A 256,491-nucleotide genomic window follows, 5' to 3' on the forward strand; every position below is an offset into this window, starting at 1 on the left:
TTCATATCTCTTTTTGTGCAAAGAGTTCCTTTGTGCTAGAAAGCCCAAAGAGAGTTAACTTGATGTTTGCATTAGATGCAGTAGTCCCTGGAGACCTTACACTCGGGTGTCTTCTTTCATTAATCGCAGCGGATTTCCAGCAGTTGGCTTAAATGAGTGTCCTTTAACCTAAAAAAAAAGTGACATGCTAAACTTTGGAAACTAATTTCAATACCTTGCTCAATTTGTTTGAAAGTGAAGCCTGAATGGATCTAGAAATGAACAACCATGGAAAGTGTATCATCTTGCAGAGTCCAGCACAGACCCACAAAGATGATGGAGTAGAACATCTCCCTTGTGAGGAAAGGCTGAGGGAGCTGGGTCTCTTCAGCTCGGAGAAGAATGAAAGGTGACCTCATTGATGTTTATAAAGATGTGAAGGGCAAGTGTCAGGAGGATGAAGCCAGGCTCTGCTCAGTGATGTCCAATGATAGGACAAGGGGCAGTGGGTGCAAACTGGAGCACAGAAGGTTTAGCATGAACAGAAGGTAAAACTTTTTCACTTGTGAGAGTGACAGAGCACTGGCACAGGCTGCCCAGAGAGGTTGTGGAGTCTCCTTCTCTGGACGCATTCAAAGCCTGTGTTGCAGTGTGACCTGCTCTAGGTGATCCTGCTCTGGCAGGGGATTTGGAGTAGGTGATCTTTCAAGGTCCCTTCCAACCCCTAACATTCTGTGATTCTGTGATTTAGAAACCTTCCTAGACACATCATTAAATGACAGAAGTTAAAGACATTCATGCTGTACAGGCAGCACAGGTGTGGATATGTACCATGCAATACTGTGCTACTGTTTACTTTATTAAAGTTCAGTCATTTGTGCCTATTCATTTTCAATAAATGTTTAATATTTTTATTCTTTTACAAGCCAGAAGTTACTATTTCCACACCTACTCTTGGCACAGTGATGGCAGAAGGAAAGCCTGCAGATTCATGCTATATTAGTTTATTAATTGAATATATAATTGCAGCTACATCAATCAATTGGGATTTTTCTCTCTTGAATATTCATAAGTCAGTGTTATATGGCACTCACTGAAGTCAATACATAGGATTTTGAAAAAACTGGGCTCTACTCTTCCTTTGCAGTTAATCCTGGACTTCCATGAAGGTACTTTCAAGATAGGGACCTTAGAAAGTAAAACAATGAGGCAGAAGTGCAGAGAAGGAAGGGGAGAGAAAGGAGAAAGAGACTTTGCTCTTCCCATTGATATCAAACTGCCCATTTCCCAGCTGCAGGATCATGAAAAGGAGACTTCTTGGTGATTACCTACTAATTCGAACCTTACAAACCCAACTCAGAACACACAAAGACGAGGTAAAAAAAGGACTTTTTTTCTACTGCAGTTTCATGAAACCTGATCCACAGCAGAGCTCGAAGAACTCACTAAAGCTTTTGAACACATATGCAGACTGGTACCAATTTATTTTTTTATTTCTTCCTTACCAGATGAACAATATATATGAAGAATATCAAGCACACGCATTTGTGTGTGTGTGTGTGTGTGTGTGTAAACATGAGTAGCTTTTATAAACGGAAAAGCCAAAGAGCATAAGTAATTGTCTGGTTTCTATAAAAGGCTCTGCCTCACAAAACAATCCACTGCACAAAACCAAAACAAATCTCTGTAACAACATTCATGTGTTAACATTACAAAGCGTGCTTGCCTTTTACCTGTTTACCTATTCAAAATGGAAGCCAAGCAATACTGAACCAAAGAACTTTTCATCAAACTATTTTCATAATGCCCCCGAAACTGTCATCACAGAAGCTGTTTAGAGTCAAAGGTCTACCTCCTGAGCTGACACCTCCCACTAGACCAGGTTGCTCAAAGCCTCATCCAGCCTGGTCCTAAACACTCCCAGGCATGAGGTGTCTACAATGTCTCTGGGCTACCTCTTCCAGCATCTCACCACCCTCATAGTAAAGGACTTTTTCCTAATGTATAATCTAAATCTACCCCTAATTCCTCATCTACCCATGGATACCCATGGAAAGCCAAAGGATATTGACAAAGTTCTGCAGTGAATACCACCTGAAAAGGTTCAGTGAAAGCCTGTGTGAGAAATCAGCAATGTGATCCTTTTTTTTCCTGGTTCCATACACTATCAAGGATTCTTAAAACAATTTTCCTTGTTCTGTGGATTATACTCCTGTAATGGTTTTGATAATTTATGAATCTCTGAGTTCTTGGAAGTCTAAGAGAAACAAAGCATACATAAGTACAAATTAATGAATATTACATAACATTGTGGTTTTCTTTCCTACTTCTAACACTGCTACTGGCCAGCTGTTAAACAATCCATCTGATCTGGTAAAACTTTGATCTGATATGTGGTAGTATTTTTAATCATCATCACCATCTTCTTGGGCCCCAGATCCTCCCAAAAAGCTGAACATAAAACCCTCAAATACTTCATAAAATGCAGAAGACCAAATGTTGGTGTTGAAAGCAAATGAAATAGCACTCAGCTATCAGAGTCCACTGGCACATTTCATACTTGTTGAAAAGAAGAGCAAGTCCCTAGACAATTATTTTATTTTCTACAATTCTTGAGATCCAAAGAAATTAGCTCCTTTGAATACTAAGTCCACAGTGCAGGCTGCAATGATCTCCATCGCCCCTCGGTTATACACATCAAATAGGGCAGAAAAGTTCCACAAAACTAACATACATTTGAATGTGTTGATAGAGCATGTCTGATACAGTACACCACTGGGATGATACTTAATTCATCAGTATGTGCTCAGTAAATATGTGGAGTGAGAGAACCATTTTATTAATCTTTTCTGTTAAGTATGAACTTCTAATGTAAAGACCTACCCAGAGAATAGAACATCACATGTGTTTGTTTTATAAAACTGTGTAAAGGTTTGCCAAAGCTGTCACAGTGTGATAGCTCTGCCCATTTATTTTCCCAGATCACTTCAAGTGCTACTGCTTGCTTGGGAATTTTTTTTTTTATTCAAAGGATTTATTAAATGCAAAATCTTGAGAATTCTGAAGAGGTTATTTGTCCTAATCACGGCAAATTGTTGGCTGAAGCCAAACTTTTCTGCTCCTACACCTGTGCAACCTGAGGCCTGCAATTCCAAGCCTACAGCCCACAACCTCACTGGTATAACTTCACAACATTGCATTTTGACTAATCCTAAATTCAGGGGAAACAAATGTGTTAAATAAGGCTGTTGAAGTCGACAGCAGTCTGCATATGTCAAACCAACTCAGGAATTATCAGCAACTCCATACCGGGTTGATCCTTTTTTGGTAACATATTGCTGAGTGTAGTGACCCTGAAAATAAAAGCAATTTTGATTCTGCTAACAGCAGTTTTGATTCTGCTAATGTGATTTCTGGGTTGCTTTTTTTTTTAGCTTAACACTAAACGCTAAAAGTGGCAGCGAAGACACCATAGCAGTAAAGTCCTTACCCATAAATCTCTGTACCCACATAATGTAAAGATAGATCTGCCCATGTGGAGCTTTGTATAGGATCAGGATCCAATGTAGCCTCATGCCCACATATATCCCAAATTTTCAGGCTGTCTTTCTTCCAGTTATTGGCACATACAGCACAAATAATCACATTTCTGATGTGACATCACTGAGCCAACAATAGTGACTTTCAGCTATCCTTCACATGATTAATAACTCAGGCTACATCTTTTTTTTTCTTTTGTTTCCCTTCCCTTCCCTTCCCTTCCCTTCCCTTCCCTTCCCTTCCCTTCCCTTCCCTTCCCTTCCCTTCCCTTCCCTTCCCTTCCCTTCCCTTCCCTTCCCTTCCCTTCCCTTCCCTTCCCTTCCCTTCCCTTCCCTTCCCTTCCCTTCCCTTCCCTTCCCTTCCCTTCCCTTCCCTTCCCTTCCCTTCCCTTCCTTTCCCTTCCCCTTTTTTTTCTTTTTTCCCTTTTTCTTTTTTCCCTTCCCTTCCCCTTTTTTTCTTTTCTTTTTTTCTCCACAGACTGTGTTGTCTCATAACGTATAGTTTCAGTCAGCTTAAAACAAATACCTGTAGTCTTAGCCATACTAACCAAATGAGGGCAATCCCTTTCTTTATGTTAATGTATGTCAGTCATAATTTTGAACCCATTACCAAATTGTCAACTAAATTTGATAAAAAATTATCAATTAAAATTCTATAAGTGAAAATACATGGTTGGGAAGAAGAGGGAGACCATATTTGAACTACTCTATGTGAAAGGCAACAGGAGTTCAAGCCTCAGCCAGCACCAGAGAAGGCACACACGTGAGTGAGAGCTAGTGGGTGAGATGTTGGCAAAGCCCCTCTGGTGGAAATAGTATCAGGGAGATCAGACACCACCAGAGAACAAAGTCATAAGAGCTAATATGGAGGAAACCAGTACTTGCAAAGATTTTTTTTTTCCCATTGTGTGAACCTAGATTCAGACTGTGTCACTATGCCCTTTACAGATACTTTCTGATACTCTAAATTGCACATGTACACAAACTGGAAGCCAGAGTACTTACATGCACAAGCAACCATATCACTACCAGGGAAAGCAATAAAGCAATTAAACTTTTATTCTTACCAAGTTTTATTTATAAGCTAAATATAGTCAGGTTCTCCCTGGCCCCTCCATTGATAATCCGCATAAAAGGAGGGTGCAAAGCATTCTTGCTTCCTCTTGAAAGACAGGAGGAAATTGTGGTTCTCACTGGCAAAAGAAAGTCTAAGTGGGCAGCAAGGCCGTAACTTAGGTATCATGGGAGAACGAGAGTAAAAAAGTGAGAGCAGACTGTGTTACAGAAGTAACTGTAGCAGACTGGTAATTCTTCAGCTGGTTTCTGCATACAGCAGTCCTTCTCCATATCCTGTAGCTTTGTGCTGGAAGATGTCCTCAGCTCCCTTCAGCGAGTTGCTCTCAGGACGGCTGTCCTTCAGCAGGAAAGAATTCAGGCAACCAAACACTGCAGAGCAATGCTGGCTGTCTGTGGTGGTGGAGACTCTGTCCAGAAGAAATGCAGAAAAAACAACAAAAGGTATCATGGAGGGAAAGAGAGAGCCCTTGCCAGCAGGAGATCTGGGCAACAAACAGGGTATTAGTAAGACTTTCTCTGAGTCTTAGAATCGTAGAACTCATAGGATAGCTCAAGTTGGAAGGGACCCATAAACATCAGCTCACTCTGTCACTGCACTATAATTACTTTTATTTCCCCCCAACTGGAAAAGAAGGACAAATAAAGCTTTTGTTTTGCACTTATGCCCCATGCATTTCTCCTGTCTTCATTCTTCAATAATGATTTAGGGCTCATCTCAATCACCTGAGCAATTCTTACTCATCTGTATGGCACAGGAATGAAAATCTGCTGAATGAGGTTCACAGTTAGAAACTTCATAGAAAGTTAAACATTCTACAGAAGGAGGAAGGATTCTTCAGAAAGGCTTCAAAACTGCTTTAGTCACATACAAGTTGGAAAAGACCAAACAAAAACATATATTTCCAATAGCATCTTGTCCAAAAAATCTTTCCAGCCACACAGTAACTACAACTAAAATAAGGGAGTACCATTTACTGTCTTAATTTCCTGCACAGCCCTTTCTTAAGACCTGTGTGAAACCTGACAGATTAACTGATGATTTTGAGAATCAACAGAATGTGCAGAACTATACAGTAATTGTATCTATTACTGCAAGTGAATGAGGAAGATCATGATTCTGTAATATAAGTTATATTGTTCAAGGAAGTCTTACACAGCCACACCACTAATGTTTCACAGCAGACATTCTTAACGTTAATCCATAATGTAACTAGCTGCAGTAAAAGAGAGGGAAAAAAACCCACCACCCAGTTTGTAACTATCCTGTATCTCAGACAGGGTGATATAACATAACATATGTTTTAAAATGATAAAGACTTCCAAGAATAAGATGCAGTTTCCAGAAAAAATATTCATACACGCCCAAACAAAAGCAAAATCCTGTAATAATTGAATAATTGTAGCTCTCCGTATCCAAGAAGTTACAAAAAAAAAAAGAAACCAGCCCAAACCAGCCTTTTGCAGTGGCTTAGCTGGTCAACACTCTTATACACAAAGCCCAGTGCTCTTCCCTAAAACCTAAGAATTAATCAGCATTATGTAAGAGATTTTTATAACACTCTAAAAATACATTGTGAATTCCTTTCCAGTGTCGGACTGAGAAGCTTTAAAGTACTGCCACCCCTCATCCCCTTTTTAAACAAAGACTGGATCTTCATTTCTGATATTAGAAACTTAAATTTGTCTCAGTATTTGTGCCTCAAATCTCATTAATTACAGTATTGGCCTCATGAGATACAACTGCTTCTGCTAAGAGCAGTGTTTGTGCTCAAAATGACTGGAGCAAGGGCACAGATACACACATATTATACGTGTATAAACACTTATAAGAAGGAATTAATGACACATGAAACTTCATAAGACTATTTGGATGTTTTCACATTAATTTACCTGCTTACTAAGCAAGCATGGTAACATTTTGTTTGCATGGTGCTGACAGATATTACACCATGATAGCATTTTTGCAAAGGCAGTTGTAACATTACCCTGGCAAACCTACAGCAGAGTCCTACGAGTACCTTATTCCTTTTTGTTCTCTATTTTTCATATGCATAATAAATGAGTGCTAGCACTATTTCTGTATTTTCTACTGAAGGATCTTTAAGCAAAATTACAAAGTCATCATCTGAATGTTAATGGTAGCTTGAGAAATAGACCCGTAAAGAGAAGGAGATTTAACACTGTTATTTGGAACAGTGCCATTCTGCTCATGTCCAACGGTCCATTCCTGCCCTCCCTAAATTCCTCCGGACTGCCCCAACTCACTATTTGATCTATGAACACACAAAGCATGTGCAGTCCTTCAGAGCAAAACAAATCACAAGAATGCAAATAAATCACATGAAGAACAGGAACAAAGCATTTTCGGCTGTGAAAATCTTGTCATGGAATGCAAATCCACAGGATATTACAGCAATCTTATCATCACATTTTTAGGAAACACCTCAACGTTGTCCTTTTCAATAAAACTTTTCCTTATACAAGGCTGACACCACACTGACATAGCCATCCTTTCAAAATAACCCCCACCCTTCAGACCACAAACAAATCAATCAAAACTATTGAGGCAAACAAACAAGAGACTTTGCAAGGAAAAGTAAAAGATGAAAAGATGACTGCCTTGCCCAGGGATGATTTTACCACTGTTACCAGTTTCATCTGAAAACCATGCTGATACTATGGCTGATGGGTGGCAGCATAAAGCCTTGGAGGTAGTCAGGGTATCTGATGGGATGATAATGGCTCTTCCACAAGTGCAAGGAAATATTTAGATTAAAATTGTACTCTGGATTATGATGCTCCTGTACCAAATTCAGTGTCAACTATGCTTCCTGTGTTTGCCCAATAATAGTCATGTTCAAGCTTTTTCTTCCCACAGCAACTATTTTTTAAAAAATATTTTACCCACAACCTAAGTCCTTCTTTGTTCTCTGTCCTGATTCTTTCTCTACCTTTCCTTCTTTGTACCATTTTCTGCTACCCTTATACACACTGAATGCAGTCAGTCACATGGCTAGCCTCCACCTGAACTCCATGGTACAAGGCATGTAAGCATTATTCTGCAGGAATGAGGGCAAAATACCTCCTTTGGTTCACGCTTCATTAATGTGTCCTTCTCAGACTCTCTTCCTAGTCTTTCCAGCCCTTTCATCACCCACATTGACTGCCCAAGTGCCCATTGTTCTTGTACTTATTCCCTTTTTTTTGCTCTCACCCATGCTCATTTTTGCCTCCTTTGTTTCCTCTGTCAGCTTCTCCTGTCTTTCCTTCCTCGCTTATTTTCTCCTGCCACTTCCCACTTACTTTCTTCTCCCACCACAAACCTGTTGCCACCTTGTTCAGAGTTCTTCCTCTGGTTTCACTGGTGTAATTTTGATGTAAGCAGGAGCCTTGGTCCTACCACCATGTGGAGGCCGGAGTGACCACTGCCAGTGGGCTGCGTGCAAAGCCTAATGCACTTTTTCCACTACATCCACTCCAACCATTCTATTCCACTGACCTGGTAATTAAAAAAAAAGTCCAAGACAGACAGCCAACTTTGGCACAAAATGGCTTTTGTTGCAGCGTGCTTTAATCTGATGAATTATTGCAGTGAGTTGCAAAAGTGCACATCCCACACAACCCATGCCGTGACAGGGAATTGCTGGTGTGCAGCTATAAAGCACCTCAGATTCTTCAGCCTCTCACTCCTTCCTCTTGTCTCTGCAACTCCATTGCTAATTTGTTCCAGTCTCCCATTGATACTCTCTTAATCTCCCCCCAATAATTTCACCTCACCAACCATTCTCTTCACTCTAGCAGCTCAAAATCCAGCGGATATTTTTTTTTTACCCCTGCAGCTCCAACAATGATAAACAGATGCTGGTGGTCTATGCCTTGTACAATTTCCCTCTTTGAATTTTGCGTGTCACTTGTTGTTGGTGACCTTTGCCTGCCAACACAATGGGGAGATGGGTATATTTACAACCTGGCCTGACCAAAAAACCCCCAGTCACTCAAAGGGCTTGACATTAAACACTAAAAGCCCCCTCAGGTTACACATGCGAGTAGGTTTACAAGATTAGTCGTACGTTTGAAAAGATAAGCAGTATCAACATCTCCAAAATTTGGGTTTATACTCTAGCAGCATGGGTAACAAAAAATCCAAGGAGTGAGGTATTTAAAAAAAACCCAAAAAAACAAAAAACGGGGCAAGTAATAAATGATCCCAGTGGTTGCTCTCCTTCCTACCATCTCTCTGGAACACATAATTATTTGCAATGTACCTTTAAAAAAAAAATCAAAGCATTTCCTTCAATTTTCTTTAGACTTTTTTTTTTTTTTTTAAGCTTTTCTAAGACATTCTGTTTTGGTTCAGGAAATGTTTCCTCCCAATCTCCAATAGCCAAAGGCTGGTCTCGGCTCTAGCCCACGAGGCCCAAGTTACCCTCCGGCTATGGGCGTGCAGACGTGTCTCTGCCGGGAAGCCCCCTCCCCTCGGGGCTCGCCCTCCAGTCACAGGGAAGGACTCTCGACCCGTCCCGACCCTTCTTAGCTCAGCTGGGAGGGAAAGGGTTTGACCTTCGGCGCTGAGGAAATAGGGGCGCCGGGCTGGCCTCTGTGGGAGGTGGCGGGGCTCGGGGCTCCCCGTGGCGTGCAGCCCAGGCGTGTTCTGAGGGGCTGGGTCGAGACGACCCCTGTGGCCCTGAGAGTAGGCACAAGGAGGAGTAGGGCGCGGTCCCTGAGGTGACTCGAGGCTGGCTGCAGCTGAGGGGGGGGCTCCAGGAGTGGGGAACACGGCGGGGAATTGACGGGGGACGCGGCTGGGGAGCGTCCGCTAAACCCATGCCACTCGAGCCCCACTTCGGGGTGTGTACTGCTGGTGGTGGGCAGCTGGTGCCACCGCGCACCGGCTGCGACCCCGTCCCGCAGAGAACGGCAAGCGGCTGCGCGGCCAGCTGAGAGGAGAGGGTCGCGGCCGGGGGGGTGGCAGGAAGGGGCCAGTGACGGAGGGCGGGCGGCGAGGAGGCCGCGGGCTGCCTGGTGCTGCCAGCTGCCGAGCGAATCCGGTCCGCAGTTTGCCGCTCGCCGCCGCGCTCTCCCTTGCCGGCAGCGGCGGCGGGCGGGTGGCAGGCGCTCGGAACAGCCGGTTGTTTAAAATCCTTCTAGAACCGTTTCTAATTCCCCCTTGCGCCGGGGAAGGGAGAGAGCGAGCGGGGGGGGGGAAGGAGGAGCCGAGGGGGCGGGGGGGGGGGGGAAGGAGGAGGGAGCAGCCCGTCCGGGTCTCCGCCTGTCGATCACGGCCCGGGGGGCGTGCCCGCCCCGCCGGCCGGCCAATGAGGTGTGTGTGTGGCGGCGTCTCCATGGTGACGGGGCTGTTCCCGGGGAGGCTGTGATGGGTTGACAGGTGCGTGACAGTCGGAGCTCTCTGCAGGCATGTACGGCAAAGGCAAGAGCAACAGCAGCGTCCCGTCCGACAGCCAGGCTAGGGAGAAGTGAGTACAGCCCGCCGGGCCGTGCCGGCGGACCGCGCCTTACGCGGGTGCACACCCTTGCGCGCAAAGTAACTTTCCTGCCGACGGGCAGTGCGGTGCGGGCGCGGCGGGAGGACGGAGGGACGGACGGACGGACTAAAGGGCCCAACGCCGTCCGGAGCGGCATGAGAGGGGCAGGCGGCCGCGCTGCTTGAGCGGGAGGAGCCGCCGAGAAGGGGATCCCCGCGGCGGGACATCGGCTGCTGGGCGAGGGGACAGCAGCGGGCGCCCCCTTCTCCCTGCCGCAGCCGGTCCGGGCAGGCGGGCGGGCGGGCGAGCGGCGCCGGTTTCCCCCGTTCCCCGTCCCTGGGGCCCTCCACTGGGCTCGACGGCGCAAGGTGCCGGGACAACTTGGGTAACAAAGAACCTTGGGTCAGGGACTGGAAGGCGGGGGACTAGAGGACGAGGCGCCGGGGGAAGGGGGTGGGGGTGTGGGAAGCCGGGGCCGCCTCCCGCTGCTTCTCAACTCGCCTCTTCGCAACTTTTCCCCGGGACCGCGCAGTCCGGCGGCCCCGGCGCCGCGGCGCATTGTTCTCCGGGGCGCACGGCGTGGGGGGACAGCCATGCTCTGGCACCCGCCCTGCCAAACAAAGGTGCTGGAGGGATAAGCACCCCCTCCATTTTAGTGGGGTTGGTTAAGGGTTTTTTTGCGGGGGTGTGCCGGGGCGCGCTGGAACTCCCTCACATAACCCCCCTCACCAGCCTGAATTCGGCTGGTGCCGAAACAGCTTGCGAAAAGGACTTTTAAAATTTTTATTTTTATTTTCAAGAAAAAAAGAAGCGAATAAATGTATCAGCTGAATGGCGCGATGGCTCCTTTATTTTCCTCCCTCCTCCCCGTCTAAACATGCGGCTCTTCGGAGCGTGGACAGCCCGACGGCAACGGCGGGAAGCGGGGGACTGGCTACCCGTGCGGCTGCCCGAAGGGATGCGGCCCCTCTGGGCTGGGCCGGGGTGGGGGTGCCTCTCTTGGCGGGCCCTGTGCTGCCGTTAGTGCAGGCGGGAAAGACTTGGGGAGGAAAACGAGTTTTTGAAAAGGACGGCGTTTTTTGAGTTGTCAGTGGCTGCTTCTTGGCGTTCCAGAGGCCAGTGTAGCACGGGGAGGAGGCGGCTGTGGTGAAGGGAAGGAAAAGCCTGTGTGAGGGGGTAGGAGGAAGCGTATCGGAGGTGGCTTCAGGGGGGGGAAGGTCAGGATAAGGCTGCTGAGGGGGTCCGGAGATGGAGACCTCCATCCAGGAACCAGGTTTGCAGCAACTCTTAGCAAAAACTGCATTGCTCCAGCATTGCATTTCACACCAGGCTCAACGCTCCGGGCACGGCTGACAACTTTCCCTGCAGGCATTTTGTCCTGAACCTTCACCTAAAAGTTTGTGTGGGGTTTTTTTTTTGTGGTTTTTTTTTTCCTTGTTTGTTTGTTGTTGTTTGTGCCTTTTTTTTTTTCCCCCATTGCTACAGTATTTTAGAGACTTCCTAATTCCAGAGTCTGGCATACATACTTCTTGGAAGAGCAGCAGGCCAGGCATCCCTGTTGCTACAGGACAAGGAGATGCTAGGGGAAATTTGAAGTGTTGTTATGTTCGGGAATTTCAAACCTAACTTTGCAATGGAAAGGTAAAGGAATATAGGCAGTACTGACATGAAATGTTAATTGTTGAGATAGAGTGGGAGACACAACTTGGGCGCTAAAACCTAATCAAATAATAGCACTTCTTACTCCCAGTGTAGGAATGATTTTTAGGATAAGTGACTGGTGGAATTGTTGTTTGTTTTAGGAAAGTCACAGAATTAAAACAATTTTCTCATGCTGCATAATTGCTGATGCTTGTCAGTACACTTGGAAAGTTCCTGAAGGGCACAAGAAGACCACACTGTGGGACTGGATCAGTTGGATCAGTTTGATGGATCAGTTTGTTGGATCAGTTGAAGATCATGTTCTTTGAATTCTTCTTGCAGAAACTACCCAATCCTAACCACATACACAACTGTTCTGGTCCTAGAGCAGAACATGTAAACTGTTTTCTCGTTTGTCTTCTTTAATTGTAGCTGATTTTTTCTTTTGGAGTCTCACTGCTGTAAAGCACATTTTATTTCATGGGGTATGAAAATGCTTAATAATTTTGAGGACAAATCTGCCAAACTGACCTATTGCCAAGTAGCAACTGCCCTCCTAAGTAAAGTTATGGGGGCCTGCTAGATGGTGCTGTTCGATTTAAATACACTCATTATAGCTAACAGCTGGAAATGTGGATTCCTCTGTATAGATGATTTTATGCAAAATACTGAATTCGTGTTTTTAAATCATGGACTTGACAGATTGGTAACTTCTTGATATCGTCTACTTATGGGTATTCAGAAACACTCTTCCTCTCTCAGCTCCACCCCTCCCCCCAACGGTCCTTTCTGCTAATGATAAAAAAAGAAGAAGACAAAGCCTAAAGACTTGGTTTATGATGTGGAATTCCATTATACATAGTTTGCATTCCAGATATTTTTTGTAGTGCATCCTTTCAGATGTCTTAGTAGATCAGGTCAAATCATCACCATTTTCATATATTTTTTTCCTGAGATCGAAAAAACTGTAATTACTTTTTCCCCCCTTTTGTTTCTTATGACATTAATTTAGAACCATGCACTGTTTCTCCCAAGGCAGTGCATGAGTTCTTATTCTGCTCAAAAAAAGTTGTTGTCAAATGAAACCTCTACAAAAATACAGCTCCAACTTCTGCATGAGATTGTGTTAATTTGAAAACCACAGAGAAAATACATGTTTGATACATTAAGTACTTACTTAATCAAGAAGAGCAGGATTGTAATTATGTTTAATTTGAAAGTTTTTAGAATGGAACGTGTAACTTAACTGCGATGTGTCTCTTCGTGGTTTTAAGTATCTGAAATTTAGTAGGCTGTAACTGATCTCTGAAATACATTTGTAATAATTAAGGAAATAAAAGAAAAAAAAACAAAAAACAAAACCCAAACACTACCTAGGGTTTGCACAGCCCAATTATATGGAACATGTTCCTTTCCCTTGAGGATGTGTGTCAGTGACAGGACTAGAGTGTGGAAAGAGTATTTATCAAGTGTGGAAAAGATGTGTGTCGTTGAGATGTTGTTTGCAATCAAGAATGTGATATATTTTACAGACTAATCCAGTGCCAAATAATGTTTGTAGTGTGGTATCTCACTGTATGCTGCCTTTCATATTTATGTCCTTTAAGGTTATGTAATTTCTATTAAAATGGACAAGTTTTGCAAGTCGTTTGTAGTAGCCCTTGGCAAATTTTTGGTTCCAAAGATGGCATTTATTTTATGTTTTTTCTCTTTGTCCCTGCTGCCTAACCTTTGGGGTAAATTATAAGTGTAGCTTTACAACACATGTGAAGTATGAATATATGAATTTGGGAAAAATAATACCCTAAATCTGGGAAAAATAATACCTGGTTCTATGATAGAGAGGTAAAACAGTAAGAATGAAGGCACATGATACCTGTGAGGCATGAAGGAGATGAAAAGAGGAAAATCGCAAGTGTTGTGTGCCTTAAAATTTTGGGTTCAAACTGCCCTTGTCACATAAGGGATGGAAAAGTTGTATTAAACAGTAGCTCCTCCACCGCTCATGCTGTGCTGGAGCCAGCCAAGTAAAAGGAAAAAGTCTACAATTTTCAATGTAGCTATCTTTCTTTCTTCTTTCCTTTCCTTTTTTTTTTAAATATTCCCCCCCCCCCATTTATTTCTTAAAATTGAATTAATTCAGATTAGGTGCTTGGACCTGCTGATATTGAATGGTGACATTCTGTAAACTTTTTTAATCTTGGAGAAAGAAGACTCTAAACAGACTATAAAAGTGTTTTGTAGCTCATCAAACAGGACTTTTACAGGCATTTGCAAATCAAACTGTCTAGCTATAAATAATGTTTTAAGCTAGAAAGTATATGTAGAAAAATAGTTAAAATATATCATAATAAATCCTAAATTCTGACTGGATTGCATGTTGTGTGTTCAGTCACCTTGATCTCTCAGTGGCCTTCTAAACTAGTCTTTTTTCCCCGAGATGCTCATACTTTACTTGGGCTCAGCAGACATACACTAACTGGGTGATTAGAGACTGAGATTTACTTTGATGTTAAAGGAAGCATGATCAAAACATCAACATCGAAGCAAACATTAACAGTGAGTTATTGATTGATTTTCAGCTCGGTGTGGGAGGGAGAGGACATAAAGAAAGTGAAAATACTTGATTGTTGCCATCATGGTATTCTTTGCCTCATTGTTTTTGCATGACCTGATCTGTGAATGTCTGCTAAGTTTGATCTTAGCCAGTTGGTCACATGGAAGGAGATGGACATTTTTCCACTCTGCTGCTGCTTTGGAGAAGAAAGAAGATGTCTCTCCTTTTTTTGTTTCTCCTCAGGTCTGTTCTGGGTGGTTGGCTGCTCAAGCAGTGTGAGTGCCTGACTTGATAGATGTCTCTTCCCATGCAGGAAAGAAAAGTGGTAGTCAGAACATTGAGTGTGGGGGACTGTGTAAACCTAACTTCAGTCTAGTAGTGACCGGAGATACATATCCACCTCTTAAGTTTACTGCTTATGGCAGCGATATCTGCTGTCATACAGTTTAAGCACAACCAAGTACTTCATTGAACTGCCAAGAGCCAAGGCAAAAAACGTGCTTCAGTTTCTTTGTTCCTTGCTCTACACAACTGGTCTGCTCACAAAAGGTCTGGTTCCTTTTTCCTGTGCTGTTTCTTAATGGTGGACTTTGAAGTGTCTTGATTCCAGCTTTTGTGGACTCTAGTGCCAAGCAAACTTCTGCTACTGAAGACCAAAAGGGCTTCTGGAGCCCACTTTGACCCATTGGGTACGGCAGATGCAGTCTTGAGTACAGTGAGCACATTTCAGGCTTGGCTAAGAGATAATTAAATCTTGCTGGAGTAGACAGTAGTTAACAGAAACTGGTGTGCATTAATAATTTTTTTTTCTTTAATTTATACAAATGCATGTGATAGTGTCACAAGTATTGAAAGTAGCCAGACAAGATTTTCATAACTTTGCTGAACTTTCACTATTTGGATGGAAAGTTTATAATGGCATATATGAGCATTGTGTTGGTTGATTTCTTTCTGTTGAAATGTTTTGTCTCTTTTTGAGAATTAGGCAAAGAAAAAAACCTGGCATTTTTCAATCTTTAAAAAGTTCTCACAACTTTTTTACAGTGGAAGACCAATAGTACTGCTTTCCGTCGAAACATTTGAAATCTAGTTGAAAAAGGATGAGGGATTTTATTCCAGGGACGTGTCTTTTTTTTCGTTTGCATGACAAAGCATCTGAATTTAGTCAGGATACAAGCCTTTTCAGAAAAAAGATTAATTTGCATATGCTTAGGGCTTACTAACTGTAATCGCTGAATATTTCATCTTTGCTGGGAGCACAGCAGATACTGGAATCAGAGGAGTGGCTTGGGGATAAAAAACGGGACTGGGCTTGGCTGGGGAGGAGGGTGTAAATATGAGCAGTTGGAGCCTGCAGCCCTGAGATGCCAGGATGCAGAGATAACAGGGGCTGGCACTTGAAGGAGAATGGAGGAAGCTGGGTGGAAATGGCCAGTCTCGAGAGGCAAGACAAAGAATTGCTTCCTAAGGGTACTTGCATTGGAATCAGAGATCTGGGTGGGACCTGGTGCAGCTAGACAAGGGAAATAGACCCAGTGTAAAGCAGGGAGCAGAGCAAGGACAGTGGTATCTTGTAGGAGGCAGATCAGGAAGTGGAAGGTTTTCGTTAAGTTAGGGGGAATGTGTTGTCATTCCAGAAAATTACTGTTCCTTTGCTGCCAACAAGTGTGTGTAAAATGTGTTATTTTCAAGATAAAGACCTGCAAACACCCATGAAGTACTGACTTCATGGCACAGTTGTGTGATAGTCCTAAAACCTGTAGCTCAGATGAGACGTCAGAGCTTTGAAATGGAAGGATAGGGCTTAGCATTGAAAAGCAGCTGGAGTAATGTGTCTGAGTGCAATTTCTGAGTGTTGTACTTGCATTCTCAAAAATGTTCTCTTTACTTGGAAAGTACAGATGTATACTAAGTGTTGTTCTTACGTTGTCCTCTTCTGCGTGTTCACAGATTTATTTATTTTTTCCCTCTGGAAAGACTCGGAGTTTTTTATTGTGCAGAATAGAGTATTGTTTTCATAACGAGTAGCTATTTGATAATTTGCTATTTTGCTGTCATGCGGCATGTGCCTTATGGCTGACTTGCTGTTTCATAATACAGCTGTTCCTGGAGAAGGAATGTGTTGTGTCTTTGATGCTCAGCTCCATGATGTCCAAGTTTCACAAACCTTTAAAAATATGTGTCAGGCCTGCCTGCCAGTTTTAGAAATGGCAGTAAGGTGCAGAAGGGTGAAATGCAAAAGAATCTGCTCATTTTTGAGTGCCAAATATGAGCTGTGTAGCCCTGAAACTTTTTTTTGAGCATTAAACAAACACTGTACAACTTCCACCACTTCTTTGCCAGTGATTCGAAGGACAAGAGGCCATTTTATCACATTGGGCATCCAGAAGATGAGGAATAGAAAGTGATTCATACCCTGTACAAAATTTGTTTTGGCTGAATGGCTTGGCTGAATAGTATCCTGTGGCACACCTAGAGGTGGAGGATCATCTCAGGTGGTCTCAGAAGGACCCATTTGCAACACAGTTCCCTCCACTCTGAAGTCTGCCATCTCTCCTGGTACAGTATGCTGCTTCTGCCTCGGAAAGACTGTGATTTAGTTCAGGACAAGATGGAAATAAGCAGTCCCATGAGCTACAGAATGCATGAAGCCTGGTTTCCTGGACAGCTATCTTCTTGAGGTCATGCTGCCCTGTTTCCATGGAGGCAACTTGTAGAAATGTAATGGCTTTTTGAGACTGCTGACTTTACTTTGGATATATTTTGAATTGGATAATGAACTAAAAGTTACCTGCAGTGGACACTTGCATACTTGGACACAGTGTGACCTCACAAGCCTGCTTTCCTTAGTGAGGGAGACTACAAACACATAATGGTGTGATTCAGGGTGGCATTATGGTTGGGTAGAGCCACTTCATGATGACGGCTCCATGAACCTTCAGGGTGCAGAAAGGGCACACAGGCCCTCAGTGTAGTACTCAGTGTAGGTACTGAGGGCAACTGGTGGAAATGGTTGCTTTTAAGAGTTCTCTGCAAAAGCTTCTTTGAGCATCAGCAAGAACATACCACATTAATGATTTATCACCATGAACATGCAGCAGCTAAAACTTTGTGGCATCCTAGCCATGTTGATTTGGGTTAAGGACACTTGGTTCCTGCTTTGTTGGTGTATGAACAGGTCAGAAAGGAGTGCTGGTCCAGGCTGTGTTGAAGCTGGAGTTTCTAGGGTATGCTGAGTGGAGCCACAGATCCCCAAGTCCATATTGTTTAGGTAGTGGTCAGGTAATCCGTAGCTGTTTCAAATACTAAGAGATCCACAGATAGCAACAAATGTAGCGCTTCAGAAATCTTGATGACTTCCATCCATGCTTCTCTAGGCTTTAGGACATTTCTCCCTCCCAGTCTCAGGAAGGTGACAGGTAAGACTGTAAAATGTTCTTTTCTGAGAAACTGAAAGGTGGCTGTAGTCAGGACCAGCGTTTCCTAGCTTCTTTTTAAATTTTTCTTCTTTTTTTTTTTTCTTTCCTGCTTCATTGAGTATGGAAATATAAAACATAAACTGAAAACCGTTGTGGTGGATCATTTTTTTCTCTTCAAACTTTCTCTGATTCTTGCCTTTGGACTCTTGGTTTTCTCTGTATTATTGGTAGCATATCCAGAGCATAGAATTGGGCAGAATGAAGCAATTATCTCTCTTCTGAGACCATATAGACCCATTGCTGCCAATACTCTGTAGAAAACTTGCCTGTTTTTTGTCATTGTTCTGTTTTGTTTTGGTTTTGTGTTTTTTCCTCTGTTTTTCTGTTGTTTTTTTAATAATCCATTTTGCTGTCTGCATGCCTTCTAGGTTTTTCTTACAATACTGCTGCCTAGCCAATTATTCCCCATTTCATATTTGTGTATTTGATTTCTTATTCCTGAGCATAATACTCTGCATTTGTCTCTTGAATTTTCTCTTATTAACTTACCTCATTCTGTTCATGTCCCCAAAAGGGCTTATAATCTGTCCCAATTTATCATGTACACTTTTGTATTTCTACATACAAGTCATTAATGAAAGTCTTTTAATGGAATTAGCTTGGGATAGCAAAGGCTTTCTTGATGACTCTTACATAATTTTTTTCATGTGACTTTACACCATCTTCATTCCATGAAGACTGTTTGCTTACCTAGATGAGGTGAGATAGGCCAAGAATCAAAACTCTTCTGTCTTAACTTTTAGGAAGCCATCCATGTGTTCCTCCTTATCCATTGCATAGTCTCCTTTCCAAGTAAACCAAACAGCTGACAGGTTCTTTTTCTTGACAGATAATGTTGACTCCTTATCTTTGTATTCTGAATGTGTTTATAATTTGTTTCTGGCATTGTTTCCTGTATGTTTTTTTGGTAGTTAAGGAGATGTCTGCATGATTGTTATTATATTTAAAAGTATTTTACACATGCTATGGCATGCTAAGATTTTTCAGTTTCTTGGTTTATTTTTTTGTTGTGTTTATTTTTGTGCCAAGCTAATGTCATATGTGTAAACAAGCCAAAAAGTTGACTCCTGCTCATCACATGAGTGCTTGGGTGATTGAACAGGGAAGATGGACAGCTCATTGCTGTTCACCTGTAACTTACATGCTTTTCTGTGCAATTGCACACTGTGGTATGAGTTTAAGTTGAACCTGAAACTCAGGTGCTCTTTTTTTCTTGTTTTGCCTTTCCCAAAAAGTGTCTTAACATAAAGCAATTGTATACCCATTTGACAAACATCTGTCATACTCTCCTAAGTGCCTCCTTATGACTGGCCCCCATGAAGCCCTTCCCTGTGACCTGAACCTCTTGTGTACAAGCCTTTGGCTCCTTCAAATCCCAGCTTGCATGTAGCTTAGACATCCACATCTTTCTTTTAGGAAAATCAACTTCATTTGTGATAAAAGATCCAAAATGTAAACATAATTTACATTGTCTATCTATTTCTTTTCAAAATGGCTTTCAGTCCTTCAGAGAAATGTATGTGTTAGTGTTAGTTTTAAGCTGGACCTACCTGTGAAAGAAGAGTGACTGGATGGATTTTCTTCTTCTAAGTATATTAGAAGCGTGTTTCCAAACACCCCGCTCCCACCCTTGTTTTCTATGCAAATATCAATTAGGAAATACCAGTTTGTAAAACATCTGAGTGTCAGAAGTCACACTTCTCACGGCAGGAGCAGTTTATCAGCTGTGGGTCATGGTGGTTGTCTAGCTCCTCAGTGCCTGCTAGCATTACATTCACAGTCGGATTAATCCAGTCCTTTATAGCCTGCCTTTGGGCATGTGTTTCAGTGCGAAGTTCAGTTCTTCAGGTGGAAGCATTTAACTGGGAGCTGATCATGATGTAACCAATATTTCTTGCTCAGTTTATCTAGTCTAGTTGAACTGTGTCCAGTTCTGGGCTCCTTAATTTAAGAAGGACATTGAGATGCTTGAACATGTCGGTAGAAGGGCAACAAGGCTTCGAGCACAAGCCCTATGACGAGTGGTTGAGTGAGCTGGAGTTGCTTAGCCTGGAGAAGAGGAGGCTCAGGGGAGACCATATTGCTCTCAACAACTACCTGAAAGGAGGTTGTAGCCAGGTGGGGGTTGATCTCTTCTCCCAGCAACAGAACAAGAGGACACAGTCTCAAGCTGCTCCAGGGGGAGTTTAGGCTCTAGGTGAGGAGAAAGTTCTTCACAGAAAGAGTAATTGGCCAGTGGAATGGGCTGCCCAGGGAGGTGGTGGAGTCACCATCCCTGGAGGTGTTAAAAAAAAAAAAGATTGGATGTGGCACTTGGAGGCATGGTTTAGTTGTCAGGAGGTGTTAGGTATTAGGTAATAGGTTGAACTTGATGATCTCTGAGGTCTTTTCCAAACTGGTTGATTCTGTGATTCTGTAAAACCCTTGATATTAACCCCAAAGTCTTCGAGGGATTTGATCAAGCATAAATTGCCAGTGAAAGTGCTCGTTTGCTACTTAGGCTTGGCTATATTGTTTCTTTTTATCTCAAATTCCTAAATAAAAGACTGTCATTGAAAGGGGGGATTTCAGTTTGCAATGCCTCTTAAATTTTGGGAGAGATTTCACCTCAAAACCAAACTCCTTTAATTTTTCTGGAAAGAAGCCAGTGTTTTGCAAATTGAGAAGCATGGAGTTAACCAGCAGTAATAAGTTACCAGTACGTGTAAATTCCAATGCAAGCAATATGTTTTTCCTATTGATACAGAAAATGTCTTGCTACTAGCAGATGCATTTTTAAATGAATGAGTTTGGAAACTTAATAAGAATGTCCTGCAGTTGGGATTAAGTATTTTGGCAGGTATTTAGAGGAAGGTAAAATACTGTCTTATGTTTTCTGTGGTAATCAACTCAATTCTTATAAAAAGGTGTGAGTGGTAGTTCTGGAAACTATCTGTAGGTTAAAAAAAAGTGATGGCAAATTCAGTGGCAAACTGAAGTAGCTTGTGTTGTCACCTTGGCCTTTCCCTGGGAAGGGCTGTGCTTTCTGAAGAAAACACTGGAGTGCGGGAGTGGAACTATAATTCCTTAATAAATACGTTGTTCTTAATGGTCTCAGGACAAAATGGCTCTTGTGGCTGACAGGCAGTGTGAGTGTGTCATAAATATTCTGTGATTTATGAGGCTGGAAGTAAGGATGCCACCTGATGCTCCTACTACGGAAGTTGTGCTTTATCAGGTCCTTGTAATTGCAGCAGCAAGATTTGATAAACCAAAGCCCCTTTGCTTTCTGCATCCTTAATGTTTTCTTTACTGTTCTTCTTTCCCAACTAATTCTCAAAGAACTTGGACTAGTCTTAACGTTGCTCTTGTTTAGATCAACCTTTGAACTGAGGTGGTGGTGGTGGTGAGTTGGTATGTGCTATTTATATGTTTGGGATGAGTTAATGAATTCATCAGGTGTATTGGGAACAATGAAGCTCCCCTGCTGAATCTGAAACTGCCCTAGGAGTGAAGGTTATGACTTGCATTGTCAGTCTCCTGAATAGTTTGGCCTCTAATTGTTCATTAGTAGCCCCTCCTAAATCAGTGTATATAGTTTAATCCGCCTTGAAACGTGAATTGCAAGTCAAAGACTTTTGAGCAATACAGTGAAAAGTTGTCTGAATTTATTGCATTTTCTATAAGTGCTTCCTAAACTTTGGTAAACTGCTACTCAGTAGCTTTTTCCAGCCCTCAGTGGTCTTTGGTGATGGGTAGCAGAGCTGCTGGTGCCTCCTCCAACCACTCAGTGCTCCCTTCTGCAAGTCAGAAAGACTTCCGTGATAATGCCAGCGCTAATCAAATATTTATAGTGTATTATACATGGACAGGCTGTTTTAAAAAACTTACAGGCATATATACTGGCCTGAGGAGTGGAGTTTGTTTTTCCTGTGTGTTTATATGCATGTTGTAAAATAATATAAATGAAAGTTGATTTTTTGGGTCGGAATAGGAAAAGTATGTGATCAACAAATAAACACCTAGAGCTTGCACAGAGGACAGTGTGTAAAAAAAAAATACAAAGCTAGGAAAGATAAAGGAGAGCTTCAGATCTGAAGATGAAGAGCAGTGTGAGAAATACAGAAATATGCCTCTAGTAATGGTAATGTACTTGACAAGCAGATCTAAAAGGTACGATACGTTGGTGTTTGTGACTTCTGCTACAGCTCCTCAAATTCAGTGTCACTTTTAATTTTGCTATCTGTACATCTAATGATTCTTTATAAAAGAAAGATGTTTATTCTTATGAGACCGATATCTGTAGACATGTGTAACTGCAAAGATAGTTATGCATATTTTAAAATCTTTTTAGAAATAAATGAGAGACTGTAATGCAGCAAAAAAGAGATAAAGCTGTATCTTAAGTTTGGAGGATAATAGTAAATAAATAAATAATCTGTCTGGCTGTGGTTGGGGAACCTATAAAGAGTGAATGAAAAAAATATTTTAAATGATTTCACAGGATGTCTTTAATAGATCATTAACACCAAAATCAGAGCAGTCCGTTGGATGCAGGTATATTCATATTAATTCTAGTATTTCCCAATAATCCCCAAACAGCCCTGTAAGTCTGTAGTTAATTATTCAAAATTAGAGAAAAAAAAAGGTTTGGAGTTGCCTGCTGCTGTCAGTTTCCAGTTCTGTGTGCGATTGCTCATTTGAAAAAATAAAAGGCATAATAGACAGGAAAAGGTTTTAACTTGTTATCAAACCACGACTGTTTTTCTTGTTAAACGATACAACTGAATTAAGGAATGTTTCAGCCATACTGCTGTCTAGTAAAGCTCTTATAAAATACTTCAGAACGTTGAAAAAAGGCTCTGAGATTTCAATGTTTAGACTGCAGGCCACACAAATGCATTTGAAAATGTACAGTCACGCTTATGGCAGACTGTGGGTGTACCTGTCCCATACTCCAGGCTCAGGTGCCAACACTTTTGACAAGAAACATCGACCAAAATCCTGCTAACTATATTGAGGACTACAGGAAGATTCATAGTCATAGAACAGTTAGTCTTGTTTCTCCTTCTTTAGTCACCTTGATCATTAATAGCTTGGAGTGGTAAAACTGTCAAGATGTCAACCAAAGCTAAAAATCTTTTGTTTCCTACTTTCGTGAAGCAGCCAGCTTTGAAGATGTAGTGTTGGTTCACAGTTACCCACTATTTATGGAGCAGTCTTCAGTTTCACAGTAACTGAAAGCATGAAGTGCTTCAAATGGTCAAGTCCTGTAGCTGGATGTCTTAGAATCATAGAATCATAGAATCAGTCAGGGTTGGAAGGAACCACAAGGATCCTCTGCCATGGGCAGGGACACCTCACACTACATCAGGCTGGCCAGAGCCTCATCCAGCCTGGCCTTGAACACCTCCAGGGATGGGGCCTCAACCACCTCCCTGCACAACCCATTCCAGGCTCTCACCACACTCATGGGGAAGAACTTCTTCCTCACATCCAGCCTGAATCTCCCCACTTCCAGCTTTATTCCATTCCCCCTAGTCCTGTCACTACCTGATAGCCTGAAAAATCCCTCCCCAGCTTTCTTGTAGGCCCCCTTCAGATCCTGGAAGGCCACAATAAGGTCACCTCAGAGCCTTCTCTTCTCCAGACTGAACAGCCCCAACTCTCTCAGTCTGTGCTCATAGGAGAGGTGCCCCAGCCCTCTGATCATCCTGGTGGCCCTTCTCTGGACACCTTCCAGCATGTCCATATCCCTCTTGTAATAGGGGCTCCAGAACTGGACACAGTACTCCAGGTGGGGTCTCACCAGAGCTGAGCAGAGAGGGAGAATCACCTCCCTTGACCTGCTGGCCACACTTCTCTTGATGCAGCCCAGGATCTGGTTGGCTTTCTGGGCTGCAGGTGCACACTGCTGGCTCATGTTGAGCTTCTCATCCACCAGCACCCCCAAGTCCGTCTCCTCAGGGCTGCTTTCCAGCCAGCCACTTGCCCAGCCTGGATTTGTGCTTGGGATTGCCTCGACCCAGATGCAGGACCCTGCACTTGGTCTTGTTGAACGTCATGAGGTTGGCTTGTGCCCACCTCTCCAGCCTGTCCAGGTCCCTCTGGATGGCATCCCTTCCCTCCAGCCTGTCTGCTGCACCACACAGCTTGGTGTCATCAGCAAACTTGCTGAGGGTGCACTCAATGCCACTGTCCATGTCACCGACAAAGATGTTGGACAAGACTGGTCCCAGGACTGAGCCCTGAGGGACTCCACTTGTCACTGACCGCCACTGGGACATGGAGCCATTGACAGCCACTCTATGGGTGCGGCTATCAAGCCAATTCTTTATCCATCTCGTGGTCCACCATCTAGTGGTCTTCTGGCAAGATCACAGGATGTTACAAGAGAGTATGGGTAAACCAAAAGAGAAGGTAGTGCAAAAGCAACCTGCTGCTAATGCAAGACTTGGGATGTATGAAAGTGTTTAGGTATTAGTTCATGTTTAATGTCTCTTTGCACAGTGTATGCATATCTTTATTGATGACCTGGATGAGGGGATTGAGTTCATCATCAGTAAGTTTGCAGATGACACCCAATTAGGAGCAGGTGTTGATCTGTTGGTGGTAGGAGGGCCCTGCAGAGGGACCTTGACAGGATGGGTGGGTGGGCAGAGGCCAGAGGGATGACATTGAACAAGGCTAAGTGCAGGATTCTACACTTTGGCCGCAACAACCCCAAGCAGCGCTACAGGCTGGGGACAGAGTGGCTGAAGAGAAGCCAGACAGAAAGGGACCTGGGGGTGCTGGTTGATAGTAGGCTGAACATGAGCCAGCAGTGTGCCCAGGTGGCCAGGGAGCCAATGGCATCCTGGCCTGGATCAGGAATAGTGTGGCCAGCAGGACAAGGGAGGTTCTTCTTCCCCTGTGCTCAGCACTGGTCAGGCCACACCTTGAGTCCTGTGTCCAGTTCTGGGCTCCTCAATTCAAGAGAGATGTTGAGGTACTGGAACGTGTCCAGAAGGCAACGAAGCTGGTGAGGGGTCCGGAGCACAGCCCTGTGAGGAGAGGCTGAGGGAGCTGGGGATGTTTAGCCTGGAGAAGAGGAGGCTCAGGGGAGACCTCATTGCTGTCTACAGCTACCTGAGGGGAGGTTGTAGCCAGGTGGGGGTTGGTCTCTTCTTCCAGGCAACCAGCAGCAGAACAGAGGGGACAGTCTCAAACTGTGCCAGGGGAGGTATGGGCTGGATGTTAGGATGAAGTTCTTCACAGAGAGAGTGATTGCCCATTGGAATGTGCTGCCCAGCAAGGTGGTGGAGTCATCATCCCTGGAGATGTTCAAGAGAAGCCTGGATGAGGCAATTAGTGCCATAGTCTAGTTGATTGGATAGGGCTGGTTGATTGGTTGGACTGGATGATCTTGGATGTCTCTTCCAACCTGGTTGATTCTATGATTCAATAGTGTGATTAGAGGAGCTCTCTGGTATAGTATATTGTTACAGAGAAGAGCTTTACTTCTACAAAGGATCGTGTGCTTAAGTGAGCACATTCTTCTGTTCCGCACAAAGATTGGAAAGTCTCACTAATTCAGGATACAACTGGAAAAGCAATTGAGAAAATTAAAGGAAACCTTACTTATGATGGTGTCATATCTGCCCCAGGCTTTCTAACACTATTTTGAAGCATTCCAAGAGGGCTGTAAAGGGAAACAAGAAACTAGATTAAAGAGACTAGTGGTGTCATTTGACAAAGTAGTCACTATATATTCTGCAGCATCAGAATGAAAATGTTTTCATGTTCTTTTCTTCTTTGTGATTCAATTACAGATTTGAGCTAAACTTAAAGCCAGTGACAGTTACCTTTTGGCATGCCTGCAACTTTCTGGGGATTTCTGCTTTTCCAGTCCAGTAGGATATCTAAAGAATTAATACAACTGAAGAAAGATCACAGAGCATTAGGGGTTGGAAGAGATCATCCAGTCTATACCCCCTGCTAGGGCAGGATCACCTAGAGTGGGTCACACAGGAATGTGTCCAAGTGGGTTTTGAAAGTCTCCAGAGAGGGAGACTCCACAACCTCTCTGGGCAGCCTGTTCCAGTGCTCTGTCACCCTCACAGTGAAAAAGTTTCTCCTTATGTTCACATGGAACCATCTATGCATCATCATGCACCCAGAGCCCCTTGTCCTATTGTTGGGTATCTCTGAGAAGAGCCTGGCTCTGTCTGTCCCTCACATACTTCTGAACATGAATGAGGTCACTTCTCAGTCTCCCCCAGCTCCCTCAGCCTTTCCTCGTAAGGGAGATGTTCCACTCCATCATCTTTGTGGTTCTGCCCTGGACTCTTTTAAGCAGTTCTCTGTCCTTCTTGAACTAAGGGACCCAGAACTGGACACGATATTCCAGATGAGGCCTCACAAGGCCGGGAGTAGAGGAGGAGGAGAACCTCTCTCGACTTGCTAACCACTGCTCTTGTAATACACCCCTAGATACCATTGGCGTTCTTGGCCACTAGAGCACATTACTGGCCTTGATGACCATTGCATTCTCCCAATCTGAAATTGAGTGCCCTGATTTTCCGTATTGTGTGTGTGTATGCACAGGTCTATGTATGTGTGGAAGCTTGCAAGGCAGGATGAATCTGTAGAGCAGGCAACTAGGCATCACCTGCACCTGTTGAATCACAGAAGCAGGTTGATAAAACAACCAAAACAACTGATTCAAATATGGAATAAAACTAGAAGAGGCATTTTCAGAGTTAAAAGACTAAACTGCACTGTTGATCCACTTTGGAGTTTATGCAGTGTCACCTTTATGCTCTTGTCATGTCTGTTAGTGTGGAACCATGAGATTAACTGTCTCCTACCTGTGGCCTGTCCATAGTCTGTTGTGTATTAACAGCACTTAACCTCACCAAGGCTGTCTTTATATTCAGGACTTGTGATTTACTTCTTTTTTTTGGTAGCAATGACAGGAATTCTTGCTCCCAAAACATTGCACCTAACAACCAAACTTCCTAAAGCGAAGTGTTTGTTTGGAGCAATGTGTAAATGAAAGCACCTGTAAACAAAAACTAAAGAGCTGTCTGTATATGTATTTTCTCACATGCTTAGGAATGTATGACTGCCTTAGTGGTTATCTGATAGAACAAGCTTGGGATTCCTCCCCAAAGCTTCCATGAATGTTAAGGACAGCCCCCTGGCATCCGATACAAGTTTATCCAAACCCAGAGTTTTTGCCTGACTTTTGGCAGCCCAGGTGACCTGAAGAAGCTTTCATCCCCCAAAAGTTCAGAGAACCTCACAGTCTCATTCCCTGATGTGAAGAAATTCTGAAAGTGACTTGAAGAACAGGATGAAGTATTGCTGCTCTTCTGTTTTCTCTCTTCTTCTAGTTGATTTCTTGACATGTGCTTTGCAAAACTGACGTGTTTGTGTGTTGATAATGAACTTTACTGTGGTTGCTAGTGAAAGGTGTGTTACATGATGCAGTGTACTGAGGTACATCAAATGGGTAGAGACCTTGTGCTTCAGGAAAGATGAGATTAATGTATTGGATGTGGGGCATGAGGTAATGTGAATGGAGCAGGGCCTGTGCTCTTAAACTAGCAGCAAGTATTTTGGCACATTCTGTGCTTCTGTAAATGTAAGCATTAGAAGAGGACAGGCCAGTCGGTTTAACACAGCAAAGATTTAATCTTCATGGAGAATATACTGTTCCAGATCTTTTTCACTCAATTTGTACATCTCTCTCTTCACATGTGCATCTCTGATAGCATTGGATATATGCTTGTAAAGATGCACCTGGTCAAACTCAATGCTATGAATTATGAAGTAATCAGTGACTGAAGAAAGCAGTGTCATTTCAGGAAGAGAAAAAATGTCCATAAGCTGCTTAAGGGACAGACCCTTGCCATAGAAGTCAGTCATCTGGTGCATGTGCTGCATACCATTGAGAGTTTGATTACCTCTTCATCAGGCAGTGGTTTGAGCCCTCTAGGTGTTCTCCCCAGCTGGATGTAATGGAAAGCATTGATCTCTGTGAGAAGACTCTTTTCTATCTCATAGTGAAGTCCATGTATGGCAAACCCTGGAATGCAGTCAGATTTCTCAAGCCCCAGGCACTTCTGGATACTTGAATTATGTGTTCTGTACAGAATCACAGAATGTTAGGAGTTGGAAGGGTCCTCCAGAGATCATCAGGTCAAACTGCCCTGTGAAACAGGACCACTTAGGGCAAGTCTCACAGGAATGTGTCCAGGTGGGTTTTGACGATCTCTTGAGAAGGAGACTCGACAGCCTCTCTGGGCAGCCTGTTCCAGTGCTCTGTCATCCCTACAGTAAAGATTTTTTTTTCTCATGATGAAATGGAATTTCCTGTGATTGGGTTTATGTTCATTGCCCCTCCTACTATCACTGGGCATCACTGAAAAGAGACTGGCTTCAGCCTCCTGACAGCCACCTTTCAGATACTTGTAGTCATTGATAAGTTCCCTTCTCATCCTTCTCTTCTCCAGACTAAACAGCTCCGGGTGTCTCAGTCATTCCTCATGAGATGCTCCCGTAACCATCCTCATAGGATGTGTCTGGCAGCACTGAGTATCATAAATTAAGTATCAGGTTTGTGTTTGAACCCTCTTTGCTCCACAGCCTTATGGCTGTAAGAAACGTATGATAAACCCTACCATGTTCTACACTAATGTATGTTGTGTGTTTCCCTATTCAGAGCTGCTCCTTGGTCTAGGCTTCCTATTTCAACTTCCTTCAACCCACTGTTTAACTTAGGAAGCTTCCCAGCATCTCTGTGTGTTGTATTGTCCAACATGTAAAAGTGAGAAATTAGCTCTGTAAATTGGTGGAAAAGATCTCAATGTTCAGTGACATGATTTAACCCATAAGTTATGTTGTGTCATTCCTTCAGTGAAGATGTTGAGGTGTCCTTACATAGTGGTCAAGGTTTTTTAACTTCACATTCAAAATTTCAAACTCAGTAGACTGTCATTTTCCAGCCTACAGGTGCTCTACCTCTTAATATTCTGTATTTGTAATTTAGAGTACAGGAATGTCACTGCCTGGAGTGACAGGAATATGAGTGTTTCCTGATGGCAGAATTATCTTTTACCTCTTTTTAAACGTTACACAGTTTGTAAAATTATGTAAATTTCAGTGATCTCTTGGGCATTTATGTAAGTTACATTCATAGAATCATAGAATGGTTTCAGGTGGAAAAAGCCTCCAAAATTAAAAAGTCCAACTATTGACCTAATGCTACCAAGGCCATTAAACCATGTCCCAAAGTGCCATGTGCAACCACATTGTCTGCTGGAGGTCAGCATATTTGCACTGGTGTTCTCTTTCTTTACTGAATTTCTGTTTCTCCAAGTAAGTGGAGATGTTAGTGTGCAGAAGCATCTTGCCCTTCTGTCAGATGCTGGGTGGAAGGAGATACTTGAGACTGTTCTAAAATACCCAAAGCCTTTTGAGTGTCTCTAGTGTAGTATGACCAAACATGATTACAGAATGGTAAGACTGTGTGATATGCTTTAGCACAATCGTTTCTCCTTAAGCAGTTTCTTCAGCATTTTAAGAATTTTCCATCCACATGAATTAATGTGAAACAGTTGTAGAATATTTGCTGGTTTAATTGTCCTAAAACGTGGTTGCTGTGTTTCTTTTATTCTGGACACAAGCCTTTTATTTCTTCTGTAGTTGACATGAGCCTGTTCTGCTGGCCTTGTTTACTCTTCTGAGTGTGGAAGGCTGTAAATATGGGTGGATTGTGCTTGCTTTTCAGTACCCTGCCTCGTCACAAGAATGAAAAAACTGAATGATGTGCCTGTGTCTACCTGCAAACCAAAACAAAGCATGGCTTGTCTAGTTCTGGGTTTGCTCATGTGACTACATCACCTTAAGTTTTAAAAATAAATATGAAATGAAGAATACAGATCAGGTCTGGAAACCTTGTTGACTAAAATACCTACCGCCGTTCAGTTCCTGCCTTAGATGTTAGCAGCCTTCTAAATGAGTGTCTCCCACTTGAGAGTAAACCTCTGCAGGAGGTTCCAGCATCAATCATTTACTCGGTTTGGTCATTTACCTTTCTCTGAAGGCTTTCAAGTGCTACAGGTCAACCTTCAGGGCAGGAGTATCCTGTGTATTACAAAACTGTTGTGATAACCCTTTCAGATTGACGCCGGGGGCAGGAACTGTATTTAGGGGGTGCAGGGAGCCAGGAATTTCTGCTGTCTTCTCCCACCCAGCAGGACTTCAGGGTTGGGTTTGCATCCCCATTCCCCCCGCCCCACCTTTCCTTCCAATGCGTACTGTATGTTGATAGGGGTGAGTCACCTCTTTTATTGTTTTGAATCCTTTCCTCCCAAATGTAGTTTATTTTCTGCAGGGAAGGGAAAGAATTTATGCTGTCCTGGTTCCTTATTTTTATCAGAGCTCTGCTAACAACTTCCAGCTGAGGGAGTTCTTGATATTTTTAGCCTGAGATATTTAGCTCTTCTAGCCTCTTTACATATTTTCCCCCACTATATATTAACTGGGGAGGGGGAATGGTTCTTGTCAGTTAATATATTCATGAGCATGCTTGCCAAATTGCCGACACTTAATCCCAGGAATCTGAACACTTTAGAGTTGGGGGAGAAGACTGAGTCCTGGCCTGAAGTATTTGAATCAGCCTCATTACTCCATTTTCTGACTGATACTGCTGTAGCTGTGTTCTCACTGAAGCTTCCTTTTTGTATTAAGAGGTGGTATTTAGTATTAAAAAAAAAAAATATGTAATTGATATTCTCTCTTTAAAACACTCAGAATAAACTGGAGAGACCAGAGAATCATGAAATGCACTAAGAAATATAAATCCTCTGAAATTCTCTTTGTTTCCTTTTCACCACCCCCCCCCCTCGCCAAGTATCTTTTAAGCAGCAGAATCCTCTGTTTCATTAACAATGTCACTGTTTTATTGATTGTCTTGCTTATGGTCTGATAAAGTTCTTTAGTATTCCAAATATTAGACTTGCTGGCACATCGTGTATACACAGCATTTTCAAGTTTCTGAATAGCCCCACCCTTTCATGAGGTTTACATGAATGTTACTTTGAAAGAAAATGTTAAAAATACTTCCTATTGACCTTTTACCTTTAAGAACCTCTTTAACTTGTTTGAGCATAATTTCACAGATCCTATTATCATCAATTCTTCCCCCTTTTCCTAACAAAGTTTCAGACTAAAGGTGAAAAGCTACCTTGTTGCTCTGGCAAGGCTGTTGCTATGCATTGAAAACAATAATCTGCTGAATCACAATTCTCTTTAGGTCACTGGACTAATATCTTCTTCAGGGAAATGATTCCTCCAGATTACTTTGCCAGTGTTATTGTTACTGTTATACATAGGTTACTTACTGGTTATACATAGGTTAGCTTCAGTGAAATGTAGTGATTCTAGCAAATACTCCAGAGGTGTCTGTGCAGGACTGGGGAGGTAGAGGTGAGAGGGGCAGATGGTGGAAATCATATCAAGTTTAAAATGAGGAATAAATGACATTTGCTGTTGGTTATAATCTGTTAATACTATCCTTTTCTCATTACTCCCTCCAAGATGTTTCTCTATGTATGGCAATATATTACATTCCTCTACGCCTATCCACTTAGCTTTGTGATACAATTCTGTGGAGCGGGAAGATAACTTCGTATCATCTATGCAGAGTCTTTGTCTTGAGACCTCTAGTTGCCAGTCTGGTCTGTGGCATAAGTTAGAATGCCTGAAGGCTGTCAGCAACTACCAAGATATATCCTATTAATTGGGACCAGCTGGATACAAGTATGTATTGGCAAGTCTACAGCAGCTCTACGCAGCCCATTACAGCAGCTCTTCACCACCCAACTATTCCTTTCACAACCTGAAACCTTCCAGTAGTCATTTGCAAAGCTGAAGCCTTAAATCTGGCACCTAAAATACTGTAGTGTGCTCTTCTCCTCTTCTCTTCTTCTCTTCTCTTCTCTTCTCTTCTCTTCTCTTCTCTTCTCTTCTCTTCTCTTCTCTTCTCTTCTCTTCTCTTCTCTTCTCTTCTCTTCTCTTCTCTTCTCTTCTCTTCTCTTCTCTTCTCTTCTCTTCTCCTTCTCTTCTCTTCTCTTCTCTTCTCTTCTCTTCTCTTCTCTTCTCTTCTCTTCTCTTCTCTTCTCTTCTCTTCTCTTCTCTTCTCTTCTCTTCTCTTCTCTTCTCTTTTCTCTTCTCTTCTCTTCTCTTCTCTTCTCTTCTCTTCTCTTCTCTTCTCTTCTCTTCTCTTCTCTTCTCTTCTCTTCTCTTCTCTTCTCTTCTCTTCTCTTCTCTTCTCTTCTCTTCTCTTCTCTTCTCTTCTCTTCTCTTCTCTTCTCTTCTCTTCTCTTCTCTTCTCTTCTCTTCTCTTCTCTTCTCTTCTCTCTCTTTTTTTAACATTTGTTCAATCCTAAGTCCCCTGCTCCTCCCTGAGATTGGGCAATCACCACTCCCTCATAGACATAAATCTCTGTTTGAGGGTCCAGTTCAATACATGTCCACCAATTGTTTTGTTTGGGTTTTTTAAAAAGACGTCTAGAAAAATGTTTGTGTCTAATACTTCTTAAAGGTGGTGGAATTTTTTTTCCTGGTAAGTGTAACCTTTTGGAAACCTGCTATTCTCAAGCTGTAAATTGTCGGGCCTTTTAAAAACCCCACAACAGGAGTTCCCATGTTGTACCCCTAGACAGCAACAGCTTTTTGTGCATTTCTGCATAGAAAGCTGCTATGCAGCTTTCAAAATGTAATTTTAGGTAACCTGCTGTTGTTTTGTCCTGCCAGTCACTGTGCTCCAAGCTGACTGATGCTGTGGAGCAACACTACCACCTCAGACATGTCTGTGCTGGGGCTTCTCAGTGGGACTGCCAGATTAGCTACATGCTAATCTTAAGCTTCTTAACGCTTAGAACAGTAAAAATTTCATTACTTTTAATTGTTTTGTAACAGGCTAATATTATTATACTGTTGGCATCATGGCTGGGAATTTCTTGACTTTTTTTCTTTGCAGATCCAGTCCTAATAAGGATTTCTTATTTTGCTGACTGAATTTCCATTGCAACTTCCTTTAAATTGCCATGTGAGTTGCAGGGACCCTAAATAAACTGAACAGCTGACTCATAATTTTTGCCATTTGTACAAATAGTTTTGACAAATGATCCTTCCTGAACATGAAAAACAACACAGGAAAATACTTGGAGGAAAGGAAGATATTCCAGAGAACCTTCACCAAGTGACTTCAACTCAGCATACAGAACTCCGCATACAAAAAGTTTCATAGTCTTCTTTTAAGCTTATATGTGAAATCTCCTATTCTAATAATGACCAGACCAGCTCTTGCTTTGCTTATGAGATCTGACAAGATCACCATCCATGTGATTTCATTTGTTGCATTCATGGCAGCCCTGGGGAGTGAAATAACTAGAGCAGGAATGAAGCTGTGCTTTCCTGCACAACACAACAGAGCTCTATAGCAACTTGGCCAGCAGGAAAAACAGCAGGGGTTTAAAATAGATAACTAGATTAAGTTATGTGTCTGTGTTATGTATTTTTATTAAATGCAGAGTCACATGCAAGCTTCAGCTCAGCCCATTAGTCCCAGCAGAATAAATGGGAGATAATTGCCTATCTTGGTACTAGGCAGGTCAAGCTGATGGAAAGTTTTGGGGAATCGGAGTGCTTTGTAAAACCAGTGACCAAGTGTCTCCTGTTAATCTTCAGCTCCAGTTTACTGGCCTTGAAATCTAGTCCTGATGTTACGGAGTTTGCCTGTACCCATAGAAAAGTTTCTGTGCATTGTTCACCTTGAACGAAGTGTAAAAAGCACCTTAAGGGGCTAATCTTCCCTTCTTATCTGCAAGTATGAGAGAATGCATGTGAAAGAGAAAAGTAACAGCCTAAAGATCTGCCAGTTGGCTCTGAAAAGTTGTTTTTAGAATTCACACACAAATACTTGGCATAGAAGAATTAGGGGAACCTATTCTCCCCCGGTGTGCTGAATGCTCTTTTTGAGATTGAAATTGCAAACACTGATTTGGGAGTTCAGTTACAGGATTTTTTTTTTTTGTTTGTTTGGGTGTTTGGTAAGATTCTTAGTCTTACTTGAGGATGGTGGAACCACTTCATGTTTTGTTCAAATCTAGTAAGTTTTATAGTCACCTAGGCTTTTGATGGATCATGTATTAAACGCAGTGAAGTTGAACAATGCATATACTTCATGTTTCTAACAGACATTAGTAACGTTCTGAAACAAACACACCTTCTCAGTGTTTTGGTGGGGGCGAAGACTTAACACATCTTGAAATGAGAAGTGGTAATGTGCTCTTCCCCCACCCCCTTCCCCCACTGTTTGGAAGAACGTTCTTTTGAGTGAAAAAAACCCAAACCCTTAAAAGGTTTCTTCCAAAAGGCAGGGAGGATCATTCTGGTCTGAGGTTAATGATGAGAATTTTCAGGCTTGTAGATAACATTACTGAAATAATTGTAACGGAATGAAAGAGTACAGGTTGTCTAAGGATGAATATAAAGAGAAATTATTGTTGGTATTTTATTTTGCTTCCAAAAAAAATGAAAATGATACTTCAGTCACTGTAGAGATGTGATCAGACTCATAAAAGAGTAGTAAATATTGCCTGCCCTTTGAATCTGATGTGAGATTTTCACAAACAAGCAATGACTTATATTCCTTGAAGTTAAAAGGTAAGATTGCCAAAATAGAGAGAGGTAGTGAGAAAAGAGTTCTCTCTGTTTTAACAAGCACTCCTCCCAGATGATGATGATGATTTTTTTTTGCATACTTGGATTTTTAAGTGTTGCAGTGAAAATTAAACAAACGAAGTATGTGGTTTGGTTTCCTGAGGAATACTTGCAGCTGTTGTGTTGACCAAAACAGTGTTCTCAAACAGTCATAAGAAAACATCCATTTTGTCTAAAACTAGTAAGGCAGGGAAAAAGCAAACAGGGGACCAGTCTAAGCCATAGGGCTGCCAGAGTACAAACACCAAGCCACGTGCAGCAGTGGAGGAGAAAGCTTTATAGGCAGGGCATGAGGACTAGTTTGCAGCACTAAAGCACAGCAGTGCATAAATGACCAAAAGCAAAGCAGAATTATCATAAGGTCTTGAGTGTGCTTTGTGTGAAATGAAAACTCCTGTCTGCAAAAAAAGAGCGCTACACCCATCGCTCCTGAGGCAGCTTGTCCATATTATCCCTGGCAGGTCTGGGCAGCAGGGCCTGGCCTCTTAGTTCACATTCTTCTGGGGAAGGGTGGTCTCAGTACCTTGAAGTTGGGTAGGACCTGAGGACAAATGAAGCATGACTTCATGGATTTGGGGTATGCAGTGTGGAAGTGAGCTGGCAAAAAAAACAAAGAAAAGGTAGCAAAACTGTCAGTGTGCTATCCTGGGATTACTCTTTAAAAACAAGCATAAGAATTGCTCATCTTTAGGATTTGCTTTCCGTGGAGCTAAAGTGGTCCCTCATACCTCTGGGTGAGCAGCTGGGCCGGTAGCAAGCATGGGACAAATTGTAACCCTCCTTTGAGATGACAGCACAAGAAATGTGCTAACAGCCAGGATTGTCTCTGAGCACCAGCATGATTTTCACTGTGTGTGCACGGTGGGGGTTGTGTGGCATGGGCTTTGTGAGGAAGTTGGTTTTTCCCTTGGTTGGCCGTAACAGATCTGGCTAGCAAAAACAACTTTTGTGATTGTAAGGCGGTCTTGGTAAAGGTCTAGTAAAAGATAAATGCTCAGAAGTGAAAGGTGCAGTCAGACTTTAGACACCATTAAATCCCTGTACTCCCATGGAGCTGAAGACCAGTGTAATGGCTGATGACACAAGCTGCTTTGGAAAAACACCCCCTTTATGAAGAGTTATCTTTCTGTTCTCTGGCTTCTTCAGAAAAAGATAGGGAATTGGTAGGATTCTCATTAGAAATATTTTATAAAAGTAGGCTCCATGGGGCCACAGGCTTCCTTTACTTTCATTCTAGCAAGACTTGTGTATCGCCAACTACTCATTTTTTCCTCCATTTCCACATTTGTAGGGATGAGGAGAGACCTCATAGTCTGACAGAAAACACTGTAGAGATTAACATCTTTCTGAGTGCATCTCTCCATCTGTCGCAGTTTCATGATTGATGCAATTACAGGCTTACCTATCTCTTGATGTCCTCTATACTATTTTCAAGGGCATCTCATTTTAGGTCTTGGGCCTCTGTTGTTTTCTCTGGGGTTCAAGACAGCTAAATCCTTGGGGTTTAGGTTGCAGTCCCTTTACCTTTTACTGTGATTATCACAGCAGGGCTTGAGCTCTTTTGGAGAGAGCAAGGAACAAGCATCCATTGAGTAGCCATATTCTAAAAAGCAAGGACAGTATTTAGGTCAAAAGCACTGTGAAGGAAACATTACAAAATAATGAGCAGCTTTTAACTATGCTGATCTTGCTGAAGTTGTCTGGAGTTTCACACTGGACTTGACAGATCTTTATCTCAGGCTTGCTTGTTCAGTTATTATTCTCATGCATGCATCTTTTTCACTGCAAACGATTGTTGTTTTGTAGTTTAAGGACATCTTCAAAGCTAGTCAGTGGTGTGCACTTCCAGGGACTGAGCTTCAAACGACTGGATAGCTGTATAAGTGAGTGTTGAAAAGTCGTTTTCAACTGAGTGGTGCTGAAGAACTTATTAGTGACTCCAAATTCCACGTGGAATTGGGTTGTTGACCAAGCAATAGAAAGATTACATCACCTGTACAAGTATGATCATCTATGAGTATACTGGTGTGTTCTGCATACCTAAGACTGCTGTATTAGCATATAATTTGCCTTTGCAAGAGGAAGACAGGAAGATGTTGGTAGATGTTAATGCTCCTTGTACCCCCTGGTTGTCATGGCACTATTGCTGTGTTCTTCCCTGCTGTCACCAGCATATCTCTCCTCCAAAGTCCCATCTGGTACCTCCACCCAGCCAATTTAGGCTGCCTCTGCCCAAGGATCTCAAATGCTGCATAGTGTTGTGTCCTCCTGTGGTTACTTCTCAGCCTCTGTACTTTCCTAATGTTTTCTTTTACCTGAATGTACATGAGTATTGTCTCCTGTACTTGCTTTGTTTTCCTTTTTCCTCACATATCTTACAAGGCATTGATTAGTCTCTCTTCATTTATGAACTTTAAACTTGTTTTCTGTTGGATTCAAATTATCCAGTTGTCCTTTGTCAGCTTTCCTGTGAACTTCATATGGGGCACAACTTTTTTTTTCTGCCTGTGCTTTTGTGTTGGGTGAGATGGCACATAGAAGGCATAATACAGGTCTGAAAAGGACATTTTATTCTGTAAGATAGTTTTACATGGACAAAGAGCAACCTTGACTGTGTTTTATATTTTCTCATTGACTTAAAATAGATGAGTAATTTTGAACTGCATGAATTAATTTTACACTCCGAGTCTTTTTTGTTTTTTCCCTGGTGCAATGTGTCTTTTCTGAATGAATCCCAGACTGCTGGGAGCAGGGAGTTAAGAGGCCATGCTGTGTTCTTCCTGATATCTGGATTGCATTTTTTTTCCCCACATGTGGTCTTACTTGTAGTTGATTGTTGTTCTCTGAGAGAACAAGCTTTCAAAGATGAGCAACACAAGTGACACATGTAGCACCACTGATACTTGGGTTTCATGTTCCACCTATTCATCTAGGTCACAGATTTCTTAGTGTTGTTCAGAAAGGATATCTTATGTAAGGAAATTTCTGAGTTTAATAATAATAAAAAAGAAAAAGCCACAAGTTTAAGCACTGTTGTCAAGCTGTGTTTGATTACTCACTGAGTTGGAGAAAAAGCCGAGGGAAGGGAGGTGTAAACAGCAGACTTGAAAACTTGGGAGAATGTTCTTTGTGTCTTGACTTTGATGAACTTCTCCTGCATTTTCCTGTGCTGTAAGTATTTGCTTTAAATTTAATGCAATTCTCATGCGAGAATAGTAGCATTTATAGTAAAAGCAAGTCAGATCTATGTCAGGAGGAGTCACAGAATGCCTTATACATACTAAAACTAATAACTGATTTTAATACTAAAAATATATAGAATGACAGCTACTCTGGAGATGAAGATTGACACTTACTTAACATACCGTACTATTTCCAAAGTCTGTTTAAAACCTGGAGTGGCAAAATACAGAATTTTCCTAATTTTTTCACTCTTTGTTGAGTAAGCAAGAGATCCTAGGCAGCCTCAGTTGAGATGATCTTGTTAAGAAGTACTTCTAAGACTCTCCAGCCTGTGTGTAAGAAGGAGAGTGGTTATGCAGGCTTTTCTGCATTCAGTGCTACCTTATGTAGCACCCTGGTGCTCAGCTTCTGGCTCTGGAGATTATTTGTGTCAACTGCAAGTTACTCAGAGAAGTGGAAAAGATGTCTGAAACAGTGTGGAGGAAAACAAAAGCTGGTCATAGTCCAGTGTTGGGGCAATGGAGATGTATGTGAGTTTTATAAATAACATATGGGTACCAACCTGGCATCTTAGCTGCCTACCTGAAATAGCACATGCAGATCACAGAGCTGAGGAGTGGGATTTTCAGAAGAATTTAGCATATGGACAAGCTGCTGCCAGGAATTTGGTATTAAAATTTGCCTGTGGTTCATTGGTGATGGGGTACCAGGCAGCCTGCCTGAATAGCACCTCCTGTGCTCACAAACTGGGTAGTCTAAGGTGAAAACTAAGTTTATACAATAGTTGCATGGCAGAGGTATAAAAAGATTTTTTACATTCTACTTAAATGCTTTAACTTACATTGGTGTTGCAACCATTTCACATCAGTTTTGGGGAAATGTTGCTGAATCCTGAGATGGAAGATAAGCTATGATATTTGGTTGAATTGTGTATCATGTAATGTTTATTATTGCAGTTAAGTTCTTTGTAAGTAGGTTTACTTCCCAATGCAGTAGTTAAAATACTGCAGACTCTTTTGTTGTGCAAGTAAAGGCCAGTCCAGTCATGCTTTATAGTAAGGGTACATTTATAAATTGTTTATAGAGAGCTAATACATAATTAATGTCTGTTATTAAATAGGTTACAAGCATGAAGAGTGTGTATTCTATATGGCAGTAAGCACACCAGTGAAAGGTGTTAAAGACAGTGTTTTGTCTAACTACAGCGCTAAAATCCATAAAGTGACCCTTTGTTAAAATGTATATTAAATATGCAATTTATGTAATATATATTTATAAATACTTCATATTTAATACTAAATATAATCCCAGGACTTGATTCCAACCCTCTAGTAAAACCCTGCTGAGAAGGGAATGAAGCCTGGTTGGCTTTTTTAGGTGACAGTGAAATCCAGAGCTGTGAATTGCTGGTTCTGTGCCTACAAGCTGTCCTCTTGTAACATGCTAATGAAAGGAAATTAAAAAAACCTAATTAATATGTTTTCTAAATAGACACAGGCCCAAGCTGAGCATCAGGAATCTGCAAGGTAAAGTGGGGTGTTACAACTTGAGTACAAAATTTAAAGCCAAATCTCCTTTGGAGTCACATTGAGACTAGAGAATGGTATTCCTAACAAAAGCAGGATTGTTTTATTTATTTGTGGTTTTTAATGCAGCCAGGTGCTGATGCAAATGCAAATCTTGCATGTAATGCAGGTTTATGTATATATGTACTATTTATTTTGAGATGTGTTTCTCAGTTTCTTTCAAGGAGGGAAACTTTTGCAGATACATTTCGTATCTTTCTAAACTAATATGAGAGGTGTATCTCAGGAAGCTTTTTCATTTGGACTGGGGAGAGGTGACTCTTTGTGGTGCCTCTTTCCAACCCTTTTTTGTTTAATGATAACTGGTTGTTTTCATTCGTTGGGGATGTAGTCGTTTTCTCTGGTTACTCTGTTTCAGCTAAACTAAAACAAGTCTGAAGGATATTCAGCAAGTAGTCTTTTGGGAAACCCTTTTCCAGTGCAAGTTTGGGATGATGTTTCCAGCAGCTGTTCAGTGGAAGAGAAGATGTAAGCCTCTTTGTAGTGCCACCGTTGTCTTCTCTCTTAAGTTCACTTTTTTGTTGTTGGAATGGCTCTGTAGAGAAATCTCATGTATGGTGGAAGGTAGGACTCAGCTTGGAATGACTTCCTTTCGTGTGAAGGAGCAGAATACTCTGTATGATGGGTTAAGAGGGAAGATGGTGCAAATGCATTTTTGGGAAACAATTTGTAGAATCATTAAAATGTGGGATAGATGGGGCCACGGGAGGTCATGCAGTCAGCCATTTTCCTTGAAAGTGTGTCTATAATGAACAGCAGCTTGTCTTGAAAACCTCCAAAGATGGAGGTTCTCCAGCCTCCACAGATAAACGTTTTCCAGTGCTTTCTCTTATGCCTAAGTGTATGTTATGCCACTGGAAGCATACAGCCCACTCGCTTGAGATGCAAACCGGTCAGAGATTTTCAGAGTGAACATCTTTGTCTGTCATCTGTGGTGTTCACCCTCCAGAATTTGTGCTTTATACAGGACCCAAGATAACAAAACAAAAATAAGGTGGATGATTTTTGTGTGCCACGTGGAGGGGAGATTGCTTTATGCAGAGGTTGGTTCCTTCCATGTGTTGCTGAATCTTACTGAAATTTAATGCTGGGAGAGAGGCAATTTTATTGTTAGCCACACTTTGGTGTGACTTGTGCTAACTTCTCATCCAAACAATTCAGATTTTTACAAACAGCCTGTTTTGCAACCGTCATTCGACTCATTTAACCACAAAGATGCAGTGATTTGTAAGCCCATTGATGTAAACTGGTTTTAGTGAGAACTGATTTTTTTTTTACTCAATTTCAGAGAAACAGTTAATACAGAAATGAATCACAAGTGTTGAATTTCTGTTCATGTCAATGCTATTTTTGCAAATTTAATACAATTTTCTTCACTCTTCACTCATTCATTTATTCAGCAACCTGAATTAACATTTATTTAGAAAAAGTATACACATGCTGAGATTGTATTGTGATACATGATCTTAATTTATCTTCTAAAAGTTTAATGTAACATAAAATCATAGTTTTATGGTTGAAATGGTTGTGTCTGAAAAATTCTGATGTCTTCAGCCTTTCTTTCCATGTATAAAACATGAAACAGGGAAGCATAAATTGATTTATTTATGTAAGCTGGCAAAAAGAAATAAAAAGTTTGGTAGAAAAAGTAAAACAGTCTCACTAGCTTCTTTTCATCAGCTGGTACTTGAAGCAACTTGTACAATATCTTTGGAGCAGTCTTAAAGCTTCCCTCCCCTTCACCTTTCCCACACTAACATTAGTAGAGATAATCCTTGTAGACTGGAGAAGCCACAGTCATTAAAAATAGTAAGTCTCCTTTTCCTTACATCTGCAGGTAGAAGGCTTGTTTAGGGTAAGATTCATCAAGGCAGATCTCTTGGTTCCTGTTAGTTCTAACTCTCCTATGATGAGCAGACTGCTGCTTCTAACACTGGAATCTGCTCTTGAAGAGTAATTCAAGACTGATTTGTTTTTTCCTGGTAACAGACAGTGAAAATGAAGAAAGGATGATGAAGGTAATAAATGAGTCATGGAATAGTAGCAATGTATGTGTGTATGTAGCTTTGTGGCTTGAGATCAGATCTATTCAGTACCATATAAATAAGTCAATTTCAAATAGTGTGTAAGCATTCTCTTAAGTACAAATATTTGCTGAATTTTAATATTCATATTTAACAGAAAAATGAAAACACTTTGGAGTTGTGTAAGCATTTTTAATCTGTTTTCTGTGTTCTCAAGCAGTTTGGTCAGAATTCTTTAAAATGTCACTGAGCAGAAATATAAAAGTGCTGCTCAGGCAGTAGTTTGAACCCAAGCAATAAACAAAACAGTATTTATGCTCAGTAAAACACTTTTGAGTACATTTTGAAAGTTAATTCCTCCCCTTCTCTCCTCCCCTCCCCTCCCCCCATTGTTATTACAGGAGATGTTTATGCTTTATCCCTCATCATATTTTGGAAAAAGTTTTCTGAAATTCTCTTTCAGGAAAACTATCCCTTGGTGTCTAAAGTTCTTGCATAAACCTCACCAGTATTTTTAAATCGTAAGCCTCTGAGTCCATCAAGACACCCTCACTATCTTTTTCCTTTGGGGCACAAGCTGATAGTTCTAAGTACTTTGCTATGCTCAGTATGGCACTGATGGTAATCCCCAAGACTGTTGGTGATTTCAGTTGTGTGGCCCTAGCTGGGGTTGGGTGTGGACTCATTCAGCTATATTAATAGGGGTGCAGTGTTGAGGGTGCATTGGCTTATTGAATCATAAGACTTGATGCTAACTTCTGGAAGCTTAAATTGTTTGGATTCAAAGAACCCATTTGGCTTTGAGTGTTGTGGGTTTTGTTTTCTTATTTTTTCTTTCCCCTGCTGTCCTCCATTATTTTATCTTTTTCCCCTTGCAACGCCATCTCTTCCCATCTAAGTCTCCCATTTGACGCTGTTGTACTATGGGAATTGCAGCTTGGGGATATGACGTTGTTATCCCCAAAGCAGGGTCGTTCAGCTGGTGTGCAACAGTCAAAATACACACAGAGTGGAGGCATTTTCAGTTGTCTTAGGTTTGCACAAAGCCTGGAGCTAGGTGGTGTTCCACAAAGCTAGGTCAACCTAATTACAAAGTTTCATACATTTATAGGAGCCTGCTGAACATACTCTTCCTGTCCATGCATACTTATTGTAATTCTGTTGCTTAATAGGTTTGCAGCCTCTTTGCCTTCAATTAAAACAAAAGTAATACACTTTAACAATTGGATTAAAAAATTAATTGTGCATGCTTCAAGAGGGTTGGTCTTGTAGGCAAGGGGCTTCTCAGCTCAAGGGGGTGTGTGTTACAGCATTGTGATGATACCATAATGAGTAAAGTTCACTCGCTAGGAACATATGTTTGCAACAATTTTACATCTTCACGGTTTACTGTTAAAAGTTTCTTTCCTTGACAGCAAGTTCTTGTTTCATTAGGTCTTGATGTCCTTGGTGTCTTCTTACAGCCTTTTGTTTTACTTTGATGGGAATTTCCAGCACAAGCCAGGCATCATCAATCTTTGGGCTTGTCTTCAAGGATATAGTCCCTAGAGAGGCATGCATTGTTTATTCAAAGTAGCCAGCTTTACACCATAAAGCCACTGATCAATGGTCCTCCTTGGAAGACCAGTGCAGTATAATTAACCCTAACTTAAACAGTGTCACTATAACCTAGGCCGTTATTTGCAGTTTCACTTAGATAACAGTATTTACTTGCATTTTGTATTTCCTGACTTAACTGTCCAGGAAATATCAATGGAGTTAAAACTGGAATCCAGTATAGATTATTGTATTCTTGTATTTGCTTACAAAACTGAGGAAACAGAATTTTCTCTTTTCCAGTGTAAGCCAGATGTAAGATGATGTTTTCTGAATTGTATATGTAATTGAGCAAAACAGCCAGTCTGAGCGGTGTCCTGCACATGGTAGAATTGCAGTCTTTTTGATGCATACGTCCTTTAAATCCAGATTTAGAAATAACAAGTGCTCAGCCAGAGATGGTACAGGAGTGGTTTGCTTATTTCCCCTGTTTTAGTTATGGGGAAATACAATATTATATCAATTTGTTCACCAAACATCAGCCATAAGTATGGAATCAAATAATCGCCGTCCCTTTTGTCCGATATCTGGTTTCTTCCTTTCAAAGGCCAGAAAGTAGAAGCAATTTGGATAGTTAGTATGAAGATTTTCTATACTGCTAGTTAAACATTTGCAAGTTTAGTTTCACAACTGCAAGATTTTATTGTTCTTGAGGTGGTTGGATTTTTTTGTCAGTGACTTTCTTTTATTTCTGGAACACTTTTTTTTCCTTTTTTTTTTTTTTAAGCCAGATTTTTCATGTATCTTCCTTCTGCTGATGAAATTCTTTCTATTTGGGAAATATTGTCACTATAAAAAATCGTGGGAGGATATTTAAACTACTATTTTTTTTAATAACTAGCATTTCAGAAGAGATTTTTTTTTTTTTTAAACCTTCAGTTTGAAGCCTAAGCAAATTATTTGTGAAGTTGTAAAGCACATATATTTGGGTAGTAGTCTATCCCCTGGAGGGAGGAGTTGAAGCTCAGCAAACTTGTCATGCATGGACTGTAGCTTGTGGCTGGGTGCTTGAGCTTATCTGGCATGGCTGAGTGGAAATGTGGAATAAGCTGGGGGTCTTGGCTAATCTTTCTTGGCCACGATCCAGTTTGGGGAGCAGCAGGAGGATGCCTCCAGCTGTCTGCTCAGCATGTCTCTATCAGCCAAGGGGAAGAATAGCAGGCAAATGCTTAAAGCCTTCTAGTAGGTTAGCCAGATGTGTGAGAATCAGCAGACAGGTGTAATAGGGCTGGCAGCCATATGGCTGTTGGTAGGTCTGATAATATCAAACTGCATGCAGGACAACTGCATGCAATTGCAGTGGTTTGAGGAGGAATACTACATGTGAAGTGTTGCATGATCAATTCATGTCTGCTGACAACTTCTGTACAGTACTTATCACCTGTACACATAAAGACTGTTTTTCGGTTGGGAAAGTTGCTCTTCTGTGAGCAACTCCTTTTCCAGAGAAATAACCTTGAGTTATTCCACTTGAGTCTTCTATATAGAACTTCTCATCCAACACAAGTAGCAGTCTCAAAGCTAGTGGGTGATTGTTCCCAGGGACCAGCATCACAGCTGCCTGTTTTAGAAGGGAAGCTTTGGTTTAGGCAGATGTTTAGTTGTCATCAGCTGGAACCCTAAGTTTAGAAAGGTGAAACAAGTAGCACACCCTTGAAAATTGCTTTTCCAGGTGGCCTCAGCTGTCTGGTATTGCTTGAGCCTGCACCATTTAGTGCACTGTTAAGCAAGCAAGCACTATTCCTGACCTCTGCAGAGAAACTGACTCAGAAGGAATGAAGGAATTGCATAAAAGTTCGTGTCAGAGTTGATGTTGTGTAATCTGCAGCTCTGGAATTCAAAGGCATTCAAAGGCAATGACCTGGTCCCCAAAATAAATATGGGAAAGCCATTCTGAACTGGGGGAGGAAGGGCATGGCTTTAGAGTAAGTTTTGTTGTTGTTTTTTTTCCCTCTTATACCTCAATCTCTGGCCTTTGCAGAACAGTGGCATTAGAGAAGTAATAAACATGCTGTTGACTCTTTGCTGACATCCAAATGGACACCTTCTGGTGCCATCAGGTTGGTCACAACCGTTTTTAATGCTGCACCAAAAAAACCTCACAGCTGCCATGTGTGGGGCATTGTGACATGCAGCCAGGGCTGCTGCTGGATGCCTGTCTGGACAGAGGGGCCAGGATGATTTATGCTGACGTCAGGGTCTCCATTTCTAGCAGCACTCCTTCTATCAAAGAAGAATTTTGCTGCTGTTGAATTAATTTGATTTATTGTTAATAAATGGAGCCACGTTACATGCACTGAGACTTCAGACTTCCCTGTTTTGTCTTTGGTTTGCACAATTCTTTCATTGAATTTAGATGATTCTGCTCTAACAGAGGGCGTTGACTAGATAATCTTCAGAGGTCTCTTCCACCCCTGGCATTCTGTAATTCTATGTGATTCAGTGAGTAGTGGAACTCCAGTTGTGTGGTGGTATAGATGTCATTCTTGAGGTCCTTGTTGTCTTGTTCTTTCATACTGTTCTCTGCCATTCTTTTCTTTCTTTCTTTCTCTTTCTTTCTTTCTTTCTTTCTTTCTTTCTTTCTTTCTTTCTTTCTTTCTTTCTTTCTTTCTTTCTTTCTTTCTTTCTTCCTTCCTTCCTTTCTTTCTTTCTTTCTTTCTTTCTTTCTTTCTTTCTTTCTTTCTTTCTTTCTTTCTTTCTTTCTTTCTTTCTTTCTTTCTTTCTTTCTTTCTTTCTTTCTTTCTTTCTTTCTTTCTTTCTTTCTTTCTTTCTTTCTTTCTTTCTTTCTTTCTTTCTTTCTTTCTGTCTTTCTTTCTTTCTGTCTTTCTTTCTTTCCCTTTCCTTTCCTTTCCTTTCCTTTCCTTTCCTTTCCTTTCCTTTCCTTTCCTTTCCTTTCCTTTCCTTTCCTTTCCTTTCCTTTCCTTTCCTTTCCTTTCCTTTCCTTTCCTTTCCTTTCCTTTCCTTTCCTTTCCTTTCCTTTCCTTTCCTTTCCTTTCCTTTCCTTTCCTTTCCTTTCCTTTCCTTTCCTTTCCTTTCCTTTCCTTTCCTTTCCTTTCCTTTCCTTCCCTTCCCTTCCCCTTCCCCTTCCCCTTCCCCTTCCCCTTCCCCTTCCCCTTCCCCTTCCCCTTCCCCTTCCCCTTCCCCTTCCCCTTCCCCTTCCCCTTCCCCTTCCCCTTCCCCTTCCCCTTCCCCTTCCCCTTCTCCTTCTCCTTCTCCTTCTCCTTCTCCTTCTCCTTCTCCTTCTCCTTTTCCTTTCCTTTTTTTTACTTGTTTTTATTGTTGCTCCTTCTTCTTGGATCAGTGAGGAATTTTTGATACAGCTAGAGTAATCTCTTACTATTTTCTGTCCATCTTCCATTGATATTTCTCACTGAGGTTTTTAATATAGACTGAGTCACCTGATGTTTTTCTTGTATTTTTTTTTCTTCTGAGGTGTTTTCCCTTTTTGAAACTGTTTCCCCCAGTTCCCTAAATCTGTTTGACTTCTGAGGTCTTTTGGCTTTATTCAGATGCTTTCAGAGCCTCCTTTCTCTGGAAGCAAATACTGTCGTTTCATAATAATTATTACAAATTACTTACCACTATCACTTTTTAGATTGATACTCAGGGAAAGTCATCCTCAGTTTTCTCATCCCATGTGATTCCTGTAAGATTCTTGAGGTGACGTGGTACTGCTTGTCTCCTCATCCTTGTTTTATCTGCTTCCCTCTTGAGACTAATTCTCCATTCTGTGATTGATTGTGGCTCCTGGAAGTCTACTGTTTTATTCTTTTGTGATTATGTTCATTATTTTAGCTTGCCTTTGAGATAATCTCTGAGCCAGGACTGTTGGTAATACTGGATCTTTGACTATGTAGGTCCAACAAGAACCTTGCAGTGAAATTCAGAAAACATTTTGCTGTTAAGTCTGAGATGCATTACATCTAATCCAGCCACTAAACTTGCAGGTCTTCTCTCCAAAACTGTGAGCCTTTTACAGGAGGAGATCTGTGTGTACTAGAAACTGCCACAGCTGTATGCTGCTCTCTGAACCCAAATCTCCCAAGCTCGCTCTTGCTTGTGGGTTGCCATATGTGTGTGCTGAAAGGCTGGGCAGATCACCTCGATGGCTTTCTGAGCAGATGACTGGATTTGTGTCTGTTACCAGCTGGCTGCCCCATCAGCCTGTGGGTATGCTGACGTATATGCTGACATATTCCTGTGGCAATTTGCCAGCTTTTGAAACCTGGGAGGGACCTCTTTAGAGCATCCTATATCAGTGTCTGAGTACAGAGTTTGTTCATAACAGAGTTTGAAAACAGAACTAGAGCAGGCAGTGAATGGGGGGGAAAGATTGCAATCTTTATTTGACTAATTATCAGCGACTGTTTTTAACCATGATATGCTGTAAAAGAAGAAAAAGAAATTAAAAAATGCCCAATGTTAATCGTGACTCTGATGAAGGAGACTTCCAGCCTGTCTGTGGTACTGGCCAGGGTCCTTCCCTTCCACTTTTAACTCCTTTGGACAAGTTGCATTCTAACTGGCTGTCTGCCCCTCCAGCTTTGAAGAGAGGACTTTAGGTTTCAGTAGCAGTGATTCCTGAAATCTTCAATGTTGTGGACCCACCCATCATTTTTTATGAGATACTAAACCCATGCTTTTTCAGAGGAGCTGGGAAGGCAACTAGCTAAAACGTAGGTTCTTCTGGGAGCTGAATACTCAGAAATACTGTTTTCTTCATATGAATGAAAATGACTTAACATGAGGCTTGCCCTGTAATGTTGATAGGCATGTTTCTTGTCAGGTCAATGATGATCTGAGATGAGTCTAACATCCTTTGGTAGCTGGCTGTGTACATTAATGCTTTCTCCTTCTTCTTGATGTTCTCCTGGTGCTTCTGCAGACAGAGTGAAGTTTCTGCTCCAGGGTAGGCAGTTGCTTTAGGAACAGCTGTAATATTTTAACATAATAACTGCTCCACTGCTTGGAGCTATTACTACAACAGAGCCATGGTAACCTCTTGCTGGCATCTGTGCAACGTAAGTTGTCATGGCTCCAGTTGCTGCTGAAGCTGATCAAAGGTGTGAGCAGCTTTGCACAGATGAAGGCTGGTAGCACTCCAGTACTCAGTAGTATATCTCACTGTGAGGCAAAGGAACTCTTCCATTAAAAGACCACCATAAAGTCTTGAAGGTGGTAGCCTCTCAAGCCACTACAGCTTGAGAAGATGTCATCTGCTTGTGCTGCAGGCAGGCACTGGTTGTACAGCAGCAATGTTCTCAGCAGCCTGTGTGTTCTGCCACAGCATTGGTTAGAAGCCAGTTAGTGTTTTTTTGTATAAATACAAATGTATTATTTCTTCTTACATGATTTTAAAACATTCCAGTCACTGGGAAATTCTGCAAATTAACTTTTGAGAACAGTGAGTGGCAAGTGGCAAATGGTGAGTAGTGAAACCTGATTTTGTAGTGTCATGGATCTGTGTCAGCCTTGGTTTCTGCTGATACAGGATTTTAAAGCAACCTTTTGTCATATGTGGCAAGTGTCCACAAAAAAATGTCATATATTAGCTACTCAGCTAGGTACCACCTCCTCATAATGCTGTGGCACAAACAAGCTTTAAAGTTTGCTAAGAACTGTGTGCTTTGCTTGTCCACTGTTGACCCTCCTATGATAGCTCCATGCTAGTAAGCTCTGCTTACTGCTGGGGCAAGATGCATTGCATGAAACTCGTTAACTGTAGTGAATTATATACCAGGGGAAAAAAAGCTTGTAATAAACTGTTACTATCCCATTGAAAGCAGCAGGAGAGACCAAGGAGAGACCTTTATTATCAGGAGGAGGTGAGATTTCATGCATTGTTACAAAGGTCTCATGCAACTTAATTTTTTGCCTGCGATTTAGCATATTTTATAGTTATGGTAACTTGAATAGTTTGTAAGGTGTAAGCTCAAGAAACTACTTAGAGATTACTTTAAAAATACATATATTTTCATAAAATGTCAAGTTTGAGATTCTAGCCAGCAGGAGGAATTGAAGTGCAGGCAGAGCTGTGTTAGCAGTCTGGGACTGCCAAAATGACTCCTGCTTTCTGCTGCTCCTGTGTGCCTGCTCTGGGCCATGGGAGGCTGATTGAGCTCATGTATAAACCAGAAAACTATTCACTTTTTTGTTTGGGATACTTTTCTAATCCCTAAGATAGAAGGAAGAGAAGAAACAAGAGAGTAAAGGGAATGCTTTTGGTCCTCAGTGCGGGGGGCTGTGTGAATGAAGTCAGCTTTGTTTTCTGGGAAGGAATTGGGCTGTTTGGTGTAAATGGCTTGCCCTTGATGAGAAGCAGAAAGGGCAAAGGCTTCGTAGATGGGCTTTGCCTTAGACAGCACTTAGAGTTCATGATAAAGGCATTTTACTGCCTGTGGTCTCTGCAAGATAGCACAACACCCAAAGAGCTTGTCTTGCTTCCTTTGCTGCAGCAAACTCATCCCTGACAGCAAAAGGTTTTCATCAGCATAAGTTTGGCTAGTCTGGAGTGAGCCTCTGCTTCCTGGTCCCCAGTGCAGGGAAGAAGGGAGGGGATGCAGCTTTTCAAACTGGGTAGACAGCAACGAGCTGTCTGTTACGTGACTTCAGGAATGACACATCTAAATGGTTTAGCTTTCTAGGCTGGTGACATGAGGTTGGGGGAGGCAGGGTGGGAGAGGAAGCTGTAGAAATACACAGTCTGTTAAGCAGAGGAAAGCGGCACCTGAGCAAACCGGAGGCATTGTGCGCAGGGTAGCTCCATAAACTGAAAATACAAAATGAATTAATTTCATCATATTTCACTTTCATTTGCAAAGGAAAGTAGTGTAGTCTCACTTTTGAGGATTGCAGCTGTGACACACTAGAGACGTTGAGTAACTTTCACTAGGAATATTCTGAGAAAAATACTCTAGCTGTATTGACCCAGGAGAACTAGGTTTGCAGTAGGGTATATTACTTTATTATATGAGCAAATATAGCTGGAAAAGTAGAAACAAACTTTCAGGTGCATAAGTCTTACTTCTTTCTTAACCATAGGTTAGGAAAGCTGTGAATTTATACTGGAAAACTTTTTGAGGAATGTATGTGCAAAGCATAGGTGCGAAAAGGCCAAACAGTTTTATTTGAAATCGTAAAAAAATATCTAGATTGTGATGAAGTATTAGGAAATCAATGGAAGATACCTTGTTCAAGATGGAGTCTACAGAAGAGTGTTTTAACTTTCTAGTACTTTAAATCTGTAGTAATTTCTACAAGCTGAGACCTGAGACAGAACTCAGTATGAAATTCAACCAGAGTCAGGTGAAAGTAGGTAACGCTCTGCAGTGTAACATCTTAGCACAAACCAAGACATACCTAGCAGATGAGAATATGTAAACCCATCCAATTAAGTGCTTGTAGGAGAGAATGAAGACACCACCACAGCATGTATCTCTGACCTTTTTTAAAATGCAGTGATAGGAGATATCTGTTCATTGTTTAGTTATATACTGGTGCACAAGTTAAAGTGTTGTTGGAAGTGGTTATGCTAATGCTTGAAGGCTGCAGGAGGTTAAAGTAGTAAAAGCACTGTAAAAAGTGGAAATAGGAGGCAAAAAGGATTTAGGAGTTGCAAGTGTGTAAAAGGGGGAAAAATGCTGCCATTAGTTCTAATACAGTTGGCAAAATAGGACACTTCTAAGGTTACAACTGTTTTAAACTCAAAGCAGTACATATATAATCAAGGGGAGGGTGACCAAACTTAAGATATTAAGACAGATTTTCAGGACATCTTGCAAGCAATGAAGTAGAAGAAAAACTAGAGGTGAGTTTACCTGCCCAAAATCATGGCAGGAGAAGGCTTCCCCTACATGTAAAACTGGAATAAAGAAGGATCAGCTCATTTGGAAAGTACCATCAGCTTAATACAAGGCATTGAGGCAACTATTCAGGATGGCAGTTGGTATAAGCCATGCAAGACATACAAGGAGCATGTTTTCTGCTGTCTGCAGAAAGGAAGAAATAAATGGGTATGAATAATGTCGAATACATACACTTGTATGCTGCCTGTGTTTGCCAATCTGTGATAGGAGCTCTCAGAAAAGGCAAGTGCACATAGCCAAAACCACAGTGAGTATCTCCTTTGGGACATACTGTTTCCTCAAGAGCAGTGTTTGGGTTTCATTTAATACCAATATGTTTCTATGAAAACTGATCATGTTGATAGGATACAGAACACTAACGTTATGATAGATCATGTTTTGAGCTGGGGAAGAAATCCAATAGACTGGCATGATTAGAGGCTTGGAAAAGAGCAATCTGCTGTCCTCAAGCTAAACAAACCAAAATGTAAATTATGTGTAGCTGAAATAGTGTGCTCAGTAGAGGTGATGTGCTAGGGATATGTGTGCAGGTAAATCACTGTAATGTTGAGGCCATTGTTAATGTACCTGCCTAAGCAAATGAAGCACAAAACTAACCAGGAAGAGACCTCCAAGATAAGTCCAACTTATTACCTAACACCATCCAATCAACTAAACCATGGAACTAGGTGCCACATCCAGTCTTCTATTTGAACACTTCCAGGGACTGTGACTCCACCAAGACATGGCTTAGTAGTCATGAGGTCTTGGGTGACAGGTTGGACTTGATGATCCTTGAGGTCTTTTCCAACCTTATTGATTCTGTGATTCTTTGAACTCCCTGGGCAGCCTATTCCACTGGTCAGTCACTCTTTCTGTGAAGAATTTCCAGCCTAAACTTCCCCTGATGCAGCTTGAGACGGTGTCCTCTTGTTCTGTCACTGGTTGTCTGGGAGAAGAGACCAAACCCCTCCTGGCTACAGCCTCCGTTTGGGTAGTTGTAGAGAGCAATAAGGTCTCCCTGAGCCTCCTCTTCTCCAGGCTAAACACCCCCAGCTCCTTCATCTTCTCCTCATAGGATTTGTGCTCCAGTGAAGAAAAGTGCAACTAAATTCTTTGGTATAACTCAGGTTTGATGCTGCATCCCAACTGATCTTCCCATCATACAGGGAAGCTGAGCAGACGTACACTAGTGATACTGTGGGATTTAGTGTTGTGCAGCAAAGCTCTCTGCACCCAGTGTGGCCTGTGTTGGCTTCTCTTCTTGGTATTTGGTAGCAGACTAAACTAAAGCTCAGATGAGATGTATAGGAAAGGATTATATGTATATATATACATATATATATATGAAAAATATATAAGGGATTATTGTATTAGGAATAAATGCATGGGAAGAGAGAGAGAGAGGGAAAATGAGTGATGATATGATCAAATAGAGGAGAAAGTGATTTGGTGTATGTGTCTGTTAAAAATATGAAACTTTCTAAAAAACCCAAACAACAAATTGTTTGCTGTTAGTTGAAACATAATAAAACCAGCACTATGAAGATCTTCAGAACAGTTTTAAAAGTACTGGAATGATGAATTCAAGAAAATCTCTTCAAGAAACCCCAAATTTGAGATGTTTTCTGCTGTTTTATTACATTTAAAATATGGCTTCAGTGTTACTTGCTCTTACCTCAGAGAATGAGGTTTGTATTTTAGATATTAAATGGGTGAGATTCCTAGGAGTCTCTGCATTTGAAATGAAGTGAACATACCTTTTTGGGAACAAATGAAAAAAAAAAGCTGCTTCCCTGTGTGAGTCAGAGAAGTGAGTTGGAGTACTGCAAGTCTCCTGAAACACAGAGAGGAACATTTTCTTTCTTTTCTGTGGAGCTACTTTTAAATGTTGCTCAGTAGCTTCGCTCTTCTTCACACAAACTAAAAATGATATATGAGTATTAATTTGCTAGTTTTCATTGTGTTTTTTAATTACTGTTTGAAAAGGAAGTGGTGTGCCATGTGCAGAACTTAGCGTACATGAATAGTTTAAAAAAAAATTAACAAACCAAAAATGCTGGATGTAGCCTGGTGTTGCTCAGATCTGGAACATTCCCATTATAGACACTTTGGGTTTTTTTAGCATCCAGCATCAGATGTGAACAGCATAATGTCTGTTGCTGGCAGAGGAGGAGGTAGCATCTAGGGACATTTCTGTGATGTGCAGTCGTTCACCATTGTAGATACTGTAGGGAGGAGGCAGCAGTGGTAAGTTGACTGGTGGGGCTGCAGAAGGCAGGTACAGTCCCCAGGCTGTGCTTTGACATGCTGCTAGAGCTGAGAAACTGCAGGCTCTTGCTTCACCACATTGATTTTTTTTAACTTTCTGAATAATGGTTATACACCACTGTACCCTCATTTAAAATGTATACATTTTTAGTTATGATATGTGGCTAATAAAACAATGGAAGCAACTGCTGCACTTTTGCTCAACTGCATGAAGCTATGTGTAATGGTTGCCTGCTTCTGGCAAGCTTACTGGGCAGCTTTCAAGAGAAAGCAGTAGCTAATGTATTGCAATTCATTACTCTTTGAAGCCCAGCTTTCAAACTTCTTGGGAAAATGTGGCCATTCCCCCTTTGTTCCTTGTCTCCTTAGAAATAATGATAGACCAAACTTGGTTCCTGAAGTTCAGTCTAAGAGACAAAAGCCTTCTTGACACACAGCTTCTTACGAAACAAGACAAAGATACTGCTGTTTTATTTTTTATGGACAAATTATCTTCTGAAAGACTTTGTGATAATAACTCAGCTGTTCTCCTGTAAGCGTATGTTCATCTAACCAGCCAGTTGAGTATCTGACATACAGTTAGTGAAGCCTGCCAGGGTGGTGCAGGGAGTGTGACTCAGAGCCCCTGAGTTATCTACCAAAACCAGATAAGGTGAAAAAATTCCTGGTGCTTTCGGGTTGTTGCTGCCTTTTCTTGTGAAGAGTCAGGTCTTACTCTTTCGACTTGGAATTGGGGGAATTTACCACTTAGTGTTTTCATTCGTGGACATACTGCTGCAGGGCTTTGGTTGTAAGTTGTCATTAAGCTAATTGCATTTTCCTACCTTAACATTTAAGAAGATCATTTCCACAGCACAGTGGAATGATTGCTGTTTGTTTCCTGGTAATACTCTGATAACTAGTGGTTGACTAGAGCCATTTAAATGGTTCTTCTCTTTTGGAGTTCAGTAGGTATCTGGCAGATGTATGAATGCCTTGTCCAATTAAAGCAGAAACTTGAGGCAAAACACAGCAGCTTAGCAAAATGAGCACTATAGCAGTTAAAGCTAGGCAGTGACTTTTTTTTTTTTAGGGACTGTATCAAACAGGCCATGGATGAACTTGCAATCTAATTGTCATGATGGGGAGGGGGAACTCTGACCTCTGGCATGTCTTTAACAAAAATTACTTTCAGCATTGTCATAAATTGATTGGAAATATTTCTCCTCACATTACTCATGAGATGTCAACAAGTATGCAAATGTGAAAATTTAACATATGTCTCTTTGCTGCTTTTACATGGCTTCTCCCACCAGTTTTAATGAGTTAAAAACAGCCTTTAAAATGCCACTTGCAAACCAAGTCCTTTAGTGTTGAAGACTACCACACTATTATGTCTTCTGCTGCGATGCTTTCTTGTTTATTCTTTTATTAATTTTACACACTTGGACTATAGCCTAATTTTTATGTTATTGTGGTCTTACGCTGTAGTTAAAGCTTGCATGTCCTGCTTGCTACACAGTGTTGCATATTTTTGGGTTTCTTTGCTGTCTTTCCTCACAGCATCAGTTTCCATTGATCCTTTTGCTGCAGCTAACACAGTAAAGCTTTAGTATCTTTCTTTTGATCTCTGTGGTAAATGCATTTATTTCTGAATGAGGCTTTAATGTTGTTAACTTCTGTAAAGACTTCCTGACAGAGTAATAACTAGGGATGGACCGGTGATTTAGATCTAATAAGACCCAATCAGGTATTTTGTGCTTTGCATTCTGTCTCACATCTGTTCATGGGAGGTGGTCCTGGCTTTCCTGTCACAGGAGCCAGGCAATCCCCTTGCCAGCATGCTCCTGCTCTTGATTTACCACAGGTGGGTCAACTTGGACGCCTAAAATCTGGAGTATTCTTTTACTGAAATACGCCACATTTATTCCCCACATTTAATAAACACAGTTGTTGCATCATTTCATTTCACTGCTAATATGTTTACACCAAGATGTAATAATGCATGCCAAAGAGATTTAGGTGTTGTTATAGTTTTAATTACGCTTAATTAGCACATTCTGTGTGTTTAAGTCAAAGTCTTAGGGTTGTCTTTTTCACAGGTTGAAATATCCTGGATTTTTTTAGACCACAGAAGATGTGCACAGGGTAGAAATGTTGATTTGTGCTGGAGGGTGGCTGCATGTGCTGTGTTTTACTTGCAGACTCCAGGAGTCCTGAGATGAGACTCAAATCTGTCTTGATATTAAAGTATTGCACTGTCGGTTTGGGTATCACCATGCAGTATTTGCTAAAGCTTTCGACAGATGGCAGACTTATGAAGGTGGTGTGCCTACAATAAACTCCTGGGTTTTGTGCTGTCTTGCTTTCCTTGGTGAGGTAGAAAGGATATGATCGTACAAATCCTTTTATCTGGACTGTAGGCTTCATGTTTTGATAAGAACAAAAAAGGAAATCTCAGAAGACAAATGAGATGCTTTAAAGTGTTATTGGGTATTCAAGTCAATTGGCTGTTGTAGAAAGTGCTTCCTTTCTGCCTTTTATTTCCTTCTTAGATCTTAGGTTTAGTCTACAACCATTTATTGCCTAAAAGTTGAATAACAGTTGAACTGGGAAGAATTAACAAGATAGGACCTTTTGTTTGCTTGTTTTGTTTTCCCTGAGGGATGCAGTTGTGCTTTTGGGGTGAAACACTAGAGAATTAAGTGATTCCCTCTGCACTGTACTTAGAGTGGCATAACATGGAGCTGCTTTTTAGATGAGCACTGGATTGTACTGTGTTCCATCAGAATAACCAAGTGTTTTCTGCTTGGTACACTGAGCTCTGCATTTGTTGATATGGCACCATGCAAACTGGTGAAGGACTGTTTTGTGAAATACTGGAATTAAAAAGTGGACTTGAACCTTCTCAAAGTTTAAACCAAAACATGTCTGAGTATCAGTTTATTTAATTTTTTAATTTGAGAAAGAGCGCATTTTTTGCTTTATAATTTGGAGGGGGAGCAAAGTAGTGTGTGTACGACATATATAAAGTGTAAACAATCAGTGAAAACAATTTTAATGGAATGCTTCTCCTAGATTTTAAATTTTCACATGTAATGGATTACTGCAGTAATTACTTACCTTGTCAGTGCTATGAAGGGAGTTCCTGCATCATAGTATGGCATAAAGTTTTGAACAGTAATGGGAAAATAGATGTTCTCTGTCCCTCCACTTCATGAAGTTAAACTACATATATTTGAATAGTAAAATGTTTCAAATAAGAATAGCAGTGTGTCACAAAGTGCACATGAATACATTTTACATCTTAAAAACAGTTCAGCTAGCAAATCTAAAAGACACAGCTTGACTTTTCTATTCTTGGGCTGAAATATTTTACAGACACTTTCTAGGTATTATTAAATCATTATTTTAAATGAGATTTTGTTGTGAAAGACTTGAAACATGCAGACAAGACGTCAACCTCTCTGGAGAGTCAGCTGAGGAATACAAAAATCTAGCCTACATAGCATATACCAATACAAACTGGTTGTTGTAACTGCTCCCCTCTTCTTGGGCTGTTGGAGTGTATAGAAGTGCTTGTTGCCATAGGACAGGTGGCAATGGTTTTAAACTGGAGCAGGGCAGATTTAGGTTGGACCGTGAGGAGGAAGTTCTTTACTATGAGAGTGATGAAATACTGGAGCGTGTTGCCCAAAGATATGGTTGAGGCTCCATCTCTGGAGACATTCAAGGACAAACTTGATGGGGCCCTCAGCAATCTGATCAAGTTGGAGATATCCCTGCTTGTTGCAGGGGTGACCTGTAAGGATGACCTTTGATGGTCTCTTCCAGCCTTATGCATTCTGTGATTCTGCATTATTCTGTGGCAGGGCTTTGTAGCCCACATTGTGGGTGGTCGTTCAGGAAATGTGTCGTCTTTCTGCAGTGAGATCCGTATTCCAGTTCCTTGAACATATTTGGAGATGTGTCTGGCTCCTGAAGATTACTTTTAGGAAGCTCTTTAGGGAGCCATGAAAGTCATTTGTATTTCATTTTGTCACTGGAGCTCCTAGATGCCAAAGTCTCAATCTAAAAATCTGTTGGCGCTTCCTTTGAGAGATGTGGTTGTACTGCATGCTATAGGATGGATGCTGGGATTGCTTTTCCTGATGCAGACTGAAGTCTGCATATTCTTCAAATAAATAGGCTATTGTTCAAGTGTGCTAACAGCTTAATATAATCCGTATGTAAAAAACCTAGATTTGAAAAAGTAATTGGTGTCACCATCTGAATACATCGTATTTACAGTAAGCACAGGATAGAGTGGGCAAATACAGAGCAGCAGTAGGTCAATTGTCAGCTCACTGGGCACTAGTCCAAATACCATTAAAAATGTAGACATTAAATAATTTGGGGGGTTAATAGTATGTAATTAACTACTGTTTAAACACCTATGCCCGGATTGACCTACCTGTCTAGTTTATAAATTCTGGTATAGGTAATAGATTGTACACATTCAGTATATAGTGGTCTGTGAAAGGCAATAGAGTGCACATCAAACTTCTGATAATCCTTTGTTTCTAAAGAAGTGGAGCAGACAAATGCGCAATACTAAATATTGTCCTTTTTGTTTATTTTTCAGATTAGCACTGTATGTATATGAATATCTGCTCCATGTAGGAGCACAGAAATCAGCCCAGACGTTTTTATCAGAGGTATGTTTCTTTATCCTTTTTCTCCTTACACAACTTGCCAGTGTGTGCAAGTGAAATAAATGCATATGTACACATGAAATATGGGAAATAATGTTGGTCTAGAATAAGCAGCAGTGGCAACCTTGAATATGTGTTCACACTGATCAGCATAGATTCCTGATTCTGGGAAGCCACTTCACTGTGTCATTTAACATGCCTTTGGAGAACTACTTTTGCACTGATTTGCTATCACTGCTTGGATTTGCCACCACACTGGGGAAAGATTAATCTGTTTTCTGTAATAAGTGTGCATGTTAGAGAGTGCATCAAGGGTACTTCTTTTGGGATGACCTTCTAAGATACTGTTGATACTTGCAGTTGTGAATGATGTACCATTACAAAACACACAGCAACCCCCCTACTGCCATACACATGCAGTACTCATTCTCTTAAGCATTGCTGATGTCTCTGTGTATTCATACCATGCTTCTGACCACTTCTTTTCATCTGGTGAATCAATTATGACTGCAACCATTTAGGTCATGTTTCTTAAATACTTTCAACTACTAATGGAACTTTTACCTTTAAATGATACCTATTATTTTTTCATAGTTTTCCAAAGACTTTGTATACAACTTTTGAAGACTGAAGTTAATGATGTCTCCTTAGCTCTTTACATTTACTCTGGGATACAAAAACATCTGTCATCCAAACAAATTGAGGTCTTTTGGATTTTATTATTGTTTTAAATCTTTCTATGATGAGAACATTTAAAATAGTAATAATGCTTGAATAGGAAGCAGAAATGAGAACGAAATAGGCAAGATGTTTTACCAGGAAAATCTGCTGCTTCAACTGATACTCCTCCAAAAGCTAATAAAATTACTGTGCTGGTGATGATATTTTTGAGGTGAGAGAGGGGAAGATGAGAACCCAGAACATTTTTTTGTGGTGTTTATATAAAATTCATACAGCAGAGATAGAAAGAAAAAGGGATGGAATTATGGTAATACCAGTTTATGTTTATAGTAAAGTATGTTTTTGACAGTTGTTTTTCCTCTTAGTAAGGGAATGGAAAAATAAGAGAAAATAATGAAGAATATCATCCTGGCTTTCCCAAAACAGCTGTCATTTGTAAATAATACACTGCACAAGATTAATTTTTCTCATTTTGTTTGTATGATATGCTTGCAAAATGAGGAGTTGGCAGAAGTATGACTAGTACGACATTTGGAGTTCTAGAAAACATTTAATACACTGTCTTGAAACTTAACTTTTAAAACCAATTCAGGCTTGAGTTACAGAGAAATTCTTGGGTCTGAATGAATATAATATGGGAATATATCAACTCTTTCAAGTTAAGACTGATCCTAGCCAAAATACAGTAAGCGTGGGAGGTGGTATGAAGTGTCTGTAAGATTTCACATGAAGCTGTGAGTTTATTTATTTACCTCATCCATTAGCAGAGCAGAAGTGTAAATACTGTGCTGACAATACTTGTGAATGGTTGCATGTTGGAACCAACTAGAGGCAGTTACCACTGATATGGAGAAACCTGGAAAAAAGATAATATTTTGGAGGACAGATTCACTTTGAGAAAACTGACACTAACACAGCTTGGAGAAAATAAACTGAAACGCACAAGTTAAATGGCCAGGGGTAAAAGCAGCAGCAGAAAAAGTGGTAGTTGATTGCAGGTGCAATGCCCATTCAGGCCTGGGCTGTAAACAACAAATAGCTCTAACCTGACTCTTGTACCCCATGTGAATCAGCTCTTTTTTGTTAGAGTATGGGCATATAGGATGAAAACAGGACCATCAACTGAGAGAAGTGCAAAAAAAAGTATTCTAGTGTATTTGCAATCTGATTAAAGTGACAGTTTTCCATGTGTTTTTATTCTTGTCTGGCTCATAGCTGTTAAGAAGCAACCACCCTGTTGTGTTGAGCTTGTGAGAGTACTTAAGGTGTAGAAGACACCTGGGGGCACAGGAGGATGTTTGTATTGGTTTAGTCCCTCCATAAAAAGCATGGCTCAACGCCCTCTCTACTCTGGCAGTCTGCGCCCACCAGAATAGTTTGGGTAGATTTTGTTAAAAATGAAGTGGTTCAGAGTCACTCTAAAACTGAAAGTAAACACAGGTTGTCTGAGCTGTAAAGCAGTCAGTGAGTACATACAGCACAGGATAGGGTTTCATCTTGATACAAGAAAGGAATTTTTTGGGGGTGGGTTTTTGTGTTGTTTTTCTTTTTTTTCCCCCTTTACACTGAGAACCTTTATTCACTGGAACAGTCTCCTCAGGGGCATAGTAGAGGCCCCATCACTGGAGGTTATCAAGGTGTAAGTGGACAGGGTACTAGGTAATTTCATCTAGGCTTCCCACAAGAGGCTGTACCAGATTATCTTTAGAGGTCCCCTCCAACCTGAGCTGTTCTGTAATTCTGTGAATCTATGTGTCAGTAAGGTCTAGAAGTCCTCTGCTGGTCGTTTAGATACAAGATCAACTGTGCCTTGAGGTACTTGTTGAATAGAGCCTTCAAAGCCTCTATTGCTTTCCTCTCTAAAGCAGAGGACCTCAAGATCATCCTAGCATTTTCTTGGATGTCTCAGTAGCAGAGACCTCTTCAGTTTGTTGGATGTAATTCTTCTATCTGGGTCTGCAAATTTACTTTCTTTCAGGAGACTTGGCATGAAGTACTGGGTTCAAGTAACTGAACTGCTGTTCAATACCATTTCATCATATAATTGGCAAAATGGCAAGGGGCTACCACAACTAGCTTTCATCTAAACCATGTCACTGCTTATGAGAGTTGAACAGAGTTACTCAGATGGGGTGCATACATTTTTCGAATCGAAAGAAACTCTTCTGCTCTAGAATTTTTCTTTTGATGTCAAGCTGCTATGTTTTCCTTGAAGAGCTGATCTTTATCGCACATATTTTCTGCCCTTGAAGTTAGGTTCTAGACTTGGAACAATAATTCCCATTAGCCTTGCTGGAACAGGAATTTGGGCATTTCTCATTTACTCATTTGCTGGCTATAAGCTTAATTTGTACAGTTGACAATGAGAACATTTTTCTAAAATTAATAGTTCTTTATAAATATTTTTAAGTCTCTGTGATTAAACAGACTGACGCCTGCCATCTGAGACAAACAAGCCCAAAACTTTCACATTCTCTTCAGCTCTTTCTGTGAATAAATTTCTCAAGATGAAATCTGTCATGTTAAAAAGGACCAGCAGAAGACCTGTGAATTGGGTAATATCCTCATGAAGGCTTGCTTTGAAGAGCGTGAATAATGATGAGACGTAGTGCGGGCTTCCTATGCAGATGTAATTTTTACTCTTAACTGAATGATTTTTCTACTTCAAGAACTATTTTTCATTTTGGTTGTTCTTCATTGTGTTGCTTTTGAAACTACTCAGAGGTAGCGTTTCTTCGTGGTGATTAAGAGAAGTCCTTCCAGGCCATTTCCATTGCATGTGAGGAGCAATAGTGCCTCAGAGGAGTTTATTTGATGAGTGCGTAAAACCTTTGTTGTAGCTTTGGCTTTTATTTGTATTTTTCTTTTTCATTAATACTTTTATCTGCCAGTGCTTAAACAGGAGCCTTTAAAAATTCACTTTTTGCATATTATCTACTATTAGGGTTGGTGGTGGTGCAGTTTGTTCAACGCAAACATTACCAGCAGAAGTGATAGTGCCTCAAGGTTAAAAATAAAAAAACCCCAAACTTTTAAAAATAATTCGTAAATATGAAAATTAATTTTGAATAGCTGTATCCATATACTGTATCAAAATCATCCTAAGTTACTTTGTAGGAGTGCAAAGCCATTTTTAGGTGTAAAAATTACATATTCTTCTCCTGCAAGCTATTGACAGAACTTAAACAGATGTTTAAATTTCTTAAGAACTGGCTGTGGGATTCAAGTTGGAATTGAGAAGCAAAGTTTTAGTTTCTTATGGAAAGTGCCAGCTTTGCCAGTGCTTCTGGCAGTGTGAACACTATATCTAGCTCTTGTAGTCAGCTTTTATGTACACATATATATATATATAGACACACACACTTCATATTAAGGTTTTCTAAGCTTTTCATTAAAATAATCCTCTTTTTGCCTACCATTACTTCTGTCTCTAGAGCAGAATATGGTTTTTGTTTAAACAACTTTGTTTTTCAACAAAACGGGACAGGAAATAATTCTAAGTGTAGTTGTAACTGGAGGAATTTGGAGTGCATGCAACGCCCTAGTTTCCACCCAGTTTTAACATGAGACATTCTTCTGTACAGCGTCATGTAGATTTATGCAGGACCTCCAGTTGTTTGCCACAGAACTCCCTTAAGCAGTTACACAGGCTTTATTACAGTCCAAACTATTTAAATTTTGAGGTTAAGGACAAACTAATGAGCATAGCATTAATAAAATGGTTGTATGATTATAGTTAAGATACAGCATTTGGGAAGTATTCCAGAGAGACACAACACTGTCACCATGGTTTATGTTGTCTAATGGGTTGGTTGATCAACACAAAAAGTGTGAAGTGGAGGGTAAGACTTAACTGAAGTGTGTTTGCCTTGAAAACAGTGTTAAACAAACCAGGATTCCTAGGTGGTAAAGAATTTGGAGGCAGTATAGCTGTTCAGGAGATGTTGCCAGCAGAGGCAAACCAAGTCAAACCAGTTTTGCCTTTTCACTGAGTGGTGGGCGAGTGGATTGTAACTCTGACACATTATCTCTAGGAGTAGGATTATCAACCACTGGCAGGCTATGGCTGTGGGGGGAAGACTGCCACCTGCTGAATCAGTGGCACAAGCTCTATGTGTCTATCTAATCATTAGTGCTAATGGGAAAATCTTTTACACCATTTTAAGGGCACTTTTTAACCCATTTTTCTTTTTCTTTCTTTTCCTTGTCATGCATTTTTGACCTTAAATTAATGTTTGTCTGAGTGGTGGATTGGTACAAATTATGTCATTAACAGATTCCTCTGTCACTCCCCAATATTCTAAAATATGATTTCCTAGAATAAGAAAAGCTTATTTTAAGTATCAGCAGTATTAATAATTGTTGTCAAGTATTTCACCATCCGGATTGATGGCAATGAAGCCTTTCACAGCTACAGAATTTTTCTTCTTTTTTAGCTATCTACGTGAATTACATAATATTTTTACTCACAATGATCACAAATATATACAGCTCTGATTTTACTGTTTTATTTTAGATAAGATGGGAAAAAAACATCACACTGGGGGAGCCCCCAGGATTCTTACATTCCTGGTGGTGGTAAGTATAGATTTTCTATTCCTCTCATTTTTAGAATATGTCAATTGCTAGTTCCAGTACCTGAAGGCAAGCAATTCAGGTGAATATTGTAAAGGGAAGATGAAGATGAGGATCAAGAACCATTTTCTTGTTAAGGAATGAAAGAACAGAAAATTAGGTATAGTAAAAGATGCAGCTATTAGATACAGGAAAAGAAATATTGCGTAGTGCATTGATAAGAAAGCATCTTTGAAAGAAGGTAGCCTGTATTGCTTTCTTTGCTACTCTTCAGTGCATATAACAGATCAAGTTACATATCCTAAATAACTGCATTTGAAAAAACCCAGTATGTACAGAGTCTGCATACAAACGTGAGCTTCCTTGGTCTACCAGTCCACATGCTAGCTGAATCCCAGCCACCAGCCTTTTTGAGAGGCAGTGTGCGTTAGCATGGGTTTGGTGCTGCTGTGTCTGCATCTGCACAGTTTTCTCAGCTCAGAAGATGCATAGACATGGGGTTGACTTGTAGTTTTTCATGCATGATACCATTTTCTTATGTATATGCTGGTGTGTGCAGCCATATTTGTGTATGTAGAATTCCCAGGGACTGAAGAGTGCTGATAGTCACTGCTATGTAGCCATGGGATTTATTAGTTCTCAGATGATTTGAATATATCCAACATGGCTCTGTTTGAAAGAATACAGAATTACAGAGAATATGTCCAGCTGTCAGGAGTACAAGAATTTACAAGTTCTAAAGTGATCCTGTTTGAACCCAAGTGATTTATACAGCTGCACGGAAAGCAGCATATTCCTCACTGACCTTTCTTCAGTAGCTTATAGCGGTGTGGTGGAAGCCTGGCAAGAAGAACATGTCCCTTGTATCTGTGATGTCTCCATTATCTTTAATCATCTGCAGCAGAGTGCTCAAATTTTCCACAGTTACTTACTATGATGCTGGACTAAGTTACAGAGTCTGAAACAATAAAGAAACACGATGAAATGCTAACAAACTTTATGCTTTTAATTGTTCTAGCATACACATAGTGTCATTCCAGACACTTTATGTTAGAATTGATTTCTTATTTGAAGGGGGTTGGGAGTATCATAAATCCTTTCACTCTTTATAAACCAAGAACATACCCATCTATGTCATACTCTTGTTCATATACCTGTTTCCTGGGAAGTTTTTTTTAAGCAGGATATTGGACCTTTGAAGAACTTAGGAGTTTTCTTTCCAGTTTCTTCCCTTTTCATGTTTTTATGGATCAATCCCTTCCCTTCCCTGCTTCTGTGGAAGTTAATTGCAGCAGTTGACAGAGGGATGAAGTTAAAGGCAGAGCTTTAGTAATATACTTTACGCCTTTAAATCTTGTATATCAGACTAGCTTTTTGGTCTAAACTACAGCAGTATTAAAGGAACACAGCACTGCTTGACTCACAGAATCAGATAGCAGGCCTTGATTCCTTAGATGTTTTACAAAGCAAAATTCTTCCACAGAAGAAGTGTTTTCATTCCTTGGCAGGGGAGTGGTATGCCTGTTTCTTTCTATGATCATGGCCGTGTGCTGTGCATGTACCATAAACCCTACATAATTACTACAGTGATTTTCTCACCATCTCTCTAACTTCTTGACTTGCAGTGTATTTTGGGATCTTTACTGTGCAGCTCCAGAAAGACGAGAAACATGTGAACATTCAAGTGAAGCAAAAGCCTTTCATGACTATGTAAGTTTGGTGTGTCTTTACCACACTTCCATTAACTGTATGTATAAATGTGATAGAGGAGTATCTCTGCAATACAATGGCTCAAAAATGCAGGTGTTGCTCAAACATAAGTAACTCTCAGATGCCTTAGAATACTTTGATTACCCTGCCCCCATATGGATACCTCCTGAAAGCCATATCAGACATCAAAGTGCTGTCACAGGTTAATGCAGAACTAAAAAATTACTTTCTGTACCTCCTGCCATGCACACATCAGGCTGGTCACTAGAGCATGGGACAAATGGAAACACAGATATGTCCTCTCCAAATATTCATACTTGTTGGTGCTAATGGTAAGATTACTCAGTAGTTGGAATTGATCCCCTGACCATGCTAACTTAAAGTGTGATTCTTCTTCAGGTAATTTCACATACTGAAGTAGGTATTTTTTAATCAGCATTCACTCAAATAATAAGCACTCAAGCATCCTATAATAATTTAGATGTAAAATCATACGGTCCAAGAGAATGGGAGGAATAAAGGGCAAAAGTATTATGCCAATTTTGATGCCTTTGAGATACAGGGAGTTTGGTGGTGATTTGCCTGCAAGGACTACTACTACTACTACTACTAAAAGCAACAATAGTAATAGTAACAATAGTAATAGTAATAACAACAACAACAACAATGGTGATAATGTAGAATCTAGGATTCAAAACAGTGCAATGGTTTTACTCCATTTTCTCCATTATCATAATGAAATGGAGCTCTCTGGAAATGTAGCAGTGCTTTCCATTGTTAGGATGTCAGCACTTCTCCATCTGGTGGTTTCACTTTTACTGACAAAATCCTTAGGAGGCTGACCATTCTTGAGTTTATAGCACTCTGGGGTGTTGATGTAGTCTAGAGGGAGTCTAACTCTTTCATGATACATTCTCGAGCATCTTAGAAATGCTGTCTAGTACTGCAGAAAAATACCTCTACGGATAAAATTAAAGTTAGACCTCCACAGCTGAATCTCTCTTAAACACAAATTTTGAAAAATGGAAATCAATGAGCTAAGTGACCATTCTCCCTTTTCTGTTGTCATAATCTGATAATGGCTTGGTGTCCTGCAGTACATGAGCTAATGGTAATCTTACCTTACTTGTAGTTCACAATGACTTACATTGTAAATGCACTATCAACACAATTAGAAGTGTTCAGTGTGTTTTATTTACAGACCAATGCCACTTTAATACCCTGTTCTTGGTTAGATAATGAGATCTAACTGGTAAAGGAGCTTGGGCATATTTTGCATGGCCAATTGCTGAATTGTACAGTAGTCATAATTAATGAAAAAAAAATTGTCAGAAAGAGAAGGAAATTAGAAGGAAGTTTTCCACCCACAGAGGTGTTAAGGTCAATCAACTTGGTAAAGCGTGTCTCTCAAATTCAAAATGAAGTAGCTCTTGCTAGTACAACCGCTGCAATCTTTTTTGCCCATTCTTGTTCTAAATATACAGTGGTTGGGAAAATACAGTGTTTAGGTGTTGTTTTGAATCCTTGTTATTTGGGCTAGGTTTAATTCCCTGCTGAAGGAGAAAATTTTACAGGAATAGTTTATGGCTGCAGGGAATGGCATTAGTGGAATTAAATTTGTGGAGATTGGAATCCACAATGTGACATTTGGCTTCAGTAGGGGACATTGTGGTCTGAAAATATAATGTGTATAATGAAAGCCAAAAATCTGAAAACTGTAAATGTTCTTATGAAATAATTTTGAAACAAAACGATCAGTGAGAGGAAATTTTCAATGAAAAAGTGTTTTGAGCTCTAAAGAATAGTGGACTCCATAAGTCTTTAAATTCATGAGAGTTTCACTGATCAGTAAGTTCATTATTTGTCATGGGTTGAGTTTATGAATTTAAATTTTGAGGTATACTAAGAATTTGAGCAGGTGAATCAAAAGAATTTAAAAAAGTCTGAGTTTCTCTCTTTTAGCATTTCTAACTTCTACAGGTCTTGGAATATTACATTGCCTTATTGCTCAGTTCTGTCTGCCTTATTGTGTATTGCTGTAAATAAAAAAGTGTGAAAACACTCAAATGAGTTCTGTATGCAATACAATTTTGTAATTGAATGTTTTAAGTTGCTGTATAAAGTCATGTTTGATGAGGGAACAATGCTTCTATGTGCATATCAATCAGTGTTAATGCAGGATGAATGTTTATTTTAGAAATAAATTGGTTTGTTTTAGAAATTAAGTCACCAGGTATTTCTAAAACCAGTGCTCTCTTAATCTTTTAAGGTGACAAGAAATCTAGCTTTTGCATTATTTTTGTCAGTGTTGAGATAAACTTGTCTAATATGTAACAAGACTTGTGATGTTACTTAGCACTGTGATTTTTGCTTAGTAAGAAAGTCTGCATCATAAGTGCATACTTTTGAAATCTTACATATGTTTAATATTTCATAAGCATAATGTGTGCTTATATTAAAGACCATGAAAAACCATTATAAAATATGAGCCAGGCATATTTTGTGGCAGAGGAAGGTGAACCTTTATTAAGTGAAGCCCTGACCCATGAGGGTGTTTTGACATTGACTCCAGACGGGTCAAAATTCCATTGCTGCGGAAGACCAGAAAGCTGATTGCTGGATTGTGACTTCTCTATGAGACTGAGGGATCTGGTAAATGAAAACCCTGCTGTCACATTGTAGGTCAAGTAACAGACCATTTGTAGGTGTGCTGCCATGTCTGGAAACTGTGAATTTAAGTACAAAATACACAGAAGGCTTGTGTATTAATTCATACTAGCAATTCAAGGGGTTTTATGTGTTCTACTTGACCTAAGAGAGTTGCAAGTTATCTGGCTTCACCAGATGTGTCATCTTTAACACCAAGTAGGCTGCATTAGCTGCACCAATATCTTGTCTTCGCTTTTGTAAAGACAGAAAGGTTTAAGAATGTTTACCAGAGAGGGAAAGCACTTGCAGGTTATTTAATAATATGTGAAATACTGCTGCCTCAGTCAACAAGAGTTGTGAGTCAGTTTGGAACACACACAGGTTGACTCCTACAATGAATAGATATAGAAAGATCTGGGGTTTTAAAGTTTACTTTAAGTTTTATCATATCTTAACTGTAGTTGCACAAATAATGCCAATATGATTCCTCCCTCTCTTTTTGGACATTGCTATTTTAAGAGGAGATTTGTGTCATTATTTACTTTACTATAAAATTTCAACACGTGCTTTGCATGTTGTTGAATAAAACTCCGATGGATTTTGTACAGCTAGAGTATGTTTGGGTAGGAAGACTAACAGGATCCTTCTTGGATTCTGTCTATAGTGCTGTCCTAAAAATTGTCAAAGACGTTTCCTCTAATATTAAGCAAAGCAAACTGAGTCTTAATCTGTGTGTGCCTATCAGTCTGTGCTAATGAGTTTGTTCTTGACTACTTGAGTAAAACAACAGTAAACCCAAATCCTTTTTTTAGGTACTCTTAGTTAAAATTTCTAATACATGTATGTACTGGTTTCTTTTTATAGTAGCATCCCTGTTCTGCAGAGAGAGGGTTTGGAAGTACTATATTCATAGTGTTCAATTGTACTAATACAACCTCTGATTTTTATCGAGCTAGTGAGAGGAGAAGAATTTTTCATGTCTGACAGCAGGAACATGAAGTGACTCTCAAGGTGGAGGCTGTAACTGCATGCAGTACTAACAATGCTAATCTTAATAAAAATCCAATAAATAGAAAAGCAAAGGTCTATTTTGACTTTAAAAAGAAGATTTTTCTGTACTCATCCTGACTGTATCTGAGTGATATCCTGAAGTATTTGTAGCTCCTCCATAGTATCTAAAAAGGATTCTATTTTTATTTTCTATTGAGAATATCAATTGGAAACATTTCCTTCTGAATGAACAGGGTTCTGAATTCATGAGGTACATTTATATATTTCAGACAGATGCATGTCATGAAATTGCATGTGATGGATCAGGGAGATCAGGTTCTGCCCTTGAAGTTTTGATGCAGAAGGCTTAGAATTGAAACTTTTTTACATTTTGTATAACTGTAAAGAAAACTGGTGCTTGCTCACCTCGTCTTTTAATACTGCAGGCTTTTCAGTAGGAGTGGCTTACTGAAGCAGAAAAGCCCTCGTGTTCCTTTTCCAGGTACTTCCCTGTGATTCGAAGTTTTGTGAAAAATCATTTACATGGATGGTTTGAGACAAAATTTAGTCTTCACTGTAGGATGGGCTTTTCTTTCCTCACAGTGTCCTAAGGAGATCTCATTTTGAACTGAGGTCTTCTGTTGAGAGAAGAGGGTTCCAATGTGCATCTTGTTCCTGTCTTCATTCTACTCCTTTCCAAACTGAAAATGTATTGGATCAAAAGGGGAAATTAACCTTGTGATTCCTCAGAAAAGAATGAATTTTTAGCAGTCCTCCTACCAACAAACTTCTGACTGCCACAAGTGACCATTCTTCTCTTGCTGCTGCAGGCCTGGCCATTCATTCACATCTCTGGACACTTGAGTTTGGAGAGGTGGTACTGGAAAAATCCTTTCTTACAGGATGATTTCAGTACGTATGAAGTTACCACCTTTTAACAGTCCACAAGTTCTCATATAACAGTGGAAGTTCTTGCACATGGTGTTGGTGTGGAGAAGGATCTTTGTTCTTACAAGTAGATACAGTAAAATCTCGATTATTTTCCATCTAAGGATTTTAAAGTGTCTTCATCACAGCTCTTTGAAAGATCACTTTTGGTACAAGTAAGGGTCTCTTGTTTATTTTTATGGCTCCCAAAAGAATGCCAGGTAATTTACAGGATAAGAAAAAGGACACATGCATTGCCCCTGAGACTATACAGTCTCATAAGCTGGTGTCACATTTCCTCCTGACTTGTTAGCATGTTTTAATAGTGAGCTGTGTGACAGGGAGCTTAGCTTTGTGTGAAGCTTGTAGGGTATATTAAAGACTGTGCTGCAAGCAGTTGTATGCAGATTATTCCTTTTAAAGGTCATAGTGATATAAATAAAATGCTTCTAGAATTTACTGGGCACAGTGTTTGGACATTTGATATGGCTGCTCATTCTGATCGTGAGTTCTTCCTAAGAACAAGTTGGATCTCTATGTTTATTGCTTTATTTTTGGAGGGGGGGAAAAAAGATCACTTTCTTCTCTGAACCCATCTTCCTTCAGCAGAACTAAGAGGAACTTGCCTGCTCTAAACCCCAAATGTCCCACCCCCTAATTTATGATTAGCATTAGATGAGTATAAAATTAGAATTTGAGGCATTATGAATATTTTTTTCTTTTTTTTTTTTCTCCTCAAGGTTATCATGAAAGGCCTGTGAGCAGACATTCTCTGAAGGCATCATTAAATGCTTTTTGAAAGTGATCATAAATCTCACGCCTTATGTTCCCATAGCATAGTGAAACTGTATTCTTCAACAAGGACTTCTCTATTCTAGTTTCATTAAACTACCTTTTTTACTTTTAAAACTCACACAGAACTGCCTCTGAGATGCAAATTTTAAAGATCTAGATACATGGCTTACACTGTTTCAGGTTAATTTTTTGAAAATTTGTTTTCTTCCTGTATTGCCCAGGTGGTCTGAGTCCATGTTTAACAGCAGTCACAATCTTTTCAGTCAATCACAGGACCTCCTTCTGTATTCTTTGTGTATTGGGGATAGAAGAACTAGGCTTAGCTGTTGAGTTTCTTGTCTTCCTTAGCTCTTGTTACCATGATCTTCTGCAGGCAACCTAGCTAGGACAGCTTGTGCCTCTAGGTCCTCTCAGATCTCTTGCCTAAAACAGAATTCTACATCTGGTTTTCATTTGTCTGCTTCCATGGAAAATTTGTATTAACTCCTTCTGCTTAAAACAGAAATCAAAACATAAGCTCACCATCATTCCCAAGTATGACAGAGCAAGAGAGAAGTACCAAAGGGGAAACAGGAAATCAAAGATGATCTACAAAATGCTGAGTTTAGTGTCAATCATAGGGTGAATACCAAACTGTATTGCCATGGGATCATGAAATGTATGGATCCGTGAATGAGAATAATGAATATCAGATCGCTGAGCAATTGGAATCTTTCCTGAAAACTAAGGAGAGCCTCTCTCTTTTGCTTTCTTCTCTCTTTTCGAGGTTCTCCCTGGTTCCATGGTCTCTCAGAGGTTCCTAGGTACAGTTCTGTGGGTAGGTGTGATTTCCTTTGAATGAGGAATGAGTGTGACTTTCTGCATAGTTTGTGCTTGGCTTGCTTTGCTCAGTAATGATCAGGGACTGTTGTATCAAAAGCAGTGCTTCTGGTCTTAGTTACTATGAATTCCTTACGTTGGTTTTGCAAACTTGTTGTAAGGCCCTTTTGTGGTGTTTACTATATAATCACTACATAATTAGTCTTCATACATATGATCCTTCCTACTACATAGATGGTACCTGTGTCCACCTGGAGGGGTTATTTCATAAAGCTAGAAAAATTATTTGAAATGGCCATAGCAGTCTTGTTATGAGTGATACGGAAATGAAAACGATCTCATTCCATGTGGAAATGGAACCTCCTTCCATACAATCATTGTTAAAACAATATCCTTTGCTTTTTGTGTAAATAGCATTAATTTTTAAGTATGAATGAAATGCCTTTCTTCACTGCTCCTTTTATTCCTCAGAGATCACGTCTCACTTCCTGGTGTTCAGGTATATGTATAATAAAACAGATTCTTAGATATGAATGCTAGAAGAAGACTAATGAAGTCTGGCATTTGCTTTGAAATTCTGTATGTGAACGCACTAGCTAAATCCGTACAGTTAAAGATTGCACCAGACCATCAGAAAACTCAAATGAACAACTAATAAGCCATAATTTGTGCAGAATACTCCTGTTAATGTGTCTCATAAGGTGCTAAGTCCTTGGCTTTCTCATATATGCAACCAAAAAGCTGTAAATGCAAAGAACGTTATAAACATTTAGAATTCTTATCTGCCTTTAGCTGTCAATTGTGTAGGTACACTGGTAGTATCAAGTGAGGTGAATGTCTTCATGTGAGGACAGCATTTATTGGAAGGTTTGGAGAGCACAGCATGGTTCACAGTCTTGAGAGCCTGATACAATGCTATTGCCACATTTGTACAAAGGCAAGTTTAATACCTTCAGTTTCTTCAGCTCCTTGATTTTATTGCTTAGTGGATGTTCTTTAATGCAGTTGTGTGAAAAGGATTAATTAAAAGCAAGCTTCAGCTCCCAGTCAATGTAGTCATGACTTTCTGCAAAACTGCATTGGCTTGTGTCAAGGTTTGGTTCACATATTTGCAGGTTTATCTCAGAATATTGCACAGTCTCCAGGACTATGAAACTGCTTTTGTTTTGCTTTTCGTAAGTTTTCAAAGTTGAAAAATCAGTACTTTCCTTGGATTGCAGAGACCAGTTTTTGCAGGAAAAAAAGTTTTTTTTCCCCCCTGTTTCCAGTTAACAACACCCTAGGAGAGTTCTTATTCTTGCAGCTCCCTGAAGAAGGAGGATGTATCAATTCTGCTCCAACCATCCTTCCTTCTCATACACTGTTGGATAATACAGTGATTGGATTTGAACTACTCTGTGTCACAAATGCTGTGGTAGGGAAATGTGCTGTTTCCTACAGTCCACATAATTTTTGGCCTTTTTAGGAGCAATTTCACAGGTAAATTTATGCTGTCCTTCTTATTTAATGTGAGGACTAAGCCATTTGTTTCGGAGGGAAAAAGTAACATACCTTCCCCTGAATTTCAACACTTCTCCTTTGAGTGGAGACTTAATTTTCTCAGAATGTGGAAGTAAAATGGTTAATTAGTTTGAGTTGAGTGGAAGCCTCTGACAGTATACAGAACCACCATTTCCCCTGCAGGTAGTTTAGCACCTCTTTCATGGTTCCCTGAGGGAGTCAGTGGACAATGCTCAAAGAGTGCCTCTTTTTTAAGGAAAATAAAAAAGGCTGCTTTCTGAGAATGTTCTGTAAAAAAAATAGTGTTTATTAGAATAGATCAAGATTTAAAAGATGTATGTATGCTATATGTAAAAACATGCTAGATTTATGAAATGGGACAAAACTTTATTCACTTGCTTGAAAGGAGGGAAGAGAATGTGAAGATTCAACAAGTTAAGGGGGAGTTCAGCGATTTAAGAGTTAATTCGGTGTGCACAGCATGAGGTAGAGGTAAAAAGACTCAAGCCTGGAATGCTCAGACTGCTTTGTAGCCTTCCACAGTAGATTAGTTTGTCCAGTATGAAGGTAAAATGTGGTTGTAAGTGTGTTTTTATTTACTGTTGATAGACACACTGTTAAATTACTAGATGATTTAGTCTGTAGCAGATATCTTCATGGATTCACTTCTCTGTGTTCTGAAGTTTATGTCTGTCTTTATAATAAAAATGAAACTAAGACACTTCTGTTTATGTCTGTCTTTATAATAAAAATGAAACTAAGACACTTCTGTTCTAAAGTTATGACATATGTTGCTGCCTGGAAGGAGGCTTCACTGGAAATTTTTGACCAGTTCAATGGAAATCCAAGGATATTGCATTTTTTTTCCTGCTTGGTTGCCTCGATGAGCAATTGCTAACTTCAACCATTTATCAAAGTGAAGTGATGTCATTTGATGTATCTTAGTGTAAAATTCCATGCAATACTCCTGATGTATTTGGAGTAGAACTCTGCTGATTCACATTATAATTGTTTTTCATTTGCTATAATGGATTATGTATGCTACCACAGCAAAAGTTATATTATAGTTTAAGTTTTAAACTTTGTAAATTGGAGTGAACTCAAAATCAAGGTTCCCATGGAGAGAGAATATTTTCTTTTCTTCTGCAATTGGAAGCACTTCTTATGCATAAACAGATGTCATGATGTATGTTCTAGTAATTTAATATATAAAACCGTGAACTATATAAATTTCAGGTATTCCCTCCAAAGTTATGGAAACTTTACTTCTTTTTAATTTATTTGGCTTTTAAGAATGAGAAGATAGATCCTTCTGTAAGTTTAAGTAGCATGCATTGGGAAATGTCCTGTTTCTAAACGTTGTTCCTAGTTATTATATTTAACAACATCATATTTACCACTGTTGACATACAACAGATCATTCTCATTCATTGCCTAGTGCACACAGTATGTTTTTACAGCACTCCAGAAAGTTATTAAAAGAAGGTTAAGTTGTAGCTTAGTAACATTGGGAATATTAAATTGACTAACAAATGCTCTGAATTTAGAGTTAAAGATGTTCTGACATTAATATTTAATGCTGATTGTGCATAATGCTTTACATCAATAAAGTACTGAACAAACATTTGATCAATAGAGAACAAATGTTGGATTAAAGCCTTGCAACAACCCACTTCCTCTGCACACTCTTCCTCCCTGCTCAGTATTCTTTCTTTTGATGCTTTTATTTTCCATACCAGGATTTCATCTGATGTTTATAATGCTAAATGATTTAGGTAGCCTTCTAGTATATGTTTACTTTTTGCAGTTCCAATTTAGCTGGTGGATTCTCTCTGTGAGCTAATTACCAGAGGGTGTTTTCCGAACTCTGCAGAGGTGTGTGCTTCCAGGTGTAGTGATACATTTCTCTGTACCAGAAGAATGTAGTAGAAGCCCAGTACTACACTGATGTAAAGCATTTTTCATTTTCTGATACCAGTATTTGACCAGATTTGAGGCACTTTGCCGAAATGTATTCTTCTTTAGCCTCATGAAAAGTAAAAGTGAAAGTGGGTCGTATTTCTGTGCAATATGCCAAACGCAGATTTTGTCATAAGCTCGACTGCTCTGTTAATACATCTAAGTGACTCATTTCAGACTTGCTTAACACATGCCTAGAAAAACCAAAGACTTATAACTTCCATCTGCTCTCTAATATGATGAAAGATAAATCCTGAAGATCACAAATTGCGGGAGACATGCAGCTTTTAATAAGAACAGCTGAACAACAAATGCTTTATGAGAGGTGGTGAAAAATGAAGTAATGAGGAGGAAAGGCAGGCAAGCCTCTTGAGGGAATATGGATATCCATGGCTAACTAGAACTGTCACGTCCAAAAATTACACTAAACATGAGATGCACATTATGTAACAGGAGTTAGAGGGAGCACATAGCAGTCTTTTTGAATTGTCCACCAAATCTATGGCTTAATATTACAAGCAATTGTTCTAACATGGCTTTTTGAACTTGCACAGAATGTTTTACTTCATGAGACATGTTGTGGAAGTGTCCATGTTAGAATATCTCTATTGCAAATGAGAGTTGGAAATCTCTGCACTCTAAACGTGTTAATTTAGCCACCAACTATATACAAACCTTCAATATATACAAATAGAGAATTTCATTCCTGTGTATAGCGTTGCAGAAAAAAACCCACATCTCTGTGTACCTGGAGAAAGATGGAGATTGTGGTATAATTAAGAATAATCAAAATGAAGTTAGACTTCAGGTGAAAATCAGCTTTGCACTTTCTCATTGTAGGCTGTTTCATTTTGAACCCCTCCTTAAGTGGACATCTCAATAGTGCTGTCACAGTAACATCCACAAGCTAGATTTATGCCAGTTAGAAAGGAATACCTATAAGAAAACTCAAACGCAGCAGTCTGTAACCCATCAGAGGCTGATTTAGCCTGCCAAGAAAGTAGTACGCTGCATAATTCACACCAGAAAAGGTACATGGCCTCTCTAGTTTATTTTGATTTCAGAAGACAAAGCTCTTTATAAGGTGTACAATAAATATTATGTTCTGAGCCATAGAGAGTCTGAGAAACATTTTCCAGTTCTGCTTTCCAATTCCTGTTAACTGCATTGTAAAACTGAGACTTTTGCCTATGAAATGTACAAATTTCTTAACTATAAAATAGTTAACTGTGTATAATTCACTAGTTTTAATATCTTTCTGATTTTAAGAGAGAGATAGAAAAATAAACTCTGTGTGTGTGTGTATGGAGTATGATGTTGAGTATGATGTTACACTTCATAAATCAATTTTACATGAGTAGGATTTGCAGTGAGATTTGTGGAGACAGACACTTGAATCCCTGTGGAGCCTGACCTCATCGACTTTATCACAGATCTACACAGATGTGGCGATCTGCCTGTACAGATCTGACGGTGGGATCAGGGACTTTGGCCCTAATCTGGCAAACAATTTCATGGTCAAGTGGCATCTTGTGTGTGAATACTCTCTTAAAACTCATGTATATATTTCAAGTATCAGGATCGTAGGAGACAATATGAACACAGTGGGTCATTCTTCCTTACCGTCCAATTTTTGAATTTTTTTCTGAATGTAAAACCCAGCTATTAATTTATTTAAACTTTTTTCCTGAATATTTGTGTTGAAAAGACCTTTTGCTGATTCCCTCCTTTGCGAAGAAAATGACACCATTTCTGTTTATAAGGACAAATCTATTGAAGAGGTACTCCCTGGATGACTCTTGCATATCACTGCAGGAAGATTTTTCTTCACCATAGCCGTTAATTAATAATATTCTGTTTGTTCACATGGTTTTATGTTATTCTGTGTACAGTAACATGGTGTTTACTGACGCCCATTGCCAACCGCTGTGTTTTTCTTGCTTCAGCTGCTTTCTTCCGGTTGTTATACAATAGACATGTGTTGGATTGGGGACTGATGGATCACAGGAGTATAGCTCCTACTGCTCCTGAGTCACATCCAGCTGCTGCCTTGGCTTTCACTCATTTAAAACAATTTACTTTCTGCTAGTTGGATAGCTAATTTAGCGTTTGCAGTAACTGCCCTCCTCCCTTGAAAGATAAACAAAATTAAAAATGAACAACCTCCTACCAACTGTTCTTTCTCTTGCTGCGTGATGGCCATCCCTAGAGTGTTTGTAGGATCTTTTGTCCTCCTTGATGCTGGCGATAACGAAGGCTTCCTCTCTCATCTGCAGAGAAACCTTTTACTGTAGCATTCAGAGGGAATTTATGGGTCTGTCAGCAGGTTTCTGTATTCCTTTTATAAGTGGCCTTTCTTGATGGTCAGCTTTGGTGCTCTCTTGGAGCTTAGCTACTTTCAGTAGCTAGCTAAATACGAGTCTTGGTGCATTCTCTGTACCCCCATGAATATTCATTTGGGTTTTGAAACAATGCTTTTTGCTGCTCTGTCAAATTTGAGGTTTAAGCCCATGCCTTTTCAACAGTGAGATACATAGGGAAAATGTTTATTTCCTTTTCCTCTTAACAAGAAATATTCCTGCTGTCTTTCATGCTAATTTGCAGAATATCTTGTACCTGGTACAAAAATTGGTATTGTGGTTTTTTTTTTTTTTGTGCAGCATTACAGTATGTGGAGGGTTTTGTCAAAGCTTCTCTTCCCTAAATCATGTTTCTTAAATTGTATAAGGAACTAAGCCATCATTATTTTTTTTTTCAAAGTATCCCTTCCAGCCCGCTTGATTACTTAGAAAACATGACCTTAGGGAATGATGGAAAATGATTAGGTACCAAAAAAAGAACTGGCCCCAGTAATGTTGAAATTGCTTATACTCAGTTTCCTGAAATCCAGATTAGCACAAGAAAGTGGTATTGAAAGCATATCCAAGACAGCAATTTAAAAACAGGGCTTTAATAGTTTTTTAATATTCTACCCTATTACTAGGTATCATCCCGTACTGGTAGTCCTAGACCCTTTGGAATTAAGAAAAAAACATGTTTTTATTATCACTAAAATACACAAAGAAGTGTAAATTGCAGTTTTCTTGCAATATGTGTAATAATTTTATAAGTGGAATTTGTATGTTTTAGATTTAAAAAAAAACCCTGAACCAATAGCTATTTTTAGTTACTTGAAATTGTCTTAAATTCAGCAGTTCCAACTGAATTGTCTGTCCAAGGTGTCAGCTACAGACTGAAATCTTTTTTTCTCAGTACCTTTCAGTAGAAATGACTCTGAGGGTTTATACAGATATCTCTAGGTGAATGGGTGGATAGAAAGTGAATGAATGATTGAACAGCCATTGTTCCTTTGATTGGAACTTCTGTGTTTTATTGGGGGAGAAAGAAGTGGATGAGGCAGATTAGCTGCCACGGGCAAAGTAATCTCTGATACGATGCTGGTGTATACTGGAAGCGTTATTAGAGGCTGGCATCACCTGTTTCATAAATGACCTAAATACTTTATTTGTAAAGACTGTCCTTGTACTCAGTATGCTTGTCCCTTACCATCCTCTGGTGCTGATCTCTTCTCCCAGGTAGGTCGTAATAGAACAAGAGGGAATGGCTTCAAGCTGTGACTGGGTAGGTTTAGATTGGACATTAGGAAAATTTTTTTCACAGAAAGAGTGGTCAAACATTGGAATGGGCTGCTGCCCAGGAAGGTGGTTGAGTCACCAAGCCTAGATGTGTTTAAGGGTTGATTGGATGTGGTGCTTGGGGATATGGTTTAGAAGTGAAGCTTGTAGAGTAGGGTTATCAGTTGGGCTTGGTGATCCTGAGGATCTTTTCCCAGCTGGATGTTTCTGTGATTCTGTGTGATTCTGTGATTCTGTGAGATGAAGCTGGAGGAATGTGGAGCCCAGTCTTATCTGTGAAGCAGCAGTTCCACAGGAAAAAACCCTATGCATGACCATATAGTTACCATGTGACTCACCATACTTACAGGCCATTTTCAGAGGAAAAGCAAAGATTTGACACCCCCAGTAGCTGCTTGAAGAAAATGGTGTGTGGTGGGTTGAAAATTCCCTCCAACATTAAATTTGCCAGACCAGCCCAGCTGGAAGCAAATGAAACTGTATTTACAAGCAAAACTACAATCTACAATGAAATGAAATGAATATGTACAAAATATACAGTATTTACAAATATTTACAGGTACTTACAATTTATAAGCAGCACAAGAACCTCCTTGGCCAAAACCCAGGAGATCTAGTAGCTTCCCAATCCCTGTCCCTCCTCCCTTACCCCTCTGAACACAAAGGGACAAGTGAAAGAGCAGGGAGAACTTAGCCAAAACAATGCAGCCAAGGTCAAGCAGAAGCCAGCAGAAGCACAAAGTTAGTATCTCCCAGAGCAAAGAGGCCAAAAGAGAGAGAGAGATTGTTTACCAAACTAATTCTTATGGTAGACATTTCTCCAATAGGATTGTTTAGAACTATCATTAATTTCCTTTTTGCACCCAATGGTGATTTATTTACGTTTTACTACTTTCTGTTCAAGATCTGTGGAAAATTTTAAAGGTACAGCCTAAAACTACCACATGATGGTTGGCACTACCCTCTCCATGAAGCTGCTCAGTACCAGTGTTTTCTAGTGGAGTTCTGCTGCAAGTGCCTGGTATCTGAAGCTGAAATTGCAGTTGAGGCACCAAACTGCAGAAGCACTAACAACTTTCATGGAGAAAAAGAAAGGTTATTCTACTATGAACTACTTAGGTTTATGAACTTACCCTTTTGGCTAAGATCAAGTGTAGTATCTGTTTTTATCAGTTTAATATCTGATACATCCTCAGCCAGAGGACTTTATATTAAAATGGATTTTTGGGTGTGGGAGTTGGTTCTGGAGCTTCCTCTCTCTGCTCTGCGCATCGTCTTGTTATTGCAGTGCCTCTGGGAACAGTGCACCCAGCATGTTGAGGGAGGTGATTCTCCCCCTCTAGTCCACTCTGGTGAGACCCCATTTAGAGTACTGCATCCAGTTTTGGAGCCCCTATTACAAGAGGGATGTGAACGTGCTGGAACGTGTCCACAGTAGGGCCACCAGGATGATTGGAGGGCTGGAGCTCCTCTCTTATGGACACAGACTGAAAGAGTTGGGGCTGTTCAGTCTGGAGAAAAGAAGGCTCCAAGGTGACCTTCTTGTGGCCTTCCAGTATCTGAAGGGGGCCTACAAGAAAGCTGGGGAGGGACTTTTTAGGCTATCAGGGAGTGACAGGACTAGGGGGAATGGAACAAAGCTGGAAGTGGGGAGATTCAGGCTGGATGTGAGGAAGAAGTTCTTCCCCATGAGAGTGATGAGACCCTGGAACAGGTTGCCCAGGGAGGTGGTTGAGGCCCCATCCCTGGAGGTGTTTGCAGCCAGGCTGGATGAGGCTCTGGCCAGCCTGATGTAGTGTGAGGTGTCCCTGCCCATGGCAGGGGGGTTGGAACTGGATGATCCTTGTGGTCCCTTCTAACCCTGACTGATTCTGTGATTCTGTTCAATTAAAAGAGTCAGACATCTCTCAGGCTACATGGAGGCAGAGGAGAAGGTGTTTTTTACTTAAATACCTATGTTCAGCTGTGTTGCATTTAAATCCCATGATAGGCATGCAGTTATCTTCTCTGAAACCTTCATGTCCTTCCAGAAGATTCTTTTTAACACTACGGCATTTTTTGAGGCGTCTGTCAGTGATAGTTTGGGTCAGTCCTTGTTTCTGTGGGTTTAGGGAGCCATAACAAACAGTGCATTTATTGCTTAGTGACCCGTGACTTAAAAATTTCAGCATAAATGGAAGAGAAAAAAATTATATGCTTGATATGTTTATTTTATACTTTATGCTTAATTTTTCAGCCACCTAAAATGCAAAATAAATCAGTAAAGAAAAGGTAGTTGAATGACGGCATGCATATTGTAATGCAGTTCAGCTACCCCAGCAATTCTGTTCCTGTGAGCTGCAGGGGACTGATGTTAATGAGGTTCCCATCTCCTGTTCTCGGGGAGTGGGATTTTGTGTAACTCCTGCCCACGCTGGTTCAAAAATGGCACTGGCAGAAAGAGCAGAGGATGATTTGTTAAGAGTGTCAACTGGAAATGGCCCAGTTAACACCATTAGCATGGTTACCATTGAGTAAAGGTTTTGTTACATGCCTTAAAAATACGTTTAAAGAAAGCAGGAGATGAAAGAGCTAGTAATTTGGGCTCTGATTTTGACACTAAGAATTAAATGTCAGCTATGTGTGCTTAAAGGTAGGCTATAAGTTCTTGTGAATTTAGGTAGTATGGTTTCTTTTCTCCCAAATCTCTGAAGTATGCAGCAGCCTTTATTGAAGTGAGACGAACTCCAGAGGTGCTCCAGCTGTTGTAAATCAGGCTGCCTGTTTAAGCGCCTGAGTACATGTATAGGCATTAGGATATTTATCCGTGTAAATCCGGGGTTTATTGTTGCAAGCAATGGCTCAGTTCATGCATGTGGCTGTAGTAGTATCTTTGTTCTTAACAAATAGTAATCTTTTTCGATACAGGAGATTAACCAAAAGGACTTTGTAAACCAGTCACATAAAAAGATGTAGTATACCCTGGTTCTGTCAGGGTTTAGAAAAGTCGTAATAAACCATAGTAATCCAAAAACTTGTTCTCTTTTTTTGTATTACTCACAGTTTTCATAATTTTAGGTTGAGATCAAAGGGAATATTTCAAGAAACAGAATGTAATACATTTACAAACTGGATTTCTTATTTATTAGTGAATAGGACCTGTGTCAGAAAACACGTTCCACCTTTATTAAATGGGGCCTGGCAAATGCTGCAGTTGAGGTACTGCCTTGATAATAGCAAAAAATGAATTACTGTTTCTCTGTGTGTCGTAAGCAATTGCACACAGCCTTACCTGAGCATGTGTATTATGGCTTCTGGAAGAAGAATTCTGTCAGTGAAAATTGCTTTTTCTTCAGTAATTTCTGTGTTATGTTTTTGCCGATTAAGCAAAGCATGGAGCTGTTGAAGCAGCAGAACTAAAACACATATGTTTTTGTGTTGCAGATAATGCCTCTTACCTAAACATTTTAGAGCATGTGCAGTTTAAATCTTCTAAATGTTCACAATAGTTTAAGGTAACTTGCCAGAACCTCACTTTGAATGTTTTCCAAGGGGGTGTGTGTGGAGCTGACCAGCTCCAAAGAGGCTATGAGGATGTCATGAGGAACCAGCATTGCTAGTGAGGGAGTCAGCTGATTCGACATCAGGAGATCTACACAGAAAAGGAGGAGAGATTATGGGGGATATTGTCATTATTTATGGTGGATCAATTTTCTCTCTTTCTATATGCAGCATTTTTAAAAGCTTGCAAGATCACTCAGATAAAAATCTGGAGGAGAAAATTTCTGCAGGTCACCATGTAAGCGTTTCTGCAACAAAATTACTTCCTTGTTTATTACCTATTAATGTAGACTTGGAGGTGTTTCATTATCTAACATTTCCTTTCCTTCTGTGACTTAACAGAGCACATGGCCCAGTTACTTAACCCCAGAAGCCCCTCATACCATGTCAGTTCTTTGGCTGCTAGATTTACATACTGCAGCTCAGTGTTGTTCCTAGTCTGCCTGTGACTCCTAATCTCACGTTGACATATCGCTTATTTTTGGGAAATCGGTCAAATGCCTGTCTCTAGAGCTGTCATTTTTGTGTTCATTCATGGATCAGTCAGTGGGAGGTGTTAGAAATTATCTCTTACGTTTAAGCTCATAGAATACTCAATTTCCAATAATCTAAGATCTGTCAACTTCTGATTTCTACATCTGTGGTGAAAGAACTTGTGTTACTTGGAAATGCCAATCCATTAGCAAGGTTTCCATTGATTACTACCTTTGGCTTGCTCTACCTTTTCATTTTCATACTTAAGAACAAAAATAGTAACATGGTGAAATACATGTATGTAAACATGGAATCACATTTTCATCTTAAATAAATACTGAGAACAGCAGTGCACCAAGCAAAAGTGTTCTTGTGTGGTAGTACACAACTAGTTCAAAACTAACTTCAGCAGTTTTGTTTCAGGTCAATTTTACTCTGCAATGAAGTATCCTTTTAAATGTGTAATGGAGAAATACAAATGAGGGGTCCATAATCGTAACTCCCCCTCTCCCCAATATTTTTCCTTTTATATCCTTTTATTTTAGAAACAAATAGAAAGTGATAGACTAAAACAAAAATTACCCCACTTAGCGGTTAGTGTTACTGATTAACACCAGTGCTAGTGTTGCAGCAAGAAGAATGTTCTGTAAAGCTCAGGAATTAAGCTGGTGGTTCTAATTCAACTACCTAGCATGAGTTACATGAGTTTCTCTTGGTTCCTCCACCCTGATCCTAGTGAAGTACTGAAACATAGTGATTTCCTGCACACATAAGTGAAAAAGATTTAAAATGCAAAGGCGAGGTGATCATTCTGAGCACTTTTCTTTGTTCTGTTCATGAAATAAGTAAGCCAAGGCGCAGATTCTTCTTTTACCTGTGCTTTCCTGGCATTTTTAGTAGTGTTGGATCACTGCATTTATTTATCTTGACTTCTTACCATTTCAGGTTAAGTCAGTTAATACTTTCGTGTCCACTTAGTTGTGTGCAGACAGAGGTCTCATCTTACTTGTTGAGTGACGTAGCCAATTTTTTCTTTCCTAAGCCATCTAGTATCAGCTGCATTGTACCAGCTTGCAGATGTTACTCAAATTGGACCTATGCTCTTGGGGTTGCGCTCAACAGAATAAATCCCTTGAGCTTGCCAATTCTGGTTTTAAATTTATATTTTTATTTCTGTACAGGTATTTAGTATCATGTATAAAAATGGTAAAAACAGGCCTTGAAATATTTTTCTTTCAAGCATTCTCAAATATCTGTCTCAAAATTGGCTATCATCCTGGACAAAATATGTGAATTTTCTTCCTTCACTTTTCTTCTCTTTTTCTGAACCCACTGGTACCATTGTTCTGGTAATTCTCCACTGCTAAGTGATTTAGCTTCAAAAAAAATTTTTTTTTTTAATTGGAACTTCACCGACTTTTCCATTTTGGTTCACAACTGCTCTAGGCAAAGATGCATCCCTGCAAATTTCCTCACAAGAAGCCTCGTGGTGTGTAACACCCTTCCTCCAAACCTGTTCTAGCATTACCGTCTCAGAAAACAACATCAGTTACTGACATGGCAAGACCTCTGCTTTAATTTTTAATCCTGAACTGACAGGCATTCAGATTCATTGCTGTAACTGCACTAGAATCAACATATTATTGCGTATGTTTGATGAACCGTAGAATTGGTTCAGGTCTTGTTTCCAGTTACTTGGTTTCTAAATGTACTCTTTTGGGACCTAAACAGTGTTGTCAATATTCTTTGTTCTAGTTGTTCAGCAGTTTGCAGCTTAATATTGTTGAAGTATTGCAGCAGCTACCACAGTTAAATCTTTCTTAGGGAATGGAAGAAATTCAGGAATGGGCCCCATATCCAATGTCCAACTGTGGAAAATTTTTTTCTTTGCATTTCTCTGTTAGGCGTAGATAAAAGTACAACAATATTCTTGTTTTCAGCTGTGGACTTCTTGGTAGCTTTTTAATTTAAACAGCAACTCCAAAATTCACCAATTTACCATTTTATTCAGGAAGTTTTTTTTTTTCTTCTGTATTTGAGTTCTTCCTCTGTTTTTTCCCCCTTTATATATGAAGTTATGTGATTAGCACACACACTGTGTCTTTACAATGCATTTAAATTTTTTTTCTTAGAAGAAAATGAAAATGCATATTTGTATTCAATAGTTTGGCTTTTGCACTGAGTTCAGGAACCATGCTTTTGTCTACTCTTTAGTGTAACACCACCCTCCCCCTCCCCTTTTTGCTTATTAACTTGTACAGTATATGTACATGGTCCTGAAACACTGTTCCTAACATGAAGTCTAATATGTAAAAATCTATAAATCCATTGCTCTCCAGCAAAATACGATTTCCTGTACTCTGGCAAAATTCTTGGGAGTTTCAGGAGGATTAGCGAGTAAATAAGGACCAGTGTTGTCAGGATTTGTTTAATTTGCATGCCTGCTAATTTAATATTACTGTAGTGGGGATTTGGAGGGTCTGCTGCAAGATTGTTTGAGGATTGGAAGATTTTAGAACAGACTGCAGTTTAGGTTCCCAGAACAATTGATCGAGACCTAAAGCAATCTTTTCTAGAGGATGACTAATGGTGTTGCATAGTTTTCTTAAAAGAAAATTGATATTGCTGCACCTGAACTTGATTTTTGAGGGTGATTATAAAAAAAAAATAATTTTCAGAGCAATAAATAAGGAACTTCTGAAAATACTCCCCCGCTCTCCATACCCCCCAACCTCTCCGCACCCCCTCCTCCCCCAGTAAAGATTGACTGCTGGGTTGCACTGCAATGAAATTTGAATTAGAATTGCAAGATGTACAAACATATGTACGTAAATATATCTGTTGCATGAAGGTGTTATAATCTGTCTGAAAATGGAGCTGTCTCAAATTTCAGTATTTTATTGGTTTAATGATGTCAAGTGTATATCTTTCAGTAGTACTTATGATGAAAACAATTACTTGTCACAGAATTTGGATTATGTTACTGCTTCCTAACTATCACTGAAGGAGGAGATGTGTATTTAAGCCTGCAACTGTGTAGCTGATGTGAGCAGGAACTGCTTGAATGTTGACATGCTGCTATGTAGAACTGAAGACTGAAAAATCACTATTTTTGCTGAGGACTTGTAATGAGTACTGGATCAAAACCATGTCTAGATCAAGGGACCAGTATCCTAGGCATGCAGAAATACCTCACAAGCCTCCAGTTCTGCATGTATGTGCTCTATGCCATTGGGAAGCTGGGATTCCCCAAATCAAAGGGGAGGTTTCCTGGAGATAATTAATATTTGAAGGTAATTAACATTTCAGTTTTCTGCATGCTCAGTTGTAATTTCTTTTTTTTGTTTTTTTCCCTATCTGAGAGTAAGACTAAGCCGGTCAAATCTCCTGCAAATTCTGTTCTGCAGAAGCAAACACTGCAGGTCCTGAACTCTGTTTGTTCTGACTCCTGGGTTTGTCCTCCTCTAACCATGTATTTAAACAGAGCTCTTAGGTAAACTATGCTGTCCTCTTTTTTACCCCCCTACCAACTGCTCGCCCTGGCAGTCTCCCAGCATCCGCTTCCTCCAGTCCTGCTCTCATGTAGCACAGTATCTCTAGCGGAAATCCTGTGACCAGCCCGACTTCCTTTTGCTACAGATTTATCTCCCTTTTTTTTTAACAGCTCTGCCATCTTTGTCACTGAACAGCTTTACACTTGGACATACTTGCCATCTCATTTGACTCTTCTCTGCGTTTGTGTTTGTTTGTTTTTTCTGAAGTATTAGGTTTCTCTATCCTATCTCTCTCCATGTTTGATCTCATTGACTTCTTAAAAATAATAAAATAGTAGCACGATAGCATGTAGTGTGACCCTCCCCCTCTTTTGGTTTGCCTTTCCTTCTCCCCTTTCCTTTTTAAGTTTCATTGTCAGTTTCAGTGAGAGGTTATAGCTCTACTGCTTGTCCCAGTTTTTCAGTTCCCTTCTCTTGCATTGTTTGCATAATTCTTTCTCTTCTTAATCTCCATTCCCACCTGATTTTTAACTAAAGTTTTTCAGTTTCTCTTGTCTTCAAGACTACAAAAAAAATAGTCTGAATTCTCTTTTCCTTGAGCCACATTACTGTCTGCCTTTTCTGCCTTACTAGCTTTTCATCTCTTGCTGTGTGCATGTGGGCTACCTCTCCTTTGAAGGTGAGAGACCAGCTGCAATCCAGATTTCACCTATGTTAAAGTGAAGTGAAAGTCTTGACCCACTCTTGATTCAATTCAATCTGTCCCACCCTCAGTGCCATTAGTTACTTGACTGTGCACTCATATCATTCATCTCCTTTCTTGCCAGATGCTCTTCCAGCGTTTCCTGTAGTAGATTTTCCTCATCTCTTCACCTCATCACTTCACTTAAGAAGTGTCTTGATTATGGAATTGTGTTTTTCACTGGCTTTGAAAAATTTGGGTTTGTTGTACCAGTGTTTATCCAGAATACTTAGGTAAAAATTATTTTCTAGCTTCCTGTTTACTTTCTTTGCTCTATGCTACTGTTTGCCAATTCTATGTTCTTTTCCATTCCTTTTGGAGAGCACACTCTTCTGTTACTACCTACTATGGAGAAGTTTGTCACCTGATGTAGTACTGATTTTGTCCTTCCTACGTAAATTTTCAAACAATCACTTGAGTGCTTTTGCCTCGTGTTGAAGAGAAACTTTGTGAATATCCACAGACTTACCTTCTTAATTCCTAAAATCTGGCTTATTGTGAGACCTGTTTTACTTTGGTTTTGGTTATATATTTTCCATTGGATTCTTTTGGGTGGGTTTTTGGTTTTGTTTGTTTTTCTTATTTTCTTTATTTTTCTGGGCTTTTTATTATATTTAGTTTTTCCATTAAAAATCAGGAAAATGAACTGCTGATTTGGTGTGTCCACTGCCCAGGTGTTGGTCAATATTTTCTCTGTTTTTTCATTCAGTCCTCTTGGTTCTCTGTATGTCCTAGTTGTTACAATAGCTGAAAAAAATAATATTAATGGTATTTACCTGACATTGTAATTATTTTTGCCTTATTTCAGGAAGACTTTGGAATTCTTCAGAAGGAGTCAGGCTTTCTGTCATACAGGAAAAATAATTTTTGTCTTAACATGACATTACAGAGGATGGTGTGATATGCAGTCCTTGAACAAACTCTTCTCCCAGAACTGGTAGTCTTAAGAAAGCTCTGTTCCACATCAGCTTGTAAGCAGCTGCTGCTCTTGTTTCATGGGAACGAGTGTTACATAGATGCCTACCTCAACCTTCCCTACCATAAGACACATATTTAAGACACTGTGGGGAGGTACAGGAGTTGAAAGACAAGAGATTAGGATACATGATGACCCAAAAAGCTGAGTAAATAGGAAAGTGCTCCTCATTTCACCATCTGCAGTGATTGAGTGAGGCACAATAGGAAAACCAACCAACCAAAAAAGTTCCTTTTGTTCTCTTTCCTTTATACATAAAATTGGCAAAGATTTTTTTTTAAACCTACATGCCTAGTTTAATTTATTAAATGTAATTTTCTTTTGCTTCTACTCAAGCTGAAAAAAAGGTGGAATTACATTTAAGAAATTTGATACCAGCATCAATGACATCATATGTTATTAGATGCAGGATATTTTGCATACCATTTGCTCTTAGCCTGGAGAAGAGCAGAGTGAAAGGGGATCTTACAAATTCATATGAATGTCTAAAGGGTGGTGGAGATCATGAGGATGGGGCTGGGCTCTTTTCAGTAGTGCCCAGGACAAGGAGCAATTGGTACAAACAAGGTTTCACTTGAACTTAAATTTCTCTACTTTGAGGATGACAGGGCACTGGAAACTTACAAAATTCACTTAGATGTGTTCTTGTGCAACCTGTGCTAGGTGAACCTTGATTGGCAGAGGGGTTTGGATTGGGGAATCTGCATCCACCCTCTACCAATTCTATGTTTCGGTCTGTGATTTCTTGGTATCTACCCATTGCAGAGCTAGTGAGGTCAGATTTGGTTACCAGAAAGGCATATAGTGACCTCAGAACTATTCTGTAGGTTAGAGAGATATCAACAACTGAGAAAAACTGATCAAGCAAAGAACAGTGATTGTTTGGGTAGGGTCAGGCAGTAGCAGCAAGGCCACAGCCTTCATGCCTAATTATAAGTAACAAAATCACTGCAAATATTAAGCCAGAAGAGTACACAGCATTTTTCATTTATGCAGAAAAATAGGTATTTTTCCATATATACATATATATAGCTCTGTTATTTGCAAATATTCAGACCTCATAGTTGATAATGTCATAGGTAGTAGGTGGTAAAAAACCCAAAACAAACAAACAAACAAAAATCATACAAAAAACCAAACCAAACCAAACAAAAAACAACACAAAAGTCCTAAGAGGGAGCATTAGAGTTTGATATTGCAGGTCCTTCGACTGGAGAAGAATGCAGCCTCATGATCAAAGATGGTATGTGGAAGATGTGTATTACTAGTAAGTTGTTTTAAAATAAATCAGAGGAGTCAAAGACCTACCCGATTTTATTAGTATGTTTTTTGAATAAAATACTGAGTTCCCAAATAGCAGATTTAAGAAGTAGAGGTGTGATCAGTAGTGTCTTTAGCAGTCCAAACAGTAGTTTTGAAAATGAGGTACAAACCCAATGAAAGCATAAATCACAGGGGCAGAATTAGACAGCTATGGAGAAATAGCTGAGACAACGATGGAAATGCATGTGGAGATGATTTTATGATTATTGTCATATGTCCTGAGTTTGAACAATTTCACTGTTATTTAGTATGCTGTTTGTGTTAAAAACTTGGTTACCAAGTTTTTTTACAGTTCACTGCTGTGTGCTGGGTGGTTGAAATATGGTAGACAATTTGTTCTGGAATTTTGGATTCCTTTCTGTTTGTGGTATAACTACTTCACTTTTCCATTCTTAGTGCAGTTAAATTTGTTTTCAGATTTCCCAGATAAAAAGCATCGTTACTGTCATTAACAATGCTATTACAGGACACAAAGATCACTGTTAAATGGTTTAGGATTTTTTCCTGAATTTTTTTTTGCATTTGAATTCAGCAACCTTCTTTGCAGCTGCAAGTGCCCTGATTTATAAAGCAATTCAATCAGTTTTACTTTAGAGGAACAAACCGCCTTTCTCCACTTACTCTGAATCTTTGCATGCCACATTATACCAATTCCATGCAGAGGAAGCAAGGTGTGATCTCTTGTCTCCCAGGAATGTAAACAAACACCTGGTCAACATCTGTCACCCTTTAAAGGCAATGCTGGTGTGTCTTTGTCATAGTGAGTAAATGTGCCACGAAACTTTAATGTTAGTTTGATTTGTCCCCATTTTCCAGAAGGGGTACTGATAGGAAGACTAATTCCTCTTACTTAGAAAGAGAAGTTTGAAAAGAATAGTTAAAGAAACAAAGTATAGTTGAAACTCCTCAAATGAGTACAAAGATCAAAGAAAAATAAAATCCTAAACATGAAGAAGCAAGGGTATGTGCATTTTTTCCTCTCTCATCTGTATGAGAAAAAGACTTCTCAGAACTGGATCTGGATAGATCTAAGGAAGAAATTCAGGAAGGATTATTCCTCTAGGGTGTGCATGTTTGTTTTTTAAAACAATGATTGAGTTATTTTAATACCCTGGATGTTCATCCTCATGTACAGCACAGGAAAAAAAAGAATAAACAAAGGAGAAAATATTTTCCACTCAGCAGTATTAAAAGAAAAAAAAAATTATCCCTCTCTATGCAGATTTGGAAGACTTTCTCTGAGTAATGGGAACACAGTAATAATAGAGCTTGTAGATGAGAATAATATAAAAGTAATATAAATTAATAGAATTATTAATAAAAATGATTGGAAAACATTTATATAATATAAAAATTCGTTTGACTGCACCTTTAATACTTCTGCAGTTAACCATGATACAGTCTAAGAGGAAATTCTCTCCCAGAGAGTCAAGTAGAAGATAGTTGTGCCTGTGAGAATGCTACTACATCTAAGTGACAGTATCCATAATCTCTTTCAGGTAATTTCACACTGAACATAAGATCTAAGCAAAGCTTGAGCATGTTTTCTCTTTTCTCTTGACTCCCTGTGGACAGTTGTACTAGTCGATCTGTTGCAGTTCATTCTGAGTCTTGGAGGTCAAAGGGATCTCAATATTCAGATCTTTATTGTAGCTAGTGGCAAGCCTGGTAAGTTGAGGCCAGCAAGAGACGGACAAAGGGAACAGTTGTGTGCAGTTTCTGAATGCTATGAACTGAATAGTAGATGCAGACTAAGATTTTTATTCCTTTTTCTTGTAAACTGTGAAGGAATGGACAAATAAGTTTTTTCTAATAAACAGAGGGGAAAAAAAGGCAAAATATTTTCTTCTTTCTATCACACTTCAGAGGTGAGCACACTGTTAAAAATACATACACAACAAGACGGACGATTCTGTGGTCCCTTACAAAGATCCAACATCACTGCTTAAGGCTTGCTACATCTAAAAACTAAGTAGTCAAAGGCAAGTCAGTATTAGCAGTCTAATGTAAGTATGAATAAATGAAATGATAGATCCTGGGTAATCTCATATTAGCAGTGTGTTTCAGATGAGACCTTTATAGAGTTTCCTACTTCTGTGGCCGTTTCTCAGTATCTCTTTCCTTTGCAAAAGCCAAGACCTGAGTAGCAACAATTCTCTGAAGCTTTTCTCTGTCTCTGCTGTAGTGGGAAACAAACGTACCTGTTTAATCCTCCAGTTGCTGTTCTACAACAACAACAAAATAATTGTAAAGCAACTTTTCAGTTATGCTGGTGGGACTGAAGTATACTTCTCAGTCATTAAATGAGGCAACAGTTCACTATAGAGCATAGATTAAAATCTTGTGTATATGTTTGTGTAAAAGTTCATATTTATGAATGTTTTTAGAGCAGAGAGATAGGGATATCAAATAGAATAGCTTATATAAATATGCAGATAAAAATTAAATGCTGTGTGTAGTTTGATAGAGCCAGTTTTAACAAAGTGAAGTAGAACTATTCTGCTTCAGAGAAGTCATATTGTTTCTTTGACAATACTTAGGTCATGGGACAGCACATGTGTGTTGACAAACTGTTGGTTCACATCCCCTCTGGGATACCTGGTTTATACAAAAATGTTTAAAGTCTTCTGTGAAGGTATTCCTGGCAAAAGTTTCCATAGTTTCCGTTTCAAAATTAGTGTCTTTGGTGTGTGTGACTAATTTCCTTTGTAATGTATAAACAGTCTTAATTGTCAACATTGCTGTATGTCCTTTATCATGGAACGTAGGTTTGTTAGCATACAGAATAAATAATACAAATACAGCATTTCTAATACTTACTTAATCAAAGAATGGAGAAATAAATCCAGTTTAAGAAACAATGAAAGTTGTCACTGATCTTTCCAAGTAGTCTCAGTGTAAGTTTCATTAAGTTCTTTAAGTGGCAAAATAGTATAAATGGTAAAAGCCCTTGAGGAGGGTACTCAGCTGTTGCTGTGTGTTAATTTCTTTTGTACGGTAACGAACTCCTTTTCCATTAATTGCTAATGAGAGACATGTTGATCGCTTCCATCAGGGTATCCTGCATACCTGTATTCTGCATGGTGATTATATGTAATGCTTTTAGGTTTCTGATTTTTCTAATATCCTCAGCGCATGAGCAAGATATTGTAGAGATACCACAAACAATAGTCACTTGTTTAACAGAGGAGTTAACCATGGCTAACTTTCTAAATTACAGACAATCCTTTTCACTCTGTCAATGACAGATTATCATGGTGTGTTGACCCATTCAGTACATGAAAGTCAGAGGTAAAGGGGAGGACTTTCAGTTATTGCATTTTATTCCTTCTCTTGCAATCCAGAAAGAAAGGATAATGTTGTAGTTAAATTACTAAGTGTAAAGTGGGAAGTACTGAAGGAGAATGCCCAACTTTGTGGGAGAATTCCTGTGTGAAGATAATTTAATTTCTCTGTCTCAGTTCCTCACCTGTAAACTGGGCATAACATTCTTTTTCTCAGATCTCTTTTCTCTGTTTAAACTGTAAATTTGTGATAAGACCTATCTCTTGATTTTTTATTTATACAATATCTCCCATAATCAACTTCTGATTTAGTTGGGGTTTTTTAATAAAGTGCAAACAATATGTAATAATAGGCATTGAATCTCATTGCAAATTAAAAAGGCTTTAAGGCAGGCTGAAATTTATTAGCCCCTGGAGGCAAAGCTTGCCAGAGTATGGAGGTTTTTGGCCATCATTCTAGATGAGGTGTGCATTTCTGTGTGGAAGTGAAAAGTGATGAATGGCAGTCAGTCATATAGCTCAAACAACATTTGTTTTATTCAAATTTTACTTACTTCTTTACATAGGCATTGTTAGCTGGTAGATTTAAAGCCACTAATTTTCAGATTTTCAGCCCCAACTGAAGGAAACTATATATGCTGCATTATTGATCCTACACCCAGAAAATGATACTGAAACACTAACATAAAGAGCTGGAGAGTCAGTGCAATCTTGTCTAAATTATTATAATAATGCAAATGGATGACCAGCACAAACTTTTTGTTATGTATATTAAAGAACTTGTTCTTTAGAACATTTAGTTGGTGAGCCAATGTTATTGTTGATTTAATATTAAATAGCAAACTATATGGCAAACTATTAAGCAGCAAAAAATAGTTTGAGATGGAATGACTGAGCCACCAATTTAATGCTAATTGCAGTATAATTAAATTGAACATCCTAGGGGGAGATACAGAACCGGATGGCAACACAGAATAAACAACGTGGAGGAAGTCATTTCAATAAAATTAGATAGCTAGTCAGAGACAACCTGAGGTTAAAAATTAAAAAGAAAAATCAAACCAAACCAAAACTAGAGACATGGTCTGGATATTACTGCAGAGAATTCCAACAGTTTCTTAACATCAGTGTGCCATTGAACAGGAAGGAGAGTTAAGATGGGACACTTATCTGGTAAAGTGTAAAGTGCTTTTCAAACAAGAACATACAGTTGAAGAACTTTTGTGAGGTAAGTAGTAAGGAATGTGAATTTCAGCAAGCAGTATTCAAGGGAAAATGAGAAGGATGAGAATGGAATTTCAAATTTATGTGGGTAAAAGTAGAAAACTAAAATAATTCTTCAGGTTTATTAAAAGCAGACTAAAATAAAAAAAGAGGAGGTTTAGGAAAGCTGAGAAATAGTCACTTTTAAAAAAAATTGGACTAACTTGTAAAATACTTTCATGTCATGACAAATTATAACAATAGAGAAGAAGGCCTAGACCATTGCAGGTAGTAGGCAGTGTGCAGTGTGTTAATGTGTAGTTCTGATCCAGAACAGTGATTAAGGTAAAATTTCAAGTAGAAGGGATCAGTCTAACTTCCTGGCTTTCTCCAGGCTATGAAGTGTCACCCGTCTCATTGTCAAGTCAAAAGTCAGCTTCTGAAGTCTGTATTACATCAGAGTATTACATCAGAGCGGTGATCATCAGTACCTTATCATATCCAGGCTTTCCTCCTTCAGTGAAAGGTGAAGAATGAAAAGCATAAATTTTTTCTGAATTGCTCCTGGTTTCTGAAAGGTAACCAACAGAAGCCATTAAGGGTGATGTTTTATTATGAATAGTGCCGTCATGAAGTGCTAGAAGTGTTGCAAACACATTGAGGGCAATGCAAGCAACTCTGTTCTCTCTGGGTTGAAAGGAGGAAAGAAGCAGAGAAAATTGAGCTCCAGTGAACACGAGCCAATATTTTTTTCTCAAAGTAGATAAGAGCATAACTTTAAAGAAAGCCATGGTCTCAAGTTAACAACTGCCAGCCAGCAGTAAGCCCATGACCTCTCTTAGTGAGTGAGTTCAGAGTTTGATAGTCCTGAGTTTTAGAAAATAGCATTTAGTGTTGAAAACTCCTCAGTTTTAGCAACATAATTTAACCTTCAGCCATTGGATCTTGTTATGCTCTAGTAAAACTGCTAACCCCTTTATGATCAAAGATTTTCATATATGTGAGTGCCTATACCCACAGAGAGAATAATTTTAAACAATTTCTGCTGTAAGGTGGATGTTTAGTGTCACAAATACTCAGTTCATAACTGGGATTGTTCAGCAGTTCAGTCAGTTTCTTATAATCGTTCTTGTGAAATTCCAGTATTTCCAAAGCAGAGTGCATTATATGTATTTGTGGGAATACTGCTCTTTGGTTTCCACGTTTATCACTAATACTGGTAATCCTTCCTAATACCTAAGCAACTATAGATTAATATAATTACTGCATAAATTAATATGTACACAAAATTAAAAAAAAAAAAAGTTTGCTAAAACACACCACTTTCACAAAACACTACTTAATTGTTCACATAATTTATAAATCCAGAGCTCAAACTAAACAACTTTTCTGACACAAGTATTTTATATTTGACCTTCTCCTGTTTGCAGTGCTGCTGGCTTTTGATGGCTTATTTTGGTGTCAGCTGGCAGTATTTGTGAAACTGGAATTTAAGGAAGTTTGTTCCTTAGCTATCAAAAAACCCCACAAAATAAAAAACAAACCCCCAAAAACCTAATTTTGAAATTATTTGTGATAACACAGGAAAATAAGGTTCTGTAAGACTTGTATAATAAACAGAGTGGAAAACAGTATGGAAAAATTTACAACCTCGTTATGAAAAATTAGTGTTGTGGCCTCATGTAGCTTCTGTTTGCAGTAATGGTCGCCTCAGCCACAAAAATGCATACTTCTGCATGAACAGCAAGAAAGATGCCAGGAGTGGTGAAGGACACAGAAGCTAAGTATAAAGAAATTAGACCTAATTACACAGGTAAATCTATCTTCCTCCTCAACTTACGCGTTGTCCAAAAACTGTCCTATTCCTGTGTTGTGTTTTAGAGAAGCAGTGCAAATATTATGTCCCTTGCAGAAGTAAGAGCTATATGAAACAATTTGTGTCATAACTAGCTTAAAATGTCTTAAAAAGAATGAAGTGATCAAAATCAAGGTTATTCTTAAGTACTTAAGGATACAAAAGAAAATCAGTCCTTTGACTTCAAGTCCTTTGACAAATTTGTAGACGGTAGAGGTGGGACGAGCAGGAAGTTGGTGGTAAGTTACAATCAGCAAGACTTGATAGGAGTGGAGCAATGCAAAAAAATCAATGTTTATTAATTAAAATGGATTATTTTTAAGGCTATTCAGAACAGAAGAGGTAAGGAGTAAAATTTCTCAGCGTGTATGTTCAGGCTGTAGAATGCTCTGCCATGGAAAAACATGAAGTTTGGCTGCAAGATGACAGAAAGGGTTTGATATTTTGGGGAATAATAGCAGCATCCAAAATGATTAGTATAAAAGCTTTAAGAAGTTATGTGTAAATCTGATAGATGAAGTAAATACCGTACATTAGAAAACAAAGATTAAATTCAATGCCACAATCATTTTACCTCACCTCTGCTTTCAGCTTGCATTCAAGTTTTTTTTTATCCCCTTTAGAGATTGGGTAGGATTCTAGAAGACCCTCGTGTCCATTCCCCAGCACTATTGGCAGCTAGCAAAAGGCAAACAGGGGGCTAAAATAATTTTTGTCCTCATTTTTTTAACAATCATAGTGTTTTAAGCACTTTTTCCCATAGCTGGTCTGCATCTTGGTCCATGTCTTGAAATTGCAGGGCTCAGTTGGAAGTGATGAAAATGTTATATTAACCAGATGGGTCTCCTCTTCTCTTTTCTCCTTTTTTTCTTTCTTTTTTTTTTTTTTTTTTTACAAAGACTTAATTCTCCTTTTCCTTCTTCTCCTTACTTGCTACTTGAACCTGTGTCATAGTTACTCTTTCTGTCATTTCTTTATCTCCCATTAGCTGCATCTCTCCTCAGTAATAGTTCTGTTTCCTAGCATTGCATTCCTCAGGTGCATATCAGGCGTCCAGTACTGACAGTATCTCTTTTTTTGGCTAAAATATTTCAACCACATGTATAAGAAAATTTGGAAAATACTTTCCTGCTAGATTAGTTTTTCAGAACCAGTGAAGTGGGGTTTTTTTTGAAAGGTCATGGAATATGGCACTTGAAAAAAATCAGCAGATGCACTGGAGGGAGCAGGTTTGGTTTGTACTTCCATTATTAAACTTAAAATGTTCAGAAAAGCTGGGTCTACTCAACAGGCATTTTATAAATATCTAAACATGGTTGTGCATTAGCTTTGTGTACAGTGGAAGCAGGACTTACTTTAATATGTAGTATAATTCCACTTGTTTTATAACAATTCGATTTGTTAGGTTATGCTCATTATAATTTATTTGTGTGAAAACGTACTGTTTTCAAACTCTCACCATTGGCTTGATTGCCAGGATATTTTATAGTACACTCAGTTCTCACTCACAAAAACTATTTTCTTTTAAAATTATGTGAAAAACATCTTAATAACTCAAAAATTATGTATATCATAGTATCACATAATAAATATGTATTGCAACATTGGATTCAAATAATATATTTCATTAGACAGTGTTTCCTTTATTGGCATCTTAATTCATAACATGTGAGGGCTTACTAGAATTATTAAAATAAAGCTTCTGTTTATGATAATCATCAGTACAGTTTTATTGAAGCAAATTTTAGAAGAAAATGTTGTTTAATTACATGCTAGCTTTCCCCATTATTGACATCAGTCTAGATAGCTTTTACTATGTAAGTAGTTTTTAAAAGTGGATAAATAATTGATTCTGAAAAAATACTGTGGTAGAAGAACATGCCTTTTTAATTTCAAGATACACATTGTAATTTGTTTGTATTTTTTTCTCTACTATTAGATTTTGTTTCTGAAAATGATTTGATGGTTATATCAAATCAAATCCTGTCCAGAGGAGGGCCACAAATGTGATCCTAAGGCTTGGAACACCTCTGCCATGAGGATAGGCTGAGGGAGCTGGGATTTTTCTGCCTAGAGAAGAGTCTGGGGATACCTTAGAGAGCTACCTTACAATACCCTGAAGGGCTCCCAAAGGAAGGATGGAGAGGGACTTTTCATAAGGGTGTCTAGCCATAGGACAATGGGGAATAGCTTCAAGTTGAGGGAGAGTAGGTTTAGACTGGATCTTAGAAAGAAGTTCTTCATTATGAGGGTGACTCTGGAATGGGTTGCCCAGGGAGGTTGTGGGTGCCTCTTCCTTGGGGTGTTCAAGCCCAGGCTGGATGAAGACTTGAGCAGATGAATCTAGTTGAAAGGTATCCCTGCCCATGATGGGGATGTTGGAGTATATGATCTCTTAAGGTCCCTTACAACCTGGGGCATTCATTTCTTATAGTTTAAAAATAATTCGTTAAAAATAAAAAATTCAGGTTTGACCTACCTATTTTCAGACATTTTGTAACATACATAAGTGACATCTGACCATGACTTATGTCGAGTAATACAGAAATCAAATATGAATCTTATACAATGAAGGAATAGAAGTTACGCTGTTAGTTTCTACTTGACATATTTACACTAGATAAGCAGTACAAATGGTTCTGTTCACTTTCTTGTTAAGCCTATTCAGGGCAAGCTTCTCAAGAATTGTAACTGAGAAAGTGCCTTCTCTTGGAAATGCTGAAGAACATTGTGTTCCTGGGCAGGCACATGACATTTACAGTAAGTAGTGATAAGGAGTGTGGAGCAAAGGATACTTCTGAGCTCTCTCTTGATGGCAGCAAGATGTGCTCTCAGGAGTGTCTTTGCCTTTTTTCTTCAAGAAAGTACTTAGCAGAGTTTCAATAGAGTAAGTGTGAATGCAAAAGTTAGCTTGACATCTGGCAACAAGTACTGTCCCTAACATGAACATGCAGACAGGAAGGACATTTCCCTTTCAAAAACAAGATTTCTGATCCAGCTGTTAAAAATTTTCTTCCTTTCAACTTTGTTGTACCCTTATGATAAAATCGAGTGCTTTTAGGATCATTCCTATTCAATATTCAAAAAGCTATTCCTATTCAAAAAGCTTTGGTTGTGGGATTATATTTTCCAGAAAGTATTCAAAACAGTTATTCCAGGTAGAATGTTTGTTATTGGAAATCATTACACAGTGAGCTAGATTTTTACTACTTGAGTTTTTTTTTTTTTTTAAATGAGAGCAATTTCGATGTTTGTAGGCTGGAGGAGTAATTGATTGGATTTGAATGGTGAATGAGGAGGTTAATTTTCTAGAAGCTCTACATGCAGTGCCTAATAACGGTGGTGGCTTAGCCAATTAAATCATTAACAAATGGAGGGCTTGGGTATGCCCAGAATTCAAGCCTGCCTGTGTATACACAATGGGATGCTGTTCTGGGGAGAGCCTAAACTAAGAGGAGGTGTGAAAGCATCTAATGCCAGAGTATGGCCATCTGATTTTAGCATAAAGTTAATTTTTAAAGCACAGTGTAAAAAAAATAGACTTTGTAGTTTTACTGTGGTCCAATCTTTCATTAACCCTTTCACTGATGAGTTGTTGTGCCAACAGTTGATGTCTCTTAAAATGTACCTTTAGCAAAGATAACATATGATAATAATTTGTGATCAAAGTAATGGCTTGACATACCTACCTCTATGCAGCAGTGCACCAGATTTTTCTCCGCTGTACAAACATGTGTCTGATAATTTTATTTTCATATGAAGATGTTCATATTTTAACCCATTTTTGCATTTGAAAATAGTCTTTCATTTGACACTTGCAGCTGCTTTGAATGGAAAAGAAACAGTGACATTTCTAGTCAGAGGAATTTCTTGTTTATCTTTAAGGCAATATTCATGCAGAGACCCTTTGCATAATTACAATGTAATATTTAAACTAACTGCAGACAGTGTCTTCCAAGAGTAAGTCTCACACAGACCAGAGGTGAGGTGATGCAGTGTGAGTGGAGAGAAAATAAAAACAAATTTCTTGACTATGGTTGTTAGATTATTAATGGGAAATTTTACTTTAGTACAAGCTCGAGTACATTAGTTCACCAGGATTTTACGTCAGGGATTTTTGCTGTTGCAAATTACTTACATGTGTTACAGTAATTTTAGGATTTTTCTTTTTTTTAGAAGTAGTGTTTTGTGTCTTATCTTTGAAAAAGAAGTAATAATTTATTTGAGTTTATGATTTCTGTCAGTATGTAAACTACTCATATTTAATGTAGAATCAGTGTGCGACTGGGATTTCCAGCATTAGCAGCAATCTTTTTTTGGAAAATAACATCACAGGTTTATATTTAAATTCAAGGACATTCTCTGGATTTTGGAACCTCACAGTGACTCCCTTACTCTGAACTGGAATTTTCCACTTCTCCATACACAGTTACTACGTGCCTAGAAAACCTTTTGTTCTAAAATATCTTTCACTGACCTGCATCACCAGTGGTCACCCTAAAATGACCAGCCACCATCTCTTAGCATCATGGGTGAAATATGACGTCAAGGTAAATGCTTATCTATTGTTGAGCATGATTGCCTTTTCCTTTTTTTTTTTTTTTTTTTTTTTTCCCCTGGTTGTTTTTGTTTTTAATCCCAGGTTCGTTCAAGTACAATTAGTTCTCTTGGGTCTTTTCAATGAGGAGAGGTTTTCAATAAGCTCTCTTACCTACAGGTCTCCTGCACTTACACTGGGTCATGACAATAAGCAAGTAGTTTCAGGGTAGTTATATTTCAAGTGTGCTTGATCACTTGGTGTGGTTTATGTTTTCTTGCATACTTCTTCAGGAGGCATCAGCCAGCTTTTGGATATTTGTCTCTATAGTGGGCTGCTTGCCAGGGCTGTAGACAGATCGTGTGACCTGTGCCTCTCTGCAGTGGCTTAATGCAATTAATGTCTTGGGTGCCTTTTACAACTGAATATTCACAGCTACAGATTTGAAAAATATCTACATGACTGTACATGTTTATCAGATCACAAGTGTTTGAAATTAAGTAGGGCAAGATTTATATGTGTTAAGTAAACACAAAGCTGTTACAACACTTGCTTAAACAATAAAGCTAGGAGATTGGCAGTTTCCAGTTCTTAATCAAAATAACTTACATTGTGTAATCAACATATGGTTTCAGAAAGAGGTAATGTGATATAAAGTGTTGTGTGTGGGGCTTAGGGGATTCCCTGTCTGCCCCTCTTGATGTTGTTGTTGTCACTAAACTTACTGTATCTTTTCCATGCTGCTGTAAAAAGAGGGAAGTGAGTGTTACCACCTGTAAAATGCACATAGAATCATAGAATCAACCAGGTTGGAAGAGACCTCCAAGATCATCCAGTCCAACCTATCACCCAGCCCTATCCAATCAAATAGACCATGGCACTAAGTGCCTTATCCAGTCTTCTCTTGAACATCTCCAGGGATGGCGATTCCACCACCTCCCTGGGCAGCCCATTCCAATGGGCAGTCACCCTCTCTGTGAAGACTTCCTCCTAACATCCAGCCTATACCTCCCCTGGCACAGCTTGAGACTGTGTCCTCTTGTTCTGTTGCTGGTTGCCTGGGAGAAGAGCCCAACCCCCACCTGGCTACAACCTCCCTTCAGGTAGTTGTAGACAGCAATGAGGTCTCCCCTGAGCCTCCTCTTCTCCAGGCTAAACACCCCCAGCTCCCTCAGCCTCTCCTCATAGGGTTTGTGTTCCAGACCCCTCACCAGCTTTGTCACCGTTCTCTGGACACGTTCCAGTACCTCAACATCTCTCTTGAATTGAGGAGCCCAGAACTGGACACAGTACTCAAGGTGTGGCCTGACCAGTGCTGAGTACAGGGGAAGAATAACCTCCCTTGTCCTCCTGGCTACACTATTCCTGTTACGGGCCAGGATGCCATTGGCTCTCCTGGCCACCTGGGCACACTGCTGGCTCATGTTCAGCCTACTATCAACCAGCACCCCCAGGTCCCTTTTTCTGTCTGGCTGCTCTCCAGCCACTCTGTCCCCAGACTGTAGTGCTGCTTGGGGTTGTTGGAATGTTTTACTGGTTCTATGATTCCTTAATATAGAAGATCAGTAAAAAAAAGGGAACATACACTATTAGCATTATCTATAAGCATTGAGAGAAGCAATCTATTTTGAGTATTAACTTGCAAGAAAAGAATGCTTGAGTGTAGTTTTAAAAAACTGCCTTACCTTGGTTGTCTCAGTCTTTTATTTCTTTTTCCCTGTTCTGTGCTACTGGAACCAGAATTTTGACATTAATGTTTTGGGGCAGGTTTTCAGCCATGGTAACTCAGTGGAGCTTGATCAAAGAGAAAAAAAAAAGTGAAACAGTATTTGCAATTCTGTTTGCCAGAGTCATTTTGGTCATAAGATCCCGTGATGATGATACTGCACAAGGCTGATACAAAATAGTGTAGTATGTGAACACAGGCATGCACACCCTTAACAGTTTTCGAGTGTTTTAGGAAAGGGGCAGATGTGAAGGGAGATTAAATGGCTCATTTTTTTACTTTACGGCAAAAATATGGGCTCTGGAACAAACCAGCAGTTTCATTTTAACTGCTGGTTCTGTAATAGTTTGGGTGAACCTGTTGTTAAGCCACCACCAGACCCCTTAAATCAGAAAAGAGATGGCATGTTGAACATCATAATGCTTCAAAAATAAAAAGCATAATCCATCTGAAAATGCTGCATCTTAAGTTGGTTCTGCCAGTATTTCTAATGTACATAATGAAAATAGACATGGTTAATAAATGGCCTAATTAGATCTCCATCATCAATTAATGATCAAATCTTTTCTCACTGTTGCAGTTGTCATATTAGTGTTTCTATATTTCTGTCCCAGCTCAAATTAGTTTTATTTAGACTGAGTGGTACTGAGCAGTTGAAGTATTCACAGTGTACCAAGTGGGGTCTCACCAGTCCATTCTGGATTGACATCAGTGTTTTCCTGTGCTTAGCAAAACTATGTAAAATTTTAGATGTACGTTTTCCTTCATGCTCTCATAATCGTTCTTTATTATAATATGTTGTTACACATTAATAACTGTATTTTTAAAAAAGAATATATTATATTAATTTGTAAATGTGCTATTCATCTTCTAGTTTACACTTGTTAAATTTAATCCCTTTGAGGGTCATCCTGTCCATCTGTTCCCTCACCAGTGACAGTCAAATCCCCCTCTTCACTACAGAGACTTTTCAAGCTTCATGAAATCACAAAATTTTATTGGTACACTCCTACTACAACATGATGTCCCTAAATGCAGGATGAGCCTGTATATTCACAGAGATAAGCTTCAAACTGTGTTTATGAACGTGTGCACTGTAAATCATGATGCAAAAGTTCTTCTGATTTTCTTGTTTGTATTTCTTCAAATTCAGATAGTGCTTTTCATAGTGAGTAATAACGTGTCACTTCGCATTTCAGTGCTGTCTCTTCTGACTTTTCAATTTCCCTTTTCAAGTGTTCCTTTTTCCAGTGTTCAATAAAGGGTTTGCACAGGACATCTCTAATCAAGATAATGTGAGCTTGACCTCCCCAGTTCACTAGCAGACTTGCATAGGAAGAGTTATAACCATTATTTAACTTTATCAATTTCTTTAAAGTTATTTGCAAAAAATACTTTTTGAATTATAACTTAGAATTTCTGGAGTAAAGAAAATATTTTCCCAAGCTGAGAGAAAAGTACCATGAATTGAAGAGAATACAATTCTGTGCTTAGGGCTTTGTCTCTACAGGTTCACTGAATTGGTGCATTGGGGTTGGGTATCACTTTGTCCTGTCAAACAGAGACAAAAATGCAATGAAAGGTGTCTGATTGCAGTGAATCTCCTGAATGTACATTTATCTAACTCTAAAATTCTACTCAATCCTCCTTCTTTAAAAGTTTTAGCCATAACACAAACTGGCTCTTTGTTATCTCAGTAAATTATAATCTTCAAAGCACGAGCTGTTTATTTTCGTCATAAAATAATTCATTTTATATACTAGGGGAATCTGAATAGTATGGCATTAGTAATCTGCATATATTGATCCCTTGCCAGAAAAAAAATTATTATTGTTTTGTTTTAAATCAGTTTTGTATAATATTTACATACGAGAACAAAACAGAGGTGTCATATATGATTGATGTATTTCTGAGTCTAATTAACATGGTAATATTTCAGGGTCTGACATTTGTCCATCTGTCTGCATGTCCATATTGAACTTAACTCTAATCTGTTTTATAATTTCCATGTACAAGATTTTTCACTCAAGGTAGATGTTGTCATTAAGAGATGGAATTTTTGGTCAAGCTGACATTAAAGCTTCTACTTTTATCTGCAAGGCCAGAATTTGCAAGTATTTGATACTGAATTCTTATGGTCCTGTTCTTACATAATGAAGTCCTTCAATAAATCTAATAAGATAAGGTTTTGAAGCTCTTCCTTTATGACAAATTTTCATGGTGGAGCCATTTAATCAGTTCCTTTCATTTAATGAAATAAAAACTAAAAAAACCCATAAACGTGCCTTTGAAGATGATAAAAGGAAAATTCCACTTAATGCTTGCAAATTGTGGGAGGAGTAATGGCTAGTGAGATCTCAGTGTCGGATCAGCTGCGCTGACAATAGTTGTTGGGGAATGACTGCCAAAATTGACATATGGTATGAGAAGAGGAATCATTACAGAGTATTAAAGCTTCTTGGAAGCATAACCATTGGAGATTTTTGTGTGAACTTGGCTTTTCTGGATCGTTTTCGTTTTTAACTTAATCAACTTCTGTATAGTTCAGATCTGGTTTTCTTCCATGTGCAACAACCAGTAATTTTATTTCTTTAGGTTTTGTGAAAGAAAATAAGATACTTCGCTTCAACAGTATGTTTCATTAAGATACCGTGTTTGTTAATTATTCAATTTGGAGCTGTAAATCTTAACGCATGTTTTTACCTACCTCTTTTCTTTCCTTGAAATGAGATTTTGAATTCAACTTACTGTATACTTCAGGTGAAATCAGTGCAGTTGGAATCATAGAATCATTGAATTTTTTTGATTGTAAAAGGTCTCTAAGATCATTATTGCTGTGTAATGCATGAAGATCCGCAACTTGGGTCCTTTGAGGGAGTTTAAATGGCGGAAACCCTGAACTCCTTCTCCTGAATTAAGATCTCTAAACTGTACTTCCACTTTGTGCTGAAGATACACACTGTAGGGAAGGGTATATTCCCTCCTCATCCCTGTCCCTAATTAATTTTATTTAGATTATTTCTTTCTGTGCAACACCTTGAAATACACTTAGTATACAGTGTTCTCTCCTCTTGTCTCAGGCGGCCTCACAGCGATCAGACTACTGATTCTGGGCAAACCTGCCTGACTTTGAAGGATGTTATTCATGTGATGTGATTGTCAGAAAAACTCTGCCTGGGCAGTAGCAAGTTTGAAGCAGTGAACACAGCCTTAGGATTGCCCATGGCCTTGGAATTATCTGCACAAGATAGTGACTCAGCAGCAGGATAAATGATGTTTGTGCTGAGCATCTTTGTTTTTTTTCCACAAAAATGTGTAATTCTTACTGCTTTGGAGAAGCTTGCCAAAGAAGTTTGGGGAGTCTCAGGTTGGCTGACGTTTTGTTCAATAGCTTTGAAACACTCTTTAGACTTTGATTTTTTTCACAGTCTATCTTACACATTTAAAACAATTCGGGTAGTAAAATTCTACCTTTAAAGATTTCACAGCCAGTTATTACTGGTTTGCAGTGTAGTGAGTGTTACTAAAAGAGAAATGTCATATTAAACTGCGTGTCTGGAAATATTATATACATAAAAATATACACATATATAAAAAATCTTATGTGTAAATTCTAAAATTTTCCCCCTCTCTTTAATTGTAAAAGTATGCATCATAAATCAAGTCTGTGTAAAACGGCAATTTGTACACACAATGCATAAGTAATGCTTTATGTCAGAATGACAAATACTAATTGCAGTTGCTGAAGATATCTCACAGTATCACAGTCTATCAGCGGCTGGAAGGGACCTCAAGAGATCATCAGGTCCAATCTCCCTGCCAGAGCAGGATCACTTAGGATAGTCCACACAGGAATGCATCCAGGTGGGTTTTGAAAGTCTCCAGAGAAGGAGACTCCACAACCCCCCTGGGCAGCCTGTTCCAGTGCTCCATCACCCTCACTGTGAAGAAGTTTCTCCTCATGTTGAGGTGAAATCTTCTGTGTTCAAGTTTGAAACCATTGTTCCTTCTCTTATCAGTGTGAACCACCAAAAAGAGCCTGGCCCCCTCCTCCTGACACCCACCCCTCAGATATTTATAGACATTGATCAGATCCCCTCTCAGTCTTCCCTTCTCCAGCCCCAGGGATCTCAGTCTCTCTTCATAGGGGAGATGCTCAAGTCCCCTCATCATCCTCGTGGCTCTCCCTTGGATTCTGTCCAACAGATCTCTATCTGTCTTGAACTGGGGAGCCCAAAACTTGATGCAGTATTCCAGGTGTGGTCTCCCCAGGGCAGAGTAGAGAGGTAGAAGAACTTCCCTAGACCTGCTGGACACACCTTTCTTGATACATCCCAGGATCCCATTGGCTCTCTTGGCCACAAGGGCACATTGTTGTTCCATGGAGAACTTGCTGTCCAGCAGCACTCCAAGGTCTTTCTCTGTGGAGCTGCTTTCCAGCAGGGCAGCCCCTAACCTGTCCTGGTGCCTGTTGTTATTTCTCCCCAGATGTAGGACCCTGCACTTGTCCTTATTAAACTTGGTGAGGTTTGCCTGCACCCAGCTCTCAGCCTGTCCAGGTCACGTTGGATGGCTGCACAGCCTGACATGTGTCAGCCAACCCCCTCAGTTTTGTATCATCAGGAACTTGCTGAGGGTACTCTCAATGCCCTCATCCAGGTCGTTGATAAAGATACTGAACAAAACTGGACCCAGTACCGATTCCTGGGGGACACCACTTGCCACAGGCCTTCAAGCTGACTCTGTGCCATTGATGATGACCCTCTGAACTATCTTGTGGAGCCAGTTTGCAATCCACCTCCCTGATCAACCATCTATGCCACATCTTCTGAGCTTTTCTATGAGGATGTTTTGGGGACAGTATCAAAAGCTTTACTGAAGTGAAGATATGTGACATCCACTGCTCTTACATTAGTACTTCCTGCTGTCATCTGTTTGTAATCTTCAGCTTTCTAAATTGTTCCATTTCAGTTGTGATGTTCCTTACATATGTTCTACACAGTTTTGATTCTTAGGCACTTTTTTTTTTTTTAAGGGAAAAGTGTAAAATAATGCTTTTATTAAAAAGACTCAACCATTTCAGCAATTCAAGATGCAATGATAAGAAATGTTTAAGTTGGAAAAGACCTTTTAAGATTGTTGAGTCTAACCATTAACTCAGCACAGCCAAGTCTACCAGTAAATTATGTCCTTCAGCGCCAGTTCTACATGTCATTCAAATGTCTCGAGGGATGATGACTCTACCACTTCCCTGGACAGCCTGTTCCAGAGCTTGACAACTTTCAAGTGAAAATTTTTCTCATCATGTCCAAGCTAAACATCCCCTGGCACAGCTCAAAGCCATTTCCTTTTGTCCTGTCTTTTGTTACCTGGGAGAAGCGATCAAGCCCCACCTTTTTCCAACCTCCTTTAATGTAGTTGTAGGGAGTGAAAAGGTCTATTGTGAGCCTTCTTCCCTGTAGGTGGAATAGTTCCAGTTGTTTCAGCTGCTGCTTCTGAGACTCGTGCTCTGGACCCATCACCAGCTTCATCGCCTGTCTCTGGACCTGCTCCGCTATGTAGCACGTTTTAGCAAAAATAACAGCTCGTCAGGGATCTGTGTGATTATTACCATGAAACTCTGTCTTGTACTGCTTTAAAAGTGCAGCTATTTTATTGAGTTTGTAGTAGTAGAGTTTTTTTAGATTTTGTGAAGTATATGGATTGTCAAAATCGTACGTTTAGCTAAAAGCAAAGCTGGGGAGTTTTCCCTCCAATTTAAATCCAAGGAAATCTGGAGGAAGCAGAAATGACAGCATCTGCATGCTGTTTGTATGAGCAACAGTCAGATATTTCTGCTTCTGTGCTAAATGTATTAGATCCTGCTTGATTCCCTTGCTCTGCCAGCTAGCTGGTGAAATCAGGCTGACTAGGTTCACTTGGAGGTCACATCTAAAAAAACGTATTTTCTGAGCTTGATACGAAATCATCTTGGATATCAGAACATCAAGCCCTGAGTGGTTAAAAATACCAGCAAAGACCTGTGTGTTGATGCAATCTTGTAGTCATTCTTGAAGAGAATGACCTATTCCTACCATATTTGTCTTGAAACAGAATTATTAAGCTTCTAAGTAATCATTTATTATGGAAATTAACCTATTCACTTGAAAACTGTAGTTGTAAAGAGAGTTGCTATAGCATTTTTGTTGAAAAATATGTCAGTTGCTGTTACATAATCTGTTATTTTTGGTCATTCTTCACTCTATTTTCATCATTTTCATCTCTAGACATGCCCTTCACTTAAAATACAGAGTTTGCAGATGAGATTTTTTTTAACCTTACCAGGGACTGTAGTTTTGGAATAAATTGGTGCTAGACAGCACAGGTGTAATTAATTTTAACTCCAGAAAATGCAGTCTCTAAATGCTACTGAAACACATTACACTGCCATTATTATGACAATAATGAGCTTTAATTTATTGTCACTTTAGATTTGGGCCATATTGTCCAGCAGCACTAAAAGAAATCCTCTTGTGTTTAAAAATACTGAGAAACAGCTGTAGCTCTGCCAGGGCAGAAAAAAATGCACAAAGTGCACGACAAGAAGAGGTTTAGATGCTGGATTTTGGTTTTAAACTTGTTCTCTTGTTTGTTGGATGAAGGCATAATAAGGTTTAGTTTCGACTTAGTGTAAAATAATGAGATTTTGAACTTGTTGGTATGAAGTACTTTCCAATATTTTTAGCCACTATCACAGTCAAAGGAAAGAAACTGTCTAGGAGTACCATGAGTGAATTTAACCTAATGACTTCCCTAGATCTTGCCTACTAGCTCTGATGGGCTAGCTGCTGAATGCCTCCTTCCATGACAGTAATTCAAAAAAAGGTGTTTTGCAGCTGACATTAACAAACGTCTTGGGTTTTGTCTCTCAGCTGGTGCTTCTCTTTTCCATTTTATTGTACATATCCTTTTCTGGAGACTTTCAAAACCTGCCTGGATGTGTTCCTGTGTGTCCTGCCCTAGATGACCCCGCTTTGCAGAGGGGTTGGACTTGATGATCTCTGGAGGTCCTTTCCAACTCTCTAACAATCTCTGATTCTGGGATTCTTACCTAGGCTTCCCAAATGGATCCTGTTTTAAATTGCACTCTTGCAGTGCTGTTCTGTACAGCCCTATTCTCTACTTCTCCCACAGAAATACTATATTGCAAACCTAAATAAAGTAGAGATCTGCAGCACCTGTTTCAGATTCTACTGTTACAGATTCTTCAAAACAAACCTTTTCTGGATGTTGGCAGTAGCAATATCCCAGCCAGGAAGGTGATTAATATTCTAAGAATTATTTACACCTGGCAATTATCATTAGTCTAGATGTGCCATGCTGTATTTCAGTCTCTTGTTGAATTCCTTTGGCTGTTAAACATTTTGAAAGTGAGCCACTTTGAACATTTGGACGATTTGAATTGTGATTCAAATAGTTAAAACTTCAAGCCAATAAATATGTAAGATTGTGTGACTGATAAAAATGCTTCACCTTGGAGTGTAAATATGTAAGAATTCTTAAGGCGCTATACTTCTCATGCATGGAGGCTTTAGCATTGAAGAATAGTTGTACAAGGGCAGTAAAAAACACACATGCCTGATCTCTGGAAACCATAGACCATCAGAAATGTTTAAGATACTACTTGTATAGTTTAGCTGTGTTGAAGCAGAGGAGGGACAGTTGTTGCAATCTAAATAATTTCAGCTCAAGTAAAAAAAAAATTGCCCAAAAATGGCCTGCCATTCGTAAGGTAGCAGCCAGTGAAAGAGCAGAAAGCCCTTAATGTGAAACAGGAGATAGGCTGCCTCTTCATTGATCCCTTCTACTTTCTTCTGCTTGCACTCCCTGCTTTCCCAGACATTGGAAACAGCATTTTAATAAGATACTTAGGGGAGCATCACAGCTCAGAACAAAAAATATAAGTCCTCTCTGAGGTGACCTGCAGTATCTTGTGATGAGGCCCAGTACAGATACAAGCTATGACCTATTCATAACAGGATTTTAGGGAAAAATCACCTAAGGAGTAGAAATGTTTAAATAGTTTGGAATACTGACTAGAATAATTAACTTTTTGAATTAGAAAAACCTAAAAATGGCTAGGTGTGAGCAGGTATGGAAAGAGAAGTTTAAATCAATCTTCTGGCGCTTCTTCTGGCAGACTAACAGCCAGGGGAAAGCCTCCACTGCTGTTATTTTCTAGTGTAATTAATGATTAGTATTCTGATTGCTTTCTCTGTCCTGTTCAGCACTCTATATACAGTTTTTGAGGTGGTGCAAAAGCATGGTGTATTTGCAGCAATACTCCTCCGTCAGCTTGTTTCTAAGGAAAGTACCAATTAGTACGGTAATTAATTCACCATGAATGCCTGCTGTGTACAGGAGAAAGTAGGAGCTCAGTCTTAGTTGCATCCAAACTGTGAAAGCAAATGGATGTGGCTGTTTTCAAATTAAAGACTTCATTTAGAATGATGATATGAAAACTAGGGAATGAAGAGCCACAGTAAAGACTTCTTAGGTGTATGAACAGCAAAAGGAAGACTGGAGAACATGGGCCCACTGCTGAATCAGGAGCTCTGATGACAAAGGACATGGAAATGGCCAAGATACTTAATGCCTTCTTCACCTTGGTCTTTACTAGTGTGACTTGCCTTCAGGTATCTTGAGCCCCTGTTACCCATGAGGAGATTTGAAGCAGTGAAGACTTACCCTTGTTGGGGAGGATCAGGTTAAAGAAAATTAGATGAACTAGTACTAAGGAAGTCTCTGTGTTCTGATGGCAGGCACCCACAAACATAGAATGAGCTGGCCAATCTCTTTGTAAGCTACTCTTTAGTATCTGTGGAAGGCTGTGTTGATCAGGGTATGTTCCTGAGGACTAGAAGAAAGAAAATGTCTCCTATTTTATAGAAGAACAGTAAGGAAGATCCAGAGAACTACAGGCCAGTCAACCTCACGTCCATTTTTCTGAAGCTGATGAAGTTGTATGTGCATCTTCATAATTATCTGAATGATGGGACAGAGGGAACCCTCAGTGAGATTATACAAAAACAGTAGGAGTGGTTGATACACCAGAAGGTTGTGTTGCCATTCAGAGGAAGTTTACAAGCTTGAGGAATGGAGGAAGAGGAACATGGTGAAAATCAACCAAGAAAAATGCAAAGTCCTCATTATTGAAGAGTGCTGACTGCAGGTACCAGTGAAGGCTGGGGACCAACCAGCTGGGAGGCAGCTTAGTGAAAAGGACCTTGGGTGTTCAGGTGGACACCAAACTCATTATGGGGCAGTAGTGTGCACTGGCAGCTAACAGCAGCCAGGGCTGTGTAGCCAGCATGTTGAGGAAGTTATCCTTCTCTGTTCTGAGTCCAGAAGAGGGCTGCAAAGATGGTTAAGGGCTTGGAACATCTGTTGCACAAGGAATGGTTCAGAGAGATGGGACTGTTCAGCCTGGAGGGGATTTTATCCATGTGTATAAATAAAACCTGATGAGAGTAAAGAATGCAAATCCACACTTTTCTCAGTGGTTGCCAGTTAAAGGACAAGAGGCAAACAGCACAAATTTTGAAATACATCAAATTAGCCTTAGACATAAAAAAGACTTCACTGTAAGTGTGATAAGGTAGAAAGTTTTCCAGAGAGGATGTAGAGGCCATCCTTGGAGATACTCAGAATTCATCTGGACATGAGCAGTCTGCTCTAGATGACCCTGCTGTGAACACTGGAGTTGGACTTGGCAATCTCCAGATACACCTTGCAACATCAATCATTCTGTGATTCTGTGAATTTCTGAACAACTTTAATTTTGGCTTAGTTTAGGTAGCACTGAATTGCCCATGTGTTAGTTTGTCTAAATCATACTGCCTGTTTTGAAGTTCTGACAGCAGCTTAAGGAAATATGACTTGGTATTGTATGCAGGCAGGTAATATTTATCAGTGACGCTTGAAAATTTCCTGTTCCACCTCTGCCAAGTGGTGGAAGGACTTTCTGTACTCTTCCAGCTTACTTGGCACAGTGTGGTATGAAAAGCCTGGAACAAAAAAGTGCAACGCAAACAAGCTAGGATGAAAGTTGAAAATATAGATGAAATCAAATGCAAAAGACAGAACAATAAAAAGGAGATAAGTTTCAACTATTTAAACAAAAGCAAGGTGACTATCATTAGAGGGATCTTCATGTATCTAACTGCCATCAATGCTCCTTTTGCACCAGATAAATTGCTGCTTTTCTCACTCTCATTCTCTTACTCACTGCTTTCACTTAATTTATGGGGAAATGACACCATTTTTCTGTGTCCACTAGTGCTAACTCTGTACAGATGTTAGTTTGAAATGCTTGATTTAGAGTTGCCAAAGACAAGAGTATTGAATATTGAGCAAAAATTGATGTTGATTTTGTTTTGTCAGTAATACGAAATTGATAGACTCACCTATTACAGAATCACAGAATATATTGCCCAAGAACACACTCTTTCTAGGTCAGTAATGTGCAAGTTTTAGATTCTCATCCATGTAGCTGAGTTCTGTGCACTGATTTGTGTTCAGGTCTTATTATTAATAAAGGAACAGACTTTCCATACACAATGGTTTTGCATGCCTCAGATTGTGGCTGCCTAAATTCAGAAAAAAAAAAAAAAAACAACCAGAGAAAAGTTATCTATTTCTCTTACAAAAGACTGTAGCATCTTGCAACTACTCCGAAGTCCTGTGTTGGAATACTGTTTACAGTAATGCTAAGAGCTTTGAAGTGTAGGTTATCTAAGTTATTTTAATAGCCATTAAGTAGAAACAGGTGAAGGATTGCAGTGGAAAAAAAAGGAAAATACCTAATTTGTTGAATACAACACAACAACATCCAACTTGGATGATTAGTGAGAACAAATACATTATATTTTGTTAGCCTCAGTATCAGTGAGTATATCTCAAGTCTCAGGACAGAAATTCCCATGAGTGAGTTTTACAGACTAGAAAAATTGGTAGAAATCTCAAGTAAAGTTTTCTCCAGTTTCAATTTCTTCCACAACAGACTTGTGAAATTGCAGACACTGTGAAAAATCAGATTTTTATTCTGTTACCTCTGAAGCATTATAAACAAGACTTTTAAATAGAATGTGTGGGTTACTTGGGTATGATATATTCTACAGTTTTAAAAATTTGATCAGTCTCACAAAAGTCAGCTATTGACAGTAGACTGTGACAGATCTTCATCTTTAAATGTATTTAAAATTGCATTTCTGTTCATGTTTTCCCTGAGCATCTAAAATGTTATCTAAAGAAAAAGCTAATCCATGCCCACAAAGTGAACCTTTACTTTTACAACATCAATTGGGACTTCTTGAAAGTCTGTAGAAAGGGAGGAAATTGTGGAAAGGAAAACCCACCATTATGCTTACTAATTACAGTTATTAAAAAACAATTGCAGAGAATGTTTGTGTCTAGTGAACACCTTCCATCAACTCTTAGTTTTCTTGTCTTTGAGTAAGTCTTGTGATCTGATGCAAAGTTTTAGCTTGAAACCTGATTCAATTGGAGGAATTTTTTGAGTATCCGCATCTCCAGGGTGTAAGACTCACGTGTTCATCTTGCTCATCAGCACAGCTCAATTCCTTGGACTAGATTGCCTATGGTGGAAAACACCACTTTCACCTCATTGCCACCCTTTGTTGATCTTGAGATTGAATTGTCAGAAGCTGAAGTTTCTAGGTTGAGGGGCAGTGGTTTTAAATTAAAGGAGAGTAGATGTAGGTGGGACATTACGAAAAGGCTCTTTACTGTGAGGTTAGGGGAACCCTGGAACAAGCTACCAAGGGAGGTAGTTGAGGCTCCCACCTTGGAGATATTCAAGGGCAGGTTCCACAGGGCTCTGGACAACCTGATTTAATGGAGAATACCCCTGCTCACTGTAGGGGGGGGTTGGACTGGATGACTTTTGTAGGTTCCTTCTAACCCAAGCCATTCTGTGATCCTGTGAAGTTTAGAAGAGATGGCCTGTCAAAATTGTGGACAGCCTGATGATACTTGGCCATTTCAAGGATTTTTAAAAGGAATACATTTTAAATAGTCAGAGGCTTGAATTGCTAGCCAGATATGGCATTTTAAATTTTGAAATGGGGGTTCACATTAATCCCCAGATTAGCAGTAGTTTCATTACCATCTTTTGATGATTCATTTCTGAGTAAATAGATGGCAGTGTAGCAAAACCACTCTGTCTCTTTTGGCACTAATTGCCTAAACTCTTATGGAGAAGCAAAGTGAAATATTCATGTCCTAGGAGAGAGCTTGGATTTTCTTCACAATTGTGCTAACTAGGAACTTCATTTTTGTAAGAAAGCTGAAGTTCAGTGTGACCACGGAAACTGAACTGCTGTGAACTTCAGGTTGATTTCCTCCTTTATGTCATGTTTGGCAGAGATGTTTGAATCGTTGTGAAATAGTCCAGATGTAGTATGGATCATCAAAATAAATGATACCCAAACTTACTAATATAACTGTTGAATTAAAGAAACCCCAACATTCTCCAGTGTTGTCTGGAAATTTCACAATGGTTAGTAGGTATTTGAGAAACAAACTGCTGTCTTTTTGTAGAGTTGCAATCAAACATGTGCGTTGGCATTATTAATGGACTCCTGACAGAAGCTCTAGGAGGATAACCCCCCAGTAAACACATTTCCAGTGCATCAGGTTGTGGTTCCTCTTCAGATAGTCCTCCTGTGTGTAATTACATTATGCGTGATTAAAGGTTTTTACTTGTCTCTCTCCAGTAAACTCTCACAATTCAGATATATTTGGAACTTAACCTGCATGGAAAAAAATTGCTTCTGCCAGCATAACTTACACCAGTTAAAGTTAAGTCAGTGTTTTTTCATCAGCTTGATGACACCTAGGAAACTGCATAGTGAGTTTTGTCAGGAGCAACACTGAGGAAAAATGATAAGCATGTGAAAGATGGAAGAGAACTTCTTGCCAGCAAGCCTTGAAAAGCCAATGGAGGAGGAGTCCTGACTGCATACAGCTTGAAGTTCTGTATGTGGTAGCCTGAAGGATAGCCAGTTTAGAAACAGCAAGGGGATCAAGAAGTAGTGAGCAAGAACATGAGAAATAGAGGGATCAGGAGGGAAGTGAAAGCATGACAGAGGAGACTTTGGTCAAGAAGAATAATGCATTAGAAGGCAGAGACAAATGTATGTAGTGCTTTGCTTACCACCTTGCACTTCAGAGACTTGCAAGCCTCCCCAGTCCCATCACCAGCAAAAAGTAATGCAAGGTTTTTATGGTGGGTCATGCCATACAGAGGTTCAGCAAGTCCAAGTGTACTTTTTCAGCCTCCTGTTGTCATTAGCTAACGTAGTCACGGGCAAGTCAGAAAGAGTTGAAACTGGGACCGTAGAGTGTTTATCTCTTATTTTGCATTCTTGGTTGTTCCACAACAGGTTTTTTAGACATCTTGTCCTCCTTTATGGAGTCTAAAAGTACTGGTCCTTCAGAGGAATATATATTTGAGATAGTGTCTCCTTGAGTTGGAAGTCAAATAAGCAGATATTTTCCATTACCACAAAGTTCTTAGTAAGTGCAGTGGTGCATGAATATTCTTGAGACAGTCTAATTAAAATCTCTGAGCAGCTTCTTTTTGTCTATTCAATAGACAAGTTGGAACTACTTTTCTGCTTAGTCATGATTCACCTGGATCCAGAGTGCTTTCTGAATTTTCTGTGCTGCAGTGGTTCATTTAATGTCAGATATCTGATCACGAATAAATCTGAAGTAGGATGTCATGTGCTGTCCAAGGGGTACTCTTTCATTTAATGCAGAAAAATAGTAAGAATGAGAATTTGGGCATAGCTGTTTTATTTCAGTTGACAGGTAATACCCTCCCACTGAGACTGCACTTGCAGATAGTTGATTATATTGCTCTAGGTTGATGTAATTACCATCCTTACTTGAAGTATGAGAATTTTGCACAGTGCTTCTTAAACTACAAAGAAAAACTTACTTTCTGACTTAAAATTGCAGGTTTTACGGGACCTTTTGCCATTTTTCAATTCATTCATCTTCAGTGGTGTTCAAAGGAGCCTAAGGACATTGTAAGAGTACTGATGTAGAGCCTGTGGTGAATACAAAGATGGTTCACCTTAAGCTTTAGAGACATAGTATTATAAGGCCAAGTAATTTTTGTGGTTGCAGTATCTGAAACGATCCCTGTCTTGGTGGTGCAGCAGGCAAACTTGTTTGTTTCTGATCCTGGTTCATAGATTTGGTTACTGAATTGTTTTATAATACTGGGCAAAGCAGCTAATTCCACATGTACAATAAAAACAAATCCAGTATGCAGATATGAGAAAATTTTATGTTTAAAATGCCTCAGTATTCATGATATTCCTATGAAAATGAGTGTGATTTTAATGTAGGTTAGGATGTTTATGGGTTTGTGCACAAGTATAAACAAATGCTGATATTGACTGGAAGAACTACGAAGATGTCATCAAATTTTGTGATTATGCAATAACATCTCAATAAAGTACAGTCTTTAACACAGAATTACTCTGGACATCTCGTTATAGGGAACTTTCTCTGTAGAAATACTATTGCTGTTAAAGCTCTTCAGCTTTTGTTTACTTTTATTTAAAGATCTTTAACTAAGTGCCGCAAATGCCTAATGCCCTGTAGTAAAATGGCAGCATTTAGGACCACATATGAATCAGAATAACGTATGCATTTGAACGTTCTGGAAAATTAGCCAAAGACTAACAGGAACACTCAGATTCTTAAAAAACATTTTGTAATTTTCAGTTACTCGGTGTTCTTCGTCTTCTTCCGTGATTTTCTGTTCATCTTCATAAATGCTTGAAGATTTTATAATTTCACATCTTACCAAACCCCATAATTTAAATGTATTTCTTAACATTACTTATTAATTTGTTCAAAAAATTAGGCCAGTTCTAGTTGTGTTGCATGGTGGCCATGCTCAGCCTGTGACATGGCAGAGAGTTTAAGTTGCCCTTACTATTAAGAGAAATACCTATACTGTCTAGCAGAATGTCCTATACCTTCAGGATAGACTGGTTTCCATGACAACATTTTCTTTTGTATTTTTGAGGCTAGGAAAGATGGGCAAGAGCTGTTTTATTCAGGAGTGTTTAGGTCATTCTTTGGTTTTGGCTGATAAAAGAATGGAACAGCAAGTGAATGCCAAAGTAAATGTTAACCCTTTCTGTCTCTGCTCACCTGGTAGGCTTACAGGTGTGCATCATTATTCCAAATACCTAAGTAGAAGGAAAAATATTTTGATTTCATAAAAACTTTGTATAAGAGCAATTGAAAAAGCAACGTTATTTGAATTTCATAAAATCTCATGCTTGAACAGAATAGTATGCCTCATTAGAATGCTCAAAATCTATTTTTAAATTCTATTGTGGTATCATAAAATAGTCATACTGTGAAAAATATTGAGGTCACGAAATAACTACATGGCCTTGGTTTGTGTGAAACGGTACCTTTCTTTTAATCTTCATTTTTAAGAATTCTACCTGTGCTAAAGAACCACAGTTTCTTGGTCATGTAAGATTCCCTAGAAGATACTTCTTGATGAGAAATCTAATGTCTTTGAGAAATTCTGTTAATCAGAATAATCACCATAATAGTTTTCAGTTTTAGCCATCAGCACAGACAGTTCAAGGGAAGTGCTTTTCTTCATCAGGTTAAATCCTAGAAAATCTGAAATTGTTTGCCTTGCGGTATCCCCTTTTAATCTGGTTGCAGTAGACAGGTAGATTGTAAGTATTGGCACTTCTTTTGCATTGATTATCATTTAGCTTAGAAACAAAGTGTTAATTCTTTTTCTAGTTCTGTTCTCCTCTAATCACTTCTCAACACAACAGCAAAGACCAAGCAGCTTTGGGTACTGCAGTTGCTGTAAAACACATTAAAAAATCCTAACGACTAGTATTTGTTTTTAATCTTTGCTTATCTGCTGAGACCTGCAAATTGTTTCTGTGTCCTTTAAAAGGGAGCAAACATGGATGTTTAAAAATAAACCCAGCAAGTTAGCCTGAGAAATTCTCAAGAATCCTTGCAAATAGATACTGATACTGATGTATTTCTCCCTGTGGATGTGCAATTGCCATTGTTTTTAATGGGATATCCATACATGAGTAGGAAGATGATGAAATTAATATAGTAGCACAAGTGACCTCATTTGATGGGAGTAGGATGGTAATTTTATATATTGGTTTAAAGGTGGAAAGCTGCTTTGACGAATTTCAGAAGATGACTTCCATTTAGTTTAGTTTTGTTACAGATTCATAATTTCTGTATCTACAACACATAGACAAGATTGACTGCGGTGTCATTGTACAAGATTCCTTCATGTAGAAAACATTTTTTTTTCTTGAATATTCCTTAGCATTATGAAGGCTTTTCAGATGTTGTCAAGGGTTGTGTGATTTCAGTTTCTTTGATTTTTTTTTTAATTTATTTGATCACAGAGGATGTGATTTGCAGACATGCTTTTAATAATGCCTGTTCAAGTGAAAAAGGTACATTTTAGGTATAATAGATTGACATTGATTTTTTTGTACTTGTTTCCATACCACTATTAGCACAGCACTTAAACTGTGAGTTGTTTGTTACAGCTAATGTTTTAGCATCAGATGAGGCTCTTGTTTTAGTTATTTATCAGGGAGTCACACAACAGAACAAAACTGTATGGATTGGAAGGGACCTTAAAGATCATCCAGTTCCAGTCCCCCTGCCATGGGTGGGGTCACCACATGCTAGATCAGGTTGGTCAGAGCCCTGTCCAGCCTGGCCTTAAAAACTTTTGGGGAGTCACGTACTTTCACAATATTTCTGCAGCTTTTGAGTAATAAAAATAGTAAGTGATACTTGAAAACCCATTTTAAAAATAATAATAATGTTTTGAGATCCTGATTTTTAGGACTTGCTTTGCATAACTTCATATTCATACCTGTTCAGTGAAGTACTTAAACATGTCTTTAAATTAAACTACTAAATAAAGCTTAAACTACTGAATTATGAGGAAAAGAGACTATCAATAATGTAATAATATTGAGCATGTGTATACTTTCCTTTGTGCTCTGTATTTCATACCTTGAGGGAATTCTTCCTACCTTCCAGCCTTTGAAATTCATTAAGAACTACCTACTTTGTCTTACTTTCAAGTTTATATAAATGTCATATCTCCACGATATTTTCCTGGAAATTTTTTTAAAGTACTGGCTGGTTTCCTTCCATCAATGAATGTTTTGGGTTTTTTTTTTTTTTTTTTGGTGGGGGGAAAGGGGGAGGGAGTGGGGGAACTAATACCACAATGAGTACTAGCTAATAACTCTCATCCATAGTAACAGGCACAACTTATTACTGTATGAAATGCTTCTGTGCTACATCCATTACTCCTCCAGCTAAGAAGGTGTCAGCACTGGTAGGCAGGGTTGCTTACATACTGGAAAATGTAGTTTATGAGCTTGTGCAGTATTTTCTAGAGATTTACTTAATCCTTTTCCCTTTTGCTACGTAATGGTGGCTCTACAACCATTACATGTATTGCACTTGCATTCTGAGTGTGATGTTTGCGTGGCTTCCAAAAGGAAACACACACTATACTGCCCTCTCACATTATGCAAAAGTGTACAGGAAAAAAGTGCTTTCAGTGGTTCATCTGTTGAAAGAGCCAGGTCCTTCCCAGCCACTGAGGGATCCAGCTGTACGGTTTTTGAGCTGTGGTCACCTTGGTAGACCTCAAAAGTTTGAGGTGAATTTTCCTTCAGTTTCTTTGAAAAAAGAAATTCTAGAACAATAGACTCTTGAGGAAGCAACATGAAAATAGTCTTGTCAACCAAACAGCCTCAGCTTTGGTTTTGACCTTGGGTCTGGGCAGCCAGCTCTGGAATATTTGTGAAACCAGCAAGCATACTTTCTACTCGTGGGTCTGTTTCTATTCAACGTTTGATGAAAAATCATCTGTTAAAGTTCCTCTTGAATTGTACCTATTATTAAAATAAACTCCTTGAGTACTGTTTATTCTGCTAACACTGGCCACACTTTTCTCCTTGACAGCCATTCATCTAGAATTAATTCTTTTTAAGTGATAGCACATGGTGAATTGGAGATAGCTTTTGAAACTAACAGGAGCCATTATGCAGCATTTCATTCATTTTAATGTGTGCCCATTGTAACCTGAATATTGAGTACAAATTAATACAAGATCTTGCTAACTGAGATGAGCTAATATACAAGGGCACACAATAAAATACAGGAAATTCCACTTAGACATCACAAAACCCTGTTTTTCTGTGGTGGTATTCAGATGCTGGAAGTTCCTGAGAGAGACTATGGACTTGGAGATACATGAAACCTGGCTGGAAAACTGTCCTAGTGTAGTCCTTTCTGCTGTGAGCAAAGGAGTTGGACTAAACTTGGTACAAACCCATCTTCTTAAGGGTGTTGTAGAGGTACATGGGATTACAGTGGTCATTGTTCATTGGCCATATTCTCTTCTTTCAGGTTCTTTCTACTATTTTTTTTTTCCTTTCCTGGAAACGAGTAAGGATGAAGCATGATTTAAGTGCTGACTGCCTCCACTAAAGTCAGCTGAATAGTAATGTGTTCACTTTTTTTCTGGGGGTCTTGGTTAAATTGCACGTTAGCTGACTTCTTCTCCCAGAAGAGAAAAGGTATCTGTTGTGGTGATCAACCACAGATAGATTTTGGTAAAATCCTGCTCTTGTCTTTCTGTCTTTTCATCGTAATCCTTGAAGTCTATCCCTTAATCCTCTTGAATGAGGCAACTTCCAAGTTTCTTCAACAAAAATCTGGAGAAGCCTCTGTGGGATGTGTAGTACCTTTTAATACTCACGAAGACCTTCATGTCCACATTGATTCTGCAGAGAGAACCCTGTAGGGTTGATGGTGCTCAAAGCTAGGAACAGCCACAGGTGTCAGCCTGTCCAACTGAAGGTACCTTTTATGGTATAAAGATACATGGTACAGTGATTTTATTCTATTCTTTCCACGAACAAAGACTTCAAGCAAATGTCTTTGAAACAAGTAAGATCTTTAAAGCTCTCTTGAAACTGAGAAGCCTGTTGCAAAAGGAAATCGCTGTGAACTTGCTACAAAACCACCACAGGCAAGGACTACTGCTCAGGGGCCTGTGGAGGTCTGTCACAAACAGATTAGCATTTGTTAAAACTAGAAGAAAAGTTATACCAAGTTATGAACCTGCTAAACTGAAAATATTTACTGAAGACAATGCGGAATCATTTCTTAGACCTTTCTAAAATTACCTCTTGAGCTCTAACTTCATTTGAGCATGGGTTGTTCACTGTGGTCAGTTTTGTATGCACAGGACTTGTGACCTCAGTAATGGATTAACTTGTAAGTCATAAAATAATCAATTTTAGAGTAAGACATTCCTTTCCCAACTTAATTTTGAATGCAATTGACTGATACCCCATTATGTCAGGTTTAGCTGGCACAGCTGTAAGCACTGTCACTTCCCTCAAATGCTGGGAGGGTTTAAACTTTTCTATTTGCTCCATTTCTTAGGAAGAGCTTTTATATTGAGGACTTTCCCCCCCTGCTTTGTTACCAGGTGGTACAAAACGTCCAGCTGTGCATATTCATATTTTCATCGTGCATTTACTCTACTTCTCTCCACCCACATCAGCCAGCAGTACGATAATTACAGAACTTTTATGTTTTTCCCTGCTGAATAAAATTACTTTATTTCTGTCCATAGCATAGGTATTTTTTTTTTTCAGTTCTATCTGTGATCCCTAGCATTTTTTGCAGTAATACATGTAAATGATGTCCCACCCTTGACGCTTCCTTTCCTGTGGCTGAGGGAAGAGGAAGGAGTTGACAGTTTACACACAAGGCCTTCGTGGTCCCCAGAGAAGTTATATCCTGCTTGGTCCAGAGTTTCTTTTGCAAGAACAGACTGCTGATTTATATTAAAATACTCTTCATTGTTATTACTATACCAAAGAAACAGTTATTTATTTAAATTCATAATGGAAGTGCAATGTTGTGGCTGTTCGAAACCATATATCTAATTACAAGGAGACTTCTCAGGGAAGCTTGGTTTACACTTTTTGAAAATATGTATCAAAAAAGGCTTTAATTTCACTTTAGTGATGGTTTTGCTTTTAAATCTTGGATATCCATTGTTATAATAGCCATCGCTATAAATCTGCAATAATCATTACTATTATGTGCCATTGCCTCATAGTATTGTAATGAATTTAGCTTTGAAACACCACCGTAAGAACAGCTTATATTAGTTTTAAATACTAGGATGTTTTGTTTCAGTTGTATTATTTAATAACTGCAGTAGTTAAGATCAGTTTGACTATTTTTCAGGACTGTTAGATGTCTTAGTTCAAGATTTTGCTGTATCATGGGAATCTGAAGCAGTCTTTTAATGCTATGCAAATGCTCTCTTTATGCCTTATAAAGCACTTAAAGTGCTTCTGAAGTGTTGGGTCTCCCCCTGAGATGGAGCAAGAAGTATAAGGGCAAAATGAGCATCATTCTAAATAAGGGTTAAAAATATTTTCTGAGCTTTGATGAAGTTATTGTGCAGTCTTTTTTATCTTCTGAAGTAAAACAAGTGTGCTCAGAAATTCAGAAATCCAAAACTGCCATCTATGGAGTTCAAAATATACAATGGCAATGAAGCATTACTATCTTTAGGCTTGGTGTGGGAGGCACTCTTTGAATATTCACATCTTAATTTCAGAGATGTTGAATACCTTAAAGATAAACAGATTTCTGTGCCCAGCATGTTGGAGATCTTCAGGTGAAAAGAAGCTTGCTCTTCATAATGGATATTCAAGTGATAACATCAGTATAATAGGTTAAAAGAAAAACATTACTGAATTCAAATGGATTTTGAGCAGTTTTGATTTTTTTAGCACAGTGAAACAATTTTCTCGACAAAACCTATGACAGGGCACGTGAAATGAAAGATAATAGAAGGTTGTAAGAGTAATTACTGCTTCATTACTTCATTATTATGAAGTCCTTTCTTACCAGGGAGGAAAAAAAATCAGAATAAAGACTAAAGGGTTTTTTTGTTATCTTTGGTCTTCATCTTTAAAATAGTTATAATTTATCTTTATCTAGAGATGGAGAGTTTATGTTTGGGCTCTAGAGTTTGTGTTTGCATTCTGTAGCAGACAACTAAGGCAAGGGAGTTTTGGACTGAGACTGTCTGGCTCAGAGCATCACCTGCAGGAAAGGTTAGAGGGCTGTACCCTGGAGGATACAGTAGATGTAAAATGTCTGTGCTGTTTTAATACCTTTCTTACCTTGGGATGATCTTTAGTCCCTTTTGTTGGCTTTGAAACATGTACCAGAAAAACCAAAACAGAAAAAAAAAAAAAAACCAAACAAACAAAAAAAACCCCACAACTCAAAGAGAGAAATTGTATGGTTTTGTATGCTAATGTCTCAGTGTAATGTTTATTGGCTTTTTAATGACAAAAAAAAAAGGTTGTTTAGTAGTGGGGTAACAATTGGTAAGCTACAAAGTAAGGGTTCTGTGAGCTTTAGATTTTGTTTTGCTTAACTTACAAGAAAAATTGTGGGAAAATGTTCTGTGTATTTACAGTTTACACTGGTATTAGGACAATATGGTGGTATCAGAAACCACAGATGTAGAGGCTCTGTTATTTAAGAAGCTGCAAACTGTTAGATATTTGGTAGGTGATTAATGACAAGCTTTATGAGGAGTATGAAAAAAACACACTCAGATTTATGCACAAAGTTAGATGTTTTGGGTGTTGCAAAAGCAGTCAGTTTTGGGGAAATTATTGGAATGTTTTTGGTTAGCAGCATTAATGAATCTTGCAGTACTGTTCTGCTTTTCTATGGAATGAACAAGTGCTGAAATATAACTGTTCACAAACATTTAATTTATGGAGAGTAAGAGACCCTCCAAAAGCCATGAAGGGTTCTGTGCATATATGTGCTTTTTATTTTGCTGGGAGTGATTTTATTGATGACTTCTGTCCATATCACACTGTCTGAAGGCATTCTAGACTTCAGGGCTCCATCTTAGGTAGGATTACTGTGAACAAAACCTGGTTAAAACTGACTAGTAGTGTTTGCCTCAGAGTGACCTCTGTGTTAGTTTTCAACCCACCACAACCTCCTACTCCATGAAGGAATTCTGGTGAATAATTTCAAATTGTTTTGTTGTTCAAAACACTGTTTAGCTATGTTCAGAATTATTGTAGCCAAAGCCTGGTAGTTTTGGCTAGAAATAGTGGCTGTACATCTTGAATAGGCGAGTAAATTGGAAATTGCAGTTTGGGGGTGTTTAACTACACTGGTGTAGTTCACTAATGTGGTGTTTATCTACGATGAGTAGTAAAATCACTATAGATTAAATGACACAGTTCTTTTTTTCATTTTAAACATGATTTAGGGACTTGTGTGATTTCTTTTTAAAAAATCGAGATCCTGTAATTAAATCTTGAAACTCAACAGGCCCTGTGTCATGTTGGCATATTGCCGTGTCTTAATTTCCGTGGAAGATGAAAAGCCAAGCGTCTCAGCTACTGGTGAAATGTTAAGATCCCAGCATGAGACATACTCTAAAATGTCTTAGTGTGATTATGAAATGGCTTTATTTTATAGTATAAGTACAATAAAATAGTTCATGTATTGTAACACTAGGAAAAGTATGTGTAAAATTAAAATTATGTAAGTTAAGCTCTTAATTATTTTGTTTTCTACATTTTAAGGTCTTGTTTGGAATTAAAACTAAATGGCATGTAAAATAATTCTGAGCCAGTGTTTAGATACAGGAGAAGTTACAGAATACAAATACTGAAAGAAACTCTGACAACTCATTGACTTGCTTTTTCTTTTTTTTCTGATGAGTACAATGTGCCGATATGAGTATGGCCCCGATAGTGTACCAATGGGGACACTTTAATTCCCCATTTGTTTTTTGCCACTAAGAGCAGGAATGTAGCATCATATTAAATCTCAGCGAGTAACATAAATCAGAGGAGGTAAAAGGCATAGAAGATCAAGAAATGGAGAGGAATGTAAAGAAGGCAAGGAAACAAGCAATTTTTTGAAGATAAAAGAAATGAGAACAGAATGAGCCAAAGCAGAACAAATGGAATTTGTAGATGCTCTCTTGAAAATACTGAAGAAGAAAGAGGAGAGAAAGAGACAAAGCGCTATTGCTCACTGGCCCTGCCCAAGAGGTCACTAGGTGACATGAAATGCCATACATTGTATGGGTATTTGTACTGGAAACACACCCACAAGTTTCATTGGTGGTCCTGCTGAGGTAGCCAGAAAAGCCCAGCTCATGCTGACTACCTAGAAATTGGTATTTTTTGTGTGTTCATGGTCAAACCATTAATGAAAGGGTAGTTTTATACAGGGAAAGTTTGCTTTAGTGAAGGTTTCAAATAGGTGCAAAACTTCACTCTTTAGTATTTTATTCACTTCAGATGGCATCTGCTTATATTTTTGGAGAATCTCCCCTGGAACTACTCGCAGTAACCTGATTTTTAACTAAAAACAACACACCAAGAATGAATTAAAATAACTGCAGTCCAGAATACGTTACGCAGATTAGCTACGTGGAAGGCTTCATGATTTTGACTTAAGTCTTAATATAATTAATTTAACATTTATCTGCACAAAAATATTTACATTGTGTTCCCTGAAAAAGTTATTGCATTTTTAAAAGCTGAATAATGCTGAATGTTAATAACATGGCAGGGTCACTCAGTGAGCCTCCATAAATTTGGCATTTGGTATTTTGTTTATTTTTCAGGCTTTGGATATTTTCCAGATTGGGAAATCCCTCAGTCTACAGAACATCCAAAATCTACAAAAACAAACCAAACAATAAAAGCTGAGACTTGTTTTTTTTTTTATTGAGTGACCCTAAATTCAAAACAATAACCCACATGAACAGAGTAACTCACAAGTATGTGCATGAAAAACACTCCTTACAAGGAGCTGTTTTATCGCCTGGCATATTCTCCCAGAGGAAGTGATGAAAGCATTGCTGCTTTTGAGTCGTTTAAAAGCAGAATGGACAAAGCACTCTGGCACAGATATTATAAGGCAGTGTAAGGGTGGTGGTGCATTAGAGGAGCTGACGTGGTATCCCTCCTCCATCCAGAAACTGTATGGAGCTTTAATCATACGGCAGGCTCAGCTTCTGGTTACTTACATACCGCCGTTCTTTATATTAATGTGCTTCTCCTTTATTCAGGAAGTGTCTAATGGCATTTGGGGGAGGGGAAACTCATTAGCTTCCTTCCTGAGTAATATAATTTTTATTTCCTGTTGTAACAGCAGCCTCAGCCAAAACCAACAGCCGAAAAATTGTAAGGGGGAGGGTTGCCTGTGCAAAACATTTTCATCTCTGAAGTGAAATGTTGGTTACAAGACAATTTTGAGACCAACAAGCAGTTCTAATATATCCTTTGCAGGCATATTTTGAACTTTCTGTCCTGCATCACAATTTTCTTTTAATTGTGAGGATAGAGGTGACTCAGAACTGTACTAAGTAAACGGTTAACCTTTGCCTTCCCCACTGTGAGTCCTAGACTGCCTTGCTATCTGCCATCCTCCTCCTTTGACCTCCAAAGGCCATCCAAAATAAACCTCTTTCCAGGCTCCAGATGTGGTTTCTGCAGCTGCTGGTGGGTGCAGCAAGCATCATTGTCAATTCCTTATGCCCAAGCCTGAGCAGCCTGCATCGCAGGAGCTGGAGGGGAGCTCTGTAGATGCTGGCCAAGAGTATCCAAAATTTGGGGCATTGGACATGCCCTGAGTCTTCCTGCAGGCACTCTCGTCTGTCTTCATGTGCCAGTTGTGACACAACTTGCATATTTAAAACGTAGCACAGCTTACCTTCGCTTGTAGTTCTATCTTGACACTATATTGTGACAAAACCACTTTAAAAAAAAGATTGTAAAAACATTTTTTTTTCCAAACATCAGAACTAGAGTGCTTGACAAGTATCACCTGAATGCCTAGGCACTGGTAAAGTTGAGGGTTGTTGAGGATGAGAAGGATTTAACAATGGTTACATCAAGTCAAGTAATAAAAAGTGAGATGATTTTTTATGATGTCTTAGTGAGTGCACATATATCATTGTCATGCTAAAATTGCATGCTGTTCTGTGCATAAAGGAGGATTTTAAAAAATAATTGGAAGGCTGTATAAGTTCATTGCTGTGGCTGATAAAAATTGTGACAATATTACCTCAGCCTGAGAAGTTCAGCATTTTATCCAAGCTTCATATTGTGTATATTTAAGCCCAGATTTTTGTCACCATTTCACACAGTTATTACTGTGTTTTGGACTTCCTTACACAGCAGAAACTGCAAGTTATTTTATTATGTTTAGCTATAGCTAGACATTCACTGACCTGAAATAATTGCCCTAAATATGAGTCTTGCTATGTTTACAATAGTACACAGTGTATCACAATCACACATCTTCTTAGGAATAATATTAAGGTGTGGCCACTAAAAGTAAAAATGAACTTTTGGTTATTCTTCTATTATACAAACTTAGCAGATTTCTCTCATTGATCACTGAAGGATGAAGTGGTGGTATTTTAATTGGACAGCAGATGAAATATAGCTGAGTAGGAATTATGTATTGCAACTTTGAACTTTCTTCTTACTAAATTATCAAAAAATTCCTGTATTGTTTTATTTGTCCAGCTCATCTGTTTTGACAGTGTTTAGAGTCCAGGAATATTTGTAATGTCCTTATTCATACCTCAATGCTGATATAAAGGGGCTAGTAGGACAACAGGAGTGAGAAGACTTGTAACAGAACAATACTTGTTGCCTATAAGCTATGAAGTGTTTTCCATACAATCTGAGCAGTTTTGAGTAGGTGGTGGTGGTCTTGTTAGTCATTTTAAAGTGGTAGCAGATTGAGTGCATAGGAAGTAATAACAGTCAGAGCCACAAAGATGATGAAGGGAGTGGAACATCTTTCTTATGAGGAAAGGCTGAGGGAGCTGGGTCTCTTTAGCTTGGAGAAGAGGAGACTGAGGGGTGACTTCATTAACGTTTATAAATACGTGAAGGGTGACTGTTGGGAGAACAGAGCCAAGCTCTTGTCCGTGCTGTCCAGTGAGGGGACACAAGGAGCAGTGGGTGCTAACTGGAGCATAGGAGCATAAGAAAAAGCTTTTTCACTGTGAAGGTGACAGAACACTGGAACAGGCTGCCAAGAGAGGTTATGGAGTCTCCTTCTCTGGAGACATTCAAATCCTGCCTGGGCATGTTCCTATGTGATCTACTCTAGGTAATCCTGCTCTGGCAGGGGGTTTGGACTCAGTGATCTTTCAAGGTCCCTTCCAACCCCTAACATTCTGTGATTCTGTGATTTTGGTCAGCAAAGTATCAATGCCAATAGTAATCACAAGTAATGAAAAAACAAACTCTTTTCTAGAAGTCAAAAGTGGAAAGTCACTTTCATGATCAAGAGAAGCATAGCCAGCAGGTCAAGGGAGGTGATTCTCCCCCTCTACTCTGCTCTGGTGAAACCCCACCTGGAATACTGCATCCAGTTCTGGAGCCCCTATTACAGGAAGGATATGGACATGCTGGGTCATGTCCAGAGAAGGGCCATGAGGATGATCAGAGGGCTGGAGCACCTCTCCTGTGGAGACAGACTGAGAGTTGGAACTATTCAGTCTGGAGAAGAGAAGGCTCTGAGGAGACCTTGTTGTGGCCTTCCAGTATCTTAAGGGGGCCTACAAGAAGGCTGGGGAGGGGCTTTTTACAGTGCAGGTAAAGATATGACTAGGGGGAATGGAACAAAACTATGGACGTTAAGAAGTTCTTTCACCATGAGGGTAGTAAGACACTGGAAGAGGTTGCCCAGGGAGGTGGTAGAAGCCTCAACCCTGGATGTTTTTAAGGCCAGGCTGGATGTGGCTCTGAGCAACCTGATCTAGTGTGAGGTGTCCATGCCAATGGCAGGAGGGTTGATACTAGATGATCCTTGAGGTCCCTTCCAACCCTGAGAATTCCATGATTCTGTGATTCTATTAAGCAAAGGCACAGTGGTGTGCTGCATCACTGGCATACTCAGAAAGGAGAGTTAAATGTGGTAGGTCTCCATTTCTTATGAACTTTGGCGCATGAAGGACATCAAGCCCCCAGGTCAGTAGCTTTAAGCTTTGATGAAGTAGTTTGCCCAAAAATGCAGTGTAACCATCCCAGAAGTCCTGCATCCTTTTCGTTTCATCAGTTCTCGCTGTGTTAAGGCAACGAGGGTAGATGAAACAGTCAAACGAGGTTATAGTTAATTATCCACTGGTAGTAACTCAGTTTTGTCAGCTTTTGTACTAAACATGAGTATCCCTCCTGTGGAAACCTGATTATTTGTGTGAAATGAGCTGGACTCCCTGGGGAGTGAAAAGTTTAGAGAAGTTTCTTGGAATCTGAAGACTTAGAAGTGAAAGTGAAGATGAAGAACTTGAGAAAGTTCTGTGTCCTGGCTTTGGCTCAGAGGCTCAGGGTTCATTTACCTCATTCTCTTAACAAAGCCACATGTGGATGTCAATTTCATATCTGTTAGCTCAGCCACTCTCTTGTACAAATGGGTATTTGTCAAAACTTCCCCCATTTAAGATTGAAGGAATAAGCATATCAGCTCTCCACCACTTACTGATGTGAATCTTACCAGCAGGTGGTCAGAGCTGTATAATTTCACATAAAAAGCCTGTATCATCGCTGCCAGCTTCTCCAACATAATGTAGGCTGTTTACCTGATAGTAGGGGACACTGCTAGGGTGCTGGTTTTCTTCAGCAATTTGTTATTGATATTATCTCCTGATAGCACAGCACTTTGGATCAGCCAGCATCCTGTAATTAACCAACCTGGTGGAGAAATTGTTGGGTTTTCTTTGTCAGAGAGAAAAGTAGTGTCAGAAGGGGATGCACTGGAGTTGGAATGGAGAGAGAAAATGCCTAATGCTTTTTGTAGTTTTTAGGTTAGGATAGCAAGAAGAGTTTAAAAAATTTTTATTTTTTCAGTATGAGGAGTAGGCTTCAGGCTTACTGTTTCTTGTTACCAGTCTGTACATCACATACTTCTTAGACTGCTATGGTTTAACCATAACTTAAACTAACTTCTGACAGCATTTTTGACTAAGAAGTGTTATGGTGGTGCATGGATGTCTAAGGGCTTTCCTCCACTTTACATATTTTCCTCAATAAGTGGAGCTAAACTGGATCTCTGTAATTCCCTCCCTGCAAGCTTCTCTATGTTAGCTGGGAAGAGGAAGCCAGTCCTTATGCATAGTGAAATACAGATTACTGCAACTAGTAAGTGCTACCATCTCAAGTCCTTTGGGTCACCTTGGAGACTGTGCTGAAGTGAAGGTGACCATGACACTTTGTTGGGGAGCTGAGGAAAACGTGCTTGTTTTTATTTTGGATTGGAATTATGTGACATGACTCGGGTTTTTTTCACATGCTTGACTTTATAAAGCTTCCTTTCCCATAGTATGTGCATCTTCAGTGCAGCTATGCCTACCTATGATTCACATTTAAGGCCAATCTTTGCTGTGCAATCTGTGCATGTATAAATGTTTATTACAGGCAAGGTTGGGTTGTACCAGGTACCTGACTGTTTCCAATTGCTTATAATTCTACCAGTTTATGAATGGAGTTTTTCATACCATATTCTTTGTTTTAGCTGCGTGCAGGGTTTTTGTTGGTTTTGTTTGTGGGTGTTTTTGTTTGTTTGTTTTCGTTCCATGGGGTGCAATGAAGAATTGCATGGTGAAGCAGAAGTTCTGGTAATTAGTCTTAAATGATCTGGATTTTATATCTTTTTCACCTGTATAACATGTGCATTTGAAAATACACTACCAATACTGGTATTTTCCACACGGGTGACAAGTGGTCTACAGAAGTACATGACCAGCGTGGTGGGATTGCCTAAGTGCAGGGTGTGTATGAATCAGCATTCCTCCAGGAAAGCAGGTGGTTTAACTCCACTCCCTGTGTCCAGGGCTTGCTGGCATCATGAGGGAAGGGCCACGTCAGTGTCTGTGTGGGCACTACTGAAAAACAAAAGATAAAAGATTTTAAAGAGCTGTACGAGTTAGTTAACCCTAAAAGACTCAAATTCTCATTATTGCCACTATGCATTTTCACACCACAGGGCTTAAAATAATGAGTTCCCTGAGGAGAAGCAATGTGAGACAACCACTTGAGTTTACCAGCTTTGCAATGTGACTTGGGGGCCCAGTGATATAATTTTCTTGTGTGAGGCACTGTATGTAATTTCCTAAGAAAGGGGTGAGTTTAGGGGTTTATAGCTTAAAAAAACAATTTGTGTTTAACTTTAGGAACACTAAAGTTCTGCTGGAACACTGCTTTTCTAACTGGCATCTTTCATGGGGCAGTAGAAGAACTGTTGGGTTTTAAATGCCATTTATTAGGGTTTTTTTTTTTTTGTGTGTGGGTTTTAACGTTTTTTGTGTGTTTCCTTTTTCTTTTCCCCATATCCTAAATTTAAATAAAAGTCTCAGATACGTGCATCAGATAGCTCAGATAGAAAGTTTTTGAGATACAGGCAAACTATTTCAGGTACTGAAACACTCAGAAACACATCTAAAAAGCCTTCCATGGGAAAGGTACCTTGAGGTACTGAACCCTCTGCCTCTTGTGTCCCTCAGGTATGAATTGTTGCCTCTTTCTTGAATTTTGGCACTCCATGGGGTAGCAGATTGGACTCCTGTTATTTGTAGACTACCAAAGTACTTTGTAGCAATTATTAGTCACCAGCATGAAAATGTTAGGTGTTCATAAGCACAGTGTATAATTCTGTTTTAGCACTTAGAGGTTTTAATTCTGTGCTCAACAAGTTACATTTATCCAGAGACAGATACTCAGAAAACATGGGAAAAAATTACATGCTTTACAGGCTAGCTTTCCATCCATGACTTTTAACTTCATCATGTTTTCTTTCAAACTGGTAATGTTTCTTTCAGAGTGAGTTATTAACAATTAAACGTTCTAGCTGTTCTTGAAAACCCAATTTACAGGCATGTCTGAAAAGCCCTATCTAGTGGGCTGTATTTTGTTATAAATGCTGTGCAAATGTTGTCATACATTGGATGCAAGACTTCAGTTAATCAGACAGGAAGATTTCACAAAGGTGAACCTCAGCCTTGGTAAGGCTAGTCTCCCTGCACATCCTTTGTAGGTGATGGTAAATGATTACACTCTTCCAAAGGATGTCTCTGAGTGGCTTTCTCTTTGTGGTGCTTGAGGAGATGAGCCTCAATGGCCTGGTTAGTCTTGCATGGCAAGGGAGTATTCCTAAAGGTTTTATTCAGTGTTGTATGGAAATTGAGACATTCCAGATTTATCTTTTAATTTTCAGATGCTTGTTATTCTCCTAAAAGTGTTGTTCTTGTGGTGACATTTCTGCTTATGGAATTAACTTCTGGATGTGTAGGGAGCAGCTTCACTCTTCAAAACCCAGAGAAATCTCTTTTTTAAAAGAAGAGCATGTGTTGTGTTACCTACCACTACATCAACAATGGAACCAGTGCTCACAAAATCAAATGGCTGCTCCAGTTTGTTTGTTTTCTTTTTTCCTTTCTTCCTTTCTTCCTTTCTTCCTTCCTTTCTTTCTTCCTTTCTTTCTTCCTCTTTTTCTCTCTTTCTCTCTCTCTGTCTCTTGATTTTGTTGTTGGCTTGTTTTGTGTGGGAGTTATTTGTGTGTGAGTGTGTGTGTTTGGTTGGTTATGTGTTGTTTGTTTGGTTTGTCTTTTCTTGTTTTGTTTGCCAAGGTTACTGAATCACTCCCAGGTGACCTAAGGATAACCCCAAAGCAGTCTACTTTGCTTTTCATAATCAAAATATAGTCTTTACATTCATATTTATTAATTTGTTCTTCATAACATGGAAAAGACAGAGAAATGCAGGAAAGTTTGATCTTACTGTTATTAATCAATATATCCTTAAAATGCGACAGCACTTGACTATTTTGTGGAGAGCAGTGGCAGAAGAACTGGAATGCAATATTATGGCAATCTTAAAATCCTTGGAAAACAAAATGGGCTTAGTAATTACATTAATTGAATGATTAAAAGATACCGTGACAACCAGCTTAATTATCAGAGTCTACTCATAGCAGCCCAACTAGCTCATTTGTACCAATTGTAGAGCATCAACAGAACAAAACAGAGCATGCTTGGAGCAGGAAGAAAAGACCAGCAGTGATCAGCTCACTTTGTGCAGTATGTCATGGCTTAAGCACAGTGAGCATCTGGGTATTACTCAAACTCACAGGTGGACTGAGTGATGTGCTTCTAAAAACTAGCTGTAGGTACCTATCTTTGCCCTAACCAGAGAGGATGCCATATGACTGATCATTGTTTATATTTATTTGGAATAATGATCGCAGGAGCTAGCTGTGTTTGACTGTGCAGAGCAAAAATCTGCAGCAGTATTTCTTTTTTTGCAGTCTTAGTATCATGACCCCAACAAACAGTAGATGCAGTTTTGTATTTCAGCAATCTTAAATGTAAAAGCCATGCTTCCACCTGATAAGACTCACCTAAAAACTCCCATCAGATAAAACTAACATGTCACATTAGGTAAGTTAAACAATTTCCTTTGATCAGTTTCTTGCTAACTTTTTATTAGGAGAAGCATTTTCACACATCTTCATTCAAATTCCTTGAGATGAGGAAGGCAGTGGGTTAAACCTGTGGTCTATGATGTCAGTTCTTCAACAAAGATGTGATCTGGAGGTGCAGCATGGGAAAATATAGCACACTGAGTATTTTGTGGCTGTTAAGCTAGCAGACTGAAGCAGTCTTGGTCTCCAGGGAATCTGGAGGAGGGGTGTAAGTGTCACTTCTGGAAAGAAGTCATTTCATTGAAATATCACTGCAACTTGGCTCCAAGCTGCAACAACAGTGTTTTTTGTCCTCAAGTGCCTTTAACTTGTCAGCAGCATGGCTATTACTGATGAATCTGATAATACTGTTGCTGTTTATCAAAAGTCTAACACAATTCAGCTGGCTAGCCTCTGGTGGTTTGATTTTATACATAGGTACACATAGCTAAATAGCACAGGGCTTGGAATTAAGCTGAAATAAATGTCCTCACTTTCCTCAAAAATTGTCTGAAAAAATGATTTAAAATACTACTTTGTGTTTCTTCATAAAGAAACAGGAAAAGCCAAGTCTTCAGCATTTAAGTTTAGTTCTGTTTGGGTTTGAAAACAGAAATTTGTACAGAAATTTGTACTTAAATTCCATATTTGAAACACAAATTATTATTGCACTTTTTAAATTTTAAAAGCAAACATTCTCTTGATACCTAGGGATAGTAATGACTTCAGTAACTTTCAGTGAATAATAGAAGTTCATTTTACAAGAATTTCTTTGCTTCTCTTACTTAAAATCTTTGAAAACTGTGTTCTAAATAATCCAAGAAGCAGCAGCTAAGAGTGGTATGCTGTCTTTTGACAAGGGTTTGAAATCCTTTTAGTCATTGATAGCAAAGCTTTTCTTTAAAATACTTTTCTGTTACCCTTAACAGTATACTTCCAACCTGATACCTGGCTTTCAGATCTGTAATAGAATTTCACTATCTCAGCTAAGTTGAATGAAACCCCCTGATTGGGCACTGAGATAAACTAAACCAAACTTCAGTCCTGCTTTGGATGTGGGGAGGCTTTGCTTACAATAGGGTTCTTTTGAGGGTGGGATTATTTATTGGAGAAAGAAGAATGTATGGGGACATGGAGTGTTCCATTCTTCTCCAACACGTCCACCCCTCACTAACAGGTGAACAGATCTGCTGGTGTAAACCAACCAAACAAAATTTGCCCCCCACCCCCCCAAAAAAGAATAAACATGATTTTTTTCCTTTTTTTCTGGTAACAGATAAACAACAGGACACTGTACATTTTTTATCACTTAAAATAATGTATAGTATGGATTAAATGGAAATAAAATTTGCCAGAGTCCAGATGAAACTATGGGGAGCTGCAATTTGAGGACAACTGAGAAGTTGCAACAAAGCGTTACGATCTTCTACACTAACACTTCTAGGACTACTACTGTAATGTGAATGCCTTCCTGTTAGGGAATAGAAATTAAACATTTTAGACAAATACACATCAGTGGATCTACCCCAAGAATACATTAGGTCTTGTGATCCAGATCTTTTCAATGTGATGAATCTACTTCTTCATTCAAGGTCTTCATATTACGTAAACCACAGATGCTCGGTCTAGGGATTATGGATCTTCTGTGTACAGCTGAGCATTCAAAGGCTCTGTAAAAGCAATAACAGATAATTCAATTTTAAAATTTTATTTATTTTTCATTCAAAGTGGTGAGTGGCTTTATGTACTGTCTTAGAGAAAATTAGTTTTCTAGTGGTTAATCAGTGTAGTTACTCTTAATATTTCTTTCTCTGGTTTGTAGTAGGTAAAAAATTATGAAGGATTCTCAGAGTAATTAGGTAGTGGCTTAGAAATACTTATTAAGTTACAAGTTGAAGTGTTTATAAATGGAGATACTAATCTTGTTACGATATTAGACACAGTCTGTCTAACACTGTGAAGCTCTCAATGATGAGAAATTAAGTGTATGGTAAATGTGATTGGAAATAGTAATCATCCATTATTTGTCTTAAAAAAACCCAAAACACAACCCAAACCCCAAAACAACAAAACCCCAACAACAAAAACCTAAACTGAAATTCCCTGATCCCCATAGAATCATAGTAACATTCAGGTTGGGAAAGACCCTCAGGATCACCAAGTCCAACCAATAACCCTACTCTGCAAAGTTCATCCCTAAACCATATCCCCAAACACCACATCCAAATGACCTTTAAACACATCCAGGGTTGGTGACTCAACCACTTCCCTGGGCAGCACATTCCAATGCCTGACCACTCTTTCTGTGAAAACATTTTTGTTAATGTCCAGTCTAAACCTACACAGTTGTAGCTTGAGGCCATTCCCTCTTGTTCTGTCACTAATTACCTGTGAGAAGAAACCAGCACCAGCCTCTCTACAACGTCCTTTCAGGTAGTTGTGGATAGCAATGAAGACTCCCCTCAGCCTCCTCTTTTCCAAACTAAACAGCCCCCGCTCCCTAAGTCGCTCCTCATAAGACTGATTTTGCATGCCCTTCCCCAGCTTTGTTGCCCTCCTCTGCACTTGCTCCAGCACCTCCACATCTCTCCTGTATTGAGGTGCCCAAAACTGGACACAATACTCGAGGTGTGGCCTCACCAGAGCTGAGTACAAAGGGAGGAAATTCATAAACTTGGAAAAGTAGTACTTATTGATTATTCTTCATGCTCAGGGCAAAAACCAACCAACCAACCAAACAAAAATAACAACATTTTGGAAGTATTCTCCTAGAGAAGACAACATAGTTGTAGCAAAAAAAAAAAAAAAAGTCAGTAAAATGTGATAAAACATAATAGACAATTTTGCATGTTTATGTCTGTCCAGTTTCTTGTTTGTTTCCAGTAAGTTGGGAACGACATGAAATACTGTGAATTAGAAGGTATGCTTTAAGATAATAACTAGCAAGTCAGTAATAAGCGGTTAGCTACTTGGTGCATTATGCATATCCATGCCTTTATGGGAAAGGAACCAGAATGTTGTGTTTAACTTAACAAAATTGCTGAAAAAAAAGAGGTTATGAGAAAGTAACAAAAATAGGCAGTTAGATTTTGGGTTATTTTTCTCTTAGTATTGCTGCCTTTAGTGTATCAGAGACTGGTCACAGATAAACATGGTGGCCCCAATGTCATCTGTTCCTGTTTATTTACAGTTCTCTTAATTGGCATCACTGTATGTGATGAAATAAGCTATAATGATTTGGAAAGACATTTGACTTTCATATGAACTTATTTGTATGTTCATCTCAGAGCTATCAACTGACTAGCAGAGTCTTATTTATGCTTAGCATTGTGTGAGTGTTCAGCATGGGTTTCAAGGAGATATTTACCAAACATTAAATACATTCTACTTTTCCTGCCAACAGTATGCTGCTGTCATCGGTATTTCAAACTTGGTAACAGTGGTGGTTGTAGTTTCCCTGCATTGTCCTTCACATCCATCCTTGCTGTTCTGTTTGTTTAAATTATTTGTGCATTAATGTCATATGAACATATACAAAAGTAACCTGCCATGCTGAATGTTTCTGCTATTGTTTTGAGTCAGGTGATTTTGTTAATATCATCCATGACAGAATATTTTTGTCTGGTTACTGCATATTTTGGTTGCCTATATGAATATATTAAAAGATTGTATTAACACACCATAATTTTTAAAAGAACATTAAATTAATTTAGGTTAGAAAGCCTAGTGATTTTCAAATAATAATTGGTTTATTTATTACGGGGTCAAAATGGTCCTTAACACCACATGAAGTAACAGTTGTATCTGTATTTCAGTATTTGAACTTGAAAAGTGAAATACATCTTAGTCACATTAAAGTTTAGTTTAAATGTAAAATAATACTGCATACATAATGCAGCTAGTTCTAGGCATTGCTCTGAAGTAGATTTCTTGTGAAAAATTGACTCTTGATGAAAAACATGTTTTTTCAGAGAAACCGATTCAAGTGTTCCTGTTTCTGAAGATTTTGCTGAATTTCTCATGACCTAACTTCTCTCTGAAGCAGGATTCAGAAAAAGGAAAGGCAAAGCATATCAAGCATTGCATACAAAAGAGTACATTAGGAGGTTTTTTCTGATTATCACTCAAAATCATATATTACATTTTGGAATAACCAAAAGCAAGGTTTTCAGTTGTGTCATTGAAGGAATTAGAGTCTCAGATGACAAAGTATAAGAAGTATGAGAAGTACTGTACAGCACAAAGTACTTTCAGCAAATGCTGCTTAGGCTTAGAACTTCTGAGAGCTGGCATATACCCAATTTTTCTTACATATTTTTGATTGGTTTGTCTTTTCTTGACCTTGAACCCAGAAAAACAGTGCATACATCAGTGTGGTTGTAATAATTTGCAGCCAGTTCTGCAGTAGGATATTTCTGCTCAGACTGCTCGGGTTATAGGTCTCAGGAAGGCAGGTTGGAAGTTTGTTCTTCCTGAGTGCTCTCAGAAACATCTGTGTTACAAAATTTTACCAGTAGGAAGATTTTAAAATAATTACACTGAAACTGCTAATTCACTTTCATGCATTCACCCTGGGCTGCCTTTACAGCTACATTCACAGGTCATCACACTCACCATGCATCAAGCTTTACAGGAAAAATGTGTGAACCTTATAGGTCAGCACGGTACTACCCCTCCAGAGAATACCCTGTTTTACCCTAGTATTAGGGGATAGGGCTGTTTGATTTCAGGGTTCCTGGAAATGGCCATGGAGGCATCAACAGGCTGTTGCTTCCAGCAGTATATGCAAGTATCAGAAGTCCAGGAGATGAAGTGTTCTTGGGTACACCTCACTGGTGTGTGCTATATGGAATTGTAGAATCATAGAATGGTCTGGGTTGGCAGTGACCTCCAAAGGTCCAACCCCCTCTGTAGTAAGCAGGGACATCCTCAACTAGATCAGGTTGCCCAGAGCCCTGTCCAGCCTCATGTTGAATATCTCCAGGGATGGGGCCCCAACCACCTCCATGAGCAACCTGTTCCTGTGTTCCACTACCCCTATGGTAAAGAACTTGTTCCTAACATCCAATCTAAATCTCCTCTAGTTTGAAGCCATTGCCCCATACCCTATCACTACAGGCCTTTGCAAACAATCTCTCTCTGTCCTTCTTGTAGGCCCCCTTCACATACTGACAAGAGGCTTTGTGGAGGATGGAAAAACACAGTTGCATCTACTATGCAAATGGCAAGGGGTAACATCATTAATAGGAAAAAAACTATTCCAGATGCTTCCTACCGAAATGAGTCATTTTGAAGAGAGAGGCTCAAACCACACTTGACAGTGCTGGCAAACTTCTGTTACTAGGGCTACTAGCTCTACACATTTTTCCAAACCACAATTATAAATGAAGCTCTTTCTTCACCCTGATACTATTACTTTGCTCTCAACAACTCGTTGTTCCCTTTTCCTCTTCAATGCCAATTTAGCATCATTAAATCCTAAGATAGGTAGTTAAACTTGTCCTGCATCATGAACACAGGTGCTAGTATTTTCAGTGTCATCTAGAGGTACTACCTTGTCTCTGCCTGAAGTCCAGCAGGGACTTCAGAGCACAGCACACAAGTAGTGTGCTAACGCTTCGCCACAGACAACAGGACATCAGAATTAGTAACAGGAGGAACTGGCTGGGTGCTTGATGCAGCTGAAGAAGTGAGTACCCACCACCTATAGTAATTCTTCAGGAACTAGGACTGTCCAGCTAACTCAGTAGATTTAGGGCTGAAAGTTTGTGGAGGAGGCTTGGATAATGAAGGCAAAGTCTGTGATTGCAAATGGAATTCTTCTGTGAATTTCCATCATAAGCCAGTTTGTGTGATAGCGTCAAAAAAAAAGTGTTTTGCAAACTTCTCTCTGTATTTTTATATTTCAGTTACTGTGCTAATAGAATAGCTAACCTATTTGATATTTTATTTACTTTGTGGTTATTTTATTGTGAAAACCAACCCAAACTGTGGCTAGTTAAAATTTTTAACATAATAATCTATTTTTACATTGTTGAGGGTAGCTTTGGTAGAGCAAAGAATGACCACAATATGTTTCATTCAAGTACACCATTCTAATTAATGTAAATTGATGGTAAAGAGATACCGTAAATTCAGTACTTTAGCTATAAAAGCAAATACAGTTTTCTCTTTTTAAGGAGGTGTGATACTGTACAGAAAGATTAGAGCATTTATATTTTCCTATTTCATCTTTTTATGAAAAGCAGGAAAGGAAAATTGCAAATATTTAAAATGTCAAACTAATGGAAGTATAAATGATGAATAACTTGTAATGCATGCAAAAAGAAGCCATGGTTCGCTGTGGGACTGTGAAAAAAAGAACTGAATAATTTATCAGGAGGGAATAAATAAGAATATTTCAAGGCAGCAGATGCAGGTTTGTTTATTGATCTACCTGGTACAAGTTCTTAAAACATTCATTGGATAGTGCAAGCTAGAAAATGTAATATACCTAAAACACTGAAAATGCTTTTTTTTTCTGGTTTGGGGACTTCATTGCGCATTAGGGAAGAAAATCCAAAAGAAACAAACAAACATGAAAACAGAAAAGAAAAACAAACCAAAACCAAAACCAGTACATTGTGTAATGAAAGATGGAAATTGAGGTCTGTGCAACACCTAAGACTGAAATATTGCAGATGAGTATAACTACAATATTCTTACAATTATTAAGCCATAATTCAAATGTCAGTAAAACTGATCTACTGTTATGGCCACTCAAACTTTGCATTGTTCTGTCCTCCTTCCCACTCAGAAATACAGGGGAGAGTCTCTGTAAACTGCAGTGTCATAAAGTCTTAAATAATTAGGCCAGTGAAAAGCTACACATCGAGCACCTCCCTGAAACATTGTGATCCATAGTCAAAAAAGGCCAACATTAAAAAATGAATTTTGTTTAAATAATCAGAAATAAAGAGCTAGTTCCTTTCTAGTTGAGACCTTTTTCTCTGAAGGTATGAGAATTAAGTAAATCAGTCTGTATCACTTCTGTAACAATTTCCACAAGACCTTGTTTTATTTCCCATTTCATCATCACAAATGATTCCTCCAATTTCCAGCTTATAACACTGCTCAGATGTTTTGGCCACCTGCAGGGCAGCTCTCCAGAATGGTACTAAGTCCTCAAGCAGAAGGCTTTCTAAGGAGACCATAGAAGCTCCCCATTCTCAAGTGTTGACTTCATCCAGCTTCATCTTACATATCTTCTTCATCAATACAGTTGTACAAACCCCATTCCTTCTAAAAAGTGATTACTTTGGAGCCATATCCTCTTCACAGTAATCAGCAGCAGCTCTGGAAGTAGTTTTATGTTACTACATGTGTGAGGTAGGTGTATGGTCATTCATCTGTTGCTCAGTAGACAGAGAATTGCCCCATGCCTGCCGGACAGTTGCTTACTGATCTCTGAGGTTCACAAAACCTGCAGGAAAACTGCATTCTTCTTGTATCAGTGCTAATGCAAATTAAAAAACAGGGAAAAACCTTCCCACTCCCAAAAGAACACAAAACAAAACACCACACAGCCCCGCCCCACCCCCCCAAAAAAAAAAAAACAGTGAGACAGTTACGAAAAAGTTTAGGTATATTTGTTATAAAGCCTTGCAATGGGTTTAATGGTTAATGTAAATATCAACAGATATAATTTTAATCCTTTTCTCCTCCTATTTTTGAATAATCATTATCTCCATCTCTTTTTTAAAGTATTACTTTACATTTTTTTTTTTTAAAGTGACTTTCAAAGTGTGGGAAGTGGCATGAACTCATCGGGGAGAGATCCCTGTATCCCTGTAGGAGTTCCCTCATCTCTTACAATCATCATTTTGTAACATGGGGGCTCTGGCAGAGGCTGCAGTTGAGGAAGACATCTAAGCCCCACTGAGTGCATTAAGGCACTCTGACATGCATTAATGCCTGGTATAGTTTAAATAACGTAAGGAGGAGTTAGGCAACCTGGGATGGGAGGCTTCTGAAAACTGGTCACGTATCAGAGGAGGTGTTGCTTAGCTCTCTTTCCGAGATCTCTCTACTTAATAGTGTTTTGCCTGTTTGACATAATACTGTTGAAATGTGTTCTCTCAGTGATTTATTGTAGTCTGCTGCAATGCTTTATTCTGTATCATTGGCTTCTTTGGACATGTTTACAATGCATATTGCATGGCCAGTAATGATGGACACAGCTAAGTAGTATCAGGGTGATGGATAATTAGTGTCCAAAGATGGGTGGTATTTTAATAAGGTTTATTAATATTAGTGCCCCTTTATGGGACTGCTCCTTCTTAGCCAAAGATTGCAGTAGATGCTACTTCATACATTTGAAGATGCTGAGGCTTTTAATGTCATCGATTTCCTCCATCAGTGATGCTACTGTTGTCATTCTTAATCTAGAAACCTGTACATATTAGAATCCAACATGCTCCACTCAAAATGTGTTTGTACCTATTCATGATTGTACTTGACATTGTTACTGATGCTTCTGTTTAAACGGATCTTAAAAAATTAAAAGCTTCTCTTCCTTTTTCTTCTGGCAATGAAGGTTTTGGGGTTTTTTTTTTGTTCAAAAAGGAAACAATTTGTTTTGTTCTTTAAGAATTATTTCTATGCACTCACACCACTTGCTTATTTTTCCATCTGTCTGGGAGTCTAAGAGACTGCAACAGACCTGAGAGAAGTACCTGAGACCTTCCAGGGAGGAGTCATATGATTTTTGCTTGCATCTTAGCAGTATCATAACCTTGTTTCATGAACTTCAGGCACTGCTCAAAGAATGGCACCAAAGAACGATCTCTGTTTTCTTACAGCGTTATAGGCTGGTTTGATTGCTTTGTGGTAGCCTCTCATGAGGAGGTATTATGATTCAAAACTGTTTGCTACATCCAGTCCACCTGTCAATTACAATTATATAGTATTTTAATACTGATCCTGCAGACCAAATCTTTGCATAAATAAGTCTCTTAATTACAGGGTTTTCTAGTGAATCAAAGTCTTACACTCAGTTCTGAAGCCAGCACTTTCTGTAGTCTTTTTATTTTAATTATATGCTCTAGACTTTTGTTTGGAAAGAACATAAGATCGTAGAGCTTAGATACTAAACATGCTACTGCTGGTTGTTCAGAAATTTGGTTCTAAAGTATAGCTCAAGCCATTGAAAAAATCTGTGGTAATTAACTGAATATTTCCTTTCTGCTTAGTTTAAAAAGGTCAGCCCTTCTTTCTGCCAGTTTTCAGATCTTTCCAGCATTATTCTTTAATTTCCTAAATAGTGTGCCAAACACCTGGAAACATGGTTTCCAGATCTGCATCTTTTGGATGTCAACTGTGAGCATACAATAGAGTGATAAGTTAATAAACATAAGCCATTTATATTCTGTAGGGCAGATATTGGCAGGTCATTAGTAAACTGCAGGTGACTCTCAATGCATTGTGTCCTGCATGAGTACTTTCACAGAAGACTGTAAGCCTTTGTGGGTGATTCACCCTTATACCCTACAGAAACATATTGCAGGAAGGAAGACTGCTAGAAATTAAAAGTAATTTAGGTTCAAATACATGACAACAATAACAGTTTGGCTTCCCTTTTTGTGACAATCTCCTGTTTGTAAATTGCCAGAAGCAATATTCTTTCCTTGCTTATTCCAACTGAAAGATTTGTAAAGGTAACTAATTTCATCCTCTGATTCACTTCTTAGAAATCCCTTTTTTATTTTCCCTTCCAAAAATGTAACTTGAATTCCTCTAATTCATCAAGGTGGTTATTTTGAGGGTTGGAAAAATCATAAGCATTACCAGCAGAACTGTGAGCATTTCTTCTTGTACTGTTTGTAACAGAATCCCGTTTTGAAGCTTGATGTAGTTCTGAAAGAATATTGCAGTCTGCTGAGATTATCTTTAAAGTGCTTGGAAATTGCTGATAAAATGCATAAATTACTTTCTTTATGCTATATGTATATCATTGTGCTTGTATGAGGATGTTTATACACACAATACAAGAAAAAGTGCAGGTTACATTCACATTGGTAAATATATAGACACACTTGGATGCAGTATTTTTAAAAATCTAGTCAAGGTTTTTCTAATTGACACATACTTGTATATCCATGCAATCTCTAGCATCCTTCACCTTAACAAACATTATGATTTTAAGAAAACAATCTACTTGTATAAATGAAGACTAAACATTATAAAATTTTAGTTTAACTTCAGATGTAACAATGCCATTATAATATATCCAGAGAATTACTTTCTGCATTTTGGTCAGGTTTTGATTTTTTTTTTTTTCTTTTGGGTTTCTTTTTTTGGGGGGGGTTTAATGCCTACCATGCAATGACAAAGGTTTATTCTCCCTTTGTTCTTTTCAGAGTGCTGCAGCAGCTCCCAGTCCAGTGCTAGGAAACATTCCCCCAGGAGATGGCATGCCAGTAGGTCCTGTACCACCGGGTTTTTTTCAGGTATTCAGAAAAATTAATGATTACAGGAATTTTAGGATAGAAAATCCTCCATAATACTGTTTATAAATCTGCAGAAAAAGTCCTGTTCTAAACTGTTTCTCACTATATGGTGCAATACTTGAGAGTTTATTTTTTAACAAAAGGGAATAGGTGGAAAGGAAAGGTTCTTTTCAGACTGATGAGTATTTTGTTTATGAAACAGTACAGCACAACTCATTTCAGAATTTCAAGGATAAGAAATGGTGCCAGTTTATAAGTAGAGATCTTAAATGCTTGAATGTAATTTTAAAAGAATTCCTTGTGATAATAAGCATATGTTGAATTGAACCTTTAGGGTAAGAACATTGTTGGTTGTGTTTAGCTTTGTGGTAAAGCCACAGGCCAGATTTTCAAGATGTTCAAGTTTCAGTGGGAATTAAACCTAGGCAATTACGAATATCCCGCTGAGCATCTCCTTGCACACTGAAGATCTCAGCCATCATGCCTGAAAAAACAAGCCAAGGATTTAGACTGTGTATTGCTTCTATTAACTCTTGTCATAAATGAAACTAAATACCCAGCTAGCACTTTGAACAGTATCAGTACAGAATACCATGATGGGAAAAAGCCAGCTTTTAGAGCAAGGCCAGGTAACAGTTGTAATCTGAGATTGGATTGCTCCGGTGAGAGAGCTTGCATCTCCTTTTTGCCAAAGCTTGGTTGTTTTTCTTCATGCTGGCAAGGTGTGGCTGTACAGCAGGATCAAAAGTAGTGGCTTCTCTAGCATTGAAGCAGCACTTCAGGGAGAACTGAGATTTCCAGTTTACGTGCTTGATTTCATGATGGAAAAGAAACCTAGATTTGTAGGATTGATGTGGGGAGAACATCATGATACTGATGTTCCATAAAAACTCAAGTGCTGAAATCCAGATAGAGGCCAGTGTCTTTTTTCCTTCTTCCCTGAGACACTCATACAAAATACAAAATCTTCTCTCTGGAAGAGAAGATATGTTTTATTTAATTTTTTATTCAAATGGTGCTTGTGCAAAAATGGCAGTGTCTCAGCAGTCTTTGTTTAAACCTTGTATGTGACAAAGTTATTGTTATAGTCTTCCTCTTCCAGAAGTCACAGGGAGAAAAGTCTATCTGCAATGTTGATACTTACCTAAAGAAACTCTGAACCTGGCTTGAGCATGTTGTTTCCTTCATGAGGTGAAATCCTGAGGCATGGTTTTTAATACATAAATTAACTATAAGTGCAAATGAAATAGAAAATACTTCAGTGTTGCCAGTCACAAAATCCTCGGGAGTTGGCAGGACTGATTAATTATTTAATTTCTGCTTCTAGTGTTTTGAACAGCTGGTTAGATAGCATTTTTTAAACACAGTTTTCTCTTAATTTTTACATTGCATAAATATTTCACTTTTTCATATTTTAGCTGCCCACTCCAGGTGTATTGTCAAAGGAACTAAAGCTTAAAGTTTTTTTTTCTTCTATTGTCTTTGAGGACAGTTAAGAGGGAGAAGAAGCACAGATAGGACATGTATGTGAAGTACAGGGGAAAGAGTAACTGTTTCAATGGTTTTGCAGGAGGAGGGTGTGGGAATTTTGATTTTAGAAGCATGAAAAGACTTCTAGCCACTCTAGATCTTTAAAGATATATGAAAGATGATAAACTTCCATTGTCTGTCAATATCTACTTTAGTCTTACATGAAGCCCCACCGACAGCCTGCTCCTTTTGTAAGGCCTGGGACTGAAAATAAACAGGATAATCCATTTTCAGTGTAACACAGTTTGTGACATTTATCAGATCTATCATCTGCTCAACAGCACAGCTTAATGAGTCTTCTGCAAGGCAGGTTCCAAGAGTCGGCCTGCACAGTCTGGTCTGGACTCCTCTAGACATCACCCTTCACCTCTCCTTGAAACTGTTGGGTCTGTGCCATCGTGTCTCTTCTGTCACATGCAGTACTGAAGGTGCTACCTTTACAGTTACAGTGGATAGACGTCTACTGTCCTCAGCTGAATGGCCTTGTCAGCAGAGCAAACATTTTTCAAGAGGTGATTAGTTTTTTGCTGTAATCATTTGCTTAAGAATATAGTTAAAGATACAACATGCTAGTTCACAAGTCCAGCTGCAAACTTGGTAACCGATACACAGGTATGGTTGGGAGCAATCCCAGCAGTGGGCTCCAAGCCAGAATCCAGTCAGTTACATAACAGTAAAATGCTGAAACTGTAAGGTGTGTATAAAGAAAATCTGTACAGATAGTCCATGATGATATGTTGTGGTGATGGAGTCAGTGTTGTTAGGAACCAGTAATATCTCTGGTTGTAACACCTTCAGATGGAGGTGGATCTTCACAATGGCAATTTATCTGAGGACAGGAAAATATGTTGGCAGATATAGTCATGTATATGAACCTTGAAGACTGAGAAGCATCATCTGCTGCCACCAAAGCAAGTGAAGGGACAAGCAAGAAAGAGAAACTCATGATCACAGAAACTCATGATCAGAACTTCCTGCTTCTTCATAGATGCTTTCTTTCTAGTACACCTTTAACTACATAGTAGGTTTCTGTATACTCTTGTGCAATTCTACTTATCTTAGCTGATCACAGGAATAAACCAAACATGGTCATCTGCCCTGATCTAAATACTAACAAACTTCAGCCTTATTCTTGCTCTGAGAGTTTGGAATCTAGACCTTTAATGCACTCCTAGTTGATGAAAGTGAACAATTTTAGCTTTTAAGAGTAGGAAGATTATAGGAGCAGTGGGAGAATAACAACTTGTATCTGTATTTAGTTGACATAAGACTGCACTACAAAAGAATTGTAACATTACAACTTCTTGCAACCTAAAATTTATGTAGAAGGTCATCTGGGAATGATAAGGATGCCTTTTGTTGTTTTAATGAAATGTTTGGATTAGCCTAAGCTAAAGCTTTCGACAGCCACTACCTTCCAGCATTGCTTGACAATTTAAAGTAATTTCTTTTCTCATCAATACTCCTCTTGGCACTGCAACTCTATTTCAGCACGTGGCACTGGCCACTAACTAGGATGTAAGTGAAATGGATGCTCTTGCTGCTGCAGTTGCTTCTTACCAAACAGATCAAGAGAATCTGGCAGCCCAGGTGGAGACTGTGCTGCAAGCCAAGAAACATTACCTGGGTTCCAGTTCTGTGGCACTACTGACCACTAGTATTGTTGCTCTTTATTTTTTTTATTGAAGAAATGTAATTTCTTTTATTTTTTTAATAAAATAAAGCAATGCAGTCAGTGCGGCGCATGGAGGTAGATTGTTTGTCTTCTGGGATTGTTAGCTCATGTCTAGCTTCTTATTCACCAGTATCCCCAAGTCCTTTTCTGCAGGGCTGCTTCTATGTGGAGTTAGGAACGTCTCAGTTTCATCTACTGTGATGTGTATGTGTTTTAACTTGACATTTCATAGCTATATACATTTTGTGCTCATTTTCTTTCAGTATGTAGAATAGGTGATACTCTGCAATTAAATTGGGGTTATACACTAGCTGAATCTGCTCTTGGTTTATTAGCAGCAAAACTGAAAAGCAGCAAAACGACTGCAGGAGGAGTATAGACAATAGTTTTGTCATGTAAGACTCAATCTCCAAATAGGAGAATCCAAACAACCTTTGGAGTTGATTTTGTTTGGGCTGAAATAGTGTTCAAGTACAGTTCAGTAACAATGATATCTGGCTGATCAGTGGTTTTGGTAATTTGCTTTCTTAAATCCAGAGCCTCAGATGAGGATAGTGGTTGGGAATCAGAGCAATCCTGTGTGTGGTTCATCCCCAAGTTCCCTGTTTTTCTCTCCTGAGTAACCCAAGATACGTATTTTCAACTCTCATTTCTTCATGTTTCTCCACGTATGGTAATGGAATGTCATAAGTGATGATCCTTTGAAAAGATTATGAACTATTTGGGCAACAGAAGTCACAAACCTGTAAGAGACTGCATAAGGATAAGGTGACTGAAATGCTCATCTGAGGGTAAGGTGGCTGAAATGCTCATCTAACTCCAGTCTGAGTCTTGAAATAAATCATCAGTTTGAGGTTCAGTCTGGGCCAAATCACAGTATATTAGAGGTTGGAAGGGACCTCAAGAGATCACTGGGTCCAACCCCCCTGCCAAAGCAACATCATTTAGGGTAGTCTGCACAGGAATGCATCCAGGCACGTTTTAAAAGTCTCCAGAGAAGGAGACTCCACAAATTCTCTGGGCAGCCTGCATCAACCTCACTGTGAAGAAGTTTCTCCTCATGTTGAGGTGAAATCTATGTTCAAGCTTGTACCTGTTGTTTCTTGTCTTATTATGTTCCATAACCTGATCCTTCTTCACTCAGGGTGAATTTTCCTTTTTTCTGTACTTTTCCTCTAGTTACAGGGCTGGTTTTACCAATAAAGAAAGTGGCAATGGCACTGAGTACCTTGGTCTCTACCATGTGTTTTGTCATGTTGTCTCCTGAACCCTTCAGCACTGAGATAACATTTATCTAGTCAACATTTTACTGATGAAGTATCAGTAGAAACATTCCTTATTAGATGGACTTTTCTATTGCATGGTCACTTTATACTCCAGGCTTGCTTGTGGTTTCTGCTGAAATCCAGTATATGGAGCTAAGGTGTGAGGAAGGCACTTAGCTACTATGTTAGCAACATGAAGTCTTGTAGGTCATTATCTCTGCCATTTCTTAGCATCACCATTACTCTTGTCAGTTTCTTCGTGTGGCCATCCACAGTCATCACTATGACTACCTAGTCATCATCCTTCTTTTTGGAGTTCTAGCTGATACTGAAATAACAGGGCAACTGGAGGACTAAGATTTTTAATAATTTATCTTTGGACCCAGGTGTTAGAGGGTGCATTTCATGTTAGCAGTCAAAGCTTTATACAAGGTTCTGATATAAACTTATTTATGGTGAGTTAAATTCACCCACTTACTGTCAAAAAGGATTAGGTCATAGAATTCAAAGACCCTCAGATTTTCACATCCAATCTTATTTCCAGTTTCTGGTCTGAGAGTAATGACTATTTTTCACCATTTTTTTCTGTGCAGTACAGAATTGTTGCTTCTGAAAGCTCTCTTGGATACAGGCAGAGCAAGGTTTTCAAGGTGTTCAGTACCAGCCTCACTCCCTTCTTCTTCAGGAGAATGAGATTGGAAAAAAACATGGTTTGTGCTTTCTTGTCATGGAATAGTATGCATATAGAAAATAACAACATGAACATTGGGAAATATTGTCATGAAAATTCTGATGCCCTGATACTATCTTTGTATCATGACATGTGTCTGTGTGTCCACGTGAAGGGTGAGGGTTGTGTTCAGGTGCAAACTGATACTCTTCAGGTAGAGGCATGCTGGCCCATTTCCATCCATCTCTTCACAGATCTTTAGCTATGCTAAAAATTACATGTGTTTTTTTCACAGACTAGTTATTTGATCTTTTTGTACACCAGCAGCATTAGTAAGCAGATAAACAGAGGCCAGTGAGAACTTTTGGAGCTTGTGTTCACTGAAGCATTTAAACAGAATGAAAAGTATAAGTTTCACAGAATTTTATTTGCCTTTTAGTTACTTTTCCAGTAACTAAGTGCAGAGTTAGAATCACAGAATCATGTAATGGTTGGGTTGAAAGAAACCTTCAAACATGATCTAGTCCAATCTCTGCATAGAGCAGCAACATCTTCAACTAGATCAAGTTACTCATACATTCTAGATTTGAATCCATTAGAATTAATTTTTCTTCTCCAAGTTAGTGACTACCATCACTGCTCAATATCTGATGCTAGTTCCTTAATTTTGCACTGCAGTTAGGACAAACATTGCATTAATTAATTAAATCCTAGTTTTATTCACCTTTTTTATATTATGTGGTTGACCAAAAGTTTTCCATGTCTGCTGCATCTGTTTTTCAAAGGCACTCAGGCAGGTAACAACACTGGCTTTGTACTTAACTCACCTGAGAGATGCTGCTGAATAGTTAACTCATTGAGTGCCAACTGAGATTTAGAGGAAACAGTGTGATAATTGACAGTTCACTTGTAATTGTTATTATTTAAGATAAACTCTGCCACTGACTACACCTTTTCCTATATAAATAAAGAACTCTTTTATTTTAAATTCATTACTTTTTCCAGCTTTGTCCTGGTTGAGCTTAGCACTAAACCCTATTTCCATACTGCATACATGTTCCACTGGAATGGTCTAGTAGTTTGCTTCATTCACCAATTTGTGATCATCAGACACACTTGAATGGCATGGGAAAAATGTGTTGGCACCGTGTTTGAAATACAAATGTTACGTATTCCTCTTATATAAAGGGGAAAAAAACAACAAAACAGACCAAAACCAACCCACCAAAGTAATGTAAGGTTGCCATGCCATCTAGTGGCACTTATTCATTCTCTCAATTTAGCTCAGTATTACTCTGAAGTACTATGTTAAGCCTTTTTGTGCCTTGGTAGAGCTGACCTAATGCTTTAGGAGAGCATCATTACAGTAAGGCACATAAGGAGAAAGAAGTTTTCCATGTGTCTTCCTGCCTAGCATTACTGTTTTCTAACAAAAAAAAAAGAAGAAAAGGAAAAAAAAGAGAGAGAGAGATAAAAGGGAGACTTTACATTGTATGTAGAGACTGAAAATAAGCAAAGTTAAGTTATTGAGCTAAGAATCGTTAAAAACACACCTCTTGCATTTTGAACCAGAAATACTGGCATATTTATACATAAAAAGAAAATGGATTTGTAAGCTTCTGTGTAAGGCTGTAAAATATCTTTATCATGTACTATTTAAATCTATGCTTACAGGTACAAGATAAAGTCATGGTATGATACACTTTCCAGCAGTAGCACTTGTATTGTGGATTCTGTAAATGCAGTATTTGATTAAAACAGTTCAGTCTTTGCTATATACCCCCCAAAAGATAGCAAGCAAAATGGTAATTAAGGTGTTTTCCAGGGGGAAGTATAGAATACCTGCTCCTTTAAAAAAGTCATTGGTCCAAGTATCCCAAACAAACACAGAATCATAGAATGCATCAGGCTTGCCAAGGCCCTTGAAAGTCACCTTGTCCAACCTCCCTGCACTCAGTAGGGACATCTTTAACTAGATCAGGTTGCTCAGAGCCCCATCAAGTTTGACCTTGAACGTCTCAGGTATGGGGCCTCAATAGGCAGTGGAAGTGGGTGGCACTTCTACATCTCTTCTGATTCCACAACAGCTGGGGTTAAACCAGCCCACTTGTGGTTCCATTTAGTCCTTGCACTCACATTAATCTAGCTCACACATATTTGTTTCCTGGAAACTATTATACTGACCAGAGATCTGCTGGGTGCGAGATCCTCTGCCTCAGCCCCTTCACACTCGCAGAACATCCTTCCAGATTGCTCATTTGAACAGGCATCCAGCAGTAAAGAAGGTGAGAGAGGGAGTCTCCAGTGTCCCATTAAAGCCATTTTGGAGTGGCTTTGTTGCTTTGATGAATTGTCCACCAAGGGGTTGTTATTTGCACAAGAAATGAGGATTCCTAATTCCAACTGCTAAATTGCTTGCCTAAAGCTAGAAGATGCAGGCATCTTTCAGACTGGTCTTTGCAGGACCACAATGTGTATTTATATTGATTTTAAAATATTCTGTTTCTTTTTAAACCCCTTTGAACTGTTTCAGCTATTGTCTTCCCCTAGCACTCCCGTAGTTTTCTGGTTTTCCGAGGCTGTACTGTTTTTTATTCCCCATCTTCAAACAGCCATACTTCATTAACAGTGCTAGCATCCTGCTACTTCTTACTGCTGATCCACATGTTTTCCCCACATTGACAGCATTGGCTGTACTTTTAAAAATTAAACTAAAATGTACAAATTATTAAAAATTAACTGGAGCATGGCTGCAAAATTTGCAGGATTTGCTATGTGCTCATACCCATCCTGAGTTCCATTGGAGCAAATGCAATGATTGGTCTCTGAGCAGAGCCTAGTGATGTCCCAGAAGACTGAAGAGCATCATGGATTGTTAAAAAATTACTGTGAGTGAATGAAACATCACCAAATCTACAAGTACAATTTACAAGTAAAGCTAGCACCTTTAGTAGACCTTGAAAGGCTTTGAAAGTAGCTTGTAAAGGGGATTGTTTTATCCTGTGTTTATACAATTGATGTTGGTAAAAAGAATTTTACTGTATTCTTGGAATCTCCTTTGTCTGTAGACTCACTCACCCCATTATAGCAGACTGACATCCATTGGGATACTCAAGCATGTAAAATTACCTGTGTGTCTAGGTTTTTACAAAACTGGGGTCTGTCCATTTTTGTCCTTTCCACCATCACACCCCTTTTTAAAAACATTCCGTGGAAAAAAGATATTTGGAGTTTAATTTGTGTAAGAGGGTATTAGCATCTAGAAAGACCTGTGAGTAGTTTGTGTTTGTCCTCTCTTCTTTGTTCATTTTCTCTGAATACCAGGAATAAAGTAAACTTTAAACAGATAAAGGTGCCTGACATCTGGTGGCTTTGATAATTCTATCCTGCAGTTGTGGTAATGGTTTTACTGCTCGTAACTGTTAGAACAAATTAAAACTGCTCAGCTTGAGTAGCTAAATAAGCTCTGAGCCCGCACTTCCCCCACCTCCCCTCCCGCATGTAAATCTCAACAGCCAGAGACCCACTGCTCATTGTGGTGCAAGGGGAAGAGATGACATTGGGCACAAGTAATTTCTCTAGGAAATCTCTTCTGAACTTTACAGTCTTACCCCGAAAATTGAAGTTCCCAGTTTGCGAGTACTGACCATACACTGAAACTGGCATTGTAGGAGCTGATGAAGTGGTACTAAATGGTAGGGGAAGGGTTGTCATTTGTGTATGATGCCTCCTTCTGCTGAGGTTAATTCAATTCCTGTCATAGTCTGACTCTTTTTAAATGAACCACAAGTGATTGGGTTTGAAGCCAAAATCTTTGAATGATGATAGTGCATGTAGCTTTCAAATAATGTAAAACATATATATAATAACAGCAGGAATAACAGACTCCAGCTTGTCTTTGTCGAAGTTGTTCCAAAAAATCAATCATGTATCATAATCAGGGGTGACTAATAGGTTTGATAAATTTAAGGAAACACTTTCTCAAGCTTAGTGAGCTGTGTAGGTGATGTCTGAATTCTAAAAGGGGTTGTTTTTTTTTTTTTTTAAAGGTGATATTCATGTTTCAGTTGTAGCTTGTCAGGCTTGAAATACCTTGTTTTCTGTAATATTTGGATTTAATAAAAAGTAGTGTAAAACCTATTAACCTGGTTTGAAATGCATGTATGTAGTAGACCTTCTAAAATTGTGCTTCTTTCAGAATTTCTGTTAAACATCATGTACAGAACTTTGCCCCCTTCTCTCCTGCTTGTGAAATCTTGTGCATGAGAAAAATGGTATTTCCCAGGCATACACAGTAACAGTACTATTTCTAAAGATCATCTATTATTAGAACTAATGTTACTTATTTTCTCACATTCCTGGAGAAGTAGCCAGGTGGGTGGGGGAGGGGGGGAGATCCTGCTTTTAGCATCATAGAAAAATGTTTATCTATGGACAAAAGGTTTTTATTTTGTTGGGTTTTTTGTTTGTCTGTTTGCTTATTTTTAAAGTGGTTGTTTTTTATTTTTTCTATGCAGAGTGTGCAAGGTATGTATTGCAGTATTCTTTCATATGGTGGCATGGATTCTGTCTTTCTTGATCTCAGATAAAGCATTAATTATGTCTAAAATGCTAGTATTGTGGTAACTTTGCGGATTTTATATGTTGAAAGAGGAGATGGTGGTGGAAGGCTTTTGGATTATTTTTTTTTTTCCTTTTTAATTAATTTTACTCTATACTTTAAATTAAACCAAAGTTCATACTGTTGCTGTTTGTAGGCTGCCAGAGCATGTCAGGCTGCACTTAGAAAACCATGAATAAGGAATTTATGTTATCAGGGATCCTCTTCTGAAGTGCACAAAAGAACTTGCTCGTGGGAATAGGTTTGGTCATCAGGAAAGGCCGACACAGAGAAATCCTTTCTCAGTGCTAAGAATTTTATGCAATTTAATGTGAAATAGTATAGATAAAAACAACTAGTTTAAATTATACTGGTAGGTGATAAGTTATATAGCATGTAGCCCAAATTTCATCTCTGAAACACTTTAGCAAAATATAAAAGAAAGACCTTTAACCCTGTAGTAGCCATTTGAGGGGCAAAAGAGAACAAGAAGGGTTGTGTGATGAACAGAGAAATGGGAAAATAACTTGGTTGAGAATGCATGATAGCCTGTCCTCCGAGCTTTGCAGAGGGTTAAGTTGTATGTTTGTGCCTATCAGCAGGATGTTGCAGCATAAATGTACCATTTTGGGAAGTAGTTTAGTTTAGTAATGGTTAGATTTAAAATGTGTTAATGAAGAGTGTTTTATTCACTGTGGTAGCTGTTAACTCCTGATGGAGGCGTCTGCAAAAAAGGTAGGGAAACTAACTAAAGGGAAGTGTATGAATTGAAAACCAACTTGGATAAATTCAATCCACCTGTATTTTATACTTTATCACTACTACTCTTCAAGAGGACAAAAGCCCATTTCATTGGGAATGGAAGCACACCCACAGTTGTAAAGTACCTCTAAACCATTTTGCAAAATGTGGAACTTAAGGAGATACATTAAACCACTACTTTCTAGCATTTTTTTGAGTACTCATAACATAATAAGAAAAGAAATAAAAATATCAAGTAGTCTTACCTTGTTTCATTTGGACTACAAACAGTTAAGTGATGTCAATCCTTTTAACTAGGAATAGAGTTTGAAAACCCAAAAAGATGGAAATGGGTTGTATTTTCAGAGACAGAATATGTAACTTGGCAGTGGAATTAATGTTTTAACGGTGGAGATGAGAACAAAGGTTTTTTTGTTTATTTCACTTCTTACCATTTAGAAATTATAACTGATAAGTGAAGAGATTTGGTCATTATAAAAATTCCCATCTGGCTCATGACCTTCGTCCTGGCTGCTCTCATATAATACCTGCGTTTCAAGTAGCAGCATAATTAATTTAAAATAATTTGTCATAGTGTGAACAAATCAAGTCTGTGGCTCCATTTTCAGGTTTCAGTGGCAAGTAGTTTGGAGTTTGTGCTGATTATGGTGACTGAATTATACAAACCAATTAATACAATTTCAGTCCTTTTTTCTCTACTGAGTGCTAAAAGTGTTTCACCTTGTAATTTTTAATATGTGATATGCTGTTGTTACTCTCCAGTTAGAAGCACTGCCTGCCTCTCAGATTGTTGAGACATACAATTGTTCTGAATTTGATAATGCAGGTATGCAGGTTGGAAAAAATAGAATACTGGAAAGCAGTTAGCACTTTTTTTTCCTATTCTTTTTTTTTTTGTTTTGGTTTTGGTTTTCTTGTTTTGTTTTGTTTTCTTCTTAACCTATGAATTAAGATGTGTTTTTGGGAAGCCCTGCAGAACACTGTCTGATGCAAGCAGAAGCCATTTCTCTGCTTTCCTAAGTAAGAGCATCCTTTTCCAGATCTGGATAGAGTTGTGGTTAGGGACAGATCATCTGGTGCTGTCCCAGGCTGGGGCAGAGGAGAGGTCCCTGGTAGGCAGACGTCTCCAGATGAGCCCTCTTGCTGGTGGTTGGTCAGGCATTGCTGACACTGTGCTGAAGTACCTGAGATACATAAAACACCTTCACCTTTGTGGGAGCACTCTTCTTGGACACAGCAGGAGGGCTGAGTTAGGCAAGGGTCATATTCAATGGGTTGAACGCTCAGCACATCCCTCCTGTGGCTTAGCAAGTTGTTCTACTGCAAACTGGTCTGTGTCAGAGGGTTTATTTTGACTGAATTAGACTAGTTGAGCGACTGCCCTGCCTTCTACAGCAGCCTTAAATGTACTCATTTAAACCAGATTGGTGGTGTGCTTTAAATCATACCCTCCATCCTGCTTTGACCAGACAAACAAACATGTATTTTCCCCAGCTGAGAAAAGAACCCCGTGTTTTAGTATCCCTGGCTGGGAGGATGTTAATGTGAACCTAGATGAATGTTGTTATTCTAAGCTACCCTAAGAACAGTGGGGTTTTTGATGCCATATAGACAGAGTTCTCCTATTCGAGCAATATTAATTCCATTTTATTTTCACCCCAATCTTCGTTCACTGGCATTTTGGCTCATGGTATTTTTACAGTTATCAGATGTGTGCAACCTTCCATTACTCATTCCAAATAACTGCAGCAGTTCTTTTTGAACTACATTTACTTGTTTTCCCGGGGTGTGTATTTGTTGCATGAGGTTTTGCTAGGTAGTGTAACAAGTCATAGGTAATCATGTAAGGTATTGGAACAGATACAGATCTTCATGGAAAAGTCATCTCAGTAGGAATGACATCTCAGGAGAAATTGAAATGTAAACAATATTCAGGATTAGTTATTTGACTGTGGATTATTGTACATTTTCTGATGTATGTGGGACAAAATAGGGTTGATAAATGTAACAGTGTGAGTAAAAAACGATAACAATGTCTGCAAAAAACCCACCCCTATATTTGGAAGCAAGAAAAACTATGTTCTCATTTTTTGAAGTGGAAGTAAATGTAAAGAAAAAAATAGATTTTTGATTCTTGATTCTTGATTTACTGAAATCTGTAGAACACCACCTTATGAATTCTTCTGTTCCAGGAGTATTAGGTACAAGGAAACTAGAATACACCATATTCTAGAGATTCCCAAACAGCTCAAAAAAAGCCAGAGAGAGAATTACACAGCTGGCAGAGAAAAGTGCCTTGCTGGTGGATATTTTCTGTGAAATATTTTTTCCTGAATACTGGAACCAAAATGTATGTAGTGAGGTTACTGTGCTTTGGTGTTGCTTCTTCAAAAAATTCTCTACTGAGAAACTTGTTATCTGTTTTTCCCTTTGTGTTCCCAGTGATTAAGAAAAATAGTATTTCACACAATTTGGACATTGCACACAACTCACAAAATTGTATTAAATACAGGATACCCTCCTCTCTCCCTGTATGCAGTTGGATTCTTTCTTTAACAGGAAGATATCAAAAAGTATGAGAACATGTGGCACTATCTTTCTTCCCTTCTTTTAAGTAATAAAATGAACTTTCCTTCATTTAAGTATTAAAAATTACCTGATTGGGTGCTGTAAGGAAGGGCAGGGAGCCCATGGTTCTTTACCATGAGGGTGGTGGAATACTGGAACAGGTTGCCTGTGGAGGTGGTTGGGGCCACATCCCTGGAGATACTTAAAGTGAGGCTGGACAGGGCTCTGGGCAACCTGATCTAGTTGAGGTTGTTGTTGCTTACTGCAGAGAGGGTTGGACCTTTCCAACCCAGACCATTCTATAATTCTAGTATTCTACAAAATTTTACATCTTTATTTTATGTTGTTTCTCTGCTTTTAGCATTTTTAAGAGTATTCTTTTGTCTTTTTAAGTATTTTTCTTCTTTCAGATGTCTTTTTGGTTTTCAGTTTAAGTTGATAAATACATGCATTTTGCATTGACTGCACAAAAGGTTTTTCCTCTCCTTTTCACCTACTTCAGCAAAAACTTCTTATATTCTTTTGGTCTCAGCTGCATGAAAGCAGCCTTCAAGATGGTTTCTGAGCTACCAAATTACTGAGTTTTATACCTGAAGGCAGTAATTACAACATACTGGTGTTCACAGACCTTTAGGTTGGCTACTCTCCAAAAGTTACCAAAATCTCCTGCTGCTGCTGCTGCAACTCGTGTGACACATGTTTTCCAAGGCTGGTGGCACCTCCATCTCTGTTGTGGCTTAGATGTGACAGTCTTTCCTGTTTTTTGTTTTTCCTGTGTTTCTTTGGTTTTTTGGGGGGTGGTGGTAGGGTGGTAGTGTTTTGCTTTTCTTAATACATTAGTGTATGTGCCAGTTCCTGACCTCCGTTTGAGAAGTATTTTAGAGTGGTGCACAACAGCATTGTTTACAACTCAGGTTTGATGTCCCTGTTTTGGACTGGGGGGACCTGAAGAATACAGTAGTGACTGGAAACCTTTGAGAGCCATTTCAGCACCTGAAAATTAGTGTGGGATAAGGCGCTCTGATAATGTCCTTCTTCCTCAGTGAGATCAGCTTCAAATAATAGGTTTCCTTACAAAGGCTTTGCAACATCTTAGTCATGATCTGGCCCTGAAATGCCAGATACATTATTTGAAGAGGATCCTACATCCTTAGGTACAGAGAGGCCTCTTAGGAGATAATATCTTTTGCCCCTCTGTCGTCTTCTTGTTATTGCTGCATTATTAAATCACGTAACGTATCTTCTGGCATATTTTCCAGCTTAATTATTCCTTTCTATTTTTATGCTGGCTATTTTTTGAAGAGTCATATGTCTATAATACTTAGTTGGAAGAAGAAGTGCTCTTGCACTCTGTGCGTTGCTGACCGCCCTCTCCCTCCCTGCTAGCTGGGGCGTAACCATGGAAGTATTTGATTCTCTGGTGTGGCACCTTGTTGAACTGTAGACAAAAAAGCAGCCTGTCTTGCTGAGCATTTAGTGTTGGGATCCTTTAGATATTTTGACTGTCAGATGCTGAGTTTTGAATTAACACAAGGCTGAGGTAGCAGGCAGAAAGTCCCAAGTCTTCAACGTGCAAAGAATTTGTTTTTTGTTTTCAGAAGTGCTACACTGACCAATTCAAAATATGTGATCACTGTTTTTAATTTCATGCCCATATATTGAACCTATTACTTTTTGCGATGTATGTGCCCCAGTATCATGAGAAGAAGAGAGGAAAAAAGTTTCCAAGAAGTCAAGGAAAGAGAGCTACTAGCTGTAAGAAAAACAAATTCCTTGTGGTTCCTCCCTAAGCCATGGTTATTTCAGCAACTCAAAGTAAACTAGATCAGAGACTAAATGCCAGCTGTTCTTGCTAATTACGAAGGATGTAGCAAGCCAACATGTGACAAAAAGCGTGTGCTGCTTGAGTTCGTGTCTCACACACATTTTAATAATTTGGGGGGGGGGAGGGGGGACTGGGAAAAAATGTTTCCAGTGTAGTGGAAAGCTCTTTATTTCCATAAAAATGTTTGACAGAATGTCTTTTTTGGCTTGACATGTCTCAGTAGAACTTTTTGTGGACCAGCGTAGCATTGGTGATGGAGAGGGGTAAGTTTTAGTAACTGACATAGAAATGAAAATATGTAACTTTTTCTTTCTAGTGGTAGAATTTCTGGGGTAAGCATAAGTACTAAATCTTAGTCCAAAACTGCATGATTTTTTTTTATGTTGTGGTTGAAAATCACTGTTTTCTGCAGTGCTGTATGGACCTTTAGTGGTGTTTTTGTTCATGAGAACATCAGTTGTGCTTCCCCCAGGAAACAGTTTACTTATTTCTCTGCCTGTAGAACTGTGCAGTGTTTGAATCCATGACCATTAAGAACCATAAGAACTATTTGGTATTTGCTAGATGAAGTTACTTGTTGCAATCCCATTTGGGTTCAGTTGCTTAAAGAACAAGAGAAGGTATAAATGCTGGAGCAAGTATGTTTAAGGGGAATACATAAATTCACACATATTATCAGTATGTAAACCATCCTGTAAGACAGGATCAGTGTTAGTTCACAGCCTTATTCGAGTCACTTAAGAATAGATGCACTGGCTCTCAAAGTCTCCTTTGATGCTTGCGTGAGGAACAATAACTAAAAAAAAAAAAAAAAAATTGGTTTCTTGTATGTGAATTCAGAGAAGAATGCCAGACTCTTTCTGTGAGTCACTTTTATTAAGTAGACTTGAGACTTATCTAGATTTAGACCTTCTCAAAGGTGCCCAGGGACACAGCAAACCAAAAAATGTGAACACTTAATTGTCAGGCATTTGAAACAATATGAATCATATTCTGAAAAGTGAAATAGTGACTTTATATCTCTAACTTGTTGCTTAATGCAGCGGGGCATTTGTTTTAGGTTTTAAAATAAAATTCTAAATTCTACATGTTTTTATAATCTGCATAGAAAGATGAACTCACCAGGAAGAGAGGGGACAAGCAAATTTCCATCCTGCTTGACAGGAGCAGATGTTTGGCTAATCACACACTATTATGTACTAATATTAGTAGTGTGATTCTGCGTTAAGATATGGTTGAATTCAGAGACGCTGCTGATTTCCCTTCTATGAGCTCTACAACTGTAAGTGAAAGTTAAGGTTTCATTTGCCAGATGAGGAAAGCCAAATCCAAGATACTAGAGTGTACTGCACTCCATACAATGCACTTGGTTGACCTTTATGGAAATTGTTGAAATTCTAATTTCCTTGCACTTCAGGGCCTGCATGTTTAGAGCCTTCACCATGTGCACAACCCTTTTTACTTTGTTTCTTATCAGAGAGCAGACATGAAGAAGCTTCCCTTTTTTGTAGCACATAGTTTCAAATACCCTTTTTATTAATCTTTTCACAATTGTCATTGAGCTTTCTTCTCCAGTTTGCAAAACCTCTGTATTTTAAACTGCCATACCTGTATTTGAATACATGTTTATGTAGGTTGCATTATTTCAGCTTTCATCTGATCCTAAGATGTGAAAGGTTCCATTATTTTATGCAAGATTAGGTGCAAAATTCCATTGCTACTATTGGTAAAATAATTACAATATTTAAAAAATAGAATTCTGATAGTAACTATTGCTACTATTAATACATGCATTACTAGCATTGATGATAAGTGGATGATGGAGCCGAAATATGCCGCTAAGTTATAAAACAGTGACAATGATTGTAGACGTCTAGTGACCTGCCCCAGTGGTACTTAGGTACAGCTGACTAAATGAAGCCTGTGTAGGTATGTTTGCTTCTTTTTGAAGAGACCCCAAAGACTGGGTTTAAATGTGCAGCATCTCATTTGTCATCAGTGTTTGCCCCTGGGAATTCCCAGCAGTCTCCTTGTCTTAATCTCTCTCCCTTGTCTCCAGTGGCAGTGTCATAAACACAAGTGAGCCCCTCTTTCAACCATATAAAGAATCAGTCTTTTTTCTCTCTGTGCTCTCAGTCAAAGCATACTTTTAGCTCTTCATTTTCTTCTGGAGTTAAAGGTACACTTGCTTGCCAAAGTGATCCTCTTCATCATCTGTTTAATCAGATGTTTGTGCATTTTTTTTGTGTAGATCTCACTCTTGCCACAAATCTACCCGTTTTTTAGATATATAGACTGTTGTCACACTTTAGGTTAGAATAGGTGGAGATGTTAAATGTATTTGCTGGTGCTACTACTTGTTTGTTGTAAGGGACAGACATTGTTTGTGGGCTATGAAATAGTAGCCAAGACTTGCTGGAACCTCACAAGGTGCAGGAAGGTATGACAGATTTCAGTGTAAATTTGGATTTGAGAGAGGAGATCTACCGTGTGACCGTGGAGTTGGATATGGAAGGGTGGAATGAGTGGAAAATTAAATTAATTATGTGTGATGGAATGACCAAAATACTGAATAGTTATGACATAAACTTGAAAATGGTGCCCTTACATGTTAAATCTTGTATTATGTTTTACTGTATTATTCTGAAAAGGTGAATGGAAAGTATTTGCATTGTTGTGCTATTACTTACCTTTGACTCTCCAAGAACATCTTTATTTTCTTTTCTGGGGTTCCTATCCTTCCCCCTTCTGCAGTGGAAAGTACAGATGTGTGATTAATGATCTAAACAGTTTATTATTCTCCACTGCTAATGTATTAAAGTTGTTTATATTCTGCATTCTCAATTTCTCTAACAAAGTTTTAAGTAATACATTTTGATAAAAGTATTAACTTAGAATCTCTGAATTTAGTTAGTTCAGCTAAACATGGTAGAAAAAATAACGAACAGTATGTGGAAGTATTTAATCTGGGTGCTTGAGATGTGAGTGTGGTACAAGCCATGCACCCAGTGACTCAAAGGGGTATGTACAAGCTAAACTGAATTATTTAACAGTTATTTGTTGTTTGTTTGTTTGTTTGTTTTTAATAGCCTTTCATGTCCCCTCGGTACCCTGGAGGTCCAAGGCCACCTTTAAGAATACCCAATCAGGTAAGATTTTTATCACTGCCGCACTGTTGTGGTCCTGGGTGATGGTGCCAGGGTGAGATGAAGGCAAGTTGTCTTGTTGCCTACCAGTGGCTTGTGTGCTATGGAACTCACTCTGTCCCCCTCCACACCATTTCGACTGACAAACAGTTATTTTGATAAGATGTGGCCATGCCACTCCTAGCTCACTTTTCTGTGTTTAATTAGTGTTTACACCTCAAAACTTGCTGTGCTTTAAAACTGTTTGCAGAGGGAGGATGTGGTTGCCTTGCATGGTGCTGCACTAAACTTACTTAGCAAGCACTGCCTGCTCTGAGATGAAGGTAGAATGTCTCCACGACTGTTACACTTTCTGAAGTTTCCTACCCACATTGACCTAATTCTGCATAAAATGCATCACTCCATTCTATTCTTTTTTGTATCTATGAACTATATTTATTTCATAGTAAATACAGAGATTATGGGTTGGAAACAGGTATGAAGTGTTCCATGGCTCTCACAGATACTCCAAGGACTTTATAAAAGCATCGAATTCCCAGTTCCCTCTCATCTCCATCAAAGGATATGCATGCCAGTGTGACAAGGATGAGTAATGAACTGCTGTTCATCAGCAGAGACCTTTATTGGCCCATCTGTGAAAAGATGGCTCTGGAAGCAGATAGAATTTGTATTTTTAAGTTCTCCATAGTACAGCTAGAAGAGGAGAAAGCAGTTTTCAGCAGATGATAAGTTAAAGATAAGCAGACAGAAAAATAGGTGGAGCTCAGAAAGAAAAACTGGGTCATTTACAGTACTGGGAAAGACTGATAGGATAGATGGAACAAGGTGGTCCAACTTAGACTTCCAGGACTGCCTTTCTTCTGCCTTTCTTGCTGGCAGACCTTGATGAGGAAACTTTGATGCCCAAGCCTCAGTTCTAGCTGTTTTTTATATCTGAATAACACAATGTCAGTGAACTTGTTTTTAGCACTAGCTCGGTATTGCCAGAAAATGTGAATTTTAAATTCTAGTGAGCTGGATATATCAGCTCCAGATTGCAAGACTTCTTTATATATTCTTCTACATCCAACATCATGATGTTTGGGAGCAGGTTATGTTATCTGTACCATACCTGCTTTTTCACAAGGAAATGGTTGACTTAATTAACCTTGCTGAAGTAATCATCAGGAGACAACGTAAGCATGCAATGTCATTAACGTTTTAGTTAAGTATTTCCTGCAGACATGCTGTAACTCAGTACAAAATATCTTCCTGATTTTTGCACCTTTCAGTAATACCTTAGTCAAAGATATACCAGTGCTTGGGTTTCATGTAGGTCCTTTGTTACTCTTTTTATGCTTCTGAACTGGGTAAATACTGGATATGGTGAGTGCTGTGAAAGCACTGCCAACATGCATTTTTATTTTCAGAAGTGGTTTTGCCTGCATATTGTGATATTTTCAGTTCAGAGCTATAACATAATCACATAATCTCAGTGAATTACAGCTCTTGCAATTCCTTTAAATTATGCCACATTCATCAATTACTGCTTTTAACAACACTGACATTATTTAAGTTATAGTATAGATGGGCCCTGTGTGGAAGTAATAAGCTATTGTTGTATAGCATTGAAGCAGAAATTTTGATTAGAGGATGTCAGTAAAAATAAGAGTTAAACTTCCCACTGTAACTATAACTCTGTTCCTTAATGGCTTGCAGGAGGGAATGTGTTTCTTAGGCAAAGAGCAGTAACACAGGGCATGTGCTCACAGTGCAGTAGTCCAGTGCTGTGTAAGAGCTACGTGAGCTAGATTTAGGCTTTGTAGAAAACAAGTTAGTACCTACTGAGTGCTACACCTAAGTTAACTTTTGCTATTCCATCTAATGTAAATTCTAAACGAAAGCTTAAAGGTACTTAATACCTATATCGACAATAAGGACATGTACCTGGATGAAATGACCAAAGCAGTTAAAGAATGCACCCAGAGTACACATCTGCAGAGAAGAGCAGCCACATTGCAGCTACTTACAGCAGCTCTGCACATCCACCAACTGCAGGTCTGTTACAAAGGGCTACAGTGGAGGGCCAGTTTTAACTGCACATCCAGCAACTACAAAGCCTCCCTGTAACACAGAGCTTTTGCTCTCATCAGATACCGGGAAGAGCAGTCAGTGATCTGTTCCTTGTTGCAGATGGGGTGTAGTGTGCATGAGATCAATCCCTACAAGGGTATTTGGTGTTGGCAATGCTTTGTGCTGTGCAGGTACTCTCATTTGGCCTGAAAAGTGGTATGAGATGCTAAAAAAGAACCACAGTCCTGCATGTAATGAACTGCAGTGCAATGCCTGCATGAGTTAACTCTGTGGTCATGTGTGCTCACAGCACACACATAGAATCATTAAGGCTGGACTAGACTCCTTAAGATAATGAAGTCTAACTATCAACCCAACATCACCATGTGTCACTTGCTATCTCTGGCAGAAGTGACAAGTTCCTGCTTTGCCAGTATTTGGCACTTTGTGCATTTCATGTGTTGTTCTCATGTATCAACCCACCTTCAAGCCATGAAAGTACATGTAAAACTCTGATTTTAATGATGTCATCTCAGATTATCTATTTGTTCATTAACCTTGCAGTGCAGTGCCTTGACTGTATTACCTTTCAAGCAATAATGTGCATCTTAATTCTGAGTTTCCTACCTCCTGTGGAAACAAGGTATTTGCAGATAGGTTCTCCTCTCTACGTGTCCAAGACTACTACAGTATTTTTGGGTCACGAGCAATTTGTCCATTCACACTGTAAACAGCAACCTATATTAATAGCCTGAGTAGATGACTTGCTTAGTAACAGATCTCATTTTGGATACATTTTTGCTGAAAACATGGTGCTGTTTTGAAATGCTAAACAGCACCTATTTGAAGGGTTGCAAAGATCCATTCATAAAAACATTATTCTAGTTGACTGAGCTGTAGGTAACAGACTAGAAATTAGCTTTAAACCTAATTCAGTTACTATAAACCCAAAGGGTAGATTAAAATGTGTGGACATAAAAACAATGTGTTTGATTTTTGGACCATTGTTGAAGTAAAAGCACAATGTACCTTCATGCTTGACAGCAAGATTTAGGAGGTATTTTTGTGACTGTTCTTATCTCTCACAGATGAATAATAAGCTTATCTTGGCATTGATGCCCTTCAAGAGTAAGGCAGGGTGGAAGGATGTCCCTTACATCACAGCACTAATTAACCATACCCTGTGAATGCTGTGTGATTGACTCAGTTATGGCTCACTCTCAGCAAATACCTGTGTCTGCATCCTGACCTTTGACAGAAAATGCTTAAATTGTGGTTAAAAGGGAAAACTGTACCAATGTAAGCTTTGGATTACTTGCCATGCACACAAGGAAAAGGCAGTGCTCAGTAAGTTTGCTGATGATACCAAACTATGAGGCTTGGCTGATGTGCCTGAAGGCTGTGCAGCCATTCAGCAAGACCTGGACAGTCTGGAGAGCTGGGCAGAGAGGAGCCTAATGAGGTTCAACAGGGATAAATGCAGAGTCCTGCTTTTGAGAAGGAATAATAAATTGCTCCAGTACAGGTTAGGAGGTGATCTGCTAGAGAGCAGCCCTGTGGAGAAGGACCTGGGAGTCCTGGTGGACAACAAATTATCCATGGGACAGCAATGTGCCCTTGTGGCTGAGAGTGCCGATGGGATTCTGGGGTACATTAAAAGGAGTGTGTCCAGCAGATCGAGGGAGGTTCTCCTCCCCCTCTGCTCTGTCCTGGTGAGACCTCACCTGGAATATTGCATCCAGTTTCAGCCTCCCCAGTTCAAGAGGGACAGGGATCTACACAAGAGAGTCCCACGGAGGGCTACAAGGATGATTAAGGGACTGGAGCACTGCCCTGTGAGGACAGGCTGACAGAATTGGGGCTGTTTAGTCTTCAGAGGAGAAGACTGAGAGGGGATTTAATAAATGTTTATAAATATCTGCATGTCAAGAGGGATGGGCAGACTCTTCTCAGTTGCAACCTGTGATAGGACAAGGTGCAATGGATATAAACTACAGCACAGGAGGTTCCACCTCTACGTAAGAAGGAACTGTGAGGGTCACAGAGCACTGGAACAGGCTGCCCAGAGAGGTTGTGGAGTCTCCTTCTCTGGAGACTTTCAAGACCCATCTGGATGCATTCCTGTGTGACCCGGGCTAGATTATGTGGTCCTGCTCTGGCAAGGGGGGTTGGACTCAATGATCTCCGGAGGTCCCTTCCAACCCCTAACATCCTGTGATCCTGTGATCCGCTGTTTCAAGGTTAAATAATAGGTAAGCTAAAATGGAGGAAGTGTTGGGGAAGCAGAATCAAACAAATACCAGAATTGTATTTGGAGATTATTTATACATAATTCTACAGAAGGCCTGGAGTTTGTCTCTACAAATCCATAGCCAAGGTTGTAGGACATTAGACACTTAGGACATTTAGCTATGGCATTTAGGAACATTAACTCCACATTACTGTTGATTCAGTGTAAACATCTGGGAATGAAAACCAAAGTATCTGCATGGTGTCTTTAACATAAATTTCAAAGCAATATATTATATTATGTAACATATGGTTTCTATTCCTGCAGGCACTTGGAGGTGTCCCAGGAAGTCAGCCATTATTGCCTAGTGGGATGGACCCAACACGGCAGCAAGGTGAATGAAATAGTTATTTGGACCATTCAGAAGTCCTATATTCTCAGACTTGCTTCTTTTCTTCCTGTGTTTCAAAGTTCACTTTTTGAACTTTGTGTTTAAGTGCAGCTTTTTAAACTTTTGGTTAAAGAAAGAGGAACGAGTTGTTAAAGTGTTTAGTTGGTTTTTTTTTTTCAGAAGGTTCTTGTGTATTGCATGGTTTCTAAAGTTACAAAATTTATTTGCAGGGCATCCAAACATGGGTGGGCCAATGCAGAGAATGACTCCTCCAAGAGGAATGGTTCCATTAGGACCCCAGGTACCTTCCACAGAGAGACAGACATTTTTATTGACTTGCCTATACTTAATATTACTCCTGCTTTCCATAGCTTGAAGATGGTTAGGCCATGTTCTTCTAACCCCATTTTAAAACAAAATTTATGTCTTACAGAATTTAATTCTGAGTTGTATCCACTTAAAACCTAAAATTAAAACATCAGTGATTTAAATTAAGATTTTAAATTAAAAGAGGAATCCCTTAACTTGCTATTTCATTGTCTGTCCTACAGACAATGTATGTTGTAATCAAAGGCTGACATTTGTAAAGGAAGCCAAGGATGGAGGAGGTGTTTTCTCATCTTCCCAACTTCTTTGATTATATTGTTTAGGAGGAAAGCATTAAAAATTCTTATCAAGCAAACTCTTTGTACCAAAAATACTTAACAAAATTCTGTAAAGTTTTTCTTTCATGCACTACTGATGTAGATTTTTATTGAGTGCCAGAGAGATTTTAATGTAAAACATGAAGGTGATGTTACCATTTCTCGTCCTTATCAACCACAAGCATCTCTCTAGCATTGTTTTTGAGGAGAAAACCAACTCTGGATAGTAAGAATCTGCCTTCTCTGTGGTGCTGACTTGGCCACAGTTGTTCATAGGCTCTTTCTTCAAAAGTATGAAAAGATGAGTTAATATTTGCCAGTATTACATTTCATCAGCAAACTCAGGTAGAAACCAAATTAATTCTGATGCATACCTGGAATTCGAATCCAAAAGATTATTCTGTATTTAGTCAGGACTCTCACAGAGAGAAAATTCAGGTGTTAGTGTTTTATACTGGCATTGCCAGTGTTTTGTTTTACAGCATGCCCACACTTTGCATTTTTACTTCCCCCTTTCAGATAATCTCTTTAGTGACTTCTTTGTGCCTTGGAACAAGAACTGAATTTTAAATGACAAATTGCTTTACCTTTCAAATCAGTTCATCACTGCCTTTACAATTTTGGATCATTTTCATGGTAGAAACCAGTTCTGTAGTTCTACTGTGGATCTGCTATGTGACCAACAGATCATTATTAAATGCATTTTTTTTTCTGTAGCATTTAAGTATATTTACCACTTGATTTTGGAGGTAGAAAGAAAAGCTTTACAATGCTGTCATATGAGATTGAGCTGATACTTTATGCAGCACCATTAGTCACAGAGCAGGCATGCCAATTTTCATTCCATTTTTGCTGTCTCTTAAAATCCAGGTTTTTTGCAAGGTTCTTATTTCTTGTGCTAAACATCCTCTTAAAATGGGTGGAAAATATAACTAATCTACACAAAATTTAAGTTCACAAATCAATCTTTGCTATAAATGGATTTTCATCTATCTTTGTATCTGGCATTTAGGATCTTCTCAGAATGTAGTTCTAACCCCGAATTCCTGCTTTTAACATCTTAACTGCTGCAGTGCTGTAAAATTGACTTAGGTGTGCCTATAGTGGGAGGACCTGTTACCTTGCTGCACAGGCAGTCAATGGACTAGGAAGACAATGGACTGATATAGAAATACTTAGAGCCACTATAACATGAATATGCTGGAAAACTTACAGGAAAATTTACCTCAGTTTTGTACTTGATGATTCTAAGCTGTTACAAAGTAAGTAACATGAAGCAAAGAGCAGTGGATCGTTATAAATGCTTGAATCTGTGAAAAGCTCCAAAGAATTAGGTTTATCTGTAGTTATGCTAGATGAATGGGTGCTGTCTCCAATCTATGACCAGACCTACTCTCTGTCCTTCATACCTGCTGGTGAGCCTCCCACATGCTCCCTAATGCCTTCTGTTCAATAAGGATCAAGTCATCTTTAATATTTAAGAAAAAAAAATGTTGGCTAATATGTCTTTTTTGGCCATTGCTATGAAAAACTTAACAACCAGAAAAACTGCTGGTTGTGGTAACTTTGAGTAAAAAGCTATGAGGAACAAACTGGGACACTAACATCCGCAGAGAGCATGGCTGCAGCTGAAGGAACATATATATTGGCAGCCTTAATGAAAGCTCTCTTATTTTAGGATGAAGGAGTACATTTGATTAGAATGAGCAGTAATTAAAGTACATTTGATTAGGATTATTCCAGCCCTGCACGATCCCATAAAGATCTTTAACCTGAGTCCACGCAAGTAATTCCTGAATTAAAATAAAAAGGGAAGATACCAGACAGGCAAAACAGGGGGAATGGCTCAGCACTCCCCACATCAAGATGGAAAAGTGAAGTAAACCAGATACAGAACTGCTGTTCTGTTACAGTCAGACTGTGTTCTCTTCCAGATCCAGTAGTGCCAACTGGATATGTTGCTGTACCCAGCTGCTTTGACTACCTAGCAGTTACTGCCCTAGGGTTCTAACAGAGGACTTTTCACAGTCAGTATCATGTAGGGTAACCTAGGTTAAACAGGATATTTGGGTTAATCTGGTTGACATTTGCCAGAGCTTGCACACCAGTTGCTTTAGTGGCTGCACACAAAAAGGCAGTGATTGATGACCAGCAGCTGTCAATACTGCTGTCTTCAGATGGTAATGTTGGGTCTGAAAGGGGACAATCTGTTGCAGCCTCTGGTTGTATTCTTGCAAACCATCTATTGATAGGATTCTTAACATGAAAATTTTAAGTTTGAGGGTTTTGTTGGCTGCAACAGAACCTGCTTGCCTAGTTATGGACGAGGTCTAGATGAGTTCTAGACCACTGATGTATCAGTCAAGGTATAAACAGTGCCAGACCCACACTTTGAATAGCACTGTTAGATTTTGTCATGTATTTGTGACTTCATGCTTTTGTGCATCACACCAGTGTAAAGAACACCATTAGGCCTGAGTCGTGTCCTTTATGCATGTTGCAGTGTGCTGTACATGACAGAGAGTATATTAGTTTTATTTTTTGGAAAACAGACTGCCACAAGAGTAAATACTGAATAGTCCCCTCCCTCCTTCCAAAATGCACAGCTGTTAATTTTAGAGAGTTTGCTATTTTCCATTCTTTTGAAATATCAGAAAAATGTATCAGGATTAGTACCGATTAGGGAGCGCATTAAAACTGTCAGGTGACTGTTCTGCTTGAATTCTGCTCAGTAAAAACAGGTATAGTTTAGTTTTCCATGTGTAAATAATACAGTTAGTCTTTTGTCATAAAATCAGAGCACGAGCTCAGGTTTCATATACATTGGGCAATTCATTTGTTGGCCACCACTATGGCATTTATTACTGTATTAAATACTTCTCATATTAGGGACCGTAGATTTGGTATTCTTACTAGAAATGGCTGATTAGAAATGTAATGGTTATGGTGTATGTCCTAAAAGTGATATCATATAATGCAATTTTATACAAGCATTCATTAAGAAAATTTCATTTTAAGAAAACTAATTCTGTTTAAAATTCAGAAATTTAGAATTCAGAAATCTTAGAATTTTTAATCCAGTTTTCTGATTTTCAATGAGCTCCCATGGTATAAATGTTAAATATGTTATAAAATGGCCCCTACCTGGCCACTGACTTGGCCTCTATATGTATAAATAATTCTTCTTGAAGCAGTTGGCATTCAAAGTATTTTGAGTCTGTTTCTGTTGTTTGTAATTCCTTCTTCTTGGTTTTAACAATGTTAATTTTTTAAGTCAACAATGGAAACTCCTGAAAGATTGAATTACATTGGCCTATCCAGTCAGCAGTTATGTAGGGATATAATTAACTTGCTGTCCTTTCTTTCCCCCTCCTCTTTGGTTTTGTTTTTTTGTTTTGTGGTAGTCTGACCCTTGGTTATCATTGCAGAACTATGGAGGTGCAATGAGACCCCCACTGAATGCTTTAGGTGGCCCTGGGATGCCTGGAATGAACATGTAAGCACAATAATACGATCTTAAAATGTTTCCAAAAATTGTTACTTCATTGTTAAAGTTGCGTTTGCTATACATGGGACAAGAAGGACATGTTTTAATAAGTAACATGCTTTGATAACTAGTAATTGCAATTACAAAAAGTAAACCCACAGCAATTTCTTTCCTTGTTGTGCATCTCTTACAGGCAGCTTTGCTCTCCCTGCAAGGCTGTACAAATACTCAATTTCTTTCACAGGTCAGAGTTCAAATACTGGGAATATTTTGTCAGCATACTCATTGACTTATCCTTGTATGCACTGCTTTCTTAGCAGTCACATGGTTTACATTTATCTTTTTACTGATTAAATGTTTTGTAGAACGGTGCAATTAATGGCTCTTAAAAATAAAATAAAAATTAAAAAAATAATTTTAGCAAAATAAAAACTCTGTCTAGAACCGTTTATAAAAAAGGACATATTTGAAAGAACTGTGAGTGATTCTCTCTGTTGCTGTTTGGATTTCCATAGCTACATTTATTTCCACACTAAACAGATAGAAGAGTATCATAGATATGAGTGTAGGGTTTCACTGTTTCTATGTACTTGGACTGGATCATCAAATGGCAGAAGTGGCTGTAGTCTGAGTTCAGTTAAGCTGTGCTGATTTATTGCAGGCGTGGATTTAATTATGAGAATGTAACATGCTTTTTGTACCTGTAGACAACCCCTCTTTCTAAGTGTCTAGAAAAACTTAAGATGTAAAATTAATGTGTCTGTGGAGTAGACTAGATTTAAGATGAAGAATTAAGCATAATAAGTGGCCCAACATGAGCAATCTTCACTTCAGGTAAACCTTTTACTTGCTTACAGTTATTTATGTGATTAAGAAGCCTGCTCCTTATATTATTTAGGTTTCTTTCTTAAGAGATTCACAACTTTTAAGGAGCTGGTTTACATAACATAACACAAATCAGAGATTATGAAGCTATTCCTGTATCCTACCTCTGTATTCCTACCTCTACTGAAGTTGGTACATTTTTTTCATTACCAACATTTGGCAGACCCTGACGTGGTCGCAGAAGGCCTCATGGTGGTCCAACTATCAAGACCATGAAATGATTTTGCAACCTAAAGCAGAGAACATGTTCTTTCCTTACTCCTTCTACACCCTTACCTTTCAATAATGAGTTTTCAGAAGATTGACACAGAAAACACAGTGAAGGTTGATAAATACTTGTTATCATGATGTCATAGATACCCATTTTTATAGAAAACATAAATGAGACGTGCTCATTTTCATTGCCTGTAGAGTTACCAACATGAAAAAATAAAAGAGATATTGAGATGGGTAACACCATTTAAAAATACCTAACCATCCTATCCTTAATTTCTTCAGATTTGCAGATATACTTTGAATTCTCGAATCAAATAAATGCAAAATATCATAGACATAGTATATTTAACTCTATAGACAATTCTAGGAACCTTCCCAAGGGCATGCATTTCTTCTTTTTTTTAATAACTGGATGTAGAAAAGAAATTTGGATATTTGAAATTCAGTGTGAGTATAATAGTAGAAGCACTACAGAGATTGTCCTAAGGAGGAGATTATAAGAAAAGCAGCTTTCCAAAATAAAATGTTGCAGAAGTAAAACTGAGGACAGATAAGGTATTTTGAGACTACTTTTCCATATAAATGAGAGTTTACATATGAAAAATAAGAAAACAGGTTCTTGGAAAAAAGAATTTCTAGTCTGCCAGAACTTTTTCTTCTTCATCTCTTCTTTAAGAGATGGGCTGAAATACTAACATTTCCATATGGTAGCATTTAACAATCATTTCATTCTGCATTGAGCCAGTAAGCATACAGAGATCATTCATCAGTGAAGTGGGGAGAGTACATCTTCCTTTGGGCTTGTTTGTACTCTTGAAGTGGACACCATGAATTGGAGTGAGATTCATGAACTTTGATACAGTCTTCTGAGAAGAACGAGTGTTTACTCCAGCTCTGATAAACAGGAGCTCCATTACTTCATGCCTATGTGAATAATTTTTTTACTACCAAGCTTACTTTTTTTTCCTTCTGTCAAATGGATATATTGATCAAAAGTTGTATTGCCACAACATCAGGGTTTTTTTCTAACTGCAGAGCTGCTGCTATCAATGTTTTCCTTACCAAGATCTTAGTGAAGACAACTTGACTGTTCAATTCCAGCATTCAGAGTTGAGCAGAGCACAGCCAAGGATAACCTATGGGCAATGGCAATTGCTGGACCCAGCTGTTTTGAATGTGTATTTGTATTTTCCCTTGCAATTTATCTAATGCATAGGGCTAAGAAATAACAGTCTAAATCATTTAGTGTACCTAGAATTCTAGGAAACAAGATTACTATACATAAAGCTATCGCCTTGTAGTAACATATATTTGTCTTTACGTAGCCATACTTTTGCTTGAAAAATGTTCAGTGCTCCAGTCAATGTTTTTTGGACTGTACTCTACAAAAGCATTTCCCTTTTAAAGCCCAGCTTTTTTCCCCTTGGAAAGCAGAAAAGGATGCTATTTTGGTTAAGGGCAGAATACCTGCCGATTACAATTTAACCTTTATCTGAATGAAAAAGTGTTCTTTATTGTCAAAATGGCAACAGCTAGTGTGAGCTCATATTTCAGTCCAGGAGCATACACTCCCCAAGTGTAGTACTGCTAAAGAATTGATTACTTTGTCATTACTAATGACTGTCAGATTACTGTTTGAAACAGCTGAAACATATACTATGTTGTTATACAAAGTAACATTATTTTAGCTCTAAGTTTTTTTAAGTTGCACTTTGGTGTAGCCATTTTTAGTAAGATTTTATTTCTTTGTGGAAAAAATGCTCTCTTTGGAACAAAATTGAAGATTTCAGGGAGTAGTGTTACATTTCACTGGCAGTTTTTAATAGCCTGTATGACCTGTAGTGCTGTCTCAAGTGCTAAGAATATCTCAGTCATTCCTGGGAAGGAAAAAAAAAAGGGAGGCGGCAATTTTTTTTTTTTTAAATTTAAATTTACAAATTTACATCTAGATGTTTAATTTCTTGATTGCATATATTTGCCTCTTGGGAAACTGAAACTTCAGAATTTTTTCAAGTGGTAAGATCAACACTATAGGACTAACTTTAAGCATAAAATTAGTCATAGATAGATACTTAACAAATTATTTTGGGATTGGTACAGTCATAGTAATGTTTTATGACACTGTTGAGGCTTCCAAAATACACTTTTAATAAAGGTCAAAAAAACCTCCTTGCATTGCATGGAAAAAGTCCTGCAGGTAGCTTTATTTTTTTTTGTGATGTGTTTTATAAGATAACATTTGGCTCCACAAAAGCTATACAGCTTTCCAGCAGAATCTGCTACAGTGTTTACTAAGTCTATACTTAGAGCTGTCTGTGGTGTTCAGTAAATTTGCAAATTCCAACAGCTTTTTAGATGAAAAGGTGAGCTTTCCAGTCTCCTAAACGTCCATGTTGCTGTGGCTAAATCCAGACATGTGTCTGTATTTCAGAGTATTCTGCAGTCTTGTCACAGCTATTTTCTGTTTGATGCTTTTTGCGAGATATATTTGTGTTACTTAATGTCACACATTGAGGGGTGAAAATAGACTTCTTACAAAGTATTCTGACTTCTCTGAAAAAGAGGATTCAATAAATCATACAACATTTTGGAAGGAACAACAACCACAATAAGTCATTAAAAAAGAGCACCTAATATTTCTCCTTGTAATCATTAGCAGAGGAGAAATTTTTGAGTATGTGACCTGAGGATCATGAGAACTGTGTGTCACTTTCCTTGCTTTTCCACCTCTCTTCTCAATGAATAATGCAAAAAAGACCCTCACCTATAGTCACTGTTTTCTGAACTTCCAAAAATAATGTCAGTGGAAATGAATTATCAGCTGATTTATTTCAGCTGAATGTTTGAGCTAATTTCTTCATAGTTTCATCAATAATCTAATTTAAAATAAAAAAGATTCAATATTAAATCTCTCAGGCAACATATCTACTTAATAGGTTTTAGTTTTGCAAGACTTCAAAACGGATAGAAAACTTCCTGAACTCATTAATAAATCCTCCTTTCTTCTCTGTGTTTAACTCACTCTCCCATGTCTGGTGAGATGTGGTGGCTAATGTTGCTTTTCTAAATCTAATGAGGCCAAAAAGCCATTTTACATGCAAAAGTTTTGTCATCTGCTCTGCCTCTCAGTTGTCAGGGCTTTCTAGAAGTGATTTTATCTTATTTATAAATAGCCAAGAGTTCTTAATGATCCCCAAAATAATACGGTTATTGGGATGTTAGGACTGTAAACACGGAGATTTTAGCTCCCGTATGGCTTACTTCCCTCAGGACTGTTAAAAGACAAAGCCTAACAACCACTCTCTTTCTGAGCTCAGCTAAGAGTGGAAACCTTAAAATAACAGCAGCAGTTGAGAAAAAAAACATGATCTATTTGTATATTTTTTTTCTTTTTTGCCTTTCCCCATTACTTTCTACTTTTAGCTACACCTCAGATGTCAGACCTTAATATCAGGCAGATCTCCCTGTGAGAACAGTCTTGTCCCTCTTGCTTGGGAGCTGCCACTTAATCAAGTGTACACCACTTCCATTTGGGCCAAGTGTAATAAGAACATGTGAAAGAGTTTAAATTTCCATTTGCTTCCTTTATGATAAATTTCAGTGGGAATAATGTAGCCTTAGTCAAGTAGCAGACTGTTTTTAGATGCTTACCTAAAGGTATTTAAAGTGTATGTATAACCCATCATGTTTTCAATTTTTAATACAAGATTTTATTCTTGTTATCATCATCTTCATTAGGTACAGGTTATAGTAACATGTGTTCTGTGGGTTTTTCTTTTAACAAGTACATTTCCCCAAAACATTTGTCAGACACCAGCATTACTTTCACTAATGAAATCTTGCTATACTTGCAGAATTCTAGATTCATAGTAAATGTATTCATCCTCAATTCTTCAGGAAGGTATTTAATTATGTAAAGCAAGAGTACAGCTCCTATGGCAGACATTGCATTCTAGTACATTTCTGCCTTTGCACTGTAAGTAGAATTTCATGGCATGTATCATGCTTCCTCAAAATATTTTAAGGATGGGAGAGTACGAGGACAAATACTCCTTTCAAGAATTTAAATAACTTGGGAATTCTTTTATTTTAGTCTTTACAAAATTGCTGTGCCACATTACATCTTGCATCTATGTAACACAGAGTTGAATTTTCCATCAAATGGAGGAAAGCACTCGAGGAAACATGAATTTGCTGTGTCTTTCAAATTGTTCCACTGAGAATATAAAAAGGGAATGTCTGTCACTTCCTAAATTTGCAGGTGTTTGTGACCATGCAGAACTGTGTCATCTCCACTGTAGCCTCTGGCAGTGTGGCTGCTGAGGAAGGATTCTGACACATCCTGTCCTGAAGAGTACCCAAGTACCAGAATGATTCAGGAACTGAAGTGTCTTAAATGTGAGGGGCAGGGTTGCAATAATAAATAAATTGTCTTTAATCAACCCATAAACTGGTTGGATGATGATGGTAGAGCAGTGATGAGACTTTTGCTATGGTATTGTATCTGAGTTGTGGTTTATAATACATTTTAGTAAAGGCCATCTGTCCTAACTGTGGAAACAGACTATTTTGATATTCTTCCTCAAAACTGGTCAGAAGAATAGGATTGTTCTATGTCTTATCTTTTGTCTTCTGTTACAGGGGCCCTGGGGGTGGTAGACCATGGCCAAATCCAACCAATGCCAATTCTGTAAGTAGTAAATATTTAAAATATATCAGATGTCATTTTAAATTTAGGGAGGTATTTCTCATTAATACACAAGGAAAAAAAATCCTCTTCGTTCAACAAGGAGAATACTGCATGCTTTGTTTTTCGTCATAACCCTAATGCAGATCAGGTAGAGTGAGAATCAGATCTGAACAGAGAGCTCATTGACCTGCATGTATCTGGCTCTGCATCTTCACATCAGTTACAGCACCTCCGTAACACAAGGTTATTCTGGGGTGTATTTAAAATACATTTTAGCTTCCGTTATTGCAGGTTAGATGAGTTAGGTCAGCACTGTCTGGTCAACCAGATCTAGAGAAATCACAGCTTCTTAAGTTACAGCTTAATGCGTGCTCACATATTTTACATACTGAAAGTACATTTGCTGCTCTTAACTAGTGAATATGGAGTCATAGAGCAATTTCTTGTGAGACATCACCGATTTTTTAGGGTTTTTTTGTAAAAACTAGTGCACTCAATTGAATTTTTTTGCAACAACCACAAAACGAGATAGTCTAATAGCAGCTTGAAGGAAGAGGAAGTCAGTAAGGCAATCTCCCATGTCTAGTATTTCTTCAGAAAACACAAAGGTAAAGTTTTCATTCAGTGATCACTTATCGTTAGTATAAAAATGTGTCACTTTTTAACACAGGTAAGATGTGTCTAGCTTAACAGACTAACCTGATTCTTTCTGTTCTCATTTACGTTTTTTCAGTTCTGCTTAGGACAACTGGGGAAAAAAAGAGCTGAAACTCTTCCTCAATTTTCTTTTTGATGTACTCAACTAAAGTGGATGTTAGGGTGTTTTTCAACACTAGCTGAAATATTTTCATTCTGTGAAATTAATAGAAAAGTCCAGTAACAGATGTACTTGCAAAAATGAGTTGGCTGACAAGTCATCTACAGTCTTGTATAAGATGTCTCCGTATATCTTCTGTAATAAATGTCAGAATTTAATTTATAATGAAAATTGAATTTGTTCCTTTTTTAAAAAAATGCATAATGCAAATAAATAAAATAAGTATCTTACAATCATAGAATTGTAGAATCCTTAAAGTTGGAAAAGACCTCTAAGGGTGTCAAGTCCAACTGTCAAGCCAAGAGCACCATGCTCACTAAACCATGTCCTAAAGCACTGTGTCTTTTAGGGTGAAAGATGTCAAAGAGTTCCTTTTTCTTTTATGACCAAGATTTTAGGCGAGAGTGAGTATATATCAGAACATAAAAATTCAGTCCATGCTTGGGATGGCTCTGAATTCTTACTGACATAAATGCAAGTACATGCTACTTAAGTTGTAAAGCTTATAAAGCATATTACATTAGTAATGTTATAGCTTAAGCTTTTACTATGGACCACAGATTTTTACAGACCTTATTTTGGCTCCTGCAATAAGAATAACAACAAGAATTACTCTCATAGTAGATAAAAGACCTGGGTTGGTACTAGATCTTGCAACCAAGTATCTTTAAAAAGCGATGCCAGCTGTTAAAAATGTGTGCCTCACTTATTATGAAACAACGGAAAGCAGATATCAGACCTCAGCCTGCAGATATTTAAATGTGTAAATAACCTTCTTCACAACCATTTCATTAGAGTGCCTACCAGGACACAGTAATCCTAAATAGAAACATTTTTACTGGAAATACTGGGTATTAAATTTGATTTGTGACTGTAGTGCTAGTTTTGAACCCAAATGTGTGTACAAGCTATTGAAGAGATACTTGCTTTGACAAAACCAGCAATTTTTCCATAATCCTTAACTGTGTCTTTGAAATAAATTAAACAAAGAACTGTTAACCTACAGCTGTACATAAATATATGTATGGACTCCACCTCACTGCAGAGGAAATTACTGTTTTGTTTCTGTTGAAATTACAGATACCTTATTCTTCAGCATCTCCTGGGAACTACGTAGTAAGTACACTTGTGTGTGTGTTTGCTTATTACAATAGATGTTACATTTTATTTAGAAAAAGAAATAGCTGTCCAGATGTTAAGAAGAACCCTTGTGTATTGGTTGAGAACTGAACATCTGATCTGCACTTACGTTTTTTTTCTGCCATCTCTGGTGCATATGTTGATGTTCATTACTAGAGTCATTATCAGTCTGGTCAAAATTGCCCCGAGTGCCGTTTTATTTCGGCAAACATTTATATAACCAATACAATTTATTGTCTTTCAATAATGAAGGACAAAAAAAAAAACAAACCACAAACAACCCAGCTTCCTTGGTAACATGATACCATGTATGAATTAATGAACTACCATGTATGAATTAATGAACTACTTCTGAAAGTAAAGCACTGAAAGTGTTAGAACAAGCTTTTATCTCTCCAAAGATACATGAAAGCATTTTAAGGGAAATTTTTATTTGTTTAATTGCTTTCTGAAGACTTGAAAATTCCTTTTTTGTTTGTTTTTTGTTCTCCACAGTCTGTTATGTCTTAATTTCATGGGTGTTGTGTTTGATTCATTATGGATTAGTTGGTGTCATTGTTTTTTTCTTTGTTTGTACTTCAGAATTAAATAGTTAATTTTTTTTTTTTTTGACATGAAACACAAAATGCTAACCTGCTTTCTGGAACTTAAGAAATGCCTTTACCTATCAACAGACTGGTTTTTGTTGGAGTATATACTGCTTGTTTTTTTCTCTATTCCAAGAAATTAACTTTATTTGTCCTTTTAGGCCCTTTATTGTTATTGTTACTGCTGTATGTGGATTATTTGTACTTCCAATGTACCCTGCTAAGGGGTATTCTATTCGTTTTTATCACATGCTTAATACTGCTGTCACAGTGTAATGAGGGAGAGTTATATATATATGTATGAATGTATGTATATATGTATAAGATTCCAAGTCTCTATTGGTTGGTCAGGTTTCAGCAGACATCTCTTTTGATATATCATGTTTTGTCACCTACAATTAGAAAACTACAGAGTATTAGCTTCAAACAGCATAAAACCTGAATCTGTTTTAGAATGTGGAAATCTCAAGTTCTTCACCATAAGGACAATGTACCAGTGGTATTTTTCATGGTTGTGCTGCTTATAGGTTTCTCTTACTTTTAGTCTTACTAAGAGACATGATCCTGAAGAGCTAAACCTGAAGGATGAGTTCAAAGATTAGCTTATTTTGTTTAGACAAAAGCAGTTTATTTTGTCCTGTACTTAGACAATCAGCTGAGAAAAAGGTTATGTCTCTCTTAAGTGTCCATAACTCTGGTACTCGTTTAGCCACATGTTTAATGGAAACAGTCCAAATCTGTTGATCTCCAGACCAGTTCTTTAAATGCAGAGCTTCATAAATTTCTGTCTGTTGGGAAAAGGCTTTCTGGTTTTGCCCTAGACATTAGTGATCAGTTATTGTTGCAGATTTTGGAGACTTTTTAGGAATATTTGACTTCGTATTCTCATTTTATAAGAAGTTCTGAGAAAGCAGAAAAGAAGGTACTACAGGGAATTAGATTTTAAAAAGCAAACCTAAGGAAAATGCAAGTTGTAGTAGCAGACTCTATGGATGTACCAGGTCAGCTGGCATACATAACTTGAACAAAAGAGGGTTTCACCAAATTTCATATAGACAGAGGAGGAGAAAGAGTCCCTCTTTCAGAGATGATGATGAGTCTGGTGCTGGAATGTTACTTCTAATTGGCAACATTGAAAGGAAGTCAAGAGATAGGCAAGATGCAAGGATGAAACAAACAAAAGATGGAAGTATTGGAGAAAATGCCTGAGCCTCAGTGAACTCCAGCTGGGCTACTGGAAAATATTGCTGCCTGTTTCCTTTTCCTTACTCTTCTGTTGGAGGTTACAACTCCTTCAGGTCTGCCGCTGGAGTTCCTTGAATTAGTGACCCTCTTCATCCAAAACAACTGAGGTTGATTGAAGCATTTTTAAAGACCAAGGTCCTTACTGAAGCATTTTACCTGACCCAAAATAGGTGGAGGGACACACAGAGGGATCTCCAGGTGGAGCTGAGGCTGCCGCTACCAGAGGATAGTGGTGGAGCACCAGAGATGGTCCAAGAGTTGAAATCTTCTGCCAGGATAAATACTTGCACAGTGCATGTGTTATCTGATGCTTACTTGCTTCAGATAACAAAGGCTCACCACATTTTGGAAAAGGAACGCATGAATTCCAGCCATACAGCCAGACAATTAAGAAAAGCTGAAGGTCAGCAGTTTCCAAGAGAGCTAGCGTTTGGGAGAGTTGTGGTCTGGAGAGCTCCTAAACCAGCTTTTACATCAAAGAATGTGTGATCTGGAGCCTCATGCTTTGAGAACTTGATCTGCTTAGTTTATCAGAGAGTTTTTGAGAAATAAGTCCATTACATAATGTGTTCTCAAAGTGAAAATAGTTGATACCAAGAGACTTTCTAAGAGAAGGAAGGATAGGAGCAATGAGAGTAAATGCAAAAATAAAACCTGATGCAAAACTTAGTAGTGAAGATAAGTAGCTTTTCTAACTAGTGAGTAATTTTTATACCTTTTTATGTGATGCTGAAAATACAGAAAAATCTAAAAAACTCCAGTGCGCGTAGTGCACTGGTACATAAAGTCAGTCTGTAATGCCTACAGAGTCATGTATATAATACAAAGGTCACTTTGAATTTAGAGCCTGTAGCTCTGCAGCAGCAGTGGTGGAATTTCTCACTGCTGAGGGCTGCACAGGCCTTTCAAAGAGTTTGGGCAAGCTTGATCCCAACATACTAATTTCTGATTTAGTTGTAATTTGGGAGGGGAAAGAAAAGCTATGTGGTAGTACGAAAATGAAGTTTTGATTGTGCCTTGATTTTTATAAGATGATCTGTGGGTTTCATGGTGGAGCAAACCTTTGTTCTTAGCATGAATTACAAACTTCAGTTGGTGACCTTGCTTAGATCACAAGCAAGGGGAAGTGCGACATGAAGAACTGGTAGGTGGGTGTTATGCATAAGGGTATAGAGGTATATATATATATATATATATATATATATATATATATATATATATATATATATATATATATGTTGACTGACTTCAGGGAGGTGCTGCTGCTTCTGGGTGGAAGATTTCTGTTTCATTTACAATTACTGTGGATGTATCCCTCTGGAAGTATTTCACTTGTGCAAACCTGCCGAGGAGTGTTACCGGTTAGGAATCCAATACACGGCAGGGTTTGTCCAAAATCAGTGTTTGCTCCTACATCATTGCTAAATGATATGTTCAATAGGCCATTGAGAAACAGTGTCTGTTCTTTTAAATCCAAAACTTCTCTGCGTCCTTCCAAAATACCTTAGTGAATTATAGCAAATCTCAGCAGTGCCCTTGTAAGCAGAAAGGAACAACTGAGCCTTTATTTTCAATGCCACTGAAAAAATACTCTGGAGCAGCATAATCACTATTTTAAAATATAACAAAAGAGATAAAAATATAATAGTCATATGGCAATTAAAATAATCATCTGTTTCTAGCAATCTGTGTATTGTTTGTTATGGAAAGTCAATGCTTACTGACTTTTATTGACGCAGACATTAGGAAGCAGGAAGTTGCAGTTCTGTTCTTCCTAAAAGATGGGGATGTTTGGAATAAAATTCTTGGATAAATTCTTAACCTTAAAAAAAGTGTTTAACAATCAGAGCAGTTTGTGTGCAGTTCTTAGTAATAAACAGATTTGTAACACAGAAATACCTGGGAAAAAAAAGAAAATAAATGCTCCATGATGGAAGATTCATGGGGTTTTGTTGTTGTTGTTTTTAATCTTTGATATAGCAGTCTAGGCAAATGATACAACTGTACCCAGCATTATCCTGACCTTTTAATTCTATTTGTCATTAATTTGTGAAGAACTGTTATTTTTAAAAATTGTAGGATATTATACAAACAGAACTAAGATGCCTATGGTATTGAGGTAAAAAGTCTACCTGATAAAGCAAGCTTTCTTAACATGATTAGGCTCTTCTGTCCCCATAGGACATCCCCTTGTTTTGTGCTTAGCAAACACTGTTTACTGTGAACAAAAGAGAAATAGCAGCTGAAAAAACAGTGGTAATAAAAGTAGGTACAAGGAATTAAATATAATTGTCTCAGGCCCTTCTCCAAGCATTTCTCTTGTCTGACTCACAGCATGACACAGAGTTAGTGACTAATGGATATTCTTGGGTCTGTATACCTCCATACATCAGAAGTCTGTGCCAGAGATTACTGACCAATTGCCTTGTCTGAATCAGTGATGAGTTCTTTTGCTACATTATCAGAAAATGTGCTCACCAGAGTAACTCATGACATTCATGGTACTTTGTTTTGTTATTTGTACTGTGATCATTTTTCAGTGTGGTGTTTCGTTCTTTTAATGTTAAATGACATTTTCTACTTTCTCTAGGGTCCTCCAGGAGGTGGAGGCCCACCAGGAACACCCATCATGCCTAGTCCTGCAGGTATTGAAATCACTTGGAAATAATAAAAGACAATTATAAGTGATTGTAGGAAGTACAGGAATTCTTTTTCAGTGGTTGATTTTCATAAAGAATCAGATAATGATATATTACTAGGCTGATCTTGCTGTATCAGGTTTTTTCCTGTGCTTGCACTCTCTCTTCCTGCTATGTGTGGAGATAGCAGGAAGCATTTTATCTCTGCAGTTTAGAGCAATCCATTTCTCTGGCTTATGAGCCCATCTTTTCTTGCACAATTTCAGCAACAGCACGTTAAATGATAGAAGACAGTCTGTATTTGCTTTTGTTAGTGTTCTCCAGGACAATTCCACTAGTTTGGAAACAGGACATCTCAGAAACTGGAGAAACTCCTTGTAGTATACTATGGGAAAGAGCTGACCAACATGTGGCTAAGATCTGTGCTGCATCGTGCAGCAATGTCATCTGACTGACAGAAGGTCATGCTGGACAGGTTGCTAGCCTCTCTCTTGCAGTGGAGGAGTAAGATTCCAGAGGAGTCATTGTCATGTCATACCAGTGATCTGTTCCCAGAACTTCAAGTTCCCCATTTTACCTCAGGTAACACGGTCTGTGTCTTGCAACTGGGATCATATGGAGATCTCACCTGCGTGCAAAAGATTGTCCACATTCCTACTAAGATTTGGGGAAATGAGAATGGGAGGATTCAACATGGCTGGCTACATTCTCTAGGCTTAAAGAGGGTCAGCTAGATGTGTTTCCTTCCACTGGTGTTCTTCAGAATACTGTAATACAAAAGTGGAACTGCAGGATGTTGTGCTCTCCCGTGGACATAATCAGAAATCTGCTAAAATGAAGCTAATTATATTTTGTGTAACCCAATATTCAATAGCTACTCCTTTCAGCAAATATCTGCCTGTGAAACTCACTTTCACCAGCTAAGAGGGACCCATTCACCTCAGTGAATTACAGCACCCTCAGTCCTTATGTCCTGAAATATTCATGTTCTTCCTGTCCTCTACATCATGAGAGGGTAGGGAAGTTTCCTAACTGACCATGAAAACTTGCACCAATATAAGAGCTTCATCAAATACAATTCTGAAGTTTAAAAAAATACACAACCTAAGATAAAGCGTAGGGCTTCCTTGTTAATATAATTAGTGAAAAAGATAATTAGTGCAAGCTGGCATTTAAAAGTTAGAGTATCTTTTAATGTAAACCAAAGTAATGGACAGCCTGCACTTTAAAAATAGTCAGCACGTGTTAGGCTGTCTGTGTGCAGCTCAAGTGAAGCTTCCACTGCCAGTTGTTCCCATTTTCAGTCAGAGACTCAAAGATGTTCTGAGGCTTTGTTTTCCAAAGGATGAATATATTTGGAAATTGGACACCTTAGAATTTTGCAAAGGTGTTTATTTGCCTGTAAGACAAACCAGCTCTGAGGGTTCCTGTCTACCAACCAGGCTGTATGTATTTTCACATCGGCTAGCAGAACATGGGGAGAGCCAGAGATGTGTGTTCTGTTGGTTTTGCCTACCCTACTGAATGTTAAAAACAGTTTATTATATGCTAATTTTACTTTGCTGACTTTAGACTGAAAGCTTTCCTTGCCCCTATTCCTTAAACAGCATATTTCGGTGTTCTAGCAATACACAGTGCTATGTAATGGAATTGTTTATTTACCAATTGATACTTAGAAAACTGTATCAGAAAGGTTAAGGAACAGACAAAAATCTTGATCTTAACTTCCCAGTGTACCTACAAAAACATTCTTGCAGGAGGTCAGGCCACGTTCTCAGTTCCAGCATGTTTCAGTGGTTGTGATTTTCTTGCTTTCACTTCTTCTGACTCAAAAGTCCCTCATTACCTTGTCTTGGAAAAGAAATTCACAGCTCAGCAGTGGGTTTTGTGTGTTTTATTAACCTCAAAACTCTGGTTCAAAGAGGTAAAACAGCCTTTTGGAGGATCTCTGTGCAGAGAATGAAGCTATTCTTTATTCTGTTTGCAGATGCTATAGAGGTATTGATTCTCAAAAGCTGCCTATTTTTTTAAATCATACTGTCCTCTTAGGGATGTATTTAGACTTTTCTTTGGCTATTCTCCTAATAAACCTTTTCATTACGTGGCCTATGTCCTTGTCAAGGTCCCTTGGGAAAGGTTTTTGCCTGATTTGTCTACTCTCTGCTGCGTTTTTTGCATTCTCTTTCATGCTAACATTGATGAAAGGCATTAAGACTTTCATGTGTCTTAGCACAGTGAGGATAAGCTGGAGATCAGAATGAATCATTTATGTCTACTAATGATTCTTAGGCATTGGTTTCTTAAGTTCAACTCAGAAGAGTTATCTCACAGGTTTCAACTCTGGCAGTGCTCCACCAGGAAGTTCACGTGCATTGATTGGAGGGAAAGAGCTGAGATGCAATACAGCTGTGTTAATATTCTGGGAGAATTTATTATCTTAACAACCATGCTATGCCAGGATGCTTGTGTTGATTTTGAACTCAGGTGTTTTTTTGAATCATTGCACCACAATGTACCATGAGGATACACCATCTAAAGCTGTCCTTACAGTTAGGATCTTTGCACAATGTTCCACTCAACAATTAGGTATATCCAAAATCAAATTGACTGACAGGGATGAGAAAAAGAAATTTATGTGGTACACTGACTTGCAGTCTGTATAATGAGAAGCTATTTATCATTTATTACAGATGAACAACAACTACAGGAAGTAATCTGTTTTATAGAGAATATTGAAGAATGGTGAAGTAATTTGGAACTCTAGGAAAAAGGGTTTATGGAATTAAATAGTTACAGATACTTGGTGATTTATAAACTTTTTAACAGTCACGCATAAAACTGGAGTCTAGAAGTACTCACTTAGGGACCATTGCAATTATTTCTTTTCATAGCTCTGTTGTATGGTAGCAATAGACAGAAAGGGAATGAACTCTTCCATTGTATTGCCACTGTGTATCAGTGATTCAGGCACAGAAATAATATGAACAAAATGGCAGGAAATGTATTAGGTGAGTAGTTTTATCTAAGGGTATATATATTAGCACTTAAAATCATCTTTTATTACAGATTCAACCAACTCTGGAGACAACATGTACACTTTAATGAATGCAGTACCACCTGGACCCAACAGACCTAATGTAAATATGAACCTAGTTATAGATTTCTCTGAATTCTGCAGCCTTTTATTAATTCAAACTCTACATTGCCATCACACATCAAGAAATCTTAAGTTTTTCATTTTTATGGGTAACACTTAAGTTGCTTTCCTCCCACCACGTGCTTTCTAATGTCTCCCAAATCAGTCATGCTAACACATGGAAAATAATGCTTGGAACATATTCATCTACATGGAAAAGACCTTAAAAGCTTCTGCATGTGGATCATGGGGACAACTTGGTTTGTCACACAACAGTGGGCATCATCCTAGGAGCTGCCACTAAGCATTAGTACCTGCAGGATTCAGCATCCTTAAAAGAGGAGAAAATTGCTGAAAGTGACCCAGTATTATGTTGCCCTGCCATTCTGTAAAAAATTACAAAATTAACAACTCCGAGAAGAAACAAACTTCCTGTTTATATAACTGAAACCTACTGATTCAAGTATTTGCCTAATGAACTAGTTAACTTTTGAAAATTTTTGCTTAAATTTCAGCAGATAAAAATCTAAATTCTGGGGAATAATTTGTTTCATCTCTGATCCTCCTCTATGCCTATATCTGGTTACAACCACGTGGGTTTTTTTTAATGACAATCCATATTATGGGCCAGTAGAACTTAAAAATACAAATATTTAGATACAGCTAAACCAATTATGCAGTGAATTTTAGAAATTTTTCTGTAATGTTAATGGCTTAAAGATATGAAGAGGACTATATCTAAGATTAATAGCTGAAACTGGTCAGAAACTGCTCCTGCTGTAGAGGTCAGTATGGAAAAAGTGGGGTTTGAAAGCTGTTAATAAGTCACTCAGTGAAAAGACCTGTGAAGTTCCTTCTGACTTCAGTGGCAGCAGAGCTAGGTCAACACTAGCAGAGTCACACACAAAGTGTTAAAGTAAATAACAAATTATTCCTAAGTTAAACTCCAGTCTACAGAGGTGTGAGAGTTTCCAAAAAATCACAAAGATAGCATTGGAAAAAGTGAAGAAATGCAACTGATGTTTTTCCAGTCTTCATATGAAAGATTTTCACTTACTTACATGTTTGAAGCTGAGATTATCCATTTTTCCTTTTTTTTTCTCTTTTGAGAATTATTTTCTTCTTATTAGATTATCTATAAAAAATGTTCAATGATATTTTTAAGTGTTTGATCCTCTTGTAGTTTCCCATGGGGCCAGGGTCGGATGGACCTATGAGTGGACTGGGTGGAATGGATTCACATCATATGAATGGATCATTAGGTAATGATAGTGAATATTAAAAACATTGTGTGTTTTCAGTGATTGGTGCCATATTCTATGATTAGTTCCCTGAGTTATGTGAAAGACTATATAAAAATATTTTTCGAACTGAAAAAGATGTATATACCTAAAAAACAACTATTAGGATATTTTTTAAGCATATGAAACATATGGCATACATCATGCACCTCTGGAAGAAAAATGCCATATAAGAAGAGTGTAGTTTTAATCCAGTTGATGAAAACCAATCTAAAAACATGCTGTCACAGTAGTGTAAAGGTGAAGACTTAAGAACTGCTTTTATTTACCCCTCTTCCTCTTTGGAAGTCTTGGGAAGGTGTCATTGTTACATGCTGGTACACATTTGTATTAATTACCTGTAAGTAATTTATTACATATTTTGATGTATGCGTTAAGCTGGTTTTATTCCAAAGTCTTGATATGCTCATTTGTTCTATATTTAGCCATATGTCTGTTAAGTGTATTATTAATACATCTCCATTAGCAGCTTCAGAGTGGTGCTGATTTGAATGCACACAAAAGAAGACAAATTCTTGTCAGTGCATGCAGAGAGAGAAGGAATAGTGTAATGCTTGACTTTGGACACTTTCTGAAGGGCTTGTGTGTAGTGGAGAAGCCTTGCACAACTGCAAAACACTCACTGCTTCATCTCCTGACTGTCCTGACAAATTCTTCACCTTTACTCTTTTCTGGAAGCATGATAGACACTTGAAAGAGATTTAAGAAACAAGCCACAACTAAATAAATTGCATTTATGCTTTCCTCTTCCATACCCTCAAGTAAATAAATGCCTTTGTTTTATTTCTGCTAAGGCCCTAACACTAGCTGAGAGTGCAGTTCTTGTGCTGTATTTGGAGTGTTTGTCATGAAGACAACAACACGGGGGGAACAGAGGGCTGCAAAAACTTAAGATCTCTTTGTTCTTCTATCTCCTGGCCCATCAGCAAGGTTCTCTTTCACATTTGGAAGCTGTCCTGATGCCTGCAAGGAGCACCAGCAACAATGCAAAGTGGTGTTTTCTGTTATGGGGAGAAATTTAAGCCAGCTAGATACAGTTCAGGCAGGCAGAAGTGAAGCTGCCAGTGTTCCCTTTGTTTATGTCCCCAAAGAAAAGCTCTGTCACCTTCCCAGCACAGGCACAAATCAACCTAAACACTATGCTGTTTAAGTCACAGAATCACAGAAAACCTCTGTTTGGAAGAGTCCTCAAAGATCAGCCAGTCCAACCCTCAACCCAGCACTGAAGGGTCAACACTAAACCGTGTCCTTGAGTGCCAGGACCACATGCTGCTTGAACACCCCCAGTGACAGTGACTCCACCACTGCCCAGGGCAGACCATTCCAATGTCTGATAATCCACTCTGTGAAGAAATATTTCCCAATATCCATCCTGAACCTTCCCTGGCACAGCTTGAAACCATTTCCTCTGGTCCTGTTGCTTGACACCAAGGAGAAGAGGTTGCCCCCTTCTCACTCCAACCTCTCTTCAGGTAGTTATAAAGAGCAATGAGGTCTCCCCTCAGCCTCCTCTTCTCCGGACTGAACAACCCCAGCTCCCTCAGACACTCCTCATAGGCCATGTGCTCCAGGCTCTTCAATGTCCCTTGCTGCCCTTTTCTGGACACACTCCAGCACCTCAATGCCTCTCTTGTAGTGAGTGGCCCGGAACTGAACACAGTACTTGAGGTGTGGCCTCACCAGTGCTGAGCACAGGGGGATGATCACCTCCTTCATCCTGCTGGCTGCTGTGTTTCTAATACAAGCCAGGATGCCATTGTCTTTCTTGGCCACCTGGGCACACTGCTTGCTTGTATTTGGTCAACTCTAAACCAATACCCCCAGGTCCCACTCTGAGTCACAGCTTTCCAGCCACACATCCCCAAGCCTGTAGCTTACCATGGGAATGTTGTGATCCAGGTGCAGGACTTGGCACTTTGTTGAACTTCATACAATCAGCCTTGGTCCATCAGTTTAACCTTTTCAGATCCCATTATAAAGCTTCCCAACCCTCCAGCAGATCAACACAGCCACCCAGCTTGGTGTCATCTGCAAACTTACTGAGGGTGCACTCAATCCAAGTCGTCGATAAAGATACTAAAGAGGACAGGCCCCAGTACTGAACCCTCAGGAACACCAGTAGTGACTGGGAGCCAGCCAGACTTAACTCCATTCACCACCACTCTTTGGAAGCCCAGCCATCCAGCCAGTTTTTAATCCAATGCAGAGCGCACTTATCCATGCCTTGTCCTGTGACTTTCTGAAGGAAAATGCTGTCCGTACTACTATGGGAGGTAGACATCTCTTAGGTGAAAAGTTGGGAGGTTGTGAGACAGGAATTATAAGAGGTAAGACAAACGGAGAAATTTGCAGAGGCTGTGACAAGATGACCAAAAAAGTTAGCTCTCAAACCTCATTTAGCAGAACAATTAAAATTCAACAGTAGGCATCTATCTCCTAATAGAATTACCTTCTTTTCTAGGAAAGCATGTCCCTGAAATTCCTAGATTACTTTGCATAAGGACACCTTGTGATTTTTCAGCCTTTCTTTACATATTACAGTCCAAAAATGGATCGTTGCTTTAATTAATAATGACGCACATCACAGCCAAATAAATGAAAAACTGTGTAAAAGTTAATCACATCTTCTTCTGTCACTTTCTATAGCCTCAGCATTACTTTTCAACTAAAAAAATTAAGTTGAAATAGTTATGGAAGGATTTTACTCATACTTAGTATTTGGTTAGTTACTTTCTCCACTGAAAGTGTTGAAGTGTTTAGTCAAATTAATGACGACTGTTTTTAGTGGGAGCTTCATATCTGAACTGGAACTTTAAGGAGAAGGGGGCTGGGAGAGATTTGCTGCATTCATTGCCATGCTGCAGCAGGCATGTCACACAGTAGCTGTGTGATGGATGGATAAATTGGTCAAGGTCTCTCTTGAACTTCTACAGCTTCCTTGATTACAAACCTTCTGTTGGATATCTTTTTATAGCTGCAATGTTTAGCAAGAAATCTTTTCTTGATTTCCGCCAAATTTATCCTTTGGTCCATGACAAAATAACTCCATAGCACTTAGGTATCTGATGTATTTATAGAGAGAAGCCTTATTTAGCCAGGCTAAGTAGAGTAAGCTGTTTTAGTCTCCTCCCACAACTCCATTTTCTTGATTGTGTTCCTCTTCTGGTTTTGTATTCAGTACTCTTGCAGAATTTGTCTTTCCTGAAAATAGGTGACTGGAATTGTTTACTGTCTGTTGCTGCTAAAAATTCTTTTATTGATACAGGCATCCTAAAGTTGTATTTCCTTTATTCTTGGCTTTGCCTGAGTGAGAGCTATCACATGTAAAAAATTCTTTTCAATACTCTTGGACTCATTATATTTGATTTTATTTAGTTTCTGTTACTCTGGTCCTCAGGATCATCTACTTCCTTCTGAAAAATACTGTTGTCATCAGTATTTGTACTGCATTGAAAGCTGATGTCATTTCAGTCAATTTCAATGGTAGGCTGTCAGCAAAAGACACTGATGAAACCCTCCCAGGTGACCATACTAATAATAGTGGTCTTTTTTTTCCTCTGGTATATCAATGTTAACTTGTTAGCCATGATTCTGCTTTATTTCTTCTCAGGCTGGAGCACCATTTCCCATAGGTGGATATACCCCAAGTTAATTGTATTACCTGTATCTACTATGCCTAAGAGGACAAGGAAGTAGGACATAGAGTTTCTTGGGTTGTGCTGAGCTGTTTCATCCTGAAAGGATTCTGTCCAAATAACTGATGCAGATCAGAATGTGTGTCCTTCATTCTCCTCTTTTTTTTTTTTTTGCACTCAATGTGTACACAGAGAAAGGACTAACTTTATTCAGTACTGAGTGTAAACGTTCACTGAGACTCATGGGAAAGGAAGTGAGATGGCACATGGATGCCTATGTTTTAAAATATTGCTCTTACACTGTATATTTACTATGAAAAGAAAATCTTAGATTAACTTTAGCTCAGAACTAACTGGATAATTGTCTTATTTTCATTTAAGGCTCAGGAGACATGGACAGTATTTCCAAAGTGAGTATCTAATAAAATATTTGGGATTTTTAGAATGTTTCACTCTAAACATATTTTCTTTGTCTTTATTATGAAGCTTTTATTTATGTGTCTACATTTTCTTCTTGTCAACTTTTTGGAGGCTATGCAGACAGAACAAGTTTCAATTGAAAATTAAAAAAAAATAATAAGAGTAGTAGACTTCATAAGTCTACTATATTGATAATATAGTCTGCTACTAAGTAGGCTTATTTCCTACTGCATAATACTGTCTATTAATGAATGATTAATTATACCCAGTTCATAATCTGATCATGTCACAATTTTTCACACCGTTAAGATAAATGAATATAGTTCTAATAATCAATCCTAGTTAAATGTAAATTTGAGAAAATGTCATTAGGATGTTACGTTTATGCACTACTTGATTGCTTTTGCCACCTCTGTCAGGCAATGTTAATACCTTAATCATTAGTATAATTTCCTAAAAGCTAGATGAAGAAGCACTATTTTGATATCACAACCATTAAATAGTTGGAAATTAATGTGAGTTTCACCTGCAGGGGTTTTACATCTACAAAAATAATATTGTACTTGAATGTATCACTTCTTCCATAAAAATAAAACTCCTGCATATGTGATCATCATTAATTTAGGTATTAATGAGCTTATTTGCTATTGATAAAGTACCATAAATCCCCTGCAGAACTAAGGAGACTGTTTTGTACGCAGCATTTTCATGTGTGACTGAAACGAATAAATACTTTGCTACAACAGTCTCCCTGCACTTTCATACTTTTGATCTATATATACAGGAACTGATGAAGAGATTGTTTTAGTTAAAACTTTGTCATTCATTTGTAGCTAAATTATGTAAGATCTTCCAAGAAAGTACCATGGGTTTGTTTTGAGCTTATCAGCTGCTGCTGTACCATGATGCTGTCACCAGATCTCTCCCTGTGCCAGCTTACGTTTTAAATCTAAGAATGGTCTGCACATGCTCCAGTCATGATAAACACATCACTGTAGGTCTGTTCTCGGGAGCTATGATGAGATGCCAGTATGTAGGGAACAAAACACTGAGCTAAATTCCTGTGGATTAACACAGAAACTTGTAGTGTGACATTGTATAGAATACGTTTAGAAGGCAGGGATCATTCATAGTCACAGATATTTGTATATACAAATAGGAGGAAGAGGAGGACCCTGTACAGTTCTACAGTTTGTGGTCTTCTGGTGGCATGGTATGGGAGAAGGGGAGCCTGTAAAGTATGCTTAGCTTATCCTTCCCAGAAAGAAGGACCTTGGCAATATGTGTCCAAGGCCATTGCTGCTCCTGTGAGGAAGCAGTGTCTATAGCAGTCCTATGTTTTTGTTCATTTTTAAGATCTATGGCATATTCAGGCTCTGCAAAGAGTGAAATGGTGGACTGAAATGATCTTTTTGCCTTAGTTGTGTTGTGCTTGTATATACAATGATGGTTGAGGTTGGATGAGGCCTTGAGTAGCCTGGTCTAGCGGAAGGTGTCCCTGCCCATAGCAGGGGGTTTGGAACTAGATTATCTTTTAAGGTTCCTTCCAACCCACATCATTCTATGATTCAATAAAAGCCTCTAATGAGATAGTAAGCTTACAATACTTGAAAAAGATCAACATCCACGTTTATTCTTCAGTTTTGTTATTGAAAACCACAGCATTTTTAAGGAAAACCCCCAAGACACTTCTATTAGTTTGTCACAAGATTGTTTTTTAAAGCCTGTATTCAACTCACTGGTATTGAGTACCAGCATATCTGCTAACACAAGTTTCAAGAGCTCTGAAAACTTCTATGAAAATATTCACTTGCACATCTTGTAACTGGTTAATCTTAATGAGTAACTCCTAGAAATCACATTCAGTGTCTTGTCTTTTTCAAATAACTAAAAGACATTCAAAGACTAAAAGACATGCTAAATTTGGAAGTAACACAGTCGTCCTGTTACACCATTATGTCTTCTTCTGAATAGCACTGCCTAATATGTAGCCTTCACTGATAGCTGTAAAAGTGTGTGGGTGGCATTGGTAATTTCAGGTAGGTAGTAGTACATAATGCTTTTGAAACTTAAAGGGAAAAGTTCTGCCTGTAAGAAATAGATATCTGGGTCTGATGCACGCAAAACTATTATGTGGCTCCCTTCCAATTTTGTACAATTATCAGGATTGTTCTTGCTGAGGCTCCCTGCATATATCACTGGCTAGCCTTGCAGTTTGGCTTTTTCACAAGTAAAATTGCCAGTGACAGAAATTCTTCACTGGACTTAACATAGTTTGGCAGGGGTGATGATCAAATTATAAGTTAAGACTTCAGTGGAGTAAAATGGATGTTGGGAGGAGCAGATTATCAGTTCCTAGGAGATGTAGAAAATTAATCCAGTCTTGGTGGGATCAAAACAGCTCAGAGAATTCAGAGCTACATTTTATAGAGATTTTAATTTCATTGGCTGAATGGCAAAATGTTTTTTATGAAGTAGATTGAGATGTGAGGAATAAATGAACAGAAATTATGCATATTAAATAAACATTAATAATAACCAGTGTTTCTTGCAGTGCTCATAGAATTTGTGCAGGCATCAAAGACATACTTGCTTTGGGAAAACACAGCTTGTGCCACAGTGCGAGACCCCATGATGGCTATAAAAGCAGCCCAGGAGAGTTGCTATAAAAGTGTTTATGTCAGGAACTGGAACCTTTGGGACTGGCACAATTGCAGAATTTCAAAGTTCTGTGCTACACAGAGCCGGATGAAATAGGGGTAAATCCCTTAGGAATGAAAAAAAAAATGAGGGAGCATCATATAAATAAATGCAGCATGGCCTTAGTGGATTTTAAATTTTGTAGTCACAGATTTTAAGGCCAGAAGGGACTGATAGGATTGTGTAGTATGACCTCCTGCATAACACAGGCAACCAGACTTCCCTGAATTAATTCCTGATTAAGGTACAGTAGCTGTAGTTGAACTAAAGCAATAGTTTTCAGCCTTTTTCAAGCTGCGAATCCCTGAATACTTGCTATACTAACTTCACTGAATAGCAAACTTAATTATCTGGTGTTGATCAATTACTTAGGCTTCTTCGTTATCTTTGGTGGACATGTTGCCCAGTGATTTCTGGAAATGTGAGAATCACAGTTCCAAGAAGCAATAAAGAAAGCTTAAGACCCAAGGCAGGGGTTTTGACCCAGCTCTTTCAGATACAAATAAAAAAGTTACACTTGCATGTAATTAATTTTAGATTTAATCTGTAACTGAAAATAAATACATCAAACTGAACTCATATACATACGTGACCATTCATACTGAGAATGATGATCGTCTGTCAGAGGAATATAATGAAAACTTAACAGCAGCCTAACCATACAAAATACATTACAAAGCAGACAGCATATACAGCTGTCAGGTGTACCAGTTTGCTAATGCAGTTACAAAAAGTAACTGATTTAATTTATGGTATTTGGTGAAGCTCAGAACACCACTTTTGGTTCTCTTTGGAAGTGAAGTAAATCTGCAGAACAGTGGAATATGTTGCAATATATAAATTATGAACAGTGGTCAACATAAGATTACAAAGAGAAGCATGCAGACATATGGTGGGAAAGGGAAGCAGAGGTCATAGCTATTCCATCCTGTTTTCTGTACAGTGAACACTCCAGTGCACGTCCTTAAAGCACCAGAGAAGGATAGATAGCCTGTGTAGTTCTGGGGGAAGTACCAAGAAATTAAGGGGATATTTTTTTAAGAGTATTTTTTTTCCCCAAATGTCTCCAATGAAAGTTTGACCTATTGCAGATTTAGTTCTACTAAATGAAGTCTGCATGCAGGTATTTTCAGAATCCAAAACACCTGAATTTTGTAAAGAGAAAAAAATCTGTATGCTAAGAGACAGACTTTATCAGGATTGTAACTGAGAAAAACATTTAAAAAAAAGAGGACACTTTCAATTAGGTTTCTAACAGCCATTATGATTTGATCCCTTTGATCAAGATCACTACTTGAAATTGCATTTCATTAGCTTGCCCATTGACTGCACTTGGTTTGTGTTAAAATTATGACATTCCAGATTTGCATTTGTGTTAAGTAAAATCTCAACAACAATATTGCCTTCTGTTTTTCAGGATCAAAAGAAAATAATAATAATAATAATAATAATGGGAAGAACTGTGATAGATGTAAATGTTTCATAGTGAAGTTCACTACTTTACTCCCCCCTTTCCCTGACTGCTCCTTTTCCATCACAAATCCTCTATAAGTAGTAGTCTTAGCACTGATGGAAAGAGAATTGCCCATGCTCCAGGCAGGGCAAGGTAAAAAAGCCTAACCAATTATAGTGTCTACAATAATCATGTATTAGCTATTCACTCAGCAAAATTTCTGTGATTGTTACCATGTTTCACCCTTACTTTAGGTAACTGAAGTTGAAAATATTTTCTGAACATTGCAGAGGTAGTTGTGTGCTACTAGGGAAGATCACAAACCTTTATGCTTTTATTATTTATTAACATTTCAGTTACACCTAGGCACTGAAAAGGTAGGTTAAAACCTTGTTGCGTTACGTTCTATATAAGCAAATAGAAAAGCTCCTCCTGAAAGTGTTTCTGAGACCAGTGCAGGGGCCAACTGTTAGTCAGGAGTCTTTTATCTAAAATTCTGGTTAACACTTTTACATGTGAATGCTATGTATTAGCTGTGCTCACTGAAGTGGTTTAGCACTTGAAGCAGACTTGTCAACCACTTGCAAAACTGTGTTTTGATAAACTTTGAACACTATAAACAAGGAGCCCTGGCACAGGCTTTTGCAATGGTCTGTGTAGGCTAGATCCAGCCATGTGTCTACCTTATGAGTGCATACCAGTTAAGTCAGATATGTCAAGGCATGTGCTTGACCACGTGATGTAATGCAGTGATAGAGCTACTTCGTATACCTGCTGCAGTCATTTATAGCTTTTCCTGACTTCAGTAGGAGGAGATGCTGTCTATAACCTGAAAAAAAGAATTACAGGTAAATAATTCTTGGTACAGGGAAGAAAACATTACTTTACAGGCTAAAATTAGTGACTGAATCATGCAGAACCCTGCAGAGGCTCATGTTTTTCTCTGTGACAATCCCAGTGCATTGCACAGTGCATCTTAGCACACTACAACATCATGAAAAGTGTGCCTTTGGCATGCTTGGTGAAGCTGGCAAATGAACTGAAATCTTCAGCATTTAATCTGATTTTAAAATCTTATTTAACAGAACTCTCCCAGTAATATGAGCATGAGCAATCAGCCTGGCACTCCCAGGGATGACGGTGAGATGGGTGGAAACTTCCTAAACCCTTTTCAGAGTGAGAGTGTAAGTATTTCTTCCACCTATTTTTTTTGTTGTTGTCCTGTTGTTGCTTTTTACTTTGTGAACTTTTATCTCTGTCTTTTTGTTTTAAGAAAATAAGAAAAAATAGCAGCAAGAACAAAAACACAGTACTGTGCCTTGTGTGCTTTTTACTAGCTTCTAAAATTATAGTACTGATTTCACCAAAAAATTGCACAAAAGATGCCTAGAAGTTGAGCTGAAACTGGAAAATGTGGAAGGCATAGATCTACTGCAGAAACTCTTTTTTCTAGATTAAGAGGTCAGTGAAAGTTAAATCCGTGGAACAGTAATAATTACACCAAACATACTCAGTAATGCACAATGGGCATTTGTCAGGCAATATCCAAGCAGCCTATGTACACATAGTTGACAGATCCTTACATCCAAGTGTTCCAATGTGTGGCTGCCCAACCTTTCACTCCTAAGCAATGTGTTTTGCAGGGAATGTCTTTTAGAACTGGATTTGCACTGAAGTGTATAATTAGAGCAGCTGTAAATACTATGTTGGAAAGATGCAGTGTGCTGTTAGAGCCAGGAAAAGCAAAGGTTCCCTCTAGTGTTCATTGAGACCAGTGATGCATTTTTAAAATGGAGAATGCTTGAGGCAGCAAAACGGTGGTGTAAAATACATTAAAAAGCAAGACTACAGTATTTTCCTACTCATATGCCTGAAGCTGGGTTTCTAAATCCACATTTAGGTTCCTAAATAGGAGTGGCCTGATTTTTCAGAAGTGCTGAGTGACTTCAACACTTCTATTCTTATTGGAAATCACTGCTGCCAGAAGTGAGTGCAACTTCATTAACTATGCCAGTGGTGAACTTCAGCTCAGAAATTGTGACAAGTAAACAGCTTCTATCAGATCACAAACAGTTGAACTGCATGATAGATTTTATGGTAATCAGATCTGGGGGGGGGGGTTGGGGTTTCCTTCTGTAACTAGTGAAAAGGAAGGGTTTCTGCATGTTAGCTGTTGGTTACCTCATAAAGAAGGCACAGACTCAGATTGTGTGGATTATTGGAGAAGAATGATTTATCTGGTCCCAAAATACTGATGTTTCAATGTCTGCCAGGAAACCAGTAACCACAGAACCTCCATTAAATGTGATCCTTGGTTATGGTAACTCTTGACTCTCAATTTGGCATATGTTGCTTGTACTGAGGGCAGGCAGTCTGATGGGCAGGCCAGTGCACAAGCTAAGGTTGTAAAAAGAGGAGCATTAGTCGTACTCATAGAAAAGTACATTTTACATGCCACACGCATCTGAGTCTGCTTCTAGGCATTGCTCCCTTTCTAACACGAGTCACGTAGCTCTTGGGAATTGTCTTGCTTTCTGATTGATATTCTGTTACTTGGCTACTTAAAGTAGGTATTCTTATGAAGTCCTGGCTCACAGAAATTTGCTGTTCAGTTCAGGAGTGTTGGCTTGGCTCATAAGTCACAAAACACCTTTAGATCACTTTGCAATTCCTTGTCCAAAGTGATTACCCAGGTACTTTGGTTTTAAAAACAGGCAATCACTTGAACAGATGCTTTGCTTTAAGCAGTGAAGCTGTGCTCTTACTGTAGCTAAAGACAAGCATGTTCTTACTAGCTTTGCTGGCCCACTGTGGGAATGCTCAGCAGGACATGTAAGCCCTAAAGGCAGACAAACCATCAACGACATGACAAGGGACGAAACAGACATTACCCACACAGTCCATTCTCTGTAGTTCACATGACAGGGAAGACCCATCCAAAATGTTTTTTCTAATATGCTTGGACACTTGGAAATGGCCAGCTCAAAACTCTAGCTTTGGCAGGACTTTTATTACATACCTGTTTTTCCGAAGGCAAATTTATCTTTTTTGTTTCTTGTATCAGTTTTCATAATGCTAATACTTCCTGTATTTGAACATGTTCCTCTACTTAGAAGATTTTAGGCCGAATTAAGTGTTTCTGCAGACAGCAATTTTCAATTTAAAAGCAAATCAGGCAAATAGATGTGCACTTCTAGGCGTTGTGGTGTCCCATTGATTATTGTAATGAAGTACAGATAACTTGAGGGCGACTGTAGCTTGTATAAAGGCTTCAGTTCAATTTGTGTTACAGTAATAACGTATTGCAGTGATTGAATTTCTGGTTCACACAGAGAATAACCATTGATCCTGGATTCAGCTTGACTACTAAAACTGATAATACAGAATAATACAGACCAAAAGCCTAGTTTAATTCCAGTCATGTGTTTTTACTCCTTTCTTCCCATAAAGTAACAAAAAGCTTTCGAAGTTATTTATGTGATTCATCTAACTATGAATACAACTGGTCGGCTTGAGACTAGCCAGTTGTCTAGCTAAATTCCCCTCGTAGCCAGCACTGAGCAGGAAAAGGTATGGAAAGCACTGGTGAAGAATAGGTTCAGCACAGCACCCAGGGAACACCAAACCAGGCTTAAGGGAGTTGCTTTATCAGCAATAGCTGTATTTTTGCACAACAGAAGTTATGGTACCACAAATTGAACTACTGCCTTAGCAGAGGCTGTAGTACAAATTTAGGAGGAAGTTCAAAGAGCATGTTTATGTTCATGTTGATGTTTGAACTCATTACTGTGGTCCAAAAGTGGTAACTATTTTGGGGGGGAAAAATGGTTGTTAAAATGTGGATTCCTCTTTTTTCAGTACTCCCCTAGCATGACAATGAGTGTGTGATCCGTTAACAAGTCTCGCCGTGAAGACCACAGTGAGTTGGCCCTCTTCAGAGAGCTACCACAGAAGAAAATTATTCGTCCCAGTGTACAGTTTAACAAAAGGATCTCTGACACAATCAGACCCACCTTTTCCTTTTTTATTCTTTTTCTTTTTTTTTTGTCTCTGCCATCTCCCCCATTTTGTCAAGAAAGTGGGTCCCAAACGTGATTGAGACAACTGTAAAGAGTGGCATAACAAAACTGCCCAGGATGGAACTGCAAACAATTATCTGTGTATGTACATGTGTGGGTTAAAATGTATGTATGTGTGTGTGATGTAGAAATGCACACATACATATATAGACCCACCGGACATTGTAAAATATTATCCCATTACATCTTAAGTAGAAATGAGAAGTAGGGACTTTTATTCTTTTTTTTTTTTTACTTCACGTTTACATCTTAATTATTAAAATTTGCTTTCCCTCTCCCCTCCTGAATTGTTTTATGTTGCATATATCACTGCTTTATAAGTTATTTTTTAAGGTGAACTCAAATGATAAATTCTTCTGATTTTGTAAATGTCTGCCATTATGGATAGGAATAAAATTGCTTATACGAGCTTTCATTAACTTGTGTTTGATACCAATTACCCTGTGAATCACAAACTGTACTGTGTCAAGAAATAGAAGAAAGCTCATCTTAATTTTTTTGAAAAATTTAATGACTTTCAACAAAACTTTGGGGATTTTTTTTATACTTTGCCTTTAAAAAAAGAAGCACTGAAGGTTATTTTTCTTCATTAATTGAAGCCTAATATCTGCAATATCTATTTTAAATGGAAGCCTGAATTTGATACAAGCTTCTCAGTTTATATAGAGTACTATAAGGTTACTGTAAGTGAGCTCCAATTGCTATAGAATCTAGCAATAAAGTGTTAGGGCTTCTTCAGCCCTTGGAAATGAGTTTTCTGTTTAGCATGATCTTCCTTATGGGTGATAGTTAGTGGGAATACAGTAGATTTCTTTTCTAACAATTTACTATTATATATCCCATTTTCAGTGGTTCTCAACCAAATCCATGCTCCTAATTAAAAACAGTATTTTCCAAGGCCATTCAGAAAATCAGGTCAGCCTGGTTGTGTATTTTTCACGACATCTACCAGAATTTATTCCCTCAAAACTTGCCAGTAAGCAGTCATTCTGTTTTGAGCCAAAATGACAGAGTCAGCTTTTGATGACTAGTAGCCTTGTGAGGATCTTACCTTTTCCCATCAACACAGGAGGAACAAAGGTCTGGGCCATTTTATAAGGGGGTCAGGGTCAGCCTATTAGACATGAAAGCTGGGGGCAGAATGGAGAAAAGGCATGTGGTCTTTGGGAAATGCTTCTGGAAGCAATGCCATGTCTTTTCAGGCAAAGCTCTAAAACCAAGATTATGGTGGATTTTGTTCCTAACAACTTCCAGCTCCCCCCAGAAAAACAAGTTTCAGTTCAGTAGTGATCAGAATGTTGGTGATCAGCAGTGCAGGCATAAAGTGGTTAAACAAAAAATTCATGCTTCAGAAGAGAATCAAAGTCCTCTCCTTGGACCTGGCATGTAGAAAAGCCAGTTACGTAGTAGGAGCAGTTCTGAGATATGATTAAGTCCATGAAGGTTTACAGTGAGATTTCTTTTATGAACCTTCGATAAGGAAGCATGTGTAATGGGTTTATTGTGATGATAGCTGCACATAACAGGATGTGTAAGGAATACTGCAGTCTCCTAACTACCTTTTATTTACATATATTATATATGTATAATTACATTTATAATGTAGGAAAATAAAAAATGCCACTTTTTTTTTTTGTTAGGGCTATTCGAAGATTAAACTTTTGGAGGCTTTAAGTTATGTTAAAATATCAAAAAATTTGGTAGCATTACTCCTAGTAATTACTTCAATAGCCATTATTTGGTTTTGTGGACTCTATTCCCAGTGACAATGAAAATTATTTCAATTGCTTATCCTTGGAAGACACTTTGTTGCTGGCTGAAAAGGTGCTTGAAGCCCCTCCTATTGATTTGAGTTATAAACCCACAAAAACAGATCTAATTTCCTCAGACCCTTTGCTGTTGTCACTAATAGAACTGGTTTTAGTGGCTATGTCCCCAGTGCACCCCCACCTTCTCCCACAAGCACTACAGAGTCCAGGTGTCCTTGCAGCCTGCATTTGGCATCTATGTTATCCTTGGTAGCCTTCTAAGAAGGACTTCAGGACTCTCTCTGCCCAGTTTCAGTTAGATGATGTCACTGCCACTGGTCTAAGATATACGGATGTGTCTAGACTATGCATCAAATGCCAAAGCCCATTAACACACCAGATAAGTGTGCCCTCAAGTGTGCCCTTAAACCATTGAGTGCATCTGGGGTCTGCTCTGTATCTCCAGGGGAAGCCCCTGTCCTCTCTTACACCAAGCTGGAGCTCTTGCAGGCAAGCAGTGTGTAGCCATGCAATTACTGCCTGTGGTGGCATCACTGAGGGCTCTCTTACAAGGCAGAGCACGTGCAGCTGCTGAAGCTTCGTACTGTGGCAAAATTAAGCAGAATTGAGGCTTAGTATTAATCAGAGACTTGATTTTTTTTTTCTTCCTGAATTTGGTATTATCTGCAATATTTTACCTTATAGGCACCCGTTAAGGATGAAGGTCTGACCATTAAATTAAGCCTGTGCAAAGAAACCCCTTAAATGGAGCTGCCAACACATATTGAATGTCATTATCAAAATATGTTATCCTGATTTATATGCAAGAGCATAACATCCTTTCAGGCACATAATTTTTCTTCTGTAGTTCTTTTGAACTCTTTTCCATACAATTTTTGTTTCCCCTTTCAATCTCTTTTCCAAAACATTTACATCATTAAAGAGCAGCATTAATCTCAGTAAATACATTCCTGGCTGCAAAATGAAGGGGGATCAGGCCTACAACCTGTCATTCTATGCCCAGGTATTGCAAGCTGCTAGATGTGTCCAGCTCTTCTCGTACCTACATAGCCCCAGAGACTGGTGGGTAAAAGATGGGCAAGCTTGCAGAGTTTTAGATTTGGGAGATCTGCTTGAATACTCACTGCTTATCTTACTGCTAGAATTTTAATCAGATACAAAAAAGCCAAATCATCTTGGTTTCTGTAAGGAATGCTTGCATTTCTGTGCCTTATGCACAGGAGCAAAGTGACTGTAGGATCAGGTGATAATAACCATTCATAAGTTCTGCAGCTGAAAACAATCTTACTTGCTAAATACCCAACTTTAAAATTACACATATCCTTTTTGGTTTTATTTTTAAATACACACAGAGCTTGTTCATTTGTTTTCTTTCTTTTGCTTATAAACCTTTGCAGGATTTTTACTATATCTAGTGTATTGATATGGAAAGAAAGACTTTTTCCAAGCAGTGACTTTCCCACTTGTCTTTCTTTACGCTAGGAGCTAGATACCAGCGTGTAATGTGACTGCTGTTTATGTCTGTCCTTATGCCACAGCATTATTAATAATGTCAGAACTTGTCCAGTTCTGGGAGGAATTTTATTTTAAGTGGGGCAGGATAGTTTTTCCACAGTGGGTTTTCAGATAGATTTCTCTCTTTAATAAAGAGATCATAAATGGGTGTTTAAGGCAAGGTGAAAGTGAGGTGTTTTAAAAGCAGAAGTGATGAAATCTTAAGAGCAGCAGAAATAGGGAGTAGTAAAGTAGTAGTACATGTAGAAATCAGCTGAATATGAGATTCCCTTGGGAATTTTACAGTGAAACTTCTATTTTGCCTGCTGGATATAAAAAGAAGTATTCATACCAAAATTTCATTTCCACGTAGCCCAGATTTTATCTCCATGTCTAAGTCTTTTATAGGCAAGAACAGGGTTTAGGGCAAGGAAGAAGCTGTATGAATCACATGTAAAGCCTGTAGCCTGGCATGTGGCATTAAAAAAATACCTAGATATCTGCATGTATGGGTTGCATTATTTTCTTAATTGTCTGAGCATACAGAGGAACTACAGTTACACTCTGGGTTCCTCCCTCCACTGTAGAGTGAATTTCCTGCATGTGAAAAACATGGCAAAAACTTTGAGTTGAGTCCTGGATGCACTGTATGCTGCCCAGTGACGTAAGTGTGCCTCAGCTCTACTTGGAGGCATCTTACAGTGATAGTCTCCAAATCCATTAGCAAGTGGCTAAGGCTACATATGCCAGCTTCTATTCAAAACACTTCTGGCTGCAGAGCCTAGACCACCATGGGGTTACTTATTCAGAGGTGGTAACAACTTTCATACTTAGCACCTCTGCGCCCCTTAATATGGGATTAAATGCCCCGTGTCCTAAGACATCCAACTGTGCTTTCCCTTGCAGTGGGAATACACAAGAAATGAGTAGGCTAATTATTTATTTTAAATAGTTTTAATTAAAAAGAAGTGAATAGAATCTTGCTTCTTTATGGATAGCAACTGGTGTCAAAAGGAGAGCTTCTTGAACTGGATAAAAATAATTGGAACTTTTCCCTATTCTATGGCTAGCAAATGAAATACTGCATGTAAAGATGATTTGGGATTAGATGGGTAATTTAGTGAGGGACCAGCTGTTACAATATTCAGCGTTAAACATTTTACTCTTTTTTTCACTTTGCCAGTTAAAATGACTTTACAGCTGATACATATGGCACTGATCTCTATTTCTCAGATCAGTTAATTATTTTCAAATGTTATCTCCTATTCATAGTCAGCTCTAATTCTTTGTTGTTGTTGATGTTGCTAAATGTGCACTGGATTCTTCAGTATTAGAGCTCTGCCCCTTTGCATTTGGAGAGTGTAAAAGGGAGTATAACAATATAAAATCAAAGATCAGCACAGGTAAATTTATTTTTCTTTAATTCACCATAAGTGATGATATAACCACAGCTCCTGTCCCAAACACACGTAGGTTTGGTTGGGCCCTGATGATGGGGATCCTGACAAGGCACTGTCTTTAAAATAAACCCCAAAAAATCCTTCAGCAGCAGCAGCTCATTTCTCCTCAAACTGGTCACACTAAGGCTCTAATTCAGGACTTAATGATAGAGAACAACTGTAAAATTTTAGTGTACACATCTTTCTTTACTTTTCAGACATACAAGCTGCTGCTGATGCCAGTTGTCCTGAAGCTTTGATGGAGCCACTCACATGAGATAATTTTTTGGTAGGATTTCACTGTGAACTGGGTGAAATACATAATCTTTCTGTGGTGTGACATTATTTGGCAATATATAAATTGAATAAACAGAGCAAAATAAAGAGGGTCTGATGAAATTACCAAGATCATGTTTCAACCTGAAAAATGAAAATGTCCTCATCTAAATTACTGCTTTGAGTGCATGCATGCAAATTGTCTGCCAGTGCTGTTATCTTGGAAACAAATTAGAGTAACAAATGTAGGGAAAATAAATGGATCATCTACTCAGCACATTACAGGTCTAATCCTGCAAACCCATTCACAGTGGTTTGAAATAACACCTGCACACAGTTAATTTTATTTAAGATTAAGAATAAAGTAGTATCCTTCAGGGAAGTGGAACTGCTAATACGCTAAAACCACACTCAAGTGTGGACATTCTACAAGCTCAAATTAAGTCTTCCCTAAAGAGGCATTATTTTAACAATTTTACATGCAGGAGCATGTTTATGTATCTAGTACTGATACATGGAACAAATTTGGCTTTCTTCTCTTTCTTAGTTTATTACAGCATTGTTCAATATTACATGAGCTATTTTTTGTGAACTTGTCCTTCCATCTTGTTTTCAACTGTGCATCCGTAGTTTCCTCCACATAGCTAACAGCTTTGCAGTTTTAGTCCAAACTTCTCTTTGGTCACTGTTCTTCCTTTAGGCTTAAAATGTGTAAGAAAGTCCCTCATGTAATGGGAAAACTTGCCATAAAAATGTATAAAGGTTTTCTTGGGTACATGTTTTCATATTTAATAAAAATGCAGTTTTCAGTTATAATTTGAAATGGTCACTTTCTAGCCACGATTGAATTTCAATGTGCAAAAGAAATTGAGAACACAAATTAACTTTTTTGTTTGTTTGTTTTGATTTATTTGACTCATAAATATTTGCTAAAAGTATATGGTTTGGGGGAAATCAGATCAATATTTACTCTACCTAGCTGCTGTTTATAATACAGCTGGACTTTATGCTGAAAGCTCCTTCCACGTCCCCAAAAAGTGGATTGACTAACATCTGATATGTATGACTTTGTAAAATCCTAATTCACAAATAGTAATTTCATTTATCTATTTTGTGTTTTCACTATATCACATCGATGATTCAGGGTGCCCCTTAGCTGTGCAGGGTTCTGTGGTTGTATCTCTCAGAAGAGTAGCCAAGTGGTCAAGCAGGCTTGTTCTGGTAATTAAGAACTGTATAATATATCCACCAGGTGTGTGTTCAGAAATAAGGTATTCATACGCTACCTCGCTGTTCTCTTGAGAACTTGTACAATTCTTCTTGCAGTTAGGTCTGGGGCTCCCTTGAAATTTTACAATGCTGAGACAAGAAGCCTAATTTTGCTAAGAGTTTTGGACCAGTTTTCATAGAGAATCAGCACAAAACATGGGGATTTTGAAAGGTGATGCATTCTCTATACCCTGGGTGTGCTAGGAAATAGACCATACAATTTAGAAGTTTGGTCTGTTACAGTGATATCTACAGTCCCTCAGATGAGGAGGGAATTATAACAATAACCATGACCAAACCTATGTTTGTCCCTATAGAGAGAATCATCACTAATCGCTTTTGTTGTGAAGAATTATTACTATGGAACAACTGCTCCAATCCTTGAGGAGCCAAATTATCAACTGGATGAACTGGATGTTTGTAGGCTTTATTTTTGTTTAATCTTCCTGGGTTCTTCTCTCTCATTTGGATTTTCCCATTAAATGTACTATGCCAGATCTTTGCACAAAAATAACAACTATTTGCCCAGCAAACATACAGAAAGTTCACATCTGTAACTAGAGCCCTACGGTAGAGAGTTGATTTCATTAGAGACACTGAGTGTAACAAGAAGTGCAGAGTGGCAGTACAATATCCTGAGAGCTCTTACTGTGCGAGAGTCTGAAAGTTAGCATCTCACAGACTCAGGCATTAGACGTAAAATAGCTTGAAACAAAAGCTGATGATTGCCATGCAGACTAGAGGAAAGTCGAATCCAAATAGAGCATATTTAATTGAAGTAGAAATTCACTAAAGCTGTAATTTACTAGGAGAGTTTGAAGAGTATGTTACTGACAACAAGCGTGTTAGCAGCCAAAGCTAGGATTCAGTAGCTGCTCTCTTTTGTAATGCAGAGGTGCACCATGCAGAGTCTGTAATCCCCAGCAGAGAAGTTGGGTTTCTTGATCTAGTCAGGTTGTGGGCCAGGGACTGCAATAGCCACAGGCCACACCTTTGGTTACAGATGAGCAAAGTGCAAGTGCCCTTCCAGCACACATCAAAGACCTTCTCTAACGGGGAGCACAGAACATGTCCAACAGTTCATCAGAAAAGAAGCAGTGTTTGCTAAATTGCTGTCTATAAATATAATGTCCAAAGCAGGTATAAGCGGTTCCCAAGTCTGTTTTCATTTTTTCTGATTAACTCCTAGTTTTGATTTTATTTACATTTTGCATTAATGGTTAAGAAAGAAAATACAAGTTCCTAAAGTAGGGCTGAAATACAGATATGGAAGGGTGACATAAGTAAAGTGGAAGCTGGAGCTTTCTGTTGAGAATCAAGTAAATTTTTATTATATTTTTTCAGGATAAAAAGCATCCATACAACAAACTTTTTTAGCCTTGTAGTGGCCGTTTGAGAAGTGTGAATCAAAATGTTGTATATGCGTAGAGATCAATTTGGAGGGCTTTATTTTCTCTTCTTTTTTTTCTTTTTGTGGCAAGTATCCCTGTGCAAAAATGTTGCGGTGCATCTATTTTGTGCATGTTTGCCTAAAACCACAAAAATAAATTTTTTTAGGGATTGCTGTACATGCATCTGCAAACACTTGTTTCTGGTGTGAAGAGGAGGAAATTTTGATAACTGGTGGGTTAGCATATTTATGTGAATTACTTAAAGCATCGGTAAACTATTGTCAACTTTGTTCACATTGCACAAGATACTCTGTGTAGTCTACTGCTGGCATTATAACCTCAGTGATCCATGCATATTCTGTAAATTCTTGTAGGTTTTGTGTAAGAAACCTTGTCACCATTGCTTACTACTGTAAATTCTTGTTTTGAAGCAAGAGGTGGCTTTTGATTGTACAGCTTTGTGTATTATACGCTACAACAGTACTTGTTCTGTCATCGAAACTTGCTGTTCACATATAGTTTAAAGCTTTGTTAAGCACGCTTAGTGGTTTCAGAATTTATTTCAAACAGCAGATATACAAGCCATTTGCAGGAATATTAAATGTAACGTAAGAGAATTCAGCCTAGTTCATATCCTTTTTGAGAGCGTGGGGTTGGGTTTTAGCAGACAACAGGCAGCTGCAGTTGAGCACGCTCTGTGGCTCTGTGCCGGTTATGCAGTCTCTGCTTTCCAAGTGTGGGCACCCACGAGCCTGAGAGATCAGACCCAGTGCAGGAAACTGCACAGGAGGGAGGAAGGTCTCTCCTCTTGCTGAACCCCTGGCCAAGGTACCAATGGGACCTCAGCAGACTGTCACAGAGAGACCTGCCAGCCTGCAGGCTTCCTTGCAGTGAGTGAGCAAAGACACACAAGTGTTTCCTCTGGTGTCTCTGAAGTTTTGTCCAAAAATTTCTGCATCAGTGCCAGGACAGAAACCCACCTCTGAGGGTATGCAGTGGGTAAAGCACTGCCTTCATGTTGTGTCTTCGTCCCCAGCTACGACAGGCTTTACATGAGGCAGTGTTTTAAGAATTTAATTATTTATCTGTTTATTGAGATAGAAAAATAATCTGAATTCTTGAACTCTCAATTCTTTTTTGGTTGGTATTTTATGATATACAGCAAAGACTTGAAAATGTGTATGTGTTCTTTGCTGGTTTCTGACATTGGAAATTCAAGTCTTGTCTAGACTGAAAGACAATGTGAAAAAGTGAAACAAATTAAAAAGCTGGGAAAGTTGAAGGGGATTCTTACTTGTATTATTTTAAGTTCTGTGTTTTATTTGTTTTTATTGATAGTTTAAATAACTAGGTTAATCTTTTGAATAAAGGCAGTCTTTGTAAATGACTTTGCACCTTCACCTTTTCATGTAAGACTTTGAATATTTGCAATAATGTTCCTCACATTTCCAAGCCACTCTCTAGATAAATTCCCTGTATTTCTAAAGTGAAAAAGAAAATGTTTCTGCAGATAACTTCAACTCTTTACAGAGAACAGGGTGATCCTGATCCCATAATCCCAAGTATTTGCAGGTCATATTTAAAAAATTTGACAAGTCTATTTTAGAAAAAAAAAAATTACCTTCAACATCATAAATTAAACTAATGGTTAAACCACAGTTTCTGAAAGTATAGAAAACTTTAGTGATTTTCCAAACCAGCAAGAACTAAATTTGTCACTATAAACAGTCATGTAAAAAATACATGCAAAACTTGATAATGCCTCTGACCTTAAGCATTAATATTGATGATATTGGGGATCTCTCAAAGTTTGTGTGTTTCAGAACAGCTGTATTTCTCCTCAGTGTGTCCTTCATCTTCATTATTGGTAGCTACCACAAAGAGCCAAACCCTGCTGTACTAAAAGAGTTCAAAAGCATGGCCATACAAAATTTCCACAGTATCATAAATACATGGATTTGTGTAAGTGATTTTTTTAGCATGATGACCACTCCCAACTTCTCCAGACCTTGTGTGTAACTTTAAAAAGCAGCCTCTGGGATGGTTTCAGAAGGGCAGTAGTCTGTGTTAATGAAAGGTCCAACACTCTGCCTGGCAGTGATCCCTTTCCAAATGTTTTAGGATCTTGCTTTGGGGCATTGTAATTTTTCCAGCCACGGCCCTTGGAAAGAGTTGTACCACAGATATATCTTCATGTGAAGCCCTTTGACTGTGTCATAAACCAAACATATCCCTGAAGGCTACCCGTCTTTCAATTTCGTTTTTGAAGTATACAGCTGTTTTCCACAGCTGTTTCAAAGTGCAAAGAGATTTGGCGGTATTGGTTTTGTTGTATCAAAACACAACCCTGTGTGCATTTGTATGTTCAGAGAGCCTCCCCTCATAGGGTGCCTCTGATAGCCAGTGTGACACAGCTCTGGGACTCCAGTGTTCAGGGAAGCTGCCTTGTCTAACACCCAAACAAAGGAAGCAAAGTCATAAAATCAAGCCTCACTTTTATTTTTAAAAATTCTTTGCAAGACTGGGGAGCTGTAAAGATCCATGGATCATATGCATCACCAGCCACAAGGTGTATCTGGTTTGGAGCCTCAGACAAGGCTATTACAGACTCTGTTTTGTAATGGTAATACTGTACCACCACATAAGACTTGCTTCTGCTCCACACCGTGGCCTGATTCATCCTACCCTAGTTGTAGATACTTAAAAATTACCAGACTAGGTCTCTTCTGTAAGAGGAAAAACAGAAAAGGAGATGCCTCTGGAATATTGCCCTCTCCACTGATGAATCCTGCATGCTTTTAAAGGCCTATAGTTAGGTGGAATAAATCCAAGAGTTTATATCTATCTTCATATCCTGCTACACAAAAGTGTATTTATTTGAGCCTGGTACAGGCAGGAATAACGCAGCTCCTAACAACCTGAATCTGAGCGGCTTCCAGATGAATTTCTGAGACCTTGCAATCTCAAACATGAGATTTCTACCCTGTAGTTGCTATTGTCTTTGTCTTTACTTCCTTTTTTATAAACAGGTGTAGCTTGAATGACTTATTTGAACATTTCTGGGTTTATACCTGCCTAGAAATCCTCACCTGTATCTGTAAAGTGGGCTCTCACTCTTTGCCTATGCTAAGTTATTCACTGAAAGCAACACATGAAGAAACAAATGCGTGGAAGAATCAACACCAGCAATAGCATATGCTGCTTTTAAATTCAGCTGTGTGGTTGTAACTAAGATATTAATGCTCATACTTTCTAGGGATGGCTAAATATTCCATCCCTGAGAGCTTTAGGGGATAAATCTAGGAGCTCCTAATTTAGAATTGTGAGAATACAGGTAGCAATGGGAGTTTATGGGGGATTTTTTTTGTAAACTTGTAAACTTCACATACTGGTTTGGAGATGAGGAAAGTGTCCTGTTTTAGATAGACCTGATCTTTGCAGACAGCATTACTGCAGATTAGCAAAGCCCATTTATAGGAAGTATCACCTCAGGCTTGCACCATACATCTACCTTATTCTAGTTCAATTTGATATCTTTCTTCATTAACTGCTGGTACGAAATTATCACAGCTTGTATCAGTTGTGTCAGTCTTGTTGCCAACTGGGGAACAGCTTTAGTATAAAAAAATGGAAGGGTCTAACTTGCACTTCATGAAGTGTCCACATTCTCACAGCTGGGCCTGAGACAGGAGCTGCCTCCAAAGTTGCCGTATATCTTCTTCGTCACACAAAAGTAGGTGTGTTGTTTTTGGGGTTTTTTTTTGGTGAGTTTAACAGGAGTGGTATTGATAGATTTGCCTTATTTCCTGAGTTGTGAGTCATCCCGTGTTGAAAATGATAGGCATCTTGTGTAGCTATGAATAGAAAAAAATTGAGAATTGTTATTTATGATATGCTAGTACAATCCCTGCTCTGCTGTTCAATATTTTGAGTGCCGAACTCAACCAAAATGTTGTCTTCACGGATTTTCTTAGCCTCATCTCTGCATGAAGATGGGTATGAATTTCCAGTTACTGGTTCTAGGTGCTCAGTGAATTCTGGGCCAAAGGTAAGACAGTTGCAGTGGGAGAGATTGCTGTGGCAGCCACTTACTGACAACTTTACAAATGTGTAAAGTCATTCTGTTTTCTGACACTCTTCCCATTTTCTCAGTGGATCAGCATCTTCTTTGAATATCTTGATGGGCATTGTCAGCCACTGGAGGAAAGGTGGAGAAGCTCACCACCCAGGAAGGGTGGAAACTTAGCAAGTAATGAGCTGTCTTGTCCAACAGTCCTTTCTTTTTAGTGCTTAATTTCCAATTAGCATTTGTATCTTCAGTTATTATTTTACCATTCAGTATCTTGAGGTGGTATGAGTAAAAATATATGAATATATGTAATCTACAAGAAATATAGGCTTGTATCGTGCCTTTGTAATTCTCTTCGGCTTCAGTATCTATAAGCTATGAGCAAACTTCTTCCCTGTTTTGGGGTGTTCTTTACTACATAGGAGCTGATGGCTTCATTAATACTGGCTATTTGAGTCTTCTGGGGCTAACATTTGTATTTTCCTGAGTGAAAATCCCATAGTATTCTCACCAAACATAAGCACAATGCCGTATCACTGCTGCATGCTGTCTTTTAGCTTCTCTCTACACGTGCTTGCATGTTGGAAATTTAGAAATGCTGCTGTATGAACTGCTACATTGATTACCTAATACAGGTGTTTCTCTGCACCCTTTTCTGCTCAAAACTCCCACTAACTTGAAAGTTAGGAACTGCTTTTAAAAGGGGGTGTTGGAAGCCCAAAGGATGCAGTGGGCAACTCTTCAGTAGTTTACAGGCTGCTGTAAATTAATGTCTTCTCAGCAAAGAAATGTAGCATTTTAGCAGTAACTTCCTAGTGAAAACACTGAGCGTGCTTATCACTTGAGATTTTAAGGGAAAAAAAAAGTGTCAAGCTGTGTAATTGTACTCATCTAATTTTGACACTTAACCAGTAATATTCCACAAGGTATGAACCTCAGTTTTAGCTACATGTTCAGGATACACCAACCAACGCAGAACTGAAAGGTGAACAGCCATGTTTTAGCATCACAGCTACACAAGAAATCACAGTTTTCAAGAGGTTTTGTTTGAATTTTATTTATCTCTTAAATTAAATTTTGGTTTTAACTGCTGAAGTATTTTTCAAGATAGTTACCTGAGGCTTCCTTTCACCAACCAAAAGAGTCTTGTAGCCTTCTACACTGTGAAAGGCAAGCCCTGTGGAGAAATACGGGCATTGTGCTTGCCCAGCAAATTAGCAGAAATTTCATCCAAGCCATAAAAGCCTCTTATGTTATTCTGTGTTTGAGTAATTAAAGCAATTAGGGATAGGAGCTTCAGGAATAATGAGGTGTCTCTATCCTCTGTTTCACTCTCTGTGTTTTGCAGGAATCGAAGAGTTCTTTTTTTCAAGGGTCAGCTCTGTCTCTTTAAACCAGTGCCGTCTAAGCATCATGCGAGATTGAGTTTATGGAAATAGCTTTGGAGTGTGAAAGATTTACTTTTGGTAGCAAGGAGTAATGCATGTCCCTGTGGACATGCACACTTGCAAGCAAGTCTGATACCAAGAATAGAAAAACCCCACAAGATGGTACCAGTACATCAGACTCTGTAGTACAGCGGGGTTTTTAGCTGTTGTCATTTGTATTTTATTTTGCAGGAGAGGAGTTCGGGAATATCAGATCACATGGGGAATTTTAGAATTATATCACTCAACAACCATTTTGTAAAGTCTAACTTCAAAATGCACTATGATTTATTACACAAATGTGTTTTCTTCTGTTTGCCAACGTGGTTGTTCCATTTTGTGATAAGTTAAACTCAGCAGTTAATTTGTTGCACTGCCTAGCTGCATGAATTCATCCAGTGTACATATGTACCTGTGCAGCATTTCTTTGGGTTTTGTATTTGAATTTGCAGTATTGATTATTATTTTTGTATTTTACTTTTCCTCTGTTATTAGAATTGTAGTAAACATAATTTATACATATGATTTTACAACTGTTTTGCAACTGAAAAGTCTTCTTTAAATTGTAAAGTTTTATTGATGGATACTCATTAAAATGGTATAAGAATTATATTAACAATTGTTTTGTGTTTTGATGCTCTCTGTACATAAATATATGTCTATTTATCTGTTTAATGGTGCTTGTGTCTTGCAATTTTGGATACATTTTAGAATAAAGTTTCATTTTACAAGAAGTATTTGTATTTTCACAAGCTGTGTCAAGAAAACAACCCCTTTTTTCCATAAAATAACTAGGGTTACAAAAAGTAACATATGAACCTCTAAAACATTTAGAACTTAAGGCAGTCATACATTTGTTTCAAGAGTATAGAGGTATACAGTCTACAAAGGTGCACAGCTACACATTGTAGTTGATTTACTGCAGTAACTGATGCCACTTAAATACTGTGTATTTAACACAGGACCAAAACAATACATTTTGGAGGCCTGTCCTACAGCTGCTAACTCCATTAGTAAGAAAACATTGGTCGAAGTGTTAATGATGTTATGATTAGCACATTAGTCTTACTTCCCACAGAATACTAAAGCTTGCAGTCATGCATTCATCTGTTTAAATATAGAAGGCATTTTGTTGGAAACCCCAAAGCCAATTCCAGATTACATGCTTCTGTGGAATTTTGGGTCATAATTGGACATTCTTTGCTACACTCTTGTTCCATAGCATTTCTCAGAATGAATTCTGACTTGGATGAAATGCAGGTCTGGGACAGTTACACTACTAGTTGAGGGGACTGCTAGCTTACCTATGTCATGTATAGTTGAATAGTACTTCTTACTAGCTGTAGTAGCTTTACTTTACACAAGATTAATTCGCATCTAATACTGAGCTCATCTTTTATTAATTAAATTACCTACCTCTTCTGATACAATTCTACAGGCACTGCACTGTGGCTTGCTCTTCACCATGCTGGTGAGATACGCTACTGCACAGCACAAAGCTTTTTAAAGTTAATGTTCCTTCAAGTACAAATGCATGTTATTAGGAGATAACCTCATGTTCAGTCTGGGTTTGCTTTGTAAATGTATTTTAAACAGTATCACACCTCTTGTCCTGTTCTACAGGAGAAGCCTTACGTATTGACACTTTTTACAACTGCATTAGCAAGCCAACAGTTGTGAAAGGAAGTCAGTTTATTAGTTGGTTAACCAGACTTCACAACTTAAATTCTTTAATTCAACATCTGTTCTCAGCTGAAAATAATAATTTCGTCAAAGTCAGTGGTTCACAAAGCTGTTTTTCACAGAGAACCTCAGCCATGCAATGTCGATCCAACTACCTTCATCTGGTGGTGACATCAGAGGTGCTGGTGTAGCCTACTGTGCTACAAAAAGTACTTTTCAAATGGGAAACTTTTGAATGACACAAATCTCTTCTGTGAACTTAGACTGGTAATAAGTTTGCTAATTTTTCAGCTGTGAAAGGAGATTGATCTTGCAAGTATTTTCTGAGGGTAAATACAATGAAAACTGTAAAATACTCAGTTACTCCAGTGGAGTTAAAGTAAGTATAAGGTACACAGAAAAAGGAGTCAATGAAGCCAACTGGAAGGCAGGCTTTAGAGACAGTTACTTCAGCAGACTGGGTCTGAGGAGAAATGCAGCTTAAAAACGCAGAGGCTTATTTGCAAAAAGAGCATTTTAGTCTCTGAGGTTCCTCACCTCTCTGAGTCTATCTGCCAAGTGTCCAAAGCAGTAGAGCGTGCATTGCTCATTTGGACCCTGGGTGGCCATTCCTGTTCTTGAAGGGTAGCTTCTGTTTCAACTGACGTATTTCAAATGGCATCCTTCCCCTAGAAATCAGTAAGCACGTGCAGTTCTGAGGTGTATTTTCCAAATACCAGGTTTCCCTTGCACCAACAGAAATGAGAGAAGTTACTTAATCTGTTACTCTAAAACTCCTCTATATAAAACTCCTACAAATAAAACTCCTCCTAAAACAGGTTCACTGACCACTTACCCTAAATCATACTTCAGAAAGTTTAAATATGAGCAGATTTAGATGTTACTTTTACCTCTCTGTGAAACTTAACAGCTTTGTAGCTCCCAATCTTGCAGCAGACAACAGATACATTATGGGCTATTAAGGGCCATTATCCAGAATCCATGGTGTGAGAAGTTGATACTTGAGTTTTTGTCATATGGACTAAGCAAAGGAGAAAATACTGTTTACAAACCCCATTCAGGTGGCAAGACTGAGGTATGACACCACCACTTCCAAAAGAGCGTCGTTCCTTCACAGAAGCCAGTCAAAGAAAGAAAGATAAATCAGTGCAACCTTTTTTTTTTCTGAAGCAGCAGAACAGAAATAAATCTAAGGGGATAACACAGCATGCTCATTTTCAGAGCCAGTATCCTCTGAAATGTAACTACTGTGCCACTAAAAAGAGTATGTAACAAACAACCAGAGATGTGCTGTAGTGCAATGATAGTAACAGACCATTGGGAGAAGAAAATTCCTACTGTACTATCTTGGTGAGGCAGGTTTGTTAAAACCCAGATTTTCCTGGATGTTAACACTGGCTCTTTCATGGTATGAATTAATTTCTGTGTATGTTTAGCAAACTTGGGAAGCCTGTCATTGCAATAGTGGGTGACAGGTCATGGCTAGATGATAAAGAGGAAAGGCTGAAAAGAGTCTTGCTGCTCTATTGAAAACCATAGTATTGACAATATTGGGAATGGGGGTGAGGGGTGGGTGTGTGCAATATGTCAGAGAGTCACAGTCTTTCCATAAATATCATTTGCAGGTTACACAACACTCTGCTATGTTGAAGCAACAAGTTTGCTCCACTGAACAATCCTGCCTTAACACCTGATAAACCCAGCTGGTGAACATCTCCAACCTGCTCTCTTGACACAGTTGAGCCTTCCATAGTAATAAAGCTGTATCTATAATAATAGTCAAAAGTTGACATTCCTGATGATTCAGAAGCATTTGCTCTACTCTTCCTCAGTAGTACCTGTTGATGCACTGAGTCTCCTTCCTTTGTTGTATTTCCATAGTTTGCAAGACCAGCAATATCCTACAGTACATTACCACCCACAAGAGGAGAAGGAGGTAAGAGGAGGAGCCCTCTGTAAGGTTCCCAGTTAACAACTTCTGCAGGAATACCTGACTGGAACTGTGGCCACCAAGGCAGGTGTCAAAAATGTCCATGGAAGCAGTGACAGTGATTCACTAGGCCATGGCACCTTCCTACCAGGCTCACCAGCATCTGGAGATGGGAATGTGTCATCTTCCGGCCCATCTGCCAGGCTGTCAAGTTGGTGACAATATGAGAGAATAAGACTTTAAAAAAAAAAAAATCTGAGATTATAGTTATTTCAGTGGTGAGGTGCGTGCCAACCCACCAGCAGCAGAAGCACAGGCTCTCGATGGCTGACGCCAGGCCATGAGGTCTCCTCAATGGTCCCGGAGGAGGAAAATACCCGCACAGGATGGAATTGGGAAGCAGGGCAGTAAAACTGGGCCACAGTCCCGCTGCCACCCTCCTCTCACCTTCGGGACCCGCGTATGCTCCGCGGTGCCCCTGTTCTCGACCCAGCACCCCAGGCACCATCAGCATGGTAGCTCCTACCCTCCTCCTGCCAGCTGCGGAGGCCGGGCCGGGCCGATTCCATCTCAGCCCTGGAGCGTTGGGGCGGGGCCGACCCGCCCAAGACCGGTAGGCAGTGTCGAAGGCCGTGCTGGTGCCATCATTACTGCCTCTCCGTGCCCGGGGAGAGAGCTTCGGGCGCCGCTACTCCCCTCACTCCCGGCGCCATGGAGCGGAGCGGGACGGCGGCGGGCGGCCATGTCTGCATGTGCCAGACTGTCTTCCCGGCCCACGCCAACCACCGCGGCGAGCTGAGCGCCGGAGAGCTCCTTAAGTGGATGGATGTGACTGCCTGCCTCGCAGGTAGAGGGACGGCAAACGGCCCAGCGGGCGGCCGGGGCCGAGGGGCTGAGGGCGGCGGCTGGCGAGAAGACGTGCTTCAGGGCGGCGGGGAGAGGCTGCCCGGTGTCCCCCTCGTCCCCTCAGAAATTTTCCTTAAACTCGTCGGCTATGTGGGGAGAGTGTCTCCTCTGCCGAAAACCCGTTGCTCCGTCCCGATATTGCCCAATGACAGGCGAGGAGGGGGCGGAGGAGCTGGAGCGGGAGGGGGGCAGTGCTTGAGAGGAAGATTTTGGGGAGGGAGTGAGATTTGATGGTTCAGATTAGGAACAGGCATCAAGGGAGTGAGAAAAGCTTGTGGGGCTGGAGAGGGGTGTCAAATCTCAGGGGAGAGTGAAGCAAAGAGAGACGGGCGGTTAGGATGAGAAAAAAGCAGGAGAAAGGGGCTGGGAAAAAAAAAAAGAGAAGAAAGAAAAGTACTAATTTAAGAGTATTGGCACATGGATGGGGAAAAACCCCAACAACCACAAATCCAATCAGCGTGCAGAGCACTGTGTGCCTGGTTTAACTCAGCTTTGAAAACTTTTGTAATCTCCTCAGCTAACTTCTGGAAGCGAAAGCGGCATCAAAAGCACGAAGAAAACCCAAGGCTCTGCCATGGGTCTGTCACTGAACTCCATTTCCAAGTACAGCTGCATACATTAGCAGCCCATAATGAGCCTTGCACAGAATAGCGGGTGTATTTGGGGAGCTCGTGTCTGCATGGCGTCTCCATGCGACGTGGTGACCGTGGAGCACTCGCTGCGTAGGTGTGTGCCGTGCTCGGTGCAGCTTTATGTAATCCACTGTTCCTATATCGGAAGAGTTGGGATCCTGAAGAACTTGTCCCACACAATAACCCAGAAACTACCTAGCACGTAGCAACCTCCCAGTATGATCATACTTTTTTTTTTTTTAGATTTATTTTAGCATGAAGGAGTCACTGGATCTCAGCCTTTCAGTGATTTACCCGTTAACACTGCTTTTTGGCAGAGAGACTCTGAGTTGACCTCAGCAGCCCCTGAACTTGAGTCCCTGCTCTGAAGTGGCAGAGCCCCAGCTGCTACAAATTTGTCCTTGCTTTCTGGACCTCAGTTAAGCTGAGGTGATCTAAATCAATTACAAATCTGCCACCAAAGATCACCTTCATAGTTGCTTTTAGTTGATTAGGCTTAGGGCAGCAGTAGTCATTCATGCCAATCTTGTTGCACACAGTGGATTTTTAACATCTTTTCTCACTTTAGGGTTTTTTGTTGTTGTTGTTTTTGGTTTTGTTTTTTGTTTTTTTTTTTTTTTGTCACAGCAAACTCAACATACCAGGCAGGAATTTGTGTGGCTTTACCATCTTTCACCTGCATTACTGCCAGCAAGCACAGCTTTGAGTGTCTGGGATTTGCACCTTCTTCATTTCATACCCTGGTTTCTGTGTTTCTAATAAGTGCCTTCATATATTTTGCTCTCATATTTTCAAAGGAAACTGCTTAGATGCTGACACAACTAATGTACCATCCTCTAATTTCTCCAAGGTTTTTCTTAAAATGCTTACTAAAAAACTGGGCTGCTTGGGAGAAAAACTCCTGCCTATTGTATGGTGCTGATTTCTAGGTTTCCTGCTAGTCCTCTCTTTTGCCTCTTTCACTCAGGAAGCTTTTCTGGAGCAAGGGTTCCCTTGATGTAAAAAGGGGGCTGTTAAATATCAGTAGTAAAGGTGTTTATCTTTTCCAGATTAACTTTCATAATTAATACAAATAGGTTGCATTATTCTTCATAATCAAACGCATCCTAGGGAGAGGAAGAACACAACTCGAACTTTGTTAAAAGTATTTCCCAGTAATAAATACTTGGGTTTGATTTTTTTACATCATGTTTGGTTTTTTTCCTAATTCCTGTGGTTTTAGTACACTACTGAGGGTGCTTTCTACTGCTGTGACCACACTAATGATCCATCAGATCCAATTCTCCTGTGTCTGAGAATCCTCAACTGACAAAACTTCTACACTGGTTTCAGATAAACAAGATTGATGATATCTGTTTTGAGGGAGATTGCTGAGATTTCTGTAGGGTTTTTAATGCTTTGTGATTTTTTTCTCTTGCACCATGCTTGTTATGTTTGTTTTACTAAAATGTTCATTTTTAAAGACCTTAAATAGAGCTTTCTAGACTGAGTAGGATCATTGTCATAATTTAGTCTCATCTCCTAATGTTACCCTTATTTCATGGTAAATATTAATTTTAATCTTATTTAGCTTGTTTTTTTCCTAGGGTCCACTGCAGACTTGCATTAGGGTGATCAAAAGAAGACCTGTTGTCTACTGTTTTGTCTCCATTTCTCATGCACAAGGGTACACGGGAATACCTTACTGCAAATGCAATGTGTTAATTGTGTGTCCATGTGTCTCTTTTGAAGCTGAGAAGCATGCTGGTGTATCTTGTGTGACAGCGTCTATGGATGACATAGAGTTTGAAGAGGCTGCCAGGTACAAAAACCAGCTAACAACAGTCAAATGTTTGCATTCTTAGAAATTCTCTTTTGGCAGAGGGAAATGGAGGCATTATAAAATCTGAGATGGCAGGCCAATGAACTCACCAGAGTCACAGGATTAAATCTCAAAATTGGTCTTTTCAGTCTAAGATAGCCTCACCCACTAAGAAAACAGATCAATTTCACAGGTCAAAAATAAACTTTTGTTACCTTTATGTGGCAACCTAGATGCCAGGTGAGAAACTGATGACCCAGTGATCTTTGGTTCTACTTAAGAGAATGTTTCAGGGCATTACTTATCTCTGTTAAATAAGTCATTGTATAATTTTTTTATTGCTGCAAGTGCTCTTTCAATTTATTCCATACCATCTCTTCCTTTCAGCTCTTTTTAGAAGATGTGTTCATGTAACAAAACAGAAATGTTTTGCATTATCACTGAATAGCGTCTGAGTCTACGAGATGAAAGAGGATTTTAGTTTTTGTTGTAACCATTTTTCATGATTTACCAAGAGATAAAAGATTCTGTAAGAGGAAATAGTACATCTATTCCTAAACTATATTTTACAAAAATGTTGTTGTTTTTCTTGCCTTTTTTTTTTCCACACACCTTGCAGTCTAGAAATTAATGAATGCTTAGATGGGATAGACTCAGTTACACAGACCAATGCACATCCTGACTGTGAGCCAAGCAAAACTTTGTTACATGTACAGCTGATGTCAATTGAAAATAGTTTGCAGTACACAAGTGTGAAATAAGTGTTCACTCACACTTCTGAACAGAAGCTTTTGGGAGCAGTGTTCATTAGCATGACAACTAGAACAAGAAGCAAAAGTGAGCATGGTCATACTGAATCTAGAACTCAAGACAATTTCTTGGTCTGTTTTACAAATTTTTTGAAGTGCCTGTCCTGCCTGTAATTGTTCTGTGGTTTTAAGTTTGTCCTTAGGAAAAAATCCTGTCTGTGAAAAGTGTAGTCAGAGTCCTACAAATGGAGTCAGGGTGATGTTTTTCTTTCAAGCATTGTATTTCAGACTTAAATAGCTTCAGAGGAATTTTCTCTCTCATTTCCGAGAGCAGAACAGAACTTCTAAAATATAATGAAAATACTTTTCCTTACAAAATTTGTTTCTAAGTATGTCTCTACTTATCCTTGCACTTGCAGTGCCTATGTTTCATTCTTGACAAGACTGTAAGCTACAGGTGTGTTTAGAGCGAAGGGGTTTCATTTTTCAGCCTCAGGTCATCCCTGACATCTGCTTTTTAACTTACTGTGTAATTTCCTAAATTTTGCCAGATCTTGTTCATTACACACGTTTTGCATACACAGGATTCATTAGGAAGAGTGGCTCCAGCAGGTTCTCCTTCCTTTCCACTCTGCTTCTGGAGTATTGTGCCCAATTCTGAGCTCCCCAGCTCAAGAGAGACCCAACAGAAAGCTATGAGAATGATTAAGGGACTGGAACATCTGTCTTATGAGGAAGGGCTAAGAGACCTGGGGCTGTTTAGTGTGGAGGGGAGAAGACTGAAAGGGGATCTTATCAATGTTTGCAAATACCTGAAGGGTGGGTGTCAAGAAGGGAGCAGTGTCTTTTCAATGGTACCCTGTGATAGAATGGCACAACGGGCACAAACTGGAACACAGGAAATTCCACCTCTGCATGAGGGAAAACTTGTGTGAGGGTGAAGGAACGCTGGAATAGGCTGCCCAGAGAGTTTGTGGAGTCTCCTTCTGTGGAGATTTTCAAAACCCACCTGGCCTCTCCTAGGTCAGCTTGCTTTGACAGTGGGGTTGGACTTGATCTCCAGAGATCCCTTCCAACGTCTCCTATTCTATGATCCTGTGATTCTGTGAAATAAGAGAGCTCTTGTATCTCACTATAATAAATTAAAAAGATGGTTCTTTAAGTTACCTACTGTAAGGTTGCATTTACCTAAGTAAGGTTACTGAATGGTAAGGACTAACTTTGCATATTTTTTTTTCCAGTTGACATGGAAACAGAGATTTCCACAAGTCTGTATATTGCAAAACTCAGTTTTATACCATGACAACAAATAAGTCCTTCTTACTTGCCTTTTAATATGCACCAGTTCAGTGGTATTAAGAACATCTGATTTTAAATTGTTTCTTTAAATTTCGTTACTACTCTATATATCAGTCATATCCAGTTCACCCTGATACATTTCAAAAGCTTTCTGCTGGTTACAAGTGAAGGTGTGGTGTTCTGTGACTTCTGTCTGCCCTTACCTATTTCACTGCCCAAGCTGATCAACTCTCTTGACTAAATAAATCAGTTTGTCCAAAGTCAGATGTGATACAGTGTAAAACACTGAATTTTGAAACAGTTTCTGAAACTTTTCCCTATCTTACTGTCTGGCCATCTGAGTTCTGACATCTTTATTTTCTGATATGAGTGTGGACCTCAGAGGACTATACTTTTCTACAATAAAACAAGAGTACAGCTGTGTAGACTGCTTGGAACACCAGGGAAGATGAAAGCCAGTCAGGGAATCTAATGTCTGTGAGTCCAAATCCATGTTACTGTGGGATTAGTATCTCTGCTGAGTGAGATCACATCCAGTTTTGTTCTTTTGTTCCCACTCTGCAGTTTCCTCAAAGACAGACAGACCCTGACTTACCTTTCTCAACCTCTCTTACGCAATGTTCTTGCACAGAGGAAAAGAGGCCACCAGGGAGGTTTCTCTGACAAAGGTGAAAGAAACAATCTTTGTACAGGAGACTGGTGCCCTGCTGGTAAGCTTGAGATTGAGGCCTCTGCAATCCCTTCTGGGACTTCATGGACAGTCCAGCATCGTGATGTTCTTGACAGGAACCGTGATGTCCTCTGCAAGCATCTGTAGAGACTCTGAACTCCTCCTGTCAAAGAAAGTCCCGCACTTGCTATCTGTATTAGAATTTATCTAATGAATATGTTCTGTTTCATTTTTTTTACCTCACATTGGTCATTGCCTCTACTGCTGTGTTAGTGTAATCCTCTTGGGAGTTATGTGACAGCTAGAGAGTCTTCAAAGATGTTTCAGGGTACCTGACGGAGTTTTATCTTTTAGAATTTTGAAAGCCTTTTTACAAGGCTTGTTAACTTTGAAGCAGGGAAACTTACTAATTGTTTTTCTTACAGTTAGAAATTTTCCCTGTAGTTGAGGGAGATTACCTTCTAAACTTCTAGACAAATAATGGTGAGGCTTTGAGCTGGCTAGATTGAAGAAGGCAAGACAAAGCTGCAGAGAACAAAGGGGCTAAAGTAATAAAGATTCACACACTAGGAAGCTGCCTAGAACATCACCAAGAGACTGTAAAATTGTTGGAAGGTCAGAAAGTGACAGCAGAGACCAAGAAGTAAAAGGACTTTATCTACTTAAATGATTCCATGCATATGTAAACAATTTCCCAGAAACTTAATGAGTATGTGTTACTCTAAGTGTATATGAAGCATGTAGAGACCATCTTTGGTTATGAGAACTGGGAGGGCTACCCCTTCACATCTGGCACCGTTAATAAAGGCACTACCTGCCTTAATAGCTATAGGCTATTAGGTTTTGATTGATTCCCCCTTGTCAATTACTTTTCCAAACTTAAACATGAATAATGTGTTAACTTTCTCATCACATTCTCCTTTTTGTAAATGAGCTGGTGCTTCTCTTAGCTCTGCAGTTTAGAGCCATTACATTAATGATTGTGCTTTTTGTTTGCACTGAATGATAGAAAAACTCCTTCTGAATACATTCTTCAAAAGCTGTTAAGGGTTGTGTATCTGCAGATGGTCTTAATTCTTTCTCTAACCACTTTCCACCCTCATATATTCAAAGGCTTCCCTTTGTGTTCTTGAATGTGATCAAGAAAGAGAAAGTTTCTGTGTAGTTGCTTGTTCCTGTCTGGTACTGTAAAGAAGCATGTTTCCTGTTCCCCATTCTAGTGTTTGGTAACAGTTCGTTTGAAGTTCTGGCATTGAGAGAAGCAATTTGAGAAAAGCCTTACCTTTAAATGTCAAAACCATATTAGGAAGAAAAGATAAATTTTAAAAATGTATTTATTTTAAATAAACACAGTCATAACTGTGCCAAATCCTTAGCTGTAAATGCCTATTTTATAGGTACTCAAGTGGTCTGAGTTATATTATCCTGTCTCGGATGTAGCTAGCTGCATTTTGCCTGCTCTGGGACTGATCATAGCAGTTGTAAGGTAGTTTAAATTCTCTGAAGATGGTGGCCTGGTGCCCAGTTACTTTGTTATTCTGAGTTGCCTTGTACTTCATGTCCTTTTTACTGCTCTGCTCAACAGCACAACTTTAGGGAAAACGACCTTTCCACCCTTTCATCATTGCCTTGTCTTAGGCTGTTAGGGGTTTGAAAATAGGGGGTACTCTGGTTATCAACATGTAATGGGTATTTTAGAAATTCCAAAAGGAAACAAATTATTTTCTCAATTAAATTTCATTCATATTGGTAAATTATGATTCTCTTCAGAGATTCCATGTAGGTAAATGGGAAAGAGCAGTTCACGGAATCACAGAATGTTAGGAGTTGGAGGGGACCTCGAAAGATCATCCAGTCCAACCCCTCATCTAGAGCAGAATCACCTGTGCCAGATCACACTGGAATGCGTCCAGGTGGATTTTGAATATCTCCGGAGGGGGAGACTCCACAATCACCCTGGGCAAAAGTATGCTGTTAGGATGGGAGGGAGATATTGCAGCCCTATTCTTGGCCAGAACTTGGAAACTGAACTCTATCCCTATCCTTCAGAGATGTCAAAGAGCACTTTTTGTGGAGAATTGTTTCCGCATGTGCATATATCCATATGCTGGAGAACACAGATGGAGTATATTTTGTGTGGTTTTGCAGTCAGATATAGTCAGTGCATGATTAAGCTGCCTGATTACGTATCATAAGATGTTATTCTTCTTAACAGAGTTGGACAAATTATTACCATCAAAGCAAAGGTGAACAGAGCATTCAAAACCAGCATGGAGGTAAGAGATCATCACTCTTATTCCTAATTATATTTAAAGAATAGAAGAGGAGTGAGAGGAGCAGAGGAATTCAGTGTTGGTCCAGTGTTATTGTTTCAGAAGGAGCTTTGTGCAGTTACCTAAACAATAACACTGCCTAATGAAAGTCTGGTTTCATAATGGCTATTATAATTGCATGTTTCTTGTAAAATAATCCCTGTCAAATTAGAAACTGGACCCTGAAGACTTAAACTCCTTGGCAGGTGTAGTGGACAATATGGACTATATGGCATTGGTGCAATCCACCTCTAAGAAGCCTGTGCATCAGAGCTAGGATCCATGAATAGTGGAGTTCTAAGTATTCTTGAAACTTCTGATACACAAATATTTATCTCAGGTGTATAGATGTTATGACTTTTCATATTGTAACATTATACAATGCATTTCCTAATCACTTACTTGAAATCAAAAGTGAACCTTAAGGGTACTTTTCTCTGCATTGTGCCCAAATCCATTTCTCATTGATGTTAATGTCAGTCATGCAACTTCAGTGAATGTATTCCAAAAGGTTCTGAAAATTAGGAAAAAATCAGGAGCTTTGATGTGTATCAGGCCTGTCTCACAGCATTGAAGTCAGTGTTTTACCTTCAAGTGTTTCATTATGCTTTACGTGCTTATACAGAATTTTTTTCTCACACAGATCTTGTATGGATTCAGTCAGGGGCTCCAAATGACACACAAGTGTATAGAAAGAAATATATATAAAACTAAAGTATTTCTCCAATTTTTTATTTTACCTTACAAGAGATGTTAAACATACGTACACAGCTGTTGTACTAAAAAGCTTTTCAGAGCTTATTGTGATGTTCTTACATGTTCAGAGATGTATCAGTGATCAAAGAGCATGTTTTTTCACCTTTTTGTCTTTTAGATTTAAGAGACTGGAAGTGTTAAATATGATAAAATTTGCACCATTTTGTCTCAAGTCAGTTGTTAATTATGCAATTATCTTTTTTGTCTCCTTTCTCCACTACCTCCTTCCTTGTAGGTGGGCATCACGGTTACAGTACAGGACGTTTTGACTAATGTTGAAAAAATGGTGAGCGTGGCATATGCAACATATGTAGCCAAACCAGTTGGGAATGAGAAGGTATTCTTTCTGTTTTCTTCTGTGTTTGAAGTTGCTGTGACTGAGCTTCTGTAAAATATCCCAACTTCACTGGTTGTGAAACACAGGAAAACATTCATACCTGTTTATTCTGCTCGGTAATATGAAACCAGCATGAAGCCTAGACAGTATGGATATTTTTTTCCCCCTCATCTCATCTCTGCTCTGAAGTTGTTAGAGTGTGTATTACTGTTTCCTCTTTCTCTTGCATATTTGCTAGTAGTAGAACTGGTGTCTTTTTAAGGGCTGCAGTACTGGTTGGAAGGGAGATTGCTCTGGGTCTGCACAGTCTCTCTCTGCTGAAAGCAATGTATATACATCTTGAAACCTGCAAAGGTGCTGGAAGTTCTTTATGCTTCACTCCCCCTTCTAAGGAGGTTTTTCAGAGACCACTAATCAGATAGAACACATTTATTTTAATCTAGCTGCCAATCTAAAGTAATCCTTTGCCATTTATGTTAATTAGTTTTCATGCCAGTGTTGTTTCTTCTCCCCAGAATTTGGCTCCCCAGAGGTAATTGGTAGTCAGTCACAGTACTGTTTGGCCTTCACCTTCTCATTGCTGTGCCACACAGGCAGAGTTCTTGTAAAGGTTTTATATGAGAAAGGCCAAATATTCCTCAGGTCCTCTTAATAAACTCCCATTGTGTCTAGTATTATACTTTCCTGAAATGTGAGTGACTAGAATTATTTATCTGACTTTCCTGTCTCACTGAATGTGTTTTGACAGTGTATGTGCCTTTTTAACATCCACTGCAGATTGGCAGAGAGCAGTCATCGCATAAACAATTAATGTATTCAATCACCTCTGCTTTTTCTTCTGCAGTGATATGTTGCAGTGTGCAGAAGAAAGAGATCAGAAGAGTTTTATCAAAAAAAAAAAAGCCCAGTTTGTCTCTTAAGGGTTAATGGCTAAACTGGTTAACCTGAAAGCATGAACATAGTATAAAGTAAGGATTATTCATTATTTATGTGATACCATATCCATTGCATCAACCCATTTACCTTTTGCCCATATTTCTAGGGAGGTTAATTCAGGATTAAATTGATGATGATTAACTAAGATTAGGCTTAAGACAGGAATGCCCTAGAGGGAGTTTGAGACTTCAGTTCAAATTCCATCACAAATTAAAGTCTTGGTGAAATTAAAAAACATTTTCCAAATCCACTTCTCTGAACAACTGCTGCTAAAGCTGTGCAGAGATCAAACATGCGTACTCACCATCTTCAGCTTGTAGCTGGACCATCTGGAAAAACCTAGGCCGCTCTTGTGGAGGACTAGAAAGGAGGCAAGGAAACTGAAAGAGGGTTTGAGTGAAGACTTAAAGAATGAGAAACATTAGCAGCACCATTGCAGCACACAAAATGTTGAATTTGTCTATGTTGCAGTGTTTGTGCATTATTTCAAGGTGTCTGAGGCTAGACCTGGCAGACAGACCACACAAGTCATTGTGCAGTGGCACCTCTGCAGTGTGTATCTCAATATCCTAATTTCCTTAAGACAGTACAGTTTGGATGCAGTTTGTCATTGAACTGGCATACATGGCAGTTTGCACTTAAGGGAAAAGAAATTCTGATCTTGGCAAAAGAATTGTGTGTATCAGGGCACAAGTAGTATTTTGGGCATAAATATGTAGAACTGCACAAAGTGCTGGTTTCTCATGGGATTCTCCTCCACTTCAGAAAACCACTGCTTCTTGGAAAACATGTGCACAGGTAGACAAAAGAGACTATGTGAGTATGGAATGGATTATGATAGGGGGCTATCTGTGTAGTGGAAGTAGTCTCTGGGATATGCTCTTGCATAGACAGCACTGATCATTGTGACTGGATTATTTTCTCATACAAAAATTCAATACTCAAACCTTCATTTCATATTAAGGTTTTGAGGGTCTTTTTGTTTCCTTTTTTTTTTTTTTTAGAATACTTTTTTCTTAAATGAAAATTGTCTTAAACTGTGTGTGGCCTCATGGATGTTTGTATTTAAAAGCTAAAAGCACTGTGTCATTGAGTTTTGACAAATTATTCTGAAAGGATAATGCAGAATCTCTTGAACTTTAACTCTGTGCTTGTTTGTATTAATAGAACTTGTCATCTTGGACAGCTGACAGCAAAAGGTTGTAGAAAATGCTGATGCCATTTTAAGTTCAAAGTGTATTTTGTAATGATTATGGCATTCAGGATGATTTTTTTTTTCATTTGTGTAGATTGAATTAGAACCTGTAAAGGTTCTATCTAAAGAAGACCACCTGGAGCACACCCTGGCCACAGAGAGAAGAAAAATACGACTGGGCTATGAGCAGGTTTTTCAGAACCTAATGCAGGAGAGTGACAAGGAAGGTGAATATTGTTGTCAGCATAAAAGATGGAAGAAATTACTAATAGGCAGCTGGAAGGGGGTTAAAAAAACAGCTAAAATGTCTGAGTAGAGCTCCTTGAAGTTGTGATACCACATAGGAGAGTGTATGCCAGTTTTGTGAGGATGCATAACATAAGTATTCTAACCAAGTGGTGTTTCTTTTTTTTTCAGAAATTCCAGATTTAATAATACAGGATTGAAAGCCAAGCATGCATTAAATAGATATTAAATGCAGATCTTAGTGTAGGTTATATATGTAAGGATTACGAGTTCACACAAAACTTTCCAATATGGAAACCCTCCCTGGATATATGGACCTCTCCCGGCAGGTGTTCAAGGCCAGGGTGGACGAGGCCTTGAGTGACCTGATGCATTGGAACTAGATGATATTTAAGGCCCCTTCCAATCTAAACCATTACATGAATCTAAATCCTATGGCACAAGTTGTAATGTGAAAACCATGAAGAACTATATTCATGCTCTGAAATCATTCACAGCAAACAGAATAAACTTCATTACATGGAGGTCAAAATGGGTGAAAAAAAATTTAAATACCTCATGGCCAAACTCAGCCAAGGAAGAGATTTTTCTATATTTCTGATAATAATCTGTTCCCAAAGACAGTTGTTCTCAAAAGTTGCTCTCTTCCCCTGAAAAAAGCAAACAAAAAACTTCAGAACAGTTAAGAAATATGCTGGTATTTTGAAAATCTGAACTATAACTCCATGTATAGACAGCAAACAGTATGTGACTTTACTGAAGAAAGTTTGAATCTAATGTAAATATAAACTCCAGCCTTCACAGTTTAATAAGACTGTGTAGAACTGGAGAGACTTGTTCACTGCAAGCAAAGAACTTGTCTTCGTGGTAACTGTCTCATAGGAGACAGCTTAATACCATGAAAGACAAATCAGAGGTTGATGACTTTGGTTTCCACTACCTTGGCTGGAAACTTCCTTGAAGGATCTTACTGTTGTTAGCACCGATTTTTTCTCCCCAGGGAGACAGAAAAAGCAAAATAAGATAGAGGATAACACTATGTCAAGGCTTCTAGGTAGAAAAATATGTATAAAGCATATCCAGAAAGTGAAGTTTGTCTTCCGAGTCTATCTTGTGCAACAACTTAAGTAGGTCCAAAGTGCAAATTAGTCACGTGTCCACACATTTATATAATCATAAAGTTAATTATGTCAGAAGTCAAAAGTGCAATTCATATCAAGCAGCTTCTAGCACTTTTAAAATGACTGTCATCATCTTATGCTTAAATCTGTTCTTGCAAAATATAACTGAAAAAACAAAGATTAGAGTAGGGATGTATGAGTAAACATTTGAAATGCTTAGGTAATGAAAGGTGGTTATTGACTCAGATCCGTATTTCTCTCTTTCATGTGTTTTATGTTGTCTTTGGTAATCCCAAAGTTTGTAACATTATGAAATAATCATGTCATACTCTAATTAGACACATTTGTTCAGGTGCCCACCATGCATGGTGGTCGAAGCCTATCAAAGGTATTTGAATAAGTGATAAACTACTCTGACAGCATCTGTTAGAGGTCATAGCAACCATGAATAATCACAAGCACATGCTGAGGCTGTTGGCTGCCTGCATTCACAGCTAGCCAAGTTTCACGATAACTGCTTCTGACACAGCTTCTTTAAAGGATTCAGTGAGAGCTGGGAAGGATCACTGTGCTGTGACAGGACTGTGGGGTGCACTGTCCCACACCTCTTACTTCTCTTGCAAGAGCAAGGCAAACCTTCAGCATCTTGCTTCCCTTGCAAAGAACAGATTTGTGCCTTTCTTTTTATTTCTTGTCATTGTGTCTGAAGCAAATTGCATGCTTCAGTAACTAAGAGTATTTTCTTCTTGGTTATCAGTTACTAGCTGCAATAATGCATTATTACCTTGCTGCTATCTTTCAGATTCTTTTGAAGAAAAAGATGCAGTTTCTGCTGACCTTACTCATGTACAGAGTATTGAGCTTGTCCTGCCTCCTCATGCAAACCATCATGGGAACACTTTTGGTGGTCAGATCATGGCTTGGATGGAGACAGTGGCAAGTATTTCAGCAAGGTATTTTTCTGCATGTGTCTTTGCATATGGTTCTAAATAGCTGTGATTTTAATATGGAAGGTTTCACAGCAATTTGTTTTATGAAAAATACAGAATCAAACTTTGTAACTTTTCTTTCTCCTTGGACTGCAGGGGACCTTTGAACTGTTTGTGTGGTACAGTTCCCACGGTATGCCACACCACAGTGGGAGTCAGATATTCTTCTTCTGTTACAAATGCAGACCCTAAGACAAAAGAGGCTATGTTATCCTCCTGAGAATCTCTGCAGAAATCTCTGAATTTGACATAGGAATAGAAAATGGGCCTCCTTGTGGTTGATGCAGTGTTTTCAAGGCAGAGTAAAGCCAGGATAAACCCAATCCTAACCTTGTATCAATCTGATATCCAAAAATAAACAGCCTTCTAAATGTTAGTCTGGAAAACCTTATGCCAGAAGAAAGAATAAGTCAGAGAAGAATAATCAAAAGAAACAAATTCTGTTTTGTTGGTGCACACACAGAATGAATGTGTAACCTTCAGCACATCACTTAACCTTTCAGTCTTTCTGGGTCCTGCAGCCTAAAGGTTCCAATATTTTTAGCAGTTTAAAGGACTCTGACATCTTTAGGAAATAAATGTCAAGTATTTTTGTAACACCACCTAGCATTGCTTGTCAATACGGCCTAGATGTATAATCATTTAATTTCTCTTCCCCTGGAATCAAACTGTTGTTTTTCTCCCTGCTTGTTCTTGGACAGTATACAAAGCTTGTTTGTAAGCCACTCTTGAGTTTCAGTCTGAATTCTCCTCGCATACCAAGTGACCTAACTCACTACACTGATGCTAGATATGTGTTTGCTTTTGAACTTTAATAATTAAATGACTTCCCAATTCATTATTCATATAGTTTTGATTTATAGCTAGTAGTAGCACTGACAACAACAGATTTTCTGTAGTGGTTGGATGAACAGATTGTTTTGGTAACTTTAGAATACAGTGATCATACTCCAGTGTGTAGTTCCATTGGCTTCAAAGGGTTTGTTTCTGATTTTTGCCATAATATGACCCAAAATATGTACCTATTTTCACTTGTTAAGTTTTACCTAGTGAGAGCCACATTTATGTTTAAAAAGAGAAGGAAGACACCAACAAACCCAACACTGAAAAACATTTATTTGAAATAATGAAACAAAGTCAAACATGATTTGTCATGTTGAAAATTTCAGGAATAATAGTTGGTGACAGAGGCTTGTTGAAAACAGAGATTTTGTAGTTTATGCTTGAGAAATAGCTAGTCTTGTTACAAATCTTTTGTGAGTCCATTCACAATTAGACCTGACCTTTGAATGTGCTAGTTAAGAGTTGATATGGCCACAAACTCTGCTGGAGGAACAGAAGAGGAGGGCTAACCCCTGACAAATAAGTTTTATAAAGGTTACTTACCTCTTTCTCCCCTTTTCCCCTCACTTCCACTTTTTTGACTGGACAGCTGATGAAAATCTTGCAGGTAGCAATGAAGTAATTTGAAAAATAGTAACACTAGTTTGAACCAAACATATGTTTTCTTATTTATTACACTTACAGTGAAAGCACTCATGGCATAATTTCCCAGGAAGAATGGCATATTTAGGGCAAATTTCTGTTTTTAATCCTTGTTTTCAATAATAATTGTGTTTGCATCTTTTTAGTGAACATTGTAAATAAGATCACCATTTAACATTTTAAATCCGAAGAGGACATTATTCTTAATGAAATTACAAAGTTTTTTTAATGTATTAGTCTATTAAAAAGCTGCACCACTCAATTAATTACAGATAATTGTGTTCATTTAACAGTACTGGTACATTAGTTTGCAGAGTGCAGTTCAGTTGAAAGCTGTATTTTCAAGTTTAAAAGCTGCACAGTGAAAAATCTATTCTCATGTGTGCATGTGGGATTATTACTGAGGAGTTTTGCACATGTGCATGAGGACAGAGTGTGTATTTTGAAAGTCTAAAAAAAAAAAATTTGTTATTGTATATTGTTTCCTTTTCGTGCACAGAGATCCTAGCCAAGAGTGGGTTCTTGACCACATTTAGAACTGCTGAAGAAACCTGGGTTTTGCCCACTCTGAAGAGCTTGCAAACTAGCTCTCAGTTCCACAAACTCTTAAGCTATTATCTGTACTGCAGAATTGCTTCTTGAGATGTTGGTGAAGGTCAGAGAAGTAATGAATTGTTTGAATTAGCTAGTGTAGATGACACAGTATTGTAAAACTTCTCCATTAAGAGTGTAGCTGGGTTTGATCAAGTGTGTATCTCTTTGTCCACAGTATTAGCACAAAAACAGCTTTGCCAGTAAAGTCATGAAAAGGGTACTTGCCAGGCACAGACAATCTTCAGTACTAGATCAGCAAGGTTTTACCAGAGTGGCTACAGGCTATTTCACAAGCAGTTCAGAGGGATCCAGTAGAACAACCCAGCTGAACCTGAGTGCATGTAACTGAACACTGTAAAGGATCAGGTCCGAAATAAGAACAAACAGGTGAGCAGATGCAGTATGTGGCTGGAAGCACAAGGGGGGCAGAATGACTTAGATTTGTGTGTTCATAACACTGTTGTGCCCTTAGCTTTTGAAAGTTAGCCAACAGCTCTGTGCTTCTGAATTAATCACTCAGTTCAGCATCTTTCTATGCTTTTGTATGTGTGAAGATAAGTTTCCCTGCTCAGCACTGATTGTGAACTGCTCATAATTTAGTAAATCAAACAAACAAACAAACAAAAAAACCCCAAATCCAAACCTTAATCTGGAAGTTAAATTAATAGGGTGTTTGTTCTTATTTCATATAATACTAGGAAGAAACATCTAACAAAAAAGCAGAAAAATAATTAAGAAGAATAGATAGACTGACATGGCTTTGCTTGAACATTGTTTCCAGTGCTCAACCTTTCTGCTCAGGTTTCTTTTAACTGTTTAAGGGTTTCAGGGTCTGGCATTTTTCATGTACTGAGCAATATCCTACTCCCCATGCAGTCATATAGAAATTAATGAAACTCTGTGAAATTATCTGTAGGAAAGGGATTCATGGTCTAGCTCCAAAATAAGGTAATACCAAGCAGTGAGAATTAATTAGTTGGTGTTTGCAAAGTGTGTTGAAAATGAAACATAACTTTCAAGCTTACGTATTATGTGGCATTATTATCATGTTTGAAGCTTGAATTATATGCTCTTGGAGCTGAAAGTGTGAACTGTATTTCAGTGGGTTATGGAATAAATTACTGTAATGTAGTGATCTTCTAGGTTGTATAAACCTTGTTGCTCTAAACACTACCCAGCTGTTCAAACCTAACAGAGGAGGTTCTTTAACAGGACTGTGTGTTTTCCTCTCTGTCTCTCTTGCTCTCTTTTTCAGCCGCCTTTGTCATTCATATCCCGTCCTGAAAGCAGTCAATATGTTTAAATTCTGGGGACCGTCTGTCGTGGGTGACCGCCTTGTCTTCAATGCCATTGTGAACAATACATTTCAGAACAGGTAAAGCTTTTCATCTGCTTGTCTCTCTTGACTTCTCCAGCACCAGCCTAACCGTGTATTTCAGGTTTGAGCTATCAGTAGGATTTAGATTACTGAATGCATTATTTTTCATGTGGAGCTTCAGTGGATATCTCTGTCTCTGTCTGTATCTATCTATCTGTTTCTGTAGATCTAAATCTGGATCTATCAACATAATCATAGAATCATAGACTCATAGAATGCTTTAGGTTGGAAGGGTCCTTGGACCATCTAGTCCAAGCCCCTGTAGCGTGTAGGGACATCTGCAATTAGATCAGGTGGCTCAGAGCCCCTTCCAACCTGACCTGGAATGTTTCCTCTGCCACCTCTCTGGACAATCTGGACCTTGTATCTAGTCTAAATCTCACCTTTTTATTTTAAAACCATCACCCCTTCCCCTGTTGTTCTCATCATTCTTATAGCACCCCTTCAGGTACTGGAAGGCTGCTATAAGGTCTCCCCAGAGCATTCTCTTCTCCAGGCTGAACAACCCAACTCTCAGCCTGTCCTCACAAGAGAGGTGCTCCAACCCCCTGATCACCTTTGTGGCCCTCCTCTGGACCCACTCCAACAGGTCCATGTCCTTGTGCTGGGGGCCCCAGAGCTGGACACAGTACTCCAGGTGAGGTCTCACCAGAGAAGAGTGGCAGAATCACCTCTCTTGATCTGCTGGCCACGTTTCTTTTGATGCAGCCCAGGATGTAATTTGCCTTCTGGTCTGCAAGTGCATGTATATCTATAATTGTCTGTTTATACCTTCATTTTGAAAAACTTTTCTCAGGGAAGCTTTAAGAAATTGTCTCCCTCTCACTCTCAGTTTAAAGAGCATTTGTAATCAGACACCGGTCCTGCAAACTCAGACCATAAACATCACTGTGAAATTCAGGCATGTTCAAGCAACAAATTGGTCCCACCACTTTGATTCTTCAGAAAATTCCAGCTTGCTGCCAGAATCTTCCTGTCTCAGCATCTGTTGACAAATCTGGTTTCTATTTATTCCTGGTTACTGGCAATAGTCATGCTCTATTTTATTTATTTCTTCCAAGTGTTGTTTTGGGTGTACACAGAGGCGAGGCTTTGCCAGTGCAGTTTGGAATAAAGGGCTACAGACCATCTGAAATTTTATCTTTATCTGAGAATATGGGCAAGATCAGCATGAAACACAGATTTTGGCATGGTGAATGTGTGCTCCTGGAATTTAGTGGTGTGGCTGTTGACCAATCTTGCATAGATCCTGTCTGCTAATGGTTTCTCTCTCTGTCTTCTGTGCATGCATTACTCTTCCTCAGTTTTAGGGCTACTGTTGTGTTTGCCTCAGAGAATGATGCTCCTCTGACCCTTGGCAAAGGGATAGCACCTTCCTGCTAGGCTGTTTCCACATCTACAGGAATGGCATTTTGAGCCAACACACCTTCTGGGTATGCCAGGTGTATGCCAAAACTTATATGGAGCCCTGTTCCAGCAGGAGGACATGTTCAGAAGTTGCAAGAGGTATAGCAAGACAAGATGCAAGAAGGCAGAATCTAAAGTAATTCCTGCTCCTAATTCTGTACACAGGACAAAGGTTATCCTGGCATTGCTGTTTTATGGCTGTTTACTTTGTAGCTGTGTTTGGTCCCCAAAAAATGCCAGCAGGGCGTGAGTTACCTTCATACTATGCTTTTGCTGAATTTGGTCAACTTGGTATCATCCTGTTTACTTTTTCAATATGTTCTCATGGTATGCTTACTGGTGTTCTTATTTTGCTACTGAGCTCACTTCTTGCTCATGTTATTAATGCTATTTAGCTAATGCTATCTTTTCTTTTATTTCTGAAATGTGTATGTCCAGATGGAGTAATTTATTTTGTATGCTACAGAATGGATCTGAGTCAGGCTTCCTGCACGCAAGTGTACAGCAGCCCTGTTTAGTATGTCTCAGGGCTGCTTCTGCATCACTTGTAGTAGTTCAATAATCAGTTTAAACTTTTATTTCAGTGTGGAGGTTGGTGTCCGTGTGGAGGCTCATAACTGTGAAGACTGGATCAAGGACCAAGCCCGGCACATTAACAGCGCATTTCTCATTTTTATCGCTGTAAATGACAAAGGAGAGCAGCTCACCTTCCCCAGAATCAAACCTACTACCAAGGTCAGCACTCATTCTCAGGAGTGGAATGAATGCATACATGAGATGATGAGGTCCAGCCCAGCACATTGCACGCCCCACTGCCAGCCATGGTAACCTTGATGGGAGAGCAAGGACTAAACAGGGCTCTATGCTGAAATGCATCTTGTAGAAGAGAAAAACCCTAAGTGAAACACTTGCCTTGTCTTTGGGTGAGAGATTTGTCATTAACTTCAGTCATCCAAAACTGAGAGGGGTAGTGAAAGGAAATCATCAAGGGAAATTCTGCAGTTAGTTGATGGACAGGGAGGAAGAATGTGCTTTTTTCAATTTTTGCACCTGTCTGCATCAGTCTTGTGCAATCTTCACGGACTAGAAGATGCCCAGACAGAAAAATCTGACTGAAACAATCATCAAGAGAATGAAGTTATATTTATAAACCCTTTATGAAGATGAGAGATAGAGTTAATAAGGAAGTCTGTAGGAATCAAATCCCATGACATGGATGGGCTTTTCTGGTTCCTTTGACATGGAGACTCGGCATGTTTTCCAGGAATTGGTTCCTGAAGCACTCAGAGCACAGAATCATGGGATCACATGATGTTAGGGGTTGGAAGGGACCTCAAGAGATCATCAAGTCCAACCCCCTTGCCAGGGCAGGACCATAGAATCTAGTGCAGGTCACACAGGAATGCATCCAGATGAGTCTTGAAAGTCTCCAGAGAAGGAGACTCCACAACCTCTATGGGGAGCTCATTCCAGTGCTCTGTGACCCTCAAAGTGAAGAAGTTCCTCCTCATGTTGAGGTGGAACCTCCTGTGCTGTAGTTTTTATCCATTGCCCCTTGTCGTATCACAGGGTGCAACTGAGAAGAGCACATTGCTGACCAATGGATAACTTGTTATCCACTAGGATTCCCAGGTCCTTCTCCATGGGTCTGCTCTCTAGCAGATCGCCTCCTAACCTGTACTGGTGCAATTTATTAGTCCTTCCTAGATGGAGGTCCTTCAGAGTCAAGCGAATGAGTCTGTAAAAATGAGTATGTGCTCAAGATAGTTTAAACTTTCAGTGGTCCTTTGACTGAAAGGGACAGCTGGTATGGAAGTGCTCTACAAAACAGGCAAGAGATGTCTTCAAATAATAGTATGTAGTCCTTGGTTTAAAGAAGTCTGAGATGCACTAACCTGGAAATTATTCTTATTCCAGAAGCTACATGTTAGATCTTACAAGCAGAGGAGAAAGAAACTTTCTCTAATGTGGCATATCCTTCAAGATAACAAGTTCTGCTACCTTTAATGCATTTTGGTGTGGTGTGTGCTCTTGTGTCACTCCATGCTTCAGAAAAAAACAATACCCTATCAGGGTAATAGCAAAGGGAGGGAAAGACATGCTACCTTGAAAGGCATATCACATCTGTTTGCACAGTGCTTGTTCTGTGTCCCAGATCCATGTACGTTAAAAATTAAATTCTTCCATGCTTCCTTTGTGCTTTGAACACCAGACGATGAAGATGAATTGGATGAATAGTTTATTTGGTGAGTGACACATTTAGAAAGAATAGAATGTGTGTAATGCACTGCCCTGCTGCTGGTTTAGGACCAAAAAGTGCTAGCAGTGTGCACTTTTTTATTGGATTGTTTTTGCAAACTTAAGGGAATATTGTCAAGTCAATAGTGAATCACTGACTCGGGTGAACCTGAGGAAAGTCCAGTGTACAGACCACAATTCTCTATTTATTTGCAATATACCTGTAGCATTTGTCCATCTTCTGTCTTTTTTTTAGACTTTCTTTAGACTAAAATAATCAGAGGTGTTACTATCTGGTTTACTTTTTACAAAGGATGGTGTGAGGCGATACCATGCAGCTATTGCCCGAAGTAGAATTCGACTAGCCAGGTATTGTTGGGTTACAAGGGGAGCTTGATTTAAAAAAAAGACAAAACAAAACAAACTTTTTTGTGTATCCTACACTTCTTAAATAGTCAAAGTCCTCTCAAATATAACTGTTATGTTAGCTTTTCAAATAATTTTGCCACAGTTGCACTGAAATTGATAGAGGCTACTCACTTCAAAATTATTTTGCTCACTAGATTATTTAGCTTGCCCATCTTTTTTGGCAAGAAAAAGGAGTTACTGCAAACCTATCTTGCAACTGAAAATTGATAAAACATCTGTAAATAATTTAGAAGACCCTTTAGACTACAGAAGTGATTGTGTGTAGAACGTATAGAAGTAAGTGTAAGGAGCCAATTCACATCATTATTCTTCTTCTCTTGCACTTTGTTTTAGGAAATGCATGATGTCTGCTAAAGAAGTCAAATCTGATCCTTGGGAGAGAAGCAACCAGGTAAACTGTAGATAGTGTCATATTGTCTACTTGCATAAAATGGTGTATTTCTGCACTTTTTGAGTGTCTAAAACAGTTGTACAGGGCCTATCAGTTTCCAAAGTGGACTTTCTGTACTTTAGTCATGGAAGAATAGATAAACTTGTCATAAGATGAACATTCCTTAAGATGGACTCTTTTAATAGTCTCTTTAGCAGCCAGACTGTAAGATCTCCTACAGATTTATATTCCAGTGTCCTCATCTTATATAAAACCTGCATTCTTCTGTAAAGAATTGTTTGGGTTGCTTTTTATGTTCCTTTATTCAGCCTCTGACTTTCTCAAATATTGCTGTCAGGAGATGATTTAGTGAATACTAAAAGTGGGGGATAAAGGGGTTTGGCAATGCCAACAGGTGGATGAACAGTGAAATAGTGTGAAGCTTGTTTCTGTGGAAAAGAGATTGTTCATAGATGCTTTGCATCAAGTGGTATGTGCAAGTGGTATGTAGAAGGCTTGGACGTGCTAGGCCACAGAATGTGGCTGAATGTCTCAGTGTCTAAAACAATGGCTCAGTTTTCATTATGTATAAGATCTTAGTGGCTCCCAGAAATTTACCTGGGTCTTCCTTCCATTACTTGAAAAAATAAATAACTGAGAATTACAATGCAGAAAGTGATTTGCAGTTGACAGTTGCATCGTCACTGTTTGAAGCAGCATTTCTTTTCTTCAAAGGAATAAATGAAAATATGCATACAATGATACAAATGGCTTATTTAAGATTTATTTAATATTAAGTTAAAACTTGCCATTAAAGACTCTAAAGCTGTATTCTTTTTGTACTCTGGTTAAATAAGAACTCCGTTCACTGCAGTCAAGCATAAATAATGGATATATTTGCATTTTCTCCTCTCTGAGCCTGCTGTGTAAAGCAATTGCCAAGACAGACCACAGCTTGATAGCAGTGAAAAGGTTAATTTTCTAGTGGATTTTAATTACTTAGGAGGTAGATGGACAAAAACATTAATTTAGTGGTCTGAGAGGTTACCTTTATTATCTTTCTGGTGGTCACAGTTTTTCTGCGCTACTATATAATTGGAGAAGCCAAAAGTAGTATTTTGTTGCTGCTTAATTAGGGTTGTTTTGCCAACAGCCAAGTGAGCACATAATCTGGCTATTGAAACTAATTCAGAAACTACTGGACTGTGTTTGGAGATGTGTATGAGGAAAACCATATTTGCTTGCAACTGAGGGGTAATGATAGAAAAAGAGTTGCATTTCTTCAGTGTTTAGTGAAACGTACCTTTGTCCCTTCATTTTTAGAAATGTGTCTTGTGTTTCAGGCATACATGAGTTACAGCAATATAGCTGCACTGACACAGCTAGCAGCAAAATCAGGATGGGACATAACCAGTACACTGGATGGTGTAAGTGTGCAATTGTGGAATTGCTCTGTAGCCACTTTAGTTATGTTTCACCATAAGAGGTGGGTGGAGAAAAGCAGTATTTTACATTTGTAAATAAATACATTGCCTGAGCAGCGTTTGGTTTTATTATCTCTGGGGCTGAAAATCAAAACTCTTGGAGTTTTCCTGAAATGCTGCAAAGCAAACTCTAATTATGCAGAGTGCTGGACATGCCTGGATGACCTGGAAGTGTCATAGGGCTCTTCAAAGATGATCTGAACAGCTGGTGGACGTAGGACTTGGGATGCTAGAGGGGCAGGCTTGCCAGCAACTGATCAGTTGTGCTTGTTCAGGAATAGCAGGCTGCCCAGGGTGGTGGTGGAGTTGCCGTCTCTGGAGGTGTTCAAAAACTCTGTGGATATGGCACTTTCAGGACATGGTTCAATGGCTGTGGTGGTGTTGGGTCAGTGGTGGGACCATCACTGGATCTTAGAGGTGCTTTCCAACAAACAAATTTTCCACGATTCTATGACATATCTCATTTGTGTGAAGATACCTTTTTGCCACATCTGCCATAGTTCTGTGGTTTTGCCAAATGTTTTGATCCACTGAAACACCAAAGTTGGGCAACTTAGTTTAAGCAGCGCTGCTAGCAATCTGAGGGGCTTCTTGTGTCACTGTGATATGCAAAATGAGTTCAACAGTTTGTAATATACTGCCTTTACCAGCTTTGCAACATGGGAGATGTTTGTAAGCAGCCATAGGCAGTATCCTGTGATTGTTACAAGCGGGCACTGCCAGTCAGCAGGTGGCAACAATTTATATACCATATTTTTCAGTCCCTGTCTTCTTGGAAGATCACTTGACTCTTTTTCTATGCATGCTTTTCCTTTCAGGTATTTTTCTTCCTGCCCTTTTTCTGTGCAAAAATTACAAAAGCTGGAAAGCAAATCACCTCTCTGTCCACTGTTGGTGTAACAAGCTCAAAATCAGTAAGGAACCTTGTGTAAGCCAGTTGTAAGATAGGAAGATGCTATTGAGAAAACCTGTAGTGAGATAATTTAGCTGGGAAAACTAATTTTTAATCTACTTGCAGTGCATGTTTTGCAAACTACCAAGAGATAGCTGTTAAGGTTTGGTTTCTGTAATATGATTAGTGACTGGCCAATTACTCCAAAATCATAAAAATTGGGAGATACTTTGGGACAAGAAAAGACACTTAACAATCTTTAGTCTGACCTTCTATATGTCACAGGATATGAAACTTAGTGATATGGTCAATAAGCTTCTTGATTAAGAGCATATATAAGTGATAAGGACTTCCAGTGATGGCACATCTGCCAGGTCTATGTGTAGTTTGTTCCAGTGGTTAATAACTTTTAGTAAACACTACTGTGCCAAATTGTGATGGTTTGGAACTGTCTTTTTAATTTTTCCTTGCAAAATTCAGAACAGAGAAAGTGAAAGAATGTAAATAAGTCACTATTGGGTGTAAGAAAGCAAAATAACGATTGTTCTAAACACTTCCATCGGATAGATAGAAATGTTTAAGAACTATTACCCAAAACAAAGTAGGCATTCTGCACATTCTGCATTCTGCAGTGGGGGCAGTTGCTGGGCTGTCTGGCTGCTGTTTTCTTCTTCTTCTCTTCTGGCTGAAGATAACACGTACTGACCTTGGCAGCTAAGTTAACAACTTTCTGCTTAATAAACTCTGCTTCTCTGTCCAGGGGGGCCTGGGGGGAAGCACCTGGGAGAGAGAGAGGCCCCTTTGGGAGGGTCCCCTTGGGGGGAAGCAAAGGGAGATTGGTTGTGCTTTTCTGTTGATTGTATATATTTGTGAATGTTGTGAATTTTGTATATTTGTACATATTCATTGCATTTCATCGTAGATTTTAGACTCTGCTTGTAAATACAGCCTTCATTTGCTTCCAGATTGGGCTAGCCTGGTTATTGTCAGTGGGGGGGAATTTCAGCTCACACTGACACACAAACAAAGGACAGCACTTACACTGAAAAAAGCAAGCTTGAGTGACCAGATTGACACACTGAGTGTTTTTTTCAACCGTCTGCTATCCATGTGAAACTTGATTTTTGCTTCCACTGGGACTGCCACAATCTCAGTTTCTTTCTTAACCCTAGATTCTTGAAACCTGTAATAGAATCAGCACCAAATGTTATGAAGTTCATACAAAAAACCCCAGAACAACCAAAACCCTAAAACAACCAAACAAAACCTGTGAAAAATCAAACAAACAAAAAACCCCACCCCAAAACAACAAATCCCATGCATTTTAAATATCATGTTACTTCTCTCTCAGCAAGCCAGCAGGTACCTTCCAGTACTGCTGAAGACTGGAACTTTCTCCCCTTTTTGGAGTCTTGTTAGTAAGATCTGCCTCTAAACCACTTAGGTCTTACCTGGTGGAGACTCTCAAGTAGCTTTTCCTAGCTGTTCCTTCACCTAATTGAAGTAGGTATCTGAAACTCAGCAAAATCTGGCCCAGCCAGGATATAGGATGAAAATCATACTGATGCTGTCAAAGGATGGGAAGTAGCCATCCATTCCCATTGTTCTGGACTTTTCTGCATAGTCCAGCATTGTCAGCCACTAGATATTCCTTAAAGAAGTGTCAGGGGTCGAGGATAGCACACTATATATATATATTTTTTTTTTTCCTGGAAGGATGTCTGCAGCGAACAGTGCCACCTTGATTGCTGGGTATTCCATTAGTCAGTCTTACTTGGCATCTACTTTCAGGCATAAGGTTGACTGCTGACAAAGTGTGAATGTCATCAGTAGGCAGAGGGTACATCTGTCACCATATGTGACTGTATCTTTACCTCTGAATTAACTCACTAGGTGGATTAGATTTGTTCTTTGGCAAAGAAAACAAGAGTAAAACTAATCTTGGACTTCACCTATACAACTCCTCCACTTGAGCATACTCTGAAGTACGTGCTCCAATCCCTAAATGCTGTTCCAGGTACAGCTCTGCCAGCTCCAGTTAATGAGACTTACCACCTTGGCAAATGTTACTTTGATTCGTTTGTCACTGTCTCCTGATCACTGTTGTCACATTTGCAAGTGTGAGTACAAGGGAGTATTTCTTAAAAACCTGTATCTAGCTGAGAACATTACATCATCCTTCCTTAAGCAATGCAGGCCACCACACACATCTCACATCATGTTTACTGCAGTCATGCATCAGGTCTTGGTCCAGCTACTTAAGGCTATACAGAGGTGTAAGCACAGAATAAGAACTTAGCCTTCAACGATAGACATGCATAGCAGCCTCTCCAGTCTCTGCAGTGTCTGTAGAATGATTTCTTGGGGAGAGGCTTAAAGAGCAAATAGGGATCAGGTAGCAATGCTGATCAGTGCTCTGCCTGAAGGCATTCATACTTAGGAAAGGAGACTGTCAAAGACATAAGACTGAACTGTATTTTGGGGTGAAATATTATACTCAGCAGATTTCGCAGAGCAGCATGTTCTTCTCTGTGTGCAGGGGACTTGTTCCCTTTCCCCTGGAACTAGAAATTACCCCAATGTGATTGACAGTTCTTGAAGGTGGAAAGTGGCACTGTGAACAATTTGTCCTAGAGCTACAAGACTTGTAGGCCTATAGTAATAATGAAGCCTTGCCAGTCCTCACTTAGCAGGGAGGTGTTTTAACAGCTTCACCTCCTACTTTGTTTTGTGATTTTTCAGTCCTAGAAGACTTCTAAGACAACATGATTTCTCTTCTATGTCTTAGAACAATATTGATCCATGCAACCTGTAGCTGGTTTCTAGAGCTCTCAAGCCTCACATTTTATGCCAAGTTTTACATCAGCAAAGTACTTGCTCGATTATCTTTTTTTTTCTTTTTTCTTTTTTTTCTTCTTATTCCAAAACATGTAAATACAAAACCATGCAACATCTTGTTGTTGCACAAATGTTCCATTAACCAGAAGACTGATAATTTTTGATACAGAAGAAAAAAAAAAAAGAAAAAGGGGACAGAGATGATGAAGCTTGTGAATTCTGTGTAATTTAGAAATTAAAATCTGTTAAAACTTTTCAGGATTTGAGAAGCAGTTTAGCACATCAGATTACAATTTGGGAATAATGTTCACTAATTCTTCCATTATTCAGGGTTTATGAAATGTGCCAAGCCCTTCTTTTGCAAGGATTGTGTACATACTGTTATGTGCATGTTACTCCTTCTGAATTCTCTCTGCTAGAATTTTAAGCCTATGAATAGAAATAGAGCCAAAATAATCAAGATACTGTGAGTGTGGGGCAAGGATCATAGAGTCATATTGTCATAGAATCATTAAGGTTGGAAAAACCCTCTAAGATCATCAAGTCCAACCATCAACCCATAGAATCATAGAATTGTCAGGGTTGGAAGGGACCTCAAGGATCATCTGGTTCCAAACCCCCTGCCATTGGTAGGGACTCTTCACAGTAGATCAGGTTGCTCAGAGGCACATCCAACCTGGCCTTAAAATACTCCAGGGATGAGGCTTCCACCACCTCCCTGGACAACCTGTTCCAGTGTCTCACCACCGTCATGGTGAAGAATTTCCTCTTATCGTCCAATCTTAATCTACCAATTTCTTTTTTTGTTCCATTCCCCCTAGTTGTATCCCTACCTGACACCCTAAAAGGTCCCTCACCAGCTTTCTTGTAGGCCCCCTTAAGGTACTGGAAGGCCACAATAACGTCTCCTTGGAGCCTTCTCCTCTCCCGACTGAGTAGCCCCAACTCTCTCAGTCTGTCTCTGTAGGAGAGGTGTTTCATTCTCGTGGCCCTTCTCTGAACACTTTCCAGGACATCCAGATCCTTTTTGTAATAGGAGCTCCATCACCATTGTTGTCATTAAACCATGTCTCAAAGTGCCATGACTACATATGTGATTTTTGGACACCTCTGGGAACGGTGACCCCCACCAACTCCCCAGGCAGCCTGTTCCCGGTACATGTATGGAAATTTTATGTGATATCCAACCTAAACCTCGCGTGGTGCAACTTGACTCTGTTTCATCTTGTCCTATTACTTGTTACTTGGGAGAAGAGATCAACCCCCACCTCACTGCAGCATCTTTTCAGGTAGTTGTAAAGCACAATAAGGTTTTCCCTCAGCCTTCTCTTATCCACACTAAACAATCCCAGCTCCCTCAGCCACTCCTCTTACTTTTTGTTCTTCAGACTCTTCACCAGCTTCATTGATCATCTCTACGTTTTCCAGAAACTCAATGTTCTTCTTGTAGTGAGGAGCCCAAAACTGTGCACAGTATTCAAGGTGTGGTCTTGCCAGTGCTGGGTGCAGGGGCAGGGTCACCTCCCTGCTCCTGCTGCCCACACTGTTCCTGATACAGCCCACTATGGTGTTGGCCTTCTTGGCTGCATGAGCACACTGCTGGCTCTTGTTCAGAGAGCTGTCAGCCAGCACACTCAGGATCTTCTCTGCTGGGCAGCTTTCCACTCACTCTGCCTCAAGCCTGCCTGCATCATTGCCTGGGTTTGTTGTGACCTGAGTGCAGGAACCTGGCACTGGGCATTATCAAACCTCATAAACTGAAATATCAGTGCAGCCTGTCCAGATCTCTCTGCAGAGCCTTCCTACCTTTGTGCACATCAATATTCCCACTTAATTTGGTGTCATCTGCAAACTTGCTGAAGGGGCACTCAATCCCCTCATCCAGATCACAGATAAAGATATTAAAGAGAGCTGGCCCAAATGCTAAGCCCTGAGGAACAGGTTTAACTCCATTCACCACCACTCCCAGCTGGGCCTAGCCATCCAGCAATTTTTTCACCCAGCAAAAAGTGCAGGTGTCTGAGCCATGAGCTGCCAGATTCTCCAGGGGAATGCTGGGGAGGACAGTGTCAAAGACTTTTCTGTAGTCCAGGTAACCAACATCCCTAGCCTTTTCCTCATCTGCTAAGCAGGTCACCTGGTCGTAGAAGGAGGTCAGATTGGTCAAGTAGGACCTGCCTTTTATGAAATCCTTCATGAAGAGAGACAAACTATGCTATGAAATAGTATTCCAGTGCTTCACGCTAAGGAACAGGGGAGGAAAATACGATGTTTTGGAAAGAGAAATGTTGAGTCCTTGCAGGAAAAGGAGGCATAGGCCAATGTCTGACTGATTTGCCTCAACAGGGGGAGCTGAAGTAATTAAGCTCTCCTAATTGAATACAAACTACTGGACTGCACAAGTTGGAGATCAAAGAGGTAATCCATATGTATGATCCAAAATCATCCTCAGAGTTCAGAAAAGGCTCCTGTGAAAATCTGTTCCCTTTTTGATGTTTCTAGATAAGCTTCCCAAAGCTGCAATGTGCAGTGGCTCGGTTTGTCTTATTTTGATAAAATGTCACACATACTCCAAGTATGCTTGCCTCACCTAGTGTGGCCTCAATTCAGCTTGCTCCTTCTCACCAGTGCCACATCCAATTGATTCTACTCTGTAGTTTCAAATTTCTGGAAAGCTTTGAATGACCATCACCTTCAGATACTTTATATAAACCTACCTTAATAAAGTTGCTTCTATTTCTTCCTTAAATTGTATGTTACCTTTTGTTGCTCTCCCATATTTATGCTCTATTTCTGTAACTCAACCTGGCTCAAGAGCAAAGGCTAAGAAAACAGTAAACATTTTGAACTGGTACTGACCTGCCCAGAAGTCAAAACTCCCGTCATCAGTCCCTGATGCCAAATTCACAAAAATAATTGTTGTCCTATTAGGTTTTGCAGTGAGCTGTCTCTCTGTGAGCAGAATTCCTATCAGAAGGCTGAGAAGAGGTTTTAATCCTTTTTTTTTTTCCCCCCAAGGCACCTGTAGTTGAAGGGTGTTTAAAGACTATATATGCATAGTGCAATTAAGAGGTCATACTGGCCTCTAGCTCATTCAGTTCTATTTGCAACCTATCAATGTGTAACATTAATAAGTGTTACAGTATTTATGTTAATAATACATTGGTTTTAATATGTTCACTTTTTTTCAGATAAAAATATGGACTCATGAGAAGGGGGATGTGTTGTCACTCAAAGTTGAAATGCAAGTGAAGGTGCCATCACAGCGAGCTTTCTTGCTTTTGTCTGACTTCACACTCCGCCAACAATGGGACAAACATTTCTTGTAAGAACTTACCTTTTTACTGCTTAAGCCCACTGACAGCTAACCTTTTCTGACACAAATATTTTTGGAGCTGTTGACACTTTCCCACCTAATTAAGAAGAGATTGCTGTAAGAAGCTGACATTAAAGATTCATTAGTCAAACTATGGACTGGGGCTTTTTTTACCTTAAAAATAAAATTTAATTTCTCCTTAGTCTGTGGTCAAAATACAGTTGCCCTGGACTGTCAAAAGAGAGCTGAGGCAGAGGTTACCCTTTTGTAAAATGAATGTAATTCTATGTCTAGACGTGTATGTTAAAAGGTTTAACTTCAGTAAGTGGCATTACAACTTGAGGTGGATTGTGCATGGTCTCTGTAAGAAGTAAGTCAAGGCTGTGTGCTCCTTCAAGTTCATGTTGTTCGAAACACTGATGCCCAGCATCCTTGTGCAGTCAGAGTTAGAAGTCAAAAATTTAGGTTCTTCAGAATGTGTATTTTAAGAAAAACAACATAAAGTGTGTTGGAATTGGAATGGGTTTCTGAATTGCTGTAAAAGGTGCTTGAGGCTTTTTAATTTCCCTTCTATGGTGTAGAAAAATGATTAGAGACAATTGAATTTATATGATATTGACATGGTTCTGTGAATATTCTGTTAAAGGAGAAGTTGTTTCGGTTTGGTTTGGTTTTTTTTTTTTTTTCAGTTAGTCATTGTATCCTGAAACATATCAGTGTAAAAATGGAAGTCTAGGGATATTTGAAAATTTACAGTTTCTGCTGAATTTGTCGCGTGTAACAAATAAGAAATGTTGATTTTCCGTATCTACAGACAAAAATATCAGCCTACTATGCATCCTGACTGACTGGTCCAAATGGAATCCCAGCTTGGCAGTGCTTATTGCTGAGGCAGTAGAAGCTGAAATTAAATAAATCAATTACTGCCAGTGTACAGGAAAACTGATCTTTTTTTTTTTCAGTGAAAATTCAGTGATAGTGATCCAAGACAGTGAAAGAGAATGTCCTACCCAATGTGGTCCCATCTGAATAAGAATAGAACACAACTTTGAACAAAATTTTACCAGTGTTTCATGTCTGTCTTTCCTGTGGTGTGTCAAGTGGACAGTATTTGTTCAATCAACAGGTAGTATGGCTTGCCAACCAATATAATTCCAAACAGGAATTGACAGTAGGCAAAAGATGAGCTTTTACGACATTGCTTCAGCACCTCACAGCACTTTTTAACCATTTTGCAGCATAGAGAGATGGCATTAGGTGAGGTGTTGCAGAGAACTTCACTCTGTGTCCTTCTCTCTTCTTTGCTGTCTGAACATGAAAATTGCAGGCTTAATGTTAGGATGGAATATATATATTTGTACTGTGTTTTTCATAAGAGATGTGTTGCATATATCAGGGTCAGCATGTGTAAATGTGGAAATGTATTTACAGAACTTGTGAGGTCCTGCAGGCTGTGACTGAAGATGAGAAAATCTATTATGTAACATCTCCACCCGTAACTGGCCATAAATCCAAGGATTTTGTGATTCTTGTCTCTCAAAGGCAACCCTCTAAGCCAAGGTGAGTATGCACTTTGGAGCCACACTTCTATTTATTGTTGACCTTTACCTGGGCCTGTTGTTGGCTGACAAAGATGACATTTTATTTTTAAAGGAATTAGGTTAGTAGTTCTTTTAAAATACATCAGTGTCCAAGATTGCACAACCAGATTTGCTTTGCAACATGAGGTTGCAAAGAAGTAAATTCAGAGCATCACGAATTTGCAGTGTAGACCAGTTAGACAGTGACTTGTCATGAGTAGGCTATGAGGGAAAAATAGGCCACGATGCCAAACAGGCAGTTTGGAAAAGAACATGACCCAGGAGGGCCTCTCAACTGGCTGAAGCACACAAATGGGAGTTTCTGTTTGTTTGGGGTTTAGGTGTCATTGTAATTCTATTTAATGTAATTCTGGAGATTTTCTTATTGAAGGAAGTGCTTGGTATTGAAACCTCAATGGGACACAATTTATTGTATCTGCAAATTTTGCTGCAGTATTTGGGTTAAAAAAAAAATCCCTTGATCAATTTGCATACCTTGATACTTTTTTTTAAAATTCTATCTCCTTTTGTTCTTGCATAATGAAATGCGGACAAATGGGACAATTTGGTGCACCTTATAGTTCTTTATCCTCAGTTTCTTTTCTTTTATTCAGTAATTCTTCATGTTAACAGAACATTGCTTCTAAAAGGCAGTGTTCTGTACTGTGCTTGCTTTTTTTCCTTGCCACATCTGGGAACTAAATCACCTTTGCTGGGGCCATACTGTAAAGTCCCTTACTAAAGGTCGGCTCCTAGGCCCTGATTTTGTAAAAGTGGGTCATGGGGAGCAGGATAAATTAAAAAAAAAAAAAAAAGAGGATGTTGTGGGTGATGGCTCTGGCTTCCCACAGAAGTCTTTTTGATTGGAGTCTGACAAAGCCTTAATAAGACCCAAGAGAGCCAAATCTTTTAACATATATCTTTAAACATACAGGAGCTTGTTTGCTTTCATATGAAAATGACATCATTGGTATATTTATGCATACTCTGTAGTCATTTACATCTTTTCTATATCTTGTTTGATTCTTCTCCTTGCTCCACAGTGAACCCTACACAATAGCTGTAAAATCAGTTACCCTCACATCTATGCCACCTTCTTCAGAATACTGCAGAAGTGAAATCCTTTGTGCTGGATTCCAGATCTTCAGTGACAGCAACAGCTCCTGTACAGTGAGTAGCTCTGCAGACCTCAGCTGTGTCTGTTTTTTTAAAGTCTTACATGCACATATAATCTCATTTGACCTGACAGTCTAGAACAGTGGCAGCAATACAACAGAAAAAAACGAGTTATTTTCTCCTGAGTTCAGTGTGGTTATTAAGACATTCTCTACTGCACAATGTGTGTAAAAGTGAAACCTGTCTTGCCCAACTTTGGCCAATCTGAATCTTTGGAATGAAATCTAAACTCAGCACTGGAGATGAATAGGCAGCTCCAGAGAGTAATTCATTCAATCCTAAAATACACTTCTAGAAGTTGTGCATTAAATGGGTCTCTGGTGGTATCGCTCTCTCTGCACTGACTACAGAGAAAGTCAAAGGAATTAGTTCAGATTAAGTGCTGACCTCTAACTCTCCTGTCAGAAATGATGCAATCTGAGTCTCATCTCTGGACCAGTGATAATGTTCCTCTTTTTCAAGGGAAGGCTGTTACTTTGTCAGTTAAGACAATGTATTTCTGACAGCTCTCAATGGCTGGGATTCTTTTCTTGGGCAACAGCTTTGTTCATGAAGCAAGTGTACTTCACAAGGCATGCTCTTTTTGCTAAATATTGCCTTCAGTTGCAGTAGCACTGTGTTTCTGTTTGCATCCATAAAAACTTCGACACTTGTCTAGACTCTGCAAAAAAAGGGCTAACTCTTGCAATCCACAGGCTTTTTGTTTCATTTATTTTTGTTTAAACAGGTGTGTTACTTCATTCAAGTGACATCGGGTGTTATGCCTTACTTGGCTGCAAATCTTACTGGCTCATCAAATTCCATTGAAGACACTGCTTTGGAATGTATAAAGTTCTTGGAGCTGAAAGGCAATGAGTACTGAAGTTAAAAGCAGATTTCTGAAGAGACCTCTAAAGATTATTGAGCAGTACTGGTTTAAATTCCTGCCTGTATCTTGATAGTTCCTCTGCAGGTTAGTTACTTTGGATCATGTAGCCAATACTGTCCTTGAGCCTGAAAGGATCTAGGACAAGCATTTTCTGTCAAATTAAGATTAGGCCCTGGGGTCTAAATTCAGTTTTTAATTCAAAAAAGATTAAGGTTCAGATTCTGCTCTTGGTTGCATTAATGAATTTTATATTAATGGAGGCAGAAGTTGGGCTAGTAGAACTGTAGCTCTTGAGACTATTTCACTGTTTTAAGGGTACATTGAGCATGATGGCATCCAGTCCACTTACATCAATGAGTGCCACCCTGTACAATTTGCAGAGAAGTGGTGCTACTAAGTAGCTTATCCAGTGCTCTGACCAGGTTCTTGCACACCCATTACCTATGAGTTGATTACATGTTGTATAAATAAGGGTTTGCTAATGTTTGCACTTTTATCTGTTAACACTTGTAATTTATAGGTATCTTTCAATAAATTATTGTTTCTGCAGTTACAAATCATCATACATTTTATTACATTATCTCTGTAATGGCTTCAGAGGTTGCTCCAGAAAGACTGCTTTGTCATGGTGATGGGAGCTGTTGGCCTCCTACAGAAGTGCCGTGACCTCCCGCTGGCAAGTTCTGTGTAAGACTGTTCTGCTAGTGCTGAATAAATGCAGAACAGTAAGACTCTTGGATCCACACACTCAGCAGATGAAGAGGGAGAATGATTTCAGAGGTTTTATTGTCCACTTTGTTTTCCTGCTCTTATTTCTCTTCAAAAGAGCCTTGTTCAGAAAAGGAGTACGATTACTGGCAGTTAGATCATAACATGAATGCAGGGGGGGATGCGAATCAAAGCATGTGAACTGTAGCTGAGCTGTTTGGTCTTACTGTAGTCTCATAATTGGTAGAGTGAGAGCCCTAGGGGTCTGCTACAGTCCCCACTTAGACACATCTTCAGTTTAGCCTACAACCAAATCAAGCTTTCATCAGTGATTCATAGGTTAGAGCATGTCTGCATGTTCTGCATAACGCATGTCTTCCAAGTGCAGCAGGAGAGACACAACTGACGTCCTGGAAGCCCTCTGGTTATGTCAGCCCTTTGAGTCACCTGGCCTCTCAACAAGATGAGTTTAGCTTGGGTACAGCCTTGAACCAAAGCTTTGCTGAACCAGCTGCTGCCTTCTACATCTAGCAAAGGCTGACCACTGCATGCTCTACAACACAGGGATACTCTGGCACTAGCAATAAAAAAAGCAAGGCAGGTCTTTGGACTTCGACTCCGGTGAAGAGAATACAAATCCAGATCCTGATTGTGGATCATCATTTTTATCACATGGCTAAGGTGCAATACCTCAGCCTAAGGAGTGAGAACAGCAAACTTGGGGGAGCTCCTTCCAGAGCACAAAGACTACTGAGGCCTCACTTGCCTCTCCCTGGCTCAGTTGATAATGGAAGGGTCCAGGCCCCTCTGTAGACCTGGAGCTCAGCTGTCTGAGTCCTGCCCCACACTAGCTGAGAGCAAATGACAGCAGATACCCTTGAGTGGGCAGGTAAGTCTCTGTAGTCCCAATGTTTAGTGAACAGAGACACCTAATGTTCAGCTCTGAAAACATGCATGACTCATCTCATTCTCAGAGGAAGTGCACAAACACCGCCTGCACCACAGATTTCTTAGCTATTTGGGTTGCTTCCTATGCAGCACAGTTTGCTCAGCCCTTCCAGTAGCTCCAAAGCTATCTGGAAAACATTATTTGGCATCTTTTTAATACTAGTATTCTGCTGAATTCATGCCTACACACGAGTTCTGCCCTCTGTCCTCATCACTGAGACCTCAGCCATTGTGTGCAGAGCAGTGCAGCCACCACACATCTTTGGGGGTGCAGGGGAGTATCTTCCTGACATAGACCAGGAATTGTCTTACCAACCTCTGTGCAGCTTCTAAGACAAGGATATTGTGGTGGTTTGGCACTGGCCTGGAGGCCAGATGCCCACCAAAGCCGCTCTATCACTCTCCCTCTTAAATGGACAGGGGGAGAGGGGAGGAAGAAGAAAAAAAAAAAAAGTTGCCCAAAGCTAATAATAAGATAGAAGCAAATTTAATAACAATAATAGGCAAAAGCAATAGACCGCGCGGAAGCAAGAGAGAGATGTTAGTCTCTGCTTCCCATCAGCAGGACGATGGTCGGTCTCGGGAAGCAGGGCTCTCTAAGCTTGGTAGTTGCTTGGGAGGATAGACGCCATGGACCAATCCCCCCACTTCCTTCTTTTACGTCATTCTTATATCTGAGCTGACGTCATATGGCATGGAATACCTCTTTGGCCAGTCCAGGTATGCCAGCTCAGCCATGTCCCCTCCCAAGATCCTGCCCATCCCTCAATGTACTCTTGGGGCAGGGAAACATTGAAAAGACATAGCCTGGGTACTTATTCAACAGTAGCCAAAACACTGCTATGTTATCAACTGCTGCTGCAAAACACAGCACTGGAGAATTAAGTCCAGCTTGACCAAACCCAATACAATCTCCACCCCTTATTCCATACCATTTGCGTCACGCTCAGGTTCTACACAATTCAGTACCTTTCATCATCTCATTTGATTCTCACGCTTAAATCCTTTCTTACTCGCACTCGCGATTCAATCTACATACTTAAACCATCTCAATATTTCACACAAAGAGACCCATATAAATATATAAAAAAAAAGTTCTTCTGCTCCTCCAGATGTTACTTAGGAGTGTTCAGGATAGGAGAAGCAGGATATTCCACTCTTGGACACCAACACCAGCTTGGTCTCAGCCATTGGGTTGCTTTTGTTCTTCGCAGGCCTCCATCAGTTTGAATCCTTCTCACTGCTTCTGATCTCCCAGTTGATGGACCAGCCTCTTGATCATAATCTTCCTCATCCCTTATCAATCGATGAGAGGGACCTGTTGATCTCCTTGTCCACTGTTTCTTTTTCACTACTGGGGCAACCTCTTTGGCTGTCATTTGGGTCCCCATCTCAACCATGATATCCTCAGGTAATGTTTGAGTACCTGCCTCAGCCACAGTTTTCTTAGAGCACTGAACTGTGGCTCGGTAAGCACAGGCCAGGCCCCAGTAGAGTGCAAGAAGTTGTTGGTTCTCATTGGGATAGGCAAGGCACCCTTGTATCAGATGGCGAGTCAGCTTAGTGGGATTGCTCAGCTCTTCTGGGGTAAAGTCCCAGGCTATGGGAGGTGATAACCATCCTAGGAATCTGCCCAAATCCTTCCACACTCCCTGCCACCCAGGGACTGACCACCTCAGGGCACGTTTCAATATATCCCCACCCAAGGGCTGTTTCCTGTCGTACCATGATGGAACCAAACTCCACAAAACCCATAACATGCCAGTGACGTTGATTAGCAGTACTAGAGAGCTCACGTAAGGATGGATCAAAATCTTGGGGGCCTGCATAATAAAATTCTCTATATTCATTTCAGGCAGGGAGAAAGAAATGATAACCTCTCCAGCATAGCTCCCACAGAACAGTAGCGCTACAAGTAGGAGAAACAAACACATAGCCATTATCTGCCTCGGCATGTTCCCAAACAACTGAAATGTTTCCAAAACAAAGCAAATATTATCAACAAGCCACGTGACCAGCACAGAAGCTTGTATCTTCAGCAGGCTTGTAGAAAAACTGCAGAGTTTACAGCTATATTATATATATATGTATTTTCTTTTTCTTCTTCCCGGGTTTCGGCACCAAAATAGACTCTGGTGGTTTGGCCCTGGCCTGGAGGCCAGATGCCCACCAAAGCTGCTCTATCACTCCCCCTCTTAAATGGACAGGGGGAGAGGGGAGGAAGAAGAAAAAAAAAAAATTGACCAAAGCTAATAATAAGATAGAAGCGAATTTAATAACAATAATAGGCAAAAGCAATAGACCGCACGGAAGCAAGAGAGAGATGTTAGTCTCTGCTTCCCATCAGCAGGACGATGGTCGGTCTCGGGAAGCAGGGCTCTCTAAGCTTGGTAGTTGCTTGGGAGGATAGACACCATGGACCGATCCCCCCACTTCCTTCTTTTACTTCATTCTTATATCTGAGCTGACGTCATATGGCATGGAATACCTCTTTGGCCAGTCCAGGTATGCCAGCTCAGCCATGTCCCCTCCCAAGATCCTGCCCATCCCTCAATGTACTCTTGGGGCAGGGAAACATTGAAAAGACATAGCCTGGGTACTTATTCAACAGTAGCCAAAACACTGCTATGTTATCAACTGCTGCTGCAAAACACAGCACTGGAGAATTAACTCCAGCTTGGCCAAACCCAATACAGATATTCAGGCTCCTGGCACACAAATGTTGCTTAAACTCTTACTTCTTTACCCAGCTTTTAAATATGTTTGTGGGTACTATGCATCTTTACATGCAGCACCTTTTGCAGCAGCTTTTCCAACACCTTTCAGTTACTGGTGCCTTTGTGAAATTGTCTAAAAAGAAATTAGTGGGTGCACTTAACAAGTAAAATTGTCCAACAGTTAATGACTATTGCCAACCTGTGCAACTGTCTCAGAGTATAGTGCATTTCAGTGCCTGATTTTCCTCAGCAGTCACTGAGGCAGAGGACAACAGGGAGGTGTACATGCTTCCAGCCTCACCCAAGCATGGTGATTACCTGAGAAACAGCTGCTGCCTTCATACTGAAACGCTCACAGAGATGGTACCCTGTGATTTTCTAAGTCTAAAGAAGTCCCTTATTTCTGCTCAGAGGACAACACAGTAGTCAGGTGCAGGAGCCTGACAAGTGTTTTTACAGTGCAAGACAGATCAAAGCAGCAGGTATGAAACTCAGGGCTGCCTTATTCAGTGACAGTTGTTTCCTCAATGACCTCCAGAGGAGCCCTACAAGGAGCACATGACTGTGCTGGTCGGGCTCAGGTGGGCAGTATGCATACTAGCACGCCCTCCTTGTGCTCCACCATCTTGAGAACAAACCAGCACTTCTTGCAGGGTTTCTTCTGCCATGAGCACCCTCTCAGTCATCCTGCTTACAGCAGTCCTTTTTACTGAGCAGAAAGGGCAGTGACCAGCTGCAGGGCACAGTCTTTCCTTTTCCTCCAACTTCTGTCATACACATATGACTTAGCAAGTCTGTCAAAGGGATGCTCTGCCTCTGATTGCAGCAGCACAACTGGGTGACTAGATCTTACCTGGAGCCACAGACCTGCAGCAGCCATCTCCTCATAAGAGGCTGTGCTCACAAACCACAGCTCCCATACTGCACTGTCTACACAGAATCACAGAATGGTAGGGGTTGGAAACATTCATCCCCTCTAGTCCAACCATGCTGTTCAAGCAGGTTTGCCTAGAGCACATTGCACAGGAACACATGCAGGAGACTCCACAGCCTCTCCAGGCAGCCTGTTTCAGCACCACCAAAGTAATGAAGTTTTCTCTTAAGTGAAATCTCCTGTGTTCTAATTTGGGCCCATTGCCCTTTGTCCTATCACCTGGCACCACTGAGAAGAGTCCAGCCCCATTTTCTTGACCTCCACCCTTTAGATATGTCTATGCATGTGCAAGATCCCCTCTCAGTTGTCTCTTCTCCAGGCTAAAGAGCTCAGCCTCTCATAAGAGATGCTCCTGTCCCCTAATCAACCTTGTGGCCTCCGGTAGTTCCTTGAAATGGGGAACCCGGAACTGGACACAATACTCCAAGTGTGGCCTCATCAGGCAGTGGGAAGAGAGCCTCCTTTGATCTGCTGGCCACACCTTCTGTAATGCAACTCAGGATACCACTGGCCTTCTTGGCTGTGAGGGCACATTGCTGGGTCATGGTGAACTTACTATACAGCAAGACTCCCACATCCTTCTTTGCAGACCTGCTTTCCAGCAAATCAACTCTTAATCTGGTGGTGCATGGGGTAACTCTCCCCAGGTGTAGGACTCCTGGACTTCATGAGGTTCACCTCTGCCTAACTCCTCATCCTGTCCAGGTCTTGCTGAATGGCAGCACAACCTTCTGGTGTGTCAGCCACACCACCCAGTTTTGTGTCATCAGCAAACTTGCTGAAAGTGTACTCTGTTCCTTCATCCAGGTCACTGTTGAACATACCTAACACCAAACACCAGCCCCTTATCTGGGAAGTACTGGTACCAGTAGGAGAGGCACAGTGCACATCTTCAAGTTCTTATGGGTAAAAGACTCTGTTACAATATCAAAGCATTTGTAAAGACAGGAAATTATCTAAAAATATGCTTTTTAAACAGTGTATCTATTCATACAATAGAACAGCAAACACTTTTTAACCTGGGATAAATGTCTGCTGCAAAATGTCCACATTGAAGTGATATTTCTTTGAGCTTTAATCCAACAGATAATTAAAACTCTGTAATTAATTCTTTATTTCATCCACATCCACTTCTCTTCCCCACTTAATACGTACTCTGATTATCATAAACTGATTATACATGCCCTATCTTACCAAACTTAATACACCTTTGTATCCAAAGTAGAAACAGGAAGCCTAAAATTAGACCTCTATTTTGAACAGCCTTTTATTGAAAATAATTAACATGTGCAAATATAAAATATATCCACATGACTAAATTCTTCTATTTCGGGTTTTCTTTTTGCTGTATGAAAAGAATTTCCAAGGCTGGTCCAAAGCAGTTC

At 39.1% G+C, this 256,491-nt stretch overlaps 2 protein-coding genes and 1 non-coding gene across 24 annotated transcripts; all 3 read left to right on the forward strand.

The window, feature by feature from the left end:
• The first annotated feature begins 10,010 nt into the window (after positions 1–10,010).
• Positions 10,011–198,865, forward strand: SSBP2 (single stranded DNA binding protein 2). Of its 22 annotated transcripts, none has more exons than XM_054397798.1 (17): positions 10,011–10,069; positions 57,618–57,690; positions 62,885–62,946; positions 64,569–64,653; positions 143,171–143,260; positions 161,245–161,304; positions 165,911–165,977; positions 166,205–166,275; positions 170,047–170,114; positions 175,848–175,896; positions 177,794–177,829; positions 182,276–182,330; positions 185,391–185,461; positions 186,644–186,722; positions 190,778–190,806; positions 196,055–196,153; positions 198,839–198,865. In XM_054397798.1, the coding sequence occupies exons 1-17, from the start codon at positions 10,011–10,013 to the stop codon at positions 198,863–198,865; spliced, it is 1,080 nt and encodes a 359-aa protein (XP_054253773.1). The 22 variants fall into 22 exon arrangements, with proteins under 22 accessions (XP_054253773.1, XP_054253768.1, XP_054253769.1 ...); XM_054397793.1 differs by having other exon boundaries at positions 170,023–170,114; positions 198,828–198,863; XM_054397794.1 differs by having other exon boundaries at positions 198,828–198,863.
• LOC128979876 (U2 spliceosomal RNA) lies at positions 79,049–79,240 on the forward strand. The gene has a single exon (XR_008489453.1). It is a non-coding gene; the product is annotated as a U2 spliceosomal RNA (small nuclear RNA).
• A 17,641-nt stretch (positions 198,866–216,506) lies between the features above and the next one.
• On the forward strand, positions 216,507–249,793 carry ACOT12 (acyl-CoA thioesterase 12). The gene is made up of 15 exons (XM_054398278.1): positions 216,507–216,642; positions 219,065–219,134; positions 224,068–224,128; positions 225,156–225,257; positions 227,483–227,615; positions 229,558–229,708; positions 233,079–233,198; positions 235,193–235,343; positions 237,160–237,215; positions 237,609–237,666; positions 238,989–239,072; positions 246,051–246,184; positions 247,607–247,735; positions 248,799–248,925; positions 249,659–249,793. Exons 1-15 carry the CDS (start codon positions 216,507–216,509, stop codon positions 249,791–249,793), a joined length of 1,647 nt encoding a protein of 548 aa, XP_054254253.1.
• Positions 249,794–256,491: the final 6,698 nt, after the last annotated feature.

Source organism: Indicator indicator, chromosome Z, assembly GCF_027791375.1.
Source record: "Indicator indicator isolate 239-I01 chromosome Z, UM_Iind_1.1, whole genome shotgun sequence".
NCBI lineage: Eukaryota > Metazoa > Chordata > Aves > Piciformes > Indicatoridae > Indicator > Indicator indicator.

Excerpts from the sequence above, each read along its gene's own strand:
- SSBP2 (XM_054397793.1), top strand. The coding sequence starts at position 10,011 with ATGTACGGCAAAGGCAAGAGCAACAGCAGCGTCCCGTCCGACAGCCAG. Across the intron at positions 143,261-161,244 it reads TACCACCGGGTTTTTTTCAG|CCTTTCATGTCCCCTCGGTA; the intron begins GTATTCAGAAAA and ends TGTTTTTAATAG. Across the intron at positions 166,276-170,022 it reads TGGTTCCATTAGGACCCCAG|TCTGACCCTTGGTTATCATT; the intron begins GTACCTTCCACA and ends GTTTTGTGGTAG.
- ACOT12 (XM_054398278.1), top strand. The coding sequence starts at position 216,507 with ATGGAGCGGAGCGGGACGGCGGCGGGCGGCCATGTCTGCATGTGCCAG. Across the intron at positions 227,616-229,557 it reads GCAGGAGAGTGACAAGGAAG|ATTCTTTTGAAGAAAAAGAT; the intron begins GTGAATATTGTT and ends GCTATCTTTCAG. Across the intron at positions 229,709-233,078 it reads GTGGCAAGTATTTCAGCAAG|CCGCCTTTGTCATTCATATC; the intron begins GTATTTTTCTGC and ends TCTCTTTTTCAG.